Source organism: Eschrichtius robustus, chromosome 19 (assembly GCF_028021215.1).
Source record: "Eschrichtius robustus isolate mEscRob2 chromosome 19, mEscRob2.pri, whole genome shotgun sequence".
NCBI classification, from domain to species: domain Eukaryota; kingdom Metazoa; phylum Chordata; class Mammalia; order Artiodactyla; family Eschrichtiidae; genus Eschrichtius; species Eschrichtius robustus.
The window spans coordinates 18,011,469-18,255,261 of NC_090842.1; the positions used below are offsets into that span (position 1 = coordinate 18,011,469).

General features: G+C 40.9%; 7 protein-coding genes, 2 long non-coding RNA genes and 2 pseudogenes across 17 annotated transcripts; 6 read left to right on the top strand and 5 right to left on the bottom strand.

Moving 5' to 3' along the window:
* Window positions 1-10,372: 10,372 nt before the first annotated feature.
* On the bottom strand, window positions 10,373-43,016 carry CYB5B (cytochrome b5 type B). Its single transcript, XM_068527427.1, has 5 exons — window positions 42,735-43,016; window positions 27,211-27,339; window positions 26,638-26,667; window positions 17,228-17,256; window positions 10,373-14,231 (listed from the first exon to the last, which is right to left on the bottom strand). Exons 1-5 carry the CDS (start codon window positions 42,999-43,001, stop codon window positions 14,141-14,143), a joined length of 546 nt encoding a protein of 181 aa, XP_068383528.1. The 5' UTR covers window positions 43,002-43,016; the 3' UTR covers window positions 10,373-14,140.
* Window positions 29,882-30,628, top strand: LOC137753522 (ER membrane protein complex subunit 3 pseudogene; annotated as a pseudogene).
* Window positions 43,017-44,138: 1,122 nt separating the features above from the next.
* On the bottom strand, window positions 44,139-112,337 carry NIP7 (nucleolar pre-rRNA processing protein NIP7). 4 transcript variants are annotated; one of them, XM_068527794.1, is made up of 5 exons: window positions 112,159-112,336; window positions 111,952-112,038; window positions 111,712-111,850; window positions 110,778-110,918; window positions 44,139-44,209 (listed from the first exon to the last, which is right to left on the bottom strand). In XM_068527794.1, the coding sequence occupies exons 1-5, from the start codon at window positions 112,212-112,214 to the stop codon at window positions 44,195-44,197; spliced, it is 438 nt and encodes a 145-aa protein (XP_068383895.1). In that variant the 5' UTR covers window positions 112,215-112,336; the 3' UTR covers window positions 44,139-44,194. The 4 variants fall into 4 exon arrangements, with proteins under 4 accessions (XP_068383895.1, XP_068383896.1, XP_068383893.1 ...); XM_068527795.1 differs by lacking the exon at window positions 44,139-44,209 and adding an exon at window positions 83,824-83,996; XM_068527792.1 differs by lacking the exon at window positions 44,139-44,209 and adding an exon at window positions 105,911-110,572 and having other exon boundaries at window positions 112,159-112,327.
* Window positions 78,624-102,203, top strand: TERF2 (telomeric repeat binding factor 2). Of its 2 annotated transcripts, none has more exons than XM_068527787.1 (10): window positions 78,624-79,012; window positions 79,120-79,215; window positions 79,852-79,982; window positions 88,633-88,719; window positions 89,765-89,911; window positions 91,408-91,514; window positions 92,838-93,230; window positions 97,793-97,878; window positions 99,887-99,930; window positions 100,383-102,203. In XM_068527787.1, exons 1-10 carry the CDS (start codon window positions 78,643-78,645, stop codon window positions 100,539-100,541), a joined length of 1,620 nt encoding a protein of 539 aa, XP_068383888.1. In that variant the 5' UTR covers window positions 78,624-78,642; the 3' UTR covers window positions 100,542-102,203. The 2 variants fall into 2 exon arrangements, with proteins under 2 accessions (XP_068383888.1, XP_068383889.1); XM_068527788.1 differs by having other exon boundaries at window positions 99,890-99,930.
* Window positions 103,930-108,808, top strand: TMED6 (transmembrane p24 trafficking protein 6). The gene is made up of 4 exons (XM_068527796.1): window positions 103,930-104,155; window positions 105,427-105,553; window positions 106,832-106,983; window positions 108,572-108,808. Exons 1-4 carry the CDS (start codon window positions 103,943-103,945, stop codon window positions 108,803-108,805), a joined length of 726 nt encoding a protein of 241 aa, XP_068383897.1. The 5' UTR covers window positions 103,930-103,942; the 3' UTR covers window positions 108,806-108,808.
* On the top strand, window positions 112,293-121,545 carry COG8 (component of oligomeric golgi complex 8). Of its 3 annotated transcripts, XM_068527790.1 has the most exons (7): window positions 112,442-112,896; window positions 114,156-114,363; window positions 115,147-115,974; window positions 117,863-118,031; window positions 118,808-118,983; window position 120,615; window positions 120,958-121,545. In XM_068527790.1, exons 1-7 carry the CDS (start codon window positions 112,490-112,492, stop codon window positions 121,113-121,115), a joined length of 1,947 nt encoding a protein of 648 aa, XP_068383891.1. In that variant the 5' UTR covers window positions 112,442-112,489; the 3' UTR covers window positions 121,116-121,545. The 3 variants fall into 3 exon arrangements, with proteins under 3 accessions (XP_068383890.1, XP_068383892.1, XP_068383891.1); XM_068527789.1 differs by lacking the exons at window position 120,615; window positions 120,958-121,545 and having other exon boundaries at window positions 112,293-112,896; window positions 118,808-119,082; XM_068527791.1 differs by lacking the exons at window positions 117,863-118,031; window positions 118,808-118,983; window position 120,615 and having other exon boundaries at window positions 112,441-112,896.
* Window positions 116,092-119,566, bottom strand: LOC137752916 (uncharacterized). 2 transcript variants are annotated; one of them, XR_011071322.1, is made up of 6 exons: window positions 119,300-119,566; window positions 118,994-119,194; window positions 118,796-118,890; window positions 117,833-118,026; window positions 117,525-117,648; window positions 116,092-116,934 (listed from the first exon to the last, which is right to left on the bottom strand). It is a non-coding gene; the product is annotated as an uncharacterized lncRNA (long non-coding RNA). The 2 variants fall into 2 exon arrangements; XR_011071321.1 differs by lacking the exon at window positions 119,300-119,566 and having other exon boundaries at window positions 118,740-118,890; window positions 118,994-119,079.
* A 3,052-nt stretch (window positions 121,546-124,597) lies between the features above and the next one.
* Window positions 124,598-135,188, bottom strand: VPS4A (vacuolar protein sorting 4 homolog A). 2 transcript variants are annotated; one of them, XM_068528306.1, is made up of 11 exons: window positions 135,013-135,188; window positions 131,318-131,429; window positions 131,070-131,217; window positions 129,734-129,792; window positions 129,517-129,636; window positions 128,747-128,903; window positions 128,023-128,171; window positions 127,577-127,658; window positions 127,136-127,355; window positions 125,940-126,080; window positions 124,598-125,458 (listed from the first exon to the last, which is right to left on the bottom strand). In XM_068528306.1, exons 1-11 carry the CDS (start codon window positions 135,031-135,033, stop codon window positions 125,357-125,359), a joined length of 1,311 nt encoding a protein of 436 aa, XP_068384407.1. In that variant the 5' UTR covers window positions 135,034-135,188; the 3' UTR covers window positions 124,598-125,356. The 2 variants fall into 2 exon arrangements, with proteins under 2 accessions (XP_068384407.1, XP_068384406.1); XM_068528305.1 differs by having other exon boundaries at window positions 129,734-129,795.
* Window positions 135,189-139,834: 4,646 nt separating this feature from the next.
* Window positions 139,835-240,314, bottom strand: SNTB2 (syntrophin beta 2). Its single transcript, XM_068527353.1, has 7 exons — window positions 239,700-240,314; window positions 196,558-196,771; window positions 185,269-185,479; window positions 179,091-179,233; window positions 159,924-160,120; window positions 148,274-148,458; window positions 139,835-146,946 (listed from the first exon to the last, which is right to left on the bottom strand). Exons 1-7 carry the CDS (start codon window positions 240,277-240,279, stop codon window positions 146,854-146,856), a joined length of 1,623 nt encoding a protein of 540 aa, XP_068383454.1. The 5' UTR covers window positions 240,280-240,314; the 3' UTR covers window positions 139,835-146,853.
* LOC137753523 (ferritin heavy chain pseudogene) lies at window positions 149,014-153,785 on the top strand (annotated as a pseudogene).
* LOC137752635 (uncharacterized) lies at window positions 239,459-242,764 on the top strand. The gene is made up of 3 exons (XR_011071245.1): window positions 239,459-239,573; window positions 240,572-240,738; window positions 242,472-242,764. It is a non-coding gene; the product is annotated as an uncharacterized lncRNA (long non-coding RNA).
* Window positions 242,765-243,793: the final 1,029 nt, after the last annotated feature.

The following is a 243,793-nucleotide window of genomic DNA, read 5'->3' on the forward strand; positions in this document are numbered from 1 at the left end:
GAGCTTCTGTAAGTCTATCAAAGAAAGCACATCCCTACAGCTGAGTTTGGCTGCCGAATAAAATGACCAGGGTATGTCATTCATATCCTTCCAGTCAAGATATAAACAGTCTGTTTGGAGGTCTGGTTACAATACAGTATCTTTTAGTAAACTTTTTTTTGTACTTGAAGTATAACCTACATGCAGAAAAGTACACAAATCGTAAGTCTACAGCTCAATGAATTTACCCTGAAGTAAACACACCCATATAACCACCACCCAGATCAAGGAATTACCAACATTCCAGAAACCCCTCTCAGGCCCCCTCCCAGTCACTATCTTCACCCTCTCCTTAAATGTAACCACTCTAATTTTAATCTTATGACCTGCATATTTTTTGTGTATCTGATGGCCCAGATAATTATCTCTGGAGGCCAGAGTTAATCAGAAGCTGGGAGGACTGTTTCCCTATGAGTCATTCCTCTTAAGAATAGTTTATCAGCAAGGATGCTTCCAGCTGCAAGTAATAGAAAACCCAACTCAAATGGCTTAAACAATAAGGAAATTTATGATCTCCACACAAATGGAAGTCCTGCTGTAGGGTGTGCTTCAGGGTTCATTTCATCAGCAGCTGGAGGCAACAAAGTCTCATGTTCTCTCATTCTCCACTCAGCCACCTTCGTGTTTGCTTCATTCTCAGGCTGGAAGCAGGGCAGCCATAGCAGTTATTTCTGTGGCTCTGGAGAGGAAATTTCTTCCAGAGGTTTCATGCCACTGGTGAGAATTGGGTCACATATGTAACCATGTGAAATAGAACTGTCCCAACTGTCTCAGACTTACCATCTGGGATAGGATGGATGTTGAGAAGCCCACCCCAGTGCTCCCTATAGAAAGCCACAGAATAAAAACGGAAAACGTCTGGCTCCTCTAATGTATAAACATGCTTTATATTGATAAATGGTAACAAGGGTCATAAACAGGGGAGATTTGTGGCTGAACATACTGTTGGAGATTCAAGGTTAGAGGTAAGTAACTCTCTGGGAGGAGAGAATAAATTGACCGTGGCAAAATAAACACAGCCACTCCTGTCCCCCCTCCCCCGAACGTCAATGATCCTTCCTCTCTGAATTGCCCATTTGGGCACTGAGTCATAAACATATTCTTTAATGTTATTGGGATAGTGTCTGTTACCAGTGATGTTAAGCACAGAACATAATGCTTCAATACACTCTTAGTATACAAATCCTACCCCTTTACAAATCACATGATGACAGGCAGGGCACATGGAGCCCGTCATTTATTTTAGTTTAGTTTTTTAAATTTATTTTTGGCTGCATTGGGTCTTCGTTGCTGCACGTGGGCTTTTCTCTTGTGGTGAGGGGGGGCTACTCTTTGTTGCGGTGCGCAGGCTTCTCATTGCAGTGGCCTCTCTTGTTACAGAGCACGGGCTCTAGGCATGCGGGCTTCAGTAGTTGTGGCACATGGGCTCAGTAGTTGTGGCTCGTGGGCTCTAGAGTACAGGCTCAGTAGTTGTGGTGCACGGGCTTAGTTGCTCCATGGCATGTGGGATCTTCCCAGACCAGGGCTCAAACCCTGTCTCCTGCATTGGCAGGTGGATTCCCAACCACTGCACCACCAGGGAAGCCCAACCCCGTCATTTAAATGCTACAAAGTGAGTCAAGGCTCTTCAGAACACTCCAGTTCCTTCAGTTACCTCGATGATACCCCAGCCATTCGGTCCCCCTAGATGTTTGAATATTCTTTACACCACCAATTTTTGAATAAATATGATAAATATGAGACTCATATATATACATATGTATTAATATTCACTTGCTTACAGTAGCTGGAAATGTAACAGGTTTACATCCCTTTTTTCAATGTGCTAGTCACATATTATTCAAACAGAGATGAATACCTGTTGGTGAAATCTATCATCAAAGAAGATCTGGGTAGGTAAGCTATACACATCAGTGAAAAACAATCACAATAATGGGAGATACAAGAGTGATATTTTATGTTAAGTGGTAACACATGTATGTCTGTGGATGATAGGACAGATAGATTTCAAAGATAAGGTATTAATTACACTGTATATGTATATACATTTTATATACATAAGTGTATATGTACCAATTATTTTATATTGTTTGAAAAAAAGGTCTCCAAATAATCATTCATAGTGGATAAATACACAACTGATAACACTCTTAGCACCATCAAGAAAGGATGAATACAAGGGCAATTCCAACTGAAGAGTAAAAAACCCAGCATATCCTTCAGAAAAATATTTGCCACAAAAGTAGCATTCTTGAGAAAATTTTTTTCTCACAGATGTTTCTAATTTTAAATGCTACTATATTTTACAAGGCAACATATCAGCACAAATATTAAACTATCTAATATGCAAACTTCTAATATAAGAAAGTACATCACTATAACGCACTAGATCTCAATGGGCCTAAACACCCTCATGTTTCAGAAAATATACTTTTTACTAGAGTAAAAATATAATATCCTATGAGTATCAATCATTTTACTTGCATTTTTTGATATCTAACAGCCATCCAATATCCCCTGGATGTTTGAACATTCATTCTTGTTAGAATTCCAGTTTTCTCAAGAATGACACGAGGCAAATGTATTTTACTATTCCCCCTTATGTTAACTGGGAATGTATCTTATTTATAATCCAATATTACCCCAGTTTGCTTTTTGGTATAGGTTAGGCCATTTTGAAAGAAGTTGAATATGTCATGATGCCAAGACCCAATACAGTCAAGGATCTTCTAATGGGGACATGAAATGTTAGGAAAAAGCCTCTGTTAATTTGCTCCATAAAAATCATATCAAGGTTGTAGAGATTTTAAGAGGAATGCTCTTTTCCTTCCATACCTGCAGAGGGCACATTTTCCACTTCACTATTACTCCACCAACCAGTCAAATGTTTTCTGAGCATCTACTGTGTTAGAGCACTGTACTAGGTACAGTGGAGAAACACAAAATAATGCCAATTGCCCAATCTCTGTCCTCAAAGACACTCCACTCTAGCTGGGAAGATTAACAGAGGGACTCGTCTGGTGCCAAAGAATGAAAATGGCCATAACTGTGTGCCAGGCACTCAGAGAAGGGAATAGTGAATAGTGAACTGGAGTGAGGTTTCATGGAGAAAGTGAGACTTGGGCTGGACTTTGCAGTCCGGGTATGATTCAGCTAGACCAACAGGATAAATATGCTGCCTATCCCACTGCCACTCTTCATGCTTGCCAGTGTGGCTCCACTTCCCACTGAGCTTGGATCAAACACGGGGCTACATAGGGAGATCAGCCCAGTGCTTTGTGACCACCTAGAGGGGTGGGATTGGGAGGGTGGCGCAAGAGGGAGGGGATATGGGGATATATGTATACATATACCTGATTCACTTTGTCATACAGCAGAAACTAACACAACATTGTAAAGCAATTATACTCCAATAAAGATCTTTAAAAAAAAAAAAAACATGCAGTGCTACAAGCAAACAGTCTAGTCAACTGCAATCAAAACTCAGGACCAAAAAGAAAAAAAAAAACTCAGGACAAAACCCATTTGGGATGGGTGGGGGTGGAAGTTGGATATTATGGCTCATGGAAAAGAACTCTGAAGGGTACAAGAGACAGGAAAGGGCAAGGTGGAAGCAAAAGACAGTAGGAGGAGTGGCCAGCTGAGAGCAGATTGTCTAGGTAGGTAGTGTTGGGTCAAATCATAGAAGATATTGAAAACTAGGCAATTCTTGAATAAAGAATGTGTTTAAGAAAGAATAACTTGGGGCTTCCCTGGTGGTGCAGTGGTTGAGAATCCGCCTGCCAACACAGGGGACACGGGTTCGAGCCCTGGTCTGGGAAGATCCCACATGCCGCAGAGCAACTGGGCCCGTGAGCCACAATTACTGAGCCTGTGCGTCTGGAGGTTGTGCTCCGCAACAAGAGAGGCCGCGTTAGTGAGAGGCCCGCGCACCGTGATGAAGAGTGGCCCCCACTCGCCACAACTAGAGAAAGCCCTCGCACAGAAAAGAAGACCCAACACAGCCATAAATAAATAAATAAATTTTTTAAAAAAATAAAGAAAGAATAACTTGGAAGGAATGTGCACAGGAGATACAGAAAATGACTGGGTACATCTGCTTAAAAAAAAAAAATCTCATTTAGAAAAAGCCCAAGCCTCTGAACAGACTTATGGGTGATAATTTTTAATTTTCATGAACAAGAGATTTCTTAACTATCCAGAATTCTAGCTTAGAAGACATTTTCTTTCGGCAAGCATTGTTCCACTGGGTTCTTATTTACAATGCTGCTGTTGAGAAGTTGTGATATCACTTCCTGATTCTTCCAAAGTGATCTACTTTTTCTCTTTGGAAGCTTTTAGGACCATGGTTCTCAACCCTCACCATGCATCAGGTTCCCCTGAAACAGAGCTTTTGCTTTTTTAATTGATCTGTGGCAGGGTCAGATATTGGTATTTTTTAATGTTCCAAGGTGATTTCAAGATGATCCAAGATGTGGCCATGGTCAGTGGTTTTGTATTTTCTTATCCCTTCTGTTCTGAAATTCCACAATGATATGCCTTGGTAAGAGTCATTTTTCATTATTGTGTTGAGCACTCAGTCATTTCAACCTCAAAAATCATAATTTGTTCTGAGATGTTTTCTTTACTTTTATTTATTTTTTTATTTTTTGGCCACACCTCGTGGCTTGTGGGATCTTAGTTCCCCGACCAGGGATCGAACCTGGATCACTGGCAGTGAAAGTGCCGAGTCCTAATCACTGGACCACCAGGGAATTCCTTGGAATGTTTTCTTGTATTATTTCTGTGATAGTTTCTTCATTTTTCACTTCTAGATCTCCTCTTAATTGAGACAGGGTATCTCCTTGTATAAACTCTCATTTTCCATCTTTTCGTTTTTGTTCTACCTTGTGGGAGATTTCCTCTTTTTTATTTTCCATCTCTTCTACTGCTTTCTTTTTTTTATTTCTGCTCTCATTAAAAGACTTTATTTTGAAATAATTTTAGGCTTACAAAGACTTGCAAAGGTAGTCCCCTAATGTTAACATCTTAATCAAAGTACAATTATCAAAACTAAGAAGTTAACATTGCAACAATGCCATGAAGTACAGACTTCATTTGCATGTCACAAGTCATTCCACTAATGTCCTTTTTCTGGATCTAATCCAGGATCCCACACTGTATATGGTGGTCATGTCTCCTTAGTCTCCTCCAGTCTGTGACAGTTCTTCAGTCTTTCCTTGTCTTTCATGACCCTTGACACTTTTGGAGAATATTGGTTGAGGGTTTTGCAGTGTCCATCAATTTGGGTCTGTCTGATATTTTGTCATGATTAGATTGAGGTTACTAATTTTGGGGAATACAATAGACAGGATATGTTCTTCTCAGTGCATCATTTCAAGGGTACATGATATTGATGTGTCATTACTGATGATGTTAAACCTGACCGACTTTGTTAAGTCAGCCAGCTTTCTTCACTAGAATAACTGCTTTTCTCTTTTTAACTAGTAAATGCTTTGGGGGAGATACTTTTGACTATGTAAATATCGTTTCTTCTTAAGCTTTTGCCTACTAATTTTAGCAATCACTAGTAGCCTCAAATTTGTAATTTCTAGAATTCTTATCCTTTGTTCCTTTTTAAATAGCATCCTTGGTTTGTATTCATGGATACAATATCATCTCTCTGAAGTTGCAAGTTTTGTTTTCTTTTCTTCTGCATTATTTCTTCCTCTTTTTTTCCTATTTGTTTTGATCTCTTATCTTTTGTACTAAAGCTTCCAAAAATGGTTGATAGCCCTTGGCTATCCGTTTATATTTAACTGTTAAGGAAGGCACTAAAAACCTTTTTGCATGCTTTACATCCGAAGAGCTGATTAATTGAAGGATTTCACTGCCAGGTGACCTTGTGGAAGCCGCCAGGTGTCAGCAGCTGTTGACCTCTTCTCTAGAACTGGTGGGTTTCTCCAGAGAGAAATCTTCCTAACCGCTGCCTGGGGGTATAATCTTGACTGTTAGTATTCTACAAGCCAAGGGGGTGCGGGTGGGGAGGTATCTCAGCAATTAGTATGAAATTCCACTTAATCCCCACTCACCATGGCCCTCAGCTTTGCCTTGTAATCAATCTCACATCAAGATCATCTCAGTTTACTGGTCTTTGATCTTCCAAAAATTTCCTGAGATCTTTCATTGACAGAGGTGTACTCTCTTATTCACTTTGTATCTTCGTTTATTCCTTACTCTCATCATTTATGTGGCTTTTGGAAGGGAACAGAGATAAGTTTGTCAAACTACTATGTTCAATCTGAAGCCCCTTACTGTTATTTTTTTTAGGGTGGTCAAAACCCATCAATATTTATCAAGTATAAAATTCTATGAACCGAAAAATGGTACAGATGAACCGGTTTGCAACTCAGAAATAGACACACAGATATAGAGAACAAATATATGGACATCAAGGAGGGAAAGCAGGGGGTGGGGGGTGGAATGCATTGGGAGATTGGGACTGACATATATACACTAATATGTATAATATAGATAACTAATAATTGACATATAACACTGTATTAGTTTTAGGTGTACATCATGATTTGATATATGTATATGTTGCGAAATGATTACCACAATAAGTTTAGTTAACATCCATCACCACACAGTTATAAAAATTTTTTTCTTGTGATGAGAACTTAAAGAAAAAAAAATTCTATGAACCAATCTCCCATACAGAAGAATTCCAAATGATTTATGTAGATACTCCACCCTCAAGGAGGTGGAGTGTGGGCTGCCCATAGTAACTTCCTCCTAATACGAAACAGTATGGAAAGTTCCTTTCAAAGAGTAACTTTATAGAAAAGAAACCTAATAAACACCTATAATGGAAAAGAATCTGAAAAAAGAATATATATATATATATATGTCAAATCATTTTGCTGTACACCTACAAACTAACACAATATTGTAAATCAACTATACGTCAACAACAAAAAAAAACCCTAATAAACACTACCTCATCCTTTTGATCAAGGTCAGTCTCATAAATCGTATTGATAGTATATACCCTTGATATGATGCAATAATAACAAATTACATCTGGAGCCTTCCCCCACCCCAACCTCAGTCTAATTATAAGAAAAATATCAAGTTCCAGTTGAGGGCAACCTACAGTGTACCTGACCAATACTCCTCAAAATAGTCAAGGTCATCACAAACAAGAGTCGGAGCAACTGTCACAGTCAAGAGGAGGCAAAGAAAACATGATGACTAAATGTAAAAGTAGAACAGAAAAAAAGATATTAGGTAAAAACTGAGGAAGTATGAATAAATTGTGGACTTTGATAATAATGTACTGATACTGGTTCATTAACTGTAACCAATGTACCACACTAATGTTTAAGATGCTAGTAATAGGGGAAACCGGGTGCTAAGTTTATGGGAACTCTGTATTATTGTCACAATTTTTCTAAATTTAAAACTGCTCTAAAAAATAAAGTTCATTTAAAATATTTCTAAGAAACAAATAAATACTGGCAGCTGAATTTATTTACAGAGAAAACAGAATGGGTTTGTGGGGATGCAGGAGTCAATGAGGTTTTTCGGTTGTTAGTGATGTGGGCAGCACTGGGATTCATCTCAGAATTCTACTTAGGAGTCCCAGATAATTCAACAAATTTGGATAGGTTGTTCGTTCAGACACAGCATGATAAACCATACTGAATCTGCTTAGCCCTTCCTATGGCCCAGCTAAAGCAGGGCACCCTGAGGGATGCAAAGACGCTTCCTTCAGAGGTTGTATAGTCCATTAATGAAGACACTTAAACAAAATACACAAAGTATGTGATAACAGTATCTGCCTTGGATATCTGCTTCCCCTATAATCCACCCCTCCATTCAAAGCCGAGGAATGGGTTCCCCTGCCCTTGATGGGATCAGAAATGGACACTCTTGATACTATCTAGCCAATTACATTCTCACTTCTAAGAATTAATTTCCATAAGAGGTTTGGACTGGAAACTAATGTAGCCACCTTGATTCCTATTGGTCTTCTGATTCCTGGTCCCAGTTCTCATGAGGTCCAGTTGTGCTTCCTAACCCTGAGTTCCATCAGATGCTCATTCGTAACTGATTCATAACAAGTAAGTTCCCTTTTACCTGTTAGCTTAAATAGGTTCCTTACTTATGTATCTTATTCTATGACAAAAATAATCTGAGTGTGTATCTTTTTTAAGTAAAGAATATTTCTTCTTTGCAACGAGACTTAGCACAGAATAAAAAAATGAGTCTCTGCCCTATGAGAGCTTAGGCATACTTGGAGAGGCAGAACCCTTTGTAACCAAGGCAGGCATTTTAAGGTCAGGTAAGCAGCAGAGGCCACTGTAGTTAGGATATGTTTTAAAAACTAAATCTGAACTAGCTTGAGACAAAAAGCAAATTTACTGACTCATACATGAAAAGGTCCAGTGGTAGACTTTTAGCCCTAAATGAAGGTCAATAAAGATGTTCAAACAGAACTTCACTAGTTTGCATGCATGGTCTGGCTTAAAAACAAATCAGCTTAATTTCTTCCAAATGTTTTCTACAACAGGCTAGTGGGTACATTTTTGGACCATAATACTTAAAAATGAAGAGGAGCGTGGCTAAGGGGTCACTTATTAGTAAACCATGAGACAGAGTACTGCAGTTTAAAGGGGCAAGATGGAGTAGAATGAGTGTAGGAAAAATCCAAAAACTAAAAACAAACAAAAAACACCTAAAAAAAAGATTCAGAAAAGAAAAAGCGGGTCACATTGGAAGTCTAAGAAAGCTCATTTTCCTGTGCTGCTCCTTATTAGATTTCTTGGGTAATAAATCAGAGTGGGCAGGTTTGTGAGAAGATTCGTTTTTATTGTGGACATCATCCTATTGCTTTGTAAGTAATGCCACCTCCTTTTCTGAAAAACTTCAATGAGGAAACTAGAAAGAAAAGATCCTAAAAGTAAGCTTCTCTAAAGAAAAATGAAATTCAGGCACCCGGGTTTAAAAATTTTTCTCTTTCCAGGTCCATGGTGCTTCTAAAGTTAACATCAATGTTTCAGTCACAGATTAGAACCAGGAACAAACAGTAGGAAACTGCTCTGAGACTGGCACTGATGAATCAAAAATGCCACTTGTCACACTTGTAACAAACATTTGTATTTGCATTTGTTTCTTAATTTAAGGTAAGGTGTTTCTTACCTTAAATTTACATAATTGAAATGACAATCTTCGACCTCAAGTTTTCAGGAATCAACCAGGATTTGTCAAGTGCCTGCTAAATACTCAGCATCAGGAAGAGTGATGTGAATTATTATGACTGAAGGTTAAACATTAGATTCAAACACTAGTAATAAGAATGGGACTTTCCTTTCCTGTTAGTAATCCTCAATTCATGTGATAGTGAAATAACCAAGCCCTAAGGAACGACGTCTCATTGGTAATGTTAGAAGGCTATCAGTATGTTTTAAAGGTAATTATACAAATGGTTTATTTACCTTGTTTTATTAACATAGTCACTAGAACTTCGATCTCAATGTTTAATTTTCCCCAACAGTTTAGCTGTTTCCAAGAAAAACAACCATTTGAAGACTGGCATTACAGATAACAACATATTATTACCTTGAACTGGCTTCTCTTTACCAGATGGTTTCAGTAAAAACAGAACTCCCAACCTATCTACCTGGTTGCCACTTCACATCCGTTAATACAGCAAAAGTCTTGATTTCTGCCTCTCAGGATTATCCAATGCACAACTCACGTCAAGGAAAGAGCAGCAGTAAGAATCCTGAAAAACTGCAGAACTCCCCATCTAGTTACACTAAACCCAGTAGTAGCATAGATATAGGTGACTTTTATGCTTCTCAAATTCTTTTCTTCCAGAACACCTGAGAATTACAGAACCAACATTTCTACTTTAAAAAAAAAAAAAAAAATTTTTTTTTTTTTTTTAAATAACTGTAGGGCTTTCCCTGGTGGCAAAGTGGTTAAGAATCCGCCTGTCAATGCAGGGGACACGGGTTCTAGCCCTGGTCCAGGACGATCCCTGGACGTGGAGCAACTAAGCCCGTGCGCCACAACTATGGAGCCTGCACTCTAGAGCCCACGAGCCACAACTACTGAGCCCACGTGCCACAACTACCGAAGCTCACGTGCCTAGAGCCGGTGCTCTGCAACAAGAGAAGCCACCGCAGTGAGAAGCCTGTGCACTGCAACGAAGAGTAGTCCCCACTCACCACAACTAGAGAAAGCCCGCACACAGCAATGAAGACCCAATGCAGCCAAAAAATAAAATAATAAGAGCAAAGCTAAATAAATGTAAAAAGAAAAAAATAACTGTAGTCAGGGAGAGAAAAAGAAAACAGTATCTTTATTGTGTGTAGTTCTAACAAACATTCACTGTGTGCACATTCCAGCAGACAGAGACAAAGGTCTTTGTTCAAAATATGCTGAAATAAAATAGGTAAACAAACTTCATTACTGAATACACAAAAGGAATGTTAATATTACTCGCTCAGAGGGTGAAGTCAAAAGGAAATTAAATAATCATAATAATGTTTTGCCTAAATAGCAAATGTAGAATATAGGTGTAGGCACAAAGCAGCTCCTAAAATTCATGAGTGGGATGCTAGATGTAGGGTACGTGACTTGACAAATACCTCTCTACTTCTTGAAACCTCCCTTTGAGATCACCCCCGCAAATTCCAAACCCAAGCTCTTCCAGGGCACAACCATCAAATGTGACTAAACTTCCCATTACTTCTGTGGTATTTGGCAAAAGAACGAGATGGTTAAAAAAAAGAAGAAAAAAAAAAAAGATCAATCTCCTGTTGAGACAAGACATGTCTGAATCCATTCCTCCTGGAGAAGGAAGTAATGAACATTCAACTTCTGCGTTTCTAAAATGGAATTTCATCAGATAGGTATCACTTAAGATTTTAAGCATGAGATACTATGTAAGTAATGATATATCTGGCCTGTAAAGCATTTTTCACTGCTCCACTTGGGAACTGAGTATATACTCAACAATGTTCTTATTTCACAACGTGTGGATTTGTGACAACGGCTGAAAGAACTTTACGGCTCAAATTACAGGTTCCAATGGATTTTTGTTGCTGCTTAAGTGGTCAAATTAGAACTAAACACAGTATAAACTTTATCTGTACCACTTTCCTGTCTTTACAAATGTTATGTCATTTGGAAAGCAAAACCAATTCCTGAGAGACAGGGGCAGGAAATTTTGGGACCCAGCACTAACATCCCTATTTTGGGGGCACTAATTTCCCCTCATCTCCTCCTCTTGTGCTCTCCAGCCATTATGTGTACAGTTTGGTGAGCGGCAGCAATGAGCCTTCCTTGGGAATAAACAACCGAACACCTCAGAGACATCCCAGGAGGCCCGGCTGGCCAACAGGGACTGGCTCCACTGTCTCTCCAGAGGGGTTTTCAGGACCCACCAATGTCGAGACTGTTTTGAGAATTCCTGTCTACTTCTTAAAACAAAAGTCCTTTTTGATGGATTCGGCTAACATACTATATTACTTTATTGTTTAGAAAAGAACCTCTGCAAACTCACACAAGCTCTACCTGGTTGTTTATGTAGGCAGCAGAATAATAGTAAATGGACCCAAAAGTGGTTTTTATAATACAAAGTGACATGATATTAGCAGGAGATCAAAAGAAGCCCTGGGTATTGGATGGATTTCATGGATGGTTGAGACAAAGTCTGAAAATCTTTTCCTCTGGCTCTGAACAAAAACAAGTCCAGATATAAACAGGAAAAGACAACCAATATGAAATAGAAAAACATACCTTTTGCAGTGGTCTTTACCCTAAAAATATCAAAAAAAAACACAAATTTTACTTAAGAATATCGTTCTTTAACATTTCTTCTAAGCCAGATGTTTTTCATTCAATTTTGGGGACTGCCAACGCATTTTTAATTGACCCAAGTTATCTTCTGGCTTAGTTTTAGCTTGAATGTTCCCTTTCCAGCTCCTCAATACTCCTTTGTTCTTCTTTTCTACCCCAGTGTGGGCCCATGTGATCATGCAACTTAATGATTACAGCAATTATATACCAATTCTTATTCAAGGCAACCCTTCCTTGCCTTCCTGGAGGAGCATCAAGTCACACCACCTCTGTTACACAATAACCAAAGATTTTTCTTTCAATAAATTGTCTTACAGTGGCATCTTATAATACATACAAAACATTTTCTAAAGATGTAAGTTTTAGGGACTTCCCTGGTGGTCCAGTGGTTGAGGCTTCGCCTTCCAATGCAGGGGGTGCAGGTTCGATCCCTGGTCGGGGAGCCAAGATGCCACATGCCTTGCGGCCAAAAAACCAAAACATAAAACAGAAGCGATATTGTAACAAATTCAATAAAGACTTTAAAAGATGGGCCACATCAAAAAAAAAAAAAAAAAAGATATGTTTAAAAAATTTACCCATATCCCTGACATATAAAAGTCAGCCAGAAAGCCCCTAAAATTTCTCCATAATGTCATAACCAAGTGTGCGATTAGCAGGTTGACATGATTTTTACAAACTGTGAATTCACTCAACTGCTAAATCACAGGATACAAGACCTGGGTTGAACTTTTTCTTAAACAGTTTGCATGGGCAGACACTGGTGTGCTGTGTAGCTTCCTGTCCTGTCAAGTGCCTGGCAAGCAGGAACAGGGGAGGATGCTGAGCAGTGCCCGTGGTCCTTCTGGAACCACGCTGCTTCCTGCTGCATGTGACGATGGCTCAGAGTAGACTGGTCATCCTCAAAGGATGGGGAGAAAAATCACCACAGTTGTCGGCAGAAAACTCCCAGCAGACGGTCTCCTCAGGTGCTTCCACGGGGGCGGAAAAAGCAGTCAAATACACCAGAGCAAGTCCGAACCAAGGAGAAACAGTAACATAACTCTAAATAATAACCTACTCCTCAATGAAACAGTCATCTGAGAAAAAAAAAAAAAAACTACCAGTTTTTTATTCTCAATGGAAAAAACAACAAAACCACAAATTGGAGCCATGGAGGTAAAATACACATGAAATGGAAAACATTCTCTTGTCCTGATCTTCCCCCTCTGAATGCCACTTTACCGTGGGAGTTATTTTACTGGGGCAAACAGAAGATTAAATACTGTACCTTTGATCAATTTGGAGTCTCTTACTTCTGTAAAAAGGGGAATAAAAAATTACCAGTTGATAAACAAAAAAAGAGCAAAATCCTTTAACAAAACTGTAAAGCTCTAAACACATACTTATAAATTTATATTTTACCAATACAAGATGGTAAGGGGTTTAAAAAAAAAGAAAAGAAAAAAGATGGCTAGGAACTGGTGCCAAAGTAAAGGATAAAGTTTTTGGTGCCTTTTCTAAACTCCTGTCCCAAAAGTAGTGTTTTTCAATATTTTTCAAAAAGAAAGATTACCATGAATTCACTCTTTCATCCCAATTCATCTCTTCCTCTCCCTGTTTCTCTCCACTCCCCATAAACAAAAGGGAAGCAGAGTTCTGCCCAGCACCATTTGGTGGCCTTAGGAGGTGGCAAGGGCTCCCTGCTACACTCAGTTTTAACAAATGTAAACAAGGAACAAGATCATTCTGCAGTTGTGTTTTAAGTCGCAGGTGTGCAACCTGACTTCATGAATTAAACCTCTTATGATAAATAATTAAGTCATAATTTTTAAAATAATATTTACTTAAAAGAAAAAGGGAAAAAGAAAAGCTTCAAAACCAGACTGTGATGCCCTATTAAGTATGTCTAATGTGCATTCAAAGTACTGGAAAGCAGGCAATTTTACCAAAGGGCAATGTCACTAGGACACGTAGACTATAATTATAAAAGAAAGTTTTGAAACATAAAGGTGCTCATGGAAAACAGTAAGGAGAGGAAACAAAGGCAAGGACACAATGAGCAGGTGTTTTGAGAATAAGGCTCTGAGAAATGACTTGGACACTGGCCCCAGGGCTGAGGCGGATGTCTGGCCAACAGTCTGGGGTCCGAGGGAGAAGAATACAATTGGCAGGATTCGAGAAGAGGGCACCGCTGCAGCCTCCAAACAAGTGTCTAGTTCTCACTCCCAAGTGGATGTGCTTTCCAGATTTCAACAAGGTCTCCTCAGGAGGACTTGCTCTCCGCCATGTAGTAACGATACAGAAAACCTAAGAGAATAGCACCTACGATGGGGAAGATCCAATACGACCAGTAGCTAGACGTTTGGGGGGGGGGGGGGGGAGAAGCAATAAAATCGTGAACATTTCATACCAAATGTTCCCTATCTTTCAACATTCACATTTTAATATTTTAAACATTTTTCACATTTTAATATTTTTATAGCAAAGAATTTTATTTGGGGAAATAAAAAAATCCAAAGATCTGGACTGAAGTTAAACAATAATTTTAAAAGGATTAAAAACGGAATGTATGGTATAATACCAAAAAAATATATACATACACACCTAAGTATATATGTTTTCACAAAGACATAAAGTGGTTATTTCTGGGTTATGGGATTATGGAGAGTTTAAATTTTTCTTTATGCTTTTTCACATATTCTACAATTAACATCTTTAAGCAGGAAAAAGCCACCATTTTATGTATATAATTATAAATTTAGAACCAATGATACCTAATACAACTGTTGACGATATTATATCTGCCCCACATGTATTTTTAAAATTTAATCCTCACAACAATCCTATGAAATAGGTATTATTAGTCTCATTTTATATATGAAATACAAGCTTTGCACCCAAAATCACAAAGGAAAGTTGGTCAAGCAGTCTAATTCCTATCCTGATTCCCATCCTCTTAATCCCTACTTAAGTTCAGACACTAATAAGGACACACACACATGCACACACACAACATACTGATAGTTCTAATAAAGTTAAATAAATGGTAGTTGGCTTAAAAAGTCCTGTAAGAAACTTTCCTCAGAGTTTCAGGACAGTCATTATTCTCCTTAAAATAATCCTTCCTGGGGATTCCCTTGGCGGTCCAGTGGTTAAGACTCTGCGCTTTCACTGCGGTGGCCCAGGTTCAATCCCTGGTTGGGGAACTAAGATCCCGCAAGCCACACAGCTGAAAAAAACCTTCTTCTCTAACAGAGCTTATTAGTACTGCTAGTTTTAAGTTATAATTCTTCCATGATCCAAATGACCTGGCTGCCCCTCCACTTATGGCATATGCAGTCTAGGTATTAAAAGGCTTTGAAGCCCAAAAAACCAGCTGAGGTTCAATAATAAAAATGATTCTCTTTGCCTAAACATGTCTAGCACTTTGTACGTTTAAGTATGGCAGAAAGCTGTTCTGGACAAGTTTAGAATGTCAGCCAGGTAGCTTTGTTTAAAGACACAAGCAAGTTGGTCAGTATGTACAACAGCAATATGGCACAGGGAAACTTAAAAAAGTAATCTCCCCAGAAGAGTAATGAATTCAGGTATCTTCCAGAACAGCCACAAGGGACAAAAGAGTTCAAAACACGGAAGATAAAGTCTACAGTGCACAAGACTGAGAATGGTTGACCACCAATCCTCATATAATCCTTTGTAACTTTACGGCCACTGAGAACAGAACCAGAGGAAATGCACCTATACTGCACCAAAGGAGATACAGGTTCAACAACAACTTCCTGGACATAAGACAGAACTCTCTTCATTCAGATTTATTCAGGTTATTGCACATAGTTGTGACTCAGTTATTTTTATTGCTTTGAAGTATTCCACTATATGAATATCCCAGAATGAATTCATTCATTTTACTAATGAATGGTTATTTGGGTTGTTTCCAATATTTTAATATCTTGAATAATGTTGCTATGAGCATTCTAGTACGTGTTCACTGGTATACTTGTACACACATTTCTCTTGAGTATGTATATATCCCTAGAAATGGAACTGCTGGGTCAGAAGTTATTATATTGTCAAATTTACTTGATAATGCCAAATTGTTTTCCACAGGGATTGTACCCATTTACATCTCCCTAAGACCCTAAAGAGGGCCTAAGAATATTGGTAATACACTTCCTAAACAACTCCTCTTATTTTGAGAATTTAAAAAAATTTTTGCCAATCTGGCAGGTGTGAAATATACCCCATGATTTTAATCTGCATCTCTCTGATGACAAATGAAATTAAACCTTTTTTTCCCATATGTTTATATTTGTGCTTCCTCTTCTGTAAGGTGCTTGTTTAAGTCTTTTTCTCATATTCTACTAAGTTATTTTTTAATTGATTTGTAAAAATTCTTCATGTATTCTACACAGTAATTTTTAATCAGTTTTAAGTGTAGTGTAAGTCTACTGCAAGTTTATGGCCTGTATTTTCAAATTCTTTATGGAGCTTTTGGATGAGTATAAATCCTTAATATTAAGAAAGCTGAATTTACTAACAGTTTCCTTTAATTTCCACTTTTTAAAAATATTCTGTCCGTCACCTCAAACAAAAAAGACATGGTACTTTTACGGGGAAAAAAGACACATTTTCTCTCTCTCTATGAAATGCTTTAAGTGGGATCTCAGAAAGATAAAATAGCTCTATATAATCTCTATAAATTTTTACAAGCCAAGGATTCTACAGTTATCTCAAGTAGAGACACTTAAGGGATGATAAATGTATACCTTTCAGGGCTAATACTACTGTGTTAGTAACATTACTGCAAGGGATAAGTAAACCTTTGAGAAAACACACATTCCTGAACATGACTGCAATACACAATTTTTTTCTTCTGTAAAATGTAATAATACATTTTTACATTTATTATTACATTTATAATATGTAAGGTAGGTGCAGAGTGGTTGTGAGGATTAAATGAGATTAGAGAGTGGTTGTGAGGATTAAATGGGATTAAGTTTTTAGTGGAAGTTGCATAGCTTGGCTGAGCTGCAGAGACTGTGGGCCTGAATTAACAGTAGTACTTGTCCATGCATACTTACCTCTTACTACATGTGATTCTAATTTATGTCACAACAAGATTTAAAAATTACTCAAGGCAAGAACTTTTTTGAGATTACTCAAGATGACTAAAACTGTAAAAATTAATTTTGCTAAAGCTAAGGAACTACTGAATTTGCAGTAATTGTGACCAAAAAAGAATGAGCTGTCAAACTGTACTCTAAGTTATGTTTCACATGTATATTTATGGAAGAACCTCTTTGCCACACAGTAAGTTGAGCATAAGGAAATCTATTAAGGGAATACCAACCTTTTGCAGGTATTATTTTTCGGAGGGTCCTGAAGAAGATGCATGTTCAAAAACAAACAAACAAACAAACAAGATTAACACAGAGTATATAAATCTTCTCGAATAGTCATGCAAACTCTGAAGCTAATAACAGAACTTCATCTTTCATGCAATTTGATGTTTACAAATCCATCTGCGATGGGAGGACTAGGAATTCTTTTTCTGATAATATACTGGTATTCCCTAGTAAAGAACCACTAATGAAAGCGTAGAGAAATGACCTAAACTCATTTTATTTGTAAAAAACAAACAAACAAACAAAAAAAGCCACTGGTACAAACTATATTGCAATGAATTAATTTGCAGTCACAATGGTAAGCCTGGTTCACTGGGGCTTGCCACTGGCAGTAGCTAAGATCACATTTTGTGAAAACACATTTAAAAAATAAAAACTTCTGTCTTGTAACATAGAGATCAACTGGGAAATGCTCAAAAGCATGCAGATGACTGCTTTGTGGCTTAGAGAAAAGTGAACTGCTTTACTCTCTGAAATCCTAATAATTAAGATTAGGGACCTTAGGGCTTATTTCACAATGAAAACAGCAAGAATGGAGTTAGAGGAAAGAAAATACCAAAATACACTTAAAAACAAAAATTTGGCAGTAATAAGTAACGAGGTATTTATACATGCGACAACACTGATGAACCTTAAATGTTACGTGAACTGAAAGAAACCAAAGACCATGTATTATATAAAGTCCATTTACATGAAATGTTCAGAATAGGCAAACTGAGAGGCAGAAAAGTAGATTGGTGGTTTCCTAGGGCTGAGAGAAGAGGAGCTGGAGGGAAATGGAAAATGACTGCTAAAGGTTACGTGGTTTCTTTCTGGAGTGATGAAAATGTTCCAAAATTAATTTGTGATTATGGTTGCACAGCTCTGAATATACTAAAAACCCTTGACTTATACATCTTAGGTGAACTGGATGGCATGTGAATTATACCTTAATAAAGCTGATACTAAATTTTTAAATTCAATTTATGTAAATAACAAATGAAGTTATGGATTTCATTAATTAGTTGTATAGTACAAAAAAGCCTGCTAACTTACTGCCAGAGGACAATAACCCATTAGCATAAGTTACTGCTGCCCAAAAGATCATCTCTGCCAATATGCAGTAATATGCCAGGGTATGGACACATAACTACAGATTTCAGTAACCTCCGAGATTCCCAAAAACCCTACATACATACTGGCCTAGATATTTTAGAGCAGACCATGAGGTAAGTTTTAATTTCATATACCCAAAACATTGTCATGCAAATGAATACATGCCCCAAACCTGAAAGAAATCGCCTATAGGCAAGTAAAACTTCTAATAAAAAGTTTTAGATAAATCCTATTAATATACTGCTACACTTCTTTGAGACCCCGATGATAACAATCTGGGACATTTCTCCTTGAATAGAATGAGTCAGGCTAGCTAAAACATGTTACGGTCAATCTTTGAGAAATACAGCAAGTGTTTTGCAGATTTGGAAGGCTGGGGTGGTAATGATGGTTGTGTGTGCATCTCACAACGTTGCCTTTTTAAAGCTTTTTTTTTTTTAAAACTAATTTATTTATTTATTTATTTTTGGCTGCACTGGGTCTTTGTTGCTGCGCGCGGGCTTTTCTCTAGCTGTGGCGAGCGGGGGCTACTCTTCGTTGCGGTGCACGGGCTTCTCATTGTGGTGGCTTCTCTTGTTGTGGAGCATGGGCTAGGCGCATGGGCTTCAGTAGTTGTGGCACGCGGGCTCTAGAGCTCAGGCTCAGTAGTTGTGGCGCAGGGTCTTAGTTGCTCCGTGGCATGTGGGGTCTTCCTGGACCAGGGCTCAAACCCGTGTCCCCTGCATTGGCAGGCGGGTTCTCAACCACTGCGCCACCAGAGAAGCCCAACGTTGCCTTTTTAAATATTCCACTACAGTAGCCAAGAAATAATTGAATTCTGTCAAGAAAATTCCATGGTCTTTTATGCTTTCTTTATCCACACATATACCAATGATTTTATGGAACAAAAAAATGTAGACTTAGTATTAAAAAAAAAAAAGCAGAGGTAATCTGAAAGGCTTATGTGAAAGCGAAACGGAGTAATATACATATTATGATGTTTAATCTATAACCACATTAAATCTGTTAGTTCATATAAATGGATTCTCTAGATTTCAGTTTTTAGCCTCTTTTACAACCAAAAGCACTGCTGTGTGCTAACTAGACTGAGCCTCAGACAACGTAGTAAGCAAGTGAGAGAAGAAAGAGAGGGGGAGAGAGAGAGAGAGACCAGACGAATCAAGACCGTAATATACTGAAATTGTAATAGTTCCTAGTAAGCAATAAAAATTTTAAAATATACATGGTTTCCTTCCTTCCTTCCTCCCTGCCTCCCTCCCTCTCTTTCTTTTAACTAAGTACCTCAACCCCTGTTTTAAGAGCAATCTAGGAAAGAAAAGAGAAGGAAGCTTATCCTCTTTAGAATACCAAGAGCCAAATAAATGCCAAAGTGACTCCGCTTTTAATCAACTATAAACGAAAGAGTTTTTTAAGGCACTGCTCTTGTAGCCAAGTGTCTCAGCCAAGTTTGGAAAGAAGCCAAATAAGTTATTTTTAATTTAACAAAATTAAGAAGAAAAGGGTTCGATTAACACAAAACCCTCCTTCATCTTCACCCTGCCATTCTCTCCGTGCACAGCTCCCCCGTTCTCATTTCCACTCCAGAGCTCTGTGCTGAATCTAACAGATGCTTAGGTGAAATTCCTACAGTTTATGATTGACTTTAATTTACCCCTGTGGGTGTTCAGGCATATCTTGGCTGGTTATGTTCTTGCCCACGTTTTAATTTACATGCAAGATTGGTCAGGAGAAGTGACTGCTCTCCATCTTTGGCATGGATAGTAGTAATTGCAATACTATATGATTTTAGTTACAAGAGAGCAGTTCAAATCCAGAGTTCTACCAAAAGCCTTACCAAGTGATTAATATGCATGCTTCTTTATTCTCCAATGAGTCTGGAATCCACTTCCAAACAACCAGATTGCTTTAAGTCTACTCTGATTTTAGTCCAAAATTAACAGAAATCAACTGTTTAAATACGGTGGTTCCTAAAGTTCAAGATTCATTAAGCCTTTAATTCCCTCATAAAATAAATAAGTAAATAAATATATTTATATACATACAAATACTAACATGGACTTTGTAGGACAAGAGGAAATATTTCATAATATTTGAGTAACCTTTTTATTAAAGCTGATTATAACTGAAATTATGTCTAATATCCTCAAGCTCAATGATAAATCAGTTTCCTCACCTGTGAACTGAAAGGCTCAAATCAGATGAACCTGAATTCTAAAGTCATATTCAATTAACTCAACACAATTTTCCGACCCAAGGGCATTTTAGCAAAACCTACAAGAGCAGACTTCTAAAGATTAGAGAGAAGTTAATACCATTCTCCCACGTCCAAGAAGGAAGACTGAAGGAGCACAACCACACAGAGATGTTTCTGTTTTCCAGCACGTACGTAAAGATGTGTTCTTCCAGATACTCTCCCGAGAGACAGTGTGCCGTGAGCACTAACCCTCGCTGATGTGGTTAAAAGAATGACAAAGAAATGTCATAATTGGCAAACATATGGGAAGGGATTTGGGGGTCAGTGGGGGGTGATTTCACTATGAACCCTGTTTATGAAAAAACATGGGAGGAGGGCTTCCCTGGTGGCGCAGTGGTTAAGAATCCGCCTGCCAATGCAGTGAACACGGGTTCGAGCCCTGGTGTGGGAAGATCCCATATGCCATGGAGCAACTAAGCCCGTGCGCCACAACTACTGAGCCTGCGCTCTAGATCCCGCGAGCCACAACTATGGAGCCTGCGAGCCACAACTACTGAAGCCCACGCGCCTAGAGCCCGTGCTCCGCAACAAGAGAAGCCACCACAATGAGAAGCCCGCGCACCGCAATGAAGAGTAGCCCCCGCTCGCCGCAACCAGAGAAAGCCCACACGCAGCAATGAAGACCCAACGCAGCCAAAAATAAATAAATAAATTTATTAAAAAAAAAAAAAAAATGGGAGGAGAACACATGCTTAAGGAATGGCGTACTTTGTCACCAGAACATAAACGTAGGAAACAATGCGCCAAAATTATAGTTATGATGCATTCAAACATATAGACAGAGCGTTATGTGTATCTTCAGCCTAAACAGTTTATACTTAGACTTTCAGAGGTTTAAATAAAAGGGAAATATAAGGTATATAAGAAGCTTATGTTTTAATTCCTAAATTGAATGTTCGCCATTCCAAGAGGATTCCAAGTATTTAAAATTGGAAGAAGTGGATTTTAAACCACAGGACACCTTCAGCAAATTTAATGAGTATTTGGGTGGTCTGGTAGTTTTTGCAGCTTTTTATTTAGAATAATTTGGTTTCTATGTGGCCAGAAACTTATGAAAAACAACTTGGGAACTTTGGGCTTCAAACACTACTGCAAAGGATTTTTCCCCCATAATACAATGGACTGTGTAACATTAGCTAACACTATATAAATTTTAGTTTTAGGTTCATCATACAACCTAAAAAGTCTGAGTTTTGAAAGTATATGATTTCAATATTTTCATGGCCATGTGGTGTGGATCTTGAGGACAGCCTTCTCATGACGCTCTAATGTACTAAAATTTCTTTCTAGATGAGAATACAGTTTAACAATTACTGTATTGTAAAGCATAAATCCCTAGAGTCAGCCCAGTCATATAAATAATATTTCCCTGTACATAAGGGCAAATTCAAAGATGAAAAACACCTGCTAAAACAAATTTCTATACAACTCTCTCAAGAACCCATTATGATAAGATACATAAGACATCACTGAAGAAAAAAAATTAAAACCCTCAGACACTAATTTACTGGGACCCAAGAAGTGAAATACTTGTTATAACACTGGAGGGCTGATTTGCAAAAGATGTTACCTTGTCCTTCTGACATCTTGCTTTGCAAAACTACACATCATTTCTAAATAAAGCATTACAAGAAGACACTAAGCCTTCAGATTCCTCAGGAAAGGGTATTTTGTCTTTCAAGAGTGATCTTGCCATTACATTCTATGCTTTATTTCAAAAGATTACGTTACAAAATACACATGTTACGGAAAAAGAATCAGGCAACAATGAAACCACCATACAAAATTCTTTGGTAAATAGCAAGCACTACTCATCTAAAGGGCATCTGCATACCCATTTTAAACGTTAATAAATTAGGTTGTAGATATGATAGGAATATTTAACAATTCTTAAAAGGAAATTTTTAGTATGATGCAACCAACTAACTACATTACATAACTATAAAGCATGCATTCTTTTTAGTTTCCCTCCCATAAAAGAGAAGGTAAACTGAATGCTATGTATGTATAATACTTTACGTACATGTAATAGAAAACTGTATAACAAAAGTCTGTAGCACCTGGGAGAAAAAAATGTATCTGCCTTTAAATGCAAGTTATAAATTGCTTCTAACACAGACGGAGTTCACTAAATTTCAAAAGTTAAATTTTTTAAGTTAAAAAATGAAGTTTAAGAAACACGTTAAGGGACTTCCCTGGTGGCGCAGTGGTTAAGAATCCGCCTGCCAATGCAGGGGACATGGGTTCGACCCCTGGTCTGGGAAGATCCCACATGCCGCGTAGCAACTAAGCCCGTGTGCCACAACTACTGAGCCTGCGCTCTAGAGCCCGTGAGCCACAACTATTGAGCCTGTGTGCCACAACTACTGAAGCCTGCGTGCCTAGAGCCCGTGCTCCTCAACGAGAAGCCACCACAATGAAGAGTAGCCCTTGCTCGCCACAACTACAGAAAGCCCGTGTGCAGCAACGAAGACCCAATGCAACCAGAAAAAAACCAAAAAAAAAAAAACCCAAAAATAACCATGTTAAGCCTTTATAGAGACAATCTTACTTCCTTAAAAAAAAGAAACAGATCAAATCCTGTTATAGCAAATGTCATCTCATCAAAGCTTTTGTCTATGGAATACTAAGTATTAAAGAGAATGAGAGAGATCTTTATAAATTGATAAGGAACAATCACTAAGATAAAATTTTTTAGTAGAAAGAAGCAAGGGGCAGAACAGCACCTATGAGATTTTTAAAGGAAGGGATGGTTGGTCTGTCTACTGATCAATCAGTCTATCTATCCATCCATCCACCTATTTATATGTATGTATGCACAGAATCTCTTTGGAAGAGTAAACAAGAAAATGGTAGCTGGTTACCTCAGGAGAAGGGGAACTGGGAGACAGAGCTGGCGATGGCAGTCATTTTTATAGTACACTTTTTGTACTATTTGAATTTTTAACCATGTACACCACAAACTACCCATTCAAAAAAGTTAAATGGAAAAATGGTCAGGTTATTGGGTCTATGCACTGTAATGAGATTTGACTAGTGAAGCAGTTTAACTGTCACCTAGATAATATCTGTTGAATAAATGAATGAAATGGTGCCACTTTTTTTAGTCAGGTTAGCATTTGTATGTTCCTTATCTCCTGAACTGAAGGTAGACTGAGTGATAAAAATGTTAACCAAGAAGTAAACCCATAATCCAAAGAGAGACCTCATGGACCACAAATGTGTCTAGGTTACTTTAGCACAGTAGGTAGGCAGGCAGGCAAACTGGCACAGAAAACAGTTTCTAAGGTGAGTTTCCATAACTCAAAGCAGACCAGAAAAGTGTTAACTTAAGTATGAATGGAAGATTGATGGCTCTCAGCATGGGGACTAATCCAGCCAGGTAGAGATTTAGAGACAAAAAGGGTTGTTAATTCTAGTTAGTTATCTTTGACTGAAGCAGGTAAGAAAAACATCTGTTGCCAGATCTGTAGTTTTTAAGCTTTTAAGTTATAGTACTGTAACAAACATTTCAGGGTCCTGAACCTCAGGCATTATCAGTCTAACAAGGAAACAATGGTGACCATCAATTATTTATTTACTCATGTCATAGCAAAAGCAGTATGAAAGGTAGTTTCCAAAATACTGGGAAAAAGTTTCTGATTTACACTCTAGAATAGCATGTTTTGGGTGTTTTTTTTTTAAAAAAAGTTTTTTTGAGGGGGTGGCGAGGTAGTTTCAGGCAGGGAAGAGACATGGAGCTTGGAGCTGTGGAGGGAGGAGAGAAGCAGAAAAATAAAGGAAGAATGAAAATGAAAACTGTCGCGAAAGGCAGAAGACACCTCTTAATTAGGCATTAAAAAAAAAAAATCACTTCCTCACAGAGGTTCTGAAACCTTAACCAAAAGAAAGTATTAATGAAATGAACTTTACATTTACTTCTTCATGGTGAATGTAAAAAAAAGTAAGAAAAGAGACACCTGCAGCCTAGACACAGAAGTGCCTCTTTAAAACCCATGTAAGAAATAAACGTGAAGGATCAAGAATTTCTTCCTGGAACTAAAATCAGGCTGGACTATAGCTCAATGACAACCTATGTAGGTGGTCTTGGATCTGCCTGAAGTACAGCAGTGTGACTGGAAACACTCAATCATCAGACTCACTATTTAATGGAGACTATCCTTTGGGTATAGCAGACATGATAAAAACAGCCTTGAAAACACTGCCTTTAATCACTCTTTAAGCCAGGCTGGGGCCAAACTACATTTGGAGACTTCTAAATTTTTACAGAATTTCACCAAATCTCACCAGTTAAAAGGGTTTCTTTTTCTTTATTTCTTACAGAAAGTCCAAGGCTCAACAGTTTTAATTTATCTGAGACATCTCTAGTTAATTCTTTGGCCTATATATAGAAGGCAGACAGTGCTTTCCACAGAAGAGAACTAAAGTTCCCTAAGTTTTCAAACAAAAAGATGGGCATGTCATTCAGCACAGTCTGGTGTTTGGCTATCTGGGTTACTTTAAGCACAAATTCCCACCTCCAGAGATCATGAATCAGTAGTAGTAATGGCAGCCCAGGAAATATACATTTCAGAAAACACGCCAAGAGATTACAATACAGGTGGTACAAGGAATAGAATTTGAAAAACACTGCTTGCTCTCCATTCCTAAGAATGGTCCTAACTACATACTATACTACCAAGGAAGAAAAATGGCAACAAGAAGCAATTGGTAGACTTCTAGACATTATAACTCCCCCACAATTTTATTTGTCTTAAATATAATGGGTGTTCTCACAGTGCTGTGCAGAAGTGGGTTATGCCTCCTGGATACAAGGTGCTTCTCTTGTACAAATGGGAACATCCCTTGAATCAAATGTTGACCTCTGAGAGCAATGGTTTCTGGACATGTTCAATATACCAAACAAGCCATGCTTAGTTCAAATTTTACCTTAATTACACAAGTGAAGATTCAAGAATGGATAGCACATGTGTTAGGAGGGGAGGACAAACAAACCAACAGTGCTCACAAAGCATTTAAAGAACTATTTCATGCCCCCTTCATAAACAATTCAACAGTTCAGAGTAGCAGAGTGCAGCAAGACGGAAGAGTTAATTTACACAAGCACTCTGGATGGCAGAGCAACAGGTGGCAGATACCATCAAGCAATCTCTTGAATTGAAAGAATTCTTGTGTCTAGGTCAACTTTAATTGCTGTGTCACACGTGTTCAGTAAAACCAGCTCAATGAGGAAAGGGAAGCAAGAAGCTAGAAGGAGGAAAAGAGGAGGGAACATTGCCTCCATGATGTTCTGGGTGACAACTAACTGCTGTCCCTTTAAATTACAGGGTAGGGGAAGAGTCAAGGAAAATGGCGAGAAAAAAGTGGGGGAATAAGGGAGATGAACCATCCAGCTTGTGGGAAGCAAAAATGCTTTCATATTTTCTTCCTGGTACATTATGCAGTACACATTAAGGTTTTCAAATATTTAATCTTTTGTTTTTACGGTATCACTGTGTGAATGGGAAGGGTGTGTAGGCCTATTTGAGCCTACACCATAGGGGAACAGGGACAGAAAGGCCTGTTCCAGTCAATTACTCAATTGTTCCAGTCTACAACTCATTCTAAGACTTGCAAGAGTAAATCGACCTTCCAATTCTTTTTCCAACACAGAAGCAATTATTATCGTCTATACTATTAAATGTAAGAATAAGAAATACTTTTCTACAACTGAACCTATAAACTAATTTCTTTCAAAGCAATACGGGGCATGGCTTTAGAGTTTCAATTTTTTAAAAAAGCAAATAGAAGCATGAACACAATGTTCCTACTGTTCAAGACTCAGCTATTCTTTTTTCCTGAAATAGTACTGAGTCCAAATTCCTGAAAAACAGGATTTTTGTTTGGGGGAAAAGTAAACACTTCTCTTGTTACAATACATTAAAAAAAAAAAAAAAAAGCAATTTTATTTGAGTAAATAGAAATATAAACACTTGAAAGACACAAGAGAAATAGAGGACTTCTTACCTTGCCATCACTTCCGGGTTTAAGGTCATTCTGTTTAAAGAGGAAAACAAATAATATTTTAAGACACAGCTAAACGAACTCTCATTACCTGCTTATTTCTAACTTTGGAACATGAGACTACATTCTGGTAGTAGTAATTCCCTGGGAGATGCCAGGGTCTACAGAAGGGTACTGCCCACTCCCCCACCCCTGCATCCCTGACTCTGAGTATATCAGGGTCCCCTGTAAGAATGGTATGGTTTTAAAAGTCCACAGTTACCACTTTTAGCAATGAATTTGCAAGAACAACCAAACCACTATTTTAGGTAGAGATAATAACTGCATTACAAAAAAATCGATCAAAAATAACCCCACCTCCAAAATCAGTTCCTTTTCATAGACACTATATGTGTTGATTTACAGACAAGAAGCTCTATCTTAGCACAGTAAGGCTAGATGATTTTGGAGAAAATTTAGCCTGATGGCTGGGTTGAACGAATTTCCATTTTAGTAACTCATTCCCTCATCACGATCTGTGGCTGTTGGATAGCTTCCTCTCTCTACAAGCACTCCTAGAGCTCAGCTAATTCTTACCGGATGCACATCACCAATATAGTACTGTTTGAGCATTTCTCTGGCATCAGAGGAGTGGCCTACATCTTCAAAACTTTCAGTTGCATCTCCACCAGCTTGTTCCAGCAGAACCTCTTCTCCGCCAGGATGCTACAAGGAAAAGATATATACTGAAGACAGGGCTGTCTGAAAAGCTAACTAATGTAAGCTACTTCCCCTTCCCTTCTCCTCTTTTCCCTTTTCTCCCTTTAATGGCAGCAATGGGACGAATCAGCACTGCATACCCCACGACAGGATGCAATGGGGAGAAAACAACGTAACTCCTGTGTCTTTTGGCCAAAAATGCATAATGTGGGTTTAACTGTGAGGAAACCTAGGACAATCGCAAATTGAGGGATATTCTACAAAACGACCAGCTGTGATCTCCAAAAATATCAAGGTTAGGAAAGCCAAAGAAAGACTATTATTCTACTCCTGCAACTTTTCTGTAAGTTTGAAATGGTTTCAAACTTTAAAGCTAAATAAATAAATAATACCAAAATAACTGCCTCTATACCTAGAAAGTAGATTCTATCTATAACTTACATGCTATATACCTTGGATAAGTTATTAAGAAATTGAGATGTCTTTGTTTCCTTATTTGTAAAATGGAGACAATATGAGTACCTATCTTAACTACTATTGTGAGTATTATATGAGATAAGGATAGGAAATACTCTGTACTCAACAAGAGAAAGGTATAGTTAGTATAATGTACTATCATCTATCATTTTAAAAAGCAGATATACATATGCATGCATATGCATGCATATGCATAAAATCTCTCCAGAAACATTTAAGGGAACCTGGTGGCTGGGAGACAGGTGCAAGGAAGACTTTTCACTGTACACCCTTCTGAAATTGGTTTCCCAAGTACAGTATTACCTACTCAGAAAACAATTTTTTTTTTTTTAAACATCTTTATTGGAGTATAATTGCTTGTGTTAGTTTCTGCTTTATAACAAAGTGAATCAGTTATACATATACATATGTTCCCATATCTCTTCCCTCTTCCGTCTCCCTCCCTCCCACCCTTCCCTATCCCACTCCTCTAGGTGGTCACAAAGCACCGAGCTGATCTCCCTGTGCTATGCGGCTGCTTCCCACTAGCTATCTATTTTACATTTGGTAGTGTATATATGTCCATGCCACTCTCTCACCCTGTCACATCTTACCCCTCCCCCTCCCCATATCCTCAAGTCCATTCTCTAGTAGGTCTGTGTTTTTATTCCTGTCTTGCCACTAGGTCTTCATGACCTTTTTTTTTTTTTCCTTAGATTCCATATATATGTGTTAGCATACTGTATTTGTTTTTCTCTTTCTGACTTACTTCACTCTGTATGACAGACTCTAACTCCATCCACCTCACTACAAATACCTCCATTTCATTTATTTTTATGGCTGAGTAATATTCCATTGTATATATGTGCCACATCTTCTTTATCCATTCATCCGATGATGGACACTTAGGTTGCTTCCATGTCCTGGCTATTGTAAATAGAGCTGCAATGAACATTTTGGTACATGACTCTTTTTGAATTATGGTTTTCTCAGAGTATATGCCCAGTAGTGGGATTGCTGGGTCTTATGGTAGTTCTATTTTTAGTTTTTTAAGGAACCAGTAGTTACTTTTTATAACAACCTTTTAAGCAGGAATAATATTATCATCCCTACTTTAAAGATGAATTCAACGGAAGCACAAAAACTCTAAGTGTAACCTCCCAGTCAGTCACTTGCCTCTGAGATCCGTGAGGATAAGGAAACTTCTATTTTTGTCTCCTAAAAGGTCTCCACCCAGTGATGGGTCTCCCACCCCAGCATTAAGCATGCTGTTTTGAAGCAAGAGTTAGACAGCTGCCACTCAACTGTTGTTACATCTGAACCCTCTCAGCCCTGGTAAGCTATTATTTTTGGAATTGCATCCCAACTTGCTCTATGTATCTAAACTATGGAAGATATTTTTTCCTTATGACACATCCCAACTATTATGCTGCCTTTCAGAGTAAAAGGATAACAAAATGTCTTAGTTGTTTCAGATACTCCAGAGAATGGATGAGTTTGACTCCCTACATAGCTCTTTCTACAACTATAAAGTATTTTCATTTTCACCAATCTCTCATCATAAATAAATAAATAAGCAACCCTTTTATACTTTTTTTTCCTACTGTATGAGAAAAAAAAAGAATAACGAATCAACTATAGCTTTATAACAGAAATAAGTACAGTTAGTTAACATTTTGGTGCATAAAACTATTTTTCCTGTCCATTCATTCAACCATTTCAATTGTTATGCTTCAATTTTTATTGAGTACTTACAATTTAATGTACTAGGCAGTGATGAAAAGGTTTTGTGTCTTCATAAAAATGAATTCATATGGTATATACTGTTTTATAGCCTACTTTTTTTTTTTCACAGAGGCAAGGAGGGTCAGAGTGGTCAAAAAAAAGGGTTTAGTAAAATAACTCTCACTCCAAAATGTGGTCTTAATACAGATGGTTTAGAGCAAGCAAAAATATTTCAGGGAACCCTTCGTTACTGTTTTAGAACTCTATAAACTTCAGACATTATTTAAGATCAAACAGCAGCCCAGCCAGAGGCAATGCACTAGGCCTGAGGCCACAGCAGAGCCCAGGCCAGCCCTGAGCCAAGATAATGCCCAGGCTGCAGGACGGAAAAGTCCCTGAGGAGAATCCCAAGAGGAGCCCCAGTGCCCCAGGGAGGAGAAGCCCCATGACCCTGGTCGGACTGGCTCTCAGTGAGCTGCTGCTCAACTCCGACATGAGCCTCTGGGTGGTCCAGCCCATCTTTATCATCACCTGGGGGTGTGATCCACCACTAGGTGTCTATCCTACTGCAGAGTGACAAGAAGCTCACCCAGGAGCAAATATCTGAAATTAGTTAAGTCCTAATTCAAAGCACAGTCCTCAGGGAAAATGGAAATTATATTCCCAAACAGTCCTTGACATAAAAATGTTACTTCAAGAACCCAGAGGATGGAGTTTTCAAAAAAAAAAAAAAAAAGGGGGAAAATAATACCACCTTCTCCTACAACTGATCCCACGATGCTCACAGATGTGATGAAAGAGAATGTCACAAATGTCCTCGCTGTGATTCTTATTGGTGGATGGATGGATCAACATGACATTCTTAGGCTTTATCACAAAGTGTTATTTCCAATGACCCTATGTAAGCCTACGCTACAGAAAGGAATCAAACTACCCATTATTGATAGCTGCATCCTGGTACTTCTGCTGTGTATTTGGGCTTCAGAGCATTCACTCTCCAAATGTGGGCCAAGATAATGCCAATGACCAATCAGGAATGATGGAGACACAGATGACTGGAGCAGCCATGGCCATGCCCACCACAGATACCAAGAAAGCTTTCAAGACAAAGTGAAAAGTTTTGGAGCTAACAGATCACCAGAGGGCACCAGGTGATGTCAAAGAGGAGCAGATGGCCAAACGCCTCCACTTGGAAGGCATATTCAAAAATGAATTACAGACCTCTTTTTGAAGGCCAACCAGGGATTAGCTCTTGGGAACTTGGAGTAGTCCTTAACCTTTTAGCTTTTGTTTGCACTGGAGACTCACAGAATAAAAAGGAAAATGCATGAACTGATGGGCATGCAACAAGGATCATTCTTGTCTGACCCAGGTTCTTTTTTATATTTGAAACTAGAAGAAACGAGGCCTGTGTGCTGGGTGACTTATAAGGAAAGAGCTATTTTTAAAATGTTTTAAAATTTCCTTCTGGTGCCTGTAGAAATGAAAGGCAGAGAAAGGGGGAAACTCAAGCTAGTGATAATATATAAAAACTTAGCAAAAATTCAATCTTTGGAAGAAACATTGCCAATTATAACTAATTATCATGTGCAATCAGCCTGACTTCTAGACCACAGTAAACTCCCGTTTTCTTGGGATCCGAATACCCTGTATTTTTATATTTAATTTATGTGCTAGTATTTTTATAACTTCCTTTAAAAAACTAATAATTTTCATTACTGAAAATTTAGAAACTATGTATGAGCAAAACAAGTCTCTCTGTATTGTTCATTTTGAGCCTACAGAATGACATAAAGAGCAAATGAGTCCAAACTTTATTCAAATAAACTCTTTTTCAGAGTGAATACTCAGGGCCAGGACAGACTTAGCAAACTTTCTATATCTCTTAATACTGTCCAGGGAAAGCTAATGACCCTGATATACTGCTGGATTCTCAAGTGCCTTCAGGATGACCAAAGATAGGTTAAATATGGGAGATTCTTGATCTGGATCTCAGAATATATTAAATACACAGGGGTGGAAAAAAAAAATCAATGGTTCTGTACTGTATGTAACCACTCAGCTGAACTAAGGACCCAGTTATTCTGGATATGAGAGTTTACATACTGTTATAAGAAGGAAGATAGGGCAATTGCTGGCAGATACAAAGATAACGGTTGCCCAGGGATAATTCTGTCTGAATTAAATGTCCTAGGGAAGTAGCAGTGTGCCATTCTATACCAACAGTTAAATGTAATTTGCATGTTGAGTACTGTAATCAAGAATGAATGATTCTTGACTCAACAAATTAAACCATCTTGTTTTCTCTTTAAGACCAGTTTTATGGAAGTAAAACTGGGGAAGTCACAATAATATCTGTGGATTGTATCAGTATCAATATCCTGAGTAGGATATTGTACTACAGTTGTGCAAAATTTTACCAGTACGGGGAAATGGGTAAAAAGTACAAAGGGTCTATTATTTCTTTTATAACTGCATATGAATCTTGTTATCTCAATAAAAATTTCATTCTAAAAAAATAAAATCAATTCCCTAAGTATATACTCGAGAAATGTGTATAGATATATGAACTTATACACACATACACACACACAGATGATCATAGCATCATTATTCATTATGACCCTAAACCTGAAACAACCCAATATCCATAAGGAGAATATGAATAAACTGGGGTATAATCATACAATAGAATCCTAATCAGCTATGAAAAAGAATGAAGCACTGCAATATGCACAAAAGAATATAATATATTGAACCAAAGATGCCAGACACAAAACAATATATACTGGGATACTCATTTGTAAAAAAGTTCAAAAATAGGCAAAACAAGGGATTTCCCTGGCGGTCCAGTGGTTAAGACTCCGAGCTCCCAATGCAGCGGGCACAGGTTCGATCCCTGGTTGGAACTAAGATCCCGCATGCCGCACGGTGCTGCCAAAAAAAGAAAAAAAGAAAAGAAAAGAAAAGGGCAAAATGAATCTATTCTATAGTGTTAAAGTCAAGAGAGCCAGTACCTCTGGGAATGAGGAAGGAGGCAGTGATTGGGAGGGTCTACAAGGAGAGGTTCCAGGATGTTATAATGTCCTAGATGGTGGATATCCAAATGTGGTCACTTACTAGAGTGACACCATATGGCTAAATCTTAGGAATATAGAAATAGTGGGAAAATAAGTTCCAAAATATCATAGACACAACTACCTTTGCGTATACTCTATGTATAGTCAAATGATCTTTGACAAGGGTGCCAGGACCACTCAACAGGGAAAGGACAGTCTCTTCAACAAATAGTACTGGGAAAACTGACTATTCACATGCAAAAGAATGAAGATGGACCCTTACCTTATATCATGTACAAAAATGAACTCTTAATGGATTAAAGATCTAAACGTAAGACCCAAAACTATAAAATCAGGGGAAAAGCTTTTATGACATTGGACTTAGTGATACTTTCTTGGATATGACATCAAAAGCAAAGGCCACAAAAGCAAAAGTTGACAAATGGGATTACCTCAAACTTAAAAAGTTTTATACATCAAAGGACACAATCAGAGTGAAAAGACAACCAACAGAACAAAAGATATGTAAATCATAAGGGGTTAATATCCAGAGTATATAAAGAACTCCTAAAATTCAACAACAAATCAAATAACCTGATTATACAATGGGCAGAAGAGTTGAATAGACATTTCTCTGAAGATGACACACAAATGACCAACAAGCATACGAAGAGATGCTCAACATTAGTAGTCACTGGGGAAATGCAAATCAAAACCACAATGAAATACCACCTCCCACCCATTAGGATGTCTATCATCAAAAAAACAGAAAATAACAAGTGTTGATTTGGATGTAAGAAATTATAACCCTGGGAATGTAAAACAGTGCAACCACCAGCACCATCTATTTCAGAACTTTTTGTCTTGTAAAACTAAAACTCTATGGGGACTTCCTGGCAGTCCAGTGACTAAGACTCCTTGCTCCCAGGACTTCCCTGGTGGCGCAGTGATTAAGAATCCACCTGCCAGTGCAGGGGACACAGGTTCAATCCCTGGTCTGGCAAGATCCCACGTGCCGCAGAGCAACTAGGCCCGTGCACCACAACTACTGAGCCTGCATGCTGCAACTACTAAAGCCCACATGCCTAGAGCCCATGTTCTGCAACGAGAAGCCACTGCAATAAAAAGCCCACGCACCACAATGAAGAGTAGCCCCTGCTTGCCACAACTAGAGAAAGCCCACGCACAGCAACGGAGACCCAACACAGCCCAAAAAATTAATTAATTATTTAATTTTTAAAAAGCCTCTGTGCTCCCAATGCAGGGGGTATGGGTTCAATCCCTGGCCAGGGAACTAAGATCCCACAAACCACAGGGCATGGCCAAAATAAAACAACTCTCTGCCCATTAAAAGCTTTTTTTTGATTTAATATCTCTTTCATCTAATATTAGTATAGCCACCTCTACTCTTATTTTGTTATTATTTGCATGGAATATGATTCCGTTCTTTCAATTTCAACCTATTAGTGTCTCTGAATCTAAAGTGAGTCTCCTACAGATGGCATATAGTTAGACCATGTATTTTTATCCATTCTGCCAACCTCTGTCTTTTGACTGGAGAGTTTAATCCATTTACATTTAAAGTAACTGCTGATACGTAAGGACTTACTCCATCAAAATGTCAGAGGACATTATCAAGAAAGTGAAAAGACAACCTACTGAATGGGAGAAAATATTTGCAAGTCACATATCTAATCAAGGATTAACATCCATAATATATAAAGAAATCTAACTTAACAACAAGAAGACAAACAATCCAATTTAAAAAGGGGCAAAAAACTTGAATAGTCATTTCTCCCAAGAAGATACACAGAACGAATAAGCACATGAAAGGATGTTTAACATCATTAGTCATTAGGGAAATGCAAATTGAACCACAAAAAGATACCACTTTACACCTGCTAGGATGGCTATGACTGAAAAAAAGAAAAATTACAAGTGTTCCATGGAGAGGTTAGAACCCTCATCCATTGCTGGTGGGAATGTAAAATGGTACAGCTGCTGTGGAAAACAGTTTGGAGTGTCTTCAAATATCTAATTATAATATAATTACCATACGACCCAGCAATTCCACTGCTAGGTATATATCCAAATGAACTGAAAACAAAGACTCAAACAGACACTTGTATGCCAATGTTCACTGTAGCATTGTTCACAATAGCCAACAGGTGCAGACAACCCAGATGTCCACTGAAGAATGGAAGAACAGACAAACAAAACGTGGTATACACATATCATGGAATACTATTCAGCCTTAAAAAGGAGTGAAATTCTGAAACATGCTACAACATGGATGAACCCTGAAGACATTATTCTAAGTGAAATAAGTCAGATACAAAAACAACAAATACTGTATGATTCCATCTACATGTGGTACTTAGAACAGTAAAATTCACAGAGACATAAGGTAGAACAGTGATTACCAGTGGCTGGGAGGAGGTGGCAATGGGAAGTTATTGTTTAATGGGTACAGTTTCAATTTGAGATGATGAAAAATTTCTAGAAACAGTTGATGGTGATAGACACACAACAGTGTGAATGTACTTAATGCCATTGAACTGTACGCTTAATGGTTTTAAATGGTTAAAATAGTAAATCTTATGTTACGTATGTTTTACCATAATAAAAATAAAAATTTAAAAACCTAACCATGCTAAGTAAAAGAAGCCAGATACAAAAGGACAAATATTGTATGATTCTACTTATATCAGGTAGCTAGAATAGGCAAATTCATAGAGACACAAAGTAAATTAGAGGTTGTATCAGGGGCTTGGGAAGAGTGATGAGAGGGTAGTTATAGCCTAATGGTTACGGAGTTTCTGTTTGGGGTAATGAAAAAGTTTTAGAAATAGACAGTGATGTTGGTTGCACAAACTGTGAATGCGATTAATGCCACCTAATAGTACAGTTAAACATGGTTAAAATAGCAAATTTTTATGTTATATATATTTTACCCACACACAAAAAAAGCTAGGTTTACATACCTATAATTAACGTAAGCCCAAAAGTTTACCTTTGTCTGAATCACAGCAAAACAAAACAAATAAGACCAAGGAGTCTGGAGGTTATCCTCAGTCACCTAGATTGGTTGGTTACCAGTGCTACTCAAATCTATTGGACAATCATAAGTTTCTCCCTGTTTTTATTAAGTAAACGTAATATAAGGCAGTACACATTTCCCATTTTTTCTAGGATCTGCTTTGCTTTTAAATCGCATATGAATTTGCAAAAACGATTCTTCTGAACTGGATAGCCTTTGTGTTTTAAGACTAATGGATCTTGTCTCAGCTTTTAATGCATAAGCAATTATATAACACTATAAATATTTCAAATAAACTATATGGCAACCAAGATCATAAACTTTCAATTGATGAAACAATGCCTGTGATCGACTCATTTCTATCTCAGTCCAGCAATAATCAAGTGAAATACTTTACAGATACAAAGGAAACTTTGTAATGTCCCCTTGGGACGGGTTTTAGTCGGTCAATTGTCCACGGAATATGTGGTAGGGAGCAGGGGAAGCCTTTTGGCTTGTGGTAGGGAGCAGGGGAAGCCTCTTGGCTTTTCCTTAAGTTCATTTACTAAGTATTACTGAAAGGAGGACAGAAACTTTATGTTTTAATATAGAAAAGAAAGAGGACAAATTGCTAACAGAAAATAATACTTCCAGATTACTAATTCTATGGAAAGGATAGGGGACAGATGGGCAGAAAAGAGGAGAATGTGAAGAATGACAAACAGTTACACAATAAAAATCTTGCTGGGAAAAAATTACACAAATTCTCTGTGAATGGAAATTCCATGCTGATGTAATAAAAATGTAACAAAAGGGATATGCTAAAGATCACCTGACTTGGAAAATGAAATCTAGAAACATTAAGATTATGGAAGCTGCAAAATTAGGCCAGCCTACCCAAACAGATTAGCAGAATACCTCATCAAAATAAGATATGGATGTTAAAGTTTTGGAGAGGAAAAAAACTACTTCCTAAAAAACGGTCTGACAACACAGAGAAAGATAATAGACCTGGGTGGTGAACAGCAGGAAATGGTGCAGGTCCATAGGTATTTGCATTTGGATTAGAAAGAACCTAGTAAGGCAGGGGTGTCACCTAGGAGAGGTTAACTTGATGGCTGCCAGAAATGGTATAACCTTGGCAGTCACAATTGCTCACGGTCTGAATTTCAGGTCTGCAGATCCAAACATAACTTCTTCCCACCAGATTACATACCCTTATCCCCACTATATTAGGTACCACTGCTACAGATTCTCACAATTCCTTAGGCATCTTCATGGTACTATCACAATTGCAATTATTTATTTAATATCTTTCTTCCTCCACTAGACTATAAGCTCCCTAAGAACAGGGACCATGGTTGTCTTATTCATGGCTGTATTCCTGAACATAGCACAGAACCTGGAACATAGTGAGATCTAGGGGGCACTCACTCTGCCCTCCTTCCCTCCCACCTGCCCTCTCTCCCTTTCTGGCATGAATAAACCAAGGTCGATTTGTGATCAGGGCAGCTCACCTGGACAGTGCTGGAGGTTAAATTTTGCCTCATCTTATTTCTAGCCTTCCCTAGGACCAACCACTTGAGACCGTTCAAGGAAAGAAAGCATACTTGCTACAGATTTGGTAATTCCACAAGCTAGATAACAATCAAATTGCACTTTCTTTTGACCAGCCTTGGAGAAATCCAGTAAGAACTGTTATTAGTTAGACACTGAAGCTTTCAAGGGGTACCCTAGCGTGGCACCAAACAGAGCCTGCATTCTCCATCTTTCCAAAGGCAAGACCACTCTACCTTGCACGACAATTGCTTGTACACAGATCTCATCTTCCCAGCAAGTCCAAAGCATCTAATTCACCTTTAAATCTTCAGAGCATGTGCTAGTTAGTAAGCACTCAAAAGATGCTACAGGAAACAATTTTTTATTATTAATAAAAATAACCACTAACACTTACTGAGCTCTTTATGCCAGGTACCACGATAAGTCTTTATATGAATTACCTAAATCAATTGTCTCAACAACAACCCTGTGGAGTAGGTACTATTATCTCCCTTGAAGAGATGGGAAAGGCCTTTACAGAGCACAACTGCCCAAGGTTACGGTAAAGTAGGAAACTGAACAAGACTCTTGAACCCCAAAGCCCACACCCAGCCATTAAAATGTGTTATATATATATCACCAAATGTGTGTGTATATATATGTATGTATGTGTGTGTGTATATATATATATATGTATATATGTATATATATATATGCGTGTGCGTATATATATATATATCACCAAAATTCTCTTCAAAAGACACTTAAGAAAATGAAAAGGCAAAATACAGACTGTAAGAAAATATTCGCAATACATATTTCTGAAAGGACTTGCATCCAAAATATATAAAGACTGCTTTCAAGTCAATAATAAGAAAACAAACCAATTAAAAATGAGCAAGACTGAACAGACACTTTACAAGACATGCAAATGGCCAATTAGCCCATGAAGATACTCAACATCATTAGTCATCAGGCAAATGCAAGTTAAAACCATTATTATATACCAGCACACACCCATTAGAATGGCTAAAAGTAAATCACTGACAAAACGTGTCAATGAGGATGTGCAGAAACTGGAAAACTAATGCATTGCTGGTGCGACTGGGAAAAGGTCTGGCAGTTGCTTAAAAACAAAAACAAAAAAATATGACCCAGCAATCTCACTCCTAGCTATTTACCCAAGAGGAATGAAAACATATGTCCACACAAAGATTTGTACATGAAAGTACATAGCAGCTTTATTCATAATAGCCAAAAATTGGAAACAACCCAAGTGTCAATCAACAGGCAAACAGCTAAATTTTAGTATGGTTACAATGAAATAAGAAGCACTAAATAGGAATAAATTGCTGATACACAGAAAAAATATAGATGAATCTCACAGATATGTTAAGTGAAAGACGTTAGACAAATAATACATACGGTTCTGCAGTGTTAGAAATCAAATCAGTGGTTGTATGGGAACATAGATGGTAGAAATGTTCTATACAGTGATTGTGATGGTGATTACACAGATGAGACATTTTTTCAAAGCTCACTGAACTCCACATATAAAATCTGTACATTTTATTGTATGTACATTAGATCTCAATAGAGTTGACTTAGGTGGGGGAAAAAAACCTAGATAGCAAAATATTACTAACAACCCAAATGTTTATAAATATGAGAATGCTTGAATAAATTATAATCAGTCCAACAAATTCTATGAAGAATAAAGGAGTATTCCAGGTATGGATATGGAAAGACTCCTGAGATATACAGTTACATGAAAAAAGCAAGGGATATTTCAGCGAGTATTGTATGCTGTTACCTTATAGGTGAAAAAAAAGAGTGGGAGGAACTACATTCACTTTTGCTTGTATGTGCAAAACAAAACTCTGGAAGAATTCACAAACAACAGTAGTTAACTTTAGGAGGAGGTCGACCTGGGCAGATGGGAGGAAGGCTTTTCACAATGTACCGGTATGACCTATTCAAAAAATGAAAAAATTACCTGGGTTCCAGAAAAAAGGTACTAGTTCTAACTTCCCTCTATCACATTCCCAATCCTTCCAAATTATATCTAAGATGTGGAAGAAGGTGGTTGTAAAACAGACCTAATTCCATACTCTATAGCCATGAAAAAAAATTGAGGCAAATCCTAATGTAATGGGCATAGGTTATCTGGTCAGACTGCCTGAGTTCAAACTCCACCTGTACCACTTAACATTATGACTTTGTGAAAGTTATTTATCTGCTCCTCAGTTTTCTAATCTCTAAAATGGGTTGTCAGGAGGGTTAAAAAAAGAAATTACATGTAAGCCGTCAGAATAATAAGCACCCAAGAAATACTATTACTATTAAACCAAATCAATTAATAGACACTATGATTCAATTAAGGAATACTATGATTCTATTTCTACTTATACATATCTGTATACATTGGTATATGCGTGGAAGATGTAGAAGGATTCAAACAAATTCTTGGGGTTTAAAGAGTTTTACTTTCTTCCCTTCTGTATTGTTTTTCCCTCCAACCTAGTATTCCCACTTACGCCAACAGTCACTAAAAATTACATAGAAAGCTTTAAAACAGCACTATGTGTTAAGCTTATTACTCTTTTCAGAAATGGTTAATTATACATAAAACAATGGCTTCCAAACTTTTCTCACTTGTGATACAGTAAGAAAACAAGAATATTAACTGAAACAAAGGTTCACAAAAACATGCTTTGTGAAACAAAGGTTCACAAAAACATACTTACCCTTGCTAAGAGAGATGCACTTTGATATGTTTTAGTCAATGTCGTAAGATATTGTAACCATTTTTATGTGATTTTCTTTCTAAACAGAGGTTCACAAAAGCTGTACTTGACCTGTCCCCTCCTTGATCATGCTGACCTCATCTAATACTCTCCAGCCACCATAACCTCCCTCACTGTTCGTGAAACAAACTAGATATACTTGTACCTCAAGGGCTTTGAACTTGCTCCCTCTGCCAGGAAAGCTCTTCCTGCAGATATCCACGTGGCCAGCTCCCTTAACAGAAGGCCTTTATTCTAGTCATCTTCTTAATCAAGCTATTTCTGGCCATCATACCTAAAATTTCAACCCCTCATCTTCACGCCCTCACCCCATACATGTCCACAGCCCTCTTCTCTGCTTTATTTTTCTTCTTAGCACTTACCTCTTCTCTGCTTTATTTTTCTCCTTAGCACTTAACATAGCATATATTTTAGTTATTTACTCTGCTTATTTTCTGCTTCCCATAGATGGTAATCTCCACGAGGGCATAAATGTTTAACTATCCGCTGCTGCATCCTCAGCACCTAGAACAGTATCTGGCACTTAGTAGACCCTTGATAAATATTTGAATGAGTAAGTGAATGAATGACCAAACTTGGAGTGAAGAAGAACACAGGGACAGAGACGCTGGAACAGGTAAGTTAGAATGGCTAACTGCAGGTAAAGATTGGCAACTCAAGCTTGAAGGGCCGCCCCTGGCACACCTGTGATGTCTCTGGCTCCATCAGCATGTGGTAAACCAGGCTGGCAACCACTATTCAAGATTAAACTAATGTCCACTACACGCACTGAGTGTTCCTTCCAAGTTCATTATCTATTCTGAATCAATCAAGAAGAAACTGGGGGGGAAATGAAACCACAAATGAAAAACATTACTGGCCCATTATGAACTATGCTTTACCATGCATGCTACAAGCCACACTTGAAACTTATTATGAGGCATACCTCAAAGGACATACCTAAGTCTAGAATTCCAAAGTAATACTGTGTAGACAAGAGAAACCAAGGTATTTATCTAAAGCACACCCTGCCACTAATCAACTGTCTGACCAAAATCTCTCTGAACCTGTTTCTTATATCCCTGTTAAAATAAGGCTCACTACTATCCAACTCACTCTCAACTAGTTATTTTGAGGCTGAAATAACGGGAAAGCACTTTTAAAAGCATAAATGCCATACACCCCACAAATACAAGAAGTTACTAAATTCTAAGATGTTAACTTATTGGCCACTAGAAAGATTTACTTAAAACAATGTCCTTAAAAAAAAAAAAGGGGGGTACCAAAAAAAAAAGGGACTTCCCTGGTGGCGCAGTGGTTAAGAATCCGCCTGCCAATGCAGGGGACACAGGTTTGAGCCCTGGTCCGGGAAGATCCCACATGCTGTGGAGCAACTAAGCCCATGCGCCACAACTACTGAACCTGTTCTCTAGAGCCTGCAAGCCACATCTACTGAAGTCCACGCACCTAGAGCCTGTGCTCCGCAACAAGAGAAGCCACCACAATGAGAAGCCCATGCACCGCAAGGAAGAGTAGCCCCCGCTGTCCTCAACTAGAGAAAGCCCGCGAACAGCAACGAAGACCCAACGCAGCCAAAAATAAATAAAATTTTTAAAAAATTTATTTAAAAAATAATAAAATAAAACAATGTCCTTTTCGGGAAACTTTACGTTTTAAAAGTTTTTATAGATTTATGAATCAGGATGTAGAGCTTTATCCCGTAGGCCCCCAAATTAGTAGAAAACAAATTTTACTAGTACATTTGCTTCAGAAAGAGAACGAAGAGAAATAAAACTTTTTCTCAGTTATAGTAGGGTTATATTATGCAAAAACGTACAAGAAATTAACCATAAGATTGTTAATCTATTACTCAAAATAAAATAATACACACCATAAATAAATAAATAAGCATTTAAAATATCCTAAACCCTCAGGGATTGGGAGTGAGGGGAATGACTGCAAAAAAGCAAGAGGGAACTTTTTAGGGTGATGGAAATGCTCTTTCTTAATTGGAGTTGTGATCACATGGGTGAATACATTTGTCAAAACTCATCAAACTGTACATTTTAAATGGGCACAATTTATTGTACGTAAATTACACCTCAGTAGAGTTAAACAAATTGAAAGTCTGTTTCCTTGCAAACAAAACAAAACAAAAAAAAATCACTCAGTTGTACCAGGGTCTTGAGAACTTGTAAAACCTAAAAAAAAAAAAAAAAAAAAAAACAAAACCGTAATACAACAGGCTTGATTTACGAAAGAGGGTGACAGAACCTGAGTCAATGGCCAAAAAAAAAAAAAAATCAACTCATAACCTCTGGACTCAAGGTCAACTCAAAATAGAAAAAAGAAAGGCAGCATAATGGGGGGAAAGGAGGAGGCATCTCAGCTTCTTAAGAAAATGAAAAGCAAAAATGATATCACTTCAGAAGGCATAGTGGAAAGAGCAGAGGTTTGGAGCTTTCAGACCTGGGTTCGAATGGCTCTAGGTTGTTAGGTGAGAGGCCCTGAGGCTCAGCTTCCCTTTCCGTAAAGTGGGCATAATGGTGACTCAGAGTTTAGCCAAGCACACAGTAAGTCCTCAATATGTGACGGAGGCATGGTATTACTGAACGCACGAGAGTTTAGTGACGGCTGGAAATGCATGCACACCTAAGGCCCCCCAATCTCCGTCTCGGAGTGTCGTGCTCCCTTCCGTACGCCTCTTCGCCCTCAGCCAGGCCTCACTTCCCTCCCACACACACCCTAGCAGCGTTTCCGGGCCCGACCACCCTCGCCGCTGCAGCTCCCAGGGGCCGCCCACCTCCCGGGCCCCACCTCGTTAAGGAAGCCGGTGACATCGTAGACTCGCCCGTGGATCACCAGCCAAATCTCCTTCGGGGAGTTGCGTTTCGCCACCTCCTCCAATCGGTAATACGTGACGGAGGTCTCGACCCCTCGCCCTTTCCCATCGCTGCCACTTGCTTCCACAGTCGCCATGGGCCTGAGGTACCTCTTCTCCACCGCTATCCCGGTTGCCGCTGCCAACTTCCTGCAGGTAGACCTCGCGCTTAGTCCACCCCGGCTTCCGTAATCCGGGCCCATAAGGCCAGCGGCGGCTCTTGGCAACAACCAATTACGCTTCCTAATAGTTCCTGGTTCGTTTTCTTTTCACCAATGAAACGGGGGATTCAATTTCAAATCCCACCCACTCCTCGCCCGATCCTAGGGGCGTAGGCCTGGTTCGAGGTCCAATTTACCAATCAGGACCATCCATCCCCTCTAATCTCACCAATCAGATACCGTGATTTTGGAAAGGCGCCTAAGAGAGACACGTCGTCTGAAAGAGAAGTTTCTAAACTCGTCGTAAGGGCCTGCAGAATTCTGGAAGATGGGGCCGAATCACCATTTTCACGTTTCCCTTCCCTTTGCCGTGGATCCCTCCTGAATCACGCGGAACTCGTTTCCCCCCCCACTTCCGGCGCAGCCTCTGTTCCAGCCCCAGATTTACATTTTTGCAGCCTCCAGGCTGTGATATGGCAAATCCATTCTAAGGCTCAGTTTCCTCCTCACCAGTAAAATGGGCATGATGCACTCTACCTTGTAGAGAAATCTGCCCGATTAAGTGAGAGAGAGTGTATACACATACATGCAGAGCGCTTGGCACATAGTAATCAATACATAAATAAACAGGCGGTGGACCGAGGCCTAGAGACGGTGATTGGGGGTACGATATGTAGTATCCCAAGTTTGTGCCACTACTAAGAATCTGATATTGTTGTATGTCAGTTGTATCTTAATAAGGCTCAGGGCGGAGTGGGGGGGGGGGATCTGATTTTTAAGCGAATTCTTCAGTGATCAGGACAATGTACACTGTTTTCGTTTCTATGTGTTCTAAAATAGTATTCGCCTCAACTGTCGCTGGCTAGAGGTTCCGGCATTTTCGAATTATGAGTTTGGTTTCTATGCAGTGTTGTTAGCTACTCATTTTTAACTGCCATTGCAACTGACAAACTGGTCATGGTGAGATGTCATTTTCACCGTGTCACTCTCGCATACCCATAACCCATCCCCAACCATTTCCACCATTCCCTTTAGTCTTGTGCACCAGCCACTGACCCCTAAACCTACTGGTATAAGCCCACATCTGTGATCATGCCAGGTCCACCCACTTAAGATACCCCCCTTCCTTCCAATGCCTACTCACCTTTCAAGGTCCTGAAATTCCTTCTTTTTCACAAACTGCTACCATTCTGAGCTCCGGTGATTCTATCTCCATATAGTACCTAAGCACATTACTATTTCAGAAATTTCTGAAAGAAACAAAACATTTACATATATATAAATTTAAGTGCTAGCAATAGAGATTTGTAGCAAATGCAAAGGGACACAGCTCTGTACACATATATGTGAAATGAACAATTCACACTTAACCCCGGTGTGCGTGAGTCAACTGAGAAGGCTATGTTAAAAAAATGCAGATTCCTGGGAATTCCCTGTCGGTCCAGTGGTTAGGACCTGGCGCTTTCACTCCGGGGCCCAGGTTCAATCCCTGAACGTGAAGATCCCGCAAGCCACGCGGCACGGCCAAAAAAAAAAGAAGAAAATGCAGATTCCCTCCTGCCCAGACGTGGAGTGTCTTCCTCACCTTGAATGTTGGCTTGCTTTGTTACTTAACTTTTGCCAACAGATTGTGGCATAAGTGATACTGTGCAAGTTACGTCTAGACTTCAAGAGGCCTTGAAGTTTCCATCCTAACCATCTTAGAACGCTTCATGATGCTGTGAAGAAGCCTGGGAGTAAAGATGTCACCTACAAATTGGCATTTGCCATCTACCTCTACAAGGATCAAATTATGAAAGTCAGCAACTGCTGACCTTCGACACCCATTGAAAGGAGTTAGGCTGGAGATCAGGAATGAGGCACTCTGTGCTCTGGGAAAAACTGGCAGAACAGGTCTTCAGATAGATATTTTCAGGAGACAATTTTATGAGCCCAATTCTTGCATCTCCTCGAATCTAGAAAAGCATTAAAATCCTTCATGGTGACGTCTGCTCCTCATGACTAACAGTAATCTTCACGAGACTAGCAGAAAACTTCTGCAAAAAATATGTGCTTGATTGCGTGTACTCCCCCTTCACCAAAATCACATATATACTGACCTTCCCCACTACCTCTTTGAAGCAGTTTCTCAGAGCTATCTGAAATGCTGTCTCCCAGGCTATAGTCCTCATTTTGCCCCAAATAAAACAACTCACAACTCTCACCTTGCGCATTTTTTTTCAGTGGACAAAAATCAGCCATTTAAGCTGTCTCAGCTGAGCCCACCCCTTAATCAACTTGTTAGCTGAATGCCAACACATGAGTGTGTTCAGGCTATATCAGCAGAATGGCCCCATCAACCCAAAGAATCATGAGAAATAATAAAGCATTGTTTTAAGACACCAAAAAATTTAAAAAGCAGATTCCTAGCCCCATTTCCAGAGATTCAGGTTCAGTGGGTCTGGATATAGAATCAGAATTTAACGTTTTTAGCAAGTATTTTGAATGACTCTGACGCAAGTGGATATGGATAACGTTGGGAAACACTGAACTTTTTTTGGAAGCATTTTTTATACAATTTTTAAAGGTTACACTCCATTTACAGTTATTACAAAATATCGGCTATATACCCTGTGGTATACAATACATCCTTGTAGCCTACCTTACACCCAATAATTAGTACCTCCCACTCCCCCCCCCATATTGCCCCTACCCTACCCACCCAAGGGTTACCACTAGTTTGTTCTTTGTCACCTGTGAGTTTTTTTTTTTTTTTTTAAGAATGAGTTTGTGTCAGGTGGTGGTTTACTTTCTTTTTTTTTTTAAACTTTGGGTTTATTTATTTATTTATTTATGGCTGTGTTGGGTCTTCGTTTCTGTGCGAGGGCTTTCTCTAGTTGCGGCAAGTGGGGGCCACTCTTCATCGCGGTGCGCGGGCCTCTCACTATCGCGGCCTCTCTTGTTGCGGAGCACAGGCTCCAGACGCGCAGGCTCAGTAATTGTGTCTCACGGGCCCAGTTGCTCCGCGGCATGTGGGATCTTCCCAGACCAGGGCTCGAACCCGTGTCCCCTGCGTTGGCAGGCAGATTCTCAACCACTGCGCCACCAGGGAAGCCCTGTTTTGTTTTTTTTTAAAGCCTTTTTTTTGGCCACCAGGGATTGAACCTGGGCCCTAGGCAGTGAAAGTGCAGAGTCCTAACCACTGGACTGCCAGGAATTCCCTGTGAGTCTGTTTTGAAGCATATTTGATGTCTTTTCTCTCACACAGTGAATTAGTAAAATCACACAGCATTCCCTTTTCTACTTCCACCTCCAGGAAACTGAGTCCAACAGCTAAGAGGATAGCATGGAGGAAACTCTCAGCAAAGAGAGAGGTTGGACAAATATACCTGGAGTACCACGAAAGCAAAATCGGGCTTTCTGAGACTTGGAAGAGGAAAATGGTTTGGGATTCCTCCAATAGCAGGAACCCCACAAGCTTCCTCAAAGGGACCTAGGCCAGTGACAGGATTTTGGAGGGGAAGGGCTACATGATACATGCAGAAAGATTGGACCCTCAGTGCCAGGGCTCCAGCTAGCAGACAGACTCGAGCTACAGTGTGGAGGCTGTCAGCTCTGCAGCAGATCTTTCAGGAAGTGACCAATGTGGACTGAAGACCAGAGGGCCCTTCCTGAATGTTTTGCACTATTACGTAAAACCCCTAAGGAGGAGGAGAGGAATGCTCATAAGTGACTGAGACTGAATTTGCCACCATCATGGCAACTGGAATTAGAATCAGATGAAAGTGGTTTTTTACAATGAACATTTAGGGACTTCCCTGGTGGCGCAGTGGTTAAGAATCCGCTTGCCAATGCAGGGGACACGGGTTCAAGCCCTGATCAGGGAAGATCCCACATGCCGCGGAGCAACTAAGCCCGTGCGCCACAACTACTGAGCCTGCGCTCTAGAGCCCGCGAGCCACAACTACTGAGGTCTACACACCTAGAGCCCATGCTCCGCAACAAGAGAAGCCACTGCAATGAGAAGCCCGTGCACCGCAACGAAGAGTAGCCCCCGCTCACTGCAACTAGTGAAAGCCTGCACGCAGCAACAAAGACCCAACGCAGCCAAAAAAATAAGTAAGTAAATAAATAAATTTATTTAAAAATAATAAAATAAAATAAATATTTAAATTTCTTTTTTAGGGACTTCCCCAGTGGTCCAGTGATTAAGACTCCGCGCTCCCAATGCAGAGGGCCTGGGTTTGATCACTGGTCAGGGAACTAGATCCCGCATGCCGCAACTAAGAGCTCACATGCAGCAACTAAGGATCCCGCATGCCACAACTAAAAGATCCCGCCTGCATGCCACAACTAAGACCCGGCACAGCCAAATAAATAAATAAATATTAAAACAAATAAATTTCTTTTTTAAAATTTCAAACAAATAAGTTGAAAGAATAATACAATGAATTCCCATTTTAACTTAGATTCACCGATTGTTATTTTTCCATATTTGATTTCTTCCATATATGTTTATTTTTATTGTGGTCATTAGTAACGTTAAACCAATCCATTTCAGAGTAAGGTACAGACATCATGACCCTTTACCTCCAAATAATTCAGTATCTTCTATGAACAAGAACATACTCTTACATAGCCTTCGTATGATTTTCAAGTTCAGGGAATTTAACATTCATATAAAACTATTATCTAACATGCTGTCCATATTATTTTCCAATTATTTTAATAATGTCCTTTGTGGAATTTTGGTGTGTCTGTGTGAGCCAAGATCCAACTCAGGATAATGTATTGCATTTATTTATGTCTCCTTAGTTTCCTTTAATCAGGTGCATTTCTTCAGCCTCTATTTTTCTTTCACGACATTGACATTTTTGAAAAGTATGGCTTCAAATTGAATTTGATTCAGGAAAATACTGTGGCCTAAATGTATTATAAATTCATATTCATAATTTATAACACATGATAGCCAGAAAGTCTAGCTTGGAATCCCTGTCCCGGCTACTCACAAACTTGGTCACCTTAGCCAGCTTTCTCGGTCTCTTTTTTTCCAAGTGGATACCCACTTGTTCCAACACCATTTGATGAAAACAGTTCCCCATTGAATTGTTTTCATGTTTCTGTTGAAAACTGATTGACCATGAAAGTGTGGGTCTTTTTCTGAACTTTCTATTCTGTTCCAGTGATTTATTTGTCTATGCTTAATGCCAATTCCACACTGTCTTGGTTACGATTGCTTTATACTAAGCCTTGAAGTCAGTAATGTAAGTCCTTCAGCTTTGCTCATAGGTTTCAAAATTGTTTCTGCTACCCTAGATCCTTTATATTTCCAAATAAATGTTAAAATCTGCTTGTGCAACCAAGTGATCAAGGTTAACATCACCAGCGATAAATCATGTTGATAGCATGTACTCCCTGGTATGTGCTACAAGGGCACTTCCCCACTGTGGCATTCTTCCCCCAAACCCATAATCCCAGTCTAAACATGAGAAAAACATTAGGCAAACCCAAATTGAGGAACATTCCACAAAAGACCTGACCCGTATCAATCGAAACTGTCAAGCTCATTCAAAAAACAAAAACAATTGGGCTTCCCTGGTGGCATAGTGGTTGAGAATCTGCCTGCCAATGCAGGGGACACAGGTTTGAGCCCTGGTCTGGGAAGATCCCACGTGCCGCGGAGCAACTAGGCCCGTGAGTCACAACTACTGAGCCTGCGCGTCTGGAGCTTGTGCTCCGCAACAAGAGAGGCCGCGATAGTGAGAGGCCCGCGCACCGCGATGAAGAGTGGCCCCCACTTGCCGCAACTAGAGAAAGCCCTCGCACAGAAACGAAGACCCAACACAGCCATAAATAAAATAAATAAATAAATAAATAAACCCAAAGTTTTTAAAAAAACAAAAACAAGGAAACAAGAAATTGTCACAGACCCAATTTGACTAAGAGACACAACAACTCAATGCAAAGCGGCAACCTGGACTGGATCCTAGAACAAAAAAAAAAAAAGACATCAGGGGAAAAAACAGTGAAATTCAGATTAAAGTAACAGTAATGTACCAGTGTTGATTTCTTAGTTTTGACAAATGCACTATAGTGTATTTACGATGTTAACTTTATGGGAAGTGGGGTGAGGGGTATATAAGAACTCTGTACTATTTTGCAACTTGTCTGTAAATCTAAAAGTATCCCCAAAATAATAAGGTTACTTTTTAAGATCAGCCTGTTAATTTCTGTACAAGAGCTTATAGATGAATTTATAAAGAACGAACACCTTAACAACCTTGAGGCTCACAATCCACAAACATGGTATACCACTCCATTTATTTGAATCTTTTTTCAATTTCTGGTTTGCAGAATAGAGGTATTCTACATCTTTTGTTAATATTATTTCTAAATATATTATGGTTTTTATGCTATTATAAATGGAATCATTTCATTTTCCAATTGTTTGCTGCTATAATAGAGAAAGATAATTGATTTTGTACATTGACTTAGTATCCTGTGACCTTGCTAAATTCACTTACAGTTCGCTTACAGTGGTTGTTTTGTAGGTTTCTTAGAAATATCTAGGTAGCAATCATGTCATCTGCTAATAGAGACCGTTTTACTTGTTCCTTTCCAATCTGTATGCCTTTTTTTTTTTTTTTTTTTTTTTTTGCCTTATATCACTGGCAAGGACTATTTTACACTAGCATTTCTAGTAGAACACTGAATACAAATGGTGAAATGAGCAACTCTAGCTTGTTCCCAATCTTAGGAGGAAAGCGTTCAGTCTTTCACAATTAAGTATGATGTCTAGATTTTTCAGTAGATACTCTTCATCTGAGAGAGGGAAGAATTCCCCTATCTACCTTGTTTCCTGAGGTGTTTTTTTTTTCTTTCTCTTTAAATCATAAAAGGAGATTGAAGCCTGACGAACATTTTTTCTGCATCTATTAGGATGATAATCGTTTGATTTTTCTCCTTTATTCTGTGAATATGGTGAATTACTTTGAATAGTTTTCCAAAACTTAACCATCTTTGCATTTCTGGGATAAACCTCACTTGGTTACAATGTTAGTCTTTTTTTTTTTTTTTTGAAAGAAATTCACATTCTTTTATTTATTTATTTATATGACTGTGTTGAGTCTTCGTTTCTGTGCGAGGGCTTTCTCTAGTTGCGGCAAGCGGGGACCCCTCTTCATCGCGGTGCGCGGGCCTCTCACCATCGCGGCCTCTCTTGTGGCGGAGCACAGGCTCCAGACGCGCAGGCTCAGTAGTTGTGGCTCACGGGCCCAGTTGCTCCGCGGCGTGTGGGATCTTCCCAGACCAGGGCTCGAACCCGTGTCCCCTGCACTGGCAGGCAGACTCTCAACCACTGCGCCACCAGGGAAGCCCTGTTAGTCTTTTTTATATATTGTTGGGTTCAATTTGCTACAATTTTTTTTAAGGATCTTTGGGCTTATATTCATGAGGAATGCTGTTCTGCAGTTTTCTCTTCTTGACTGTCTTTGATAGTTTTTTTTCAAGCTCTTTGATAAATATTTACTGAGTAACTACAGCTAAGTACTGTGTCAATATATTAAACAAAACTCAGCACAGTGCCTGCCACAGTGTCCTCAGTAAATGCTGGCTAGTTTGGAGCTATAATTTCTAGGTGCTATAAATGAGACCCAGCTCTCAAGGAAATTTACTCTCTAAGAGGAAGATGGCATTTACCATATAAAACATTTTAACATTAACATTTTACTGCCATATAAAACATTTCACCATTAACATTTTACTGTCACTGCTTTTACATATGTATTGGAAAATCCTCTCCCCATTGCTGTCCAGCTGTGTGCTCTGAAATGTATCTCAGATAACAGGCTGGTGTGGGAGATGCTGCTCCAGGGGACTCCTTATTTACCTTACAAGCTCATTTGACTGCTTTTGTATAAATGGTGGAAATGGAACAGGAAACTGTCAAGAAAGACACTGTACATGCTCCTTGAGAACAGAGCAAGGAACGAGGATTCTGTCCCATTTTTTTGCAGCCGTCAAACACACTTCCTGGGTTCTCACGCTCTTTTTGAGGGGGAAGTTCCCCTTTCCTGTTCCAAGAATGGAACACAATAAGGTAGCCCTCAAATCTGTTCTCGCCCTTCTCGAGGTATTATGTCCCCGGGCAACCAATTTTCATCCCCTGCCAGTGGGACGACAAACTCTTAAAGCCATCACAGTCCAACACTCTCCTTCCCTTTCCAGAGCCAGGCCTGGCCATCCAGTATCAGGGAAGCTTCAGGAGACTGCAGAGTTAAGAGCCCATATTGTCCAAGATGTGGCCTCAGGGAGAGTTACTTGATTCCAAGCATCCTAGTGTTGTTCCAACCCTCAGGCCAGCCTGACCTCTCTGGCCTGTTGGGCAGCCTCTTCTGGAGCTTCCCCCAGAACCATCCTACTGAGTTTCATGACTGTGGGGCTCAATCCCCGCAGCCCAGCCCAGTTTCTAGAATCAAAAGAAACTGTAGCTGTGCAAACAGCCATCCATAAGGATGCTTTCTACCCTGGATTTTGGTTCCTGGCTTCAGTACACCCACTTTTCTTCCTTTTAATGTTTATTTGTTTTTAACACGTAGTAAATATTCGTATGTTTCAAAAACAAAATTTATGTATATCTATATACATATGCACATAAATATATATATGTATGTGTGTCCTTACAATGAAATATAATTCAGCAGTAAAAATAGCATGCTAAAACATGGGTGTACCTTGAAAGCATCATGCTAAATGAAAGAAGCCAATCACAACAGACCACATACTGTATGATTTCATTTATGTGAAATTTCGAGAAAAGGCACATCTGTAGAGACAGAAAGTAGATTTAGTGGTTGTACATGGCCGAGGGGGTTGGGAGAAATGGGGAGTGACCACTAATGGGTATGAAGTTTCTTTTTGGGGGGCGGTGACAATGTTCCAAAATTAGACTGCAATGATGGTTGCACAACCCTGTAACTATGCTAAAAGATACTGAATTGTATACTTTCAATAGGTGGTTTGCATGGTATGTGAGTTATATCTCAATAAAGCTGTTGAGGAAAAAACAGACAAAGCTTAGAGTGTTAGAAGTCTAATTCAGTGGTTAGGGGAAGGGCATAAGGAGGGGACTGAAAAAAGTAAAAAGGCTACAATACTTCCCAGACGTGGAGCCAACGAAAAACATGGATGTGAAAAGACGTTAACACTTAGAAGTTCTTTATCCTGTGAGAGGTTCTTTTTGATAAAGATGATCTAGTTCAGAGACTGGATGATGCCATTGTTTTTACTACAGTCTGCTGAGCCAAAGGCCACTTTGAAAAATTGTAATGTTTTATCCATAAACACAAAGTTTTCTTTAGGCTGGTTTTGCCCTCAGGATGCTTCAGTTGTCTTTGGTCAGTGACCTTTATCTAGTCTGTAGAGGATGAGTAGCAAGGCACAGAAAGCTCCTCCATGACTATATTAATCTCTTCGTAGCTGCGCACGGGCTTTCTCTAGCTGCGGTGAGCAGGGGCTACTCTTCGTTGCGGTGCGCGGGCTTCTCATTGAGGTGGTTTCTCTTGTTGCGGAGCACGGGCTCTAGGCGCGCGGGCTTCAGTAGTTGTGGTACATGGGCTCAGTAGTTGTGGTTCGGGGGCTCTAGAGTGCAGGCTCAGTAGTTGTGGCGCATGGGCTTAGTTGCTCGGCGGCATGTGGGATCTTCCCTGACCAGGGCTCGAACCCGTGTCCCCTGCATCGGCAGGTGGATTCTTAACCACTGCACCACCAGGGAAGTCCCTAAATCCGATTTTTAAAGATATAATTTATATGCACTAATGTACTTTTTATAAACCATCATCCACATTCATTTAAGTAGACACTTTCTCAGGGGAGTGTCTGAGAGGAGTGAACAACGGTTATAGATTAAGTGATAAATTAATAAATTAAGATAAGGGGTAGTAGAGGGAACAAGTTTTAAATTTAATTTTTTAAGTCCTTAATACTTCACAAGGCTCAAAACTAAAAAAAAAAAAAAAAAATTAAACATCTCAATAAAAAGTCTCTTGACCACCTTTTTATATACTTTCCGTTCCCTTCCACTCACCCACCCCAGATAATCACTTAATAATTTTTTGTGTATCCTTCCTGAGTTTCTCTATGCAAATGCAAGTAAATATAAATATTTATACTTAGTTTTACTCACATATATAAAAGGTGCTAAACATCACAGTTCTGCATCTTGCTATTTTTACTTAATGACATCTTAGAAGTGTTTAGATAATAATACATAAAGTGCCTCCTCATTTATTTATTTATTTATTTATTTAAATTAATAGCTACTCTGTTTATTTATTTATTTATTTATTTTTAGCTGTGTTGGGTCTTTGTTTCGTCCGAGGGCTTTCTCTAGTTGTGGCAAGCGGGGGCCACTCTTCATCGCGGTGCGCGGGCCTCTCACTATCACGGCCCCTCCCATTGCGGGGCACAGGCTCCAGACGCACAGGCTCAGCAGTTGTGGCTCACGGGCCCAGTTGCTCCGCGGCATGTGGGATCTTCCCAGACCAGGGCTCGAACCCGTGTCCCCTGCATTGGCAGGCAGATTCTCAACCACTGCGCCACCAGGGAAGCCCACCTCATTTATTTTTACAGTTGCATAGTTTCCCATAGTTCAGTATTCATAGTTTGGTATGAATGTATCATAATTTAACTAGTCTCCTACTGATGGAGATTTGGGTTTCCAGTGTTTTGGAATTACAAATAATGCTGTAATTAATAACTTTGATCTTATATCACTGTAGACATGTACAAGAAGAAATGGGACTTCTAGGCCAAAAGCACATGCATCCGTACTGTTAGCAACTGCACCAATTTATATTCTCACTGCCCTCCATAGCAATTGTACCAATTTATATTCTCACTGGCAATGCATATGAGTGCCAGTTTCCTCACAGCCCCACAGAGTGTGTTATCAAAGTTTCTGGAGTATAACAATCAGACATTTTTAAAACTGTATCACACTGTAGGTCTGACTTGCATTTCTCTTACGAGTGAGGTCAAACAACTTTTTCTATACTTTAGAGTCAGAAAGGAATTTATCAACCTTCCATCTAGATCAATCTGAAAAATAATCTTAATGGCCAAGAATCTCTTTTGAGTTGCAATGGTTTGATTTCTACATGCCGAGCACAAGCTTACTTTAGGGGTATTCTCTCCGCCCAACTTCACATTTAGATTTTATCATTCTAATCTCTGGTTAAGTGTCAACCCCTGGGTGAAGCCTCGGTGAGCCACCACATCCTAAGTGGAAACTTGGTCTAACGCATCATGCTGTTTTCTTTCTAGAGAGTTCATGGCTACATGATATTTTTCTTTTCTTTTTTACTCTCAAAATCAACTTTATTGGCATTCTGGAAACTAAGCAAAAGATTATAACAACCAGGTGAATGCTTAATCAAGGAAAAAACAGTTGAATCTCAGTCAGAGAGCTTTGTGGTGTTTTAACTTACCCTGTCCCATCCCCTACTCTTCAGTTTGGCAGAAGCTTTGACAAAAACAGCCCCCATTCCTAGTACAAGTTCTTAGTCCTGGAGGTAGTAGAAGTGACCTCATTCTTAAAGAATTGTGGTTGTTCCTTTCAGCCAGTCTGGTGGCTCCCTGAAGGGCCAGCTCAAAAGGCTTGCCCTCATTTTGCCTAACTCAGAACTCTCCCAAGTCTGAGGCAGCTACTTGGGGGGCATTTAATAGATTTAAAGGCAAATGTATTAGCCACTGCCTCCCAGGACAAGGACTAATGGTTGGGCAAACAACAGACCAAACAAAAACAATAATATTTAGGTGTAGGTCTCTTTGAGACCCTGATTTTAATTCTTTTGAGTACCTGGAAGTGAAATTGCTAGATCTTATGGTAATTCTATTTTTAACTTTTTGAGGAACTGTATACTGTTTTCCATAGCAGCTGTACCATTTTACATTCCCACCAACAGTGCACAAGGGCTCCAATTTCTCCACATTTTCACCAATACTTATTATTTTTTTATTTTTTCATAGTAGTCATCCTAACTGGGGTGATGAGAAAAGAATTTGGCCTTGCCACTGGCCTGCTCAGGCAGCCCCAAACCCTGAACCTTTATTCTTAAAGCATTTTAACTTCGCATTAACTTTGAGCAGTGGACGTGAGACCCACCCCCGGCTAAGTTCAGGTTAGGTTTGGGACACTGGGATATTTTCTTTCATCCAGAATCATTGGATCTGGGCCTATAAATCAAATAGTTAAGACACAAAACACAAACAAGGTCGTAATTTGTTTCTTCCTGCCCTCTGTTTTTCTTGGCATGGAAAAACTCAAGCTTTTCCTGACTGGGGATGGGTAGTGACACTGGGGGGTGATTCATTAAAAGTGGTCTGAGTAACTGGCCTTTTATTTCTTCTCATTCTTTCCCCTTATTGTCCCAACTAATGTAAGGAAACACATTGAATAAAATAATTCTCCTGCTGATAAAGAACTTTCCCCTGACTCTTTGTTCACTTGCAGCTATATGCTCCCAGAATCAAAATCTTGGAGCTGGGGAGGCCACTGTGGTAGATGTGATGGGTATTTCTTTTTATTTATTTATTTTATTTTTGGCTGCCTTGGGTCTTCATTGCTGCGCAAGGGATTTCTCTAGTTGCGGCGAGCGGGGGCAACTCTTCGTCGCGGTGCGCGGGCTTCTCATTGAGGTGGCTTCTCTTGTTGTGGAGCAGGGGCTCTAGGCGCGCAGGCTTCAGTAGTTGTGGCACGCAGGCTCAGCAGTTGTGGCTCACGGGCTTAGTTGCTCCGTGGCATGTGGGATCTTCCCGGGCCAGGGCTCGAACCTGTGTCCCCTGCGTTGGCAGGCAGATTCTTAACTACTGCACCGCCAGGGAAGCCCCTTGATTGGTATTTCTGATAGAGAAGGAAGGTCAAGACCCCTGGCTTATGGAAGCCACCTTTTTCACTCCCTTTTCTCAACAAAGGTATCGATTATGTTAGGAAATTGTTTCTGTCCCCTGTGATCCTGGCCACACAAGCAGGAGTTGGGTGTGGCTATGGGTAGTCACAGTTCCCTGTCTCTAAAATGGGTCTCATGACACCAGTACTTTCCTCTCAAATAAGGGCCATTAATGTCAACCATTCCTAAGGCCAGGAGAGACAAAAGGAAGTGGTAACAATAAAAAATATTCACTTAATAGTACACATAGATCATAGTATTAAGAGAAATAGCATAATATACTATTTTCATCTTTTACACTACATGCCGCTATTTTATTTAAAATATTTCTATAAATTTTTTAAAGAAATAAAGAATACATTTAAGGGCTTCCCTGGTGGCGCAGTGGTTGAGAATCTGCCTGCCAATGCAGGAGACGCGGGTTCGAGCCCTGGTCTGGGAAGATCCCACATGCCGCGGAGCAACTGGGCCCGTGAGCCACAACTGCTGAGCCTGCGCGTCTGGAGCCTGTGCTCCGCAGCAAGAGAGGCCGCGATGATGGGAGCCCTGTGCACCATGATGAGGAGTGGCCCCCACTTGCCGCAACTAGAGAAGGCCCTCGCACAGAAACGAAGACCCAACACAGCCATAAATAAATAAATTTTTTAAAAAAATTAAAAAAAAAAAACAAGCAAACAAAAAAAAAGAATACATTTAACATTATGTAGAGAGAGAGAAGGCTGGACAATAATAGACTAAAAAGCTAACAATAGCTATCTCAGGGTTGAGGGCTTCGAGTTGATTTTAGTTTTCATCTTTATAATTTTCTGTATCTTTTCAGTTCTTCTCACAGATTGTGTATCACTTTTGTAATCAAAAAGAAATTATACTATAGTGTTATTTAAGTTGATTTGTGTGCCTCCTACACCTCTGTGGAAGTGGAACAATTTATTTTCAAAGAGGTGGGCGTAGAAGGACACAAGTGGGATGGGAGAGGTAAGAGACAGATGTGGACTATGCTCAGGGTCAGGGTGAGGCTGTGGAAAAATACCAGTGATGCCACACCCTCAGCATGGTTCTGGTCAAGGCTACCCCTGAATCACCCCACCACTGGCTTTTTTTTTTGGCCCCTCCAAGTGAAATAATCCCAGTTTCTCTCACCTATTGTGGTAAACCTAGCTGCCTTGCCTTTGATCATTTTTGTGGCCTCCCTCTGCGCCTGCTCCCAGCACTCCACGATCTCTGTGGATTCCCAAGGAGACAAGCTCCTCCTGTGGGGGACCAGCCAGGAAGGGGAGAGTGAGAGGATGAATCTGTGGGTCCCTGATACCCTAAGTGGATGGTTCTTGTAGACTTTTGAGAAGGAGCTCAATAAATAGCATGCCTCCTCCCTATTCAGGCTCTGAATCAATTGGCGGTCTGGGTGGTCAGGAGATGAATTATCTTCTGATAAGGCTATCCGTTGGAGAATGTAGCTGAGCATGTGAGCTCAATAGGCTTCCCTGAATCCTAGTTCAACAGACTTTCCCACAGTCCCAGGCAACAGTGGACCAGGGTGCCCTCCCCATGTGGAGGAAGAGAACTTGTGTTCCTTCCCAGCATCTCAATCCTAAGAGACCAGGAAGAGGATGACACTGGGAGACGCATGCCCAGCTTCTCCTAACGCTCTCCTTCCCCTAAGTGCAGGAGAGGGAAGGCATGAAGAGGAGCCTGGAGCATGATGACCCTCTACAGGAAGGAAATATTTGGAGTGAGGAAAAAGCATTTTCCTCTCCCAAAGTTCTTACTATTTCTTGGATTATAGAACATTTTGAGGATAGGAAGCAAGCTATAAACCACCACCTCAGAAAAGTGCATATAAGTGCTGGGCTTTGGTATTAATGATTTATATCTGCCTGCCTTTCCCTTTCTTCTGGTCTCTGTGCCCCATCTTCCCTGCGATGAATTGTTCCTATTCTAGCGTATGTGAAGCTAGCGGGGCTGCCAATCAGATGCTCTGCCTCCCCTCCTTACAGATGGGGCATGTGATCCAATCTGTCCAGTGAGAGAAGCTCATTTCCCTGGCCCTGTTGTTTTAGGAATGGGCACTTGATTGAAGGCAGCCAATCAGGGAACAGGACTAAGGGCAGGAAGATTGCGTCTTTATATGAATACTGAACTGGAAAAAAAGTAAAGCTTGGAGCTCTCCACAGCTGTTTCGTCTGCCAAGTGGCAAGACTCTAAAGAATGGAGCCCAACAAAGCAGAAAGATGCCCTGGGGATGTTTTTGACCCTTTGATCTAGTCAGAAACGAAATCTAGTCTTGTGGTTACATGAGCCACTAAATTTGCCCTTTTTTGGCTCAAGCTAGTGTCAGGTATGTGTCTATTCCTTGCAATGTATGTGCACACACAGAACTTGGCCTCCACTTTCCAGGGGTGCTTAGGCTATGAAGCCCAAACACCCATTGGATGTTCAGAGCCCCTTCTGTTAGTGGTGCCCTTTATAAATTTGAAAATTGATCAAGTATTATTCTAAAAGATTCAGATAGCTCTGGCTACTGCATTTGGGGCACCAATACTTGTTTCTTCATGTTGGCACCATTTCTGCTTGCCAGCAACTTGGAAACCATACTAAAAGCACAGGCTGGAGGGCCTATAGCTTGAGAGAAGACAAACAATATGGGTGTGCTGGAATGCAGAAAATGCTAGGAGAAAGTGAAAGTGACTGACCCTCTTTTCCTTTATATGTAATGGATGAGAGTTGGAGGTAGAAAGAAGAGAAAGACAATCCCACCCAACCCAAAGAGGATGTGTGGGCATGTTAACATGCAAAATGGTGATAGGAGATTGATGCAGGGTGGTATAGAAAAAGCTATGGAAAAACAACAGCTCACTTTTTATTTTTTTAAATTGGTTAATGGTTTGGGGTTTTTTTTGTAAATTTATTTATTTTAATTTTTGGCTGCATTGGCTCCTTGTTGCTGCGTGCGGGCTTTCTCTAGTTGCAGTGAGTGGGGGGCTACTCTTCGTTGCGGTGTGTGGGCTTCTCATTGCGGTGGCTTCTGTTGTTGAGGAGCACGGGCTCTAGGCACGCAGGCTCAGTAGTTGTGGCACGCGGGCTCAGCAGTTGTGGCGCACGGGCTTAGTTGCTCCTCGGCATGTGGGATCTTCCCGGACCAGGGCTCGAACCCGTGTCCCCTGCATTGGCAGGCAGATTCTTAACCACTGCACCACCAGGGAAGCCCAACAGCTCACATTAAATTAAATTAATTAATTTTATTTATTTATTTATTTATTTTTGGCTGTGTTGGGTCTTCGTTGCTGTGTGCAGCCTTTCTCCAGTTGCTGCGAGCCGGGGCTACTCATCGTGGTGGTGTGTGGGCTTCTCATTGCAGTGGCTTCTTTTGTTGCAGAGCACAGGCTCTAGGTGCACGGGCTTCAGTAGTTGTGGCACGCGGGCTCAGTAGTTGTGGTTCGTGGGCTCTAGAGCACAGGCTCAGTAGTGGCGCACGGGCTTAGTTGCTCCGTGGCATGTGGGATCTTCCCGGACCAGGGCTCGAACCCGTGTCCCCTGCATTGGCAGGCGGATTCTTAACCACTGCACCACCAGGGAAGTCCTCACATTTTATTAAGCATTTACTCTAGGCTAGACATTAAACACTTCACATGCATTTTAACAATTCTAGGTGGGGGGTACTACTGTTATTCCTACTCTACACAAGGTTAAACTGAGATGAGAGAGTTAGAGGTTGTAAGAGCATTCCACAGCCCCTGGAGGCAGGATTCCACATCAGGGTCATGGGAATCCTGCACTTCCTAACCACCATGTTCCCTCTCTAGTTAAAGACCCGAGTTAGAACCTAGCTTCTGTCACTTGCTCGTTGAGTGACCTTGGACAAATCAGCCTCTCGTAGCTTGTTGCCTCACCTGGAACATTCAGATATTATACTAGATAACTTTTTTCTTAAAACTCTTTCAACTCAAAAATTCAAAAAAAAAAAATTCAAAAATTGCAAAAACTTTTAAAACACCCCAACTCCCCAATCTAGGATTTATATTCTTGGCCTGAGCTTTGCCCCTAAAGACTGTATAGATTGGTTTTTCCCATGGATTTAGGATCAAAGGGCTCCTTTGGGTTATGTGTTCCTTTGAAATGGATTCAAAGGCATGCGTTTTCAAAGTGAAGGGGAAACTGGAAAGCCTTCATCCTTGCTGAGTGAATCAGCATCCCAGAGCACAGGTGACAAGTCCTGACCTATCCCTTCACTGTCTGATAAACCCACAGGTCACGGCTCTGAACTCAACCCCACTTTTCCTTCTTCCTGCCCCCTTTGTGGGCTTTCTGATAAGGTGCCCCAAGTCAGCTGTGACAGTGTTTTCTCTCTCTGCAAACAGTCCCCAGGGCATGCACTCTGCCTGCAAGCTCCCCAGCTGCTTCCAGCTCTCCCTCTGCCCAGAGCCCTTTAATTGCTGCATTCCAACAAATTAGCCATGTGACAGAAGATTATTTTTAACTTCAATAGAGCAGCTCCCTCTCTTTTAATATATCATGCTTGGCCCGCATTCCCTCGGTGAAAAGGGCACCATCGGCTACTTCTGAGAACTTTTAATTACTCCAATTGTTTGCAAAACCCTTAGAAGATTAAAATTTTTTTTTTCTTTCTCCTTTCCCAGTTTTCCCATTTGCTATTTAATGAAAGCTGAGGCTGAGTCCAACTTGGGTATTTACCAGCTTTAATGGATCTCCCCAAATCCTCTCTAGCTGCCCCCATTCTCTGCAAGATAGTTTTTTTAAAGTGCGAACCCGCTGGAGGATGAAGGGAGGGCAAGTTCCAGAGGAACAATCCCACATAGAGCCCCAGAAGGTGGCAGGACGGAGGTGGCTGGTGGCCTCAGGAAGACTGAGCGCTAAACATCTCTTAGGTCTTGGGACCCTCCAAGAGGATCCTGATGATCGAGCCCAACACTGAATCTGAGCCTTTCACCTTCAAGTAAACCACACAGAACAATGAGCATCTCAGGGACCACCAGGTGGACCAAAGGCTCTGCTCCGGTTTTTCTGAATTTCCTAGACCCCAGATACTTCTTTAATCTCATGAGGCCAAGTGGGCAGTGTGGCCAAAAATGATTGGGTTGTATCACCCACCGTCACCTGGAAAGGTAGAGATAGAGTTGTATTTAAGTTTGACTCCCGCAAAATTGAGAAATCTGCGTTTTCTTATACCTGAGTTTTGCAAAGTAATTCATACAGGTTATAACAGTATGCGTATCATTCCAGCCATTTTCTATGCTATCCCCATCCGTTATCCACGGTTTCGCTTTCCACCGTTTCAGTTACCCGCAGTCAACCAAGGTCCGAAAATATTACATGGAAAATTCCAGGAATAAGGAATTTATACGTTTTAAATTGTGCACCATTCTGAGTAGCTTGATGAAATCTCATGCCATCCTGCTCCACCCCGCCAGGGTCGTGAATTATCCCTTTGTCCAAGTATCCACTGTCTATATGCTACCTCGTTAGCCGCTTAGTAGCCGACCCTGGTTATCAGATTGACTGTCATCGTATTGCAGTGTTCAAGTAACCCTTATTTTACATAAAATCGAATGTCGACAATTTAGTGCAGGTCAGTGAATCTCGAAAATAGCAAACACTCGTGTAAACTACCACCCAAATCAAGATATAAGTGTTTGCATCTCTTCGGAAATTTGCCTAGTACCCCTTTCCAGTCAGTGCCCCCGCAACCCTGGGCAGCCGCTGTTCTGACTTCTATCACTTGGTTTGTCTCGTTTGATTTTGGAATCACACAGGGTGTACGTCTGTCTTTCTATGTTGTGTTTTTGAGATGCATCTGTTGTTCCAACAGTGTCAACCTGGGTGGTGGTTTTCTGTTGGATTTGCAGGAATAAGTGGAAGTGGTAAATTCAGGCCTAACCGGAGCAATTTCATTAATGACAGATTTCCTTAGAACAGGCTTACATCGACTGCCATGCACCACAGTACCATAGTTAATGCTATTTAGACATGGCAAGGTGCTTTTGATTAAAAAGAAGTCAGCAAAATGTACCTCACAGCTCGCCCTTTGACCCAGCTCTTCTGCATTTAGGAGTTTCTCTTACAGATAGATATAATCACACATGTGTGACATGATGTTTGTACAAGGACATGAATGTCAGGACTATTTTTCAGAGCCAAGGATTAGAAACAAACTAATGTCCATCAGTAGGAATCTGATTCAATAAATCATAATGAATCCAGACAATGGAACACTATCCAGTCATGAAAATAAGTGAGGAGGTTCCCTATGCACTGAAATGAGATGATCTCCAAAGGGAAAAAAGCAAGAAGTGGAACAGTGTGTGTTTATTCACTATTCAACAAATATTTATGGAGAAACTATCAATACAATATGCCAGGCACCACTCTACACGCTGAGGATATAACATTATACCACATAAAATCCCTCCCCTCGTGCAGCGTCCATTCTAGTGGAAAGAGTAGAAGAAAAAAAAAAATGAAAATTATATTTGTATGGTGTGTTATCATTAATATAAAATAAAAGAATAAAAGGGGAAAGAAAACAAAAATATGTTATTTTATTTTATTTTTTTGGCTGTGCCTCAAGGCTTGGGGGATCTTAGTTCCTCAACCACGGATTGAACCTGGGCCCTGGCAGTGAGAGCGCTGAGTCCTAACCACTGGACCACCAGGGGATTCCCAGTGTGTTCTTTTAAACATGCATAAAGTCTCTACTTTGGAGAAGATACTCCAGAAACTGGTAGCACTGGGGAAGGGAACTGGGAAGCTGGGGGACATGGACAGAGGAACAAATGTCACTTTATGCTCTTTGTATCTTCTGAATTTTAAAATTTTGAATATGTTACCTAACCCAGAATTAATGGGTTAGGTATTAATAATAATAATAATAATTAATATAACCCATAATTATAACCCAGGATATAATTACATTTTTTTAAAAGTTGGAAGAAGTATTTGGCAGTATTTCCAAGCACCTGGGCCCTCAAGTTGTGGGAAACGCCCTACTGTTTTTTAATCAGGGCAGGAGGAAAGGGCTAGCTCCTAGCTGTCACTCACTGCAGTCATGAACCGAAGTCATAGCATCACTCTGGGAAGATTAAAGAGGCACCAGGAGGACAGAAGGAAATAAAATCAATCTTGAGTATTTATAAAAGGCTTAAGCAGCTCTTTCCTAAATGTGAATTAATGTCAAGAGAGAATCATCTCAGGAAATGCGAGTTCCTCTCTTCAAACTTTTTGGGACCATCCCATTTGGGAATGAATTGCATACAGCCAAGTTCTTTCACAGGGAACATCTGTGTGTAGGGAAGTGGAGGGATGGGGAGAATAATAAAAAGACCATCTGACACTGAACTTGGACACCTCTTATCTTTTTTCTCAGCTTCCCTTGGGTTGTATGGGAAGGAAGGTCTATAAAACACTTACGGTTTATCGTTTGGATTTATTCATATAACATGTGAAAGTGGCAATATGGAAGAGGAGCCTGATTGAAATCTGTACTCTTTGTGAATGTTTGTATTCCAGAAGCTTCCCAGAGTTGTTGGATGATGGCTCTATGATTACTGTCTCCTTGTGGCCTCTAGTCAACCAAAGTGGAAAAAAAAAAGTTTGGCTTTGAATAACAGGTCTATAATTATTTATCTTATCTCACAATAAATTACCCCTTTTAAAATCCTACCATTATTTTTCTTATATTTTTATTAACTTTTAATTACTACTTAATATAGGAATACATTCTTTTTTGAAAAAAATTAGAGTGTTGCAGATAAAGTTTTGGTTGTCTTTAATCATTTCCTACAACGCTAATTTAATTGGTCTGGAGTGTGGCTGGCAAGTAGTTTCTTTCTTATAGTGATTCTAATACACAGCAAAATATGAGAACCACTTGTCTAACTGATACAGGACCCCAATATTTTTGGAACTCAATACCTAGATGTTATGGGAAATATGTATATGTATTTTTAATACAATAAATGGTTTTCTTTCTCTAAGTGAAAGTTGAGATTTGCCTGTCAAGACAGATTGCATTTTAGCAAAAGCACTTCCATAAATGTTTGGGTTTTGCAAATAAAAAGCCAATTTGCAATCCTGGAATGGAGTTTGGGACAATGAGACCCTAAACTTGTGTCAAAGTTGTCATGGTTGCAGGCATGTTGAACCTCTGTAGATTATCAAGATGTGGCCTGAGAGTGGGGATTGAGGAAGAACTGATGAAGAAGTTTCTTGGCTAGAGACAGAGAAGGCTGTCAAGACCCTTCTGGAAGGTAAGGCTGAGACACTCGAGGACTATGCTGTCCAACACAGTAGCCACCAACTTCATGTGTTATTTATTTTTTAATATAAGTGAATTAAAATTAAATCAAATTAAAAATTCAGTTCCTCAGTCATAGTAGCCACACTTAAAGGCCTCAATAGCCACATATAACCAGTGGCTACCATATTGGGTGCAAATATAGAACATTTCCATCATCAAAGAAAGCTCTTTGGGACAGTGCTACTGTAGAAATCATTTTACATGGTCTTATCCAGTTGCTAGTTTAAAATTTCCTTCCTGGGGCTTCCCTGGCGGCGCAGTGGTTGAGAATCCGCCTGCCAATGCAGGGGACATGGGTTTGATCCCTGGTCCGGGAAGATCCCACATGCCACGGACCAACTAAGCCCGTGCGCCACAACTACTGAGCTTGTGCTCTAGAGCCCGTGAGCCACAACTACTGAGCCTGCGTGCTTCAACTACTGAAGCCCGCGTGCCTAGAGCCCGTGCTCCACAATGAGAAGGCACCACACTGAGAAGCCCGCGCACCGTAACGAAGAGTAGCCGCCGCTCGCCGCTACTAGAGAAAGCCTGCGCACAGCAGCGAAGACCCAACACAGCCAAAAATAAATAGATAAAATAAATAAATTTATAAAAAAATAAAATTTCCTTCCTGAAATGTAATTACTTGCTCTTATTACCAAGTCTTCAACACAGTATTAAAATAATAGTAACAGCTAACATTTATTGAGCACCTACATAACAGTCAGTTTTCTTGGTCGCAGACAACAGGTTCCACTCTTGCTAATTTAAGCACAAAGGGATTTATTAAAGGGTATGGCTAGTTCACAGAATCAGTAAGAAAGTTAAGAAATAGACTCTAGGCTAAACATCCAGGAATGACTCCTAAAATTATACTGCAGAACTCATTGACAAGCAAGCCACAGCCTCTGTCACCATCCAGAAGCTTCAGAACTGCTAAGCTTGCCACCACAGCTGATGTTCTATGATCACATTGCCTTTGCCATGATCGGCCTCAGCAAAATGGATGCTTCACACCTGCCTGTCCCTCCACGTAGCTCATAGATCTAAAGTCTCACACAAATGGAATCTAAGTCATAAACAGAACCAGAGCCGCAAGGGAGTTTGAGAAATGTCGTGTTTATCTCTCCAGCCTCTGCAATTCGGGAAGTGAGCTAGGACGGGGCTGGAATGGATTTGGAGCAAACCAGTCAGTCTAAAGTATCTGCCATGACCTGCTGTATGCCAAGTCCCGTGAACATGCGCGATCACATCTCTTTCTTACAAGAATTCAGGGAAGAAGGGCCTATAAATCAACCCTCCTTGACAGAGAAGGACACTACAGGAAATGGTGGGGCACACGTATGGTCTTAGTTGTGCTTGGGGAAGTTAGAAGAGGGCCCTCTGTCCACTCTGGGAGAGAAGGAAAGTGGAGCAGGGAGGGGACAGCTGCCTGGAGAAGCCAGGATGGAAGATGACTTCACAGGAGAATAAAGCAGCAGTCCCAAGGTGACAAAGGACAGCCAGAATGAATCTGAGAACTCACGAGTGGTGCTGCTGTACAAATTCATGCCAGATTCCGGAGGCCCTGCCCTCTCCACAAATCCATGCTGCCTCTGGTGGAGAGAACCAGAACTTACACACGCAACAAAGACACAAGAACACTTGCCTGGCTACATCCCAACAACCCCAGTTGCACCTGTGGCACGGAACAGGACTGCAAAAGTAAAGAACTCAGCAGGAAAGGCTTCCAGAAGGAGGTGAGTTTTTAGTGGGTTTGAGAGGAGAGGTGTTAGCGTATGCATGGCTGTCAAGAGGCAGAGGGTTTCAGATGAAAGAACTCATCTGTCCTCACGCCAAGACTCATGCCAAGGCTGAAAGGGGCAGCCACTGTAGCATATCAAAGCAGTGTCCTTGACTCAGGATGAAGGAGGTGAGTCAGTGTTTGGGAGAAAACAGTAAATAAATGGGCTGGGAAGGGAACTGATTGCAGGATAAAATCATGTGAAACCCTTCCTATAATTACAATTATATTCAAAAATTAGTAAAGTATGTATCAAAAATCAATTTGGAACAGAATGAAAATCTCGGGAGTGGGTCCTAGACATCTTCTAACAACCACTCGGGGTTGATTCTCCCGATTTGCCTGTCCTGAGGGCTGTTCCCAGTCTCAGCTCTCCTCCCCTGTGATGTAGCTCAAGCTTTTGGTGTATGGGGGCTGGGGCCCCTTTGCCACATCATTCCTTCCTGGAGACATCCTAGTAGGATCAAAAGGTACCTAAGCCAGGGAAAACAATAAATCTCAAGGAAACGGGACTCTTGGAGCTGGGAAATTCAGAAGAATTTGAGAAAGGGGCATCAACACCCCAGAAACATGGTGGCATGCATGATTCTTATTTTGCTTAAGCTTTATCAAACAATATATTTTAACAAGTCTTTCCATCTGCCAGGTTCAATGTTAAGCAATTTAATAATGCATTATAAATAAATAAATAAATTCTTTTTCAGTTAAAAAAAATAATAATAATACATTACATCATTTAACCCTCAGAGCAATTACCTAGACTAAAGGCTATCCTCATTTTACAGATGAGAAAAACGAGGCTTAGAGGTCCCACAGCTAAGAACTGGACTCCACAGCCCACTGATTTAACCATCCTGCTATGCTGCCTTGATCTCTTCTTCCTTATTTGTGTTTTCCTATTATTTTTCACATGTTATGTTTGTATACTTGTCAGCTCCAAAAACTAGAAGTTTCTTAAAGTGCAATGATCAAGTCTAATTCATCTTTTGACACCCTTACCCCCAGCACCTGATGGAGACTAGCAAGCACACAGTAAGTGCTTAATATACGTGAGCTAGACAGAGCTTTGTGACACAATAATCATTCACCTTGTATACTTAAACCCAACAATTCTTGCAGGTATTCAGTTTCCAGCTAGCAAGTAGATGAAGTGAATCCTTTCATATTTATAGGACCATGGTCAAGTGTGAGGGTCTTGGAGCCCAATAGTCACAGGTTTGAATCCTGCCCCAGCCACTTCTTAGGGGTGTAATCTTAGGCAAATGTTAAAAGAAAAAAAAATTTTTTTACAATTTATTAAGGGTTATCCATTAAAAAAAAGCACTGGTGTTGGGGCATGAAAAATAGCTGAGAAAGTTTATGATTCAGATGCTTAAATATATATATTAAATATGTATTTTACAAAAGTGGTAGATGCGTTGTTTCCCAGAAGAGTTCAGTGTCTTGCTAGCAGGCCTGCTGACCCTCTCAGGCCCCGCCTACTGAGAAAGACCCAGCAGCAAGAACAGGGACTAGTGGTTAAATGTTAACTTGTGTTTATTTCTCTACAACTGCCTGCTGTTTAATTTGGCCAACCCAGTGAAGATTCTTTCGTAAGCCTGTGTGTAATTTCTAAACACCAGACCTTCGACCTTTACACACATGCTAAACATTTATAGAGTGGGAGAGTTCTCCTTTTTCTCCATCAGTGGAGTGAATAAATACCAACATCCTCCCCTCCCCCCCCAAAAGTATTCTTTGATCTACACTACAGATAAACCGATAATAATTCATCCTGATCAGCTAAGGGCTGTAAAGCAGATTCTTTGATAAGCCAATTAATTTCAGAGGGCACTGGGGCTTGTTTCTTCCTGATGCTGATTTAGATTCTTAAAGTCATAGAACTTTAGAGCTGGAAAGAGATCTTTTAAATTAGCTCGTCAAACTGTCCGATTTTAACAGACAGTTAAAATCTGTTAAAACCAAATGAGAAAACTGTGAGCTGCAGAGAGGGAAAAGGCAGTGTAGACACATGTAGAGATGTTAAAGAAGAAAGAGCCATATAGGAATTGCTTTGTCACAACAATTTCTACAGCATTTTAAGTTTTCTGTGGGATTGCTTTTTGTTTTCCTTTATAATCTGGTGATGCAAGTATAGTGTTTGAGCCTGGAATTGGAAATCCGTGGACACTGATGCTGTTTTGCACTGACGTCAGAAATATCTGAGAATCACTGCTGCCCCCTGCTGGAAATTTAAAATCTCCAGGTTATGTGGACTTCCTTTGAGTCAAAAAAATTAGAAAAGTAATATTTCCTTAGGTTAAGAAGTTTAAAAAGCATGAAAGGGTATAAAGAGAAATATGAACTCTGCCTCCTTTCAATCATATTTCCCAGTGATAACTGTCGTTAACAACTTTTTTGGAATATTCTTCCATATTTTTTCTACTTATGTGTATTTGTATATATCTATGCATAAGTATATATATTTTACACACAAATAGGACAATACTATATGCACTGTTTTGTAACATGCTTTTCTCTTTTTTCCTTAATTTATTTTACTGATTTTCAATAGGTAATACATTAAAACTAATCTAATCTAATGTTATTTCAATTATACCTCATTTTATTTATTTGTATTTATTTATTTATTTATTTTTTGCTGCGTTGGGTCTTTGTTGCTGCGTGCGGGCTTTCTCTTTGTTGCGGTGCACAGGCTTCTCATTACAGTGTCTTCTCTTGTGGCTGAGCACAGGCTCTAGGCGCGCGGGCTTCAGTAGTTGTGGCACGTGGGCTCAGTAGTTGTGGCTTGCGGGCTCTAGAGCACAGGCTCAGTAGTTGTGGCGCACGGGCTTAGTTGCTCTGTGGCATGTGGGATCTTCCCGGACCAGGGCTCAAACCCATGTCCCCAGCATTGGCAGGCGGATTCTTAACCACTGCGCCACCAGGGAAGTCCCCTCATTTTTTAAAAAAAAGACATATATCTTGAACATCTTCTCAAAGCAGTATATATTGACCAACCTTGTTTCTTTCAATGACAGAATAATATTTCATTGCTTGGGTGTATCATAAATTACTCATTCAGTCCTCTTTTGATGGAATAAAATGTAAATCTCTATAGAAGTAAGGACTTTATTATTTTTCTTGTTGTTACTGCTGTCTCTTGTAATGAGAATAATGCTCAATAAAAATTTGTTTAATGAATGAAGACATTCTCCTAGTTTCAAGTATTTTTCTGTTTCAAAAATGCTGCCCCAAGCCAGCAAGCTGCAACTAAGGAGCCCGCTGGCTGCAACTAAGGAGCACAAGTGCCGCAAATAAGGAGCCCACCTGCCGCAACTAAGACCCAGCGCAACCAAAAAAAAAAAAAAAAAGCTGCCCCAAATAACTTTGTGTCTATACTTTGGGGCATAGGATAAAATCTAGGAAGAAGTGTAGGTTCAAAGGCTTCCAAATTTTAAATTTTGATAGATGGTCAAATTGGTACTTTTAATGAAGAATGGGTCCAGAGGTTTAATAATCCTATCATTCCCATCCCTGACTGGGCATCAAAACCAGAATCTCCCAGATAATTTAATTAAAAATAACTCCTTTCTGCACATTCCTTCTCTGTTCTAATTCATTAGCTGGGGGGAGGGAATCTGTATATTTAACAGCCCTCCCCCCCACCGTGATTCCAATGCACACTCAGGACTGGGGACAGCACATTACCTACCCACTTCTTGCTACACTGCAGCAGATGGAAATGTGCTCCTCTATCCTAATCTTAATATGGTTACTCATATGTTATTCATCTGATGCTTATCGAGTGTCTACTGTGTGCAAGACCCTATGCTCTCTCTCCCAGAGGTAAGATTGTACAGGGGATGTGGTATGGATTTCGCCACTCCCGTGGGTGGTAGTGCTGGGGGTGAGCGGGTGAGTTCGTTGGCAGTATGTGTGTTGGCTGGTGGCTGGGGTTTGGGGAGGGAGCAGTGTGTGGGTGAAACTCAGGAATCCTGCAGCACTACAGTGGCAGGAATTTTTAAAAGGCCCAGCCCTGCCCTGGGCGACATGTCTGTGTCTAACAAACATGGAGCCAGCCCAATGCTGAGCCCAACCCAGCCCCAGGCAACTGCTACTGGGGGTCCCCACAAGCAACGCATGGGGCAGGGCACAGTGCTTTCCCTCTGGGCCCTTCTAAGCCAGATAAAATATAATGCAGATGAAACACACATGGGAAATGTGCCATGGACAGCCAACAGATTGCGGTCATGAAAAAGGATGACAGATTCCACCGTCATTCGTGACCCACCCAAATGTCACATCCTCTGGCAGTTCCTGACACAAGCAGGTGTGGTTTCCATGTACTCCATAGCACTTGAAATATAACAACAGAAAGAAAAAAGGAAAAAAAAAAAAAACCAAACCTGCTACTACTGCTACCTGAGGCTTATTATGTCAAAACTTCTAGCTGTTTTACTGGGCGACCCCATTATATTCTCCCAATAGTGCAGGGAACTCAGGGAAGTTAAATGACTAGATAAAGGCCACACAATTTGTTTAACAGAGTGGTCTTCATAATTTTTCTGCTTGCACATGCCATCAAATGATTTTGAAAAATGGTGTATCCCTAGAAACAGACACACTTATACGGCCATGTAATTTATAACAAAGGAGGCACCATAGAGAGTAGGAAAAGATCTTTTTAAAAAATGGTGCTGGGATCCCTGTATACCTACTGGGAAAAAAAAGTGAAATTGGACCTTACTTCACGCCATACACAAATATCAAATCCAGGTGGATAAAGACTTAAATGTGAAAGGCAAAAATCTACAGCTTTTTAGAAAACAGTATATATCTTCATGACTTATGAAGGAAAGGATTTCTTCAACAAGCCACTGACAGCGCTCATGATATAGGAAAAGAATGATAAATTCAATTACACTAAAATTACACAGTGGTTCTTAAGTATACTCCATAAAGAGTATAACAGATAAACCATAGAGTGAGAGAAGAGATTTGCAACAAATATAACAATATGCTCAACAGACGGCTGCAATATTAGGCTTAGGCACCAGTGTTAAATGGAACTGCTTTGGAAAGCAGCTCGGCATTCTTTGAATGTATATTATATTTTACAAGAAAAAAAAGAAAAAGAAAAGAAACTACTGCCTAAGAATATGTATCTCCTTGCACAATTTAAAGTTGACATCTAAAAGTTTTTCATCTTATTTACTTTTTTTTTTTAAACTTGTTAAAAGAATGCCCATAGCAACCTTATATGTAACTGCCCCAAGGTGAAAACAGCCCAAATATCTATGGAGAATGGATAAATTGTGTATTTTCATACAATGAAACACTACTTAGCAATAAAAAGGAACAGGGATGAATCTCAAAAACATGGTTATGCAAAAGAAGTCAGACACACAGAGTACCTACTACATGATTCTGTTTATATTAAATTCAAGAACAGACAAAACTAAGATGTATGAAACCCAAAGAGCAGTTGAGGATGCAGATTGACTCGAAAGAGGCATAACGGAACTTTCTGGAGTGGTTCATCATGTATTAACTAGATACAAAAGATGTAATTTCTGCACATTACAGATCTTAACATTTAAAAATAAAATTGTTATATCACTGTCATAAATATATCCAATGAAATATAAATACCATATCATAGTGACTTGATATCCACTATCCATTTAAAAATAAAAAGATATGGACAGGGACTTCCCTGGTGGTGCAATGGTTAAGAATCTGTCTGCCAGTGCAGGGGACAGGGGTTCAAGCCCTGGTCCCAGAAGATCCCACATGCCGTGGAGCAACTAAGTCTGCGCACCACAACTACTGAGCCTGCGCTCTAGAGCCCATGAGCCACAACTACTGAGCCCGTGTGCCACAACTACTGAAGCCCATGCGCCTAGAGCCCGTGCTCTGCAGAAGCCACCGCAATGAGAAGCCCACGCACTGCAACAAAGAGTAGCCCCCACTTACCGCAACTAGAGAAAGCCTGCGTGCAGCAACTAAGACCCAATGCAGCCAAAAATAAATAAACAGATAGATAAATAAATAAAAAGATATGGACAAGCCCTTATTGAACAGTCATTTGGTTTTCTGTTGTTGTTGTTTTGCTGTTTTGGGGGGAGTTTTTTGGCCTCGCCGCGAGGCACGCAGGATCCTAGCTCCTGGACCAGGGACCGTATCCGTGCCCCCTGCACTGGAGCGCAGAGTCCTAACCCCTGGACTGCCAGGAAATTCCCCTTTTCTTTCCAGGTGTTTTTTTCCCCATACATTTTAAATCATTCTTTTTCTCCTTGAAATCCATGTCTCCCACCAAATACTACTCTGATGTAATATATTTTTCTGTTTGAAAGTCCCTTATTCATCACCTTATTATTCTGCAACAATGTACAACTTAACCTTAAAAAATATATTATGCCCACAAGGCTCTAAATATCAACAATCTTCTTTGGGCTTAAGTGAGCATTATGATTATTAGTTATACATTAATAATATTGATCAAAGCAGCATAAAATTATTCCCACTGAAAATTCATCTCTTAATGAAATGAATAAGAGAGTAGTTAATGGGACCTTAGTTAGTCTTTTGAATTATGCCTTTATTTCCATCTAAACTCGGATTCTAAGCTAATAACATACATCACAGTAAAATTTAGATGGTAATGCCTTATCTTTTGCAAAGTGAGAGAAAGATGATTGGGACAGGGAAACACTCAGGATCTCTGACCTTGGTGTGTTCTCAGATAGATTAGTTTTAAGAATGAGAAAACATGAAGGCTGATCCCTCTTGAAAAGGCTTCATGCCCAGGGATACATGAAATTCCAGTTTGAAGACCTCCAGTTTAGAGTGCGATGGAGATAGAATTCTAACCCAGGTATGTCCGACTCCCAGCCTAGATTCTTTCAACCTGCCCCATACAATCATAATTTATTCCTTATCACTTTGGGTTGAAAAACCATTTCAGAAGAATTTATTTGCAGGGCATGGGGTAGTGGTGGGACTATAGAAATAATACATAACCATTGCTCAGAATTAAAATATAGTGTCATTATTTTTACATGTTGGTCCCCCCCATCCAGACCTTGAACTCCCTGAAGGCAAGATTAGTGTTTTATCTATAGAGTTGTATCCCTAGAACCTACAGAGCTTCTACTCACAAAGTAAGACCTCAATAAATGTAGAGCAAATGCCCGTGGAGGACAAGACCATTTTTGAGTCTCTGACCTGCATGGATAAGAGGTGAAGCCAATGAGCAGCTTGGCTTTGCAGTTTAATTTTCCCATTGTTTCCAACAGTTCCTTCCTCCATTCTTGGTTACGGAGAGTGTTTTCCCAAGCTAACATCCAATGCTTGGTGCCCTTGGCTTCAAGACAATTCCCTCGCTTAGCCTCCCAACTAGACTGCCTCTAACCCCACCTCAATGCCCCCCTCTATTGAATTTCTGTCACTCTCACTGTTGACCACAGAGAACTTTGGCCTGGGGGGGTTGGGAGGGACTAGCCAGGTGTGTGCTTGACACAAACGTCCCATGTGCTGAATCAAAAGGCCTGAAGAACTCCAGTCCACGCTGGGCTTCATTCCCTCTTGCTGTTCTCCAGCCCACAGAAGGCAGAACAGTATTTTGCAGACCTTTAGCACTCACATGTCACCTTCACAATATTTGGTACCTCCACAGGCCACCTGTACTCACATCACATTTTCTTTATATTACTCATTTTTTTTAACCTAAATACCTACTCTACTTAAGCTTTGTCCTGAGCAATAATATCCAACAGTAACAGGCTTGATTGATATGTACATTTCAAGTTCATGTTTTCAAAAATTCATCATTATTAATACTTTTAATGTTGGTGCACCATGCAAGACAATCTCATGTAACATATGACAGAAGATGCTGTCCTAGACAGGAAGTTAGACTCTGGCGCTCTCTTGAGCTTCTTCTATGAGTCAGGCACCATACTAAGGCTTCATAAAAGATAACATTATTGGAGATCTTTTCCCCCTACTCATTGTAGAAAATTAGGAAAACACAGAAAAGTCTAAGGAAGAAAAACTTGAAATCTCTTGTCATTCTATCTTGGTTAATAGCAAACATATCTGGATCTAAAATCTGACTCAAACATATTCATTATGATATCTTAGACAAGTCACTTAACCTCCTGGAGTCTCAGTTTATTCATCTTTAACACTGGTAAAATGAGACCTCTTTTATAGGATTTTGGTGAAAATTAAATGAAATGACAGATGTAAGGCACCCTAGCATAGTAAGTGATAAGTAGTAAATGTGCAAAAAAATTTTTATATGATTATTATGTCCATAAATTTGTTGTCACATTATATGTTTCTACCTTTTTCTCTTCTTATTATATCTTGAGCATGAAATAATCTTTGGGTCCATAATTATTTATTTATTTTATGGGGGCATAGTTTTTATTACCGAATAAAATTCCTTACTATGAATGACTTAGTAAATAATTTTATTATCAGATTGTTTCAGTTCTAATTTTTTGTACATAATAAGTAATGCTGTGATGAAAAATCCTTGTACTTAAATCTTGGTGCTCATTTATGATTATTCCATAGGATAAGTTTCTAAAAAATGGAATTTTTATGGCTCTTGCTTTTTTTTTCTTTTTTCTGGGTTGGTCTCCGGAAAAGTTGTACTGATTTACCTTCTCACCGGCACTGGCTGAAAGTGCCTGTTTCACAGCACCCTCCCTGACACTGGGTATTATTTATTTGTTAGAACCTTACTGATTTAACTGGAATATATCAGGCATTGTTTATAGGCCTTATTTCATCTTCACCACAACCCTCTGAAGGGTCCATTTGGTAGCCTCTTGTCCTTGATTGGGAAAACAAGGCTTCCAGAGGTTAAATTCTTACCCAAGCCAGTACAGGTATACATCGTTTTATTGCGGGTCACAGACATTGTGTTTTTGGCAAATTGAAGGTTTGTGGCAACCCTGTGTGGAGCAAGGCTACAGACACCATTTTCCCAAGAGCATTTGCTCACTTTGTTTCTCTGTGTCACATTTTGGTAATTCTTGCAATATTTCAAAAATTTTTATTAGCATTATATTTGTTATGGTGATCTTTGACGCTACTATTGCAAAGAGATTATGACTCACTGAAGGCTCAGATGACAGCATTTTTTAGCAATAAAGTACTATTAAAGGGGATTTCCCTGGTGGCGCAGTGGTTAAGAATCTGCCTGCCAATGCAGGGGACAAGGGTTCGAGCCCTGGTCTGGGAAGATCCCGCATGTCGCGGAGCTACTAAGCCCGTGTGCCACAGCTACTGAGCCTGTGCTCTAGAGCCCTTGAGCCACAATTACTAAGCCCACATGCCACAACTACTGAAGCCCGCGTGCCTAGAGTCTGTGCTCCGCAACAAGAGAAGCCACCGCAATGAGAAGCTGGCGCATCGCAACGAAGAGTAGCCCCCGCTCGCCACAACTAGAGAAAGCCCACACGCAGCAACAAACACCCAATGCAGCCATAAATAAATAAATAAAATTAAAGAAAAAAAAGAATGCATTAAAAAAAAGTACTATTAAACTAAGGTATTTTTTTTTGGCATAATGCTATCGCACACTTAATAGATTACAGTATAGTGTAAACATAACTTTTATATGCGCTGGGAAACCAAAAAATTCGTGTGACTCACTTCATTGCGGTGGTCTGGAACCAAATCTGCAGTATCTCTGAGGTACTCCTGTTAAGTTGTTGGGCCAGGATAAGCCTATTTGGTCTTTAACATGCTGACTGTGGCTTTTCCCCTATACCACACTGCCTCCTGCTGGTGCCCATGGAGAGGGCATGAAGTCCTGAAATTCCTCAAATCAGATTCCTTAGATGAGAGTTAGGTATTTGTGATAAGGAAGAGAGTGATGTTGGGACAACCATATAATGGTCGGACTTTGAAAAATGGGGAGAAAATTCATCAAGCTTTTCACTTAATATTTATGCAATTTATGTGTTATACCTTAACTTAAAAAAAAAGAAAAATGAGAAGATTTATGATAGAGAAGAGGAGGAAAGACTTTTCAGGCAGGCAATGGGTGAGTTAATAAAAATAGCTCACACTTACTGAGTCCTCACAACAAGCCAAGCCCTTCACTAAGGGCACTGGAAATAGTGATTCATTTAATTTTCATACAATCACCATGAGGTACCTCTATTATTTGTACTTGACAGATGAAGAAACAGGGGCACAGAGATGGTTAAGTAACTTGCTCAAAGTTACACGTCTAGCAAATGGAACAGTCAGGATCTGAGGCAGGTAATTTGGCTCCTGGTTAAGGCAGGCAGACTGGGATCACCAAGTAGCCACACTCACCAAAGATCTGTCAGACTGACAGGCCTCTTCCCCTATTCTGGAATGTTCACCATACAAAGATTTTGTCAGATCAGGAATACTGTACAGATTAAGGTCCGTGTCTAATTCATTCAAGGATCCATCATGTCATTTCACGTCCTCATTGATGCTGCCACTTGCCCTCCTGAGTTGTCCTTTAGTGACCCCAAACTTGATCTTTGCTGATTCTAGTCCAGTGGGGTTGGTAGAACAGCTTTTGAAGCTAGACCAGTTACTGGGCCTCCCATGGAGGGGGCACACCCACCCACCAGAAATGGGATTTCTCTCTTTAGTCCAGATACTGGGTGGTGAATTCCAAGAGCATCAGAGATACTGATAGTTGGCTTACATCCTATGTCCCTACTTCCTTCCTACACCACTCAAGGCCTATCCAGTCCTTTGGAAATGCCCCTTACTCACCCACTCTTCCGCCTGTGGAAGATATGGTAGATGTGGAAGATAGTGATACACACAATGAAGAAGTGGGGAACAGGCTCTCCAAGGTCAGTGTGGCAAACCCATCACAGAAATGCAAAGAAGTAAGTAAGGCTCAGGAACACGTCCAGTAAGGTGGAGGATGGAAGTGGATTTGGAACTGGGGTTGGACAAGAACAGACTTGAAAAGGAGAAAGGGACCTCTCCAGGCCTATCTACAAGGATAGAAAGGGAGAAAAGAACTCAGGGAAAGTATCCTGTGCAGTCATAAGATTATGTAGTCAGCTGTTCTGTATCTAGAAAATCATGACACAAACACCTAAGAAATGGGAAGCAGCTGTAAGAATGTTCCTGTTTGAGTAAATGTAGTTTGTTGGTGGACATGAAATTAAATTTCAGTAAATATAATTTGCTGGTGGTACAGTTTTTCAACATGTATCAAAATCCTTACTCACGTGCCTATTCAATTCTATCCAACCTCAAGAAATGTGACAGGCCCGGGGCTAGGTTCTGGGATGCAGGGTGAAAAAGAAGACAGAGTACCAGCCCCCAAAGGAGCTAACTGTGAAGAACGTATTTCAGGAAGGGTGAAGTAGGAGGTGCTAAGGATGGAGCAGCAAGGGGATCTAACCTAATCCAGAAAGTCAAGAAAGGGTGAAATGTCTTTTAAGTGAGGCTTGAAGAACGGGAAGGATTTAGTTAGGCTGGAATGGACAAGATGAAGGCTCTGGGCAAATTGAGTAGTAGGTGAAAAGGAAATGATAGAAGTTGTATACACACACACACAAAACGTGAGCCCAAAATGAGGTTGGCAAATAGGCGAATTCTTCAGGCTTTAGAAGTCATTTTAAGGAGTCTGCACCATGTTCAAAAGTAAAAGGGAAGAGTGATGAGTGATGAGTGAATGTTCTGATCCGTGTTCTACTGTGTATTCTTCGACTCAGTAATTCTACTTTAAGGAAATTATCCTAAGGAAATAATTATGAATTTCCGCAATGATACAGTTAAAAGGATGTTTCTAATATTGAGACCGTCTAGAACTGCAAAATTTTGAAATAACCTAAACGTCTTACAGTAGTGGTTTAGATAAAGAAGACGTTGGTTCATCCATATATTGGAATGCTATGTAGCTGCTAAAGATACTGTAGAAAAAAAAATTAATGACATGGAGAAATGCAAAATGAAGGTTATATAAAATATACATAGTATAATCTCAGTATTGCGTACGCACACGCACACACACACACACACAAATAGGTATACAAGACACTGGAATGCTGTAAACCTAAATGTCAACTTACCTTTTCATGTGGGATTATGGCTGATTTAAATGTTAACGTGTTTATTATTTTTTCTAACTGTTCTAAATATGCTATTTTTGTAATTTAAAAACTATGTCTTAGAAAAAAGAATTAAAAAAGAAAAAACAAAAAACAAAAATTTAAAAAGAGAAAAATTTTAAGAAAAAAAAAAACAATTTTTTTCTAATTATACATCTTATATGTCTTAGAGGTTCCTGCGGTGCCGGCCATATTCTATTTCTTGACCTCGGCTGGGTTAACACCGGCCTTTTGCTTTACTTGTTAAAATGTAAACTTGTTTAATAAAGTTTCCTCTCTGCATTTTACATTTCACGATTTTAAAAATGTTTAATAAGCTTCACACATTTATCTTTCAATATTTTATACACAGCCCAGCGTCTCTAGTATTAGCGTTCCACAATTTCGGAGCAAAGTTGACACTGCCAACCGCCGTTGGTTTACCCGTCTGGGCAGCATGGACTTCAAGTCCCAGCAGGCATTGCGGCCGACACACCGGGAACTACGGGGTCCGAGAGGAAGGCTGGGAGCGACCGGTCCTTGCCCTCCCAGAAGCCCGCGGGCGGCTCGGAACGCCGTCCATATCATGGCCGCGGGAGCCGGGACGGCGGGCTCCGCTTCCGGCCCGGGCGTCGTGCGTGACCCGGCGGCGTCACAGTCGAAGAAGCGTCCCGGCAGGGAGGGCGCGCAGCGATCGGACGCGATGGCGGGAGGAGGCGGGAGCAGCGACAGCAGCGGGAGGGCTGCAGGCAGGCGGGCGTCCCGCAGCGGCGGGCGGGCTCGGCGGGGGCGCCACGCACCGGGGCTGGGGGGCGCCGCGGAGCGGGGCGCGGGGGAGGCGCGGCTGGAGGAGGCAGTCAACCGCTGGGTGCTCAAGTTCTACTTCCACGAGGCGCTGCGGGCCTTTCGGAGTAGCCGGTACGGGGACTTCAGGCAGATCCGGGACATCATGCAGGGTGAGGGCCGGGCCTGGGGAAGGAGGCTGGGGCTCCTGGGAAGGTGATCTGTGGGGCCCGAGTGTAGCGGCTGGGGGTCGCCGAGCCAACGATGTCTTCTTTCCCAGCTTTGCTTGTCAGGCCCTTGGGGAAGGAACATACCGTGTCTCGGCTGCTGCGGGTTATGCAGTGTCTGTCGCGCATTGAAGAAGGGGAAAATTTAGGTATGGCTATTTTTTATGTTCTTTTCTGGGCTTTACTTATTTAGGGTTACGTTGTTTTCAAACTTACACCCTAGACTGAAGGGTTCAGGGTTAAGGTGGGCTACTATGTTTCAATCACGGTGTTTATTCTCTGGCCTTAGTTTTCTCCACTTAGTATTCTGTTGGCTGCTTTTCTGTGTTTTTTATTTCCTCCCACCTGTTTCTTGCTCGCCCCAACTTTGTTGCTGTCTAAAGTGAATTATGTGAAGATGGCCATTTTTCCTCCATAGTAGAGTGTTTTTAAAGTATGAGCACTTTTTTTTTCTTTTCCTAAATTGAACTTGACAGCTGTTTAGCAAAATGATCTTTAGCTTCTGGCCGTTTGTATCTGATCCTGCCATTTGAGATACAGATGCATGTATTAAAAAATAACTTTTTACCTGTCTTGAAAATTAGTCACTTGAAATTCATGGATTTGAATTTGGACCCTTAACATGTTTGTAAGCCTGTAGCCAGTATGTCAGCAAATTAAATGCAAATCTTACTATATTTGCATGTTTCTTTTCTATATATATATATACATATATATATATTTGAACATAATTCTTCTGCTCTTTAGAAAATAGGTTAAAGTGAAAATTGTGCTCTTTGTCCTAGACTGTTCCTTTGATATGGAGGCTGAGCTCACACCACTGGAATCAGCTATCAATGTGCTGGAGATGATTAAAACGGAATTTACACTGACAGAGGCAGTGGTCGAATCCAGTAGAAAACTGGTCAAGGAGGCTGTAAGGCTCTATTTTAAATTTTTTTTCTTTTACCAAAGATCAGAGGTCTTTGAGGATCAGTGCTTATCTTTTTTGTGTGGGGTGGAAGACAAACAGGGATGGAGAGAGAGCAAGTGAGCACACTCAGAACACATAACTCATACACATAGATGTTATTTCATCAGGTGACCCCTTCCTAGCCCAGACTTGGAAAGAACTGTTAATGGCAGGTGCTCAGCTTTTGTGATTTTGGTGGTCTCCCTAGTGGCCCTGGCAGGAGGGGCCACAGTACACAGGAAGTGAGTTGGCATTGAAGAATGACATTTTGTAGGTTATTATTACCATTCAGAGCAGCATCGTGAAAGGGCTAAAAGTAACTGGCCTAGGATCTTGTCACCCTTGTTTATTATAGACCAAGGAGAATAGCTGGTGCCTTGGGAAATGTGGGACTGCTTTGAGCTCTGTCATGCAGTTGCAGAAAGAGGCTTAGGGAACATTCCCCTTGAACAGACAGAATCAGAGGTGCTGAGATATCAGCCATTTCGAAAAACAGTAGTGGTAGAAGGCTGGCGCAGGCAGTGTTCTCGACAAGAAAAAAGCTTGTAGAGTGTCTAGGAATTTGGGACCGGAACTATGTCATGGCTCAGGTAGCTTCAAGTAGTGGAACTTATTTATATTTAAAACATTGAAGCAACCATGGAAACCAGTCAGAAAAAGCTTTTTCTTCTCCAATAACCAAGGCTGGGGGTGTGGAAGCAGATGCAGAGGTGGGGACTGAAGGACAACAGCTCAGCATTGCCTTGGCGGTAAAAGTAAGGAAATTGGTAAGAAAAGATAACAGCACCTCGTAAAAGGATGGGATCTTGGGGGCGGGGGCGGGGGTAAGGGACAAAACCTTGTTTAGCAAAGACTTTCTGTCCCTTGGCTATGTGCTGGGTAGTCAGACACCCTGTTTAAAAAAACAACAGTTAAAAAACTGTGTGTGGGGTGCAGATATTTTATTTATTCAGTTAAGGACCTTGGGCAGGAACTACTGTTGGTCTTACAAAGAATGCTTAGAAAATTCCAATTCCAAGGAGGAATGATTGCAAGAATAGATTTTTAGTATAGGTAAGTCAGGTTTGTGTTAGAGGTAAAATACCAGAAAAGACATATTAGCAAGGGAGGAGAAATCCAGGGCTACTTTCAGAATAGCTAAGGATATTTTGGATGGGAAGAAATGGTACCAGTTCAGGGTAATTCGTGTAACTACTGTTAAGTAGCCAGCTAATTCAGAAATGTAACTCCTTCAGAACACAAGGGGTATAGATCTGTCTTCTGGCTGCTCTTCTGGTAGAGTCTGTGGGCTTTTATCTTTCAGTTGAATATTTATTATTTAAGTTCATAGATCTCTTGTTTGGGGGCTTCATTAGGAAAAATCTATTAGCAAAATCCAGATTCCCTTAAAATAGTCAACCATTTTCTTATGTTGACTCCCTTCTGCTTTTTCATTTTCCACCAGGTACCAGATCTCTTGTTACTATATTACTGTTAACTGCTGTGTAACAAATTAACCCCAAATTTAACAGCTTAAAACAATAAATATTATCTTTCAGTTTCCAAGAGTCAAGAAGCTGGTAGTGATTTAGCTGTGTTTCCTACTCGAGGTCTCTCATGAGGTTATAGTCAAGCTGCCTGCCAGGGTTGCAGTCATCTCAAGACTCAACCAGGGCTGATGGGTCTGCTTCCATGCTCCCTCACATGGATGTTAGCAGGACTCACTTCCTCGCTGGCTGTTGGCTGGAGACTTCAGCTCCTCGCCTCTCCGTAGGGCTACTTACAACGAGGTAGCTTGCTTCCCCTAGAGGATCCCAGAGAACAAGAGCCCAAGACAGAAAGCTGTAGTCTTTTATAAACTAATCTCAGAAGTGACATACCACTTCTGCCATATGCTCTTGGCCACACAGACCTGACCAGCTGGATTTGTGGGTGGAATGGCACTATGCAGGAGGTGGGTATCATTGGGAGCCATCTTAGAGGCTGGCTACCATAGTTACCTTGATATCCAAGTTATTAAATGATACCGTATCACATGTCTCTTTGATTTATTTTTTTTTTTAATTTCTCATTTAGTCATAGAATTTGTTACCTTGGAATGCATAGGCTCATTGAGGCTTTTTGATGCATTTTTAAGATCTCTAAAGTATCACAGCAATTTATCTTAAAATTTATTAAATTTTTTAAAAAGTTTATCAAATAAGTTGTTTGTTAAGTTAGAGCTTCTCAATGTATGATCCAGGGATCTTTTGCAGGTCTTCGGGACCCTTTCAGGGGTCAAAACTTTCTTTATAATAATGCCAAAATGTTAGTTGAGGTTTTCAGTGCACTGACATTTACACTGATGATGCAAAAACAGTGATGGGTAAAATTTCTGGTGCCTTAGCGTGACCGTGACCAAGGCAGTGGTAAATTGTACTGGTAGTCATTGTATTCTTCATTGCCACATGCTTGCAGTTTAAAAAATAAAAAACAGCCAGTTTCAATTAAGAATGTCTTTGATGAAGCAGTAAAAATTACTAATTTTATTAAGTCTCGAGTAGACGTTTTTCCAGTATTTCGTCTGACAATATAGGAAGTTTTTCTGTAGCATTTCTGCTGCATACCAAAACATGATGGTTTTCTTCCGGATAAGTACTTGTGTGATTGAGTTGCATGCTGCTGATCTAGCTGCTTTTGTAATGGAATACCATTTTTACTTGAAGTAACTGACAAACTTTGGTTATTCAGATGTGGTAATCTGGCAGTCACTTCAAGGAAAACAAGTGAGTATTTGTTGGCAGAGGTAAAATTCAAGCTTTCAGGTGAAAATTAGAATTCTGGAAAACTTATATTCATGTGCTTGGTAGCTTCCCAATATTCAGACTTTTCTGATATGACTGATGGTGATATTAACAACTGTGATTTTAAAAAGATTTTTAACAAATGTATCAACATTTGGAAGATCATAACTCAGTAAACCAGTAATTTCCAAATGATCGATGAATTGTATTGCAAAATCATTCATGGGTAACAGATCCATTAAAAGTACAAGACAGACTAACAGATTCTAGTGTAATAACGATGAAGAGTTCACTTGCCAAAGTTTGGTGTAGAGTCAAAGAAGAATGTCCACATTTTCTGAAAGAGCTATTAAAATACTACTCCCTTTTCTAATTTTATATCTGTGTGAGGCCAGATTTTTTAATATATTTCAACCAAAACAACATATCACAACAGAAGAAATGCAGAAGCAGATATGAGAATACCATCTTTCTTCTATTAAACCAGATATTAAGATTTGGAAAAATGTAAAACAATGCCACCCTTCTCATTAATCTTTTGTCTTATTAAATAAGTAACTTTTCATAAAGATATGTTATTTATGTTAACCTGTAATGAGTTTGTTATTTTTTAATGAATTAATAAATATTTTAAATTTTTCTCAGTTTTATATTTCTAATACAGTGAATACAACGGATATAACCCACATAAACAAAAGCTCTTTGGGGTCCTCATTAACAGTTTACAGTATAAAGAAAGAGTCCTGAGACCAGAAAGTTTGAGAATTGCTTCTGTAAGCTGATAATAATATTGAGACTACGTTGGTTTTCTTTTCATAACTAAAAGAGAGATGCCTCAGATTTCTGTGAACAGGAGAGAGTAACATATATGGCATGTTCTTGGGAAGCATTTAGGTGTTGCTTTTGCTGTGCACCTTTGGTAATAGCACCTTGATTTTCTTTGAGGACCTTACCACATTTGAGGGGCTGGTGCATCAGACACAATGTCTTAAAACTTTAATTCTTGAAACAAAAAGCTTTGTCAAGGCTTTTTGAGCATCTGTGCTTCCCATAACAGCCTGGTTTCTTTGGTGAGTTTGCTTTTTTAGCCTTTCTTCACTTCTGTGAGTTTGGTTTTCTCTTCTTATGTCCTTTCAGATATTGAAAATCTGTGCTTGGAATTTCCCTTTTGTTTAAGTTAGCCAGAGACCATTGCTATTGCTTAGATGGTAAGAACCTTAACAGAAACGTAAGAGAAGAAATTATACTTATTTCAAAAACTTTCAAGTTTTCAAAAAGCAAAGTTTGATCTCTTAAAAAACAAAAACGAAAAAACTTCCCAGGAAATTAATGCATAGTTTTAAAAAAGCTCACAGTACAAACTTCGGAGGCAGACTTTCAATTAAGATTTTGAAAGCATTCACATTTCCTTTCTTGTTTCACAAATTAAGCATAGTAGGAGCTGTGGTCCAGTTCTGGGAAAGATAGATAAGCATATTCTTTCTTTTTTTTTTTTTTTTTTTTGGCCACACCACGTGGCATGTGGGATCTTAGTTCCCTAACCAGGGATCAAACCTGTGCCTCCTGCAGTGGAAGCACAGAGTCTTAACCATTGGACCCAGGGAAGCCCTTCTTCTGTCTTTCTTAATGCAAGTATAAATCCTGGACAGAATGAATGGAGAACTCAGAAATGTAAAGGGCAGTAAGCAAATGGAGAAGACCAGAATATGAAGGTCCACCAAACTGGTGATGAGTAGATTACCATTTTTTCCCTTTCCAGTATCACCAGGCCTGGACTTGAAGGATCCTGAAACCTGGAAGTACACCCCAGGTGTGGATAGAAAGAACTCCAAGAGATGCTCTCTCTGGTCTGAAGAGCAGGAAAGGGTATCTGCTAAGGGTCAGAGAGGGTGGAAGAAATCTCTTTTGTTTTTTCCTTTTTTCCCTTCTCTATCCTGGCACCCAGGCAATACTACACTGGTAGCAGCAGTGACCCAGTGATGACAGAGGCAGGAGGGCAGGCACCTAAATGTAAAGGAAGAGAACCCTTTCTCTTTAGCAGTGGAGCTGTGATTCCCAGAAGTTGAAGTGGATTCCATTCCTTTTTTTTCTTTTACTGTCTATCCTGATGCTTAGTCCTGGATGCAGATGCAGTTAGTGTGTGGCAGAATAGGGAAACTAAAGCCCCAGGAATGCAAGGCTGGTTCAATATTTGAAAATCAGTGAATGTAATTTACCCTGTTGGTCCAAAGGAAAAGCATATGATCATATCAATTGAAGCAGAAAAAGCGTTTGACAAGATTCAACATTAGTTCATGGTAAAAACACTCAGCACACCAGGAATAGAAGGGAACTTCCTCAACCTGATAAAAGGCATCTACAAAAAAAACTACAGGTAACATCATAGTTAATGGTGAAGAATGGAATGCTCTGACCTTAAGATCCAAAGTAAGGCAAAGGTGTCCGTTCTCACCACTTCCACTCTACATCATACTAGAAGACCTAGCCAGTGCAGTAAGTCAAGAAAAATAAATAAAAGGCAACAGATTGGAAAAGAAGGAATAAAATTGTCCCTTTTTCCAGATGACATGGCTATCCATACAGAAAATTCCATGGAATATACCAAAAAAGCTATAATAAGTAAGTTTAGCCAGACTGTAGGATACAAGATCAACACATAAAATCAATCATATTTTCATACGCTAGCAGTGAAATGAAATGAAAATGAAAATTCTGCAATGAAATTACCAAAACAGTTATTTACAATAGCTCCAAAAAAGAAAAGAAAAATACTTAGGTATAAGTCTAACAAAACATGTGTAGGATCTGTATGTGGAAAAAACCAAAATGCTGATGATGAAATCACAACCTACTAAATGGAAAGACATACCCTGTTCATGGATTGGAAGACCTAATATAGTTACGATGTCAGTTCTCTCCAATTAATCTATGGATTTAATATAATTCTAATCACAATCTCAGCAGGATTTTCTGTAGATACAGACTGATTCTAAAAGACATATGGTAAGGTTAAAAAAAAGACTAAACTAACGAAAACAATTTTGTAAAAGAAGAATGAAGCTGGAGGACTCACTACCCAAATTTTAAGAATTACTATAAAGCTACAGTACTCATGACTGTAGATATATAGATTCGTGGAACAGAAGAGAGTCCAGAAATAGACCCAGACAAATATGACTGATCAATTTTTAACAAAAAATGTGAAGGCATTTCAATGGAAAAAGATATTCAATGGAAAAAGGATAGTCTTCAACAACTGGAATTAAAACAATTGGATGTCCCTATGCAAAAAATAAATGAACCTTGACCTACAACTCATACCAAAATTGATTCAAAGTGGATCATAATCTGAATGTAAAATGTAAAGCTATAAAACTTTTAGAAGAAAACATGAAAAAAAAACTTCATGTCCTGGACTTAGGCAAAAAGTTTTTAGATATGACACTAAAAGCAAGATCTACAAGAGCATAAAGTGGACTTCATCAAAATTAAAACTTCTGAGAAAAACACTGTTCAGAGAATGAACTCTCAAAATGAACAAGAAAACAAACACCCCTATTTAAAAAAAAAACAACCAAAGAGAATACACAGATGGCAAATAAGCACATGAAAAGATGCTCATCGTTTAGTCAATAGGGAAATACAAATTAAAACCACAGAGAATACTGGTACATACCTATGAGAGGGGCTAAACTTTAGAAACTACTAACACTAACAAGTGCTAGTGTGAATGTGGAGCAACTGGAACCCTCATACATTGCTGATGGGGTGCAGAATGGTATAGCCATTCAGGAAAACAGTTTGGCCATTTCTTATAAACATGCATTTTCCAAATGACCCAGCAGTCCCACCCCTGGGTATTTACCTTAGAGAAATGAAGTTATGGTCACACCAAAACCTGTACGTAAATATTTTAACACCTCTATTCATAATCACCAGAGTTGCAGACCACCCAACTGTTTTTCCAGTGGGTGAATGGATAAACTGGTACATCCATACAACAGAACACTGCTTCATCAATAAGATAGCAGGAAATACTGATAATGCAACAACACAGATAGATCTCCAGGACATTATACTGAGGGAAAGAAGCCAGACTCAAGGCTACATCCTTTTAAAAATTAAGCTGTGTGATTTCATATATACTGTATGATTCCATTTATATGACATTCTGAAAAGATGAAACAGTGAAAAGATCAGGGGTTAGGGATGGGGAGGAGGTGACTACAGAGTGCAGCACAAGGGAGGTTTATTGGATCCATGGTTTTTTGGTATCATTGTGGCGGTTACAGAAGTTGATACATGTGTTAGAACAGTATGCCAAAAAAGAGTTAATTTTACTTTACGCAAGTTAAATAACACTTTAAAACATAATAGGACCTGGGACTTCCCTGGTGGTCCAGTGGTTAAGACTGCCTTCCAATTTGGGAGGTGTGGGTTCGATCCCTGGTTGGGGACCTAAGATTCCAGTGCCTCGTGGCCAAAGAACCAAAACATAAAACAGAAGCAATATAGTAACAAATTCAATAAAGACTTTAAAAATGGTCTACATCAAAAAAAAATCTTAAAAAAAAAAACAACGTAGTAGTAGGACCTAAACGATTTATAAAAAGTAAAACCTTTGTATTCTTCAAGAAAGTAAGTATAGTCTTAGTATCGTTTTTCTGCTGAAAATGATGTAAAAGTGAATATGATGATCTGATTACAATGAAAAGACTTATTTACTTTGTTCCCTCCCTGGCAGTAGGAACTTAGTGTTGTGCCTGTTCTTCAGAAGCATTTGACACCAGTTTCCTTTGCCCTTTATGGCTGTGTTCAGCATGTGGAGGACAGAAGCACCAGAGATTTGTACTTTCTGAATTCCCTTGCTAGTCCTCCTTCTCTTGGTCTGTATGTTTCTCCTTAAATTCTTCCCTGTGAAGACTGAAAATAACTATGGACCAGTTTTCCTTCCCTTTTTCGTGTGTGAGATAGGTTTCTTTGAGACTGGATTTAAGGTAGCTACTTTATCCTGTTAGATAACTCCAGGTGGTCCCAATTTTTCCTCGCTTTTCTAATTTTTAAAAAAAGTGCACATATGTTTTTTAAATATCCTTTTTATTTTCAATCACTGTTATTTGCCCTCTACATATGTTCTCTTGGGGTTTCTTGACCGAAGGATACTCCTTTTTCTCTGTGGCTGATGAGACCTTCTCATCCTACCTGAAACTTTGTCCTCTTTCTTTGATGCTTGTGGCTGAGCTGGGTTTGTTTGTCTCAGCAATTCCCTGCACACTTTAACTGGAGTTGGCCCGCTGTGGTTTACAGTATGAGAGGCTGTGCTGGTTCTCCTAGCGAACTGGCCTCAGGCCTTTCCTGAATGGAACTAACAGAACTCTGTGGTCAGCAAAGTATTCCCCTCCCCCCCCCCACCACCCCGCAACAGTATCTCCTCCTCTCATTTCCCCCATTACATCAAAGCTTTTGCATCCAAAAAGAACAAAACCAATTGTTCTGGGGACCTGGGATGACTCCTGTCCATTTTGCCTTTCCTTAGGAGGCCCTATTCAGATTGGGTAAATGGTCTGTAATCCAGGAGATCAGATTTTGCTTTATCAGCTATTTTTTTTTTAATCCAATGTAACGTTGAAAATCTACTATCTTACACACTGAAAGAGAGGGTACGGTTGTTCATACGCTTGAATAATAATTGTTAGTTTTTAAATACAGGAATTTGATAGAATATGAAAAAGTTCTTGGGTATGTAAGACTCAGTTTTACTTTTTAGTTGAGCTTATTTTGATATTTGATATTCTAATTATACCTTTCATTATTACAACAGTTTAAAAAAAGTCTTTTTCTCCCTTTTGTAGGCAGTCATTATTTGTATCAAAAACAAAGAATTTGAAAAGGCTTCAAAAATTTTGAAAAAACATATGTCCAAGGACCCCACAACTCAGGTAAGTTTGATATATTTTTGCTCCCATGACCTAAATCCAGCTCATTGCCTTTTGTGGGGAAACAGGGAAAGGGTTCTCTGTCAGGAATGTTATCTAAATATTCGCCTTTAAACATTCAGCACCTTGAGCATGTTGCCTTTTATATCCAGAATAACTTACTGTTAGAATGGCTTTTCAAAAATTTGTTTGAAAATTTACATAAATCATTTACTTGCCCATTTCTGTCAGGTTTCTGACTGAACTTTAGTGATCAGCACTGGTATTAACACTTCTGACTTCACATAAACGCTGATCCTGCAGACTTGAGAATCTGCCTTGGTGAGGACTTAACTCCTCTATTTTCTGGTGTCAAAAGCTCTGTTGGTACCCTGCTATTATTTTTTTTCCTTTATAAATATAAATTTTCAGTTTTTGAAAAGGTAATACATATATGTAATACAACATTCGAAAGGTACAACAAAAGAGCTTAGTGAAAATTCTCTCATGTCTGACTCAGCCATCTCGTTCCTCTCCTTAGAGGCAACCAATGTTTTTTTCTTTTATTCTTAACAGAGATAGTCTGTGCATATGCAAGCAAATAAGTATGCATGTGTGTATATATACAGACATACACATATATCCATTCTTCCTGTTCTTCCCATATACATATGTGAGCATATTCTACACACTAATTTGAGCATTTTGTAAATTGCTTTTTTCCCTTAATATATCTTGGAGATCTTTTTATATTAGTACACAGGGAGCTTTTCATCCTTTTTGGTTTTCTTTTTTGGAAGTTTAAAAATCTTTATGTAAAAGTGTAAAGGTACTTTAGATCCTAAGTTCTTCATCCTTTTTTTTTTATAGCTACATAGTAACCTACTGTGGCTGATCAGTAATTTTTTGACCTGTTCTACATTGTGGTAGGCTTCCCTTCTTATATGTGTACCAGTGATATTCATTGACAGCATTGTGAAAGTTCTGATAACATTGTTTTAACTCATCATCATTGAATTTTTACTGGAGTTTTTCTTTCTCACGTTGCAAAAATTGGTCCTTTGTGTAGAAGCTGAGAAATGATCTCCTGACCATTATCCGTGAAAAGAACTTGGCCCACCCTGTTATCCAGAACTTTTCCTACGAAACCTTCCAGCAGAAGATGCTGCGCTTCCTGGAGAGTCACCTGGATGATGCAGAGCCCTACCTCCTCACGGTGGGGCTTGGCCTTCTCTTCCCATAACTGTGATGTAGCCTGGAGGATGTGTAGGCAATTAGAAAAGGACAGCTCTTTTTTAAAGTGAAAAGAGTAAATGTGTAGAAAAAACTGAATTATATGTGCTATCTTTCTTAATTAAATGCCTTAAATATTCAGAAGCAGAGATCCTGGCAGAGGCAAATGCAACATTCCTGGTTTCCCTCACCTCCCATTTTTACTTCCTCTATGTGTGATTCATCTGTGTGGTTAAAGTAGGAGAACATTCAATTACAATTGATGGTGGTTCTCAAAGGAGATGAAATCTGAGTTAAGTTTGGGAGAGGAAGAGTGGTTTGATAGATGTGGTATGATGGGGTTGTTAACAGGAAGGAGGCATAACTGGAGAAAAGTGTGACTAGAGTATGATTAGCAAGAGAGGTCAAATGAAGACATACTTTAACGGGATGAAAGGGATAAGCACAAAGAATGGATGCAGTGAGGCTCAAGACTGCACAGGGAAGAATTAGAACCTAGTCTGTCATAGAAGGTGGACCATGAACTGAGTGAGAGGGTTTTTTTTTTTAAACAAGGATTTTGAGAGTGTTCAAATTATCCTAGTTCCTAACAGTAGATCTGCAAGGCCCATATCAGGATAGTGTCAGTGATCCTAGCAATCATTTGGCAACTCTCAAAATTATTTGTAAAGCAGATAGTTTGGAGTGTTCAAGGAGCAAGTGTCAGGATACTTGAGCCTGGCCTAGGAACCCTTCCTTCATATTCAGGTAACTGGAAAATAACCTGTCACTGTTTCTGTTGAGAACAGAATTCTCAGCTCTTAAGATACCACTCCTTACAGACATGCAATCTAAAATGGAATGACACTGGACTAACTGGAAATGTGTAAAACTTCAGTCTGAGGGTGACAGAGGAGCAGCTGGAGTTAGAGTAAGATTGGCCTACTCAGGGCTTCATGTGGTACAAGTAAGGATTTTCAAAGAGTTGTTAATAGGCAAAACATTTGTGGAAACAGAGTCATGAAAAATTCTATACACAAACTAAAAGACATTAATGTAGACATCAGTCATCCCTAAGTTTCAAAAAAAAGAAGATTTGACTTTTGCATATGACCCCAAAGGTCTATTAGGTATTCAGAAACTAAATTAGGGATGAGATTGGAAGGATAGAAGAGGAGATACAAAGTAAAATCATTTAAGTATTTGTTGTCCAAAATAACCTTTTGGAATTCTTGTAACGTCAAGATGCTTTTAGCACCACTCAGATTGAGTTCTCCTTTAGTACAGAAAACTGTGAGCCATTTTTTGAGGGAAGGAAGGGAGGAAGAAATTTGGGATAATTCTTGTAAGTTCTTTCCCTTTTTATGTCCTTCTCTAGTCTATGCCTAAATTGGATTTGTAAGTGAACATGCTTGCATATTGAGTATGTTCATGGTGAAAGAAGCAGAGTTAATGAAATTCTGTGACTTCCTCTTCCTCACGACATCTTTCCTTTCCCAGATGGCCAAAAAGGCTTTGAAATCTGAGTCTTCCACCTCAACCACAGTGAAGGAAGGTAAACAGCCAGCACCAGAGCCTGTGGAAAAGCCACTCAGAGAACCTGCCAGGTGAGAGAGATGCCCTTTTGTGATGTTGGCTGAAACACTGGGGTGATGTGTGGGAAGCATAGTCGTCTTCTTTGAGCAGGATTAGTGGTTTGACCTCTTAACATGTTACTGGGTTACTCGTAGAAGGCACTGTGGGATATACGGAGCACATCCTGGGAAGATGGGAATATTGAAAACGGGATGACAGATCCTTGACAGAAGTTCCTGACTGGCTATTCCTCAAAGGTTCTTTCCTTCTGTTTCTCTCTCCTTGCCTCACCTGTATCTACTCAGTACTTCCCTGTTGATACCTTATCTCTTAATGCAGTGTTCAAGCTTGTGAATCAGATTCCCAGGACCAGTTAACAAAGCAGAGGCCACACGTTTAGATGTCTTTGGGGGCCCAGTAGGAGATGTAAAGGAGCAAAGTGGGTCTAGGATAATACAGTTGAGAGCATGGGACTGGGACACAGAGAGGGCATGCTTTCGAGCTTCGTGTGATTGTTGCTATGTGAGATGTCCAAAGATGTCCAAACTTCAGTTCAAATTTTTATGTGAGACGTCCAAAAAAAATTTTTTGAGATTTCCCAATTTTTGAATGTTGGCGGTTAGTCCAATTAAAAAAAAAAAAAAACTTGAATAGCTTAGACAAGACACATCTGCAGGCTGCCAGTTTGCCCTCTCCTAACAGTTTTTACTTAAAACGTCCAAATGATAGATGAACTTTATTTTGAAAAGGCAGTTTCTCATTGTTCCAAGACTGTGTGGCACTATTCTCACTCTGAGAATTCTAAAGATCCCATTTCTAAGTGCATTGTAGGAGAAAGAGGGCAGAATGGAGACCAGTCTTTTTTACTTCTGTCACATGAGGGTTGGACTAGGACAGCTGGAAGAAGAGTTTAGACTTCAAGGTGAGATTGCTGGATTATCAGTTGGTTGTCCAGATGGACTTGTAGTTGTTAGGCACTACACAGAGTTCTTGCATTGTGGAAAGCACCGCTTTAGTCCATGAAGACTAATGGGTTAGACAGCACACAGGCTGAAGAGGTCTCTGGAGGGAGTATCATTGGCCCTAGTTCCTTTAGGGTTCTCTTACTTGAAGTTTAAGCTCCATAGTTCAACTTACATATCATATTTAAAGCCTCCGCTTAACACACTTATAAATGGAAGCTTTTATAAATAAAGCTTGTATCACGCACCCTCTCTGTTTTTTTTTTTTAAATAAAGAGTTCTCAACGTGAGGAATTTCTAATTTGAAGCTTCCCACTTTGAAAAAGTTGTGGCTGCTTGGACAAGCATCCACAATGGTGAAACTGATCTCTGTTATGTTTGTATTATTTGTAGGCAGCTACAGAACACTCCAACCACCATTGGAATTATGGCTCTGAAAGCAGCTTTCAAGACTCTGTCCAGTGCACAAGATTCTGAGGCAGCCTTCTCAAAACTGGACCAGAAAGATATGGTATTTCCTAATAAAGTGTGCCCACCATCACCAGCCCTCAAAAACAAGAGACCGAGAAAAGATGAAAACGAAAGTTCAGCCCCTGCTGAGGGTGAGGGTGGCTCTGAACTGCAGCCCAAGAACAAGCGCATGACAATAAGCAGATTGGTTTTGGAGGAGGACAGCCAGAGCACTGAGCCGAGCGCAGGCCTCGACTCCTCCCAGGAAGTCATTCCTGCTTCACCATCCAAGCCCACCATCCTCAACCAACCCCTCCCTGGGGAGAAGAATCCCAAGTATGAAGACCTTCTTTGTAGAAGTTTGGGGGCTGGTTGGTGGTCCTGGTTATGCCTGGTATTGCTTCCGGGAATGAAGTAACTTTCAGCTAAGTTATTCACCACCAAGGCTTGCTCAGACTGCTAGAATGTGACTCAGGGTGGGGAGTGACGTCGTAGCCATCCTGCCAGTTCTGATGCCCCGCATGTGGGCTTCCAGGCATTGCACTAGGCAGGAGTGAGGGTGAAAGGGTGTCCGAGCCTCCTACTCACCGCTGCTTCCATTTTTAGCAAACTTCTGAGTGCCTTGACTACTAAATATTAGTCTTGTTTGTTAAAGGAAGTTTGTTTGAATTGGGCCACGTTATACTTTGATCCTTAAAAGAGATTTATGAATATTTATAGTTTTGCACGTTCTATGAGCATTTGAGACTTGGCAAATTCAGTAATTACTAATCTCTCACATTCTGCTAGGTTCTGTGGGGCAGTGGTTAGAATGCTTTCATTTTGCTCCCCATCATGACCCCCAACCTGGCTTTCAGTTTTGCTACCCTTTGTGCCCTCTTGTGGATCTTTCCTCTAGGCAAACTGGTCTGCTTGCTCTCCCTGGAACCCTGTTTCTACTACTATACTCTTCTTGCTGCCTCTCATTCCCCACATTCGGACTATCATTCCTCCACCATTGCTTGTCAGAATCCCATCTGTCTTTCAAAGAGAAGAGAAGCTGATGTTGACTAAATACTTTCTGCGGGCCAAGCACTTTCACGTATTATCTTACTGAATATCTACACTCCTCACTCTGTGAGTGATTTACTAGCCCCACTTTATAGGTGAGGAAGGTTCAGAAAAGTTACTAACTTAACCTGAAGTCACACAGATAAGAAATGGCAAAATTGGGCTTTGGGATTTTTAATCCCAGTCTTGACACAAAAGCCCATGGCCTGTATGCCATGTACACCAAGCTGCCTCTTAAAACTCTGCCTCCTCCATAAATTTCCCCTGGTCACCCTGCTGTAAGTGATCACCTCACTGATCTCCCAAGGTCATTGCCATCTCTACTACTGCTCTCTGTTACAGCTGTTTGGGGACCTGTGCCCTGGCATGCTTGTGCTGGGTGCCCTGTAGGGCTGTGGCCTCTGATAAATGATTTATACTCGGGCACAAATCTGCACTATATGCACCACTTCCTGCATTTGGAAGTGAGTGAGTCATTGGCTGGGCAGGCAGATGCAGTCAGCACACTATTACTCTCATTTGATACCTGATCTCCTCTACCCCTCACAGCAATTCTATGAACTATAAGTATTGCTCCCATGAACAGACAAGGAAACTGGAGAGAGTGCATGATTACAGTGGTTTTATAAATGGGAGACTCTGTGAAGGTTTCAGACATATTCACCTCTCTCATGTGTCAAGGGTATAAAGTATGATGGGTACTCTCAAGCAGAGGTTGGCAAATTATGGCCCCTTGGCTAAATCCACCTGCTGCCTGTTTTTGTAAATAAAGTTTATTGGAACACAGCCACACCCATGAATTATGTATTGTCTGTGGCTGCTTTTGATGCTACGTTGAGTTGAGTAGTTGCAACAAAGACAGTAAGGCTTGCAAAGCTGAAGGTACTACTGGCCCTTTACCAAAAAAAGGGATCCTATGACCCCGGCTCTAAACGAAGCGTATGTGAGGTGCCTTGGGAGCTGCAGGGAAGAAGAGCTGGGCCTGGGCAGCAGAGTTGTGGGTGGAGCAACCTTGCAGAGGAGCAAGTGTTGAGCTGGCCTTGAAGAATGAGTAGGAGGTCATCCAGCAATATTGGAAGGTCGGTTCTAGGAAACAGGAGCCTCTTGAATTACAGCACGAGAAAGCCTGGTATGAGCAGGAAAATGTCATGTAGTCTGTATGGCAGAATACAGGACACAGAGAGGATGAAGGGAGAAAAGTCTGGATGGGTAGATGGGCCAGATTTTGAGTTCCTATTATATTCTATCAGGCAGAGGTTCTCAGGGGGGCTTCATATCACAATTACCTGTGCAGTGTTTAAAAAATATATATTCCCAGGCTCCTGTCTACTGAATTAGAAGGGACAGGGGAGTGTTCTCTAATCTGCTTTGCTAACTGTGCCCCAGATAAGTCTAATACACCTAATCAGAAAGCCTCTGAGCAGACACCACTGAGGGCTTTTGAACAGACACTGAGGGAAAGGAGAAGAGGAGGGTGGCTGGAGACTGCTGCCCGGTGAGCAGTCAGGACCCAGGGGAAGCTGGGCCAGTGGAATCGGAGGAGGGGAAGGCAGGATTAGGGTCTATCACCTAGACGGCAGGGCCACCACTACTAGATTTTTATATCCCCCACAGCACAGAACTAGTGCTTACTAGATAGTTTATTAACCAAACAAAGTAACAGTTCTTGGTTCTTGCAATTTAAGGGGCCACATGCAAAACTTCTATAAAAGGCTAGCAAAGGGTAAACATTTTAGGCTTTGTGTCTCTGTTGCATATTCTTCTGTTTTGTTTTTTTTTTTACAACCTTTGGAAAATGTAAAAACCATTCTTAGTTCAAGGGCTATACAAAAACCAGCAGCCACAGGCTGTAGTTTGCCAACCCCTCTAGACCACTAAGTTTTAACTTCACTAGTTAGGAGCGCAGTGAGCCAGGAAGTGACCCAGCTTGCCCGCACGGCCACCTAACAGTTAAGATGAGGACCGAGGTCTCAGCCCCTTCCACAACATGAGAAGTTAAGAAATACCAAAATGTTTATACACGTAATAAATGCTGAGTTCAGAGGAGGAGCAGAAAGTTACCAAGTGATCTGCAAAGATTGTCTGCAGGAAGAGTGAATAGCCACTTAGGTGAAAATGATGGACCCTGAGGTTAAAATCAGTTTTTATCCCAGGACTTGGATAAATAGATGGAAAACTTAAACTGTAATGCTGTCTGACCTGTATTTATGAATAGTAATTGACACAGCTAATATCCTGAGAAGGAAAATCCTCGTGTAATTTTTTTTTTTTTTTTTTTACTTTGTCTCAAGCAAATCAGTTATTCTTAGAAATAACCCTTTGGGGGATATGATCCAATTTAAAATAAATAGAAGTAAAGAGTCCACCATTTGTCCCAGCCACTTAGGTAACTGCATAGAAAACTCATGGAACTCAAGGAATTTTTTCCAAGTTTATGCACTTATTAAGCAAACTGCTTTCATTACTCATTTGCAAAATACCCAGACAGCCTTAAAAATAAATTTTTTTTATAGCGGGGAAGGAAACAGCACTTTGTCTCTACTCTCTTGGTCAGGTTTTTCGGTGACTTTGATCTATGTAAATTCTTCAAAACTTAGTTCAGATACTTTCCATGTTTGTTTTGTAAAGGATGTTATAATTCTGAGGTCAGATTTGTGCTATGTTCTGTAAGAGTGACTATAATTTTCATTTATTTAATAACTTGGGTTTTGGATTATTTTTCAGGTTTGAGACTGTTTTTGGTTGCACCCAAGTACTCAAAATTTCATGTTCACAGGAATGATTCTTGTTTGCTTACTATTCTAATCTTTGATGGTATAAGTCCTTTACAGCTCTTTGATAATCTCATTATTAGTTCAGCTAGTATCTCTCCAGCTTCTATGAGGGTGTGTGTTACTGTGCCCGGTGTTTGGAGTAGACAAATGAGGATATGGTCCCTGCCGTCAAGGTGCTTATGGTTAAGGGTATGTCGTGATACGGTTGTGTAATAAAGTGGAAGCACTATCGTAAGGGCAGAGGAGCGGGGGCTTTTTGTATGTGTTGGGCAGGCTTCATTGAGAATGATGGCCTTGAAAGATGGGCAGGACTTCACCTGGCAGGGAAGGGAATCCCAAGGAGAGAGAACAGCAAATAGAGAGGCAGGAAAGCACAGAACTTATAGGAGGAAGCAGGAGCAGAGGGCAGTGTGGGTGTTGGTGGGGACAGGAGGAACTGATAAGAAATTGATGGGCCAGACTGCATGATCTTGATTCCCCCATATGGGCATTTAGGCTTCACTGTTTAGGCAATGAGGAGCCATCACTTAATAGAGGAGAGATGTGATAATTTTAGGATGATTGTTCAGGTGGCTTTGGAACGGGAAGGGGCTGGGGGGAGAGACTCCAGTTAAGAGGCTAGTGTAATACTGGTGAAAGGAATTGGACCATGGGCTTGGACTAGGGGAATGGGGAGGGAAAGGAGAACAGTCCAGAGATAGGAATAGAGCATGTCTGTGATGGAGGGGAAGGAGTTTGCAGCTCTAGGTTAGAAGAATGCTGAAATCTGTAATAGAGTCCAAACCAAACAACCAAATAAACAAACAAACAAACAATAGGAAAATGAACAGATCGTTGAGGGGGATGGTGATGTATCCAGTGCTGAGTGTGAGAGATGGTCCTGCAACCTGGGGGATGTTGACATGGAGAGGCCTGGCCAGGTCAAGATTTGGGAGTTGTGTGTAGGTGAATCTCGAAAGTGGTCACAGCAGAACAGGGAGGAATACAAGGCCACGAGTAGAGCTAAGGACAGAGTATGGGATGACCTGGGATGACTTTGTTTTACACCTTGTCCTCTCGCTGATGTTCCCTCAGAGTACCCAAAGGCAAGTGGAACAACTCTAATGGGGTTGAAGAAAAAGAGACTTGGGTAGAAGAGGACGAACTGTTTCAAGTTCAGGGTAAGCCAGATGATTCTCATTGGTCTCTCCTTGACACTTGCTGAAGTGTAGGTGCATGTTACTGTCACATCAGTGTTCCAGAAATTGCTTGTCTCCAAACTAGAAAAAGTTTAAAAGTTCCTCATTGTGATTCATGAGGAATCAGTTTTATGTCTTTTCCCATTAAACAATGGAGACTATCAAAGCAACGCTTTATATTTAAAGAAAACTCCCGGTTTGGTTTACTAAATCCTATATTTAATTGTAGTTGATGTTCTTCCTAAGGTTTTTTAATTAGAAAAGGTAGAAGTGGTCATTCCTTACATATCTTACTTAAGTAAATAATCTCTTACCAGTTTCTATATATAAGTGTTTTTTTCTAAGATGAGAAACTTTACTTTTCCTTAATTAATATTGAACTTCATAGTATTTGCATTAGGATCTCTCCCACCACATATTTTGCACTCTGATGGAAATATATACATGCTAAACCTTAGTTTTGGAGATTCTGAAGACTTTTGTAACACAGCAGCAACAGTAATCCTTTGCCAGCCTCAAAGGTTTTGCCCTTAAAAATTACCTTTCATTGGCAAAAACATAGTTGGCAAAATCAAGATTACACAGAAAATGGGAGAAGTAACAATAAAAGTGGCGTTAAATATTTTAAAAACAGGATATAAAAGTTCTAGAAAACATCCACTTCTGATGCAGTCCAGATTTGTCAGTTTCAGAAATCGGCTTCTACTATATTATGAAATACTTCATAATTTAAAAATAATGTGCTCCTGTAAGTATCCCTTTTCCTAAGTCACCTTTCTTCACTCTTCAGGAAGCATTACTGGGACAGTGGCGTCTGCTGAGGCAGACACTGTAGCAAGTTTCACATTTATGCAACTTTGCCTTTTCTTGCAGCTTTTTAACTGGCTCTTGTTGGCTTGAGATGCCATGTCCATTATACTTGTATACCCTACTGTAGCCCTCTGGTCCTTTAAAATATTATCTTGGTCCCTGTTTTTGAGGCCTGATCTATTTCCATAGGATGAGAGGGTAGAGTTTGACCAGATCTCACATGGTCTGTTGGCGTGGGAAGCAATAATTATTACCCCGTTCTTTTTGTTTGAAGAATTGAGCCAAATTTTTAAAAAATGTATTTATTTTATTTATTTATTTTTGGCTATGTTGGGTCTTTGTTGCTGTGTGCGGGCTTTCTCTAGTTGTGGCGAGTGGGGGCTACTCTTTGTTGCAGTGCGCGGGCTTCTCATTGTGGTGGCTTCTCTTGTTGCGGAGCACGGGCTCTAGGCGCACGGGCTTCAGTAGTTGTGGCTCATGGGCTCAGTAGTTGTGGCTCATGGGCTTTAGAGCGCAGGCTCAATAGTTGTGGTGCATGGGCTTAGTTGCTCCGCAGCATGTGGGATCTTCCCGGACCAGGGCTCGAACCCATGTCCCCTGCATTGGCAGGTGGATTCTCAACCACTGCACCATCAGGGAAGCCCCCATATTTTACTTATATCTAACAATCAGGGATTTGGAAATTCAAAAACAGTAAAACTGTGTTATTTCAAAGCAGTAATTAACAAGGGGTTATGAGCAGAAATTATATATATACACACACACACTCAAATATGTGTGTATATATACACACATAAATACATATATATATTACATACACATGCATATGTATATATATGCGTGTGTATATATATATTAGGATTTTAAATACCACAGTTCCTCAGTAAGTTTAGAAAATGATAGTGGTTTTACTAAAGAGCCTGAAATCCATGATTAACCAACATTTATTGAATGCCTGATTATAAAGTATTTGTTTTGTACAGATTCTCATGGACTGAAATGATTGGTATCTTGCAAGCAGAGGACAAAACCAAATTATCCTTTAGTGATGTCCTTTCTTTTCTCAAAGTTTGTAAAATTTGAATCAAGTTTTCCCTTTGGGGACGCTCTATGTCTTTTTCTTGTGGTTTGTGCCGAGAAAGGTAAGCTCTGAAATGAGTCTACTTTTAATGTTTTCCAGCAGCACCAGATGAAGAGAGTACAACCAATATAACAAGAAAGCAGGTAATTTTAAATTCTCTTTTCTGGTTGTGTAGGCACAAGAGAGAGAAAATAAGTACCCACGTCTCACAGGCATAGACTACCCATGCACCTGGTAAAAAATTTTATTTGTAATTTTCAGATAATCCAAACTAAGTTAAATATTTACTCTCTGGAAGAAAAATCTAGGTGGTCAGAAAGCTGATGCATTTCCTAACCATGAACAACACACGTTTGAAATTTTGAATGCAGAAATGGTTATCAGTTGAGGATGAAATGGCAGGACACTGAAAATTAGGAAATGTCCAAATCCATGGTGTTAACTTATATTCTATATCATGTTTTAAAAGTATAAATCCTTCCTTTGGGTTCAGATCATTCTCCTAGGATTGAGTTTACCTCTTTACTATATGAAAATATAAATAAGTGGAAAGACAGGTTGTGATAAATCCTTTGCTTTTTTGTTTTTTTTGCAGAAGTGGACTGTAGAGGAAAGCGAGTGGGTCAAGGCTGGAGTGCAGAAGTATGGGGAAGGAAACTGGGCTGCCATTTCTAAAAACTACCCATTTGTTAACCGAACAGCTGTGATGATTAAGGATCGCTGGCGGACCATGAAAAGACTTGGCATGAACTGAAACAGGCCTTCATTTCCACAGAATTCACAGGAGCATGGTTCCTAATAATAGCCCCTGGTAGTCTGCTGTTTCTTTCAGAAGCTGGGCTGGGATGAGAATTTTGGGCATCTTCCTCCCATGTGGGGGAGGTCCCAGTTCCACTTCATCACAGTTGGAGATCATGGAGCTGAGAAACAAAGCCAAGTCCACCCCATGTCCTTGACAGAGATGACAGGCACATAGCTTGTACAGTGCCAGAATACCATTAGTATTTCCCTTCTTTAGTGGTTTGCTTGAATTTAAATCCCTGGTAATCAGTAGAACCTTCTCCTAGGAAATGGTGGAGTCTGTTAGGAGTCACTTTTGACTCCATGACCTGTTAAAACCAGCAACATGAGCATTATTTGGAGCAAACTTGTTCCAGGTAAAGCTTTGGCCTTCTGAGGCACATGCAAAGGAACTTCATCTGTCATGAACCCAGGTTGATGAGAGACCAGTCCTGGTGGAATCAGAGTCCCTTTAAAAACTGTTTAGCCAGTGGTGACATCAACTCCTAGACGTGACTGCCTTGGCATTTGCTCTATTTGCTGGGCTATGTAGGCAGGTTTAACCTCCACTTCTCACGTGGTTGAACCAGTGTGTTTTTTGGTAAAATGGTGATTGTAGATAAGCTTAGCCCCTCTCCCCATCCTCTCTTCCCAATTCCCTTCTTTATGCTGGACTTTTAAAGCTTAAAAAAATCCTGATTGAGTATAAATGCCTAATTCCATTCTTTGTGAAATGGTTGCTTCCGCCTGATTCCCTAATTGTGCTGTGTTAGTGTCTTGCACTGGAATTCAACATTCCCTTCTCCTTTTGTACTGTGTTGTGCTTGCTGTCTCTCAGACATCCTTAAAGACTGTCTTTTCAGGAAAAAAGAATTTCAGTAAAGTGTTTTCTGTAATTTTTTAAAAATGAGAACTAATTATTGTCCATAACTTGTAGCATTCTTCATTAAAGTCTTGCTTCTCTCAAATTTAAGTAGCTGTTTAATTGCAGCTGAAAAGACGGAGGTAGCAAAATGTTGAACAAGCTTTGCTAAGCCATATTGTCCATGTTAAGAAGCTGATGTCAAACTGTATTGGATGTTCTAATCCTTGGAAGCTGTGCCATACAGAGATGTGAAAGCTTCCCCTTAATTTGTCCATTTCCTCATATAACGTACCTCCGGGGACAAAAGAATTCCTTTTTTCTCACTTTTGAGTGAGTGAAAGGCAAGATGTAAAGAAATGCTAAAGTTTAAAAATTCATCCTGTAGTTGAAATTTGTAAACTTTACTTTGTACAGCTTTATTACCTATTAACTACGTGTTTGGGGGTTGGGTACTGCTGTTTTTCTAGCAATTAACCCCAAATGAAACTACAGTGAGAAGGCAAGAACTTGATCTCCACTCGATCTGGTTGTAGCTACTTGTGATCTCCCTCCAAACCAAGCTTTAGGATCCAGAAGCTTTTTACCTTCAACTCTCACATTGTTAGATGGCGCTCTCCAGGTAGAAGAATGACACTGTGATACATTTAAGGAAGCAAAATATCCTAATCGTGTTTCTCAAAATTTGAGACATGCATAGATCCATTAACATTTTTTAACATAACTTCGATGCTATCTTTATTATAATGTTATAAAATGTGTACAGACATAAAACTCTGCCTACGGTTTCTATAGAACTATACAACTTACCATGAACTGATGACTGTTTTGCTGAATCTAAGCCACTGCTCACCACATGAGTAGTGCTAGGACTGTGGCAGTGGTGGGACTCTGGTGGGGATGCCTGTGCCACTATGTACTGAGAAATGATCCCACTCTCTCCCACCTTCACCTTAGTGAGACTGCTGCAGAGCCACTGTGCCTCCAGACTGCTGTGATGTCATCTGGCCTTTGCTGGAACTGAACACAGTTATGAAGTGTGTTCTTCATAACGTAACACATAGCTTGTGACAGTTAAAGTATTACCACTTGGAGTCACTGTGATGCCTTCTGAAGCAATACTTGGTTAGAAGGTACTCATGCTGTTTTAAGATTATGGCTGAGATAAAAACATTTAGACACTGTCAGAACTCAGAGACTGACAGACACACTGTCCTGATGGGTAAGAGTGTGAGGCCCACTCAGGGCCCCAGCTGTGCCAGCTGTGCTTGGAGATGGTGGGTTAGCCACTGGAATCTCTGGATGTCCATTTCCTCATCTCTAATGTAGTAGGTAATGGTACTTCCCTTGTAGGCTGTTGTGAGAATAAAATAAGATGCACGTAAATGTCTCCGCCATGAAGTGAGCCTTTTTCCCCCTGTGGGTGCTGAAGAAGCCACAGATAAAAGAAAGATCAAGGGTTTGAACAATATAATAGTCTTTTTAAAATTTATTTATTTATTTATGTATTTATTTATTTAATTTATTTTTGGGGGCTGCACTGGGTCTTTGTTGCTGCATGCGGGCTTTCTCTAGTTGCGGCGAGCAGGGCTACTCTTCGTTGCGGTGAGCGGGCTTCTCATTGCTGTGGCTTCTCTTGTTGCAGAGCACAGGCTCTAGGCATGCGGGCTTCAGTAGTTGTGGCACGAGGGCTCAGTAGTTGTGGCTCGCAGGCTCTAGAGCACAGGCTCAGTAGTTGTGGCTCACGGGCTTAGCAGCTCCGCGGCATGTGGGATCTTCCCGGACCAGGGATCGAACCTGTGTCCCCTGCATTGGCAGGCAGATTCTTAACCACAGCGCCACCAGGGAAGTCCCTATAATAGTCTTTAAGTGGATTTTGGATAGCTTTAGATGATTGTATCAGTCAGGTGGAAGGTAGCAGAATGAGGAGGATTATCAGTGGAGGGGTTTGGCCACTGTCTCTTGCTCACTCTTCATCCATTTAAATTTTTACACACACTTCCATGCTGTGCTCTGCTCTCCTAAGCTGTAGCACCGGGCAGAAGGAGGTCTGTTGAAACAGGTGTTGCCCCTCACATCTTATAGGAGCGACAGGTATCATCTAGCAATTTGATACGAATGAGAAAAATCTCCCCAGCCACTGTGTACCGAGAAATGAGTCCGTACATTCAGGTGGTTGTAAATAAATTTGCCTAATGTTTACCCCCAAGAGGCAAGAACTGAAAAATGACAGCCCAAAGGAGGGGTGGAAATCTCTCTTCTGAAGTAATAGATTCTACCTAGCACCCGTGAAGTAGGTCTGGTAAGCCACTGAGTTTTTGAGGTGAAAGCAAAAATCCTTCCTGTGAGCCAAACGTGGGGTACCATGCCAGTTCTCTTCTGGAATATCTATGTGTGGCCCTGAGACTGGCCTACGTGTGACTTGCAGAGTTAATGATTATCCCAGCAGCTGTCTGAACTGCTTGGTTCCACTGGGCTGCTGCAAGCAGTTAGAGCGGTCTCCAGAGAGCAGCATGTTCCCCTTGCTCTTTGGGGCTGGACTGGTGGTTCTGAACCTAGTGAGCTCTGCAAGGAGCCAGAAGACAGAACCTCTTAGTGGCTCTGGGGACCAGCCCCTCTTCCGTGGTGCGGATCGATACGACTTTGCCATCATGATCCCTCCAGGAGGCACAGAATGCTTTTGGCAATTTGCCCACCAGACTGGATACTTCTATTTCAGTTATGAGGTGGGTACTTGGTCATACTGGGGACTTGTTTTTCTTGTTTGTTCATTTCCTTTTGTAAAGGGGGTCAGGTTTTAAATGAACACAAGGTTCTAGTTGTCTTTATTATGCTGTGACTCCCTACCTGTTAATGAAACAGACCTGCAGTTAAATGGAAACTCTTGATGGATGAATAATCACTAAAACATATGGCTTGGCTTCTCAAATTGGGGGCTGTGGAAGTGTGCTCAAAGTCATGGGACAAACCGGGTGCCTCTTCCTGGAGAGGTAATCATCACACTTACTCGAGTTTAGAGATGAGAGGGGAAAGAATCCATTTTTTAAATATTAAAATAATATGGATATGGTACCAAGTTGAATGAAAAGTCACATGAACTTCGGAGACAAACCCAGAGATTTCAAAGACGCTTCAGTTTATGAGGCTGGGGGAGCAACATTTACTCTCTTGCCTTTAGGGGTAATTCCAGCAAATTGGAGAATCAGTAACTCAAGGCTTCTCTATGCAGTCAGACAGACCTGTTGCTTTTAGGAAGGTAAATGTTTTCAAGTTGCCTGTTCACAGGCCAAGTACTTTAATCCATGCTGTGCCCAAGGATGGTCTGCTCAACAGTAAACTTGGAAGCTGTTCATTTCCTTTGTTCTTTATCTTAGAAACCTATTAACTTTCTAAACTTTGTTTACAGAGTAAAAGACTATGTTGATCTTATTCCACTCCAATGTAACTTAAAATTTATTTTAAATTAACCTATCAGAGATTTTTCTTATCTCTGAATTTATAATAGAATAGTAGCTACTAGTCAGCTCACTGTAGCCTGGGCTTATCAAGACGCAGCTTGGAGGCAAGTACCTATTGAATGCCTTATTTATTTACTGTCAAGCATCAAATAAGCCCAAATCTGGTATACCACTGGGGAGGTCAAAACCAAGTGAGTTCAGCCAAGAACTCTACAGCCAGATTCATACATAACCAACATGTCAGCTGCATGGTCTGAGACATGTTTTCTTACCAGGGGTGCTATTGGCATTTGGGTCATTTCTTTGTCCTGCTTACTATTCTAACACGGCAGGATGTTCAGCATTGCTGTCCCCGCCCCCCTTCCCCTACTCGCAACACCAGGGCAACGTCTCAGCCCAAATTCAAAGTGGGGGTTGGGCAGTACCATCCCTGATTGAGAACCACTGTGCTGATGGTCACTGGATGTCAATCTTACCATTCAGCTAGCTTCCTGATGATGCAGCAGGAGCTTTTCTCCCTCTTTAATGTGTCTCGGCAGGTTCAGCGGACACTGGGAATGTCACATGACCGGCATGTTGCTGCCACTGCACATACCCCACAGGGTTTCCTTATAGACACCTCTAAGAATGTTCGGGGCCAGATTAACTTCTCTACCCAAGAGACAGGTCTGTTTTCGTCATCACGGCTATTATAATAATCATACGTTTCTTTGAAATTGGGAAAATAATGAGGAAATATTGAAATTAATTAAGTACCTGAGATGTAAAAGCTCTGGCTTTTTCACATATGGATGGTGAAATAGTAAGAAAAAGATTTAGCCTTCAACACCAAAAACCAGATTTCCTGGAGACTGCCAATGGCCAAGGACATTAATCAGCGGTCCACTGGCAGTTTGGAAGCAGTCTCCAGGTGACTAACTATTATAACTCCAGGGTCCAGAAGCTCGATTTTATCTTATCATCTCCAACGAACCAGATTATTGGAAAGTGATCAAAACAGGCAGACCCATTTATGATACAGAATTCCAATTAATAAATTTTATTATGGGATAGTATTTCTTTCCAGCCATCAAAACACTTGAGCCAGTTATCAAAAAGCAGAACACAAGGAAATGCATGGCCATGAAAAATATCCACATTCTACAACAAAGCACTTCTCCAGTCACCAGAAAATTCCTACAGCCAGATCGAGCCTGTCCTCACCCCAGACGGCACCAGTTTGAACTGTCCTCTCTGCCAGCCAGGTGCACAAAAAAAGACTATTTCTCAACAGGGACATAAGAGAATCCTTCACTGCGTGGCACAGGATGTTCAGCGTTATTATGCAGCATCTTTGGCCCCTACGTGACATGCCAGTAGTGCCTTCCAGTCATTTCGACAATCAAATACACTGCCACACCTTTCCAACCCTGCTCCTCCGCACTCCTCCCCCATCACCACACGTGGGGAGGTGACCCCAATTGAGAAGAAGCACCAGTACATACCCCAACCATCAGCCCCCGTACAGACCACCTTGCAGGAAGTTACTCCAGTAGGATAGCTTCTTTCATTCACAAAGCATACATTTTTTCCCTACTTTCAAATTCAAGATGATATCCCAGCTCTAACGGTATGCAAGGAGCAAACACTATGCTCTTGATCAGAAATTCCTTAAGAGATGTGGGAACTATACGCTGAAAAAGAGGAAGAAAACATTTTCTATCCAACATAGAGCTAAAGCTACTAATATTTGGCAAAACAATATTATTATAAATAATATTTAGTAAAATAAGTTTCATGTAAGATCAGTATCTTCCACATCAAAAACTGGATTTTGTACTTCCTAAGTAAAAAGAAGGTGCAATAGTAGCACATTTAACACTGGAGAACAGTTATCTCCAGGGAAATCTAGAGGGTGGGAGGGTGGGAGACCAAGACTTGGTAATGATCTAGGGATTCCTACAGGTTTTTATCAGCTTTGTCTAACGAATCAGCAAAATCACTTTGGTTCTGTGCAAGTATACCTCAATTTTGGAGTCTTCTATGAGGGGCCTGAGATGGACCACAAAGAGAAGAATGAAAGAAAACAATTGAATGATACTTTGGATGCAATTGAGGTAATTGTTCTGTGGGAGAGAAACATCCATGGAAACTGACTTTAAATTTGGAGGAAAGATTAGAATTATGGGAGTAATATCATCTGAGTGAGGGCTCATTTGGGGAGAAAACAAACAGGCAAAGGGATTTGAAGCCTTTAATTAATTTTGTGACTTGGAGCTCTTGAAATTCCTCACTTGTTTTATACCAGGAATTGGCAAATAACGGTTCACAGGCCAAATCTGGCCCACTGCCTGTTTGTTTTTTAACTTAGATACAATTCACCACTTTAAGTGTACAGTTTAGTGGTTTACAAGGTCCTGCAACCATTACCAGCATCTAATTCCAGAATAGTTTCATCACCCCAAAAAGAAACTGCAGACCTATTATTCACTCTGTGTTCCCCATGCCCCTCAGCCCTGGGTAATCCCTCACTAATCTACTCTGTTTATATAGATTTGCCTGTTCTGTACACTTCATGAGTGGAATCATACAATGTGGCCTTTTGTCTTTGGCTTCTTTTATTTAGCATGTTTTCAAGGTTCATCCACATTGTACCATGTATTAGTACTTCATTCCTTTTTCTGGATGAATAGTATTCTATTGTATATTTAAAACACCACATTTTGTTTATCTACTTATCAGCTGGTAGACATCTGGGTTATTTCCACTTTTTGGCTATCATGAACAATGCTGCTGTGAGCATTTGCCTACAAATTTTTGTGTGAACACGCTTTCATCTCTGTACACATATAAGCGGTATACTCTGCTGGCACATATGGTAACTTTTTACCTTCAGTGAGGAACTGTTATATTCCACAGTGGCTAAACCATTTTACACTCCCACCAGCAGTGTATGAGTGTTGCAATTTCTCCATATCCCTGCAAACATGTTATAGTCTTTTTTGCTATAGCAATCCTAGTGGGTGTAAGTGGTATCTTGTGGTTTTTGAGTTGTGTCCCCCTAATGACATTGAGCATCTTTGCATGTGTTTTTTGGCCTTTCAGTTATCTTTTTTGGAGAAATGTCTATTCAAATCCTTTGCCCATTTTAAAATCTGGTTATTTGTCTTTTTATGGTTGAGTTCTAAGAGTTCTTTATATATTCTGGATACAAGTCTCTTATCAGATATATGATTTGCAAATATTTTCTCCCATTCTCTGGGATCTCTCTTGACTTTCTTGATAGTTTCCTGGATGCACAAAAGCTCACTGCCTGTTTTTGTAAGTGAAGTTTGACGAGAACACGGCCATGCTCATTTGACAATTACAGCTGGCCCTCTGTATCTGCAGATGCAGAACCTGCAGATGCGGAGGGCCGACTATGGGACTTCAGCATCCTCTGCAGGTCCCGGAACCCATCTCCCCACTGATAATGAGGGACGGCTAACTGGACATAATGTCTATGGCTGCTTTTGTGCTACAGTGGCAGAGCTTAGTAGTTGCAAGAGACTGTATGGCCTGCAAAGCCTAGAATATTTACTGTCTGGCCCTTCAATAAAAGTTACTCAACTTCCAGATAAACTAGGTTAGTGCTGGTGGGTACCCAGGTGAGGCTAGATGAGGTTAGGGAGGAACCCTTTCTGTATTTCATTTTCTGTCCTGCAGAAGAGTACACGAAAGGTGCAGAACAATATCTTTCACATGTGGCGATACTACAACTTCGCTCGCATGAGAAAAGTGGCTGACTTTTTCCTACTCCAGTCAAACTATAACTATGTGAATTGGTGGTCGACAGCCCAGAGCCTTGTTATTATTCTTTCTGGGATCCTGCAGCTATATTTCTTGAAGCGTCTCTTCAACATCCCAACGACTACAGACACAAAGAAGCCAAGATGCTAAGCTCGAACAACTACAGTGCCCTGGCTCTTTTCTTCTGGGGCACAAGCTCTCTCAAATCTTTGTAAAGTTATTGGGAAAAAATCAATTTTTCTTGTTAGAAAGTTGTAGCCTATTGCTCTCATCTACACAGGCAAAATCGCAATAAATAAAAATGTGTAAAGTTTTGACGTTGACTGTTTCTAAAGTACACACTAAATGCTATCATCAAAATACCGTCCATCGTACTGCAGCCCCTTAACCTTCACTATGTCTATTTAGAAATTAACAGAGAACCTTGGAAGGGAGAAAAGTTGAAAAAAATGGGACAAAAACATATAAAACTGGGTTTTATATGTTGCATACAAAAACAGGAGTTGATAGAGTGCTTTTTTGTAATTGAAAAATGATTTATTTTTAGAGATGTCACCTTTGGAATTTAAATTAAGCAGTATATGCACTAAAGAAATTGCTTTACAATACAGGTACTTAAAAATTTTTTTGTCTGTGATATGTTTTTCACTAAAAAATATTTTAATAATTCTAAAAATAATTTTGGAAGGCATGGGAGAAGGATGGAGGAGCTAAATTATTATTTCAGGGTCTCTGATTAGTGCTTTTTGTCCAGTCCAGTCAGGTAATTAAAGATTTGTAAGAATATATGTATAAATGAGTCACTTTGCCGTACACCTGAAACTAATCCAATATTGTACGTCAACTATACTACAATAAAAAAATTTTTTTAATTAAAAAAAAAAAACCCAAGAGATTTATAAGAGAAATTGTTTTAGAAATCAAGTTGATAAAAATAACATTCAGCCTGGGATCATACCATTCAAGAAAAAGAGCGAGAAAACTGCTTGTAAAAGCCAAGATAATATAATCAAATTATATTCATAAGATCCTACTCTTACTAACAGAAATACTCAGTATAAACATTACAGAAATAATTCTTACCATTTATTCAACACTATCATTTGCCAGGCACTGTGCTAGGTGCTTTACGATCATGATTTCTACTTCTAAAAACTATTCTTAGGAAGACGGCTAGGCTGCTTTTTGAAACAGAAGGAAATGAAGCTTATTAAAGTTTAATGACTCATCTAAGGCCATACAGCTGGTAGATGTGAGAACTGGTATTTGAATCCAAGTTTTTTTTCCACACTACACAGCACCTACCGTAAAGAAAATCGGCAGAATAAACTGCTCTTACTGTTTTATCCAAATTTCATTTGTAAAATCCCACACATGACCTACTATTCTGATGGCAATATCTATCTTTCATAGTATTAATAAATAATTAAGAAAATTCATTACGTTCTTATCATGTGTTTGGAAAACAGTGTTATCACAGATAACAATAATACGCTATTCTTGTCCTCAGTTCCAACAATTTAGAACCTGTTACTCGAAACAAGAAGCCCTCTGATTCAAATATAAAACACAGTATTCTAGTTAGTCAAAATCACAAAGATCCAAAACCCCGTTTTTGAGCCATTTCTGCATAATAAGAATCCAGCCTGCATTTGTCCATAATAGAATATTAAACTAAGAAGTCCCTGAAGAGGTCACAGTGTTGACAAAATTCAACATGATGGTGGAGCCTACACAGACACAGGAAACAAAGCTAGGCCCTTCCACACAGCCACAAGTCCTCGCGATGATTTCGTTTTAAGTCAATGTCTCTTCATGCCGCACATATTCCCCAATGTCTGCTTGATGAAATACCACAATCGCCATGGGGTCTACTTTCCTGCAGTCTTGTGTAGACTTTGCTGCCACCCCAAAACCCTGGGATTCAAAAGAAGAGACACTGATTCACTCAAGTCATTCCATAAGTACGTATTGAGGTCTGGAAACAACAAAGACGAAAAGATACAGTTCTTTGAAGAATTCGAAAGGTGCTGAGAATTTAGTCTCTCAAGCGCAGACTGAAAATACATCCATCTTGAATAAAAAGATACTTGATTTTTTAACAGCAACCATCTCTACTCACCAAAGGGATGTCTGCCATGGAGTACACCACGACTCCCTGGTACTGAGAAGTATTTTCGGTGATTCGACCAAGTCCAGATTTCAGCACATGGTTCCCATACAGGAAGGATTGCTCTGCTCCAGGTTTTATCCACACTTTATACTGTAATAAAGAGAATTAAATCCAAGAGACATAAAAATGCTAAATAGTTAGACCCCTGCAGATAGGCTAACTGCTAGATCTATGGTTAATTTCTTTCTTTTTTTTCCTTATGAACTAAGTTTTTTTGGTTCTTTAACTTATTTTCTTTTCAGTTGAAGTATAGTAATCTACAATACTATGTTAGTTACAGGTGCAAAACATAGTGATCTGATATTTCTATACATTACAAAAGGATCACAATGATACAAAGTTATTGTATCTGTGTCGTGTCATCTGTCTCCATACAAGATTATTAAGATATTACTGACCATATGCCCCGTGCTATATATTTCAGCTGTGAGGTTCGTTTGTCTTGTAATATGAATTTTAAAGAAAAGAGAGAAAGACTCATGCTTCCCTTAATATGTTCACCCCCTTTAGAGACCTGCCAGGAGGTTCTTACCTCGACTCTACAATCAACTTCTCCCATGGGCAGTTTAACAGCTCTTTTTCTGTACCCCACTACGCTCCTCTTCACAGCCACCTATTTGCTTTTCGGTCTTGAGCTGGGTCTGCATAGGCTTTTCAGTTTCTGCTGGAGATAACTACCACTACGCGGCCACACAGGGCTCCTACTCCTGAGCCCCGACCACGCCCAGGCAGCAAGATGTACACACATCTCCAGGTGCTGGCACTGACCCTAAGCACCGTCACGGACTCCGTCGCAGAAAAGGTGCCCAATTCTGCCTTCTGATGTGGCCCTCAGCCTAGACTTCCTCCATCCCTAGTGGCGGACTGAAACCACCCCACAAACCTTGGCATACGGTGCCAGGTAATCCAGAGCTGTGATGTGCAACCGAAACCTGTGGGTCTTCGTGAATTTTCCGAAGCACGTCCCCAGCGACACCAACTTGTCACCGGAGATATTGGCGGCCAACTTCAAAATCTTCTCACTGAAGGGATAAAGAAAAAAGCAGTGTCAGATGAGGCAGGCTGGAGGGACCCAGGCCCCCACCCGGCTCCATGCTGCCTACCCGGCCCCGCGCCGCCTCACCTCACGTAGTACACCCGCTCGTTGTGCAGCCTGAAACAGTAGGTGCCGTCGGGCCTGTCGACCAGCAGCTGCAGATTCTCCCCGATGCTGAGAGCAAAAGGAGGACTGGAGGCCGCGCCCGGACTCGTCCCGGCACCGCGGCCCCCGCTCCACCCACGCCCCTCCCCGCCACCCACACACTCCCGCTTCTGCCCCGCGCACTCTTACTATTTTGCTATCTTCTCAAACATTACACGCGTCTCCTCTTCAGTCAGAGGCCGCATTTTCCCGCTGAGTTGGAACGCCGGATCCTCGTGCCTCAGTTACCGGAAACGGAAGATCAGCCGCCAGCCGCTCCTTGGCAACCTCAAAGCCTGCCTCTCTAGCTGCTTTCCAGTCGTTCCCCACGCTAGCGCCCCGTAACCTGGACGACTATCGGAGAAAGAAAGTGGGCCTGACGAGAAACCATAGAGACCGGAAGTGCGCCCCGGCTGCTTTGGGTTCTACGGAGTCAGCGCCCTCGCTGAGCGGGAGGGCAAGTGACGCTGCTGCTGAGAAGATGGCGGCGACGGCGACTGTCCCACCCTCGACTACGGTCTCGACTACGGCCTCGGCCACGGCGACGGCCACCGCGGCTGCTCTCGGGGAGGTGGAGGATGAAGGGCTCCTGGCGTCGCTGTTTCGGGACCGCTTCCCGGAGGCCCAGTGGCGGGAGCGGCCCGACGTGGGCCGCTACCTCCGGGAGTTGAGCGGCTCGGGGCTGGAGCGGCTGCGGCGCGAGCCCGACCGCCTGGCCGAGGAGCGAGCGCAGCTGCTGCAGCAGACGCGCGACTTGGCCTTCGCCAACTACAAGACCTTCATCCGCGGCGCCGAGTGCACCGAGCGCATCCACCGCCTCTTTGGCGACGTGGAGGAGTCACTTGGCCGCCTGCTCGACCGCTTGCCCAGCTTCCAACAGAGCTGCAGGTGCGGCGGGTCCGGTGCTAAAGGGGCTTTTAATACCTGTAATCGCTATCATTTACGACGACAGAAATAGCTAACACTTAGATAGCGCTTACGATATGCCAGGTTCTCCTCTGAGCATTTCATTAATCCATTTAAACTGCACAGCAGCCTTCGAGGTAGGTATTGTTATTTGCATTTTGTGTATGAGGAAGTTGAGACACACAGGTTAGTGACCGTCCCAGGGCACAGCTAGTAAGTTTCGAAGTCAGAATTGGAACCCAGCAGCACGTCCCCCACTCATAGGGCTGTTGTGAGCACTAAATAAAGAGAATCCATGCAAAGCACTTATCATTGGGTCTGACATAATTAACACTCTACAATTGTCAGCTTAATATATGTGCATATTTATGTAAACCTATACACACAACAGACACGTACACACAACAGCTTGGACCAGAGGTCATCTGCTCTAAACCGTTCATTGATAGGAGGCTGACAAGGAAATCCTCCCATTTGGGGGCAGTAAAAATCATCATCAAAAAAAAAAAAAAAAAAAAATCTTCCTTTTTGACCCATATTCTCCCTCCCTCGACCCTCAATCCATTATCCCTAATTCTGCCTTCCAGCCTTTTGTGATAAAAGTTTAAGTTTTCTTTTGAGTCTTTGCATATTTGAGAATAGCTTTAATACTCTTCCAATCCCCTAGAATAGATGGAGGCCTTCACAAAGCAGGTGTCTGCAGTTACGGAGAAGAAATGGAGACTGTAGCAGGAACTGAGGTTGGACCATAGCATAGGAGAAGATTAAGAGGCTGAAGGAACTTGGGGGTAAGGCTGCAGTTCTAGGCTAGTTAGGGCATTATGAAAATAATAAGAATAGCTGTTATTAAAGGAACATTTACTCCATATCAGGTCCTGTGTTAAATGCTTTATACACGTCATCTCATTTAATCCTCACATCCTTATGAGGTGGGTCCTGTTACTATTTTACCAATGAAGAAACAGTTCAGAGAGCCTAAGTACCTTGCCACAGCTTGTTAAGTGGCAGATCTGGGTTCAAATCTTTTTATCACTTATTAGTTGTGTGATCTTGGACAAGTTGCTTAAAATCTCTGGGATTAAAATTTCCTCAAGGGTAAAAGTACTTACCTAATGGGGTTGGTGTGAAGATTAAATCAGATAAATCAGCCCAGTGCTCAGTTCATAGTAAGTGCTTGGTATTTGTAGCTAAGGTTTGGATACAGAGAAGCGAACCACCAATGTACTCGTGATTGTTACTAGGAATTTTGTGAAAGAGGCTGAGGAGATCAGCTCCAATCGCCGAATGAACACCCTGACTCTAAACCGGCACACGGAAATCCTGGAAATCCTGGAGATCCCTCAGCTCATGGACACCTGTGTCCGGAACAGCTATTATGAAGAGGCCCTGGAGCTTGCAGCCTACGTACGCCGACTGGAAAGGAAATACTCCTCCATCCCTGTCATCCAGGTAGCCAACTTGCCCAGAGAGGACTCAAACTGATGTTCTTGTTATCAGTAATTCTGTGGTCATCACTGACCCTTTAGGCAGAAACCTTAGGGAAACTCCTTGCATTTTTCACATCAGTTTCTGCAAGGCAGGCAGGCTTGATCATAAAACATACATTCATTATTCAGTCAGCTGATAAATATTAATCATGTGCCAGGCATTGATCTAGGTGCTGGGGCTACAATGTGAACAAAGACAAGGCCTTGGCTCTCATAAGCTGCTAGTTGGCAAATAAATAAATAATATCCTTTCAGGTAGTGTTAAGTATCTTAACAAAATAAACCAGGGAATGGGGCAGGAGGCTAAGGTGGGTTACTCTAGGTAGAGTGGTCAGGAAAGGCTCTTCTGGTGAGATAACATTTAAGCTGAGACCCAGATGACGAGAAGGAGCCAGCCACATGAAGATGGGGGGGGAGAGCAAACCAGAAAGTGGTACGGACAAGTATAGCAGGCTAAGGAGGGAAGAAGTTGGAGTGTTTGAAGTATAAAGATAGCCATTCTGGCTGGATTGCAGTGAGCAAGGGGAGAGCATTAGGAAGCAGGTGAGGGCAGGAGAACCAGGCAGGGCCCGTAGGCCACGGTGAACCAGATCTTTGCTGGTGAACCTGTATGCATCAGTTTTAGGAAATCTACTTCGTATGTCAGAACAGCAGTGGGAATGTTGGTCTGCAGTATTCAGGGTTAGTGGAGTGGGTTCCAGGGAGTGTCTTTCCCGGCGTGGTGACTCACCCCCTGTGTCGTCAGGGCATCGTGAACGAAGTGCGCCAGTCCACGCAGCTGATGCTGAGCCAGCTGATCCAACAACTGAGGACCAACATCCAGCTCCCTGCCTGCCTCCGTGTCATTGGCTTCTTACGGCAAATGGATGTCTTCACCGAGGCTGAGTTGAGGGTCAAGTTTCTTCAGGCCCGAGATGCTTGGCTCCGTTCTATCCTGACTGCCATCCCCAGTGACGATCCCTATTTCCACATCACGAAAACCATCGAGGCCTGCCGTGTCCATCTGTTCGATATTATCACCCAGTACCGTGCCATCTTCTCAGATGAGGACCCGTTGCTGCCCCCTGCCATGGGCGAGCACACCGTGAATGAGAGTGCCATCTTCCATGGCTGGGTGCTGCAGAAAGTCTCACAATTCCTGCAGGTGCTGGAGACAGACCTTAACCGAGGGATAGGCAGCCGTCTGGACTCTCTGCTGGGCCAGTGCATGTACTTTGGGCTGTCTTTCAGCCGGGTAGGGGCTGATTTCCGGGGTCAGTTGGCTCCTGTTTTCCAGCGAGTGGCTTTCGGCACTTTCCAGAAAGCAATTCAGGAAACGGTCGAGAAGTTCCAGGATGAAATGAACTCCTACACCCTCATCTCAGCTCCAGCCATCCTGAGCAGCAGTAACCTGCCTGCTGCTGTTCCAGTCACTCAGCCGGGGACCCTGCAGCCACCCATGGTGCTCTTAGACTTCCCACCCCTTGCCTGCTTCCTCAACAATATTCTGGTCGCCTTCAATGATTTGCGCCTCTGCTGCCCCATGGCCCTGGCGCAGGATGTGACTGCGGCCCTGGAGGATGCCCTTGCCAAGGTGAGCACATACTGTTGGCTCTCTTCTGGGGCCTCCTTTAGTAACAGGTGGCCAGACTTCTGTAATAAACCAGTCTGTGTGACGGTGGTGCCTGCTGACTTAGGTTTAGTGTGGTTTTAGAGGTTTTTCTGGTTGAAAAGCTCTGGTTAGTCCCCTTTCATGAAGTGTCTCACCTGTAGTAATGGTTCGGTAATATACTGATTTTCTATTGCTGTATAACAAACTCACACAAACATAGCAGCTTAAAACAACACACATTTATCATGTCTCAGTTTCTTTCGGTCAGGAGTCCAGGCACAGCCTAAATGGGTTGGTCCTCTGCTCACAAGGTTGCAATCAAGTTATTGGCCAGGCTGTGGACTCATCTGGAGCTCAGGGTCCCCTCCTTTCAAGCTCACTCACAGTGGCAGATTTCTGTTCCTTACAGTTGTAGGACTGAGGCCCTCAACTCCTAGAGACCAGCCCACTCCATAGGCAGTTCAGTGTAGCTTTTTGATTCTTCAGGGCCAATGGGAGAGCATCTCTCCTTGCTAAGTCTCCTTTAGGGGAGTCCTCAACCCTCTTTTAAGAGGCTCATCTAATTAGGGTAGGCCCACCCAGGATAACCTCCCTTTTCATTAATTCAATCAGCCGGTTAGGGATGTTAATTAAAACTGCCAAATCCTTCACCTTTGCCATATTCTGTGGTTAGAAACAAGTCAGAGATTCTGCCTGCACTCAAGGGGAGGAGATTACACAAAGGAGTGGATACCAGGGGGCGGGGATTACAAGAGCCATATTAGAATTCTGCCTAATACAAGTAATACTACCAATATTGCTAATATCTGAGTATGGTGCACATTTTTACACATTAAATCTTTAGATATTGGGTGCTGCTTATAATTGACGACATCTTACAGCCGCTGTCAACCAGGTGGCAGTTGTGACGTGGTTGTATAAAATCTTTCTGTTGATGTCCTCCTGTAAGAAAGAACGAGGAAGCATGAGCAATGAAGCTTTTTAGGGTCAGTGAAATTCAGATAATAGTAATTAGCTAATATTCATCTAGAGCTTATTTCATGCCACGTAATTTATCATACTTTACACATATTAAAACTTAATTCTCACAACCCTATGAGGTTAGGTCCTGTAGCTGGCCCTACTTTATAGATGAGGGAACTCAGGCACAGAGGGCGTGGGGTGCTTAAGTAATCACTTCGAGGCCACAGAACCAGTGAGTGGCACAGCTGGAGTTTGAGCCCAGAACGTCTGGCACCAGAGTCTATGTTCGTTATTTATTTACTTGTTGGTTTGTTTGGCCGTGCCTCTCGGCTTGTGACCAGGGATTGAACCTGGGCCCTCGGCAGTTTTCACAGAGCTCTAACCACTGGACTGCCAGGGAATTCCCCAGAGTTTATGTTCTTAACCCTGTCACTGTGACACCTGCCTGTAATGTCAGCTAGGCTGTTATTTGTATGTGGAACTTCTTTTCCAGCTCTATTTTTTCCTCCTTTACAATTTTCTAGTGGTTCTAGCATTGTGGAACTTCAGAGGCCTTATTCAGTAGAAACCTTTTGTAGTGTTGCTTCATCTTCCTGGATCCACCATAGTTCTGGTCCATCTCCCATGGGAGCCAAAAACAATGTATTCTGTGTATAATTTCATGATGCTCCTCCACTGGAACTGGAAACTGCACTAGTAAAACCAGTTGGATAAGAAATACATCAGTGAAGTGACAGAACTGCGAAGATTGACCCACAATTGTGAATTTAAACAAGATAATAATATCATGTACTGTTTGGAACAACTTTCTTCATGAAAACTTGAGGGGTGCACATTTGTACCTAGTTTTATACACTGCTGATGGTGATAGACTAACCCAGTGATTGATGGTGCCCTTGTCTCTTAGGTAACAAAAGTAATCTTGGCCTTCCATCGTGCCGAAGAGGCTGCCTTCAGCAGTGCGGAGCAAGAGCTCTTCGTCCAGTTCTGCACTGTCTTCCTGGAAGACCTCGTTCCTTATTTAAATCGCTGTCTCCAAGTCCTTTTTCCTCCAGCTCAGATGGCACAGACCTTAGGTAAGAGAAGGGAAAAGATTTTTAAAACTATTTTATTGACATAATTCACATACTAAATAATTCACCTATTTGTAAAATTCAAGGTTTTTAGTAAGTGTACACAGGTGTGCAACCATTACTATCATCTAGGTTTAGAAAGATCCCCGGTGTTCATTTGTGGTCATTCCCCAATCTTGCCCTTAGCCCCTGGCAGCCACTAATCTACCTTCTGTTGCAGTAGATTTGCCCTTTCTGGACATTTCTTATCAACAGAATCATACATTATGTTTATATCTGGCTAAGTGGAAGAAGCCAGTCACAAAAGAACCACATAATGTATGATTCCATTGACATGAAATGTTTACAGATGGTGTTTTAAAAATATTTTTTCGAATTTGCCTTCCCTTCCCTATGCCCCCTCTCTCTGTGCCTGTGAAGGGGGTGTGGGAGGCACAATTTCCCAAAGGGTAGTGGGCCAGTGATCCCACCAGCGGAGTGGCTGCTCTCTGCTCCCCCAGCTTTTCCTTGGGCCTGTCCAGGGAAGCCAACGTCTGCTGCGGCTCTCCTGGTGCTTTCTTTCTCTATCCGTCCTGCACTGTGCTGTTCCCATTACCTTCAAAGTCTGGCTTTACCGCATAGGTGACTGTCCCGTATCACAAAGGTGATTTTTCCTGTATTGAAATATGGTAACTGTGTTTGTTACTTCCAATAAGTGGTTTTTTTTTTTACCTGTGACACATCAATAATTAAATTTATTAAACGCTTTTTCCACTTCTATTCTTTACCATCTGGGCCAGGCATTCCACCCACTCAGCTCTCCAAGTACGGAAACCTGGGGCATGTGAACGTCAGCGTCGTCCAGGAGCCTCTGGCCTTTATTCTGCCGAAGAGAGAGATGGCCTTCTGTCTAGACGACAAGGCGCTAGTCCCCGAGCTCACAGCTCCAGCACCAGAACCCCCCGCCGAGGGGCCAGTCCTCGAACCTGTCACCCCGGCTTTCCCTGACAGGGAGCAACAGGAGGTGGGATCCGCGGGACCGCCGCAGGCCGACGAGCCTAGTGCAGGCACTTGACAGGCGCCCCCCTGCGCCCGGGCCGGTGCGGCGGTTACTGGGGCCCCGGCGGCCGCGGGGCTTGCTTACTGCAGCGCCCGGTGGGAACGGGAGTTGCCGCGCGTGGGAGAGGCTGCGAAGGCATAATTAAAGGGAGAACCTCCTGGTTATTCTTGTAAATGCTTGATTAAACTATCAGAAATGGAATTAAATAATAAAGGTGATGGACGCCACCCACAGGCAGGCTGCGAAGTGTGAGCGGTGCCGGCGTTTCCGGAAGGCCCCCGGGAACTGCACTTCCCGGTATTCCTGGGGGCGGGAGCTTCGGCTACGGGAGCCGGCGAGGGACGCGGGCGGGCGGGTGGCTAGGCTCCACGCGCCATGGGTCAGCTAGGGGCCGGCGAGGGACGCGTCCGGGCGGGCGGCTCTGCTCCACGCGCCATGGGTCAGCTGGGGGCTGGCCTGCTGCTGCGGTGGCTGCTGGCGCGTGGCTGCGTGGGGCCGGCCTTGCAGTGGGGAGAGCGGGTAGCGGGCGGCGGCGCCCGGGCCTGCAGCTCCACGCCCCCCCCGTATGGCCTCGAGGGCCCGGCGCGCCGGCGCTCCTACTGGCGCTACGGGCGGCGTCTGGTGCAGGGAGCGCCGGAGCCGCCGTACCCGCGCGTGTGCCAGGTCGGGGACCCGGCGCTGCGGGCCGTGGCGGCCCCAGTAGAGCCGACGCAGCTGGCAGGACCCGAGCTGCAGCGGCTGGTGCAGCGGCTGGTGCAGGTGATGCGGCGCCGCCGCTGCGTGGGCTTGAGCGCGCCGCAACTCGGAGTGCCGCTGCAGGTGCTGGCGCTCGAGTTCCCCGAGGCGCTCTTCCGGGCATGCGCCCCGCGCGTGCGCGAGGCCCGTCAGATGGAAACCTTCCCCCTGCGCGTGTTCGTGAACCCCAGCCTGCGTGTGCTGGACAGCCGCCTGGTCACCTTCCCCGAGGGCTGCGAGAGCGTCAGCGGTTTCCTGGCCTGCGTGCCCCGCTTCCAGGCGGTGCAGATCTCAGGTGCGGGGCGGTGGGGTCCCTGGGGCGGATGGGTAAATGCGTGCTCCCCTTTAACCTGCGGAGGCGGCGGCCTCGGATCCCACGAAACGGTTTCCGCAAAGTTCCAGTTACAGCGTAGACATGTTGATGGCTGATCAGCGGAGCCTACCTACCCACGAGCAGACCCTGGAGTGGACAAAATTCAGGACTAACGGAATGGGATGGGGCAGGAGGCGCCTGTGAGAGAAGAGCCAGCTCAAGTGGGGCACAGGGTTGGGGGGTTGGTTTGGGAGGGTGGCCTGGTTCCCCTTGTTAGCTCACACCACGTCCTCTGCCCTGTTGCTCACCTTGTGTCTGTTTCTCTGTCTTACACACACACACACACACACTCTCTCTCTTACAACCTTGTGTCTGTTTCTGTCACACACACACACAACCTTGTGTCTGTTTGTCACACACACACACACTCTTACTTCTGCGCCAATTAGATCTGTCATGGTGGAATGGGAGAAGTAGAACCCAGCTTTGCCTAGCCCAGAGTGATAAGCCATTACCTGTCATACCACAGGATGTTTTGCAGTGTGATTCTTTGCTGGGGTTGGGATGATTGTTCCTCTTGAGCAAGTCACTTGGGAAGATCATCTCATTTCAGCCCCATAGCGAACCCAGCAACCTACTTGTCAAGAGTTGGGAACCAGATTGAATACTTGGTAAGAGGCAGAGTTCAGACTTCTTTTCTAGGAAGGATAGGGGCTGCTGTCTGCATTCCCTTCTGATATTGCCTCTTGTAAACAGGAACAGCCAGGGGCAAGGAAAGGCTAAGTAGGTTGAGAATGATGCAGTTCAGCACGTCCTCACCCAGGCTGTACCTTCCTTTGCAGGGATGGACCCCGGAGGAGAGAAGGTGGTGTGGCAGGCCAGTGGGTGGGCAGCCCGCATCATCCAGCATGAGATGGACCACTTGCAGGGCTGCCTGTTCATTGACAAAATGGACAGCAAGACATTTACAAACATCCACTGGATGGAGGTGAATGACTAAAGCTTTCCTGCTGCATCTGAGGACCCTGAAAACCAAGACGCAAACACTTCGGCTTTAAGCTGGGCATGTCTTACCTGGCATCGACTTGGTATTGGCTCTGCTCCGACAGAAAACAATGGCCTGTCAAAGCATGCCTTCCTGAGTTGGAGGAAGATGTTAATGTTTGCCCTGAAATGAGCTATGGACAATGTATTGCCTTCAACTTGAGAAGAAAAATAACTCCCCTGAAGGAGTGGACATTTCCTGGCAATTTTGTATGGAGATAAAGACAGGGCGGAAGCAAGTAAATAGCCACTCTCAGTAGACATGATTTCAGAAAAGCTGTATCATCTGTTCCCAAAGCCAAGATTAGATAATAATGTAGTCCCAAAACACCTGAAAGCTGTGTTTAAAACTGCGGATTAAAGCTGTGGTTGATCGTCTTCACCAAGTTCTTACGTTTACAAAGGGCTCATGTGTGTTACCTGCATAGTCTCCGTTTGTTTTGGATACCAGTTTGCCTGTGGAAGTAAAACACAGGACAGAATGTCCCCAGTTCAATGACAATATTAACGTAACTGAGTATTCATACATTTTAACAGGTTCAGATACAGTTTAGGTCTCCAGCTTTTGCTTTCCACCTTTAACAGACCTGGGGAAGACTTTTCTGCTGAGATCTCTTAGGCAGCTGGTACTTGGCTCATTCTTTGGATGGAGGCCGTGGAGCAGGGCTGGGGGAGGGGTGATATAGGTTTCCCCCACGATCTGAAAGAAGAGTGTTCTGATGAAACCTTTCCTAAGCTGAAATAGCATACATTGAAGAAGCAGTTACCTTAGGACACATCTTGCTAACAGATGCACAAAATAAATGGAGATAAAGCACAGATGCTCACAGATACAGTTCAAAGCTATGGTTGCTTGATGCTGAGCGTAGCTCCCAGGGAAGGAGCTTGGCGGTGCCACTCTGGCAGCTCTGAGTGCGCACTGCTTCTATAATGGCTCACTGCAAAACAAAAGCTGAATGCTGTTGCAGCTTTCACCTTTTTCGTAGAAGTGAAAATCCTCTTCAAATTTCTTTCCATTAGTGAAAACAGGTACTAATACAGGTCTTTCATAAAAGCAATGCAGTGTAAAGTGAAGTTTCAAAAAGTGGGGGATGCCTGTGGTTGAGAAGGCGCAAAGAGCCTCTTCCTGTCACAATTAGGGCAGAAACAGAAAGCAGAACTTGTGCTTCCTTGTCACCACACTTATTTTGAAAAAAATAAATTAGCATCATGGTGACCAGTGTTTTAGCTTTAAGATTCTGTCACAGCTTTGTCAAGAGGTTATGGAACTCATTTCTTTTGATACTTGTCTTACCTCATTTTTATGTTGAGTTTTGCCATGCAGGTACTCTTACCAAAGTCCTCAAAATCCAAGTAACCATAGCGTAAGAAGTCCAGTTAAGTTGTTTAGAGAAAATGTGTTTTAAACAGTAGTTAATTAAATGACCCCAGGAAAGACCCATTTTCCCCCATGGCTTTCTCTAAACAGCCAAGCCTGGGGGCCTGTGAGGCCAAGCAAAAGAGAACTGGCTCTCTGTGCATCACACTTCAGAGAGAAACAGGGCCCAGCACTGCCCTGAGGTGAGGACAGAGACTCAGCCATCTGGGAATCTGTAGTAAGCTCTCACGTATACTGAAAACATGAATCCTTAGGAAAATTAGAATTCAGTGAGCCTCCTTTCTATTGGACAGTGTTCAGAAGCTCCTGCAGGATGGCATCAAAACATTCTGAAGATTCCTTACCGGCTCTGCGGTTAACAGTCCTTAGTAATGCCTTTGTAATGCAGATCAGTATTTGCCGGAAGCTTCCTGAATCAAGGCCTAAAAGTAAATGATTGCCCAGAGTGGCCTGTGGAGAAAGCCTGAGACTACGCTGCTGACAATATATGAAATTTACTGTTGTAACCAAATCCACATACAAGGAAGGATTTGATCAACTAGCCCAAGACACTACAACCGAAAGACAACAAATTCTTGCATTTACAAGAAAGAAAATCTCTCCCACCTTGACCAGATATATCAGCTGCAAAACCACACACACAGATCAGCACCTTGAGCTAATAAAAGTTTTAGAAGTCAACTTCCACAGCGAAAATCAACGTACGCAGAAGGTTTAGAACAGAATTCCCAGGTAGGGAGGAAGTGAATTTCAGAGCAAGCACTTAGGGAAGGAAATTCCTCTGCACATATTAGCCACATTGAGCATAGCCACCGTGCCAGCCTCAGTAGTGAACAGAACATTCATTTGCCCTGTTACTGGTGGTAGAGAGAGAAATGGAAAGGCAGGGCAGCTGTGAAAGCTGTGACTAGAGCTGTGAGGATGAGCCACAGCAGTCCTACAGTTTCTGCTAACCCCTGTGACTCGCCAAGGTGTTCAAGCAGTAGAAATAAGGAAGCAGTTTAGGGGAAAAAAAAGGCAAGAGCCTTCTGATTTAAGTAAAGGTAACCAGACACAACTAAAATGAAGCAGTACAAGGAGGGGGTGGTTTATAGACCAGCAATTGATGGCTGAAGGCACATAACTAATCAAGAATATAACGGGGGAGCTCCTGAGTGAGTGACAAAGATCCCAGCCACAGTGACATCTGGAGGTCAGGCCTGCTGATGCACCAGCACTGGAGAGGAACACTGGGCCTAAGCCTTCAAGGAACTAAGCAAAAGTTGGCTCAATTCAGCAGATGCTCCTAACCAGATCAAAGAAACACCACAATGCAAAGCTAACAAGATCAAGAGGGGCCACATAATCAGTTCTGGACCATTCTGGTTGAAGATACAAAGGAAGAATGCTAGGTTTTGGAGGGGGAGGAGAGCTACAGCAACCGGATGCCAGGCTGCTTCTGCTGCCCCTCACATAGCACTCCCAGGGCTGCTAGCTCTGGAGCCTTGACTGTCTCACTATCAGGAGTCACAGATTCAAATGGCCACAGGGGCTGGGCAGGAAATGCAAAGGAGTGAGGCAGTCCAGGTGGGGACGGGTGGGCTGGAGACCACAGTCCCCCTACGAACAAGGCAGCCCCTGCTCAGCTGCAGCTGATAGGCTGCCCCATGGGGATTCAGGTCCAGCGTTCCCTAAACTACTGTTTCAGAAGCCAGAGATCTAAATTTTTATGTCAACTCTTGACTTTAAATGTTGGCAGCAGACCAAACCAAAGCACAACTGCAGGCCACGTCTGGCCCACAGGCTTCCCAGTTTGCAGCTCCTGATCTGGAGGCTGAACAACAAGAATCGCCCAGGTCCCTTTAATACCCCCACCACACTTCTGAGGCCTTGGGGGAAGAAAGGTCTTGTGAACCTGACTGGAGAACAGGCCCGGGAACTGCAGCAGCTGGTGACGTTCCAGTTTACTTGCTACTCCACTGAAAAGAAGAGAGCAGACACCAGAGGATCTTTCTAGTAGAAGCAAGTGTGGCCTTCAAAGAGCCCCAGACAAGAGTCAAAGATGAGATCACTCAGGTGGCTCAAGAAAGGAAAAGGATTTATTAGCCCATTTCCAGGACAGGGACCCGGGGGCAGTGGCCGGGTTCAGTGTTCTCACATTCAGAGGGAAGAAAAGGCAGCAGGGAAACCCGCCTGACTGCCTTCACTCGTTCTCATCTATACAGCTTTGTGCTCACAAAAACCATCCTCTTCTCCTGCAGGGAGGACACAGGGCCCGGAGGGAGAGAATGGCTTGGCTTTACTCTTGGCCTTCACAGACAGAGCCTGGGCTGGGGACCCAGGGCATCAGCCATTCTGTTCACACGGAGCAAAACTTGGGTCTAGAAGGGATGGGCAGCGGGGCTCTGGCCAGTGATTCTGAAGGTCTGCTGCACCAAGCCCAAAGCACGGGCTGCTCCCTGCTCCTTGACGCTTCAGGCAGATTTTAACTTTATTTATAAACAAGACGAAAATCCAAGCAGCATTAATTTAGGGGAACAAAAAATGGTTTAAAAAAAAAACCATGGAGGGGCAGGACAAGGAGGTGGTGAGCATCCAGAAGAGGAGGAGGAGGAAGCAGGAAGAGCCAGTATTCCACTGGGTGCCGAATGTGCTTCTGCGTCTCCGCGGCTGGGGAGGCCCTTCCTTCCTGCTCCCCCAGCTGATGGCCAGACAGCAGAGGGGACGCCGTAGTGACTTTAGGACAAGCCCTGGAGCCCTGTCTGGCCACTGACGTGGGGAGTACCATGGATTGACCCCAGTCAACTCCCACCTTCACCATCACGCATGTGAAGAAGGTTTTAACTCTCCTGTCCAAAGTCCTCTGAGAATTTCTTCACTTTCAGGAGGTCATCTGCATTCACGGTGGGCCGAGTGGTGGCCAAAGACCGGAGCATGTCCGACTGCAAAGACAAGTGCTTGCGGGTGAGGGAGGCTGGGCTCCAGGGCCTCAGCCTGCCTCAGTCTCAGCCCCATGCAGTCCAGGGTGGGAAGAGCCCTGCCTCCGAGGTCACCCCCCAGCCCCTAATGCAGAACTCCCGTTGCCTGGCTTCTGCCTGAAGGCCTCCTGGGACAGGGACGCTCCCCTCCTGAGGCGGCTCATGTCATTTCCAGACGGCCTACTTCCGGTTGAGAGAATCTAAGTTCCCATTATTTCTTAACTCGTGTGAGAAGCTCTTTTCTAACTGCACGCCCACCACACCAGGCCCAATGGCAAACACTTGCCTCACAGAACAGGCAAGACCAGGATAAGGAGAGGCCAAGAACAGTCAGATGAGAGGCTGCCTATGCAACTGCACCAAATCAAACCGTGCTGACATTTACTGGTTCCTTCTGTGTACAAAACAAGCTCTGTGTAGTCCTCTCTCCCAGCTGGCCACTTACCATGCAAACCACAGGCTCTAAGAGTTTGTCACTGGGGACATCCATCCAAGTCATCTCCATGGCCCCTGGGTCCCCTGGTGAGCATGGGGTCAGGAGGTCGTCGATCATAATGCTAGGGTTGGTGCGGGAAGGGCCACAGACCTGAAACCAAACAGGAGTTTGACTGGCTGGAGGGGTTGCCCCTTGGCATTTGGGGAAGGGGCAGGACGTCTCAGGTTTCTGAGTCCTGAGCAGAAGGTGATAGCATGGTATGAACAAATGCCTGGGTTTCTAGATCATCAGTCTGATCTGACTGATGGGCTCCTTCAAACCCTTGGGCTGGGCAGTCAGTGTGGCTCCAAGTCTGATTTCAGAGGTTCGTGATCAACATGCTATTCCAGCTACTATTCTCTGGAATCTCAATCTGTGGCCCAAATGCCTAGAAAGCTTCCTCTTCCTCACCAACTCCATCAAATCTCACCACAAGTGCAGTGACATCAAAATGTTTTTCCAACCGAAGGCTGTGTGCTCCATTGGCAACATCTCCCCAAATACCCCCAAAGCTCAATCCCTCCCATCCTTCAACTCTTGACTCAGTGTCACCCAGTATGGCCTATCCTTTAAGAGTGAAACCTACCCACACCCCCTCCGAACCTCAGAAACACCAGACCTCCCTCCCCGGCTCTGTCTTCCCCTCATCACCCTCTAAGAAATGAGTCGTTATTTTGTTTGTTGTCTGTCTCCCCCACTAGAAACGAGGCTCCTGTAGGGCAGGGATTTTTGTCTGCTGTGGTCACAAGTGTCTCCCCAACACCTAGAACAGTGCCAGGCACACAGTAGGACCCTCAGCGACACCTGACAAACATCTGCTGCGTGAATGGAGTTCCTCTTCATGGTGTGTGATTTTGTACCCATTGCTTTCAGACATGCAGCACCGTCTACCATGTGCATCAGCACAGTGCTGACTGCAGGGGTGGCAGAGGTGACAGTCACGGTGCCCTGTTCTCTAGCATCACACAATCTGAGATGGTCGCCCTTCAGCCAGAACTACAGGGGAGGTGGAAGCAGGTGCAACCCCAGCCCCTGGAGTCAGAGAGCTCACCATGCACTTACCCTTGGCTCCCCAGGAGACCCAAAATGTGTCACCCAAGCAGCCAGAAAGCCAATATCCCCTTTCCTGTGACACGTTCTAAGCAATTCTTCGCTGGCCCGCTCACCTTTTTGAAGTGTGTTGCTGACTGTACTTTCCTCACGGGCTGCATGAGGGAATCCCGCACGATGATGCTGATGTCTGCGCCCGAGTAGCCTTCCGTCTTCCGGGCCAGCTCGTGGATGTTGGCGTCTGTGAGGTTGTGAGGAGTGCTCCCCAGATGCAACCGGAACATCTGGGCACGGGCAGCCTCCTCCGGCAATGGGATATAAATTCGCTTTTCAAACCTAGAGAGCCAAGCACATGGCAGGACTTGAGAGCAGATGGTGGGATGGTCTCAGTGGAGAGGCTCGGGGGGGCCCTCGAGAAGCCGGCTTCACTAAGGGCTCTGCAGACATGGAGAAGCCGCCAGAGAAAGGGGGTCAGGATGCACCCCCTGCTGCCAGCAGCAGGTTGACCACGGCTGGAGACAGATCTCGGCCCCTGGCTCCTACTGGGGAAGACTCACCTCCTTCTAATGGCTGAATCCAAAACCCACGGGATGTTTGTGGCACCAAGTACCAGAGTCCCATCATTGTTATTCCCCACCCCTGTGGAGAAAGGGAAACACAGACGCCAACTCAACACCTGTAAGGATCAGTCAGAACCTGTGGGAAGGACCTCAGGGACTTTGCGTCCTGAACTGGAGCCGTCCCTGTGACACCACCGGCAGGGACCCGGCTGGCTTTACTTGGGTGAAGAGCCCTACGGCCCTGCCTGCCTTGGGAGGGGCGGAGAGGTGGCCGGCCAAGGCTGCAGTAACCTGTCCTCAATGAGAAGGAGCTAAGAATTGCTTCTCTGATATCCCCTCCACCGAAAGGACAGTCAGATCCAGCCACAGCTAAATAATGACGCCCTAGGCTGGCTTTAGGGGGGGGACGAGAACCAGGGAGGGGACCCGGGACTGGCACACACCCTGCATCTGGACCAGGAACTCCGTTTTGATCCTTCGGGCGGCCTCACTCTCATTTTCGTTGCGGGATCCACAGAGCGAATCCACCTCGTCGATGAAGATGATGGAGGGCTTGTGCTGCCTGGCCAGCTCAAACAGGTTCTTGACTAGCCTGTGAGGGTGAGACACAGGCTTGGGATCCAGACACCTGCACATATGCCCAGCCGGGGTCCCAGCACCACCTCTGCTCTCGCCCTTCCCTCGGAGAGGCTGAGACGACAGAAAAAATGGTGGTAACAAATCCTCTGGCAGCACTGCACCGAGAGGAAGAGCAAGCCTTGGCAACAACTTCAAATCCTGGCAGCCCCGTTCATTAGCTCTGGACTGAGGACAAGTCACTTACCTTCCTCTCCGCCTCAGTTTGATCGTCTGCAAAATGGGAGCCGGTGTGGGGAATAAGTTAACTGTATAAAGTCTCCAACAGAGAACACTCAGCTGAAACCCAGTTACTGTGAGCGCCTTTCCCTTCCCTTCATGAGGACTCATGGCTCCCAAGTTCCCTTCCAGTCTCCGTTGGCTCTGTCAGGACCGTGTCCCACCTGACGAGCTAGCAAGATACACCTCTCCCGGCTACCCTTCCCTGCCATTGACAGTGGCTCCTCTGGGAGGTGATTCCAAGGGCAGGGAAGCTGGACCACGAGCAGCTGCCAGGGCTGCCAGGAGAGTGGAGCCTGGCGGCTGACTTACTTCTCACTCTCCCCCAACCACTTAGACATCAAGTCTGAGGAGGACACAGAGAAGAAGGTAGAGTTGTTGGCCTCCGTTGCCACTGCTTTGGCCAGGTAGGATTTCCCTGTGCCAGGGGGTCCAAAGAGCAGTATTCCCCGCCAAGGGGTACGCTTGCCTACGAGAAAGAATGAACTGAAGTAAGCTTCTTCCTGATTGGGGAAAGGGAACAGAAAAAAGCAGACGGGCCTTAGTCATGGTAAACACAGTCAGAAATGAAAAGTTCTACATGACAACTTTGCTCTAGGAGCAAAGGAGTAAAGGGAACTAAATCACCTGCCGAGGGCTTGATCCTAGCCCTGGCTCATGACCCCCAGGACCTGGCAAAGTGACACTGGCTGGCACTGGTTCCTGACCCTGCCTACCACTGAGATGGTCGAGTCAAAGTTCTAGCCACAGAAGTGTTTCTGACACTGGAGAGAAGCCAAGGAGTAGATGACCGTGATGAGCAGGCCCTGGGCCCTTGCCTGCTAAGGGCAAAAGGGAGCTGAGTCACCATCTGCCACCTGGACACCTTCATAGTGGGGGCCCTCAGCTGGCGGCCTCAGAAGTCTGATTTTTCTTTTTTTTTTTTTGGCCACGCCACGCGGCTTGCAGGATGTTAGTTCCCCGATCAGGGACCGACCCAGGGCCACAGCAGTGACAGCGCACAGTCCTAACCACTGGACCGCCAGGGAATTCCCAGAAGCCTGATATTTTTGCATCTGGGCCTAAAGTGGCTCAACTCTTACCTGTGAACAAGTGTGGGAATTTAATTGGCAAAATGACAGCTTCTTTGAGGGCCTCCTTGGCCCCCTCTAGCCCGGCCACATCATTCCACCGAATGTTGGGCTTCTCCATCACGACAGCACCTGTAAGATGAGGGCAGAGCCTTCGACCTGGAGCCCGACTCACCAGGGGGTCCTTGCCACGTCCCCCTCCCGTCACCACAGGCCTCAAGCCTCTTACCCATCAGCTGTTCTTGCAATTTCTTTTTCTCTGGATTATCCCCTTCACTGTCACTATCGCTGCTGGGAAAGGAGACAGAAGATGACAGGCTGGAGCAAGAGGCAGTTGGCAAGGGGGCTCTCAGAGCAAGGCCAGGCTCTGGCTGCCAGCCTGGTGCTAAAAAGATGCTTTCCCTGCTCAACAGTGGTAAGAGGCCCACAGACAGGCACCTCGGGGATGTTGGGGCCACACGTCATCAGCACTCCCCTCTGGATCCTCCAGGAAACACTCTCATAACCCACCCTCGCTTCTTCATCAAGGGCGTAAGAATCGCGGCATGTGTCCTCTCTAGAAGGCTGGTGAGGGACCTGTGCTTTGGCTGGACTTCAAGAGCAGCCAGGCAAGCACTTGGAGCTGTTACTGGCCTTTCATAGGGACTCAAAACAGGACAGCAAGTGGCTGTGCCTCCAGGGCCAATCCCTATTCGGACATAAGTAACTTGCCATCCTTAAAACTCTTCCAGCCCTCCTGGAGGTGCTTGCCCTCCTGCCCCTACCTCAGTGTGTCTCATACTCTGGGGAGTCTAAGCACAGGCGTGTCCTCTCCGTCCAGGAGCAGGGCCTCCCCCTCTGGGGAGGCAGCTGACACACCACCTTCCTCTCTCCTACTCCCCAGCTGGGCACCCTCCCCTCACCTCCAGGACACCACTGGCCTTTGTGCTCAAACCACAGATGGGAGGTGACAGGCTGTAGAGGGAACACTGGCTTTAAAGTCAGAAACAGAGGCCCCGGGTGTGGGTCCAGACTCCATCAAGTACCAGCTCTGTGGCCATCCCTGAACCTCTCTGAGTCTGCTGCCATATCTGTCAGATGAAGATGAGAATAACAGCAGCTGACATTTATTCGATCCTAACTGCGTTCCAAGCCCTCTTCTCAGGGACTTACCTGCATCATCTCACTTGCTCCTTAGAGCAACACTAGGAGGGAAGTCCCACTACCTTCCTCCTCCTACAGATGAGGAACCTGCAGGCCCAGGAGGGTCATGGCACTTGTCCAAGGTCACACGGCTAGGAAGTGGCAGAGCCAGGCTAGATCCTGAGAGTCTGGCTCCCCACCTTGCCCACAGCCTTTTCAATACAGATCCAATGAGATGATGTATTGATAAATGGAAGTTTCCTGTAAAGTGCTTGACGAAGGCAGCTACAGGTATTATCACTATTATGAATAGAATTTCCCAAAAGGAAGGTGCCGGGGAAGTCCACAGCAGCATCAGCACCAAGATGACGGCGACACAGGAAACAGACACCTGTTCATGGGGGCTCTGGTCCCCACCAGGTCCTCCGCTCCTCCGTACTCACCCCTTGCTCTCGCTCTGGTTCTCTTTGACTGGCTTCTTGCCATGCTTCTCTTTATTTCGTAAATAATCCTTCAGCTTCTCTGCCCGGTCTAGGTACTGCATGCACTTGGCTCGAATGCTCTCCTTGGCCTTGTCGCTGTGTGCCTCATCTGCAAAGAGGAACCACGTAGGGGCCCCTTCGAGCCCCCGTGTGCCCGCCCTCCTCTCGCAAGGGCTCTGCGGCTGGGGAGGACCCCATGTGGGACTCACATTTGATAGCGTGCAGGAAATACTCCACAGCATGCTGGTAGAGCCGGAGTGCCTCCTCGTAGTTCTTGGCTTTATCCTCTTCTGTGGCTTTTGTCACCAGATCAATGGCTTTCTGGAAAGGCAAAACATATAACCCAGTGCTTCCCAAGAGATCCAGAAAGCCCCTGGGTTCCAGGCAGCAGGAATACACTGATAAGAGATATTGTCAGGCCCGGGAATCTGTCAGTCACAGACCTTTATGTTGGCCTACTTGTCCAACATCAACTAGAAAGGCCCTGAAAGGAAGCTTTAAAACAACAGCCGTTCCTCTTCACAATACACTCATACAGTTAAAAGCAACCTCCTTCTCAGTCAAGCAGAAGCCTGATCAAATATCTCAGGTTAGGGCTCAAAGGGAGAGTTCACTTTCTATTTCACAGCTTCGGGGGAAAGAGAAATAGACCTGGACTGAGAGCCTGCAACAAGGCAAACCCCAGAACCAACTGATTGCTGTGCGGTTCAGCATGGAGGCCAGAAACTGCCTTTGACCTCATGGGCCAGAGAGGAGCCAGCCAGCTAGGAAAGTCCTCCATCGACACAAGAGTTTTTTTTTGTTTTTTTAAAAATTTATTTATTTATTTATTTATTTTTGGCTGTGTTGGGTCTTCGTTTCTGTACGAGGGCTTTCTCTAGTTGCGGCAAGCGGGGGCCACTCTTCATCGCGGTGCGCGGGCCTCTCACTATCGTGGCCTCTCTTGTTGCGGAGCACAGGCTCCAGACGCGCAGGCTCAGTAGTTGTGGCTCACGGGCCTAGTTGCTCCGCGGCATGTGGGATCGTCCCAGACCAGGGCTCGAACCCGTGTCCCCTGCATTGGCAGGCAGATTCTCAACCACTGCGCCACCAGGGAAGCCCAGACCCAAGAGTTTTATGAGATGGACTTAAAGGGATCTCTGCTTCTTTCTACTGGCCCAACTCACTTCTCTAGGCTGAAAAGAGAAGATAGTTTCCCTAAAGTTGAGACCTAGGGAAGGGATGCTTAGACGTGTGATTCAATACACCAGTAGATCCAGGAGGAAAAGTGTGTGCTTACTCCAGAGGCATATATGAGCTGCCAGTGGAGGGGAGCGATCCTCTGGAACCTCCTAAGAACTCTGTGAGAGTCTCTGTAAACCTCTTAAACCCTGTAGGCCTGTACTCTGCACTGAACTTAAAGCATGCTGGATCTTTCAGGCAGCTGCCCCACAACTACATATCCAGTTTTAGAAACCACAGCCTTGCCAACCCGGGAAGCACTACCAGAATTATCCTCTGCAGGCTGATACAGCACTAGACACCAGGCAGGCAGAACCCACTGCATACACACAGTTCCGTCCACAGTGAACAATAAGCCTCCTGACCAGCTCTTGGCAGGGCCTGGGCATCTGTGCAGCCCTTTCTCATCTGAAAATAAGAAGTCTCAGAAAGACACAGGGAGTGCTACAGAACAAACAGACTGGGATAGATTAGGCCAGGCTGATGTTAAACAAACTCACCAGGTTGAAGAGATGAGGAAAGGTGAGTGTTGGCTACTATTTTCAAGCTTCAGCTCCCTACAATACTTACAAATAGATAATGGCTAGGCACCCTGAACCTTCCTGCATAATTAGTTTAACCACAAGCTTCACATATTTACTCTCCTCCACGAGGCCCTTCCTCCAGATAGACATGAAAGGGGTGCTCCTATCACCAGTGGCTTCTAGTTTCCAGAACACACACCCCCAGTTCCTTGGACTTTTCCACTCTATACACTTTGCTTGGGTCTGTCCTTTTGAAAGGGGGGTTCAGAACGATACTCCAGGTATGCCCATCCCCTCCCTCCTTCTAGATACTCTATTAATTAATGCACCTCAGAGTACATTCGGTTCTTCTGGCAACCATAAATAGTTTTTCATGTACAAGAGGACTGAGTTGCAACTTGGAGACGAACAGTTTTGCATAACAGGATGGAAAGGTGACAAAACTACCAGCCCTGCCAAATCTCTAGTAACAGGTGTGCCAAAGGATGAGGATGAAAGAAAAGGGTAACAAACATGTGCTAACAGAGGAGGTGGCAAACTTTCTGTAAAGGACCAGAATGTAAATATTTTAGACTTTCCTGCCATACAATCTCTGTTGCAACTACTCAACTCTGCCTTTGTAGCCCCAAAGCAGCCACAGACAATATGTAAACGAATGAGCAGAGATGTGTTCCAATAAAACTTTATTTATAGATACTGAAATTTGAATTTCATGATTTTCACATATCATGAAATATCCCTTTTTTCAGACACTTAAAAACGTAAAAACCTAGGACACGATGTTAAGTGAAAGAAGCCAGTCACACTGGACCACATATTATATAATTCCATTTATATGAAATGCCTGGAATACGGAAATGCATAGGGACAGAGAGTAGATTAGTGTTTGCCTAGGGTTAGGAGGAATAGAGGGACCGGGAGGGGGGATGTGTGACTGCTAAAGGGGCCAGGGTTTCTTTCTGGGGTGATGAAAGTGTTCTAAAAGTGATTGTGGTGATGGTTGCACAACTATGAATATACTAAAAGCACTGAACTGTACACTTTAAATAGGTGAATTGTATGGCATGTGAGTTATATCTTAATAAAGCTGTTCTTTTTAAAAAAGGAAAAAACATTCTTATCTCACAAGCCCAATAAAAACTGGGCAGGTGGGATCTGCAGGCCATGTTTGTCGACCCGTGTGATAACAGCTTCTACTGGTGGGTGGTGGGGCCTGGCTTTGGACTCCAGCAAATTCCTGGCTTAGCACTCCACTGTATTCCACGCCTCTGTTCCTCTCTTTTTGTCCACCTGGAGTAACCATCCCTCCTCCACCTCCGGGTATCTGCATGCCCCCCCATCCTTTGACCACCCAGCCAAATGCCTCTTCTTCCATGACCTCTTGCCCAACTCCCCCAAGCACTGTGTCTGTCATCACTTAATGAGCACTTAGTATGTAACCGACACTGTGTTAAGAATGCTTTACCTGACTTAATCTAGAGCCACTGTCACAACAACCCTATATAGGGTATTACCCCACTTTACTGACGGAAAACCCGAGATTCCAAGATCAGCTAACGAGCGCCCAAGGTCACATGCTAGTGAGTGGCAGAGCCGAGATTCAAACTCAGGTCTGAGGCAAAAGTTTCTGTTTTCCGGCCCAGCAAAGGCCGGCAGCACCTGGAGGATGGGTCAGTCATGCATCCAGGTGGCGCCACCCCAGCACCACCCGACGCGATCTAGGGAATGAATGAAGGGTCTTTGGCCGAGAAGAGGAAATCGGAGACCGTGGAAGGAGCGGGGGTTTGTTCGAAGGGAAGCAGGAGGAGGAGGAGGGGAAGCCAGCGGCCCGACCGCGGGCCCGAGCTTCCCGGGTGTCGCTTGTGAGGCCTGGGTGAGGCTGATCCCCATGGCAGTCCCGGGGCGCCGGCTACACGTAGCGGCCTCGGGGCCCTGCGCGGCCGAGAGAGCCGGGCATTCTGGACGGGAGGCGACCCTCGGCTCCGAGCGCGAGAAAAGAGAAACAGGCGGAGGCGACGACAGGGCGACGGGGCGAGGGCGCGAGGCCGGCGCTCCGAGGAGGCCGCCCGCCCGCCCGCTCGCAGGCCCCGCCGCGCCTCCTTCGGCCTCCTCAAGCCGGGCCGGGCCGGGCCGGGCCGGGCCGCGCCGCGCCGAGGTACCTGGAGGGTTGACGTTGTCATTTCATCTCCTGGGTCCGCCCCACACCCCGCGGCGCTGCTTGCGGCCTCGGTCCGGCCGCGAGAGCCGAGGAGCTGGTCCGGCGCGGGGAGCCCGGCAGGTCGGCGCTGGGCGCGGGTAGGGTGGCCGCTTGCAGGGGAGCCGAGTCCGAGGGCGAGCGAGTATCGCGGCCCAGAGCGGTCGGGCCCGAGCCGCGCGGCTGCCCCCCGGCGGCCACGACCGGCACTGCAGGCGCCGCTCCCCGCCGTGGCTGTGGGACTAGGGCCCGGACGGGGCAAGGGGCGTGTCGGGGGTGGGGCGGGACTGGGAGCCCGAGGGGGCGGGGCCAGAAGCAGAGCGGAATGGAATCTTCAAGTCCTGGATCCCACGTTGAATAAAACAGCACCTATTGGGCAGTTTTTACTCGCACAATAAGCCTGACTTCCCAGAGCTTTGGGTTCCTGATGTTTAATAGGGTATAATAATAATTAGTATCTACCTTGTCTACCTTTCGGAGAAAATGAATGAGCTAGCTAATGTAAACAGTGTACACCACACTGGGGCTCAGTCCCTGGTAACGGTTATTATGATGCCGGTGGCTCTGTCTGAAGCCAATTCTGTTTTCCTTTATACTACTTTTCTCCTTAGGAAAGTGATTTTCTTAGGCCTCCAAAGCTGGGGGCTCTACCCAGGTGAACTTAAGCAGAGCAGATTGGTTGTTCACATTCATTGAGTTCAGCATGTTTAAAAAACCAATAGGAAGGATCTAGTAAAGAAAGCTAGTCAACGGGAATAGGACCAAAGCCTAGGTGGGTGGATTGGCTGCAGACATTACAGTGGGAGCAGAGAAGATAGATGCCTACCTAGGCTGGCCAGAAGATAACAAGAAGTTGGGAGAGTACCTTTGGATGAATTCTGTTTTCTTGGTTCTTGGTGAATTAGAAGGAAAGAGAATCTGCTGAGAGAGAGGGAGAGAAGGTAGAAGGCCTGGGGTGTGAGGAGAGTAAGGATGGTTTGAAATCATTTCAAGTGAACTGTGTTAAGGGCAAACCTGGTAAAGGGTGGCAACTTCTATAAATGTATAGAGATGACAATTTGCTTTGGATTTTTCTCCCCGGTACTCAGCCGCTCGAGTGCGTGTTCATCCATGAGGCTGCCATGAAGATAGAGCAGCAAGGGAATTCACAGGTTTGGTGAGTGTGGTACTGCAATGGAATCAGAGCCAGGTAAGGTGGGAAGTGAATAGGGAGAAAGTAAAAGTGTCAGTGGACTAATTGAGGACTCCAAAGATTGAAGGATAGTCACAGTGGGAACACACTGGAGAGGGATGCTTCAGTTTTTAATTTTGGAAATGGCTCTGTTTCAGGTATAACACAGTCGAGGGGCTACCATGGGAGCTGGAGAATGGGTAAGATGGAGCGAAGGGGCCATGATCACACATGGGGAGTTCAAGGAACCAAAAGGCCCAGGTGCTGAGCATCCCTGTGGACACTGGAGTCAGGATAATGGCAGGAGTGGCAGGACAAGGCCTTTGAGGAGTCTGGGTGAGATGAGGAGGCAGACACCCTCCAAATCATGGCTTCTCAGCTTCTACCCTGAAACACTGCTCTTTTAGACACTGATGGCTGAGTGGGGAGGCTTTCATTTGATGTCTGGCACCAATGATGTTATGTTATAGTCACTATACTTTTGCATCATTGAGAGCTCAGGGCTGGGGCTTTTCCAGGGGCCTGGCACAAGACAGATACTCAATATCTGCTGGAAGAACTAATAATTAACTAAAGAATTAATAAGCAAACAAAAGAGAGGGACCTAACTGGTGGATAAACGTGAAACAGAGCAACTGAGAACATATTAACTCCACTTATTTGATAGGCTGTTCCAGCTGGAAGACAGAATTAAAATGAAAAGTCCCTACAATTAGAGAGGTTTGTATTAGCCTTCTAGGGCTGCCATAACAAGATACCACAGGGTGGCTTAAACAATAGAAATATATTTTCTCACAGTTCTGGAGGCTAGAAGTTCAAGATCAAGGTGCTAGCAGGGTTGGTTGGTTTCTTCTGAGGCCTCTTTCCTAGGCTTGCACTTGGCCACGCTTTTGCTGTGTCCTCAGAGTCTTTCCTCTGTTCACATGAGCCATGGTATCTCTTTGTCCAAATTTCCTCTTCTTATAAGGACACCAGTCAGATTGGATTAGGATCCATCTTAATGGGATCATTTTAACTGGATCACCTCTTTAAAGGCTCTATTTCCAAATACATTCTGAGGCGCTGAGGGTAGGGCTCAATGTATGAATTTTGGTGGGATACAGTTCAGCCCATAGCAAGGGCTGGCGGGGTTGAGATCCACTGGCTGTGTTCATCTTCCCTTTGTGCTGCCTACTCTGCTCTGACCTCTTGCTTAGCTTGTCTTGCGTGAGCCTGCTGTCCAGACACTGACTGCTTTACAAGGCAGAGCTTCCGAGAGGAAGACCCGCCTCCTAGAGGAAGTTCTGTCCTGAGCAGCCGCTTCTGATGACGCGAAACCAGAACTCCTCCCCATCCCAGTTGATCACTGGTCGTTGACCTTCTTCTAGGATGCTAGCTTGAAAACAGGCTCTGAGGACACCTCAGTTCTGCAGTGGTGTTGCCATTGCTGGGGATGGAGGTGTGAATGGAGGAGGGAAAGGGGGAATAAAGGCACTAAATCTAAGTTATCTGTGGGCTGGCATATGGAGCACGTTTAGGCTTGATTCTGAATCAGATCAATAACTTCATGTTCTAACTTTTTCACTAGAGCAGAAATGAGATTCTCAGCTCCCACATTTTAGGTAGAAAGTCATTGACTTGCAAATGCCCAATTCCATTTGCTCTTTTTATTTTTATTTTTAATTTAATAAGTTGATTTACAATGTTGTGATAGTTTCAGGTGTACAGCAAAGTGATTCAGATATATAATATATATTTTTCCAGATTCTTTTCCATTATAGGTTATTACAAGATATTGAATATAGTTCCCTGTGCTATGCAGTAGGTCTTTGTTGTTTATCTATTTTATATATAGGAGTGTGTATCTATTAATCCAAAACTCCTAATTTATTGCCCCCCCCTTCCCCTTTGGTAACCGTAAGTTTGTTTTCTATGTCTGTGACTCTATTTCTCTTTTGTAAATACGTTCATTAGTATCATTTTTTTAGATTCCACATATAAGTGGTATCATATCTGTCTTTCTGACTTACTTCTCTTAGTATGATAATCTCTAGGTCCATCCATTTTACTGCAAATGGCATTATGTCATTCTTTCTTATGGCTGAGTAATATTCTGTTGTATATATGTACCACATCTTTATCCATTCCTCTGTCGATGGACATTCAGGTTGCTTCCACGTCTTGGCTATTGTAAATAGTGCTGCTATGAACACTGGGGTGCGTGTATCTTTTTGAATTAGAGTTTTCATCTTTTCCAGATATGTGCCCAGGAGTGGAATTGCTGGATCTTATGGTAAATTTATCTATAAGTTTTTTAAGGAACCTCCACACTGATCTCCATAGTGGCTGCCCATTTGTTCTTTCTTGCACAGCACTTTTCTATATTGGGTTCTGTTGATGCTGAGAATGTGGCACTTGTTGTAAACCCAAGCTTGGACCAGTGAATCAACTCTGCTTAGCCAATACAACCTCATAAAATCAGACTATACAAACTCCAGCATTCTAGGGCTCATGCCAAGAAGTAGGTTCTGAGCAATTTGTTAAGGAGCTTCTTGGTTGGGGGCATGAACAGTGTGGAGGAGGAGGAATAAAAACAAGGCTCAGGGCTTCCCTGGTGGCGCAGTGGTTAAGAATCTGCCTGCCAATGCAGGGGACACGGGTTTGAGCCCTGGTCCGGGAAGATCCCACATGCCATGGAGCAACTAAGCCCGTGCGCCACAACTACTGAGCCTGCGCTCTAGAGCCTGCGAGCCACAACTACTGAAGCCCATGTGCCCAGAGCCCGTGCTCCGCAACAAGAGAAGCCACTGCAATGAGAAGCCCATGCACCGCAACGAAGAGTAGCCCCCGCTCGCTGCAACTAGAGAAAGCCCGCGTGCGGCAACGAAGACCCAATGCAGCCAAAAATAAATAAATAAAATAAATAAATTTATAAAAAACAAGGTTCAGGTGAGTAACATTGTGGAGAGGTAGGGCCAGGGCAAAATTCTGCTGAGATGTCACACAAAGTGACTGATACCGAAATAAATGGAGCACTGATCTCCCAACATGATTCTTGAGAAACCACTTCTCACCTGCCCCTCCTCTGTGTGACTCAAAGTTTGATAAAGCTCAGATTGATCCAGTAATTCAGCTCCCATCACACAGATGGTCAGTGGTAGAACTGCACCGAAACTAAGTTTTTAAGAGTTTGGAGTTGTCCTAAATCTGTTTAAAAACGGCACCAGAAGAGGCTAAGATGTGACAACCAAACACATGTGATACTGGATAGGATCCTGTGCCAGAAAGGAAAAGGAGACATTGTTGGGACGATTGGCAGCACTTAAATGGGGTCTGTGGATGGGTGGTAGTGTTGTACCAAAGTTGACTTCCTGATTGGGAGGGCTGTAGGGTGGCAATACAGGAGAGTGTCCTTGTGTTTGTAAAGTACACACTAGAGAATTTAAGGGTGATGAACATCATGGCAGAAAAAGACAAGAGAGGGTAATGGAACAAATGTGGTAAAATGTTAACAATTGGGATATTTGGGTGACAGGGATGTAGGAGTTCTTTGTACTGTTCTTAAACCTTTCCTGTAAGTTTGAAACTATTTTAACATTAAAAAATGAAAAAAAAAACCAAGTCGAAAAGCAGTTCTTTTATTTACAGTATAAAGGTTACAAAGGTATATATGTATTTATATATATAATACCCTTAAGTTGCAAATTTCATTGTAATGTACAATGCTCTATGTTGATGTGCAACTCAAGGGAAAGTGTTGTCTATGCATTATACTTACAGAGTACACATAAAGCTTTTTTATTATTATGAACACAAATACTGCCCTGTTTTATGCCATGGGTTTTGATTTGGTAGTCTGGTGATGCCAGAAGACTTGAGACCTAAATTTTAAACAACACTTAAAAAGAAGTCTTGTTTAAATACAGGGTTCCAAAAGGAAGGAAAACACTAGAATATCACATACTTCTAATTCTTTGTAGAAGTGTCATCCTAGCTTTCTAAGTCTTAATACTTAAAAAAATGAGAGTTGCGTAGGACAGAATACATACAAGAGGGTATAATCAAAGTTTGCACAGATTAGCCAAAACAGGCCTTTATAGGTAGTGGTTTGCCACATTATTTTCTAAAGGACCTTGTGTCTGGTACCACAAGGGAAACAGATTCTTTGGGCACCCAGGTCTTATCACGCTGAATCCACCCAACAGACTGTAAACATAACACTGGAGTCCTAACTAGAGAAAAACAATCAGAAATGGGTTCTTATGATAGGGCAGATTTGCTTTAAGGTGTGAAGAGTATCATCAAGATTGATGATTGTGCCAAACCCAAAACTTAGTTTAAATCATTTCTCCTCCTCCAAATTCTGTTAATTCACAAAACAGAGGTGAAAAAATGTAACTGACACCCACCTGAACAGGACTGAGATAGAAGGAAAGCACTTCTTCCAACCTAGGAGGAACAGACACTTAACATGACAATATTTATGTGCTGGTTCCAATAGTATACAATCATTAGCACCTGATTGTCAAAGGGTAGGTTTAAAGTAAAGACCAAGACATTGAAGGCATGACCTAATTTGTGTGCACAACTCCAGGATGCTGAAAACCAAGGGAAAGGAGCCCATGAGACTGTGTTCCCTATGCCATTCCTATCACTGACCTCTCAGGGCCTTTCCGGGCATGACAAAGGATGTTGCCTGAAAGGCTGCCTCTAGTGATAGATGGAAGGCAAGCTGGATAGAAAGGGACTGTTACTGAAGGAAAATATGGAAAAATTCACACAACTGCTCTTATTTTTTTAAGGTGCCCTTTCTACTGAGTTTGAATGTCCGAGTGTTCTAGAATAAGTGGAATTTTACTAAGTTTTAAATATCTTCATTATTTTGATCTCTCAGATGGAGCAACAGTCCATCTACCACATATAAGGACTTTCAGCAAATGAGATGCTTAAAGGCTGTAAATGTGAAAATGACTGGGTCAGCACAATCTATAAAGTGGGTAGATGAAATATACATTTATCTTTTCTGTTTATAGTGAAAAGAAACTTTTCTTTAAAAAGACTTTCTCATTGATCCACTTTGGGCAATAGAGCTAACTTTTTGTCGTTGTTGTTGTAATTTATCTTACTAAGGATATTCTACACTAGTCTCCTTCTCAAACTAAAGCCTGATTATGAATTAAAAAATGATGCATGATGAAAAGACCAACCTACTAAAATGTGCTTGGAGTTCTTTCATGCTGGCATGGACCAAAGACTGAGCATCCTTTTAAACATTTTCCAGTTTGCCAGATAAGCAGAACTGCAGATATGCTTTGGTAAGAATATGAGGTGGTTAATTACTTAACCTCTGACTGATAAATAGATGGCATGGTGTGATTGAGAAGTAATGGATTATGTGCTACTTGAGGGCAGGAACTTTCTTTTGGACCTTTCAGAGTGCCTGTGAAGAACTGTACATTAATAAATGCTTATTAGATGAAAGAATCCATGAATTAATATATCATTAACTAGGTTTGCAGTTTCAAAAATTTCTCTAGGGTCCCAAAGAACATTTTGTCTATTCATAAGAGACTTCTATCACTTTGGAAGAGGTGATAATCAAGTTCCAAAGGTGTACATGTGACTAGGATAAAGAGGGACTCAAAAACTTTTGCATTTGTGTCAATGGCAGGGAGGTAAGATTATTACAAAACTGAGTAAAGTACTTATAGGACTCAGAAGTTAGAAATCTACCAGAATACCTAATCTTACAATAAAATGAAGTGTCATTTCTCTGTTATATCCTTTTAGTTTCAACCAATGTATTTTGTGGCAATTCAAGGATTACAGTTCATTTGGTAGATTTTTGTTGACTACAATCAAATGTTCATTGGAGAGCAAGCAATCATTTACAAACGGCATATTTATGCATTACATCAAATGTAGATTCACTTTTAAAACCAGAATATGCTTTGGTTCAGTCACCTAAAATGGAAAGGAAGAATAGAGGTGACAAGAAATTAAGCTTACGTTTATCAAGTTTATAAAAGAAGAAATCTTGTTAAAATATTTTTCAAGTTAATACATAACAACCATTCTTCCAGTTGGCAGTTTAACTAGTGTCAAAAAGAGACAGATGTTTTCTATGTGTCTATTAATTGTACCTTACTTTAACTTGAAATTATCACTGATCTGCTAGATGTGTGTATGTATGTGCTTTAGAGAAAGGGTTTCAAATCAACCACTTAAGTAGTCTATTACTAGTGTAAAATAAGTTTCACTGAATATCCTTATACCATAGGAATAGCTATATTGCTCAAAAACACGTAATCCTGATATACAGCATAATTATTTTAGAATTGTCTGTCATCGCACATTTATTGTCTCTATGCCCAGCACAGTGAAATATATAGCTTAAAACGGTGGGCAGGTGTTGGGGGACTGCTGCTGTCAGTTTTTAAAGACAGTATGTATAACAAAATAATTCTAGATTACCAAAAAATTAAAATAGGGACACAGAGAGAATGGTAGCAGATGTCAGATTCCTCTACTTTGATCTAATGGAGAAAAAAAAAAAAAGCCACAATAAGAATTCAAATTTAAATGAAAGAGATTTCCAATCTCAAGTTAGGATATAATACCACCTGGCACGTAATATACCTGATAGAGATATATAAAACAAATGAATATGACTATAATCAAATTCAACTTAAAGTTTAAGCAGAATCCCAAAGAAGTCTCTTTCCCTTACGCAGATATGCAGATCTCAACATGCTTTGAGACAAAAGAGATCCGGCATTTCACTTCACTGGATATTGAAAAAAAATGACCTTTGGCTTTCTAACCAGCCATTTCATTCATGGCGTCAACAGTGGATGGCAGCGACATGGAAATGTATGCTGGATATTTGGATGGTTTAAATATTATGTACAATCAATAGCTTATAACCAGTGAAAATCATAAGAACATAATTCAGCATAAGTGTCTAAGATACAAAAAAAGCAGAGAAAGTGCTTAAGTCTACAGGTCTTCCCTGAAAGCTTCAAAAATGTTTAACTCTCTGAGTAAGTAGGGCTTTTAACAGATTTTGCATAGCAGCTTACAAGATAATTTGAATTAAAAATATGGATATAAATTAAACAAGGAGACCTGGAGGTTGTCTCAAAATTTAAAAAATCCAATATAACCTTTTCTCAAAAGTGGACACACTTTTGTCCATCAAAACCATTTACAATGAAATGTGTTTTTTTCTAGGAGAAACATAGTCTTGTCCAGATTCCACACAGTTTAAATTTTTTTTAAAGAGTAAATATTGGTTTATTAGCTAAGTGCATTTAATCGGCTGAAAAAAGCTTTGTTACCATTCTGTTAGGAGGATAAATTAAGAAAATAATCAGTAACACCTTTAATCATTTGTTGGTTAGAGAGATTTTTCCACTTATAAAAATATAAGAAATAAATAATTTGATCCCTCCTGCGTGCAATAATTTTCAATAACAAACTTTGTGAGAGCACAGATGATAAAAACAAGCACTATCAGACTTTAGCTAGCCTAAGAAGTGCTAAAACATGGCTTTAAAATAGGTGAATGACATTTAAAGTAATATTTTTGATTCCTGTACATGTCCCAATATTTAATCTGAAACTCTACTAGGTAGCTGAGTTTATAGTTACAACTACCTAATAAATACTGTATAAACATACATTAAAGTATTTCTTCATATAAAATACTAGATACTAATTTCAGGTAAGATTTGTTTGAAGACTTCAGGAAAGGACTCACCTTTTCCAGAAAAAGTATAATTGAGCCTTTTCTTCCTTTCCTTTTTTTTTTTTTTTTCGGTGGGGAGAGGGAGCGGAGACGTTTTAGAGAATGAGGAGGAAGAATTTTCACAAACCAATTGGCTGCTGGTAGGCATCTGTGTGGAATGTGGAGAAGACGTCTAAGCCCCGGGTCCCGAGGGCACAAGGAGTGTCCATCGGAATGAGGGGGCACTACTCTGCAGCTCCTTTCCACTCTACACATGGAAGCCCACCACATTCTCAACAATTTTCCTATTTCAAAATGAAAAAGAAATGAAAAGTCAGCTGTTCTATAAAAGATGTGAAATATCAAAAATGCCCCTCTTCAGTTATCACTTGAAAATAATTTGCCACATTTTGGCGTCTTAATACAAAATACCTATTTATCAAGGCTGTCCCATTCATAAAAAGCACATCTGTGGTTTGAAAATCCCACAAACACACTTAATTAAAGAACAACCTGGTCACCCATGATTGGAGAGCTGCTGAAGTATGTTAAACAAGCAGCTGAAGGGCTCTTGCTCTTGGGGCGCTAGTGGTCAAAGGAAACCCTCCATACACTTTCATTTCACATCAAGACTCAAAAGATACTAGAAACCTATGGATCTTGGTGCTATGACAGCTAAAGCTTGAGCAAAATGAGCCGAAATGCACACAATGCTTACCTCTCCTGCCCACATTTTAATCATACCTTTTAACAGATCTTTTTCCTGTAAGGAATGAGCACCGTGGCTCAGAAGTTCTCCCAGAAAATATTCTCAGTGGCTTAGCCTTTCATACTAACACAGAAAACCTCACCAAATGGCTTTGCTGCAAAAGTCTGTGACTGCATTGTTCGACTTCTCCGATTAATAATACTCTCACTGCCAAAAGTGTCTAAGCTCCCTTATCTGAGGGTATTGTGTGTTGAGATTCTGCTTCCAGAAATCACAGCTGGATCTTCAAGATACTTCCTTTCTTCTCTGATTTGCAAACGTATCCCAGATGGAACCAAACTTAGATTTATGAATTTTCAAATCATAAAAAAGCTCTTAAAAGATATATTCTAGTCTAGATTTCAATTTCCAGTTTTAAGTAGATCAGACTTTGGGGACTGGAGCTGGGGGAAGAACTCATTTATGGGGCAGAGGGAAGACAATGAGGTTACAATGTCCAACTAGAACTCTCTTCTGCTCATGAGTCTGCTCTTTTATATGTCCCACCTATAGGTCAGTCTGCACTCAAACCAAATAGCTCTTGCTTTGCAAATAGTACATTTGTGGGTTTTTTTGTTTTTTTTTTTCTTTTTCATCTTTGGACTGCTACCCTTCTCCACCCTCCATAGTGCTAACGTCCTCTTATGGCATTCCTGATAACTCTAGTAATTAAGAACTATTCCTAGAACTTTCTTCAGAGAGCAGAGAGAACATCAAAGTCAGTGTTGCCTTTTCTTTCAGATCTGGGGACTGTGATAAACTTGACATTGTATATAGCTATTATACTATTTTAAATGTTTTCAGATATATACTCCTTCATAATTAGGAAAAAGAAGCTGAGTTCTCCAGTACCACAAAATCAGCAATCTTACTGCTGCTATGTCCTAATGATGATATCTGGCAATGCTTAGCAAAGCCCAGGTAGCTGTTCCATGGTCTCATCACCCTGCCCACTGTAGGATGCATCACTGAGCCAGCACTGAATTAGAGTTGCTGACGGATGCCACTCTGCTGCCACAGAGGGAGAGGGCCAGGGCCAGGATCCTGCATGGGCTCCCACAGCTCAAAGCAATGCGACATGATGTTTGTGCTAAACAGCGAGCTGGCTTCACTGACAAAGTGTGCTCTTTAAACAAGCTGGCTCTCCAGGATTTGTCTTCCTTAAAGAGATCTGCCAACTAAAAAAGATACCATACTAAGGAAACCCACCTCAAAAATTATTGTTCAAAATTAGATAGATGATCTCCCTGGAATGGCAGTGATATCCAGTCATTCAAACTAATAAAGCTCCACTAACCCTAACCAAAGGCACATTTGGTAAGCAATAAAAAATGGCTTAGGCTAAAATGAGGATTTTCTTTTAAAATAAATCTTATCCCCTGGCTCCTACCAAAGATAAAATCAGAAAATCCTAAAACAAGCAAAACTTTTCTTTCAAAGCAGTGGTTTCCAACTTGTTTTTCAAGTTGGTCACTACTAGAAAGGGAGTGGAAGGCAAGGTAAATCAAATCTTGCAAGTTCTAAGTCTTAAAGTTAGCACTTATGAGTGGCAAAGCTTGTGATGCAGTGGGAAGTGATGGCCAGGGTGGGATGCAGGGAGAGCCATGACAGATGAAGAACCCTTTGGTGATGCAATTCAAGGACTTCCTAGGGTAGAAGGAGTAAGTGAGGACAGTAAAATCCAACAAAATGTATAAACTATATGGAGTGACCAAGAAGCACGGGCTGCTGCAAACTAGCACCTGGTAAGAGATAGTTGTCCTTAGCAAAAGATCAAGGCTAAGCCTGAAACAAATTCTACTGGAAGAAGAAGAAAAAGAAAAAAAAAGAAACTCTTAGATGTTTGATTATGTCCAAAAAGAAAAAGAATGAGCCACCCTTCTTATCAAGGGAAATAAACTTAATTACTTAGAAACCACATTAGGAAACTAGACAATAAATCAACAGCCTTATTTTGGAGCTTACTAGAGTCCTAGAATTTCTGGCAAGGTAGCTTGAAAAAGGCAAGCTCTTCTTTAAACATGGTTACAGTTCAGCAGTGATTTGCAGGTCCTTGTCAAGGCACTGTGCTGGAGGAGAGAGCAAAGAGCTTTCTTTTTGTGCTTTTCTTTTTTTTTTTTTTTTTGAGGTGGAAATACTTCTTGTGACATTCAAGGCTCTTCACTGATTTTTTTGCTGCTCATACAAGCAGTCCCATGCGAGTGACTTTGGCCGACAAGAACGTGTGCAACACAAATACTATCGGCTTCGGACAGGAGTGCAGGTCCATGGTCTGTGGAGAAAGGACATTAATTATCACTGCTATATACAGATGCTTTAATAAACAAACATGCAAAATAAACAGATTTGGACACGATGTTCTACTTTTTAAAAAGAACTTGGATAATGGATGTGCCAGATTTATGGCAACTCTTGGGAACTTAGAGCCGCAAATGGAAGTGTACTCTGAAGTAAGGTTATTCTATGTCATAATTAAAGACCAGTGTGAAATTTCACATCCACAATTAGGACACTATTGGTGGTGTATTAGATTCCACCATGCCACGTAGGAAGATGTAAAGGAAAGAGGAATATCCTATATGGAAACCACTGACTGTAAGTATATTTCCCAGGGGGAATCAGAGTGAATTCAGCTGAAGTGTAACCATCTATGTGTATGATTTTTGATACCCCTTATCGGTTTGTGGTGGGAATGACAACCCTTGAAGCTAGTTGGGAGGGCTAGTTATACCTTTCTAAGCACAGGTCTCTAATTTGGACAGCTGACACCAGATGAACAGGCTTTTGAAGTCCATGGCTATCCATAGTTTCCTAAAGGTTCATCATTTAAAATAAGATTTCTAGCCACAGTTTTCTCATTTGGAGTTTGAACTTCATTATCCCTAAGATCTGTTTCAGTTCTAAAATTTCAAGATTCTGTTTTCCAAATTTACACCTATCGTGACTGTGTCAATGGACATAAGATTTCACGTATAAGACAAGACTTGAACTACTGGCTCAATACTGATAAGAGAGAAAAGGCATGACTTTGACTTCTTTATCATGATTTCTGATTTCTGAAGTACACTTGACACACTTCTCTAGTTCTCCAAGGGGACTCATGAATTCCTGTCGATATTTCCTTTAAAGGACAAGGAAGTCAAAAAAGATGATGGCTGTATGTACATATCTCCATATCTTTTTTTTCTGATCAGCAGAATTTCTGTAGCAACTGTCGCTTTATTACTTTTAACTCTTATCCCAACAAATTGCTGATAATATCAATGGATAGAATTCATTTATTAAAGTTTGCCAGGTTTAGTATTTTGTATCTTATATTTGTTAAAAGCCTGTTTCTTAAAACGGCTATCTATCTTTTCTTTCTAAAATTCAAACAAAACTTTTAAAAAAGGGAATGATTTCCTAATGTGGGAAAAAGAAAAAAAACAATGAAACCCCAAAACCAAACCCATGCATCTTTGAAAACTGAAGAAGAATTTCCTGGCTCCAAATGGAATATCAGTCTGTAAGCCCATAATTTTCTATAGAAGAGGTAAGAAGCAATAAGGACGAAAGAGAATACCTATTAGAATAAACATGTTTTTCAGAAACACGCTTACCAGTTCTCCCTCAGGACCACCAAAATCCAGATACAGATTTCTGATGCCATCATCAGCAGACATTTTCAGCCTTTCGAAGGGGTAGCGGTACAATATGCTGCTGGAACCTCCATTTTCCCTGGAGATAGTGAACCCACTTTCATAGTGGACAGTGAGTCTTACCTCTTGGCCATTTAATGTGCAGCCTATTGAAGACAAGAAAAAACATCATTAATAAAGTTACTACTTCAGTTAGAAAGTGATAAAGGCTTCTCCTGACTTCTAAAAAGGGAAAAGAATCTTCTTGAGAATGTGTGATACCTAACCTATTTGGAACATCCTGAAGTGAGTTTTGTCTTGGTCACTCAAGTCAACATCTTGATTGAGATGAGGAAAAATTTCCATAACTTTCCTTGACATCTGATCTGATTCAGTTCAATTCAGTGAGTACCAAGTGAATACTTGTGTTGACAGTAGGCTGGAGAAGTAAGAGGTATGGTCCCTGCTCTCAACACCTCACAAACGATAGGCATAGACATGAAATCCCTAACTGCTTAAGGTAGATGGTATAGAACATGACTGAACACCAAACTGAATAAGGCCAAAGTCAAGGAAAGGTTTCCTGGAGATGGGACTTGAGAAAGGCCCTAAAAAACGGTCACACTTGATAGGTAGTGAGGAGTAAGAAGAAGGTTTCAAGTGGGCAAGAAGGAGGAACAACCAAAGGAGAAACAGCAGAGGCGCCTTTCAGGGGCAGTAACATGGATTGGTTGGTATTTGCGAAGTCACACTGTCAGTCCTATCAAAGATAAAATTCAAAAGATATATCTGAATTGATGGGACCAAAAAAAACGATCATCAAGACTGGCAAATGTCTTCTGTCAAGACTGGTGAAGTCCCTGTTTCACTAACACTTGAGCAGTTTTGTCGTCAGTACAGAGGCTACAAGTGAAAGGCCCTCTGTGACATGGGAATTAACAAAGTCCTCTGAGAGCTGAGTTTACAATCACCTAAAGGACCAGAGTCGAGCGAGGCTTGGTCACTGTGAACAGGAAGAATGGCTCCCAAACAAGCAAGTCCTCATACTCAGACCAATGTATCCTTGCGCTGGACATGAAAAACACTCAATTAGTCAAGGCAGCTGGCATGTTCAAGAAATAAGGAAAAGGAATAACAAATATTGGCAGTGTCCCTTTTCAGCACTACTCGAATAGGAGAGTTTTGAACAGTGAACTTTGAATATTAATTACCTTCAGAAAAGGAACCTGGTCGGGGGGACATGGATAAAATTAACTACCTGTGGAAGTAATCCAATGCAATAATCCCTGAATGACTGGCTGAGGGGTTTGGAAGAAGAACAAAAAGATCCCAATCAAGGCAACCAGGGTAGAGTTTTCAAGAGAATTTTATTCTATTAATATCCCTGAAGCTATAGCTTAGTAGGGTATTGAGGTCTGATGAGAAGAGAGGGGTCAGTTCTAGTCTACAAAAGAAAAGCTCAAAGAATGAGGTCCACCCAAGTCCTTACAGCACTGGCTGGAGAAGGTCCAGTGCAGGCGGGCGAGGATTTCTGCCACCTGCAGCTGTGTCCCTAGTGGAGCGAGATCTGGCCATCACAGCCAGCAAAGGCAAGCCATTAGTCCTCAACAAGCTTTTTGTGTAAGAGATTTTTCAAATGTTCTGCTTAGGATTGTTTCCCCTCAGGAGGGAAGGAAAGGAAAGGAAAGCAAAGCAAGTGTCAGTGTCTGTGTGTGTTACTTTAAAAAAACAGAATACTGTTTAAGATTACCTCAACTTTGAAAAGGAGAAGTAAAGGTCATACTGAGTAGGTTTAGGTTTAGAACTTTAGTTTGTCTAAAACTTATAATACCAGATAATTCTGAATGAGAATATGAACTGGCCATAAAAATGTTGTGCCTAATAGTCTTAGTTAAATGGCTTCTCCCTGAATAGTGATAAAACAGTTGAGGCAATGTGATTGCCTCACCCTCAGAGGGTCTCAGGAGTAATGAACCAAAGAGAAATAAGCCTCTGACTCTGGTTTTAATGGGGGCGGGGGGGTGGGGGAGGGAGAGAGAGAGAGAGAGAGAAAATGTGTGTGTGTGTGTGTTTGTGTGTGTGTGTGTGTGTGTGTGTGTGTGTGTGTGTGTGAAGGGCAGGCACCTATGAGAAGTGGCCCTAATCTGATGGGACAGAATCTGGGCCTCACGAACAAAGCTCTGAGCTGGTCCAGGTGGCTTATTATAACCATCCTGATGTCTTTTTTAAAAAATAAATTTATTTATTTATTTATTATTTTGGGCTGCGTTGGGTCTTTGCTGCTGCGCGTGGGCTTTCACTAATTGTGGCGAGCGGGGGCTACTCTTTGTTGCGGTGTGATGGCTTCTCATTGCGGTGGCTTCTCTTGTTGCGGAGCACGGGCTCTAGGCACGCAGGCTTCAGTAGTTGTGGCACATAGGCTCAGCAGTTGTGGCACATGGGCTTAGTTGTTCTGCGGCATGTGGGATCTTCCCGGGCCAGGGATCGAACCCGTGTCCCCTGCATTGGTAGGCGGATTCTTAACCACTGCGCCACCAGGGAAGTCCCCATCCTGATGTCTTGATTCAACTAAAATCCTTTTGGAGGGCTATAAATCCATTATCCACCTCAATTTAGAGATAAGAAGTGGTAAGAAATTTTTTTTTTGGCTGCGCCTCATGTCATGCACGATCTTAGTTCCCAGACCAGAGATCGAACCCGTGCCCCTTGCAGTGGGAGCACAGAGTCCTAACCACTGGACCACCAGGCAATTCCCAATGGTAAGAAATTTAATATACTAATTTTATTGACAGGGTAGTTATTAGAAATATTAAAAGACATACAACAGCAGCATTCAAGGACAATCATAGGACATCAAATATTGAAGTTTAAAAGAGAGGAAGAAACTACAGTTTTTGAGGTAATCAAGGGAGGGAGATAAACAGTCAGCACTCACAAGTGGGTGCTTTGTGCTCCTTGTGTCGGGTACATCATGGATTGATGGTGGGCAGAGCTGAAGATAAGGGAAGCAACTTCATGAGCCTGGACTCAGAATAATCTGAAAACATACATGAAGACTAACTGTCCAGTGGAATTATGAATTATGTTTTAGTTTTTTGGTTTGTTTGTTCATTAATTCATTATTCATATTTTTAAAAAATTCTCTGCTCTCATAAGGCAGCAGAGAAGACAGACAGGTAATCACAACCAATCTATACTGGAAAAAAAATGGTTTTGAGGACTTATTATGTGTCAGACACTGTGTTAGGTGCAGGGAGATACAGAGCTGAACAAAAGATGGTTCCTGTTTAGACAAGTGAGAAAGAAAAGGAAATATGGATACAGCAGAATGAAGTAAGTGCTATAATAGAGAAATGGACAAAATACTGTGGGAGAATAGAGGAGGGGGAAGTAGATAAACTCTGGGGAATTGGAAAAGGCTTAATAGAGGTACTATTTCAGTTAGGTTTAATAAAAAGTTCTTTGTTGGGTGTGTACTGTACACAAGAATTAGTTATCATGAATTTAAACTCATCTAAAAATGAAAATAATAAACTTTCAGGGTTTTCTGGAAAAATATGCAAGTAATATGCAAAACAGCCAACCTCATCTCTTCTCTAATCCCTCTCACCCCAAGACCTTCAATACCCACCCACAATCTGGGGTAGGGATCAGGAACAAAGTGATGATCAGGGGTGGGGTGGGAGACAGCAGAGGAGCAAGGCCTATAAAACCACATAAAACCAGGAATCTCGAGTTTCCCACATGTACTCATCCAAGCTCAGGCATTCTAAACAAAGTTCACTGATGAGACCTTATATGATGAATAAGCTGCACTTGAAAATTCTCTGACTTCACCTTTAAGGTTTCAATTATTGTACCCATTAATTTTTTAAATAATAGCTTTACTGAACTGTATGGTATCACTTATATGTGGAATCTAAAAAATACAACAAACTAGTGAATATAACAAAAAAAAAAGCAGACTCACAGATACAGAGAACAAACTAGTGGTTACCGAGGTGTGGGGGGGCCACATAGGGGTCGCGGGGTGGCAGGCACAAACTACTGGGTGTAAGATGGGTCCAAGGATGTACTGTCCAACATGGGGAATATAGCCAATATTTTGTAATAATTGTAAAAGGAAAGTAACTTTTAAAATTGTATAAATTTTTTTGAAGTTAAAATAAAATAAACAGACTCTTGGGAGAGCCGGGGCGCAGAAGACTGAGTGAGGCATTGAGGGGAACCCTAGAAACAGATGGAGGCAGAGGATGGAGGTTCAGAAGAGGGAGAGGAGGAGACAGAGGGAGACTGCAGGAGTTAAGCCCTGAGGAGGGCTAGGTTCCAGCTTGCTTGGAAGAAGACCCAGGAGGACCACTGGTGAGCTCACAGCGCACCCAAGGACTGTCAGAAATGAAGGGGCTGCTGCATGGTGACCCCACGGACCTCACCGAAACCCAGGACAGATGACAACGGTCACTGTCATGCCCGACACTTATTTCCCTGTTTGCTTCCTGACGAGTCTGTGACAACTTGAGGATAGTGAGTAGCTATTCTATTTAAAATGTTCATTAAACTGAATTCACTAAATTTTTTCCCTTTTCTCCCTCAAAATGTAGAATGTCACATGGTATTTTAAAAAAAAGCTTTATTGACACATAATTCACATACTCTACAATTTACCCATTTCAAGTATAAAACTCAATGGTTTTTAGTGTATTCAGAGTCGTACACACTCATTTATTTTTAATACATAGTTTTGACTGCTTAATAATATAAACGATTCTGGACGCAGTCTTCGCGGAGAGTCGCCGCGGTTTCCTGCTTCAACAGTGCTTGGACGGAACCTGGCGCTCGTCCCTGCTCCGGCCGGCCCCTCCGAGCCAGCCCGCGCCACCACCTCACAGCGCCCTCCGACCGCCCCAAGGTCCCCGCCGCCGCCTCTCTTCGGCCGCCCACCAGGACGACCGCGTGCCCCTCGCAGGTGTGCCAGCACTATCACCAGGGCTCGGAGGCCGCCATCAGCCTCCAGATCGACCTGGAGCTCTACGCCTCCTATGTCCACCTGTCCGTGTCATACTATTTTGACCGCGACGATGTGGCTTTGAAGAACTCTGCCAAATACTTTCTTCACCAGTCTCGTGAGGAGAGGGAACATGCTGAGAAACTGATGAAGCTGCAGAACCAACGGGGTGGTGGAATCTTCCTTCAGGATATCAAGAAACCAGACCGTGATGACTGGGAGAATGGGCTGAATGCAATGGAATGTGCGCTACACTTGGAAAAAAGTGTGAATCCGTCACTACTGGAACTGCACAAACTGGCCACTGACAAAAATGACCCCCATTTGTGTGACTTCATTGAGACTCATTACCTGAATGAGGAGGTGAAATCCATTAAAGAATTGGGTGACCAGGTAACCAACTTGTGCAAGATGGGGGCCCCCGAATCTGGCATGGCAGAGTATCTCTTTGACAAGCACACCCTGGGAAACAGTGATAATGAGAGCTAAGCCTTAGGCTGGCTTCCTGTAGCCATGGGGATGACTTCCCTGGTCATCAAGGCAGTGCATGCATGTGTGGGTTACCTTTACCTTTTCTGTAAGTTGTACCAAAACATCTACAAGTTCTTTCCTTAGTACCATTCCTTCAAATAAAGTAATTTGGTACCCCCCCCAAATAATAATAATATAAACTATTCTGTTTTTCATTTGAAAATCTAGAGTAGCGGTTCTCAACCCATTAAAGTTCCAAAAAACCTTTGGACCTTTTAATGCCCTAGCCTACTGAATTAAAGTCTATGGAGGAAGCAGAAACTAACACACCATTGTAAAGCAATTATACTCCAATAAAGATGTTAAAAAAAAAATAAGATAAAATAAAATCTATGGAGGTAGACCTTAGGTATCGATATTATTAAAAAGCTCTCCAGGCTATTTCACTGTGCAGCTGGGGTTGAGAACTACTGATCTAGAGCATTAACACCTGTTTTGGGGGTATAATTCTAGATGATTATGCTGACCTTATTTAATTGGGTAAAATATAAGACACTGGGATTGGGAAAAGAGGGCCAATCTTTGGGCCCCAGCACAATCCATTATTTTCAGCCCTAGACTTCCCAGGAAATCCTCAAACTAAAATTCTAATATTTTTTCCAGCTTCTCAGTAATATTATATTATAAAATTCTTTATAATGACGGTTTTGGTGTATGGGACTAATCAATGGTTCATTAGGCAAAAAAATAAAAATTGTTTTTCAGGTTATACAAGTATGATACAACTTTAATAATTCAAACAACATATAAGTAGCCTGCAATTGCACTTGGTGTTAGGGATGGAGTAAAAGCCGGGGGTGTCTTTGGCACAAATTACTCAGGAATAAAAGGCAATGCCCACTTCAACAGCTAAGATAAGGGTGTACATCTCCACCCAATTCCTCCTCTCTCCCCTCTGTCCCTCTTCCAGGCTAAGACCAATCCCCCCACCTGTGTTTTGGATCCCATCCACTGGGATCCCAGATCCCAGAAACTGCCCAAGGTTGATTATTCCTTCTTCCTTTTGCATTTTCAACACCTCCCTCTAAGTCAGATCCCTTCCATTACCTTTTTTAGATGTTCAGGTCTCTCTCATTATTATAAGAAATGCCACTACTCAACTCTTTACCCTCCTCTTTCTACCACTCCCCTCCCCTCTTCTTCACAGCAAAACGTCTTAAAAGAGCTGTCTACACTCAGTTTATCCATGGTTCACCTTCCATTCAACCCTCAGCCCTCTGCAAGCTGCCAGTGCCATCACACCCCTAAGCATCTCTCTCCAAGGGCGCCAATTATTTCCATGTACCTAAATCTGACCCATGTCTTTAGCTCTTGCCTTGATACTTGTAGGACTCATTGTTGGCTGTCTACCCAGATTTTATTTCTCCATTATTCCTTTACAGCCAAACTCCAATTTTATTCAGGTTTCTAGTCTCTCCTAATGTGTTTCAGGGAAGGACGACCTCAACTTCAAGGGAAGATAGCCTCTGGGCCAGTCAGAGCACAGCTTTCTCCTGGTGACTGCATTGGTCCAGGGTGTGCATATGAACCTATGACTGGGAAGAGAAGGCCCACCCCCACCCCCTTTACGCTTGCTCTCTCTCTTCTATCTAAAATACATTTCTTAAATGTTTAATCTAATTTTAGCGGGCAGTTTCTCTTAATTCCAGCCTAAACCATCCAACTGATACATTTAACCCTACTGGCTATTCCTCTCCTTGAAATCCTCTTCCTTAGGCTTCCGTGACACTTACTGTCCTCACCTGCCCTGGTTTTCCTTCTACTGCTCTGGCTACTACTTCACAATCTGCTAAGTGGCAGGGACATTGGCTTTTTCAGACCATGGGGATATCGTTGAGTGTAATTACGTATATTAAAGATTTAAGTAGTTCCCTACTTAAGTACTTTAAGTAGTTCCCTAATAGTAAAAAATTTAATAAAGCTAAGAGGAAAAAAAGGCTCATTAACTAATAATAAATAATAATAAATCTCATTGTTACACCAAGATGAATACTGGTAAATACAATCTATGTTTTCTACTTTGTGTCTTTTAAAATGAGAGACTGCTGATGATTACCAATGTATCATGAAGAACAAAGACTCTAATGTTAGGACTTCCCTTGTGGTCCAGTGGTTAAGAATCCGCCTTCCAATGCATGGGACACAGGTTCGATCCCTGGTCGGGGAACTAAGATCCCACATGCCGCGGGGCAACTAAGCCCCGGTGCCACAACTACTGAGCCCACGCACTCTAGAGCCTGCATGCCACGCTGCAACGAAAGATCCCGCGTGCTGCAACTAAGACCTGATGCAGCCAAAAATTAATTAATTAATTAATTTTTAAAAAAGGACTCTAATGTCAAAGTAAGTCTATGCTGCAAGTCCTGTTTCTGCTGCTCTGGGGCCAGTTACTTGGTAGGAGGGCTCTGGGGGCTCCAATGTTTCCAGTAAGACCCTTTAGCGGCTGCAGAGCTGTGTCACCCTGGGCTCCTCTGGGCCTTCCAGAACAACCCAGAAGAGAGTGGGTTTTGCAGGGTGGGCTTTGAGTGGGCTGCCCAGGATGCTCTCAAAGAAAGGTTGAGGTAGCATTCTCTGTTACTGCATGGAAAAGCCAGCCCATCAAGTATAATCAGTGGGCTAATCACACTCAAGAGTTAAAGAAGAACATGACGCTGTGTTCCTTTCTTATAGCTATTTGGTCAAAGGCATGAAGCAGGTCTTATTTGTTTCTATTTCTCTCATCACAAAGCATAGCACTTTGTAAACAATTAAACACTAAGCATTTGTTGATTTAATGAATTAAGAGAAACTGATAATGTATATGTCCTCCAGGAATTTAATCTGCCCATAAGAATAAGTCATTTAGAGGAGGAAACGCAGGGGCTTAAGACACTGCATTTTGAAAAGATCCCAGTTCAAGTTCCAGCCACACTAACCCAAATTCCTTTATCTTGAAAATGGAGGTAATAAAACTTGCCTTACAGAGTTGTGTGTTAGGGTTAGATGACACATGTGTCTCATTTAAGACTTATAACAACTCCAACATGTACTTATTGTTCTTTTTGTTTCTGTCTTTCCTACTTCAAAGGAAGGGGCTACACCTACCTTATTTATTTTAGTATAGTCAGTAAAAGCAGAGTATATACTCAATCAATATTTGTTGAGTAGAGGAACAAAAAGGGTTTCAAGAGAATTTCTATGAAATTGAGAACAACATGGTTAAAGGAAACGTTTTTCATATATGCTAACACTCTAAATACTTTAAAATGCCCATTTTTCTTCTCCTCTTGCACATTCTCTGCATATTTTTTAATGCAACTCCTACTGATATCTTCTACTTCTTATTCTTCATATCACCAAGCTACAGAGATATAAAGTATCTTCATGAAGTTCATGTATGATTTAAAAACTTTAACAGCTTGGGTAATTGTTATGATGAAATTAAGCTTTTAAAAGCATACTTATTAAAGTTCAAACAACTACACACACTAAAGTGTATGTATTTTCATATTTTCAATTCCTGTGACAAATGGAAAATGGTTTTATGTACCTGAGCGTGTTAACTGCATTCTCTGCCTAGTCATCTTAAAGTTATATTTGCTAGAAGGAAAAAGTCCTTGTGTACCAGAAGGATTACTGATCAATTCTACTCTAAGTATAATCTAATAAAGGCTTAAAACTAAATGCACATTATAAAGATAATGTATGGCATTCACTAGTCAAACCTTACAAGTAGTCATTGAAATTCTTCTAAATGCGTAAACTATAACCAAACACATAAGAGACAAAAAAAAGCTCAACTGATTTCTTTTTGTCAACTTCCTGACTTTCTTTAGACCATAAACACCTGAATATGTAGTACGATGTGCCTCAAATATAGTTTTAAATAAACCTTTCTGAATCTCCCAATAGTTTAACAGAAGGTGATAACATGCATCTGAAGGACATGCTGGCTCATGCATGTATGTGCACATACATGTATGTGTACACTAAGCATAGACATCATGTTAAGACATAACAGACTAAGTGCCTACACGCATGAGTACATGCATGCACGCATGTACGCGCACACACACACAAACACATTTTAAAGAAATTCTGGTTCTCATCAAAGCAGTTTACTTTCAGCCAGTTTAATATTTCTGGCACAGCTCTAAATGCAGAGTAAGTGATTCATAAGTACATCAATTGCTCTGAATTGTGGAAATGAAAGTATTACCAAGGTAATATTAAGATAGAGCTGTGAATGAGAACAAAAAAGTTCAAAGTTACCAAAAATTGTGTTCTTTTGTCCGTTTAAAAATATAGGGAACCAGGTGGTCCTTATTCTCCCTCTCCTCAAGCCATCTGTATTTAAACAACTGTGAGCCAAGGACTGAATAGATTTTGGTTTCCTGTAATATGAAGTTTAGCTGCCAGATACCAAAGAAACAACACGAAACTAAAAAGTGTTAAAAAGCCACGTTGCACTCTTTGTTTTGGGAAGCATATCTCTCAGGATCCTTGAAGAAGATTATGGTGACCCCATATGCCAGCGATAAGTGTGCTGGCCTGACCCCTGGGACTCCACACAGGAACACAGAGAATCCAGACTTTCCAACTGAGGATTTCCCCGTCCCAGAAAGCACATTCTGAGGCCAAGACAAAAACCAGAGCCCCACAGTCCTTAATGTGGTGACCAACCACTCCATAGAGAAAATGGGTAGGAGACAGACCAGTGAGAAAGACACTGCTGATGTGGTGGCTTTGGTCAAAATCCAAGGTGGGATCTAGGCATTGGTGTCATTGCTTGAATCATCATTGTGGTTGTGAGGAAAATATAGAGTAGGTCCTAAATAGTTGAAGAATTGTGCTACTTTGACAACATTGAAAAAGCTGTCCTTGTGCCAGTGTTAGAAGATGACCCATGGAAATGCTGCCCAGGCGGTTCTAAAGCCATGGAGATCCCTAACTTTCCAAAAGCAATGGAAAGGAATATAAATCACAAGACATTCTGCTCTCAAAACATTTTCTCTTTTTGTATAAATTTTGTAAAACTAGGTTTATAAAATAAAATACATAGAAAACAGGAGCAAAACTAAGTAAACCAACTTGCAATCAAGATATTCAAAGTAACTAAAACCATATTAGAGGGGCTTCCCTGGTGGCGCAGTGGTTGAGAATCTGCCTGCCAATGCAGGGGACATGGGTTCGAGCCCTGGTCTGGGAAGATCCCACATGCTGCGGAGCAACTAGGCCCGTGAGCCACAATTTACTGAGCCTGCGCGTCTGGAGCTTGTGCTCCGCAACAAGAGAGGCCATGACAGTGAGAGGCCCGCGCACCGCGATGAAGAGTGGCCCCCACTTGCCGCAACTAGAGAAAGCCCTCGCACAGAAACGAAGACCCAACACAGCCATAAATAAATAAATAAATAAACGCAAAAGTTAAAAAAAAAAAAGTAAATGCTATTTAAAAAAAAAAAAAAACCATATTAGAAACTGTAACTGTGTCTTCATTTTGACTACTCTCTGTTCTTGTTAAAATGAAAAGCAATCTGGAAATATCTATACATAACCATATACACAAATATACATGTATGAAACCATACTTCCAAATTCATATAGACAAGCCACAAGAGGGCGCTTCAACAATGGAAAGAGACCATGAGGCTTACTTCCTTTAGATGCTTATTTCAGTACCTACTGGGCAACACATTTTCAAACTTTGGAAAAGAGACTCCTATTCCAAATTCTCTTTATTTTTCTACAGCTATAAGCTTTGCCAGATGCTCATATTTTTAAGGGTGTCTATCCATGTTCCAAATCTTCTTAACTAGAGGGTCAATGCACCTAGTATTTAGTAAATGAGTCCTTACACTATAAAGATTTAAATAATGAACAGTAAAACTACCATGTTGTACAGAGAGTGTTGTAAATGTGTTCAGAGCCACATAAAAAGCTCATGAAAACTTTGCTACTGAAACAGAGAAACCCAGTTTCTTTCCATCGTGATCACTTTAAGGTACCTTATTTCAGAACATTTTTAAGTCTGGCATACAGGATAACGGTTTTTACTTTAAAATAAAGTATAACAGTTCCATTTAATTACTATTAGAAATGAAATGCTAGGATCTGTACCTAGAGAGACTTCCTTGATCAGCTCAGCAGCAGCATGGCAACCCTGAACAAGTATCCGGGTCCAGGTCGATAGATCCCGATGCGTCTCCACCCGGAAGAGATGCATCTCAATGCCCTGCCGAGAGCCTGTCCTGGTAGCAAACGTAAGGTCAGATCCAAGTGAGGGTGATCGACATCCGGAGCCAGAATGAACCAACCTAGAACCACAAACAAAGATCAAAAGTAATTAATGCACTGTCAGAGGAAAATGTCAGCAATTTATGCTGATTAATAAGCAGAAAATTATAAAAGCCATCAGCAGTTTTTAGATAAGTATATTTCAAAACAAGATTATAGTCTTTGAAGTAGATACCATTCTGTTTTCCCATAAAATGACCCCTGGTGTCACAGGCAGAACACTAGGCTGGATGGCCCAAGGCCCCAGTTTCCCATTAGCTTTTTTTATGCTCCCAAGAGGCCACGCGTATCAAAAGAAGATTCAATTTTGATAAAGAAATAGGCCCCCACACACGCGTATCCTCCCCCATTATCAGTATCGCCAGCATGGCACTTTTTTGCCAAGGATAAACCTATACCAACACATCACAATCACTCAAAGTCCAGAGTCTAATTTAGGGTTCACTCTTGGTGTTGTGTATTCTATAGGTTTTGACAAATATATAAAGACATGTAACCATCACTATAATATACAGAGAATTTTCATTGCTCTGAAAATCCTCGGTGCACTGCCTATTCATCGTCCCTCTCCCTACAACCACTCATCTTTTTATTATCTCCATAGTCGTGTTTTTTCCAAAATGTCACAGTATAAAGCCTTGTCAGATTGGCTTCATTCACTTAGTAATATGCATTCAAGTTTCCTCCATGTCTTTTCAGGCTTGATAGCTCATTTTTTTTTAGTGCTGAATTGTCTGGGTCTACCACAGTTTATTTATCCATTCACCTACTGAAGGATGCCTTGGTTGCTTCCAAGTTTTGGCAATTAAGAATAAAGCTGAGTATACCAGAAACTAACACATTGCAAATCAACTATACATCAATTAAAAAAAAAAGAATAAAGTGGCTATAAACATCTTTGTATAGGTTTTTTTTTTAATATAATTTTTCAACTCCTTTGGGTAAACCAAGGAGTGGAATTTCTGGGTTGTATGGTAAGAAAATGTTTGTAAGAAACCACCAAACTCTGTCAAAGTGGCTGTACCATTTTGCATTCCCACCAGCATTGTATGAGAGTTCCTGTTGCTCCATATCCTCGCCAGTGTTTGGTGTTGTCAGTGTACCGGATACTGGCTATCCTAATAAGTGTGTAGTGGTATCTCGTTGTTTTAATTTGCATTTCCCTGATGATATATTACGTGAAACATATTTTCATATTCTTATTTGTGATCTGTATATTTTCTTTGGTGGGGCGTCTATTCATGTTGTCCTTGGCCCATTTTTTAATGAAGTTGTTTGTTTTCTTTTTTTTTTTTCTTTGGCCTGTGCCCCATGGCTTGCAGGATCTTAGTTCCCCGACCAGGGATCGAACCCATGCTCCCCGCAGTGGAAACATGGAGTCCTAACCACTGGACGGCCAGGGAATTCCCAAGTTGTTTGTTTTCTTACTGTTGAGCTTCAATAGCTCTTTGTATTATTTTGGATAACATTTATCTGATGTGTCTTTTGCGAATATTTTTTCCTAGTCTGTGCCTTCTCTTCTAATTCTTTGACACTGTCTTTCACAGAACAGAAATTTTTAGTTTTAATGAAGTCCAGCTTATTAATTATTTCTTTCATAAATCATGTCTTTGGTGTTGTATCTAAAAAAGCCATTACAATACCCAAGGTCATCTAGGTTTTCTCCTGTTACCATCTAGGAGTTTTATAGTTTTGCAATTTACACTTAGGTCTATGATCCATTTTGAGTTAATTCTGGTGAAGGGCAAAATTTTTTTACATGTGGATATCTAGTTGTTCTAGCACAATTCGTTGAAAAAGACTATATTTGTTCCATTGTAGTGCCTTTGCTCCTTTGTCAAAGATTAGCTGATGATATTTACAGGGGTCTATTTCTGAGCTCTCTATTCTGTTTCACTGATCTATATATTTCTGTTCTTTCATCAACACTACACTGTCTCGATTACTGCAGCTTTATAGTAAGTCTTGAAGGTGGGTAACATCAGTCCTCCAACTTTGTTCTTCAATTTTGTGTTGGTTATTCTGGGTCTTTTGCCTCTCCATATAAACTTTAGAATCAGTTTGTCAATATCCATAAAATAACTTGCTAAAATTCTGACTGGGATTGCATTGAATCTATAGATCAATTTGGGAAAAACTGACGTCTTGAAAATATTGTCTTCCTATCCATGAACATGGAATATCTATTTATTTAGTTCTTCTTTGATTTTGTTCATCAGAGTTTTGGAGTTTTCCTCATATAGATCTTGAACACATTTTGTTAGATTTATATTTAAGTATTTCATTTTGGGGGGTGCTAATGTAAATGGCATTGTGTTTTTAATTTCACATTCCACTTGTTCATTGTTAGTATATAGGAAAGCAATTGACTTTTGTCCACTGACCTTGTATCCTGCAACCATGCCATAAGAGCTTATTAGTTCCAGGAGTTTTTTGCCAATTCTTTTCAATTTTCTATATAGATGATCATGTCTTCTGAGAACAAAGATAGTTTTATGTCTTCCTTTTCAATCTGTATACCTTTTACTTCCTTTTCTTGCCTTACTGCATTAGCAAGGACTTCCAGTATGATGTTGAAAGGAGTGGCAAGAGGGGAACATCCTTGCCTTGGGCCTGATCTTAGTGGAAAAGCTTTGTGTTTCTCATCATTAAGTACGATGTTAGCTGTAGATTTTTTGTAGGTAGTCATTATCAAGTTGAGGATGTTCCCATTTATTCTTAGTTTACTGAAAGTTTTAATCATGAATGGGTGTTGCATTTTGTCAAATGCTTTTCCTGTATCTCCTGATATGATACGATTTTTCTTCTTCAGCTTGTTGACGTGATGGATTACACAAATTCATTTTCTTTTCTTTTCTTTTTTTTTGTGGTGGGGTGGTCATGCCATGCAGCATGTGGGATCTTAGTTCCCTGACCAGGGATCAAACCCGTGCCCCCTGCAGTGGAAGTGTGGAGTCTTAACCACTGGACCGCCAGGGAAGTCCCTACGCAAATTGATTTTCAAATGTTGAACCAGTCTTGCATATCTAAAATAAATCCCACTTGGTTGTGATGTATAATTCTTTTTATACTTTTTTGGATTAGATTTGATAGTATTGTTTTGAGGATTTTTACATCTATGTTCATGAGAGATATTGCTCTGTATTTTTCTTATAATGTCTCTGTCTGGTTTTGGTATTAGCATAATGCTAGTCTCATAGAATGAGTTAGGAAGTATTCCCTCTGCTTCAATCCTTTGAAAGAGACTGTAGGGAATCTCTTCCTTAAATGTTTGGTAGAATTCACCAGTGAACTCATCTGGGTCTGGTGCTTTCTGTTTTGGAAGACCTTACACTCTTCCCAAAAATTAACTCAAAATAGATCTTAGAGCTAAACGTAAAATGTAATAGTAAAACATTACATTAAATGTAAAACTTCAAGAAGACTTTTTTTTTAATATAAATTTATTTTATTTTAGGCTGCGTTGGGTCTTTGTTGCTGCGCATGGGCTTTCTCTGGTTGCAGCGAGCGGGGGTTACTCTTCGTTGCGGTACACGGGCTTCTCATTGCGGTGGCTTCTCTTGTTGTGGAGCACAGCTCTAGGCATGCGGGCTTCAGTAGTTGTGGCATGCAGGTTCAGTAGTTGTGGCTCACGAGCTCTAGAACACAGGCTCAGTAGTTGTGGCACACGGGCTTAGTTGCTCCGCGGCATGTGGGATCTTCCCGGGCCAGGGCTCGAACCCGTGCCCCCTGCCTTGGCAGGCAGATTCTTAACTGTTGCGCCACCAGGGAAGCCCAAGAAGACATTTTAACAGAAAATCTAAGTAATCTAAAAAGATACAACACCAAAAGCATGATCCATAAAGGAAAAAAATGATTAAGTTGGACTTCATTAATTAAAAACATTTGCTCTTTGAAAAACACTGTTAAGAGGATGAAAAGACAAGCCACAAAGTAGAAGAAAATTTATGAAAACATATACCTGGTAAAGGACTGTATCCAAAATACACAAAGAACTTTTTTTTTTAAGAGATCAATTTTTTTAAAAATTAATTAATTAATTAATTTTATTTTTGGCTGCATTGGGTCTTCGTTGCTGTGTGCGTGGGCTTTCTCTAGTTGTGGTGAACGGGGGCCACTCTTTGTTGCAGTGCGTGGGCTTCTCATTGTGAAGGCTTCTCTTGTTGCGGAGCACGGGCTCTAGGCATGCGGGCTTCAGTAGTTGTGGCAAAAGGGCTCAGTAGTCGTGGCTCGTGGGCTCTAGAGCGCAGGCTTAGTAGTTGTGGCATACGCGCTTAGTTGCTCCGCAGCATGTGGGATCTTCCTGGACCAGGGATTGAAACCGTGTCCCCTGCACTGGCAGGCAGATTCTTCACCACTGCACCACCACAGAAATCCCCACAAAGAACTCTTAAAACTCTACTTGCCTATTCAATATTCATTCTCTCATTCTTCCTAAAAAAATAGAAAGCTGCCTTTATCCCGAATGACAACATGCACAGATAAAAGAGTATTTCCCAAACTTCTTTGAAGAAAGAGATGTCCAATGAATTGCAAGCTGTTAATGGGTAGGATTACCAGAAAAGCCCCACAACTGGAGAACAAGGCAGCAGCTATGTGCCCCTTCTGTTCTTTTCCTCTTCTTCCTCCTGCCTACAATTTGGATATGATGGCTAAAGCTTCCAGTAACCATCTTGAGCCATGAAGCAACCTTGAAGGGTAGAAGCCTCTTGCTAAGGACGGCTGTTTTCTTTTACATAAGAAAGAAATAAACATCTATTTTATTATTTTATGTTACTTTTGCTACAGAGTGTGCTTCCTAGTTATCATAAATATGCAAATGATGTGTTAAATAGGCAGTCAGAATATAAGTCTGTGATTCTGTCTGGAGATATAAATTTGGGAGTTGTCAGTGTATAAGAGATATTTCAAGCTATGGTAACAGATACAATCACCAGAGGGACAGGGTAGTTGATAGAGAAGAGATCTGAGCCCTGAAATAAGCCAATGTTTAGAAATCCAAGGGACTTCCCTGGCGGTCCAGTGGTTAAGACTCTGCGTTTCCAATGCAGGGGGCCCGAGGTTCAATCTCTGGTCAGGGAACTAAGATCCCTTTTTTTTTCTTTTTGGCATGCTGCGGACCAAAAAAAAAGAAATCTGGAAGATAAGGAGAGATCAACAAAGGGGGATAAGAAAGTGTGGACAGGGAGTTTAGTGGAGAACTGACAGAACCAGGAGAAACCATTAAAAAAGTACAAAAAAAGGAGCTGCAAAAAATTTTTTTCAACTACTTTCAGTAATTATACTGTTGGTGATAATGTTGTAGTAGTAATAATAGTAGTACTATTCTGATATGTAATGTAGGATAAAGCAAATGAGCAATTATGGGATGTTCTAATGTGATTATCTCTGGTGTCCTTAAGATCTGCAATTCTGGATATGGGAAAAAGGAAAACCAGATGTAAGACAGAAGACGTTAAGTGATTACACTGTAGTCTCAAACTTGAAATGGAGTATCAGTGTGAACTCACTATGTATTTTATGTTTAAAATATATATATATGTATATATATACACTTACACATACTTCCTACCTCTGTCCATCAACAAAGGCCTATAAACAATAACTAATCCAATAGCAACAAATGTAGTTAGTGCACAAATTGAACCCCCATCCCCTCAAAAAAAAAAGAAAGTGAGGCTTCTTGGAAAATGTCAGATCTAGAGCAGAAAATACACAAGTTAAGTCCAGAGTATTCTATCATAATGGATAATATGGCAATTCTCAAACACTTTTATATAAAAGTCCTGTCAAAAAGGCTGAGAAGTCCACCTGAAGAGCTACCACTGGCTAAAGATAGGACCATTTTTGAGCATCAACAAGGACAAACTACAATGGATATTAAACTTATAATTTCACAATGATTTTTTTAAAAAATTGACTGGTTCCTCCAAAAGTTAAATGTTACCGTATGATCCAACAATCCCACTCCTAGGTATATACCCAGGAGAAATGAAAACATATATTAGCATAAAAATTTGTTCACAAAAGTTCATAGCAGTATTATTCATAATAGCCAAAAAGTGGAAATAGTCCAAATGTCCATCAATTGATAAGTGGATAAACAAAATGTGGTACATCCATACAATGGAATATTATTCAGCCATAAAAAGGAAACTTTGGAACTACTTGGTTACAACTCTTGACTCCCATTCACTTAAAATATGATACTACTCTACTACATTAAAAAAAAAATGATGCACCATCTTTTTACTTTAAAAAGTGAGTTCTAGGGACTTCCCTGGTTGCACAGTGGATAAGACTCCGCACTCCCAATGCAGGGGGCCTGGATTCAATCCCTGATCAGGGAACTAGATCCCACATGCATGCCGCAACTAAGAGTTCGCATGCCATAACTAAGGAGCCCTCGTGCCGCAACTAAGGAGCTGGTGAGCTGTAACTAAGGAGCCTGCCTGCTGCAACTAAGGAGCCCGCCTGCCGCAACTAAGACCCAGTGCAACCAAATAAATAAATAATTTTTTTTTTTTTTAAGTGAGGTCTAGGAACCCCCCGGCGATCCAGTGGTTAGGACTCAGCACTTTCACTGCTGTGGCCTGGGTTCAATCCCTGGTTGGGGAACTAAGATCCCACAGACTGCACAGTGTGGACAAAAAAAAAAAAAAAAAAAAGAGTTCCAACTCATTTGGCGGGGAGATAAGTAATAACGCCCCTTGAAATACTTTTAGATGTAACAAAATGAGAGCTTGAGCTAAGCATTTTGGGGAGAAGATTCAAATCAAGTACGGGACAGCAATGAAACAAAGTAGAGAAGAGAAAAAACATTGGGAAACATAAGCAAGAAAGACCCTTAGAGTTTCTATCATATGTCATACATATTCTGCCCCATGAGATGTTCATGAGAACAGGGTTTCAAGGTCAAAGATAAGAAATGTGACATTCATGAACTAAAAACCATTTTCAGATAAAAGGGAAAGAACAGAGCTTCATGTGCCGCTCCCCATTGCTTGCATTACCACCTTAACCATCCCCGCCCCGCCCTCCCCCGCCCAGTCCACGGAAAAATGTCTTCCACAAAACCAGTCCCTGGTGCCAAAAAGGTTGGGGACCACTGGTTTAAAACATATTTTAAAAATCCCTTCAACTAACAGTGAAAAACTTGCAACAAATAAAATCTTAATCCCAGATGGCTTTGCTAATGAATTCTACCAAATATTTAAAGAAGAATCAATGCCAATTCTTTATAAAGTCTTCCAAAAAAACAGAAGAGGCAGGAATACCTCCCAACTCTTTCTGTGAGGCCAGTAATATCCTAACACCCAATCCAAAGACATCTCAAGAAAAGAAAACTACAGACCAATATCATTTATAAATATAAGACACGAAAATCCTCATCAAATTATTAGCAATTTGAATCCAGCATGACCAAATAAGATTTATCTCAGAAGTGCAAGGTTGGTTTAATGTCCAAAAATCAATATGTAATTGATTTATAAATTAATTTGATTTAAAAAATTATTTTTAAATTGACTGATTTATAAATTGATAAGTAAAACCATATAAATAGACTAAAGGACAGAACCCACATGATCACTGTAATAGACATGGAAAAAACATTTTAACAAATCCAAAACCTTTCCATGATGAAAATACTCAACAAACATGGAATAAAAGGGAACTTCCTCACCTGGATACAGTGTATCTATAAAAAAAACCCCAGAGCTAACATCATACTTAATGGTAAAAGATTGAATGTTTTCCCCCTAAGAACAGGAAAAAGACAAGGATGCCTGCTTACGCTACTTCTATTAAAAATTGTACTGTGGACTTCCCTGGTGGTGCAGTGGTTAAGAATTTGCCTGCCAATGCAGGGAAACATGTTCGAGCCCTGGTCCAGGAAGATCCCACATGCCACGGAGCAACTAAGCCTGTGTGCCACAACTACTGAGCCTGCGCTCTAGAGCCCGCGAGCCACAACTACTGAAGCCCGTGCGCCTCGAGTCTGCTAGGCAGTAAGAGAAGCCACTGCAATGAGAAGCACGCGCATTGCAACAGAGAGTAGCTCCCACTTGCCACAACTAGAGAAAGCCCACGAGCAGCAACTAAGACCCAACGCAGCCAAAAATAAATTGAAAAAAAAAATTGTACTGGAGGGAATTCTGTGGCGGTCCAGTGGTTAGGACTCAGCACTTTCACTGCTGTGGCCTGGGTTCAATCCCTGGTCAGGGAACTAAGATCCGGCAAGCTGCACAGCATGGTCAAAAAGATACATACATACATACATACATACATACATACATACATACATACATAAATAAATATTGTACTGGAGAGTCTGGCCAGAGCAATTAGGCAAGAAAATGAAGTAAAAGGCGTCTAGAATGGAAAGGAAGTGGTAAAAACTATCTCTTGTTTGCAGATGACATGATCTTGTACATAGAAAGTCCTAAGGAATCTACTAAAAACCTATTAGAATAATACACAAGCTGAGCAAGATTGTAGGATATAAGATCAAGATATAAAAATCAATGTATTGATGGAATACACTAGCAATGAACAATTCAAAAAGAAAATTAAGAAAACAATTCATTTACAATAGCATTAAAATTTAATACTACTTAAGAATAAATTTAACGAAAGAAGTATAAAACTTGTACTCTGAAAACTACAAAACATTGCTGAAAGAAATAAAAGAAAACCTAAATAAATAAAAAGATATCCTGTATCATGGATTGGAAGACAATATTTTTAAGATGGCAATACTGCCTAGATTGATCTACAGATTCAATGCAATGCCTATCAGAATTTCGTCTTTTTTTGTTTGTTTGTTTGCAGAAATTGACAAACTGACCATAAAATCCATAGGTAAATGCCAGAGATTCTGAATTGTCAAAATAATCTTGAAAAAGAACAAAGTTGGAGGACTCACACTTCTGATTTCAAAACTTACCACTAAACTATAAAATTGAGAGTCCAGAAATAAACTCTCACATTTATGATCAACTGATTTTTGACAAGGATGTCAAGGGACTTTAATGGAGAAAGAAGTCTTTTCAATAAATGGTACTGTGATAATTGGATTTTCACATGCAAAAGAATAAAGTTTGACCACTACTTCACACCATATACAAAAACTGACTTCATTTGGATAAAAGAATGAAATGTAGAGCTAAAACTATAAAACTTTTAGAAGAGAACACAGGATTAAGTCTTTGTGACATTGGATTAGGGAAAGCCTTCTTAGATATAACACAAAAAATGCAAGCGATATAAGGCTGATAAATTGGACTTCATCAAAATTAAAAACTTCTGTGCTTCAGATGACACTATCAAGAAAGTGAAAAGAGGGACTTCCCTGGTGGCGCAGTGGTTAAGAATCCTCCTGCCAGTGCAGGGGACATGGGTTTGAGCCCTGGACAGGGAAGATCCCACATGCTGTGGAGCAACTAAGCCCAAGCTCCACAACTGCTGAGCCTGTGCTCTAGAGCCCGTGAGCCACAACTACTGAGCCTACGTGCCAAAACTACTGAGTCCACGTGCCACAACTACTGAAGCCTGCTCGCCTAGAGCCCGTGCTCCGTTACAAGAGAAGCCACCACAATGAGAAGCCCGTGCACCACTCACCACAACTAGAGAAAGCCCACACACAGCAACGAAGACCCAACACAGCCAAAAAAACAAAAAAATCATATGTTCACACAAAAAGTTGTACCTGAGTGTTATAGCAGCATTATGCATAACAGTCTAGTCAAAAAAGTGGAAATAACTCAAATGGCCATCAACTGATGAATGTGCTATATCCATACAACGGAATATCATTAAGCCTTGAAAAGGAATGAAGTTGTGGCACGTGCTCCAACGTGGATAAACCTTGAAAACATTACACAAAGTGAAAGAAGTCAGACATAAAGGGCTATATAACATGATTCCACATATATGCAATGTTCAGAACAGGCCAAATCTATAGAGCCAGAAAGTAGATTTGTGGTTGCTTGGGCCTGGGGGAGGGGAAAATGAAGAGTGACTATGAACGGGTGGGTAAGGAGTTTCTTTTTGGGGTGATAAAAGTGTCCTAATATTGATTGCGTAACTCTGTGAACATATTAAAAACCATTAAACTTTATACTTTAAATGGGTGAACTGTATGGTATGTGACATATCACAATAAAGCTGCTAAAAAAGTAACAGTGAAGTATACATATGGAAAAAAAGAAGAGAAAGCAGTTCTCTTTAAAGTCATTAAACTATTCAACACTTTGTTTCATGACAACCATTTAATATAGTTTAATTTATTCACTTCTTCCAAAAATATTTTCCCTATTTTTAACAAGTTCAAAGTAGATCAGTATAACAGAACAAACACACTACCTCACTATAAGGAATCACTCAGCAGATAATGTTTTCCACATAGGATTTTTAAAAACTTGGGTGAGAAATGTATACCAAAGAGAAATAAATAAAATGGTTTGTTCTTAGCTTCACTGTAGGCTGTATACCTGTAATATTTTTCTACAAATTTGCTGGTTCCTTCCTGTACTCCTCTAGCAGTAACCTGAGCAAGATGACATCTAAGAGTAAATGGATGCGCCTTCACATTTCCTTTCATTGCCAGGGAGTCACTACTGGTTCAGATAAAAGACAAGCGTGTGTCTCTCAAGGAAAAGGCAGTTTCTTCTGATCTACCAACTGGTTTAGCCAAGTTAATTACTATAGTTCTCAGCCCTGGCTCTACACTAGAATCACCTGGTGCACAGCTTTTAAATATTACTGATGTCTGGCTCCCATCCTCAAACATTCAGATTTAACTGGTCTAGGGTGGGGCCCAGTCAACCTTATTTTACTAAAAGTTCTCCAGATGATTCAAATGTGTAGCCACAGTTGAGAAGCACAAAACTAATGGTTTGCCAACTTTTTGGTCCAAGGACCCTTCAACACTCTTAAAAACTGAGGGGGGGTTCCCTGGTGGTGCAGTGGTTAGGAATCCTCCTGCCAATGCAGGAGACACGGGTTCAAGCCCTGGTCTGGGAAGATCCCACATGCCGCAGAGCAACTAAGCCCGTGCACCACAACTACTGAGCCTGTGCTCTAGAGCCCGCGAGCCACAACTGCGGAGCCCGTGTGCCACAACTACTGAAGCCCACGAACCTAGAGCCCGTGCTCCCAACAAGGGAAGCCACCACAATGAGAAGCCCACGCTCCACAATGAAGAGTAGCCGCTGCTCGCCGCAACTGGAGAAAGCCCGCGCTTAGCAACAAAGACCCAACGCAGCCAAAAATAAAAATAAATGAAATAAAATAAATGTATTAAAAAAAAAAAGTGTTTAAAAACTACTGAGTACTCCAAAACACTTTTCTTCATATGGATTATATGTACTGATATTTACTATAATGAGAAATTAAAACTGAGAAATTTTAAAAATATTAATTTAAAAATAAAAAATAACAAACTGGTTAGATAATATAAATAACTTATTTTTATTAAAATAATATTTTCCAAAACAACGACAAAACATTAATGTGAAGAGTAGCATTGTCTTAAACTTTTTGCAAATCTCTTTAATATCCAGCTTAATAAAAGAGAGCTGAATTCTTTTTTTTTTAAATTAATTTATTTATTTATGGCTGTGTTGGGTCTTTGTTTCTGTGCGAGGGCTTTCTCCAGTTGCGGCGAGCGGGGGCCACTCTTCGTCGCGGTGCGCGGGCCTCTCACTATCGTGGCCTCTCTTGTTGCGGAGCACAGGCTCCAGACGCGCAGGCTCAGTAATTGTGGCTCACGGGCCCAGTTGCTCCGCGGCATGTGGGATCTTCCCAGACCAGGGCTCGAACCCGTGTGCCCTGCATTGGCAGGCAGATTCTCAACCACTGTGCCACCAGGGAAGCCCGAGAGATGAATTCTTATATGTGCTTCTGCATTCTGCTGCAGTATGCAGTTTAAGTATGCCGAGCCTCACACAGCTAGGCAGTTGGACAAGGAAGGAGTATTTAATAACCTTTTCAGATAATTGTGGTTATCTTTCTGTCTACCAAACCAAAACTCAACAAGCGGATTCTTAAAGGTTAGTTGCAATGTAGGATCTGAAAACTTATCAATAAAGTTTTCATATCCTGTTACATTAAAAATCCTTTGGTCTCTCTTGCAGCTTGAATAGATCTTTCTTACCCTTGCATGATTTTGTAGCATCATGTATTGGTCATTTGGAATATATTTTTTCATTGAGTTATGCACATTTTCCAAATGTTAAAAGCATTTTATTATATCAAAAAGTCACATTTGTTAGTATCACCAATGATCTCATCAGACAAGTCTTTAAGTATTGGGAAGCTATCAAACTCACAGAGACAGATACTAGTTTTCCAGAATTCTAATTTTTGTTTGAAAGCTAGAAATTTATAATTGTTAACAAATACCATCAGTGTTTTCCTTAAATGATAAATTCATTTTGGTTATTTTAGGAAAACAAATGTCTGACAAATACCCAAGTCTGACCAGCCACAGTTTGTCAGCCAGTTGTTTTTTCAAGTGAAAAATGGTGTTGCATGAAAAACCCCGCTAGTTCAGCTTGCATCTCAACCACACATGCTTTCCTCTGCAACAACTCTCATACCTCAGTATGCAGCCGAAGTGGACTCTGAGCACTTCTCATTTCATCTCACAGATTATTAACAAGATGAGTACTCAAGGGTTGAGATTAAATAAAACTAGTAATTTTTACTGCTTCAACAAAGACATTTTGAGGTTAAACTGGCATGTTTTCTCCCTGCAAGTCCATACAGTTTGGTGCCAACTGCCTTGATTCATGCTAAGGTACCAGCAATTTTACCAACCCTCAGTGCAAATGTCAACAATGAAAAAAGCAAACAACATCTTAGTATTACTGTGAAAATAGTTTTGAACTTACAGACACCCTGAAGAAGGAATCCCCAGAGGTCCATGAAAGTATAATTTGAGAACCACCTCCCTGGGCTGATCCCTGTAGAACCAACATGCCAATTACACATTAGCTATCTCAGCAAGAGTTAAGTAAGTTTCAAAACTACTCCATATATGATCCAAGTAAGATAAAGTATGAGGAAAGTGACAGGGTGTATTCTACCATATTCAGTTTGATTGCTAATCCCAAATCAGACATTAAAAAATATAAAGTCCAGGAGAATTTTTCCTACAGATTTGATTATGAAATATTTGGCAGAGGGAATCTAATTCAAACCAGCTGCTGGACTCTTGCTGCACAGCAGTTGGTTAGAACACACTGCCAAAAGGCCCCTTAAGTGGGGAGGCCAGATGAGCTCATGCAAAGGCGTTTCAGCAGCTTTTGCCCCATAAGTCCCATAAGCACAACACCACTCAATTTTCCACATCATAAAGTAGCCACACTTTCTCTGGATCATTTTCTTTTCCAGTCAAAGAAAGATTATAGGAAAAGACTACAAAATTTACATCCTGCAAAATCCACGGCACCTATATCTATTTTTCTACCTGTATCCTGTACCTGGCTTTAACCTCAAGAAATGTGTAAAATAAAAATCCTCTTCATTTATCACTTTCATGTTTTTACTTAATTCCTCAACCATCCTGAAATATCAGCTATTAAGTAAACACACACACACACACAACCTTTGGTTTCCAAGAATCTATAAATGTGCAAGCCAATATAAATGGTTAACTCATGTTAATTTATATCACACTAACAATGTTCTTTGATTTTTAAAATTTATTTTATTTATTTATTTTTGGCTGTGTTGGGTCTTCATTGCTGGGTGCAGGCTTTCTCTAATTGTGGTGAGCGGGGGCTACTCTTCGCTGAGGTGCGCAGGCTTCTCATTGCGGTGACTTCTCTTGTTGCGGAGTACGGGCTCTATGTGCGTGGGCTTCAGTAGCTGTGGCACACGGGTTCAGTAGTTGTGGCCCATGGGCTCTAGAGTGCAGGCTCAGTAGTTGTGGCGCATGGGCTTAGTTGCTCTGCGGCATGTGGGATCTTCCGGACGAGGGCTCGAACCCGTGTCCCCTGCATTGGCAGGTGGATTCTTAACCACTGCGTCACCAGGGAAGCCCTTCTTTGATTTTTTTTTTTTTTAATTTACTTATTTTATTTATTTATTTTTGGCTGCACTGGGTCTTCGTTGCTGCGTGCGGGCTTACTCTAGTTGCAGCAAGCGGTGGCTTCTCTTGTTGTGCAGCACGGGCTCTAGAGCTCAGGCTCAGTAGTTGTGGTGCACAGGCTTAGTTGCTCCGCAGCATGTGGGATCTTCGTGGACCAGGGCTCGAACCCATGTCCCCTGCACTGGCAGGCGGATTCTTAACCACTGCACCACCAGGGAAGTTCCCTTCTTTGATTTTTGAACTGCAATTAATTCTTAATTTATCAGGGACTATCTACCTTTGCTATTGGATCATCAGAGTCCTTAATCTTTTCCTTCTCTATATGTTTATGTTACCCTTGTGTGTGTGTGTGTGTGTGTGTGTCTCATCCACTCATAAGAACATGTTCCAAAGTACTAAAATTAGTGAAAGTGAACATTCAGCCCTTTCTCATTACTCGTATGTATCTCAAACTGCCTCTTTCCTCCACACTAAAATGACATAAGCACACCACTTTCTGGCTTTGCCTCTCTCTACTGGATACCTTCTGGTCTGGGTTCCTCCTCTGGTCTCTTTCAGTGGCGATACTCTAAACCCTCTGGGAGGCAGAGGATGATTAAGCCTCCTTAATTCTATCAAGAAGTGACTTCAACCAATTCCATCTGGCCCACACAGCCACATAGAAAAACTAAACCTCTCATCTGCCTGTCACCTTTGCTCCTAATCCACCAGTACTTCCTGAGCAAGGAGTGAAGAATCCTTGCTGTTTCATTAATTAATTAAACATATTAAGAGGGACTTCCCTGGGCTTCCCTGGTGGTGCAGTGGTTGAGAATCTGCCTGCCAATGCAGGGAACACGGGTTCGAGCCCTGGTCTGGGAAGATCCCACATGCCGCGGAGCAACTGGGCCCGTGAGCCACAATTACTGAGCCTGCGCGTCTGGAGCCTGTGCTCCGCAACAAGAGAGGCCGCGATAGTGAGAGGCCCATGCACCGCGATGAAGAGTGGCCCCCCCTTGCCACAACTAGAGAAAGCCCTCGCACAGAAATGAAGACCCAACACAGCCATAAATAAAATAAATAAATAAATTAAAAAAAAAAAAGAGGGACTTCCCTGGTGGTGCAATGGTTAAGAATTCGCCTGCCAATGCAGGGGACACGGGTTCGAGCCCTGGTCCGGGAAGATCCCACATGTCGCAGAGCAACTAAGCCCGTGCGCTACAACTACTGAGCCTGCGCGCTAGAGCCCTTGAGCCACAACTACTGAGCCCGTGTGCCACAACTACTAAAGCCCACGTGCCTAGAGCCCGTGCTCCACAACAAGATAAGCCACCACAATGAAAAGCCCACGCACCGCAACGAAGAGTAGCCTCCACTCGCCGCAGCTAGAGAAAGCCCACGTGCAGCAACGAAGACCCAATGCAGCCAATAAATAATAAACAAAAACAAATATATATCTGAATTCCTCACATTTAACATGAAACTTTCACTACTCGTAAAAACTGTTGGTTTAGAGCTAAGCTCTTCTTTTAACAATGTCAAAAAACCAATTATACTTTTTACACAAATTCTTCCTTGACATATTTTCACTTAATAATAAATAATTATTATAATTAAAGAAGCTAACACTTACTTGAGCACCTACAATGTGTCAGGTACCACTGTAGGCATTTTAAAAGTATTGACTCATTGAATACTCACACCCACTCTATCTCATTAGGGTCCACTTAACAAATGAAAAATCTGTGGCACAGAAAGATTAAGTAACAATGCTCCCAATTACCTAATATAAGTGGCTATTAGGAACTCAAACTCAGTTTAAGGATTGGTCTTATTCCCTTCTATTAAATCTTGTTGGTTTTTGGGGTTTGTTTTATTTATAACAGCTTTACTGAGATATAATTCACACACCATATACTTTACCACTTAAAAGTGTATATAGTTCAATGGACTTTAGTATAATGAGAGTTTTGCAACCATCAGCACAATCTTAGCACATTTTCATTACCCTAAAAAGAATCCCTATACCAACTAGCAGTCACTCCCTATTTCTCCCAACTCCCTCCCCGCCCCCCGCCAAAAAAAACCCTGGCAACAACTAATCTGCTTTCTGTCTGTATAGATTTGCCTATTCTGGACATTTCATATAAATGCAATCATACAACATGTGGTCTTTTGCATCTGGCTCCTTTCACTTAGTATGTTTTCAAGGTTCATCCATGCTGCAGTGTGTATCAGAACATTTTTTTATTGCTGAATCATATTCCATTGTATGGATATGCCACATTTTGTTTATCTGTTCATCAGCTGATGGACACTTGGATTGTTTCCACTGTTTAGGTGTCATGAATGATGCTGTTATGAACGTTCATGTATAAATTTTTGTGTGGACATTTTTCATTTCTCTTGGATATACAACCTAGGAGTGGAATTGCTGGGTCATACGGTGACTCTATGTTTATCCTTTTCGGGAACTTTCAGATTTTTCCACATCAACTGCACCATTTTACACTCCCACCAGTAGTGTATGAGGTTCTATTTTCTCCTACAACCTAGTCTACTCTTGCATACTATCTTTTTAATTATAGCCATCCTAGTGGGTGGGAAGTGATAGCTCATTGTGGTTTCAATTTCCAAGTCCCTGATGGCTAATTATGCCGAGCACCTTTTCATGTGCTTATCGGCCATTTGCATATCTTCTTTGAACAAACGTCTACTCAGATCCTTTTCCCATTTTTTACTTGGGTAATTTATCTTTTTATTATTGAGTTGTAAGAGTTCTTTATATTTTCGAGATACAAGTCCCAGATTAGATATATGATTTGCAAATATTTTCTCCCATTCTGTGGGCTTTTTCACTTTCTTAATGGTGACATATGAAGCAAAAAAGTTTTTAACTTTGATGAAGTCCAATTTATTTATTTATTCTCTTGTTGCTTGTGCTTTGGTGTTGTATCTAAGAAGGCTCTGCCTAAGCCAAGATCATTAAGATCTACTCCTGTATTTTTTTTCTAAGAGTTTTAAATCTTATTTATATCTTTTCCTTAGTTGCAAATTAATACCACACTGATAGTACCCACACAACCACCCCATTTCCTTGTTTAGTACCAAAGTACTTTGGTGGTCTAGGTCCAGTCTAGTCAATGTCCAGAAATTATTTGTTTATGAGATTGTAATTTCTATATTGAACAAAGGCTCATCTAGGGAATGTCATAGGTTTCTGCTCCATCCCTCCAGTAACACCCAGTTAAGGAAATGTCTAAGGATATAGCTACCCTCCTTGCATTCTATGATCATAACTAGAGCATAAGCCTCTTCCATAAAATTTAAGCTTAAGAGATCTGGACAGTCATATTCATAAGCTCTAACTCTTTAGAAAATATAAATTTAATTGCTCTAATTATATCTACTGAGACATGTCCACATGTTTTGTTATAATTCCTGTCATGCTCCCAATATAACTAAGACAGAGAAACTGTAATTTAAGTAAGAGAATTTATCTCAACTAAGATTTATTGAAGGCCTACTATACACGAAGCACTATGGGAAATGCTGAGCTAAGTCATAGTTCTTGACCTCAAGGAGGTTATAATTTAGTGAGAATTTTAAAAATAAATAAATAAAACCAGAGAAACTGATGGTTAAATTCAGTCTTTTTCTTTTTTTTTTTTGATGTGGATCATTTTTTTAAAGTCTTTATTGAATTTGTTACAATATTGCTTCTGTTTTATGTTTTGGTCTTTTGGCCGTGAGGCATGTGGGATCCTAGTTCCCCAACTAGGGATCAAACCCGCACCCCCTGTATTGGAAGTCGAAGTCTTAACCACTGGACCGCCAGGGAAGTCCCAAATTCAGTCTTTCTGAAGGATCATTATGTCCTGAAGGAATTAATGAGGGCACACTTCCCTAACTCTGGGGCTCAATAAATCCTTTATCTCTATTCTGTGATCTAAGGGCTCCAGCTCTAAATTACACAGAAACTCCTGAAAAGCTATGTGAAAATTATATTTTTACAAAAAGAGTGATATATGTAAGGGAACTTGGCAAATTGAAGGAAATCCTACATAACATAGAAGCCTTCCTGGAATAGAAGAATACTCTGCCTCACGTGACTCTGTCTGCTGAAAGCAGGAGCCCCCATACTGTTGCCCGTGGGACATACCAGATGGCTCCACCATTTAGCCTTTCTGACTACCAAGTATTTTCTGTGGGGCTCCCTTTTAATGTGTAGTTTTTGAGCTAGATCAAAACCTGATTCTTTTTTAAGCCCAGATAACACCGAATGTGAACATGTTTTCTAGTTTCACACTAGATAACTACTTTCTAGTTATTTCTTAAGACATCTTGGCCCCCAAATCTACATTTCTCTATTCTTTTCCCTTCCAACTCCTCACATTGGACATGCTAGAAACATCCTGTTGCTTCAGGTCAAATAAATGTTTATTTGATGGAATCAAAATTATGTACTCTTATACTAGAAAGAGAAGTTGAAGAATGTTTTGGTTGAGTTGTGTGGTTTATCCACAGTACCACAGTCTTGTTTAAATGATTTCATCACTCAGTCAAAATGCTGCCACAATTTCAGTGGTTTTCTAGTCACAGTCAATAAAGTAAAGGAAAAAAAAACCACTATTTACTTATCTTCATGACTAAGCAAGTCTTGAAAAGAGCAGTTAGGAAGCTGCTTCAACAACTTAAAAAATACACACAAAAATACTAGTGACAGAAACCATTTATTTTGAGCTAGGAGCTGCAAAATAATAAGGTTGTGAAAGAAAGGTTTTTGTCTAAATCAACTACATCAGCTACTTAAATGCTATTTTAGCCACCTAAAAGATAATAGAATTCATTTTAAAATTCTTTAGTAGGTTTAGAGGAGGATAGACATTTTATTTTTTTGTCTTTAGTCTTACCTTGTGGCAACAAGAGGGTAGCTATGACACGGTGATGCCCAGGCATCCCTTGTCCACGGCATACAGTCATAAAGCAGCAAATCCTTCTCAGTCACAGCCATGAGGACAGGTCTCCACTGTTGTCTTCCACCATCTAGTTTTGCCTGTTACAGTGGTGAAATCCAGAAAGTAGAGCTAACTATAGTGATCTGTAACTGTAAAAGTTCCTTCAGTGATGGCCTAAGATAGTGGGTCTCTATTCTGCTTCCCCTTCCTAACAGATGTGAGGAAAAGGAAACATCCCATCAGGTTCCTTCCTTCCCACTGGCAGGGATTCTCCACTGGGAGGTGTGAGGTGGATTGTGTAGTTTGAGAAAGCTCTCCCTGAGTGAGTTACAGACATTTTCTAATGATATGACACAGTTTTCTCCCTATTCCACAATAACTAATTATCACCAATTCTAATTAAATACATAGTACTCTGTTCAAAATGATAATAGTTTTAATATGTCTGATGTGGGAGTAACATCTTCTAAGTACAGGATAGAAACTATTACCAAATGAGGCTGTATAATATAAACATCATTGTTTTTCAAATATTTTTGATCAAGACCTACAATAAGAAATACATTTTACACTGCAACTCAACACATACATATAAATACTGAATTTAAAAATTTCCAAAACAACACAATTCCTATACTTTGTGCAACGTACTCTGCTAATTTCTATTTTACCTTTTTTAAATGCCGATATGACCAACAATGCTGTATTTCGGAAAACACTGATATAAACTATTGTCAAAGAGTTCCCCATTATAGTTCAGGAAGTTTATGTTTCAGTTTCAAGTATACCATTGCATTTAATTGCATAAAGCTCAGTTATCTCTATGATGGTTTAAAAACGTAGGAAAACAACCACTACTTATACATATTGTCAAGGATCCAAGACTAAAAAACAAAAGACTATGTTCAAGAAAAGCCCTGGTATCATCAAAATGTTTGCCTTCATAAGATGAGACCTTTGAGCAGGGAACGCTTAACAACAGAGTATTTTAACCCTCATCTTTTCTGCTCACTATCACTGATGGCTTCAAGGTGAATTTAAATTGATGAATCACTTGTCTCTTACTTGTCTTCAGATCTGCTTTTTATTTTCTCTTCCTTAATGACTTCTGAAGGTAATTTGAACACGTCAGGGCACCTTAAGAATACATCTATAATCTGAAAAGTGACCTGAGTGGTTCGGTTCTGTGCTATAACATCTACCACTGGGACGCTTTTCTCCTAGCTAGAGCCATGAGCTGATTCCAGGAAGGGGAAATGAATTCCAGCCAGTGAAGTTACTCATGTTCGACCCTGTGCTGAAAGCACAAAATATATGACTCAACCCTGAGAATTCAAGCAAAGTATGGTAGAAATAATTAATACTTTCCTTACCAGTGAACCCAAGTTTTCTAAGACTCTATATTAGTCTAGAGTAATGTCTGGAGGGAGAGTAACAGCTGTAAAGAGGTTCTCCTGGATTCTTAAATTTTGGGGTCACAGATACCCTGAAGGGATTTCTAGTTTATGTGCACTACTAAGTCTTTGTCTCTGAGATTGTTATGGATAATATTTCATAGGGAAAATAATGTAAAAATGTATCTTCCCAAAGGGATAAAATGACTATCTGATTTTTTTAATTAATTTTTTTTGCTAAGTTATAAGAGAGATTTTGAACACTAGATCAGAGTATATGCATTTAGAAAACCTAAATTAAATGTATTTCTTCCCAAAGAAGAGAAAGGAAAACTGCTAATGCCAATACAAGCCATAAGCAATTTCAAGACAGAGAACTTTTTTTTCAATTAACAATTTTTAAAAAGTGTTTATTCTTTAGCTCTTTTGAGTCCTTAGTTTTTGGAGAATATCTTTTCCCTCTTCTACTTGCCATTGGAGAAAAATAAAACCTCAGTTTAAGTCATTCTGTTGCCTATTTGCCTTAACTTATAAGGATACTGTTTGCTTTCACTGGAATCAAAATGCCACCTGCTGTATGTAGTATGTGTTTTTGGTTGTGGTATCAGTACAAGCAGCCTTGGGACTCCACTATGAGGTGTTTTTTTTCCCCACTATCGAGTTTTTGGCCAGAGAAAAAAGGGATACTAAAGTTAGGGTTCTGGTTTGCTTGTGTTTCAATAACCACACATGCATACACCTGGCCAAACAATAGCCTTCTCCAAATTTTATTTTCTAATAACTAGAGTTGAATAGCACTAAAGATGAAAAATTAATAATAGTTATTATTCATTCCCTAAATCTCTTCATCCCACAAATCTTTTTAAGAGGTGATGTACTTCTGCTATTTACATATTTTATTATTACAATAGAAAACATAGAGCAAAAAATAAATTGTTCCACTAATCCTGATTTAGTGTATATGTTCCTAAATTGAGTCTTTACGCAGTTTGAGAATAACCAGGGACAAGGTAGGAACTGTGAAAACAAAGCTTTCTTTGCCTGTCTTGGCTTTTCTACCAACACTCAAATGCTTAAAAATACTTATTTCGTAGGTAACGTATGTCCCCTCATTTGTTGGACTTAAAGAAGATTCCCTCATAAGAATATAACCAACTAAAAGGTAAACTATCAGTCACATAAAAATAAGTATCAGTAAAGAGATAGAAGTGCCTTGCACAGAACAGATTATCTATTGGTTACCAAACATCTGTAGCATAGGTTTTCCCTATTTTAAGCAAACTCAATTTATGACAATGTGAAATAACAAACAGATAAGTTAAGGAGAGATCATTTAAAGTTAAATAAATGATAACTATCTTTTCTTTACAACTGAAACAGTTTCATTTATATGCAAGCTTTTCAGGAAACACATCTATTGCTAAAAGAAATGCTTACCTATTTTAAAAAGATTACATGATCTAAAATTATCCTGACCATTTTCATACTCATAGAATTAAACAATCTTACTGTTAAAAAAGGCAACTCTTATCAGATATGTAAGTTCATTACAATACCTCTGAGAAATGGTATCCAGTCTTGCTTGAACAACTTATTCTAAGTGTATTTGATTTGGGTAACCCAAACAACTACTTGGAAAAAGTAAAAATCATGAATAGTTTAGAAACAGCACTTTGGATTAGTTCCGTGATACTATTTTTAAAGAAATTGAAACTTTTTGACTTAGTATTATTTTCCAACCCTGAGCTTGTGTTCTTGGACAGTATTTTATAATTAATGACTTGTTTGCTTGCTTTTTGCATGTATATATGTAGACAAAGGAAAAAATTAGTGAACATCTACTATTTACAAAGCATTAGGCTAAGTTCTCTGGGGGCTAAAGATTTGGGAAAAATGTGCTCCTATCTTCCAAGAGCTCACAACTGAGTGGAGGAAACACACACATAAATACAGTCCATAAAGGGCAGATTGTGATGAATTTGTGGCTTTATTTTTCTCCTTTCTACTTTCTACTTGTCTGTATGTAGCATAAACCAAATTAAGTTCACTTTAAAGGTCTGGCAACCCTCATACGTTGCTGGTGGGAATTTAAATTAGTTCAATCTTGATGGAAGGTAAATTTGGCAATATTTATCAAAATTACAAATGCATATACCTTTTGTGGTAGTTTAAAAAGATGTCCACAAATTCTTTACCATTCTTCCCTTTAAGAGCCGGAGCCCTGGGGTATAGACTGGACTTAGTAATTCACTTCTAATGAAAAGAATAGAGAAGAGACTAGGTCATAAAAGGTATTGTGGCTTCCATCTTGTTCTCTCTGTCAGATCACTTGCTCTGACAAAAACCCACAGCCATATCTTGAGGACACTCAGCCAATCTTGTGGAAAGGCCTGCATAGAAAGGAACTGAGGACTTCTGCCAACAAGCAGTAAGAAACTGAGACCTCCTGCCAACAGCTATATAAATGAATCCTGTTGGAAGTGGACCTGCCAACCCAGTCAAGCCCTCAGATGACTGCCACCCTTGCTGACAGCTTGACTGCAACTTCATGAAGCGTCCCAGGCCAGAACCAGGCAGCTAAACTGCTACCAGATTCCTGATCCTTAGAAACTGTGGGAGGTAAATGTTATTTCAAAGTCACTAACTCTTGGGGGTAATTTGTTTTATAGAGATAGATTACTAATATACCCTTTGAACCTGCGCTTCTGGGATTTATCCTACAGGTATAGAAATATCCCCTGTTCTATGAACTAACAATCAAAGCTCAGGAAATGATGTAAAACTTTGGATAAACCCCTTTCTAACCAAAGTTTTACTGCTCACTACTAGAAACTTAAGAACCAAATACATTCAGATAATGTATTCCCTTGTTATCTGATCTATCTGAACTCAGGAACCAAAGAGTTTGGAAAGCACATGTGTGAAAGGAAAAACTACAAGGTTATTCATTATAGCATTCTTTGTAATGGCAAAAGATTACGACAACAAAACTGGGGGGTGTGCTTATTTAACTACAGCCACACAATGGAAAACTATACAGTTGTAAAAAAGAATGCTCTCTGTGCTTTGATATGGAAAGATATATTGCTTAATGAAAGAAACCAGTAAGGTATAAAGTAGTGTGCAAATATGCCATCTTCTTTTACAAAAGAGAAAAAGAAGAATATATATTCATAATTGCTTTTATTTGCATAAAGAAACTCTCAAAAGACTCAGTAGAAAGGAATGAAAGTGATTACTTCTCTGGGCTCAAAGGGGTAGGAATTAGGTGGCTGGGGGACCAGAAGGAGAGTAAGACATCACCTATTAACTTTTTATTCTGACCTTGGAACTATGTGAATGTATTACCTTTTTAAAATCATGAAGATTTCTAACATTGCTGAAAGCACAGAACAATTACCACTCAATCGAGTTTTTCAACCAGCATATAAAAATATAGAAACAATGATAAACACAACTAAAAGACTAAAACTTTCAAAGTCGTAAATACTTATACCATGATTTTCATTAGTTTCTTCTGCTTAGTTATTCTAATTATGCCTCCTAGAAATCATCACAGTACTAATTCTGTGTTCTAATTTATTAGAATCATTATTTGGAATGTTCGTAAAATTTCACGGCTGAAAAAAAACTAAATCAGTGGAGTCCAAAATCCACTACACAATCACCTGGGGAGTCAAATGAGATTTCCAGGCCCCACCATCGGTCTACCAAATGTGAACTCTTGATGGGGAACATGAGAAGCCAGACCTGGGAAACTGTATTTAAAACAAAACAACAACGCAAAAGAACAAAACCTGCCTGGGCTGATACTGATGCAATCCCTGCTCCCTTGCACACACGAAGGAACTAGGATGCAAAGATATGAAGGCACTTTTAAAAAGATCTAAAACCAGCGAAAAACAGAGCTAGCACTTGAACACTCATCTCTGAATCCCTATTCTGTCTTCTGTTTTCAACTCCCTCTGGCCCAGCTGACAGTGAAGGCCCAGAAAGAAAAAGGACGTATTGTAACATCATGTAGAACTTTTAGTCTCCCTTTTGCCAAATTTGGATCTAAACTAACTTGGATTATATCCTTCCTTTCCCTTTACCCAACATCTACTTAGGTTTTCTTGTTTCTCCTCTCTTCATTTTTCAGTTGTAGACGACAACTACACATGTTTAATGGCTTGTAAAGTGTTTTGTATATTTTATAATTTTCCCAGACCAGGGGAGTAAGCCTGTTGTCCCTGAAACTCTGTCAGTAGACTAGTACAGGAATTGGGAAACTATGACTTGTGGGCCAAATACAGCCCACTACCTCTTTTTGTAAATAAAGTTTTATTGAAACACAGTCACATCTATTCATGTTCATATTGTCTATGACTGTTTTCTTGCTATAATGGCAGAGCCAAGTAGTTGTAGCACTAATAGCCCTTTGTAGAAGAAGTTTGCTGATCCTATTCTAAAACCGTGAAAATTATCTTCAGTCATTAAGGATACAGATGTTACTAAGAACCCCTTTTTAGTTATGTTATGATGATGATTATCATGACAGTCAGTTCTTCTGGTGGAGGTGATAATTAGCAACAAACAACTAAACACTAGGGGAGGAGAAACAAAAGACTAACAAAAGATCTGCAAGCTAGATACCCAGGGCCTGACTGCATGATAAACATTACAGACATACGAAATGGGGGAACCATCCTGGCTCTGAGTAGTGACCCGGTGAGACCCTGCCCTGCCTCCCAGCCTACCTGTTCTGCCAGCCAGGCAATGTGCTTAACCTCCTTGCTGCCTCCTGCTGTACTGGTTGCACCAAGCATGGCATTGAGTTCAGCCAACACCTGTGGGAGGAGAGCCATTATGTTGGTGTGGATAGCTACGAACCAGGAGTGTGCTGTGGCTGTATCCTTGCAACGTAGGATCAACGTGTTCCTGCTATCAGGAGAATGTAGCTCTATCAATCTGTGTGGAAAAAGGAAAAAAAAAGTGAGCTAGATCAGAAGCCATCAAACCTGCCACGGTTTAACATACACAACTGAAAATCTACTTTTACATTCCAGAATATAAATACTTTCTCTTAATTCCTTAGGGTCCAATTCCAGAGAAATCCACATGTGGAAAGATCATCATTGGAAAGACTAACTGCTGGGTCTGTTGTTTCAGTATTAACGTAATGATCTAAGATAAGGGAACCTACTGTAGAGTCTGTAGTAGAACACTGCACTTTGCCTTAATTTCCATGTCAAAGAAATGGAAAGTGTGCTTGCTGAATCTCATAGGCACATTGTAAAGAAAGAACTAATATTTTTTTAAATACTTAGAAAACTCTGGTATACAGTATTGCTAGGTATATAGAACCTACTGCCAAACAGTGAACTGAAATTTCCACTGTGTGAAATAAAGAAAATAGCTGAAGAATCACTCTTTACAAAAATTTGAAATTGTTTTTGAGGGTCTGGGTAACATTATATGATTAAATCATCCACTGAGTCATAGTAGAAGAATAGTTAAGAGATCTTCAACTCTATGACTATTATTTGTTAATACTCAACTGTGAACAATCTATACTTCAAAAGTAACTTTTAGGAATTATGTAAATTTTTTAAAAAGTACACTCAACAAATTCCTTATAAAGCAATTTGTTGGGTACTATTTTGTGTTTTGATCAAAGTTTTTGCCAAGATGAATTTTAAAAATCATTCAATAAATGACTAACATATATACACTGCTGTGTTCTAACAGTGAACACACATATCTTTTAAAATGGAAAAATAATTTGGTAGGCTGGAAACTGACAAACTGCCACTGACCAAGGAGAGATCTTTTTATTCTTTCATCTTTCTGAAGATAGTTTTTGCTTCCTTGCAGCACTGTCACCAGATCCCACACCACCTGTCAAAGATGACCAGTTTACATGTACACTAGCATTTCTGCCTTGAAGTTTGCATCCCTCTCTTTTGTCCTGTTTAGAAATTCCTTTACAATTCCAAATTTTAATTTGCCATACTTAATATGGCAAACATTCATTCTCATTTGAACTCTGGTCAGTCCACCCTTTCTTAAATAAACATTTATTGAGAACCTACTGTATGCCAGATACTATGCTTGACACTGTGTTAGAGATACAGCAGTGAAAAAGATAGGCAAAAAAACTAGTCTCTACTCTCACTGGGACTATCATCTAATGGGGAAGGCAGAAAATTTATAATTAACTAATACACAATTACAGGTTACAAAAACTACTTCTATAAAGAACTGTGATGACTACCACAAAGTTCCTGGCTAAAAAAGGCACTCCCAAGATGGTAGTAGCAAAGCAGGACTGCAATGGAGGCCTCTACACCTCTGGGGCACACTTACCAAGCTGGTGTCATGCTGTGAGACAATTTATAAACACATCTACCTGGTACCTACCTACTTACCCACTCAATGCCCTCCCACTAGACTTACCCTTCTAGCTACCTGAAGGTCTAGCCACCAGTCTATCCATGTTTTATATGCCTTCACAGTTCTAGGGCAATAGCCAAGTAGGCCAGAAAGTTCTAGAAAATAGTCAAAACATAAAATAAGATCTGTGACCAGCCAAAACACTTCACAAAGCCCACACCTGAGGTATCTTTAGACAGCAAGTCATAAGCTATCCTGCTTTCTGTTTTAGTTACAGTTTGGATGAATTTATTTGATTTCCTATCCTATAGCTAAATACAGTGAGAAGTAGCTTGGGATTAAAATTTAGAGGGTTTTGAATAGCAGGTTAAGTCTGAATATTAATTGGTAAGCAACATGGAATCACTGAGGATTCTCAACAAGGGAACGATATGATCAAAACAATGAATTAAAAATAATTTTATGAGATATCTGTACACCTAGGTTCACAGAGGCATCATTCACAATAACCAAAAGGTGGAAACAACCCAAATGTCCATTGATGGAATGGATAAACAAAATGTGATATATATATATCCCACAAGCCACTTGGTGTGGCCAAAAAAAAAAAAAAATAATAATAATAATTTTATGGTGGGATGTAAGATGGATTACAATAGAGAAATGGCCTGGGGAGGTTTAATTGGACCCAAGAAGGATGAGACTACACAGAGCTCACCAGGAGGACCCACTCCTAGTCAGGAGGAACACCTCCATCCTAAAAGCTCAGCAAAAGTAGAAGAAGAAAAGAGATTTCTGACAAATAGCTTAACATTCATGTTGACCTTTATTTAGTCCTCTATATTACTTTATAATGTTTTTTCTTTTTAATGTTATTTTCCACTATATCAATTGTTGCCGTCATGGTCCTTAACAAAAATATTTGTTGGCTAAAAAAATGATTATATTTTCTAAAAGAAAAATAGTTATACATTTATTATGGGAAGATTTAAAATAGTATATTACACTCACTCCCTGGCTCTGAACTCCTGGCAACTGCTGATCCTTTTACTGTTTCCAAGGAATCATACAGTACGTAAGCTTTTCAGACTGGCTTCTTTCACTTAGCAATATGCATTTAAGGTTCCTCCATGTCTTCTGTGGCTTGACAGCTCACTTTTTTTTATCACTGAATAATATTCTACTGTCTGGATGAACCACAGTTTGTTTATCCATTCACCTATTTATTGAAGGACCTCTTGGTTGTTTTCAAGTTTTGGCAATTACGATTAAAGCATTTGTGTGTAGGTTTTTGTGTGGACGTAAGTTTTTGACTCCTCTGGGTAAATACCAAGGAGCACAACTGCTGGGTCACATGGTAAGACGACGTTTAGCTTTGTAAGAAACTGCCAAACTGTCTTCCAAAGTAGCCGTACCATTTTGCGTTCCTACCATCAATGAATAAGCCTTTCTGTTTCTATACATCTTTGCCAGCACGTGGTACTGTCAGGTGGATTTTGGCCATTCTAATATGTGTATAGTGGTATCTCATTGTTTTAATTTGCAATTCCCTAATGGCATATGATTTGAGCACCTTTCATATGCTTATTTGCCCTGTAGATCTTCTTTGGTGAAGTGTCTGTTCAGATCAGATCTGTTGTCCATTTTAAAACTGGGTTGTTTTCTTATTGTTGAGCTTTAGGAATTCTTTGTAAATTTTGGATATCAGTCCTTTACCTGATATGTATTTCACAAAGATTTTCTCCCAGTCTGTAGCTTATCTTTTCGTTCTCTTAACAGTGTGTGACGGTTAATTTTATGTGTTAACTTGCCTGGGCTAAGGGATGTCCCGGTAGCTGGTAAAACATTTCTGGGGGTGTCTGTGAGGGTGTTTCTGGAATAGATTTGCATCATCAGTAGACTGAGTAAAGAAGATAGCCCTCGACAATGCAGGTGGGCATCATCCAATTCACTGAGGGCATGAATAGAATAAAAAAAAGCGGGGGGGGGGGCAAGTTTGCTCTCTTCTTGAGTTGGACAACCATCTTTTTCTCCTGCCCTCACACATTGGTGTTCCTGGTTCTTGGGCCTTTGAACTCAGGGTGAATCATAAGACTGGCTTTCCTGTTTCTCCAGCCTGCAGACAATGGATCATGGGACTTCTTGGTCTCCACAATTGCATGAGCTAATTCCTATAATAAATAAATAAATCTATCTAACTATCTATCCATCCTGTTGCTTCTTTCTCTGGAGAAGCCTAGTACACAGTGTCTGTTACAGAGCAGAAGTTTTTAATTTTAATGAAGTTCAACTTATGAATTTTTTCTTTTATGTACTGTGCTTTTGGTGTTGTATCTAAGAAGTCACCACCAAACTTTAAAGGGAATTTTTAAAAAGCATAATCCTACAAGCTCAGGGAGAAGAGGAGAAGAGCGACTACAACAAAATTTTGGAAGCTGGCAAACAGACAGAGCAGACCTAAGAAAAGTGGGGAGAGTCAAATCCAAGCTGATCCATGTTGCAGAATCCTGAAGAGGCTGGGGAACTGGAGGCACCAGTTACCGCTGGAAGTGGGAGTAAAGCACTCAGCTAAAATAAAGAGGCCGGCTGACTGTTTCAGCATTCCCCACCCGCAGCGGCCAGTGACTGCCCCACCCTCAACCCAGAAGAAGATTCATATCCACCCTCATTCCACCAAACTGAGTGCAAGAGCCAGTGATGTCCTTAATTTAGACCCTATACCAGGCTAGTTGTTTTCTACAGAGGCTATTTATTTCCAGCTGGTTGCTTTGGCACTGTAACCAGCTTAACATCCTTAATCGCATGCTAAAAGTTGTTGCAAAACCATGACAAAAAATTTCTTTCACTCCTCCTACTGACCTACTTAGCGCTAAAGGCAGGAATCAGTTCATCCTTCTCCGGACACAAAACATTCACCTTCTGAAAAAGCCTTTATACCTCATACAGTTCCTGGGAGAGTCTCTCAGACACAGCTCCTTTGCCACAGTTTAAACTCTGAAAATCCCGATGTTAAAGATCCTACTTATTAATAACTGAAAGAAAGGAAAATAAGTCTGATATAAAATAAACTTAACCTGATTAAGCAGGAAAAGATCATGGGACCACTAGGCTGGAAAAAGATGAAAACAGGAAATAAAACAGTTCCCAGGACAGAATCACCAATTTTTCATGAAAAGAGAAATTTTGCAGTGTTTCTTAAAAAGTGATTGTAAAATAGAAAATTAAATTAGAAGAAACAGAAAATAAACTCCAAAATAGGACTAATGATTCTAGGATCCAGAAGTCTGCCTTTGAAGAAGCAGCCCCTAGAGCTGATAAAGGGGACAAAGTGTTTCCTAACGTCTACTGCTGTTTTAAAAGACAAATTCAAATGAAAATTCTACAAATAAAAGTTCGGAGGCAGTCTGCCAGTCATTGTTTGGGCCCACAGGAGAGAGGAGGAGACAGCTACAGTGTGAAGAGTTCTGGCCTCTGGTCAGACCACTGAGGATTTCCTGAGAAATGCAATTACATTCTGATCAGATGAATCAGATCATGTTTAGGTCCACAGAAGCATAGGATTCTTAAGTTTAGCCTGCTTATTTCTTCTGCTTAGTAAAGTCTATGACATAACTTATGTGTTCAATTTAGTAATAATCATGTTGTTTTATACATCATAAAGCCAAAATTTACCTTTTACATGGAAAACAGCCAAAGTGAAGATGACCCAGACATTGTGAACCAGCTCAATGATAACAGATTTACATTTCCGAAAAGCAGCGTTTAAGAACACCTTGTCCTCGCTAAACTCCGCACTGCCCACAATGCTGTTTGCTAAGGAACAGGCTCATGTTCTCTCCCTGGACTTTGTCATTATTTATTTAGCTTTCACTTTCCACAATGAACCGCTTATAACTATCAGAAGCATTTAGTGAGGTCTTGAGGACTAGAGGTGGAAGAAGCGAATAAACTTCCTCCCCCTCTTTACTTATTCATTCTGATGGTCAGCACTTTTTCTCAGCTCTAGATAGTGAAACTGAATCAATGTAGTAAAACAGAAAAAAAGGACGCTTTCCTCTCATGTCAAATAAGTTTTTTATCTAGAAAGTGAAGTCTTTACATTAAAATGAAGGATGAACCACAAGGAGATTCCACTACACACCCATCAGAATATTTAATATTAATAGTTAATATAGTTAATATTAAAAAGACTGACACTACCAATGCTGGCAAGGATGTGAAGCAATGGAAACTCTTGCACACTGCTGGTGGGCATGTAAAATGGCACAACCACTCTGGAAAAAAGCCTGGCAGTTTTTTAAAAAACTAAACATACACCTACTCTTTGAGCCAGCAGTTTCACTCCTAAGAATTTATCCAAGAGAAATAAAAATGTATGCCCACAAGAGCTGAACAAAAATATTCACAGTAACTTTATTAATATTAGCTCCAAACTGGAAATAGCTCAGGTATCCATGAATAGGAAAATGGATAAAGAAACTATGTTATATTCATAAAACATAACACTACTCAGCAATAAAAGAGAAAGAGCTATTGTTACATGCAACAAGAAGAATGAATCTCAAAATTCTTACGCTGAGTTAAATAATTCTATCACAAAAAAGTACATATGATATGACTACATTTACATGAAGTTTTAGAATAGTTGAAACAGATCTATGACAGCAAGTCAGAACAGTAGTAGCCTTGGAAGGTGGGAGAGGGAATTGACTGGGAAGGGGCAAAAGAAAACTTTCCAAGGTAACAGTAATGTCCTGTATCTTGATAGGCTTGGGTTACATAATTTTATGCATCTGTCAAAATTTAGGATTTGTGTATTTTATTGTATGCAAATATTGTCTCAAAAGAAGAAAGCTACAGCGAAAACACTGAACTCTATATGCATGCTTGAGTAGAGAGAAGTATTCTAATGTGTGCAATTCACTTTGAAATGCATCAAAGAAAATTAAGATGGATTGACGGACGGATAGGTGGGCCAATCCATGATAAAGTATATATAGTAAAATGTTAATGGTAGAATCTATGTGGTGGAAAAATGAGTGTTGACTATAAAATTCTTTCGACTTTGCTGTATGTTTGAAGATTTTCATAATAAATTGTTAGGGAAAAAATTAAGAATGATGGGAATCCACTTGCCTATGTACGGCTTAAATACCAGATTCATAATTATTTTCCAGATTAGGGAACATCTAAGCCTATTCCTTGTCAGAGTTTTACAAAAGACTATGTGGAAGATTAAGATTTTCAAATAGAAATATGGTCAGTTATATAAGGCTGCAATGTGATAAATATCTTGGTGACAGATGTCCTGATGAAACTTATTTTTGCTATTCATAAATGAACTGTTTTTCTCCATGGCTTTAAATGTTGCAGCTGTGTTACCTGTCATGACATTTCCTTTGACAGAGCTGAGATAAATTTAAGGATCAAAGAGCTCCAAGTGATTTTACAGATACTATCTTATTTATCCTTGAAGTAAAAGAACAGAGTTGAGCAAGCATTATTATGTCCATTTTACAGAAAGAAAAAAATAGGAGGACAGAGAAATTAAGGGACTTACTTAAGGTCACAAGGACACCAACAGCACCTATAATAATAATATATTGAGAGCATACTATGCCAATTTTATAACTGTTCTCTTATTTAATCCTCATGAAACCTTTCATTTTATACAGGAGGAAACCAAGGCTTATGAAAACAAATAGTTTGCCTAAAGTTACAAAGTCCATCACCCTAACTTCAGTGTAATTAGTCAATGGCTCTGAACATTTTTTTCTACCAAGACACTTAGGATAGATGTTCACATTCCTGTGGGTATAACCAAAGTTACGTATAATTTTGCCAGGTACCTGCAATTCTACTGCTTTTCTTTTTCTCTAGAAAGCACACTGGAATGCAAGTAAGAGTGACATAAGAATAACCTTGAATCTCTTCCAACTTCTATTTTACAAAAAGCAGATCATTTGCAAATTTGATATTTTTTTTTCTTTTTTTGGCCGCACCATGCAGCATGCTGGATCTTAGTTCCCCAACCAGGGACTGAACCCATGCCCCCTGCACTGAGAGCACTGCACGTGGAGTCTTAACCACGTGACCACCATGGAAGTCCCCAAATTTGGTATTTTAAGTAACTTTGGAAACAAATTACTTTGCAGCATTAAGCCTGATAATCTGCAAAAGCCTAACTCTTCTAAGACCTATCCTTGTATAGTAATAAGTAGACTGATCATCTTACTGAAGAGCACGGTGATGATACAACTCTTGTAGCCCAAACTGCCCTCTCCTGTTGGTTCTGAAAATCTATTTCAAACTTGACCATCCACCAAATGTCTTTAGCATATACGCTAAAGAGAATGCAGCCCCAAGTTTTAATAAAGGTCAAGGTTATTGAGCTCTAAAAGATGTCTTAGTGGATGATAAACTAGCACCACTTTCAGCAATACAGCCAAGTCATATCACCTTCCTCCTTCCTTCTCTCCCTACTCCCACAACCCCAGCGTGCTATAGAAATATATCAGCAGCACTACAGGTGCTGTAGACTGAATGTTTGTGTCCCTGCCTCAAATTCATATATTAAAATCCTAACCCTGAATGTGACAAAATTAGATGATGGGGCCTCTGGGAGGTGATTAGATCGTGAGGGCAGAGTCTTCACAGATGGGATTAGTGCTCTCACGAGAGAGACCCCAGGGAGCTGTCTAGATTTCTCTGCCATGTGAGGGCATAGCAAGAAAATGACCATCTATGAATCAGGAAGTGGGCCTTCGCTAGACACTAAATATGCCAGTGCCTTGATCTTAGACTTCCAAGGCTTTTCCCTAACTGTGAAAAATAAATTTCTGTTGTTTATAAGCCATCCAGTTTATGGTATTTTGTTACAGCAGCCTGAACAGACGAAGACAACAATCTATTCTCATTCTCAGAAATGACTTATAGGGACTTCCCTGGTGGCACAGTGGTTAAGGATCCGCCTGCCAATGCAGGGGACAAGTGTTCGAGCCCTGGTCTGGGAAGATCCCACATGCCGCGGAGCTACTAAGCCCATGTGCCACAACTACTGAGCCTGTGATCTAGAGCCCGCGAGCAACAACCACTGAGCCCGCGTGCCACAACTACTGAAGCCCACGCGCCTAGAGCCTGTGCTCCGCAACAAGAGAAGCCGCTGCAATGAGAAGCCCACACATTGCAACGAAGAGTAGCCCCCGCTCGCCGCAACTAGAGGAAGCCAGCACACAGCAAGACCTAAAGCAGCCAAAAATAAATAAATAAATTTATTTATTAAAAAAAAAAAAGAGGGCTTCCCTGGTGGCGCAGTGGTTGAGAGTCTGCCTGCCAATGCAGGGGACACGGGTTCGAGCCCTGGTCTGGGAGGATCCCACATGCCGCGGAGCAACTGGGCCTGTGAGCCACAACTACTGAGCCTGTGCATCTGGAGCCTGTGCTCCGCAACAAGAGAGGCCGCGATAGTGAGAGGCCCGCGCACCGTGATGAAGAGTGGCCCCCGCTTGCCACAACTAGAGAAAGCCCTCGCACAGAAACGAAGACCCAACACAGCCAAAAATAAATAAATTAATTAATCAAAATAAGAAATCTCTTTATAAAAAAAAAAAAAAAAAGAAATGATTTATTATGAAGGGATTTAGCCTGAATACTTTCCTCAGCCTGACAATCAGATGACAAATTTAATGGCTATTTGTTCTCTTTATCACATGGTAACTCTATTCTAATTCCTTCTCTATAGTCCTAACTACATAATTTTTTTTAAGTCCATGATTAACAGATCACAGTCTCTACATAAATATATCTCATTTGAGAAAAAAATTTTAATTTGTATTTAAGAGGCAGAGTTGATTATTTACTTTACAAATTAGACTCTTTTTAATTTTTTTATTTTTCTTTTTTATTTTTATTGGAGCATAGTTGCTTTACAATGTTGTGTTAGTTTCCACTGTACAACAAAGTGAATCAGCCACACATATACATATATCCCCTCTTCCTTGGATTTCCTTCCCACTTAGGTCACCACAGAGCATTGAGTAGAGTTCCCTGTGCTTTACAGTCTATTCTCATTAGTTATCTATTTTATACATAGTAGTGTTTATATGTCAATCCCAATCTCCCAATCTATCCCCATTGCCGACCCTGGTATGCATAAGTACAAATTAGATTCATACTGTATGAAAAAAAAAAAAAGCATTTCTTTAAAGATCAAGCTGTTCTGTATTTACATATGACTCAATATACACACAATCTTTCACAAATAAACCTGTATATAACAAGAAGTAATTTCTATGTCTTGAACTTTTAAAAGAAAGCAAATAAAAACAATACAAATATATCAGAATGTAATTTTCAAAATATGTATACATGGGAATTCCCTGGCGGTCCAGTGGTTAGGACTCTGCACTTTCACCTCTGAGGGCTTGAGTTCAATCCCTGGTCAGGGAACTAAGATCCCACAAGCTGCACGGTGTGGCCAATATATATATATATATATTTATATATGTATGTATGTATACAAAGTTAGCAGTTAAGACTTTTTAAGCTACTATTTCTTGAGAACCTACTATGTGTTTGGCTCTATGCAAAGGGCTTCATGTGTGTTATCCCATTTAATCTGCACACTGAGTTAAGCATTATTCTTATTTTTTTTTTTTTAATCACTGAGAATATGGAGGTTTATAGAGGTGAAGGAACTCGCTCAGAGCCTTCCTTGGAGCAGGTGACCTAGTTTGGATTCAAACCAAGGTCTGTGTGATTGCAGAGCTCAACTCTTTCCAGCATACACATAATATATTATAGAGCAGGAGCTTCCATGTCCCCATGGCCTAAAATGCCCAAGAAGGTCATTCAGCTTCTTGCTGTCTTCTGTGAACCATCCCATCCCGATTAGGCTGTGCATTCAGATCAGAGGAGACCATAAAAGCGAAAGTATATTATAAAAAGTTTGTCCTTAACTATGTCTTTGGACTAGTTTCTTTATCTCTTTTTTTCCCATCTCTAACCTAACACTAGGTTTACCAGTACCACATCATGGCATTAATGAAGACAAAGTCATAGAACCCAAATGGTGATAGAACTAGGAGGGACATTAGAAATTATCCAATCCAATGCTCTCATTTCACAAACGAGGAAACTGAGGTCAAAAGAAGCTAACCTGCCACAGTCACGTTACTAGTTGATGCAGTCTGACCTATAATGAAGATCTCTGATTCTTTACACTAACCATAGTATAAGGAATTTCCTCCTAGGAGATATTTTTAAAAATTTCTTGGACAAGACTTTTTCAATTATTAAGTACTATTCATAATGAATAAACTAATAATAACACTCCAGAAAGGTTTAAAATGAAAAGTAGAAGCCTCTTCTTTCCTTCTACCTTCTAATCCCATTTCATTCCCCAGGCATAACCATCATTAAGCTTCTTGTGTGTTCATCCAAAATTGATCTATATATGTACATATATGTGTGAAGTAAGTTAAATATGGAAGTCCAAAAATGATTCTCTCATCTCAGACTGATGTTTTCCTCTATATAATTTAGTCAACAGTCATATTATTGCATAAAAATACGCAAAGGGAGAAAGTAATATTGCAACATATCTGTAAGTTTGCAAAGCTGTGAGTACGATGTTCTCCTTAGGTACAGCTCACCTGTTTTCCAGGTCCGGCATGCTTAGGTTTCTAGCAGCAAAGCACATTTTGAGAGGGATGACCTTCCTGTCCTTGGTGCTGTTCTGGTGTTTTGGAGAACCGGAGTCCTCGCTGCCACTAAAGCTCGGTGACTGGGGAGCTGCACCTTCCCATGGCAGATCTGATACTAACAATGGCTTCTTGATATATGGCGTTACTTCTCGGATGAATTTAACTAATGAACAAAAATCAAAGAAGAAGGTTAGTATTTTTGCTTCCTATGAAAAATAACAACTGAAATATATACATACACGAACTATCTGGCATGAAGTGAAAAAATACACGAAGTTAAAGAGCCAGCACACAGAATCTTAGGATTGGAGGGTGCTTTAAGAACATGTAATCCAAATGATATACCACTGCTCTATCCTAAAAACTTTAACTTCTGAGTCTTTGCATATTGTTGCTTCTGCTTAGGACTCCTTTCTCCCTTTGTCGGCCTGGTCAACTCTACTCAAGAGTCACCTCCTCAGCAGCCTTTCCTGTTCACGCTCTCCAGGGTATTACCATTACTCTTCTGTAGCAACCTCTAAGCACCCTGGGTTGTAATCCTTTGTTAATACTTCAGTTCCCCTGCTGGCTGCGAGTTCCCCAAAGGCAGGGTTTACAATTTATTCAATCGTGGTGTCTAACATCCAGACCAGTGCCTACTCAGTAAATGTTTGAATAAATGAGTGAAGGAAAAAATGAACAATTAAATACCTGAATTATCTCAGTAGTTGGCCATCATGAATGAATCTGGAGATAGATTCAGTACCTCCTGAGACAGCCCCATCTAGCTTTAGACAACTCAACATTTAGAAACTTGAAACTTCCACCCATTGGTTTGCTGACTACAGAGGCCATATAGAACAAACTTAATCTCTTCCACATGAGAACCCTTCAGATATCTGAAGACTGAGATGATCTCTCTCTTCTCCAGACTAAGCTATGTATCTCTATTTCAGTTCGATTCAACTCAGTCAACATTTTTAGCTACCTTCCAAGTATCAGGCATTAGGCTAGCCACTGAGAATACAAGAGTAACTTAGGCATGGACCCTGCCTTCAAGGAATGCCCAGTCTAGTAAGGGAGACAGCTATGGAAACAAACCATTATAGCTTTGAAAAACAAGTACAAAAACATAGTCAAAAACAAGGTATTTCTATTAACGGTAGCCCCAAATTAAGATATAGCTTTTAATATATGCGAAATGTTTTTCTTTTAAGTTCAGTTTTAAGACATATAAAATACTTCTTTTACCTCATTCATGACTGGCAACTACTATCATTTGAGGCATTGTGCTCTTATTTCGAAAACTAGATAAACTGAAGATTATTAAATCCTTTTTTAGTAAAATCTTAAAAAGCATTAAAATGTCAATAAATCATTGAATGTAGATAAATCGGTCACCATTTCCTCTTCTAACATCAATATATGTTGCATCAGTAATCTACCTCCTCTCAAATTCCACTGTGGTAGGTCATTAGAGTAGTATCATGGGAACTGAAAAACTAGAAAGATATGATCATTATCAATGCTTATCAATATCATAATAGCTAGTATTAATATTTTATAGCATTAGAAGCTTTACAAGCCTATGAAACTTTACTAAGAAATAGATTACTAAATCTAAAAAATAATCAGCTATGTTTCTAAAAACATAGCTAACAAGTCTTTAAAATATTGTTTCTTTTTTGAATAGGTAATACATGCATATAAAACAAAATTCAGGGTTTCCCTGGTGGCGCAGTGGTTAAGAATCCGCCTGCCAATGCAGGGGACAAGTGTTCGAGCCCTGGTCCGGGAAGAGCCCACATGTCGCAGAGCAACTAAGCCCACGCGCCACAACTACTGAGCCTGCGCTCTAGAGCCCGCGAGCCACAGCTACTGAGCCTGTGTGCCACAACTACTGAAGCCTATGTGCCTAGAGCCCGTGCTCTGCAACAAGAGAAGCCACCGCAACGAGCAGCCCGCGCACCGCAACGAAGAGTAGCCCCTGCTCGCTGCAACTAGAGAAAGCCCGCACACAGCAACGAAGGCCCAATGCAGCCAAAAATAAATAAAATAAATAAATTTTTTAAAAAAGAGAGAGAAAAAAACAAAATTCAAAAGGTATAAAAGGTTTTATAATAAAGAGTATGTATTTCTAGCAGCCCAATTCCCATCCCTGGAGGCAATTACTGTATGGTCTTCCAGCAACAGGCTAAGCATGTATGAAAATAGACACACATATGTGTATATACATAAATACACACAATGGTAGTATATTATGCTTACTGTTTCCACATCTTGCTTTTTTTACTTAGTAATATTGATAATAATCTTTTATAAGCATAGCATCCTACCGCTCACTCTACATGATGTGGTGACAGAGAGGCCTTTGGAATCAGACCTTGTTCAAATACTAACTACTAACTGTGCTTGCTACTTCAGAGCTATGTGACCTCACTTGACAGTTCTGAAGTCCTCATCTATAAAATGGCAGTAACACTAAGCAAGTAAAAATTCTAGGCACATGCTAAACATTCAATAAGTAGTAGGTGCCTTTCTTCTCCTTCCCTAAGTTAAAAAGCTAGAAAAGTTAAAAATTTTAAACAGCAATCAGTAGAAGAGGCAAAATTATTTTCGTATAAGTTATTCAAGAAGATCTGCTGAAGTTAAGCATAATTCTAGAAAATATAATAATGCTAATGCCAACATTTAGAAAGAGTTTGTGTGTGCTTGTATGTGTGTGTGCTTTCTATGTATAGTTACAATATGTGTATTTCTAGGTGGAGAGAGTAAAAGCTAACTGCTTCAGGTCACCAAGGAGATTTTTTTCATCCTAGAAAAATGAGCAGGGGCGCAACCAGTGTATCCTTTGAGCAGCTGACTCAGGCATTCAATACATGCTTTAGTTTAGCTTTGTGCTTTCAAGAGAGAATTAGATCACAATAACTTTGGCAGAAATTCTTACAGTTTCTAGTCACTGCCAATGGCAGAGAGTTACTTTTCAAACATTTAAGGCAGTATACTAACTTTTGGGCTACTAATTGGGGGAAACTAAAGACATTCTAAATGACTACTCCTGAATACTACAGTGGTTAGAAAAGCCCCCTTTATGATATACTCAGAAGTTCGTTTGATCACAGAGTAGCATCAATGAGTTGATTACTACACATATTTAAATAAAACAGGCATACACACATAGCCTATTGCATGGCCTTATTAAAAGAGCAATGAGTTTCACTTGAGTTGATGACAATGGCACCCATACCCCCATCTAATTGGTTATCCATAATGGCTGGAGAACCATAAATAGACATCTGTTTCTAATTTACCTGAGATTCAGGAAAGGTGAAAAGTTAAGGGTGCTCTGTCTGAGTCCTGTTCTTAGACCTCCCCAGTTGCCACAGTGCTTTAACCTGGATACCCGGCTGGATAAGCAAAGTCTCTACACCGCCACATGGCATTCAGGTCAACTCAGAAACCGTGATATGGGGACTTCCCTGGTGGTGCAGTGGTTAAGAATCCGCCTGCCAATGCAGGAGACACGGGTTCGAGCCCTGGTTCGGAAAGATCCCGCATGTCACGGAGCTACTAAGCCCGTGTGCCACAACTACTGAGCCTGTGCGCCGGAAGCCCGTGCTCCGCAACAAGAGAAGCCACCGCAATGAGAAGCCTGTGCACCACAATGAAGAGTATCCCCCGCTCGCCGCAACTAGAGAAAGCCTGCACGCAGCAACGAAGACCCAAAGCAGCCAGAAAGAAATTAATAAATTAATAATAATAATAAAAAAGAAACCGTGATATGGGACTTCCCTGGTAGTCCAGTGGGTAAGAATCCACGCTCCCCATGCAGGGGGCCCGAGTTCGATCCCTGGTCGGGGAACTAGATCCTGCGTGACGCAAATAAGACCCGGCGCAGCCAAATTAAATAAATAAATAAATAAATAATCTTTAAATAAATTAAAAAAAAAGAAACTGTGATATATTTCAGAGTTATTTCACTTTTTCCTGATAGTTAAAGATCATCCTCAACATGCTTAAACTCTGATGTTTATAGTATTTTAGGTGTTTAGTTGCTGAAGTTAATCTTTCTTTTACGCACTGCTCGCTCTTATTGAAAATGAAGGGGGTTCTCCCCCACCCTAAAAGCATCACTATAATCCCTTCTCTTTAGAGTGACAAAAAACATATACATGTACTGTACACACACCTGGAAAGACATCTGGGAAGATTTTCAGCAAAATATCAATAGTGCCTAGAAATATGCATAGGACTGCCTTTTTTTTTTCTTTATGTAGTTGTGTATATTTGAAACTTTGATGAGCCCATATCATTTATACAAAAAACAAAAAACCTTATTTAAGAAAGGAAGAAAATTTATTCCGAAAACTTGCTCAAACTTTAAACATGGAACCACCTTAAACTAAAACCTTGTTGAACCTTCTAAAACTATAATGCACGGGATAGGATCCAAGATCCAACTGATTCTTACTGAATTCCATGCTCGAATGAATAAGGTTACAGGGGTCCATGTATATTAACAAGGTACACTGCTATCCTGGTTTGGGGCATTAGGCAGCATCTGATTTTAAACTGAATGCCATTTATGTGGCTTTTAAAAGCTTATCCAAAAGATACTTTATAGTGCAGAAGTAGCCTATGGCTGTGAACACAAGTATTCTGGTATATCAATCACCTTCCCTTATAAACATCAATCTCTCATATAATCATTATTTTCCTCTCTAATTTCTAATGCTTATCGTTTTCTTATCTCTTCAAGTGACCTTTACTATGAGTTTAAGTGAAACTAAATGGATCAGACAATGTAGGGAGAATCGTGCCAATATTTCCCCTGCTTTTGCAAACAAGTTTGTTTCTGACCTATCTTTAGGGTGGAAGAGCTGGCTTTTCATTTGTCTCACAAGTGAGTTACATTGACATCACTGTTTAAGTATTCTCCCGAGAAGTTTCTCCTCGACCTCATCCCAAGCTCCTCCTCCAAATCAGGAATCTGATAGATGGCCACCAAAAGCATTAGGGAGGAATTACTTATTTTTCGTAAAAAGCCTTTTACATTCTCAACTTGCAGGTGCCTTTCAGCTCAAGTCTCTTGCCATTTAGGGTCTGAGTAGGCTGCACAGTCTAGGGTTTGGTGATGTAAACCTTACACGTGTTCAGAGTGACTCTGATTTCATTATACCTTTCCATTTTAAAGTATCAATAACATTGCACATTCTCTAATTTATTGAGCTCCTGCTATGTGCCAGGAACTGTTTTGGGAACCTAGAATAATATATCCATGAACAAAACATGCAAAAGTAAAAAAGGATAAATGTAATGAATAAGTAAATTATATTCTAGAAAAACAAAAACTTACATTCACATAAACTTATGTTCATATATGTTCACATATATGAATGTTTTTTATCAGCTCTATTCCTAAGTGCCCAAACTGGAAACAACCCAAATTTCCTTTAATGGGTGAATGGATAAATTGCAGTACAGCCAGGGAACAGAATATTACTTGGCAATGAAAAGGAAAATGAGGGGATTCCCTGGTGGCGCAGTGGTTAAGAATCCGCCTGCCAATGCAGGGGACACGGGTTCGAGCCTTGGTCCGGGAAGATCCCACACGCCGTGGAGCAAATAAGCCCAAGAGCCACAACTACTTAGCCCACGTGCCACAGTTACTGAAGCCCACGTGCCTAGAGCCCATGCTCCGCAACAAGAGAAGCCACTGTAATGCAAAGCTCGCAAACCGCAACAAAGAGTAGCCCCCACTCGCCGCAACTAGAGAAAGCCCACACACAGCAACAAAGACCAATGCAGCCAAAAATAAATAAATAAATAAATAAAATTAAAAAAAAAAAAAAGGAAAATTAACCGAGCAACTTGGATGAATCTCAAAGGTATTATGCTGAGTAAAAGAAGCCAGTGTCAAAAGGTTACATACTGCATGATTCTCTTACTGAAAAGACAAAACTGTATGAAGACAGGCATGGGGAAGATGTGATGAGTTTTTTTTGAGCGAAGAACTAGCCTATATCCTCATTGTGGTGATGGTCACAAGAATTTATACATGGGTTAAAATTCACAGAAGTGTATACCATATGGGGGGTGGGGGGCAGCCAATTTTACTGCATAATTAAAAAATTAAAATTAAAATAAGTAAATTATATAGTAAGTTATGAAAAATTAAGTGTTATGGAAAAGGGTAAACAGTAAGGGAAGGCGGATCAGAGTGCTGCAAGGGGGTCAATTTGCGACTGTAAATAAGGTGGTTAGGTGAGCTGCCTTATGAAGACATTTGAGCAATGACTTAAAGAAGGCGGGGAGTCAGTCAAGGGAATATTTGGGAGAAGCATTCCAGATGAGAGAAAAGTGTTAAATTAAGTAAGGCCAGTGTGACTAGCACAGGGTAATAGAGGGGGAAAGAGAGAAAACAGGGACATAAGGGTAGAGGGAATGGGAGGCAGCTCATGTAGGTCACTGTAAGGACTGTGGCTTTTATTCTGAATTGGGAAGCCATTGGGAGGTTTTAAGCTGAGCAGTGATATGATCTAACTTGTATTTTAATCATTCTCACTACTTTGTTGAAAATAGAGTGAAAGAGGGCAAGGGCAGAAGCAGGAAGACCAATTGGGAGGTTAATAAATGTGAGAGATTATGGTAGTTAGACCAGGGTGATAGGAGTGGAGGTGGTGAGAAGGGTCAGATTCTCTACTGAAGGTAGATCTACTCAGATGCCCTGATAGACTGGAGAAGGGGCGTTGACTTATCCTTAGGGTGGATAAGGGGGCTGGGGATAAGAGAAGGAACAGCAAAAGAGACAGGAGACCCATGAGAGACAAGTCTTCCATAGAAATACCGGCCTAAATTAGTACCAAGTTTACTCAAACTGGAAAATGCCTTGTCTTGATCTTACTCTCCCTGACTTGGTTCCTTCCTCTCTTTACCACTCCTTGAAAATAAAAACTTTATGCTTGCTGTTTCTATTTTCTCCTTTTGCTCCTTAATCTCTTCTGAATAAAACTGCATTCTAAAGACTAGCTCATGTTTTCTTACTCACCCAATCTAAAGGCCCTTTTTCTCAATCCCTATTCTTGACCATTCCAACATCTGACAATACACTCTATCAACTGTTTTTACTCCTCCTTTCTGACCATTTATTTTCTAATACCTGCTTCCTCCTCCTAGCCCTACAGTGTATTTGTTCCCCAAGGCTCTGATTTTAGCACTTTCTGCTCACTTTATCCTCTACTCTCTAGCAACTTTTTTTTTCTTTAATATTCATTTATTTATTTATTTGGCTGCACCGGGTCTTAGCTGTGGCAGGCGGGCTCTTCAGTTACGGCTCCAGGGCTCCTTAGTTGTGGCTCACCAGCTCCTTAGTTGTGGCATGTGGGCTCCTTAGTTGTGGCATGTAAACTCCCGGTTGTGGCATGCATGTGGGATCTAGCTCCTTGACCTGGGATCGAACCCGGGCCCCCTGCATTGGGAGTGTGGAGTCCTATCCACTGCACCACCAGGGAAGTCCCTCTTTAGCAACTTTCAGTGCTGGATCTGTAGATTTAACATACATCTAGAGAACCAATTTCTCTTGTTGGCCCTGATTTCTTTCACCAGAGTGCTGCCCCAACCCTTCAAACTTAACATATGCACATGTGAACCGATCTTCATTATCTTTAATCTCCTCCTGTGTGCATTGCTTTAGTTATTAGCATTAGCAGCACCATCTTTCTAGCCACACAGTGGCTAAACCAGTAGTGTAGCAAGTCTGGTGTAAAGCCCAATAATCTGAATTTTATTAAAGCTCCCCCAGGTGGCTGATTCTCATGCCCACGATGCTTTGGGAACCACTTCTCTAAACCTTTGTAGACTCCTCCCTCTCCCTAGCCCCCACATCCAATCAAGTGCCAAACCATCTCATCCCACCTCTGCAAAACCATCTCATCCCACCTCTTTTTCTCTAATCTACCTACTTCCCTCAATTCCCACTACCGACATGCTCTGGATCACCCAAACCATTGTACTGCCCCCCCTCTTTTTGGTAATTGTGGTAAAATACACATAACATAAAATTTACCATTTTAACTGTTTTTTACGTGTACAGTTCAGTGGCATCAAGTACTTTCACACTGTTGTGCAACCATCACCTCCATCCATCTCCAGAACTTTTTCATCTTCCCATACTGAAACTCGGTACCCTTTAAACAATAACTCCCCATTCTCTTTCCCCCAGCCCCTGGCAACCACCATTTTGCCTTCTGCTGGCCTTATCCTTTCCCCTCAGATAATTACACTGGCAAATACTGAAAAGAAAATGAAAACAAATATAAAAATTCCTGATTCTACCCCATTTCCTTCCACATGTTTTAGTCCTTTACTTAACATGGTAACATACATCTTCCCATGTTAAACAAATTCTTCAAAAGCATCATTTAAAAATAGCTATAGAGCATTCCATCGTGTTTACCATAATTTATTCAGGCGTTCCCTAATTTATTGGGCACTTACTTTAAATAATGCTATAATAAATATATTTTTCAGGAGAGAAATTACTGTGTCAAAGGAATATTTAAGACTCATGATAAATACTGCAAATTTCTCCCCAAAAGGATTATACCATTTTATACTCCCACCAGCAGTATATGAGCATGTCCACGTCAGTAGACTTGCCAACAGGAAGTAATCTTATTTAAAACAATCTTTGCTATTTTAATGGGTGAAAAATGGTATGTATATATGGCAACCCAATCTTGATCTCCTGCTTCAACAAATGCAGGATGTTATTATTTTCTTCTCTTTAAAAGCAGGAAATTCATGTCTCTATACTTTTTTGTCTGAAGACATGGAAGGAGTGATTTGTGAGTTACGACAGTGAGGAGTTACAGAATGATCACCAGAACCTTAAATCTAACACAAATTTGAGCAATACTTCTTTGGATTTGTTGTACTAGTACTTCCAAAGTCATACTTAATTTCCCATTATTGCCTTATCATTTAACTCTGTGAAGTTAGCTCCTTTTTTCTTGCTAGTCATCAGGAGGAAAAAATCCCCAGCAAAGAAACCAAGCATGTCCTCAGAAGCTGTACACGTGCTTATGTGATTTCAATGTTCTGCTTTAAAAAAATAACTATAGTTTGTGTTTGTCCTGAGATTTTCATTTCACTTCATTACCCATCTTTCCTTCTCCATTTCACTCCAAGGTCTGTCCAAGTCAATCAAAGTAGGAGATGTATTCTTTCTGAGGATCTCAAATTACTACTAAGATGACATGGAGAATTCAAGTTTCCTTTTAAACCTCTTAGCTACAGTGGAATAAATCCAAACAAACCAGAAATAAGGTATCTCTGAAATTCATCCCCAGCAATTAAAATTTCAGGATTTTAAAATTATGGCCCTTTATAATAAATTTATGCAAACTGGCAAAAAAAGATATTTTTTTGGCCTCAATCAAATTCTAACATGGATATCTATTACTTTTATTCAAAAGTATTAGCTTTCACACTTTTATGTATACAAACATAGAACCAACTAGATTGAAATAATTTGGGTCTTTGGACTCTTTACTGTATAATTTCTCCTTGGTAGTCTTCTTCAACTACTAATCTTATATGGTAAAACCAGTTGTGGGTCATTTATAAAGTAAATATTTAAAAAATGAATTTAAAGTGATTTTCTTTCAAATGTTTCTTCAAACTGCAAAAGAATATGCAAGCTTTTCAATTTTTTATAAAAAAAAGTTTTAAACACCTTAGGTTTGCATTTTTAAATGTTTTTGTAAGGAAGACAGCTACCGGCAGATTTCCCTGTGGAAACTACTAAATAGTAATTATGTATGTTTAGAATCCTTTATATAACTAATCCATAAACAGGAGACACTGCATTTGAAAAACTACTTCAAATCACATATTTTTCTTTTCCTTTTGGTGTTGAGATTTATATTTATTTCCTATGACAGATCTTTGTTTTTATAAGTCAATTCTACTTTTAGTACTTCTCCCTCCCCTGAAAGGAAGTACTGCTTTTTGTGAAACAATGGTCCAATCTGTTTCATACCCTTTTTGCTTACTTCAAAACATACAAAGCAGAGGACTGTTGACAACAGTAGAAAAGTCTTGACCATCTATAGGATTAGAAAAAATAGAAAGATAAAGACTTTAATTTCATTTTCACTAGAGTAGAGGCAATGAGAAAGGCAATTTGCATAAGGCTGGTTAGGAATAATTTATATTGCCTCTTAGTCTCCTGCTGAAATATGAAAGTAGAGGCTAGTTTTGCTTTTTTTTTTTTTATAAACCCTATCAGATTCTTAAAAACATGGTAAAATGACTCAAACTCCATAAAACCAAAGGTAAAACTAAGGGTATCAGAGTTGCTAAGTGAAAATAGTAAGCTCTCAGTTTTATGTTTTAGAAAATTATATATACATTTGTATGTTCATAAAGTACTCAAGAAAAATATGCCAATTCGCACCAGGACATGGAAGCAACCTAAGTGTCCATCGACAGATGAATTGATAAAGAAGATGTGGCACGTATATACAATGGAATATTACTCAGCCATAAAAAGAAACAAAATTGAGTTATTTGAAGTGAGGTGGATGGACCTAGAGTCTGTCATACAAAGTGAAGTAAGTTAGAAAGAGAAAAACAAATACCATATGCTAACACATATATATGGAATCTAAAAAAAAAAAAAAGTTCCGAAGAACCTAGGGGCAGGACAGGAATAAAGATGCAGACGTAGAGAATGGACTTGAGGACACAGGGAGGGAGAATGGTAAGCTGGGATGAAGTGAGAGAGTGGCATGGACATATGTACACTACCAAATGTAAAATAGATAGCTAGTGGGAAGCAGCCGCATAGCACAGGGAGATCAGCTCAGTGCTTTGTGACCACCTAGAGGGGTGGGATAGGGAGGGTGGGAGGGAGATGCAAGAGGGAGGAGATATGGGGATATATGTATATGTATAGCTGATTCACTTTGTTATAAAGCAGAAACTAACACACCATTGTAAAGCAATTATACTCCAATAAAGATGTTAAAAAAAACTAAACAAACAAAAAAAAATGCCAATTCGCTAATAATGGTTATATCTACATTTCAATTACAGTGACTTCTATTTTTGAAGTTAACTATTTCTACAATGTTTGAACTTTTAAATAATAAGCATATGTTCTATTAAATAATAATATTAAAATTAATTTTAAATATATGCCATCAAATAACAAAGAAAAACATGGATTAGAACGTAATTTCAGAAAAAGATTCAATAGCAGAAACAACGACAATGGGGGAGAAGTCACTATTCAATAAATGCTGAAAGAACAGTGGGGTATCAGTGTGCAATTGTCTTATATCTGTATCTCACACCCTACAATGCATTTGCTAACTACAGTTGATGCCCTTTGGATAATTTTTGTAAAATCACTGAAGTGTAAATACAGAGCAACAAATTTTAAAGTCAAATGAATCTCAGTTCAAGTCTTGATATTACCATTTAAATTTTGAGAGGTTTGAAGCACATAATTTACTTGCCTGAGCCTCAGTTTCCACATTTGTTAAACACTGAATACCACCTTCAAATGGCTGTTGTGGGAATTAAATGAGATAATGTATGAAAAGTGCCTAGGCCTGTGTTTGAGTGTTGGAAGTACTGAATATCAGTGCTTATTTGAGTGTACAATTAATACAATATACTCTGGACAAAGTATAGTAGAGTAGACAGAGGCTAAGATATGAAATTGAATAGACCAAATTTGAATTTCAGTTCTATGAATTATAAACTTAATGATTTGGACAAATAATTTAACTTTTCAATCTCAATTTCTAATCCACAAAACTCTAATACAAACCCTAATACCAACTGTCCTGAAAAACTGAGAGGATTAAATAAGATTAACTGATAAAATAAAAGTAAACTGGTTAAGAGAGCCTGGAAGATAGCAGGCATTCAACATACATAATCTACAGAATGGGATCATTATGCAACATCAAAGAATATCTGGAAAGGGTAGTTATCTCCAGAAAGACAGCAAGTCAATTGTTCTTTGTCTCCCCTTTCACAAAAAGACCAATTTTTGACAGCACATAGCCTTCCTCATTTATATTTCTGTAACATTCCACATATCACTATTAAGGCACTTCTCATATGTCACAGTTTCTGTTTTGCCCGTCTTTTCCATTTGACCAAGGGTCTTTGAAGGGATTAAAAGTCAAGACCACAAAAGTCAACGATAATTACAACACATCACTTCTATACTGCTTATCTATCCATGGTTCTTCACTTTTTTCTAGTCACTCCTCAGAACTGTGTTGCAGTCTGTGCAGGGCTATTTAAGGTCCTGAATACATTCTCTTGCACATTCATGAGGCAAAAATTCTTGTATTTTTCTAGCACACACACAATCTTTCTATGACTCTGGCTTGACATTACACTTGCTTCCAACCTTTCAGAGCAAGTTTTATCCCACTCCACATGACACCACTATAACAATATGCATACTAAGTTTTAGCACAAATGAATGTTATACACTGGTCAAACTTTGGCAGTATAAAGTGTTTATAGCAGAAATCACTAACATACAGAAGATGAACTGTAAATATTGGTTGGATGAATTATGAAAAATTCTGTCACAAATATAGACGTATTTTGTAATCCTAATTTCCCTGTCCTGGGGAGATCATGAGAAATGTTTATGGCATGGGTAAAAGAATCTAGTTAAAAACTGCTGCTAATAGCTCTAGATTAAGGATTTTTGCAGATATTTGAATAAAGGGTCTGTGTTCAACACCATCATCTGCTTTTTGAATAATATGTGGGACCGGTCACTCTCTCTATAGACTGAAGGTTATCACATAAATCGTATATGAATGATCTTTGTTGAGGTTCTCTTCAACTAAATTTGTTATTAGAACAAATCTGTTATTAGAACAAAATTCTATTTAACAAACTATTATCTACTTAAATACATGGTTTATGGATGAGCAGTTTGCTCTTGCAGTGACATGAAAATTTAATCTTATTATAAGGAGTCAATAATGGATTAAAACGTTCTTCTGTAAGTAAAGAAAATCCTTGTCTCACAAATCCAATGTATATACTTTTATCTATTCCTGACATAAATGGTAGGAAACAATTTTTTACTCTTAAAAAAAACTGTAATGTTCCCCCCTCTTCAACAACAAAGAACTCTCTCCTATATGCAAAGCATGTAGGATATTTAAAAAGTTTACTATACAGACTGTGTCCTCAAGTTGTTCAGTTGAGATGGAAAAGGAAGATATGTACCCTCCCCCCCAAATAAAGACCAATTAATAAAGGAGAAACGACAAAAGGTAATATGTGATAAATGCTATAAAAGAAGTATAAATAAAATATTACACATAATTGGATGTAACAACAGCAAACAAAATGAAATAACTGAAAAATACTTAATAAAAACACTAATAATGTTTTTCCACTAGACCAAAAAAAAAAGAAATTCTAGCAGTTTAAGCACAAGGAAATCCTTATCCGTTGCAAAGTGGATGTCCCGGACTAGCTGGATACACCGGATGGTTTGTTTTAGATCGGCACTCCAAGTGATAAACTATAGACGGAAACACAATATTAACCCAGCACAATAGCTGTGTTCAAGGGGTCAACAAGCACTCCATCCTGAACATCCAGTCAGTCACCACTGGGGAACAAGAATACCATCCAAGTTTCCCTCTCTTTAAACACTTTGTAATTTTTCTTATTGTACAAAAGAACTGCTATTAGTAACTGCCAAGCTTTTGTTGTTACTAGGGATTTTCTGACCAGATTGGCAGAATTAACTGAGTTCAGGAAGAGAAGAAAAGACAAAGATGTGTTCATGTTCTTTCCCTCCTCATTCTTATATAACACATGACTAAGGAGTTCAGCTGTAGTGGACTGAGAATTGTCAGAGTGCACAGAAACCAGCTACTGTACTGAATGTTAAGCGATAGTGTAATGCACTGGTCAACCCACAACAAATTATTGTTTTCACTTATAATTTGTTTTATTACTTTTTAAAATTAAGAGGTAATTTTTTAAAAGCTGGAACAATTTGAACATCAAAAAATAATAGTGGTATGGGATTATAAATATCCATGAGCCCACACTGATATAAATAACTGAATAAATAAGTAAATGGGAGAGATGGAACAGCTCTTATAGAAGAATTCCAATTAGGGAATTCCCTGGCGGTCCAGTGGTTAGGACTTTGCGCTCTCACTGCCAAGGACCGAGGTTCAATCCCTGGTCCGAGAACTAAAATCCCACAAGCCATGTGGTGCAGCCAAAAAAACAAAAAGAAGCATTCCAATTAGTAAGTGTCATGGGACTTCCCTGGTGGCACAGTGGTTAAGAATCCGCCTGCCAATGCAGGCAACATGGGCTCGATCCCTGGTCCGGGAAGATCCCACATGCTGCAGAGCAACTAAGCCTGCGAGCCACGACTACTGAGCCCGCATGCCATAACTACTGAAGCCCGCACAATCTAGGGCCCGTGTGCCACGACTACTGAGCCCACGTGCTGCAACTACTGAAGCCCGCGTGCCTAGAGCCCGTGCTCCACAACAAGAGAAGCCCGTGCACTGCAATGAAGAGTAGCCCCCGCTTGCCCCAACTAGAGAAAGCCTGTGCGCAGCAACAAAGACCCAACGCAGCCAAAAATAAATAAAAAACTTAAAAATAATATGTTTGACTGTATATAATTTTTAAAAAGTGTCAAAGGAATGAGAAAAAGAGAAAATCATCATTAGAACACTACAATAATAACTGTTGCAGGCCAGACCCACTGACAAATGCTAAAATTAGTGAAAAGTTTAAAGAATAAAGGGTGAAAGTTTAAATAGTTACAGGATACCTGCAGTCTCAACAAATCTCCCCCAAGATATTTATTAATTACAAAAGGGAAAATAGTAACTTTATGTGGAGAAATTCAACAGTAATCAAGGTTTACATCACTAGTATTAAGACATATTGATGTCATGCACCCTACCCTCCCATATATACTGAGAAGGATATATCACTTCTGTAGTATTCTTGCTCAAAAAATACATAAGCTCTGTGTATTCATGATAAACCAAGAGACAAATCCAAATCGATAGACATTTTGCAAAATGATTCAAATGTTTCAAAATCGATTACCACAACAAGGTTAGTTAACACATCCATCACTTCATATAATTGCAATTTTTTGTGTGTGGTGAGAACAGTTAAGATCTATTCTCTTAGCAACTTTCAAGTATATAATACAGTACTGTTAACTATAGTTACCAGGTTGAATATTAGATCCCCAGAACTTATTCATCTTATAACCGGAAGTTTGTACCCTTTGACAAACACCTTTCCATTTCCCCCGCTCACTTTTACTTTTACTTCATTCTTAACGAGTCAGAGTAAATTTGAGAGGTCAGAATAATGACAAAACCAAAGAACAGTGTCATTCTAGAGGTATCTATATTTAATCCCAAAATTCCAAGACAAATAATCTTGTCAAATAATATTAAGTTATATTGTAGAGCAGCTTTGGATACGTGAAAGTTTGCCCTTGCAATTGACAGCCAATTTGTGTCAATATTCGCTTCCTATAATCAGTAAGAGTGCTTATCGTGAGATTATATTTATCTTCATGCATGCTAAATCCACCTCTCTCCTGAAGATTATTCTAGGAAAGGAGAAAGATTCACCAGTGTAGTAAGTACATTTGAATCATAGAGCTAGAGTCAATATAGCCTAAAAAAATTATCATATTTGAGAAGATTAATGAAATAGCTATCAATTTCAAGTGTATTATGTTTGGCCCCCTATACACACACACAGCCATCCAGAGTGTCCTGTGGACAAATACTAATCTAAAAATAGCTAACTTACAAAATTTCAGAGATAGAGGGACCTTAGTGATAATTTTGTACAAACTGTTCATTTTTAAAGATGCTAAACCGAAACCCTATGAAAAATGAGGCTCAAAGAAATCAGAAAACTTCTTGCAAGTCACAGTCTGTGGCAAAGCCATGGCTAAAAACCCATGTCATCTTTTCCTGAATACACCCTTAACTTTCAGTTTGGTTTTTGAGATAGTGGAAAATCATAAAACACTATTTGTATAGATTACTCAGCCGCCAGTACAAATGAGTCATCACTCAAACTTGCTCACTGGGTCTGTATAGTTAAAACATGGAGTAATCAGGTCTTATCTAAGATTAACATGATACTCTCACGTGTGTGAGAGCAAGTGAGCACTTCAATTCATGTTTCGAGAATGGGAAAAAAGAAAAAGGGCAAAATACGATGCTGGCTAACAATCTCACAGAAGGCTACATTTTATTACTATTACTTTGCCATTAGCATATTTTAAAAACGCAGGTCAGAGTCCTTTCACCCTGTGGTAATTCACTTTTTCTATATCAGACACAAGACTTTAAAATTAATAATCAGGGATCAATATTTAACTCCCTAGCCTGCCCACACTGAAAGCAAATGAGGCTCTCTGAGCCCTCAGCAGCACAGAGGAGACTGAACAGTCAGAACCATTGTGTCCTTCCCTGCCGCGGGCATGGCAGCAACGGCATGGGGACAGGGTGGTTGGAAAAGTGGCACGGTAGCCCCAGCCAAGTTACAACTAAATAAAAAGCTAAGATAAGAATACTATTTTTCAAAAGAAAATTATTACTTTTTGGAAGAGACTGTGCTTCCGTGTGTCCATCCATTCAGAACTTATATCCATACTCGTGGCTTAATTTCATTTCTTTGTATTTGTTTCTTTATATATAAAATCATAAAACGTATCCTTAGGGGGTTATTGTGAAGATTAAATAAAGTATGGAAAAGGATTTTAGAAATTACAAAAGCCATACAAATTTGAAACATTACTATTATGACCTAATACAGAACCTAACAATCATTTTCACCAGTTTCAGAAATTAACACTGCACATGGCAAAAAGCACGGGCTCAATAAGCGTTGGTTAAATGAATTAGTGTACAAAGTGGTTAAGACCTCCTCCCAAGGAGCACTACCATATAACATAATGGATTACATGAGGTGGGAATTCAGAAAAATGACCACTGTGCCTTTCTGAGTCTGACCTAAGCATGGTGGAGAGCTACTATGAGGGTGAATGAGATAAAGCTCACAAAGCAGACCAGGGCTCCGAGGAAACAGGCTCCTCTCAGCACCACCATCCCTGCATGATGAATAAAATACATCCCATGTCTTCAAGAAGCTCTAGAGGACACAAATATTCAATCACCATCCTCACTACTCATTTAATGTTCAAAAACAGATTGTTTTGTTTTATGTGTATAATTTCATGTAACCTCACAATAACCCTATGAGATAGGTACATTATTACTCCCATTTTACAAATGAGGAAACTGAGGTCTAAGAGAAAAAACTTGCCATGTGCTACTCTGCCGTTAAATAGCAAAAAGAAAGACCAACCATGTAAATACTACTATTATTTTACCAATGAATAAATAATTACAACTCAGTATATTAAGCACTATTACAGAACTATATAGAGAATGTATTATACAAAGTAATAGGAGACTTGATCACTGAAAGATAGCAGAAGTGCCCCAGGCAGACAAGGTGGAAGTGAGCATGCCTGGCTGGGGTTATAGCATAAAGTCGAGGACACGAAACATTCAGAGAAAAGTAAGTAGTTAGGAAAGGCCAGAGTGCAGAGTTCGATGTGAAAAGCTGTGATCTGTTCTCGAAAGGTTGTTGATATTTAGTTAAGGGTTATCAGATACCATGAAAGGTAGCCCTGGCTGTTATGGATTATTCCTCCTTAAAGAGCTACCAAGGTAATTATAAAAAAGAAAAGAAGTACTCTAAAAACTGTAAGACTTTTCCCCTCAAAGCAGAGCTTGAGATCACTACTGAAACACAGATCACTAACTTCATAATATAATGGATAAACGTATATTTTTTAAAAATTGAGTTAAAGAAAGGATACAACATAGATCTCGCTCACGCACTATACACATCACTTGCGCTGTGAGTAGGACATTAGTATAAGTTGTGTGCTACAGAGCTCCTGCCCTCAAGTAGTAAAATGTAATCAGGTCAAAGGGTTGTCTGTTTGCACTCCAAAGATACCTGCACAGGATATCTCAAATTTGGCCCTAGCGTAATCTACGAACCTATGTAAAAAATAACAAAAGCCACATAGGAAATCTTTTTCAGTGCAACTTGTTTCTTTATTTATTTCAAGTTTATACTGAAGAGTAGCTAAAGAATGATTTAACAGCATTAGGATCTTTACATTTGAAATGGTTAATTAAACAACCTTAAAAAAATACACATACACACACACAACTATTGTTGACATTTACTTAAGAAAACAGAAGTTGTTTCTCTCCAAAGTATCCCAGAATATTCTCCTAAGCACTGGTCCAATGAATGTAAGATTTCTTTTTTTTTTCTTCTTCTTCTTTTCATTGCTTTAAAACAACTTAACCTTTATTTTATTTTATTATTTATTTTATTATTTTTTTTTTTTGGCTGCACCGCACAGCATGCGGGATCTTAGTTCCCTGACCAGGGATGGAACCCACGTTCCCTGCAGTGGAAGTGCGGAGTCTTAACCACTGGACAGCCAGGGAAGTCCAACCTTTATTTTTTTATTACAAAAGTACTCTGTAAATATTTTAAGATTATAGAAGTACATAACATAGTAGATGAGAGGACTCTGTGAAACCTCCCTAAACAGAAACAAGTCTGGGGAAAGGTGGAATCTTTAATTTTATATATTTTCCTATTGATTAGGTTTTTAAAGTATTTGATTATTTTGTGATAAAAAGCTATTAAAAATAATTAAATAATAAAAATGCAGCCAATTCCTAATTAACAAATGCTTACAGAAGACATTTTTCTGTAGGGAAATTGGAGATTAATTACCTACATCTTGCACAAATAGTATTACTTACTGGAGAGATGAGTAATAATGATTGCTAAGCAAAAAGTTAAAAGGTAGGAGCCAAGAGTGGCTTCCCATACTCCCAACACTCCCTAACGAGCATAGTTTAAATGGTTGCATTTAAGTATTTTTAAGAAGCATTATTAGAAACTTCAGTTTTATTTGAGGAAAAGTCATTATCCCACCTTTTCCTCTCTTAAATTCACCTAAAGTTACTGGAACCTTAAAATTCTTTTGGGGGGATCACTAGGGAGCCATGTGTGTAAAATCTGAAAGAAGTAGGCTGGAAATGCTAGATACTGAGAAGAGGAAATGGGAAGGAAAATATTATCCAATTAAAAGAAAAAGCCATGATGTTGCATCTCACAGACAAGATGCCAGAAGCACCCCCCCACCCAGAAGGATCAGTGGGCAAGAGAAGGAAGGAAAGAGGAAAGATAAAACTGGAGGTCTTTCTCCCTGCCTTACTAGGGGTCTGTGAAATATGAATTCTGGTAACAACCTCTTCCCTGGGATGGAACTGAGGGCAAATGAAGAGGAAGTATTTCATATTACTTCCCTTGAACTCTAAGAAAGTAAATTAGGTCATGCATATGAGGATTCTCCTTTTGCTAAAAGGTCTGACTCTGTAAATAGCCAATTAAAAATATAGCTTCAGGGAAACAAACTGTATAAATACCATGACCATACGTGAACAACGCAGCAGTAACATCACAAATAATTTCCATTTCCACTTCCATAACTGAATTCAGCCCAACAGTCAAACTAACGATTTGAACTAAGTAGAAAGGTAATTTGATGCCAAGAAAGATGTGGTAAACTGAAGAGTAGAAAAATACTTGTTTAAGCCACAGACTATTTAATTGAGATGGATTATTGAAGGGGCCGATGTTGCAAGTTTCCATATGTTGGTAGAGCATTGAAAATATCTTGCTTCAGTTTAAGACCGGATGTTCTTAAATATGTTTTAGGTTTCCCAAAGCTTAAATCTGTAGTCAGTTCATTTAGGTTGTGGGCAACGTATTTAACTTGAGATCCTTCCTTTCCATAGAGCAAAATTAATAAATTATCTGTCCCTGTGAAGAATTCGTGTTTCTGAAAGAATTTTAAATCTAAGCTAGGAAAGGCCTGAGGTGCTACGTCTAAAAGGGATTGTGGCAAAGTCTGACTTCTTAGAAACTACTGTCTCAACATGTTTTTCTTTTGAGGAGCAATAAAATTCCATATATGGAATAAGACCTGATGGCATGAATACAACCCAATGAATCTGGTGCCAGGTGGGAGATTTCTGGTGCTCCTAGTGACCTTATGGAAGCACAAGGACCGAGCAGCAATGCTATCTACTTCTGCTTCCTCATACTCTGAGCAAAGGAGGACAGTCCTCACCATTCTCTAGCTTATAAGACAACATTAAGAGAAGGTTCTCGGGCTTCCCTGGTGGCGCAGTGGTTGAGAATCTGCCTGCCAATGCAGGGGACACGGGTTCGAGCCTTGGTCTGGGAAGATCCCACATGCCGCAGAGCAACTAGGCCCGTGAGCCACAACTACTGAGCCTGCGCGTCTGGAGCCTGCACGTCTGGAGCCTGTGCATCTGGAGCCTGTGCTCCACAACAAGAGAGGCCACGACAGTGAGAGGCCCGCGCACCGCGATGAAGAGTGGCCCCCGCTCACCGCAACTAGAGAAAGTCCTCGCATAGAAACGGAGACCCAACACAGACAAAAATAAATAAATAAGAAATTTATTGAAAAAAAAAAAAAGAGAAGGTTCTCAATAAATAACAGATTCCTATTGCAAAAGAAGAAGAAGAAGAAGAGGAAGAAGAAGAAGGAGGAGGAGGAGGAGAAGAAGAAGAAGGCGGAGGGAGAGAAGGGAGAGGAGGAGGAGGGGGAGGAGGAGGGGGAGGAGGAGGGGGGAGGAGGGGGAGGAGGGGGAGGAGGGGAGGAGGAGGAGGAGGGGAGGAGGAGGGGAGGAGGAGGGGAGGAGGAGGAGGGGAGGAGGAGGGGGAGGAGGAGGGGGAGGAGGAGGAGGGGGAGGAGGAGGAGGGGGAGGAGGAGGGGGAGGAGGAGGAGGAAGGGGAGGAGGAAGGGGAGGAGGAGGAAGGGGAGGAGGAGGAGGAAGGGGAGGAGGAGGAGGAAGGGGAGGAGGAGGAGGAAGGGGAGGAGGAGGAAGGGGAAGAGGAGGAGGAAGGGGAGGAGGAGGAGGAGGAGGAAGGGGAGGAGGGGGAGGAGGGGGAGGAGGGGGAGGAGGGGGAGGAGGGGGAGGAGGGGGAGGAGGAGGAGGAAAGGGTTTGAGGAACTGTTTTAAATGGAAAATGCAAAAATCCAAAGGTTAACATTTTTAGAAATTCCAATAATGCATCAAATTCACAACCTACCTTTAGTGTGAATAGTAACCATCACACTATCTTCTACTATAAGCTCTTTAAAGGTAGGAATTTTTGTTTGTTCAAAATAACTCCAACTAACCAGGGAGACGTGAGGACTTACTCCTGCCATCTTCATAAGCCTTAGGTGAAAACTGGGAAGGATAAGAACAACAAGAAAGCCTCTAAGCCAGAGAGAAGAGAGGAAGGAGACAGGGCCAGCAGCTACACACACTTAAATAAATAAGTAACTGCAAAGAAATTTGCCTAGGTCATGGTTGAATTTGATATGCTGGTAAGGGATCACAGAAAGGCTGGGAACAAAAAGATGTAGCTAAACATTATAGATACTCAGGTAATAGCTGAAATTATAGGAGCAGATGACCTAAACACTGGGTGTGTACGAGGGAGATGAATCAGGGCCTTATCAGCTCCTACTGCTTTGTTGACCTGCTCCTAAACTAGCTAGCACCAGTTTCTCCAGACAAGCAGAATGAGATCCTAAAACGATCCAGGTATGAAGCACAGAAGGGAAGGAAGATTAACATTGAACACCTATTATGTGCTGGTTACTTTGTATAATATATTTTATATAACCTTCACAATCATTTGACTGAAAAAGAAACTGAGGCTTAAAGAGTGTAAATTATTTTCCCCACATCATGCAGAACTCTAGGTCTGCTTGGTTCCAAAGCCAATGCTATTTCTACAATACAATGCAATTATCCACATAGATTCAGTCGGGTGTATCCTGCTCAACAGTACTTTTTCCTGCCCTGGAAGAGAGGCAATGCTGGCTTTCTGATCACCTTACTTTGTTGACCCACAGATTTCTGGACCTTTTATTTTCTACTGGACCATAATAAGCCACTGATCCCTAGCTCTTGCCTTGATGATAGCCCCCAGGCTGTGCCTATATTGGCTCATGACAGCTGTACAGCTTACTCCTATAGCTGAGGAGACACTGCTGAGACAGGATCATGAAAAGGCATGCATGAACAGCCAGCAAGTTAAAGACATGTAAAAGCAGAATTCTATGGGGGTCAAGACTTCTAACTCTACCATTCTCACTAGTGGAAGGGATAAGGAAAGAGTTCACAATAGTGGGTATTTCAGAAATAATTTAAATCTATGGGGATTTTTTTGTTATTTTGTAGCAGCAGCTTTATCTCCAATTACATTGCGCTCAAACAAATATTAAAATTCATCTTCCTTCTCACAGTAAATGCTGCAGATTATCGCAATTCACTCTCCACCCAGAACCAGAGAGGGCAAGAGAAACCTGACTTGAGATGAAATATTTTAGGAAAATAAATAGCAAAATCGATCAATCGCACATGAATAATTAAGAGTTGATTGCTCAAAGAAAATGTTTTAAGACAAACTCAAGATTATTACCCTCCAAATAAGAAACCTAAAATAACTGTTCAAACTTTTTCCTGAAAATCTGAGAATAATTTCAGGTTGGTATTTTTTTTTTGGTAGTGTTCTTGTGGACAATAAACACAATCTAACAGGATTAACATTCCTTCCAGCTGTAATCTGTACCCTAACCTGGTTAATAACCAATGATTCAGCAACTGTTCCCCACCCCCAAATTAAAAATACATTCCTTTCATAAAGAATTTCAGATTTCTTCAAATGGATAAAATGAATACCTTACTAAGCAGTATTAAAGGATTTTATGTCCTTGCCTCCTTAATCCTTTCTATTTTGCCACCCCCCCCCCATTCAGTACATCAACATCACAAAAATAAGTTAGCCTGCTGCTTTAAGTACAGATCTGCATTTAAGAAAGTCTTACAAGTTATAAAGACTGCTACTTTTGGTTCAGTGCATTTTCTCCCATTTATTAGTGTTAATGAGTGGTCCTTCCAGTTCTGTGACATTAATAACATTACAATGCTAATACTGTACAAGATGCTTAAATAAAAGGTAAGGCATCAAAATCCTTTAACTAATCATGCATTCACATATAATACTTCATTATGTCAATGGCAACTTTTAGGCCAGGATGCTATTTTCCTGAATGGAAAATATGGCTTTCCTGAATATTCCGCTTTAAAATCAGGCCCTTGGAGGCCCTGAAGGTGTAATGGGGGGCAATTACAAAAAACCAGAGAGAGATGACTCAGTTTGTCTCAGATTCCAATGACACACCGCTGAAGAGGGAACATACGTAAATAAATAGGCAGCAGTAGTGTTTAGTAAAGGGTTTGGTAAAAGTTACAGACAGTCTCCTGCCATTACCCCTCAAAGAGAAATAATGAGAATCTTTAAGGTAGAAGAAACTTACCAGTCAGGTGAGGGCTACATATAGCAAAGAAAAGTAGTCAATATACAAAAAATTATTTCAAGATGACTTGATTGTAGGTCTAAACTTGAAACACAACCATGAAGCCTCTGGAAGAAAACATGGAGCTTTGTGCCCTGAAGTAGGCAAAGATTTCTTGGACAGGAAACACAATACTACCATGAAAGAAAAAATTTCAGCTCATCTAAATCCACCGTTGAGAAATTGAGTAGACAAGCTACAGGATGAAAAAAATAGTCACAACACACACATCTAACAACAGACCTGTGTCCAAAATATATAAAGAGTTCTACAAACCAACAACAAAGAGATAAACAACCCAGTAAAAATGTAGGTAAAAAGACTTGAACAGACACTTTTGATTCCATTCCAATAAATTTCAAGAATAGACAAAACTAATTTATGGTGAAAGAAATTTTAAAATGGTTACATAGGGTAGGGGTGGGGAGAGGAATTGACTGGAAATGGCCATGAGGGAACCTTCTGGAGGTGATGGAAATGTTCCATAGCTTATGTAGTGGCTACACAGGTGTATACAACTGTCAAAATTCATTGAAATGAACACCTAAGAACACATTATTGTATGTTAATTATACTTCAAGTTTTTTAAATGTTAAAGAGCCAGAATCAATCAAAGTGATAGTTAAGTGATCCAGCATAAAGAAAAATTGGACTTTTAAATTTTATCTGAATTTTTAAAATTGAGAAATATTTAAAATACACTAAAAATATAGAGTACAATACAATGAACATTCATGTAACTCAACTTTATCAATCTCAAAATTCTGTCCTATTTGTTCAGTTTTATTTCCTAACAAAACGCCCCCATGAACCTCTCTCCCCGACTCCATTCATCTTCCCTGTGCCCTAGCATTAATCACATCCTGAATTTGGTGTACAAAAAATTTGTTATTTTTCTTGCATTTTTAGGTCACCTATATTTTAAACGACCTTTTCATACTTGAGGTTTGATGCTCTTCTTTCATTTAACAGACATACATAATACCAGTGATGTGATTGGCACTTTGTTAGGTACCAAGAACACAGTCTAGAAGAGCAGAACGGCTGACATAAAGATAATTTCATGCCAATGTGCAGATGCTAATAGAGAATATATTAAAATTTTTTGCATAAGAAAAATTCCGAATCTTGTCAAAATATTCCCAACATCTAAATTCCCAAATCATTGTGAATAAATTTGCTTGACAACAATGGCCAACACAAATAAATGTAATACACGTGTAAATAATTTCCCCCTTTCTCTAAAAGGGCACACTAAGAAGGGCAGAGAGGAAGGCTTTATTTGGCATCTAAGTCCCAGGCTTTGGCTTTTCTTTGCAATATTCATTAAGAGAGTCTTGCCCCTCATGCAGCTCAATATCAAAAAAAACAAACAACCCAATCCAAAAATGGGCAGAAGACCTAAATAGACATTTCTCCAAAGAAGATATACAGATTGCCAACAAACACATGAAAGAATGCTCAACATCATTAATCATTAGAGAAATGCAAATCAAAACTACAATGAGGGCTTCCCTGGTGGCGCAGTGGTTGAGGGTCTGCCTGCCGCTGCGGGGGACACGGGTTCGGGCCCTGGTCTGGGGAGGTCCCACATGCCGCGGAGCGACTGGGCCCGTGAGCCACAATTGCTGAGCCTGTGCGTCTGGAGCCTGTGCTCCGCAACGGGAGGGGCCACGATAGTGGGAGGCCCACGCACCGCGATGAGGAGTGGCCCCCGCTTGCCGCAACTGGAGGGGGCCCTCGCACAGAGACGAAGACCCAACACAGCCAAAAATAGATTAATTAATTAATTAATTAATTAATTTTAAAAAAAATAGAAAACTACAATGAGGTATCATCTCACACCGGTCAGAATGGCCATCATCAAAAGATCTACAAACAACAAATGCTGGAGAGGGTGTGGAGAAAAGGGAACCCTCTTGCACTGTTGGTGGGAATGTAAATTGATACAGCCACTATGGAGAACAGTATGGAGGTTCCTTAAAAAGCTAAAAATAGAACTACCATGTGACCCAGTAATCCCACTACTGGGCATATACCCTGAGAAAACAATAATTCAGAAAGAGTCATGTACCAAAATGTTCATTGCAGCTCTATTTACAATAGCCAGGACATGGAAGCAACCTAAGTGTCCATCAACAGACGAATGGATAAAGAAGATATGGCACATATATACAATGGAATATTACTCAGCCATAAAAAGGAACGAAACTGAGTTATTTGTAGTGAGGTGGATGGACCTAGAGACTGTCATACAGAGTGAAGTAAGTCAGAAGGAGAAAAACAGGGCTTCCCTGGTGGAGCAGTGGTTAAGAATCCGCCTGCCAGTGCAGGGGACACGGGTTCGAGCCCTGGTCTGGGAAGATCCCACATGCCGCAGAGCAACTAAGCCCATGCGCCACAAGTACTGAGCCGGCGCTCTAGAGCCCACAGGCCACAACTACTGAAGCCTGCGCGCCTAGAGCCTGTGCTCTGCAACAAGAGAAGCCACCGCAAAGAGAAGCCCGCGCACTACAACGAAGAGTAGCCCCTGCTCGCCACAACTAGAGAAAGCCCGCATGCAGCAGCAAAGACCCAGCTCAGCCAAAAATAAATTAATTAATTAATTAATTTTAAAAAAAAGAAATAGAAAAACAAATACCGTATGCTAACACATATATATGGAATCTTAAAAAAAGAAAAAAGAAAAAGAAAAAAAAATTGGTCAGAAAAACCTAGGGGCAAGACGGTAATAAAGATGCAGACCTACTAGAGAATGGACTTGAGGATACGGGGAGGGGGAAGGGTAACCTGGGACAAAGTGAGAGAGTGGCATGGACATATATACACTACCAAACGTAAAATAGATAGCTAGTGGGAAGCAGCCGCATAGCACACAGGGAGATCAGCTCGGTGCTTTGTGACCACCTAGGTGGGTGGGATAGGGAGGGTGGGAGGGAGGGAGATGTAAGAGGGAAGGGATATGGGGACATATGTAGATGTATAACTGATTCACTTTGTTATAAAGCACACACCATTGTAAAGCAATTATACTCCAATAAAGATGTTAAAAAAATAAATAATTATTGATAAGGGAAAAAAAAAAGAGAGTCTTGCCCTTGTTCACTAAAGGACAATGAACAAACCTCAAGTTACACAGTAATCAGTGGCAAAATTAATTGCAATCTAGATTGCTCAATATTCCTTCTTCCTTAGGTGATTCTCTTCTGCTTGGAGAAAAAGATAGCTTTATAAATGCTGCCTGCGTTAGTCTAAAGGAGATTAGTTACTTGTTGTAATGAAGGGTAGGAGAGCAAAAGCTGATTTATCTGCAAATCTACAACATAAAATCTTTAATCTGGCACTTCTGTGTATCTCTCTCACAACAATAAAGTTCAGGGAATTCCCTGGCGATCCAGTGGTTAGGGCTCCACACTTCCACTGCAGAGGGCACGGGTTCGATCCCTGGTCGGGGAACTAAAAAAGCCTGCCTGGGCTTCCCTGGTGGCGCAGTGGTTGAGAATCTGCCTGCCAATGCAGGGGACACGGGTTCGAGCCCTGGTCTGGGAGGATCCCGCATGCCGCGGAGCGACTGGGCCCGTGAGCCACAATTACTGAGCCTGCACGTCGGGAGCTTGTGCTCCGTAGCAAGAAAGGCCGCAATAGTGAGAGGCCCGTGCACCACGATGAAGAGTGGCCCCCGCTTGCCGCAACTGGAGAAAGCCTTCGCACAGAAACGAAGACCCAACACAGCCAAAAATAGATAAATTAATTAAAAAAAAAAAAAAAAAAAAGCCTGCCTGCTGCGCGATGTGGCCAATAAATAAATAAATGAAGTTCAGAATAAAGTATTACAAATGCTGAGGTTCCATCTGAATGATCAAAGAGAGATTTGCTATATTTTGAATATCTTTAGTATTAAAATTAATCTGATTACATTCTAATTCTCTGACAATCCATGTATTTTTTATATAGTCACTTTATAGGAACTATAACTCTTCATTCTCTATCTCATATTTAGAACTATAAAATATGAGAACTAAAACGTATCTTATTTTTAATAGATAAGAAATGTAAGGCTTATAATGCTAACATTATTTAATGCTAACATTATTTTTTCCATTTTTCTAATGGCCATCAGAAATACTTTGCTCTTTTTTTTTTCTTTCCAAAGTATTTTGTCCCGTCATGCTTCAGTTTGGGACCGAAGCATTTTTGGTACAAGACTCAGTTTCTGTGACTACACCCCGAGGGGTGGAGACACTTAAAGATCCCAAAGACTTCTTCTGAGTCCCAAGCATAGAGGAAGTAGGAAGGAATATGAGAAATAAAATGAGAATAGTGGGAGGAAACTGGTAGGTGGTAGAATAAGAGCAAATTAGATCTTCTTTCTCCAGCCACAATCTCCTTAGAGAGAGCAGAAGAAAAACATGCAAGGAAAACATGTTTCTTGTCAAAATATATATGTGAAAATATACATACAAATATGGCTGTCTGAGAATACCTGCCAGACCTGGCTGCTACAATCCAGCTTGGCAGCATTTAAAACTATTTCACTTCTTTATTATCCAGTATAAATGCTTTACACTCATCTTGTGAGGACTGCCATTATTCTGTATCCTAAGATGAAATTAATGACTATTAAAATCAGCTCTATTGCACTGTAAATGGACAAAGCAGATCAATATTAAAACCTCCGTGGTGAGCAATGACTTTTAGAAATTCACTTTAGTCTTCTTTTTTTTGTTTTTCTGCAGAATTTATATTGCCCAGAGTCAGCTTAATTTTTTCCATTACTTTTACTTTATGTTCACTGTAAAAATAAATGCAGTTATGGAATTCCCCAGCGGTTCAGTGGTTAGGACTCTGTGCTTTTACTGCCCACTGGGGCCTGGGCTGAATCCCTGTTTGGGGAACTAAGATCCCACAAGCCGCACGGTGTGGCCAAAAATAAGTAAATAAAAATAAAGCAGTTTTATTCTAGAACGTAATCAATAATCTTTGAAGAAACTAATACAGAATATTTATCCTTAGTTTGGCTAGAATAATTACAAAAGAAAAATTGATTTTTGCATTACAAAGCAGTGAGCAGATAACGAATAAAATTGTTACAAGAATATCTAAGAAGTTGGTTTATCATTTTTACTAATACATTAAAATTATTAAAAAGTCAGTGTTTCAGAGTCTTGAAAATCAGCTATTTCATTCAATGTGTTTGCTAGAGTTTGATCACCTGCTTGTTCCCATCTTCGTCCTCTGGATGTGCCATTCCCCTCACATAGAATACCTCCATCCTCCAGACCTCCCACGCCCATTCCATGGCCTGCCCTTCTCTCACCTGAAACACATTCCTAACATTCGTCACTCCTGCACCGCAAGTTCTCTCGCATTTGTCTTTCACTTGTATGACACGTATGAAACAATTTGGATTAATTTATGTGCAGCTTATTAGCATTCATAAAGCCATTTGGGGTGCTTCTTAAAAGTATAGTTGTTGGGCTCGTGTTTTCTTTCCATTTCTCCCAGAGTGCCTAGCAGAATGTGGGTATTCAATGAGTTGAATAATAACATACAGCTATCTATTTGTGCCCAGCATGGAAAATCAGAGACAAGGACTGGGAGACACTAATAATAACCTTCAGACAGATGCAACAACACAGAATCCAGAGCACGATTTCCTGCACATTAAGCCAGTCATAGTGGTGTTTAGACTTGCTAGCTTCTTAACCTAAACTGATCCATTGGAGAAGCAATCTATTATAATGGTAAATAACAGGAGCTGTGCAGTCTGATAAATCTGAGTAACTACTGTGCCTCTGCCACCCAAGTGCTGTGACCTTGGGCAAATTATTTAATCTCTACAGGCCCCAATTTCTTCATATTTAAGATGGGCATAATGACACCTGCCTCACAGGGCTGTTAAAAGAAATTGTGACAATGCGTGTAAAGAGCTTAGCAGAGTAAAGCTCTCAGTAATGTCATTTATTTCTATTGTTTTTAACTTTTAAAACTTTAGTTTAGCTACAAAAATATTTCAAGCACTATGGCTTCAATGTCTGCATTATTAAGAGTGGACATAAGTTTGCTTAGCAACCACTCCATTCCACATTTCATAGCTTGGTGGTGCTGCCAATCTCAATACACTAAGGATGGGTACACGATGCAGGCCTAGATCATAGTCTCCACCATCTTGGAAACAGTGATACGTCCAAGGGGTAGACAAGGCAGAGTTAATCAGAGTCCTTCCCAGAGACTGAAGGTGCTAGAAAAAAACTTTCCTTTTTTAACAGGGGTTATTAAGTTAGGGCAATATATTCCTAGAACTGCCGGCGCCATCTTAGCTGACTACACAGAATTAGATTCTCCACAGCAGATGTTGCAGCCAAGATAATTTGAGCCTTTGGATCCCTCTGGACCTAAACCTAGATCCACCCCCAGTCTTAGGAGTTATATGAGGCAATACTTTCCAATTCTGCTCAGTTTGGTTTGGGTTTCTGCAACCAAAATAATTCTCACTAAGAAAACTGTGTATGTCTATTTTGATAGACAAAGATTTTTCTCCATCCCATTCTATCTCTAACTTCAGCGCCTGTCATAAGCTCTATATAGTTTTTTTGTCTAGCTATAAAATGATAATCATAATGTAATCTTGAGAAGTTGCTTGAAATGTATACAAAAATGATGTTCAAAATACCACTAAAAGAAATGCTGAGAATAATTTATTATTCACTTCAGAGTTTAAAGAGTCTTTGAAAAGCTCTGCCTAGCTCACCTATACCCAAGCAAATGTATTCTTCTTGCTTTCCTTTCACAGCTGTCTGTAAAGTTTCTAAATCTCTCAACTAATACGGTAGTTTCTTGTTTAATCTCTAATACCATCTTCTGATGTTTTTGGAACATTGTAGTGGATGTCTGTTGTTTATGCCTGCCTACCATCCATTTCCCTTTCTTTTGGTAACATCACCTTGATTATCTTTTGAGAAACCCCCACTTTCAGTCCATGTGGAGCCGGGGGAGTTGCCCTATTCCCTGGCTCCAAGGTGAATACGTGACTTAGGCCTGGCCAATCAGAACGTCCCAAACCTCTTGCCACATGCTTGAACATGTATGAGTGAGGTCCAATATTTCTGGCAAAATGATTGGGAAAGAGATATTACAAGGACCTCAGTTCTCTTCAAAATTAATTTATGGATTTAATACAATTTAAATCGAAATCCCAAAGGATTTTTTTAAAGAATGATAAAATCATTCCAAAATTTATCTAGACAAATAAGTAACTATACCAGCCTGCAATTGTTTATTGTTATTTTTCAAATTCTTCTTGACTGGTGTAGTCCACTTGAATTATCAATTATTAAATGTTAAAGTTACAACATACAGTGTGGTTACAAAACACTCAAACCGAAAATCCAGAATCAGACTGCAGAATATAAAAAATTAAATATATACAAAATGGTGCAGTTCAAATCAGCGAGGAAAGGACAGGTCATTCCTATGGTGGCAGATACATAGCATATTGTACCTCACCCCGGCACATTCATTGCAGACATCACTAATTAAGCATAGCCTTTCCTGCTGAACCCAGATATGACTTTGGAATCTTTCCCCACATGGCACTCCAGGCAGCCCCACCAATCTATCCGACAATGCATCCAAGAGGATTATTTGACAAATGCTGAGATAATCAGCTATTTGGAAAAGTATATAAAGTTAAATCTCTGCATACCTATGTTAAAATAAACTCCACGTAGATTAAAGAGTTAAATATGAAAAATGAAACCATAAAAGGACTAGAGCAAAGCTGCTGCAAAAGAACATTCTCAGAGAGAAACAGAGAAACTCTAAGATGAGGAGACGTGAGCAAGAGTGGAAAGCAGAGTCTCAGCACTGCCTGGGTTCGTGACATTTCTGAGGCCTGGCTGCTCAGCTTTTTCTGGAGTCCTGAGACCTGTCGGTATCTTTACAATACCTCCACCCTTTTATTTGAACTAGCTTGAATCGGTTTCTGTGCTTTGAAACCAAAAGAGCCTTGAATAAGGCACATGCATTTCTTTAAAAAAAAAAAAAAACCTGTTATCAACTGATTTACTAAAAATAAATAAATAAGTCTTTAATTTGTCTGAGTCTCTTTCAATGAAAAATCAAAGCTTCCCATTTTCCAAATGTGAGGTGTAATATTTTATATACATGACAGATTAATTAAATTGAAAGATAAGGATTTAACTTTCTCATCTCTCTATCCCATCAAGTTTACTTTCATAAAGCATTCTAAAAAACTTGCAGGGGCTTCCCTGCTGGCGCAGTGGTTAAGAATCCGCCTGCCGATGCAGGGGACACGGGTTCAATCCCTAGAGGCTGTGCTCCACAGCAAAAGAAGCCACTGCAATGAGAAGCCCTCGCACTGCAAGGAAGAGTAGCCCACGCTCACCGCAACCAGAGAAAAGCCCACGTGCAGCAACAAAGACACAACGCAGCCAAAAATAAAATAAATAAAATAAAAATAAATAAATTTATTTAAAAAAAAAACCTTGCAAATTAAAAACAAGAGGGTAAAAGGCGGTAGAAAGAAAGAACGTTGCAGAAAAGCCAAAGTAATTTTTTTTAAAAGCTGCACTTTGGGAATTCCCTGGCAGTCCAGTGGTTAGGACTCTGCACTTTCACTCACAGGCCGGGTTCAATCCCTAGTCTGGGGAACGAAGATGCCACAAGCCATGGGTGCAGCCAAAAAAAAAAAAAAAAAAAAAAAAAGGCTGCACTTCACATATTCTTAACTAGTTATATGTCAAAGCATTCTAGCAACGTCTTGGGAGCCGGATCATAGAAACCAAAACAAATTTGAGTTTCATAACTCTTTACTCTTCCTAAAAGGTCAATCTACTGATACCATAATCACTGGTACTTTGTTTACATACAAAATTATTTCACGAATTTTGTTTTTACACTGAAATCAAGCACAAATTTTATGAAGGACTCAAGTGTATACTCCTTAGAATGGCAGTTAGTAACTAAATCAACTGTATTTCTCCAGACACAAAATATTAAACTCACCTGAATATACCATCATTTCTGCAGAAGAAGCCAACAACTCCTTTCACTAACCTAGGGAAAAAACCCTTTAAAGGAAGAATATGCTCTCATGCTGTGTGACTATGTAGTGTTTATAAACTAAAATTTTTCTTCTCAATCCCCATAGCCAGCTGACAGAGTTACACTGCCTAAGTGCTTTATAACAAAGCTAAGTGCTGTCCCTGGAGAGAAATCTCAGGGCTAATTCACTATATCCAACCTGCCCCCACATCCTGTCATTTCTTCCTTTGAAACAGTGGCTCTCAATTTTCCACTCCAACATCTCTGAGGCATCAGATGCCCGTGCTAGTAACAGAGGCCAGAGATTCTCTACAGGTATGCAATCTTTGGGTGCCCCAGGCAGTCAGAAGGAGGCTGTCTGGGTAGGAAAAGGTCCCCAGTGGATCTGCTGTCCCCTGGCAAGAAATCACCTGCTTTAAACTGTTTCTTCAATTGAATCTTCCTCTCTATTCTCAGGGCCACCACCATCACCCCCCTCAATGGTTATCACCTCTGCTTTGGATTGCTTTTCACTACAACAGCTGTAGTTTTTCCTACATTTGCTCTTTCCTCTTTGCATTACATCAAGCGCATCCACTGCTGCCAACCCAAAATTCTGTTCGCATCATGTCACTTCCTGGCTCAAGAATGGACTGCATCAGTTCCCCATCCCTTCTATCTCTCCAACCTCTCCCTTTCTCGGCCAGCCTTTTCTCCTTGCTGTATAAATATGTCCCAATTCTTTCCCTTAAAACAAAACAAAATAAAAAACAAACAACTACAAAAGTAAAATCCTTCTTGGATACTTTATTCAACTCTAGTTACCACCTTTGCTTCTTTTGTTTTTCTGAGAAACTTTAAAAAAGTAAGGTCTACTCACTGCCCTCTGCTCTTGTCACTCCAATGAAACTGCCCTTAACAGAATTCTAACAATCCTGTTCTCTAATCACCAAACCCAACGGACTTCTTTTTCCTTCTTGACTTCTCCAGCATCCGAAGATGTTGATCACCCCCTTCTTTTTGAAACTCTTGCCTCCCTGACTTCCACTCCCTGGACCATTTCTTTCCAGATTTCTCTTCCTCCACTCTCATTTTAAATGTAGGGGTTCTGCAGGGTTCCATCCTGTTCCTACTTCTCTTTTTAATTTGCACTCTCTTAATGATTACAGCGACACTTATGGCATTAATCACCACTCCTACCCTAACATCTCATAAATCTTCAACTCATTTCTGACATTTCTCTTGACTACAGACCTGTACCAGCCTTTTGCACCAGGTTGTCACACAGGTGACTCAAATTCAACATGTCCAAACCAAACTTCTTCTCTTCACCCAAAAAACTAGTTCCTCCCCCATTCGTTTTGTTTTCATAGATACCCACTTTCCCAAGCCAAACATCTAGGAGTTATCCTCCCTCTCTTTTTCCCTCCCCTTAGGTCCCCAAACTGACCATTTAGACCTGCTGTTTCTATCTCCTTAATATCTTTCAGCTTCACACTGTCCTATCCAGTCTCACTATCCTAATGGTGTCGCAACAGCCTCCTAACTGCTTTCCCTTACCTCATGTCTTGAGCTCCTACACTCCCCATCTGCCACTCTTTCTAAGAGATTGCTTCTTTGTTTAAAGCACTCCTCATTTAAAGCATTTTAAAACCTGGGTGGCTTGCCAGGCCTAAAACTTTTTTTTTTTTAAGTGTTTTTTTTAAAATTAATTAATCTATTTTTGGCTGTGTTGGGTCTTCGTTGCTGCGCGCAGGCCTTCTCTAGTTGCGGCGAGCGGGGGCTACTCTTCGTTGAGGTGCGCGGGCTTCTCATTGCAGTGGCTTCTCTTGTTGTAGAGCACAGGCTCTAGGTGTGCGGGCTTCAGTAGTTGTGGCGCAGGGGCTTAGTTGCTCCGCAGCATGTGGGATCTTCCCAGACCAGGGAATGAACCCATGTCCCCTGCATTGGCAGGCGGATTCTTAACCACTGCGCCACCAGGGAAGCCCCTAAAACTTTTGGTAGTACACATTCATCAGCAAACATGTGAGTCTACACACTCATCCTACAAATATTCATTAATGCATACATATTATAGAATATATACAAAATGTAAACATCAAGAATGAATGCGATAAAGATGAAATACATACACTAAATATATACCTGATGAAGTCATACTATCTTAGCTACTGTATGATTCAAAGTACAATACAGTCTCATATAGTTCATTATTCATGATAATGTATTAATCCACATTTCAAATAGTCTTCTTGACAATTTCATTTTTTAGGCTGACTTCTTGACAGGCTTACCTTGAAATGTGACAAAGAGCTCCTACTAGGAGAAATGTAAACTCTACGTTTTTATTATTTATAGTGTTAGAATTATCTTCAATCCACGGTTTCTCTGTGCAAATCTTTAAGCCACTTGCTCATTTTGTGAAGATTAATTTAGTTAAAAGCAGATAATATATCATAAATCCACTCAACCAGGCTCAAGTAAACTTCAATAAGTTGCAATATGATAATAGCAGACAAACTAATAAGGTCACCACATTCAATTCCTGTGCTTTGTGAAGCTTTCACTCTTCCCTTGAGACATCACCTCGTGTATTGAGTGTGTAATGGCATTGTCTTATAAGACTGAGGAAGAGAACCAGGGTTTTTTATACAGTAAATATTAATAAAACTCAAGTTCTTTTTTTAGGTTGAAAATATAAACCCCACTAGTGACCACTGCTTGGCACTGCACACAAGGCCCTTGATGATCTGGCCTCTGCCCACCTTTCAGCCTGCTCTCCAGCTACACACTTCCCGCATCTTCCCACGCTTTACCTCTCAACACACCAGCTACTCATCACTTTCTTACCTCTGACATGCTGTCTCCTTTGCACTTCTACCTCTGCTTCCAGGGCACCATGTTCTCATCTCTTTTAAAGCACTTATCACAGCCTGCTATAACTGTTTCCCTACTAGACTAAAGGGCAGGGATTACTCCCAATTTTGAATTCCCAGCATCTACCACAACACCTCGTTTGCAGTAGGTACTTAAGGTTGACTGATTGAATGAAAAAGCTCCAAATTCCTCTGGCCTGCTTTCAAGGCCTTGCATAATCTGGCTCCAATTTATCTACCCAGCTTAATTTTCTTCCCCCAAGTCCATTCCTGTTCTCCTTACTTCCTATCGTAGGTCATGCTCATTTTGGCTTTTGCTCAATTTGCCTCCTCAACTTGGACTACCTTCCATCTACAGAGAAGCAACTTGTCCTTTAAGCCTCAGACAAAATTATCCCTTCCCCAATGAAGTCACACATGACTCTTCCATCCTCCAACTGATCACCTCTTCAGAGAACTCTTGAAGAGTGAGTACTACACATTTCAGCAATTACTCTCTATGTGGTGGTTTTCTCTCCCCAATTTCAGTCTAAGCTCTTTGATGCCAGGGACCACCTTGAACTTCTTTTGCACACTGATCTCTCACAACACACTGCAACATGATGATGCATAGGAGATGCTAGAAGTTCTGAATGACTGGTTGTAGATATCATGGTACAAGGGAGACAGCAGTGAACTGGGTTTCAGTCCGAGTTCCACCACTGATTACTTAGGTGACCTTAAACATGCCACTTAACCTCTTTGGTCATTAATTCTTCATCTGGAAGATGAGACTTTACAATTTTTTAAATTCCAGGTAAGATTTTTCCTCTTGCCCAAAGGAAACAACATTTTTCCTCCTAAAAATCAAGAGAAATTCTGAGACCTTCGGTAACTCACTTAACATTAATGAACTTCAGTGTAATCAACAACAGCCCACTACCTCAAAGGACTGTGTAAAGGTCAAATGAGAAAATACACATAAAAATGCATAGATAACTTTAAAATCTGGATAAAAACAAACTTAAGGCACTGTCATACTATTTAGTGGGAAATGCAAGCAAGCAGCATCATTTGTTGTTCAGCTGGGTAGGAGAGTATGCTAGCCTAGCCAAGGACAGTGATTGGATCCTTGAATGACTCAGTCTGCTCAGCACAGCAGAACACTGTTCCATAGCCAACAGGCTGCACCTCATCCCTTAGGTACAGAGATACACATTTGATCACAAAGTAAAGTAACCTTTACCCCGTAAGGACTACATAGCAGGGAATACATCAGTTGAAGTTACTGAGTTATCAACTGAGATCTAAATGAAAGCCTGGTTATGGTTTCTAAAAATGCTCTTAGAATTTTCGTAACCACTCTGTATTAGAACCAATAAATTTCTCATATTTTTCTAATAATTTAGAGGGCATATTTTAGCAAGAAGGGGAACTCTATAAGAAATAATCTGGTTACAAAGACATGGCTTCTCATATAAACATGTCTAATCATTCAAGTGAAATACAAAGAGGCTAGTTAAAAAGAAAAAACAGAGAAACACAAAACGTCCTGACAATTTACTGGTTCTTTAAGAGATAGACTGATGAATATACATGGCAAAGTCTCAAAGAAAATGTAAAATGTTTTCTCTAGGAGACTCTCAACTTTTCCAACATACAGTGAAGAAAGTGGCAGTGTAGGAACCCAAACTAGCTTTTTCAAATGAGCAGCCTAATAATGTCAGCAGTATTCGTTACACGTCCCCTAACATACACAAAGAGCCAGTCATATTATATAAGACACTCAAGATCTCAATCTATTCCAGATATAAAAATTGTTTTCAACTCTGAAATTAAATTTCATGTCAGTCCACTTCCTCTATACACCTAACCATTTTCTTTTCAATAGATTTGATAACAATACTTTTAGAATCATATTTACACAATAAAAGATGATTTTCCAACAATATTCCAATGAGAATTGCTTCAAAAATGTATTGATCTTTTCTCAAATATCAAACCTTAAGCTGGGGACTTCCCTGATGGTCCAGTAGTTAAGACTCCTCACTCTTAATGCAGTGGGCCTGGGTTTGATCTCTGGTCAGGGAACTAGATCCCACATGCCACAAATGAGAGCCCGCATGCCCAGACACTATAAATATCTTAGAGGAAAACATAGGCAGAACACGCTATGACATAAATCACAGCAAGATCCTTTTTGACCCAACTCCTAGAGTAATGGAAATAAAAACAAAAATAAACAAATGGGACCTAATGAAACTTAAAAGCTTTTGCACAGCAAAGGAAACCATAAACAAGACGAAAAGACAACTCTCAGAATGGGAGAAAATATTTGCAAACTAAGCAACTGAGAAAGGATTAATCTCCAAAATATACAAGCAGCTCATGCAGCTCAATATCAAAGAAACAAACAACCCAATCCAAAAATGGATGGAAGACCTAAATAGACATTTCTCCAAAGAAGATATACAGATTGCCAGCAAACACATGAAAGGATGCTCAAGATCACTAATCATTAGAGAAATGCAAATCAAAACCACAGTGAGGTGTCACTTCACACGGTCAGGCTGGCCATCATCAAAAAATCTACAAACAACAAGTGCTGGAGAGGGTGTGGAGAAAAGGGAACCCTCTTGCACTGTTGGTGGGAATGTAAATTGATACAGCCACTATGGAGAACAGTATGGAGGTTCCTTAAAAAACTAAAAATAGAACTACCATATGACCCAGCAATCCCACTACTGGGCATATACCCTGAGAAAACCATAATTCAAAGAGAGACATGTACCACAATGTTCACTGCAGCACTATTTACAATAGCCAGGTCATGGAAGCAACCTAAATGTCCATTGACAGATGAATGGATAAAGAAGATGTGGCACATATATACAATGTAATATATTACTCGGCCATAAAAAGAAATGGAATTGAGTTATTTGTAGTGAGGTGGATGGACCTAGAGTCTGTCATACAGAATGAAGTAAGTCAGAAAGAGAAAAACAGATACCATATGCTAACACATATATATGGAATCTAAAAAAAAAAATGGTTCTGATGAACCTAGGGGCAGGACAGGAATAAAGACACAGACGTAGAGAATGGACGTGAGGACACAGATCGGGGTGGGCAGGGGGGAGCTGGGACGAAGTGAGAGAGTAGCATTGACATATACACACTACCAAATGTAAAATAGATAGCTAGTGGGAAGCAGCTGCACAGCACAGGGAGATCAGCTCGGTACTTTGTGACCACCTAGAGGGGCGGGATAGGGAGGTGGGGAGGGAGATGCAAGAGGGAGGAGATATGGGGATACATGGATACTTATAGCTGATTCACTTTGTTATACAGGAGAAACTAACAAAACATTGTAAAGCAATTATACTCCAATAATGACATAAAAAAAAAAGAAAATGAGAGCCAATAAAATATGTATACACATTAGAAAAAAAAAAAAGAGCCCGCATGCTGCAACTAAAAAGATCCTGAATGCCACAATAAAGATGTCACACGCAGCAACGTAAGAACTGGCACCGCCAAATAAATAAATTAAAACAACAACAACAACAACAACAACTTAAGCTGGACACGATGCTCTTTCCTAACCTCCTCTGGAACACTTTTTGATGTGTAGTCTAATTCAAATATAAATTCTAGAAGCTTTCTGGATAGACCCCATTTCCAGCACACAGGATACAGTAAATTCAACATACAATATGATAGAAGAGTAGTCACCCCTTCATGCTGAGAATCTGTGAATTTCAGCATATCTTAATATCCGTGCTAAGAGACATTAGTCAAAACTACTAGCACACGGTTATTAGCAAGTTTTAAGGTTCTGAACAGCAAGTGTGAAGGAATAGGGAAAATCAGAGGGATGGAAAACTAAATGTAAAACTTAAGGATAAAAAAGTTGGCCTGTACAAGAGATGACAGGAAAACAAGATTAGAAAAAGGTGTTTGCACGCAAGAAGTGCAAACTCATTCTTGAAGTGTTCACCTAAAACAACTTATTCTTGTCATGTATGTCTTTTCAAGTAAAATGGAGCCTTGGATTTTAACAACTTGTTATCCTGGCTATTCTGAGAGTGCCTGTTAACTCGCAGCATACCTTCATGACCTAGTCCTACCCTCCTCATTCAGACTTTGTTTTCATTACTGTTGTTTACTGCTGTATTCCCAGTCCCCAAAAAGCCTCCCAGCACATAAACTGTCAAATGAATAACAACCCTGTGAGGAGGTATTATTACTATGCTGGTTTTACAGATGAGGAAACTAAGGTGGAGCAAGGGTGAGTAACTTGCCTAGGGGTTACAAACCACTAGCCAGAAACATACCCAGGTCTAGCTGACCACAAAGTCCTCATTCGTCCTCTACCCTCACTGGGCAAGATGACTTCTTCCTGTCTCTCACTTGTGTCTTTACTGGTGGCAGCTTTCTCCTTAGGGGAAGGCTCAATTCAAACTTCAACTTCTCCATCAGCCTTTTCCTGGGCATCCTCAACCTCTGATGCCCACGACGGTCTTCTATAGATCTCTCCTTCTCTTGTGCTGCGCCCTCTCCAGAGTTCTATTCTCACACCGCTTTTAGCCCTTTGCTGTACTATTTCTTAACTCTCTCTTATCTCAACTCCAAACTTCTTGAGGGCAGGAATCAGATACTATCTTCAAGCGCCTCTGGCAAGTGGTAGAGCTGAATAAATGTTTGATGTATGAATGAATAATCCCTACAAATCCATGAGATAAAAAAAACCCTTAGCTCACTCAGTTCCCTAACCACAGGCAACCAGAGACTAGTTTTCCTTTGCTTGGGGGTGGTAAGGGCATGCCTGAAATTCCCTGCCCACACCACAAAAGAGCATCACTGTGCTATGTTAAGGCAGTTTTTCAAGTTTTGAGACATCTAATGGAAGGACCATACAGTTCCAAAACTTTAAGGGCTAATCATAAAAATCCATCTTTTAAAAGTAGCTTTTGGACTTCCCTGGTGGCGCAGTGGTTAAGAATCTGCCTGCCAAGGCAGGGGACACGGGTTCGAGCCCTGCTCCGGGAAGATCCCACATGCCGTGGAGCAACTAAGCCTGTGTGCCACAACGACTGAGCCTGCGAGCCACAACTACTGAAGTCCACACGCCTAGAGCTCACGCTCCACAAAGAAGAGTAGCCCCCGCTTGCCACAACTGGAGAAAGCCCGTGCACAGCAACTAAGACCCAACGCATCCAAAAAAAAAAAAAAAAAAAAAAATAGTAGCCTACCTGGGACTTCCCTGGTGGCGCAGTGGTTAAGAATCTGCCTGCCAATGCAGGGCACACGTGTTCAAGCCCTGGCCCGGGAAGATCCCACATGCCACGGAGCAACTAAGCCCGTGCTCTAGAGCCCGCGAGCCACAACTCCTGAAGCCCGAGCGCCTAGATCCCGTGCTCCCCAACAAGAGAAGCCACCGCAATGAGAAGCCCGTGCACAGCAATGAAGAACCAATGCAGCCAAAAATAAATAAATAAATAAAGTGGCCTTCCTGGGTGGGACACTAGCTCTCAATTTTACATGTTTGGTTCAATTAAATCACTGTTTTCAGTGATTTTACATATTCTAAGCAATTTTATTTTTATATCCCTTGGCTTGAAAGTTCAATTTCATACTTCCCCACACATATAAGAACAAAAACTACTTGTCTTTTACAAAATGGGAAAATAAAATAGAACCTGTGTGTTAGGTAAATAGGCATTCAATAAATGTTATGCTGCCATTTGTAAACCCTCCTTCTAAAAGCACATGTGGCCTATTTTAGGCTAATGAATATTGGGAAGCATTTACTAGATGGATGACTTTCATTTAATTGGTATGAATACCAGGTTCAAATTATATCTAAACAAAAACTGGATTTTTAAAAAAATATGGGGTAAAGAGTTGAAATGTCTGCCCACCACCACTGAGCACCACATAAGTAGTACTACAGTCAATATTCTGGCTCTAAGAATTTATAACCGAATTCTTAGCTAGCCCAATTTCAAGGTACACATTTATGGTAACAATTTTTTTACACACATACCACCCAAGCCATGATCTATAATTTTACTCCTTTTATTTGCACTAATTTCTGAGCAATGTCTAGCCCCACCTAAGTGAGATATAAATAAGATTTATAAATAGGATATTATAAAGGTGGGACACTGGAATTTCACAACTGGACCACATTAAAATATTTACTTGGAAACTAACATTTTCCCAAATATTTACCAGCAGATTTAGAAAAAAGTGACAATCACTTTGCCAAGCTGGACTTCTGGCCTCTCAGTTTGATGACTGGCCCCTTCCTACCTCCACTCCACACCCCTTCCCTTCTCTTCTTCCTCTGCCAGGAATACCCTCCTGACTCATCTCTGCCTATGTCCATCACTTCCTTGGAGACCTGGCTCAAGATTCAGCTCCTTGAAAAATTCCTCCCTGACCAATACATTTTCCACTAACTACTTCCTAACTTTGCGTTCCCTTGGCATTTATATAGTTTGCACTCCGTAATCTATAACTTGTAAGTTGTTTTGCACTTTTCTATCATTTCCCCAACTAGACACCAAATAGACACATCATCTTTTATATTCTGTTCTATATAGCCAGCAATAAATGCTTCTTGAATGACTGAAATCATCAGTGAAAGAAGGCCGATTGCTCAAAAATTTCTGAATATTACCTCCAACATGCATGAGTCCTTCAAGTAGATGAGATTTAATTTTGAGATTTAGTAAATCCATAAATTCATCACAAAAGACCCAGGTAACAGATCACATGCATACTTAAAGAATAATCCTAGCTATTCAAACATAACTTGAGATTTAACATTTCAGGCTTCTAATAAGCTTAAAGCCTTGAGGCCTGTGAATGGTAGGAAGCTGGCAACCAGTCTCCTGCAAAAGGGGCAAAACTCTAGTTGGCAGTAAATGTTCAAACATGTGAGCCTCCACTGTTAAACAAGGCTCATTAACCACACAAACTTGCTGTTTCAGCTTTCTGGCTTCAACGAAGTGCTATGATCTCCTTTGGTTATTGTTGAGAGCCAATGATGGGTTAAATTCCCGTAAACTAACCAGCGTTTTGGTGGTTTGCCCAAGCATACCGCTGGCACCGGTGTGGATGAATTTTTTTTTTTTTTTTTTTTAACAGACCCGCCTGCCCTGGGGAGCCAGAGGTGAGCGAAGAAAGCGCCAACCCGGCACTTCTCAGGAGGCAAACGGAGACCTCCAGAGCTTCGTTCCGTCCCCCTCTAGTTCTTAGTGTCAGCTTATCGTGCAGAGGCGGGGCTTCCAGCACGGCTGCTTCTTACTAAATCTCAACCGAGTCTTCCTTGGGGATTGCAAGCCACACTTCGGCGGCTGCCCAACTTTTCCTGTAGGGAGCATCAGTTTTTCCATCCTCAAAGCCCCAGCAGACGGGGTTTGGGGAGAGCCGGGCTACCAGTAGAGAGGAAGGTGAGGACCCGGGGGGCGGGGGAGAGGGAAGGGGCTGGCCCAGCAAAGCGGGTAGGGTGGCAGAAACAAAGTGAGCGCCGGGTTAGCCCAGCGCCGCCCGCCCGCCCGCCCGCCGGCCCCGCTCACCCTCCAGCAGCACCTCCTTGCCCGCGCGCTTCAGCGCCTGCACGGCCTGGTCGTGGGTGGCCTGGCGCAGGTCGGTGCCGTTCACCGACAGGATGGCGTCGCCCAGCCGCAGCGCCCGGCTCTGGTCGGCCGCCAGTCCCGGGAAGATCTTGGAGATGAGGATCGGCATCCGGTTCTCGCGGCCGCCCTTGATGCTGATGCCCAGGCCGCCCGCCTCCTGCTTCACCACCCGCACCCGGCGCACGGGCGGTGACGCGCCCGCCTCGCCCGCCGGGCCCCGCGGCGGCGCGGGTGGGCTCGGGGGGCCCAGGCCGCGGCTCGGGCTCCCAGGCAGCGAGTCGCCCGCGCCGCCGCCGTTCGGGAGGCCGTTGAAGGCGGCTGCCGCGGGCCCGAGAGCGGGTTCAGGCTCAGCCGCCGCGGCGTCGCCCGTCAGGCTCAGGCTCTCCCCGCTCAGCTCGGCCACCACTCGGACCCAGCGCTCCCTCAGGAGCAGCTCCACCAGCCCCGCTTTGGTGGCCCGCGTCCACACCGCCATGGCCGGCCCCGCTCCCGCCGCCGCAGTCGCCGCAGCTACCCTCATTCCAGTCAGGCAACCTCGGCGCTTCCCCCTTCCCGCCCGAGGGGGCGGGCCCGCCGCCCCCCTTCACCGCGGTGATTCATTATTCATGAGGGGCCACGCCCACCTTCCGGAGGGGCGGGGAGAGGCCGGCCGAGCCGCTTCCGGGAGGTTAAGGAGTTGACCGCAGTCCAGTGGGTTACAGTTTACCGGACGTGGGCAGCTCTAGCGAAGTGGGGCTTGGTCTCACCTTCTCCCTCCTACGCCTCCGATCTCCCCACCCCCAACTCCTGACCTCTACCGTGCAATTCACCAGAGCTGCCTGGGCACGGAAAGCAAAATCAGCTTCGAGAGGCACTTTGCAATCCTGCAAGACCGAGTTGCACGTTCACTTGCATTGATTGGTTCGTTAAGTATTTACAGAATGCTCCGCAGTGTGCTCCCTTTGAGGCCTGGAGAGGAGCTGGATAAAACGTGCCACAGGTGAGAGCTGGCGGTCTAGTGGGGGAGGAAAACGGAGAACCAACCAACCTGATGTGATATTATGTGGTTAAGTGACACGTAGAAAACGCCCTGAGAGCAGAGTAGAAGAAACATTTAGTTGGGCCTGGGGACAGCTTCACAGAGGTGACAGTGGAAGCTCAATAGTCCACCTAGGCAATAGGTCCAGAGGCATGAACCAAAGCATTTGTCACTCTGCTTTGTAATCCCGTTTACTTGCCAGTAATGCCAGAGGAGACCATATCTTCTTTAGCCCTGCAGCCACAATAGGTAGGCCTCAAAGATATTTGTCGAATGAGTTACTTAGGAAGATGCCAGAATTCCAATGTGAACAGAGTACAGGGTCAGTGGCGATGGCAGAATATGAATGTAAAAAGCCTCATAGAACCAAATATTGGAGTGTTTGGACTAGAATTTGTAGATCTAACTTTCTCACCCTGGAGGCCTTGGCCTTATGTTGGAGCAAGTGCATATGAGCCTCCCCAGAACTGCACACTGCAGGGCCTGCAGCAGCTTTTATACAAAGACATGGGTGATACAATCCACCTGGTTCTTCCAGTTTCATGGGCTTGAAGAGCTGAGGAAACTGAGGCCCAGAAAGCCAAAGACTCTGGCTGGAAGCCCACAGTGGAGAAACAGAGACAACTCAGGTCTCCCATCCTCCTGGTCCAGGGCTTTTAAAAACAGACAAACAAAAAAAACATACCCCAGACCTCAAAGATGAGGGTCCAGGAATCACGCTGCTGAGAGAGATCTCAAAAACGTGACGTCAATGAGCCCTCTTTCTTTTTTTTTTTTTTGGAAAGAAAAGCAAAATCCCCATATTTTCATGTGTGGGGGGGTGCCAGCAGAATAAGCGAGTACCAATTCCTGTAAAAGGGGCTATATACCTGCTTGCTCATGAAGTACATGTTGAAGCTTGTAAGCCATGTCCATGCACCACTCTGAATGCACATTCGTGTGTGGGCGGAAACTTTCAAACAGCCTCCTATACCAGGAGTTAAAACAATAAAAATAGAGACTGGAAATCACCCAGAGCCCAAATGAAGAAAGAATTCAAAATGAGAAAAGTATCTTACCCAAAAAAATCATTACAGCAGAATCCTCTTTGCAATTAGCGGAGCAGAATTTTCCAAGCTGCAAGTGTCAGCAGAAGCTCAACCCTCCAGGCCTCTCCTAAATCAATTGCAGTGAGGCCAGCTCGCTGTTCCGGCAGGTCCCAATGTGCTGAAGTGAACCTGCAGTCACAGACATTTCTGGCTTTGCTCCAGCTGAGGCGCGAACCCCCAGATGCCTGAGTTATGTGAAATTTCTGCTTATTAGAGAGCACCTGGCAGCTGACTCCTTAGAGGATGAGCACAATTTTGAAACTTTTACATACATAATTGCCCAGAGATTGGGCACTTGAGGACACCTTTATTAGCAAAAGGGAAGTGCTGGAAATTCTTTCCAAAAGTGTCAAGACCTTTTGGTCAGTAGAATTGAAGGAAGTCAGTGATCTTCCAAATAAATAGTAAGTGAGGGCACTTACATAAGGTAGTAATTTAATCCTGGGAAGAGGAAAGGTAATCGAGATTGATATTGGGATTACTTGGGGGTATTTACTTTAAAAATTATTTTCAAATATAGCCATAAAAGTTTTCCAAACTATTGAGCTGTTTTGACAAGGTCTTGCATCAGAACCTAATTTTCCACATTCTCTTTCATCACTACAGATTGGCCAAACTCATCCAGTGTCTCCCAATGATGCCTTGCACATTCCTGCCAGAGTCCATCCTTCCAAACACTTCCTGCCCCTTTCAACCACTTTCCCACCGAGCAAGATCTCATCCCAGTTTTCCCTGGCTGCCCAATTTGCTGGGGTTTTTCCTTTGAACAATTTTATTCTATGCCTCGCTTGTTCGTCCAAGTAGATTATAAAATACAGGAGGGCAGGAACCACCCATTGACTTCTTTTTGTTCCCCACTCTTCCAAAAATACCGCCTTGCAGAGAAGGAACTCATTAAACATGTGATTGATTGAAATTCAGTGCCTCCCGCACTGTAGTCATTTCAAATAATCCCTCTGAAGGTTACTGGTTCCTTGCAGAGTGAAAATTACCATCTAGGAAATCTCAAGTAGTCAGTGGAAATCTACTTACTGTGGATAATGAAATCTGAAATAAAAAGGGTACACATCTGTTCCCACGGTTTCTTAGGGATGGCGAGACAAGCTTAGATAATTCTTTGAACAGGCGTGTTATTTTATCTACCTCTAAAAAAGGGAATGGCTGAGGTAATTCCCAATCACCTTCCATTCCTGTCACCTATCAGTAGGTATTCTCCTCTGCTCAAGCTGTTATTTGTTTTCTCAGAACAAGGCAGGCATCATTGCTACTTCAAAATGAGGGGGTTGGATTAGCTCTCTCAGTTCCATGATTTCCTACAATTCTATTACTCAGGCTCTGATTCTATACTCTCTCAAAAGCCAGTGGTCTTTTTTTTTCTTCTCCCTCATAGTAGACGTACAATATAGCATGGTAATCAAAAGCACAAGGTTCAAATTGTAGTTTGGCCAATTACTAGTTATATGACAATGGTCAAGGGCCTGAGGTCATGGGCCTCAGTCTCTTCTTCAGAAAACTTCAGACACCTTCTACCTCCAAGTGTGGTTGTAAGGGTTGACTGGGGTGATGTCTGCAAAGTGCTTAGCAACACTGTACCTGATGCACTGTAAGAGTTCCATAAAAAGTACCGCTGCTGTTATATTATTACCTGTTGACCTTTAGCAGCAGCAACAATAAAACCTTTGGTAGAAACTCTCTAGCTGAGAGTCTATACTTTATCTAGGAATGAGTCTGCCATAATACTGTTTGACTCCAGGCTTAAAGGGCAAATGGCCAAATTAATTTCGGTGACAAACAGATCTTGTGTAAAGCTACACTTTGGCTGAAAGGGAGTACATATTGCCAAAAGTCCGTCAAAGGAAAGAATTAGTGGATCTGGGGCTGCTTCCAAGGTTTGAGTGTTGTGTAATTTCATAAGGAAAGAGGGCCCC

What these genes read in the sequence shown, in the direction of transcription:
- SNTB2 (XM_068527353.1), bottom strand. Translation starts at nt 240,279, where the DNA reads ATGAGGGTAGCTGCGGCGACTGCGGCGGCGGGAGCGGGGCCGGCCATG. An exon ending in CAAGGAGGTGCTGCTGGAGG is followed by an intron (nt 196,772 to 239,699) that starts GTGAGCGGGGCC and finishes TTTGTTCATTAG; the next exon opens with TTAAATTCATCCGAGAAGTA. An exon ending in ATGCCGGACCTGGAAAACAG is followed by an intron (nt 185,480 to 196,557) that starts GTGAGCTGTACC and finishes TTTTCCACACAG; the next exon opens with ATTGATAGAGCTACATTCTC.
- TMED6 (XM_068527796.1), top strand. Translation starts at nt 103,943, where the DNA reads ATGTTCCCCTTGCTCTTTGGGGCTGGACTGGTGGTTCTGAACCTAGTG. An exon ending in CTTCTCTACCCAAGAGACAG is followed by an intron (nt 105,554 to 106,831) that starts GTCTGTTTTCGT and finishes GGATTCCTACAG; the next exon opens with GTTTTTATCAGCTTTGTCTA. An exon ending in ATACTTTGGATGCAATTGAG is followed by an intron (nt 106,984 to 108,571) that starts GTAATTGTTCTG and finishes TCTGTCCTGCAG; the next exon opens with AAGAGTACACGAAAGGTGCA.
- TERF2 (XM_068527787.1), top strand. Translation starts at nt 78,643, where the DNA reads ATGGCCGCGGGAGCCGGGACGGCGGGCTCCGCTTCCGGCCCGGGCGTC. An exon ending in GAAAACTGGTCAAGGAGGCT is followed by an intron (nt 79,983 to 88,632) that starts GTAAGGCTCTAT and finishes TCCCTTTTGTAG; the next exon opens with GCAGTCATTATTTGTATCAA. An exon ending in CCACTCAGAGAACCTGCCAG is followed by an intron (nt 91,515 to 92,837) that starts GTGAGAGAGATG and finishes TATTATTTGTAG; the next exon opens with GCAGCTACAGAACACTCCAA.
- COG8 (XM_068527790.1), top strand. Translation starts at nt 112,490, where the DNA reads ATGGCGGCGACGGCGACTGTCCCACCCTCGACTACGGTCTCGACTACG. An exon ending in AGCTTCCAACAGAGCTGCAG is followed by an intron (nt 112,897 to 114,155) that starts GTGCGGCGGGTC and finishes GATTGTTACTAG; the next exon opens with GAATTTTGTGAAAGAGGCTG. An exon ending in TGGAGGATGCCCTTGCCAAG is followed by an intron (nt 115,975 to 117,862) that starts GTGAGCACATAC and finishes CTTGTCTCTTAG; the next exon opens with GTAACAAAAGTAATCTTGGC.
- CYB5B (XM_068527427.1), bottom strand. Translation starts at nt 43,001, where the DNA reads ATGGGCCCGGATTACGGAAGCCGGGGTGGACTAAGCGCGAGGTCTACC. An exon ending in TCACCGGCTTCCTTAACGAG is followed by an intron (nt 27,340 to 42,734) that starts GTGGGGCCCGGG and finishes TTTTCCTTGTAG; the next exon opens with CATCCTGGCGGAGAAGAGGT. An exon ending in ATATTGGTGATGTGCATCCG is followed by an intron (nt 26,668 to 27,210) that starts GTAAGAATTAGC and finishes CTCTTTAAACAG; the next exon opens with AATGACCTTAAACCCGGAAG.
- VPS4A (XM_068528305.1), bottom strand. Translation starts at nt 135,033, where the DNA reads ATGACAACGTCAACCCTCCAG. An exon ending in AACCAGAGCGAGAGCAAGGG is followed by an intron (nt 129,796 to 131,069) that starts GTGAGTACGGAG and finishes CTCCTTTCCCAG; the next exon opens with CAGCGATAGTGACAGTGAAG. An exon ending in TGGTTGGGGGAGAGTGAGAA is followed by an intron (nt 128,172 to 128,746) that starts GTAAGTCAGCCG and finishes TCACCCTCACAG; the next exon opens with GCTAGTCAAGAACCTGTTTG.
- NIP7 (XM_068527792.1), bottom strand. Translation starts at nt 112,214, where the DNA reads ATGCGGCCTCTGACTGAAGAGGAGACGCGTGTAATGTTTGAGAAGATA. An exon ending in GAGCGGGTGTACTACGTGAG is followed by an intron (nt 111,851 to 111,951) that starts GTGAGGCGGCGC and finishes TTATCCCTTCAG; the next exon opens with TGAGAAGATTTTGAAGTTGG. An exon ending in ACCTGGCACCGTATGCCAAG is followed by an intron (nt 110,919 to 111,711) that starts GTTTGTGGGGTG and finishes TCTTTATTACAG; the next exon opens with TATAAAGTGTGGATAAAACC.